This window comes from Gorilla gorilla, chromosome 20 (assembly GCF_029281585.2).
Source record: "Gorilla gorilla gorilla isolate KB3781 chromosome 20, NHGRI_mGorGor1-v2.1_pri, whole genome shotgun sequence".
Taxonomy (NCBI): domain Eukaryota; kingdom Metazoa; phylum Chordata; class Mammalia; order Primates; family Hominidae; genus Gorilla; species Gorilla gorilla.
In genome coordinates this window covers 69,488,026-69,749,481 of record NC_073244.2, presented here as the reverse complement: position 1 = coordinate 69,749,481, position 261,456 = coordinate 69,488,026, and the positions used below count along the sequence as shown (strand labels likewise).

Sequence of the window (261,456 nt, the reverse complement as noted above, 5' to 3'; positions counted from 1 at the left end):
CAGAGTGCACTGACCCGTCATCATGTTGGCCATGGTAGAGGGGTGGGGAAACACTTTGTGTTTAGCCCCAGTCTTCAAAATTGGGTTCCTCATAGAGGTTCCTCTATGACTGTTGTTTCATGGGCCTATTGGGCCAAAAATAAAGGAATGGGCCTGGAAGGTCATCCAACAAAGTTTTGGTCCTAGTTTTTGAAAATTGTTGTAATCTACCAGCTTGGGAATTAAGTTAGGCTTCAGCAGTCTGAGCCTTGGTGTGGGCGGAGACATACATGATCTTAATTTATATCTTTGATATCTGAGAGGCAAGACATTCCTAAAGTTGTTTACCCCAAGAGTATGATCTTGAATGAGAAATTGTTGCCATTGGTTGCACCAAAGGACTAGAAGTGTAATTGAGGTAATTTGTTGGCCAAGGTAGCCTCCAGCGCTAAAATGACTGCCTGCAGTTCCCATCCTCGTTTAGAAGAAAAGCAGCAGACCTCCAGAGAGCTCCAGCTCATGTAGTGGTGGCATTACTGTCAATAAAGTATGTGTTCTCCCTTTGTTGTTTACTTACTTGATTCCAGGGCTGCCAAGGGCCCAGGAGAGAGGAGACTTCCTTCACCATGGCATCTGGCAAGAGACTGAGGACAGAGAAGGCCACCTCTTTTTCCAAGTGAGATACACCAGGGGGCCCAGGTTTGGCTCCATCCTATATCAAGGCCTTGGTGATCAGGCTGAGCTTGTAGGTGTTGCTTTCATGACCCAGGTAATAATGTGTAACTGGGTGGAGTGTGTCATGGTTCAGGTCCTGTGAGAGCTTCTGTTTCTAAGAGGTCCCAGTATGTAGCTGGCAGTTGTTGCTCTAATTGCATGTTACATGAGGACAAAACAGGCAGTTTTTTGCACCAGAAGCCCATGGGCAGCTTATGGCCAGATGTGCGGTCCAGAGTCTAAGAAGAGGGTCTAGTGGGTAGTCCACCAGAGCTTCTACCATGAAGGAATCTCCAGGAGGCACTAAAGGAAATGTCTGTTATATGGTCATCTGAACTGACTCTAGGGCCTTCTGTTGTAAAGGCCTCCAAAAGTGGGCTGTTTGTGGATGGGTGAATAAATAGGCCTGAGTGGTATTTGTAAATGGAGACTATGTTGCCTCCAGGAGCGAAAGAGACCCAATAGGTGCTTGGCCAGCTTGGGACTGGTTGGAGCTGACAAAGTTAGAAGTTGCCTTCTAACAGTATCAGAAATGGAGTAATGCTAAGCACACCAGATGATGTGCACCTCAAGTGATCTGCCCACCTCGGCCTCCCAAAGTGCTGGGATTACAGGTGTGAGCCACTGCGCCCAGCTGAGAACTGTTGAAATCACCTTCGAAGGTGAATGTGTATGAGAGGCTGTTGGAATAGGTAATGAGTAGAACATATATAACAGGAAAGTATTTGCCAGTGGAATAATGAATGGCCTTGTTCATGTCAACTATGTGAGGTATAGGGGATTTAATGGGTGAGACCAAAGTAGCAGTAATCTACAGTGAAATACCGTTTAATTACATTCTCTTATTTTGTGTACTAAAACTTTTCTAGAATGTTCCTTCAGTTTTTACTTCATGCTCCAATTTTTCTTCCAAATACATATAAATTTAACATACTTTCTGTTCTACCTGTGTAACACTAGAAGTAAACACTTATCTATGATTGATGATCCTTCTGGAGATAGCCTGATTTACTTGAAAACAAACAGTAGCATCTCTTCTGATTCTCCTCCACCTGATTTCCTGGTTGTTTGATTCATCCCACAGTGCTCTTCCTGGCCAAATGTCTACAGACAGCTGTGTGATCAGTTAGTGAGATGTGCTCCTCATTATCTAGCCCTGGTTCTGTGGGAAGGAGGCAACAAGTAGCTATTTTCTTCCCCAAAACATTAGTGCTATTTGTACTTTCCGTTATCACAGAATGTACCAAATATATAATATGGACAACTAAAATGTGACTGAGAGTTCTTTATCAGTAAATCCTAATAAATCCCAATGTATTTGCACTAGAAAACTTTATGTTACAAAATCCCAGAGGATTCATAATGAAAATAGACTTTGATTCCAAAATAAATGTTGGCAAACTTCATCTCAATTGTTAACTTCCATTCTTTCTCATGTTTTGTCAAGGCATTTTCAGTTCATGAAGATGAATAGAGCAAGAACTGCCTGTATTTCAAATATGTTGCCTGCTTTGTTTTTTGGACAACTGATGTATTTAACAGAATAACTTAACTGTTAACTGTTAACAGTATTACAGATTGTCTTTTCACTTGTTTTCAATGAAATTTTTGATTTTAAGGGTATAAGCGTGTATCAAAATATCAAAATGTACATTTAAAAATATGTGCAGTTTGCATTGTCAATTATACCTGTTTTATATTTTTTAAAAAACAAATATTCAAAATTTGTCACTTCCTAATCATTTTACTATGTTTTATTGTCTACATTCTAGAGGCTATTTGCAGGTAGTAAACTTGCAAATAAATTTACTTAGAAGTAAATTTAAATATGGATCACTATTATCGAAATGGTATGTTTCTGATGGCTCTTCCCAACCCCAAATTCAGTGACATGATGACAGTTTGAAATTGGCCACAATGAGAAGTTTTACACCAGGGAAACTGGCATCACTATAAACCATAGCTTGATTCACTGTACTACTAAGTGTCTAGACTTAAGAATGTGATAGAGAATATGTGAATAATACAGATTAAATTTAAAAGTGTGTGGTGTATGTGGTAATTACACTGTGCATAGCATGAAATTAATTGTGGAACAAAAACTAGTTATTTGTTAATGAAAAGCAAAATAGACACAATTCCTAACAAACAGATAAAAGTATATGAACAGACATTTTATCAAAGAAGATATACAGTTGGCAGGCTGGGTGCAGTGGCTCACGCCTGTAATCCCAGCACTTTGGGAGGCTGAGGCGGGCGGATCACGAGGTCAGGAGATCGAGACCATCCTGGCTAACATGGTGAAACCCCATCTCTACTAAAAAATACAAAAAAAAAAAAAAAATTAGCCGGGCATGGTGGCAGGCACCTATAGTCCCAGCTACTCAGGAGGCTGAGGCAGGAGAATGGTGTGAACCTGGGAGGCGGAGCTTGCAGTGAGCCGAGATCACGCCACTGCACTCCAGCCTGGGCGACAGAGCAAGACTCCGTCTCAAAAGAAAAAAAAAAAAAGTGTAAAAAAGAAGATATACATTTGGCAAATAAACACATGAAAAAATGTTCAACATCATGAATCCTTAGGGAAATGCAATTAAAACTACTGCACACTTATTAAAAGGGTACATTCTAAAAGATAGACCATGCCAAGTATTGGCAAGGATGTGGAACAGCTGGAATTCTCACACATTCCCAGTAGGTAAGCAAGAGCAAACAGCCATTTTAGATCAATTTGGCCATTTCTCTTTTCTTTTTTTTTTTTTTTTTTTTTTTTTGAGATAGTCTCACTTTGTTGCCAGGCTGGAGTGCAGTGGTGTCACCTCGGCTCACTGCAACCTCCGCCTTCTGGGTTCAAGTGATTCTCCTGCCTCAGCCTCCCAAGCAGCTGGGACTACAGGCGCGCACCACCACGCCCAGCTAAGTTTTGTATTTTTAGTACAGATGGGGTTTCACCATGTTGGCCAAGATGCTTTCAATCTGTTGACCTCGTGATCTGCCTGCCTCGGCCTCCCAAAGTACTGGGAGTATAGGCGTGAGCCACCGCACCCAGCCCATTTTTGGCCATTTCTTAATAAGTTAAACATTCACTTATCCTGTGTCTCAGGCATTGCACAAGAGAAGTGAAAAAAATGCACATATGAAGAATTGTACATTTCTAGCAGCTTTATTTGTAATAGCCAAAACTAGATAGAACCTAAATGCTTATAAACAAATAGATAACAAATAGTATATCCATAAAAAATATACCACTCAGCAACAAAAAGAATGACCACCACATATAAGCTCCATTGAAGAATCTCAAAAAATTATGCATCATGAATGAAACTGGAAAAAAAGACATTTTATTAATAAAATCATATATTATAGAAAATACAAACAAACCTATTATAAATGAAGGTATAAATCAATGGTTGCCTTGAGGGCCAGAGAGGGGAGGGAGAGCTTAGAAAAAGGCCTGAGATAAATCCGAGGTGACTGATATGTTCATTGTAATAATTATAATGATGGTATAATGTGTTTTTGACTAGGTTTGGTAACCCTACATTAACTCTCTTTCCTGATGACCTTGGAGGGACACCTTGCCTCAGTGGGCAGCAAATATTGGTAATCAATGAAACTGATTTGAATTCATTTAAACACAGGATGATGGTAGGTTACAAAGTCACATTCCTGGAAGGACATCCCCCGCCCCTTCTTTCTATGCTTGTTTTCCTGGCCTATGCAGCAATGTCCTTGAGGTGCACATCCCAGAAAGGCTATTGGAATACACAAAACCTTTAGGTTGTTTATTATTTTTTGACAGTCACCTCAGCTACAAAAAATACACATGCCTGGAAATTCTAACAATGTCTGTACACACTGATCCTGCACAATTACTAGAACATATTACAAGGAGCACATTCCATCTAGTTTGCTGCAGTCTCCTTCACTCCCTAGTAACCCAGTGTTTCCACACCAATTATGGTTCCCCCATCATTTTACAGTGACAGTAGCCTACTAAATTGTATTGGGGCACTTGGCTCCTTGGCAGCACCGGGGGTAGACTGCCTCAACAGTGCTGGGCAGTATGTAATAACCCTTGTGAATAACAACAAAATTCATCTTGTTCCCAGAAGCAATGGAATTTGTCACAATTTCCCACTTCCTCAGGGTGTCCTTTGAGCCCACAAAAAATCCTGGCATCCAGTCCACGAATTAAGACCATAAAATCCTGCAGTATTTCCTAGAAGGTCTTGGGCAATAATTCAAATTCAGATTAGGCCAAAAGCTGGAAAGACAGTTGTATTTTTCCATTATACTGTTGTCACTGAGGCATATGACACCTCCCTCTCCCTCCAAAGGTGTTTACTCTGTAAAGCTGGCAGGGCCCGATTCTGTTTTTGAACCACCTCAAAGAGTGAATCAAACGCCAAGATAAAGGTAGCTTAAATAATAATGCTTTTATTATTGTAAAAAACAAAGCAAGCAGTTCCCTTGGTGACTTAGAGGCTGGAAAAAATCCATGGAGGTGTCACATGAAACCAGTATGTCTTGAAAAAGACAGTCCTTCTTGGCAAGCTGCCAACAACACTCATATTGGGTTCTCTGGCACAAAGCTGGGTCAAGTCCATGCCCTAACTCGTCAGAGAGGAAGACTCAGACTATTCATGATTTCTTCTAGCAAATGGGGAGAAGCAGAGGTCTGCTTCCTTGAGCAGGTTCAGGAGGTAAATGATGCACACTGCGTGGACCTCACAGGTGGTAGACGTGATACGGCTTCTGCCTCAGAAACTGTCAGTGACATAAATGGCAAGAGCCATAAATGGCAGGTGAGAAAGTCTAACACTTTCTAAATGGCACGTGAGAAAGTCTAACACTTTCTAAATGGCACGTTAGAAAGTGTAACACGTACCTGGAACTTAAGGGGAATCCGCCCACTGTATATCCTTAGATGTTGGGGCTTCCAAATCAGGTACTTGTCTCTCTCACAGGTGTACTCCTTCAGTATAATTACACTAAAAGGAAATTGCATATTCTCAGTACAGCTAAGGCTTTTCTCCAATGTGAACTCTCTGGTGTTGAATGAGGACAGATTTGCAGCCAAAGGATTTCCCACATTGACCGCACTGATAAGGCCTTTTTCCCGTGTGAACTCTGCGGTGTTGAATGAGGCTAGAACTTTGGCTAAAGGATTTCCCACATTCACTGCACTCATAAGGCCTTTCTCCAGTGTGAACTCTCAGGTGTTTAATGAGGTTAGATTTACAGCTAAAGGATTTGCTACATTCACTGCACTCAACAGGCCTTTCTCCAGTGTGAACTCTCTGGTGGTTCTTAAGGTTGGAGCTATGGCTAAAGGATTTCCCACATTCCCCACACACATAAGGCCTTTCCCCTGTGTGAACTTTCCGATGTGAACTGAAGCTGGAGCTTTGCTTAAATGACTTCCCACATTTACTGCACTCATAGGGTCTTTCTCCAGTGTGAAGTCTCCGGTGGTGAATGAGGCTGGAGCTTCGGCTAAAGGATTTTCCACATTCATTGCACTCATGAGGTCTTTCTCCAGTGTGAACTCTCTGGTGGTAAATCAGGCTGAAGTTTTGGCTAAAAGATTTCCCACATTCGCTGCATTCATAAGGCCTTTCTCCAGTGTGAACTCTGTGATGCTGCATGAGGTTGGACCTTTGGCTAAAAGATTTCCCACATTCCCCACATTCATAAGGCCTTTCTCCAGTGTGAACTTTCCTATGGCTATTGAGGCTGTATATCTGACTAAAGGATTTCCCACATTCAGGGCACTCATAAGGCCTTTCTCCAGTATGAACTCTCTGATGTATAATGAAACTGGAGTAGTAGGTAAAGAATTTTCCACATTCATTGCATTCATAAGGCCTTTCTTCACTGTGGACTTTCTGGTGCTGAATGAGGTTACATCTTCGCGTACATGCTTTCCCACATTTACTGCACTCAAAAAGTCCTTCTCTAGTGAGGATTCTCTGGTCCTGAACAAGTGTGTCTATGTGGCTAAAGGCTTTACTGCATTTTCCCCAGTTGTGATGACTTTTTCCACTGTAAAAGGCCACCGCACACTTGTTACTGTTATTTGGCTTCTCCCCTGTTTGAGTGGCGTCTTGATGGAGAAACCTCATGTTGGCCAGGAAGTCTTTCCTGATCTCCCTGCAGGTAAAGGGTTTCTCCAACACATGGACTATGCAGCTCTGTGTAAATGAGGCCGTGTCCACATAACTTCTGAAAGGTGCCTCTGTAATGTGCTGCCTCTGGTGCTGTTGAAGATTTGCACTGATGTAGAATTGTTTTCCACATGTGTGTAGTTTCTGCCCGCAGTTTGTTCCTTGGTGTTCAGCCAAGTGCAAAATATCTCTCAAGACCAGGCAACATATTTCACAGGAGTCGGCATTCTGGGAAGATGAACCTTCTTTGGAAGTCCTGAACTGTGGCACTCTTTCTCCAGAAATTCTCTGTTCAGAAGGTGTTTCCTCATGTTCCACTCCACACCAACAACCTAAAAGTAAAGAGATCATGGTGAAGTACATGTTACCTTTATTAGGAGGAGGCAATGCAATTGCAAATGCACATCAGTTACAGCAAAGAACCAGTATATGGGCCTGTTTTTAGGAAAAGTGAGTTGGGGGTCAGGTTGAGGAAGCAGCTGTTGTGCATTACTTGTCCCTAAGGTTACGGAATAGGGTAGGCCCTCCCAGATACAGTGCACAAGGCTAAGGTATGGCCCAGGACTAAGAGGCATGTTCTACAATTAATTCTTCTGATAATAGCTTTTAGTGGGATCATATCTGCTGGTGACAAGTGATGCTGTGAAGTGTATGCCCAGGCCCAGGAAAATCTCACTGGAACAGTAACTGGCATTCAGGAACTACTAAGGGAGATATGCACACTTCAGGACAAAATAATATTAAAGAACACTACAGAGGGAACAGTGAAAAGAACAGGTAGGATAAGGAGTCCAGAGATGTGTGCGTTAGCTAGAAGTCAAAATAAAAATGACAAGTAGTAGAAATAACAAGTTTGTAAACTGTTAAGAGTGAAGAGGGGAAGGTCAAAGTGAAGTGTCTCTGGCAATGGCATCAAGACAAGTCAAACAGGACAGGTTCCTGGTGCAATTTAAACACAGACCTGATGACATGCCTTTTCCCAAGTGCCATTCATGTAGGCCAGGCCCTCTCTGATCCCATCTTGCTGAGGCTGGAGTCATGAACATCCTGTGAAGAACAGACGGCACTTCCCCTAGCCCTAGTTGAGCAACTACATGAGACCAGGATGATGTAAGTCCTAAGGGAAAGACAGGACATGTGAGCAACTAACACTGGCCCAGAACAACACGGCACAAAAAAGAACAAGGAAAGTTAAAGAAGTTAAGTTTGTATAAATTCAAGTTAGAGTGTTGTAACTTTAGGATGTTAAATGTAATCCCCATGGTAACTATTTTAAAAAAAGAGCTACATGAAGTATACAAAGAACTGGGCGTGGTGGCTCACATCTGTAATCTCAGCACTTTGGGAGGCTGAGGCGGGTGGATCAACTGAGGTCAGGAGTTTGGGACCAGTATGGCCAACATGGTGAAACCCTGTCTCTACTAAAAATACAAAAATTAGCTGGGTGTGGTGGTGTGCGTTTGTAATCCCAGGAGGGATTACTCAGGGGGCTGAGGCAGGATAATCGCTTGATTATGGGAGGCAGAGGTTGCAGTGAGCCGAGATCGCCCCACTGCACTCCAGCCTGGGCGAAAGAGCGAGACACCATTAAAAAAAAAAAAAAAAAAAAAAAGTACACAAAGGAAATGACAAGGAATTAAGAAGTTTCACTAAAAAAAAAAAAAAAAAAAAAAAGTGAGCCAAACACAAAAGAAGCAGTAATGCAGGATATTAGGATCAAAAAAGCTATAAGGCTATAAGACATGGGGAAAACAAAGAGCAAAATGATAGAAGTCTGCCCTTCCTTATCAGTGATTACCTTAAATGTAAATGCCTTAAACGCTCCCAACTTTTAGCTTAAACTCTGCCAAAAGACAAAGATTGGCAGAATGGGTTAAAATAAAAACAACCCATGATCCAACTTTATGATGTCTACTAGAGATTTGCTTTAGATCCAAAGATACAAATGAGGTGAAAGTGACAGCCTACAAAAAGATATTCCATGCAAATAGCAAGCAAAAAAGAGTAAGAATGGCTACATTAATATCATACAATAGAGATTTTAAATCAAAAAGGGTAACAAGAGATATAAAAGGATATTATATACTAATAAAAGGTTCAGTAGAGCAAGAAGATATAACACTTATAAACACTTATGCACCTAATAATAGACCATCAAAACACATGAGGCAAAAATGGACAGAACTGAAGGGAGAAATGGATAGTTCTACAATAACAGTTAGAGACATCAATACCTGACTCTCAGCAGTGGACAGAACAATCAGAGAGAAGTGAGAAAACAGAGGACCTAAACAACCAACTAGCTCTAACAAATATATAAAGAGCATTCTACCCAACAACAACAGAATATACATTCCCCTCATGTGTACCTAAAACATTCTCCAGGACAGACCATAAATTAAGCCTCATTTGATTTAGACACACATCATACAAAGTATCTTCTCCAACCACAGTGGGATGAGGTTGGGAAATCTTAATAGAAGGAAACTAAAAAATTTACAAATCTGTAGAAATTAATACAATATTGAAAAACCAATGGGGCCATGAAGAAATCAGAAGGGAAATAAATTGGAGATGCAGTAAAAGCAGTACTAAAGGGGAAATGTATAGCTATAAACATTAAAAAGAAGAAAGATCTCAACTCAACGATCTATTTTTACAACTTAAGGGATTATAAAAAGAGGAACAAACTAAAACCAAAGCTGGCAGGAAAAAAATAATAAAGACTAAAGTCTAGATAAATAAAATAGAGAAGAGAAAAACAATATAAAAAAAATCAACAAAACCAAAAGGTGTTTCTTTGAAAAGGTTATCAAAATTGACAAACCTGGCCAGGTGCAGTGGCTCATGCCTGTAATTCCAGCACTTTGGGAAGCTGAGGCGGGTGGATCACCTGAGGTCAGGAGTTCAAGACCAGCCTGGCCAACATGGTGAAACCCTGTCTTTACTAAAAATACAAAAATTAACCAGGTGTGGTGGCACATGCCTGTAACCCCAGCTAATCGGGAGGCCAAAGCAGAATTGCTTGAATCCAGGAAGTGGAGGTTGCAGTGAGCCAAGATCACACCACTGCACTCTAGCCTGGGTGTCAGAGCAATACTCTGTCTCAAGAAAAAAAAAAAAAAAAAGACAAACCTTAAAGAAAAGCCCTTGACTTGATGGCTTCACAGATGAATTCTACGAACCATTTAACTAAGAACTAATACTTATCCTTTTCAAATTCTCTCAAAAAACTGTAGCATACACACATCTAAACTCATTCTGTATGGCCAGCATTACCCTGATTCCAAATGACACAAAGATTGTGTAAGAAAATAAAACTACAGACCAATATCCTTGATGATTATTAATGCAAAAACCATCAATCAAACACTAGCAAACTGAATTCAACAGCATATTAAAAGGATTATGCACTGCGACCAGATAGAATTTATTCCTGGAATGCAAGGATGGTTCAACAAACAAAAACTGATCAAAGTGGTGGCTTACACCTGTAATCCCAGCTACTTGGTAGGCTGAGGCAGGAGGATCGCTTGAGGCCAGGAGCTTAAGACCAGCCTGTGTAACATAGCAAGACCCCATCTCTAAAAAAATTAAAACAATCATCTCAGCTGATGCACTGAAAGCATTAGACAATATGCAATACTTTTTCGTGGGGAAAACACTCAGAAAACCAGGAATACAGGGAAATTACCTAAACATAATAAAATCCATATGCAAAAAAAAAAAAACCTACAGCTAAAATTATACTCAACAATGAAAGACTGAAAGATTTTCCTCTAAGATTAAGGACAAGATAAGGATGCCTACTTTTAGCACTTCTGTTCAACATAGCAATTAGGCAAGAAAAAGAAAGAAAAGGGACCAAAATGGGAAAGGAGGAGTAAAATTATCCCTGCTCACAGAGGATATACATGGAATACCATAAAGATTCCACTGAAAAACTGTTACAACTAATAAGGAAATTCAGCAAATAGGAGAATATAAATACAACACGCAAAAATCAGTTACGTTTCTATACACTAATGGTGAACGATTTGAAAAGTAAACAATTCCACTTATATCAAAAAGAATAAAACATTAAAGATTAACTTAACCAAACAAGTAAAAGCCTTGTACACTAGAAACTACAAAATATTGCTAAAATGAATTAAATAAAACATTAATAAAATAGATCACATGCCTGCTCATGGACTAGAGGGCTCAATATTATTAAGATGTCTATACTAGCCAAAGTAATCTATAGAAAGTGTGATACCCATCAAAATCCAAATGACGTTATTTTGCAGAAATAAAAAAATCCATCCTAAAATTCATTTGAAATATCGAGAGACACAGAATAGCTAAAACAATCTTGAAAAGGATGAAAGTTGGAAGACTCACAGTTCGTAATTTCAAAACTTACTGCAAGGCTATAGAAATTAAAACAGTGTGGTACTCCCATAAAGAAAGACATATAGATCAATGGACTAGAAGAGACCCCAGAAATAAACCCTCAAATATCTGGCCAAATGATTTTTGACCAGGAGAAAGAAGACAAATTTTTAACACATGATGCTAGGAAAACTGGATATTTACATGTGAAAGAATGAACTTGGTCCCTTACCTGACACCACATATAAAAATTAATTCAAAACAGATCAAAGATCTGAATGTAAGTCCTAAAACTATAGAAGTCTTAAAGCAAGGAAAAAGCTTCATGACATTGGACTTGTTAATGATTCCTTGGATATGATATAAAAAGCATAGACAATAAAAGTAAAAAAGTAAAACTGAATTCATCAAAATGAGAAACTTGTACATCAAAGGATCCTATCAACACACTAAAAACGTAACCCACAGAATAAGAGAAAACATTTGCAAATCACATATCTGATAAGGGAATATCTAGAACACACAGATAACTCTTAAAGCTCAATAAAAAATTATATTTAATACTTCTAATTATAATTAATAAAAACTAATTTAAAAATAGGCAAAGGACTTGAATAAGCAATATCATTTGAAGATATACAAATAGCCAATCAGCACATGAATAGATGCTCAATATCAGTAATCTGCAAATCACAACCACAATGAGATATCACCTCACACCAATTTGGATGACTTATCAAAAAAATCAGAAAATAACAAGTGATGGTGAGGGTGTGAAGAAACTGGAACCTTTGTCAGCTGCTTGTGGGAATGTACAACGGTGCAGCTGCTATGAAAAACAATTTTAGTGGTTCCTTAAAAGTTAAAAATAATTACCTTATGATCCAGAAATTCTACTTTTGGGCCAATACCCAAAAGAATTGAAAGCAAGGACACAAATACGTATCTGTACACCCATGTTCACAGTAATATTATTCACAACAGCCAGAAGGTGAAAACAACCTGTGTCCACTGATGAAGGAATGGATAAACAAACTGTAATACATACAAAAGAATATTATTCAGCCTTAAAAAGAAGCAATTCTGATATATATTACAACATGGATGAACCTTGAAGATATTATACTAAGTGAAGTAAGCCAGATAGAAAAGAACAAATATTGTGTGATCCCACTCATATGAGGTACTTACAGTAGACAAATTCATACAGACCAAAAGTAAAATGGTGGTTGCCAGGGGATGGGAAGAGTTATTATTTAATGAGTACAAAGTTTCAGTTTTATAAGATGAAAAAGTACTATAGAAGGATGGTGGTGATGGTTGCACAACAATGTGAATGTACTAAATGCTGCTGAACTATATACTTCAAAATGATTAAAATGGTAAATTTTGTTATATATATTTTACAATTAAAAACAAAGAAAAACACCTTGAAGGAGGTTTCTATAAGAACAGTCTGTGTAGTGTCTCTGTGGCGCAATTCGTTAGAGTGTTCTGCTGTTAATGGAAAGGTTGGTGGTTGAAGAACAGTCTGTGTAAATAGTGGCAATGTCAGTGACTACATTTCATGTCACAGTCTAGCACAAATAAATGTTAGGTACACGAAGGGAGGGAAAACTGGGTGCCATAGATCTAGAAAGTCACCAGACAGGGAGAAGGCAAGTCAGGTGGGATCTATTAGGCTTACTGTAAGACTACTGATCCCAAATCCTTTCCCAAGATGCTTTTGGGCTGGGACGATAAGGGAAGTAGGCCTGCACTCAGTCCACAACATCTACCCAGGGAACTGGGGAAGGAGGCAGTGCCTATGGTCCAGATATGAGGACAGAGCTGCTCCTGAGGAAAAGGAGAAACAGAGAGCCTAGTCCAGGGCACAAGGGTGAGTATGAGGGCCTTACCCAGGGAGGACGTAAGTGCAAAGTTCTCCAGCATCACATCGAAGTACAGGTGTTTCTGAGCCTCATCAAGGAGATCCCATTCCTCCCAGGAGAAGTACACGGCCACATCTTCAAAGGTCACACTTCCCTAGCATAATAGGGATTGATGAAACCATGAACAGTCTCAATTTGGAAGACTCAAAATCCATGTCCCCATACATTCTCCTCCCAAGATCCCCAAGTCAGAAGAGACACCAGACCTTGGTGTCATTGATCCCTGCTGTCTCTTCACATTCCCATTAGTCACTGTGTTCATTCTGTTTTCCACTCTGTATCCTGTCAACACTTGGGTTAGATAAATCTCCCTCCTCTGATCCCAAACTCCAACTTCCTCACAATAGATGCCAAACTTCACAGAAATAAAGGAAACCTGCAGTTCCCTGAACCAGCTCAGCCTCACCTCCAAGGAGTTCCAAAAGCTGGTACCTACCTGTTCCTATTTTCACCCATCTTTCCATTGGCTGCTCCAAATGGAAACATTGGCCTGGACTCGGGACCCTTAGTTCAGGGATTCTCCAGGGTTCCCAAACCAAACGCTGAGAGAATGGTAGGTGAGTCCCATGACACCACAAATCTAAAGAAAGTATCTGTCTGGGGAGGGTGGAGGGACATTCCAGACCAGTGAGGGGCTGAGATACCTCCACTTACCTCTGTAAGTTTGAAAAGCACCTCTGTAGCTATGGGAACCTGTGGAAAGACGCAGGCCTCAGAGGAATGTGATCATGGCAGTACTCCATGGGCACAGGCCTTCCCTGTACCCTTGCCCCGGCCCAGAGCCACGTAACTTTGGGTCGACTGTCTAACCTGTGCGCCTCGGTCCTTAGTGCTGCCTCTCACCAGTTGTGTGGCCTTGGAAAAATATTCAACCTCCCTCTGCCTCAACGTCCTCATCCATCTCTAAAGTCTTTTCTTCCACTGAACAGCCTGCAGAGGATTTTTCAAATTTAACTCAGATGGTGTCTCTCGTTTGCGCAAGCTCTCTATGGCTCCCACGGCCCTAAGAATAAAGGTAGATCTCTCTCAAACTTTGTTCCCTGCAGTAACAATGTGGAGCCCAGGTTCCTGAATGCCCCCTTCTCGGTTGCCCGTCCAAGCTCTGCACGCGCCGGTCTTGTCCCTTGTCCCCCTGCCCACCACGTCGGATGTCAGAAATAGGGGCCCCACCCACGAGCCTCAGTGTCCCCGACTCTGTGCTACAGAGACGTGAGCTGGTGCCCCTCACTTGGGACTTAAGAATCTCGGCCGGGGGAGGCCCGGACATCGCAGCGCTCACCGAAGCCGGGTCCATCAGTGCGGTCGCCATCCGAGTCTGTGGGCGGAGCTGGACCGGGAGCTGCGGGCGACCCGGGGGGAACCCGAGCACCGCTATCCCCAAGCCGGCCTCGCGGGCGGCTCTGCCCCCGACCCTCAGACCTGACTCTCGCGCCTTCACGGTCCGTCACTTCGATCCCGATGCAGCGTACCAAAGCGGCTGACAGACAGAACGGACCTCCGGGAAGGCAGCCAAAATGACCGCTGCGAAGACGCCAGAAGTCCCGCCCTGGGGGGGGGGCGGGGGTACACCCACACGGAAATGCCCCTGTCTTGGATTTTCATTGGATCAAAGTACTGCCGCTCGACGCAAGGCTTTCTGGGTAATGTAGTCTCCCCAAGGCTGCGACGGAGGGAGCCTTGTGTGCAGACAGCTGGGAGCGCTAGGAAGCTGCGTCTGCTGCCTTCCAGGGCGACTGAGGGGCTTCGGTGTTTGAGGTCTTAAGTAGGTTGACACTTGAACAACACAGGTTTGAGCTGTGCGGGTCCATTTACACGTAGGTGTTTTTTTTTCCCTATAAACGTTACTTCGAGTGTGCTCCTTTTCCTGCCTCTTCCAGCTCCCCGACCTCTTGCCCCAGAGACAGCAAGACCTCATTCTCTTGCCCAGCATGAAGAACACAAGGATGAAGACCTTTATGATGATCCACTTCCACTTAATGATTAGTAAATGTATTTTCCCTTCCGTATTCTTTTATTTTCCTTTTTTTAATTGGGTGAAATGTCAACGAGCCTCTTACAATTTTCCTGATACCCTTTCTCTGGTCTGTTTTAGTATAAGTATAGTTCTTATACTAAAATATATATAATGCATATATCATACAAAATGCATATATCATATATATTATGCATATATCATGCATATATCATACAAAATGTGTTAATCGACTGGGAGTTTATGTAATTCATAAGGCTTCCGGGCAACTTCATAAGGCTTCTGGGCAACAGTTGGCTATTAGTAGTTAAGGTCTAGGGGAGTCAAAAGTAATACAAGCATTTTCAATTCCGCGGGGGTCGGTATCCCTGACCCCTGCGTCGTTTAAGGGTCAGCTGTATATCAGTCTCTAGTGTAGAGGTTCACTTCAGTATTTAGACATCATTTCAGATTCCATGCAGCCCACCCCAGCAGATCTCCACTGGTAGTGGGAAGCGAAAAAACGTTACCTTATTGCTCTTCAAATGCATGCAGCCTAAAGTGTTAAAGTCACTTTTTGTAGGTTTTGTCAGGGACAAAAGACACCAGACAGGGCTATGATGGGAAGATAGTGGAGGGATAGTGGGCAGCCCTGAAGCCAATGGACAAGGAAAGTTCCCTGCTTCTGGTGCCCCCAGAAAACGCTCTCCTGCCTGCAAAGTCAGTTTTGTTCATAAAACATGAAGCTTTAATACATGAATGTTCATTTTCCTTGTATAATCAAAACATTTAATTTTTTTTTGAGACAGGGTCTCACTCTGTTGTCCAGGCTGGAGTACAGTGGAACAATCATAGCTCATTGCAGCCTCCACTTCCTGGGCTCAAGTGATCCTCCCACCTCAGCCTCTTGAGTAGCTGGCACTACAAGCACACCACCACACCCGGCTAGTTAAAAAAAACATTATTGTAGGAATGGAGTCTCCCTATAGGGCCCAGGCTAGTCTCAAACTCCTAGGGCCATGCAATCTTCTTGCCTCAGCCTCCCAAACTGCTGAGATTACAAGCATGAGTCACCATGCCCAGACAAAAGTTTTTAATGCATAAAATATCAAATTATTATCATTATTTTAAACAGGGCCTCACTCTGTCGCCCAGAAAGCTTATATTATTTTAAGGTACATAAATGCACATTGTTAAATGTACACATATACATTTTATATATATTAGATAGATCAAATTTTACATTTCACAATAAAAATGATCCTTTAGGACAAATTAATACCAGTAAAATAAAATAAAATTAAAAGTTGTGAAATGATTTTATCAAATATATAATGTATTTGTTTACACATTTACTACAAAAATTTATAAGTGGAATGACTACTATTGTACATCTGGTTAGATCTCACAATGGGCTTGTCATTGTTTTTAGGAAAAAGGTTAGAGTTCTTGGCTGGGCCTATATTACAGAACCAACCATTACATATTGCTTCACCTCCTACCATGTATCTCCTCTATATCCTACACACGCTGAATTTCCTCAGATCCCTGAAAGCTGTGTGTGCATTCACATGCAGGGATCTTTCCAGGTTACCTTTTTCCTACCTGAGACTGCTGAATCCTATTGTGCTTTAAAAATTCATACTTTCAGGTAATCAACTGAGAAACTAGTGAAAAATGACATAACTGGCTGGGCACGGTGGCTCACACCTGTAATCCCAGCAGGTGTGATTGCTGCTCCCACCTTGGGAGGCCGAGGTGGGCGAATCACCTAAGGTCAGGAGTTCAAGACTAGCCTGGCCAACATGGTGAAACCCCGTCTCCATTAAAAATTCCAAAATTAGTCGGGCGTGGTGGTGGCACCTGTAATCCCAGTTACTCGGGAGGCTGAGGCAGGAGAATCAGAATCACTTGAACCTGGGAAGTGAAGGTTGCAGTGAGTCGAGATCGTACCACTGCACTCCAGCCTGGGTGACAGAGCAAGACTCCAAAAAAAAAAAAAAAAAAAAAAGGACACAACTCTTTATGTCCAAAGTCAATGTTTCCATCCATTGCACGTACTCAAAACTTCCCAGTACTCCTCATGAGGTAATGAAGCATAGGTTAAGTAAGTTTTGTATAATTGTGTAAATTTTTCAGGGCCGGGCTTGGTGGCTCATGCCTGTAATCCCAGCACTTTGGGAGGCTGAGGCAGGCAGATCACAAGGTCAAGAGATCAAGACCATCCTGGCCAACATGGTGAAACCCTGTCTCTACTAAAAAATACAAAAATTACCTGGGCGTGGTGGCGCATGCCTGTAGTCCCAGCTACTTGGGAGGCTGAGGCAGGAGAATCGCTTGAACCCAGGAGGTGGAGGTTGCAGTAAGCCGAGATCATGCCACGACACTCCAGCCTAGTGACAGTGTGAGACTCTGTCTCAAAAAAAAAAAGAAAAAAAAGAAAAAAAAGAAACATCTTGATTAAAAAACGAAATGGGCAAAGACTTTAGGTTTAGATACCTCACCAGAGAAGATACACAGATGGCAAATAAGTGTATGAAAAGAAAATCCCCATCATATGTCATCAGGGAAGTGAAAATTAAAACAGCACTGAGATACCACTACACATCTATTAGAATGAACAACCTCTGTAACACTGACAACTGCAAATGGTTGAGAAAATGTACAGCAACAGGAGCTCTCATTGCTGACGGGAATGCAAAGTTGTACAGCCACTTTGAAATGGAGTTTGGTGGTTTCTTACAAAACTAAACACACTTTTACCATACAATACGGTAACCATATTTTTCAGAATTTATCCATATGAGTGGAAAATTTATGTCCACACAAAAACCTGTACATGTATGTGTATAGCAGTTTTATCCAAAATTGGCATACTTTGGAAGCAACAAAAATGTCCCTCAGTAAGTGAATGGATTAGAAACTGTAGTATATCGCCAGGCGTGGTGGCTCACGTCTGTAATTCCAGCACTTTGGGAGGCCGAGGTGGGCGGATCATGAGGTCAGGAGATCGAGACCATCCTGGCTAACACGGTGAAACCCCCGTCTCTACTAAAAATACAAAAAAAAAAAAAATTAGCTGGGCATGGTGGCAGGCGCCTGTAGTCCCAGCTGTTCGGGAGGCTGAGGCAGGAGAGTGGCGTGAACCTGGGAGGCGGAGGTTGCAGTGAGCCGAGATCGCGCCACTGCACTCCAGCCTGGGCAACAGAGCGAGACTCCGTCTCAAAAAAAAAAAAAAGAAAGAAAGAAAATAAACTGTAGTATATCTAGACAATGGAACATTACTCAATGCTGAAGGTAAATGAATCTTCAAGACGTGAAAAAACATGGAGGTACCTTGTATGCATACCACTAAATGAAAGAGGCCAATCTGAAAAGGCAATATACTGTATGATTCCAATTAATGACATTTGAGAAAAGGTAAAAGTATGAAAGAGTAAAAAGATCAGTGGTTGCTGGGGGTTTAGAAGGGTAGGAGGGATGAATTTGTGGAGCACAGAGGATTACTATTTTATATGACACTCTAATAGTGGACACGTGTCATTGTACCTTTGTCCAAACACATAGAATGTACAACACTAAGAGTGAACCCTAATGTAAAGTAGGGACTTTGGATGATAATGATGTGTCAGTGTAGGTTTATAATTGCTACAAATGTGCCACTGCGGTTGGGGTGGGGGGCGCTATGCTTATGTAGGTGCAGGGAGTATATGGAATATCTCTTTACCTTCCCCTTAATTTTACTGCAAACCTAAAAGTGCTCTTAAAAACCTAGTAATAAAAAAGATTGTGTCAGCACCATAAGGCAGGGTGGGAAAAAAAGATAAATTTCAAAAAAAAAAAAAACAAAAAAAAACTGTGGCTGCCTCAGAGCCATATTCTGCATCCTCTTGAAAGATAGTTGGGGATCAAAATTTTCCCCATAGGTGAAGTCACAAGTGGCATACCTTGTAAACCTTTTTATGAGGAGGAATAAGTGTCCAAAGAACAAGTATTTCACAGGATAGCAGTCCATGACCTGGCAATGTGATCAAGGGCAAGGAAGAATATGTTTGAGAAGACAGTTGACAAGGAGGTCTGAGATAATGGCATGTGAATGGATACATGGGTAATTGTGCACATTGGGGAGATTTTTGATGGTATAAAAACCATCACCAGTCACTCTTGAATTGTGCTTTGACCACATGATTTGTTTCACTTCCAGGCTTTTTGGACACTGTACTGGCTATTTCTTTTCCATAGCACATTTTCTCTGTGTTTACAAATCACTCTCTCTCTGCTGTGCTTTAAATATATGCTCAAATATTATCTCCACTATAAGGACAACCCTGACTGTAGAAATTTCCTATAGAAATTCTACCTACTTCACGTGTTCGTTATTACTTGGTGCTGGTATTCTGATATTTTCCATAGAATCTGTCTCTTTATAACTTAGTGTATATTTTCCAATATTTTCTTTATTATTTCCAGACCACATCTCTTAATTTGAATAAAGCCTACTTGAGAATACATTTCTTTGTAGGTTGTTCACTGCTGTAAATACAAATCTAGATGAGCCTCTGAACCAGATAAGATGTTGAGTAATGCTTTCCCTCAACTCTTTCACCTTTGTACTCTCACTCTCTTTTTACTATTTCTTTCCTTCCAAGTTTGTTATTCCTCACCATTCATATGAATGAAAAAATGTCAGACTTTGTAGAAATAAGAATTTCGGCTGGGCGCAGTGGCTCACGCCTGTAATCCCAGCACTTTGGGAGGCCGAGGCGGGCGGATCACCTGAGGTCAGGAGTTCAAAACCAGCCTGGCCAACATAGCAAAACCCCATCGCTACTAAAAATACAAAAATTAGCCAGGCGCAGTGGTGGGCGCCTGTAATCCCAGCTACTTGAGAGGCTGAGGCTGAAGAATTGTTTGAACCTGGGAGGCGGAGGTTGCAGTGAGCCGAGATCGCGCCATTGCACTCCAGCCTGGGCAACAGAGCAAGACATCTCAAAAAAAAAAAAAAAAAAAAGAATTTCATAGGAGCCAAGATTCCAGCATAACCAAGGGTTCAACTTACATGTCCCATGTCTTAGAACTGTTTCCTCTATTTACCTTTATTTGTTCCCATTTCACAGATAATTTTCTCTTTTAGGTATGATGTCATTCTAAATGGATAACTCCAGTAATTAATGTTAATAACTTTCTACAATTTTCTAACTTCAAAATTTTTTTTCAGAGATCATCTCCAATCCTCTTGGAGACACTGTCACTGCAATTACAGGTGGAAGAATAAAATGACCATCACTTCCCAGCAAGGAGATGAGGTCATAGAATCCCAAACCTTATTCTCAGAGTTCAGATGCCCATGCCAAAAACTGATGCTACTTTCCTAGTAGCAAATACCAGTTTGGTAAGTAACCATTATTTCTACATAAATGTCATATTCTTCAAAAAGTAGATTATATCTTGGAGAATCCAGTAAGAAATGTTATACAAAAAATTGTAATTTTGAGGTTTAGAATACAAATACTCAGAAGGAACATACTATGAGGGACTCAGAAGCATAGACCACCTCATGCATTTGCTTTAGTGCCCCTAGAATCTCTATTCCATATTTTCTCTTATAACCTGTCTGGATTAGCCTCCATTTCATCCCTGACCAAATACTCTGAACTTCACACAATCACTTGAAGAGTTTATTTGCCTGTGAAGTGAAGAGCAATAAGACAATTTGTTTTACTCACAACTACTGAGTGGACATTTGGCATCTCTGTAGCAATTAATTGGAAATACACACTTTTGCTTTTTTTAAAACCATGATTCCAAAATAGAATCTGTAGGGGTATTTTACTAAAGATTCTCAGACACCTGCAAGACCAAACATTCTTTCTAATTTAGTGTAAGAAAAATATTTGTAAAAAGTAGTAAGTTACAAATAGATAATCCTGAATACAAGGACTCTGAAGCTATAATTGTTAGGCAGATTTGAAAGCATGGTTTTTTTTGTTTTTTTTTTTTTGTTTTTTTGACGGAGTTTTGCTCTCGCCGCCCAGGCTGGAGTAATGGCGCAATCTCTGCTCACTGCAACCTCTGCCTCCCGGATTCAAGCAATTCTCCTGCCTAATGTTAGTATTTTTAGTAGAAATGGGGTTTCACCATGTTGGCCAGGCTGGTCTGGAACTCCTGTCCTCAGATGATCCGCCTGCCTTGGCCTTCCGAAGGGCTGGGATTATAGGTGTGAGCCACTGCACCCAGCCACAAGCATCTTTTATAAGTATATAGTAATGTAATTATCAGTGTTTTGCTATGTCCTATGTTGAAGTAGCTCAGGTAATTCTGAATCAGCGTAAGTATTTAGTGTGTCATCTAGACGTCGTAAGATGGCTTATTCTGGTCACATACACTCTCTGATGAATATCTAGTTTCCTAAAGACTGTAATTTTCTTTCTTTCTTTTTTTTTTTTTTTTTTTTTGAGATGGAGTCTTGCTCTGTCACCCAGGCTGGAGTGCAGTGGTGTGATCTCGGCTCACTGCAAGCTCCGCCTCCCGGGTTCATGCCATTCTCCTGCCTCAGCCTCCCGAGTAGCTGGAACTACAGGCGCCTGCCACCACACCCGGCTAATTTTTTGTATTTTTAGTAGATATGGGGTTTCACTGTGGTAGCCATGATGGTCTCCATCTCCTGACCTCGTGATCTGCCCGCCTCAGCCTCCCAAAGTGCTGAGATTACAGGCATGAGCCACCATGCCTGGCCTAAATAACGTAATGTTAAGTTAAATCTGAACTGTGCTCCCATAGTACCTCTGTACCAGAAAACCTTGAGCCTTTTTGAAAACTTGAAGTTTGTAAGAGGCTTAGTGTTAAGCCTAATCTTAGGATTTGCAGACTCCTAGTCTTTTTCCCCAATTAATACAATCTTTGTTAATCTCACAAGTTAATTTGGCATGCTTGTATATGGCTTAAATTTATTTCATACATTTTGATATTAAGTAATTTCATTTCTTTCCTTTTCATTAGTCTCTTATTGTGCTTCATCAACCTAATTGTTTGTTGTTCTAATAGTATTTTTTTCAATTTTTACAGTGCTATATAATTTACTGTTTTAAACAAATCTATGCATATGTGGCATATTATCCTCTCTGAATCGCTTACTCTGTAATTTAGACTGAGATCACTATTGTTAATTTTCCCAGGAACAATTTTATTCATTTTCAAATATACTAGGAACTCCATTGCTAATCTCTGTGGTAATTGCTCAATTGTCTTCCACAGCTCTTTAAACCAATCCCAAAAGGCCAGGCACAGTGGCTCATGCCTGTAATCCCGGCACTTTGGGAGGTCAAGGCAGCCGGATCACCTGAGGTCAGAAGTTCAAGACCAGCCTGACCAACATGGAGAAACCCTGTCTCTACTAAAAATACAAAATGAGCCAGGCGTGGTGGTGCATGCCTGTAATCCCAGCTACTCGGGAGGCTGAGGCAGAAGAATCGCTTGAACCTGGGAGGCAGAGGTTGCAGTGAGCTGAGATAGTGCCATGGCACTCCAGCCTGGGCAACAAGAGTGAAACCCCATCTCAAAAACAAAATCCCATTTATGATTATGAAATTCAAAATGATCAAGGCTATTAACATGTTATCCCACACACCAGAACTGTTATCGAGTTTTCAGTTCACCAATAGGTATTTCCCCTCAAAAATTTGATGCCTTTTACTATTTTATTATTTTTTTTGAGACAGTCTCGCTTTATTGCCCAGGCTAGAGTGCAGTGGCGCAATCTTGGCTCACTGCCACCTCTGTCTCCTGGGTTCAAGCGATTCTCCTGCCTTAGCCTCCTGAGCAGCTGGGACTACAGGTGTGCGCCTCCACACTGAGCTAAAGTCTCCAATTTCATCTAAATTGTCTAAGTCCAATATGGATGAGGCTCTAGGTATAATCCCACCTTGGGGCACAATTCTTCTCTGTGTTGCTGGGGGGTTCAGGGGGGGGGTCTCTGGACATTGTTGGTGAGACCCCAGCCCCAGCAGCATCCAGGTTCTTAACACCATTGAAAGAATTCAGTGACGAGTCACAATGAAGCAAAGGCAAGCAGCTTTTATTGTGAAGCAAAAGTACACACGAGAGAAGTGTGGGAGTGCCCCTGAGAGCAAGTCATGCAAAACAAAGTTTGGGTTTCTAATTGTATGGGTGTTCCTTTAATAGGGGTAATCATTAGGTATTCTGGGAAAGGAGGGGATTTCAGGGACCCCTGATTACCACCCCTCCTCCCTTATTTGGGTTTGCCTGGAAGAGTCACAGACATGTCACCCTGACTGGGGTTCTGGCAGTTTTCTCTTTTGTTTTGGGTTTTCTGTTATCCCATGGTTTCTTTGCCTAGTTCCCGTTTTAGCTGTTGTTTGGGTTTTTCTTTTTTTTTTTCAGCTGCACCAAAACCAGGGTGTTGAGATTTTCCATCCTCCTGCGACCACCCAGTGCTATTCCTGTCTCATTTGGATCTGTAAAACTAGAAAACTAGTTATCTGCTCCCAAACAAAAGGTTGGGAAAGACCTAGGATAATAGTTATATGTATATGCATTGTTTCAAAAGGGGAGGAAATGGAAGGGGGGAAAACAAAAAAAATGGAACCACCAATCCCAAGAAAATCTGAAATCTAGTTTGGCAAATGCCACTGGGAGTCAAGACATGGGAATATCACATGGTTCAGGACTCTGCCCACTGGACTCTCCTCTGCTGATTCATCCTTCCTTTCTCATGAAAGGTAGCAAGGGCTTGCACCTGTTTCCGCAGCCAGTCCCATGTATAGAATATTACACCCTTTAACTTCACACTTTACATGCCTACACCCTTTAACTTCATACTTTCAAGGTCCCTTTAGACCCAAGGTGAGCATTTCCACTGGTATAAAATTTTCAAGAATTTTGTGAGTCTCCTGTACATCACTGAAATTCACAACATTAGAAAAGAGGTTTATGCAGATTATTCCTCCTAGGGAATCCCCTATCTATATTTTTGGCTTTTGCTGAGATGAGTGATAGTTTAAACTTCTTATAAATTGTTTGTATTGAGGGGATCTACAAGTCACATTTAATCTCTTCAAAGAGATTTTTGTGTGACAGTGTTCTGATGTATGTTTTGATCCCAGTATCAGCAAACATCCTTGGCTATCTCTCTAAAACATCTATCTTTCCTAACAATGAATCTCTTAATTTCAATGGTTTTTTTTTTTTTTTTCCAATTAAGATGGGCTGAGAATTTCCCAAATCATCAAATCTTAGGTCTTTTCTGTTTTGCAGTTCTTCCCTGTATGTATCTCTTTTCCAATATATTTTACTATAATTAGTAAGATATATGGTCACAGCTTCAAAACCTCTGCTTAAAAATGTTCTCAGCTAAGTGTCCACATAAAGACTCATGCATCAATATTTGCAGCAGCTTTTTAATATTTAAAAATGGGGGTGGAGTACAGACATCAATGAAGATAAATGGATAAACTGTGGTATATCCATACAGAATATGAGTCAGTAATTTTAAAATGGACTGTTCATACATACCATGGACAAATTTCAAATTATGTTGCATGAAAGACAGCATGCAAAATTAACACTTTATAGACAGACTTACATAAAATTCTAGAAAAGACAAATTTACCTACAGTGAAAACTACTCAATGGTTGTCTAGGGATTCTGGGGGAAGGCGAGCACTGAGAGAAAGGTTAAGGGCCTCAGGTTAACTTTGGGGGTAACAGATATGTCCAATTCCACTGATAGGGTGATAGTTTCAAGTGTGTGTGTGTGTGTGTGTGGTGTATCAAGACTTACTCGTACACTTTAAATATGTGCAATATATTGCATGTTGATTACACCTCAGTGAACCTATAAAAAGTTATCCCATTTAAAAATCTGGATCTCCCACTTCTATTGGAAACTGGACAACTGGACATCACTAAGAGTGACTCTACCTCACTATGGTGACTCTTATCACTCCAAATATCTTGGGAAGACAATCTCTTCCTCAGTAGTAAGAAAAACTGGCAAACAATGAGGACCATTGCCAACAGAGTCACCAGAAACTCCAGCTGGTCACAAAAGCTACTTCCTTGGACCACACCTCTTTACTCCCAGGGTTACCGCCTGTGCAGCAAAGACATTAGGTAAAGAGCCCAGGGAGGGAGAGGAATCTAGGAAAACTACATTCGTTGCTGCACCAGTGACCTTGACCTAACAGTAACATGGCCCTGGAGATCCTGAGATTTCTGGATACCCTGATCCCATTCAGCCTTAGTGCCTGGACTGTCTGTGGATGTGTTTTTACAATGGGCACTTCCCCTCTAGTTTGCCACAATCTCCCCAATCCCAATTACTCACACTCAATATTTATCAATTTTGTTTCCCTACTGGATGCTTTAGATCTTACCAACAGTGGCCTGTGAAACAGATTCAGGCCTTCAGGGAATATGGCCACTCAGCAGGGCCTGAGGAACAGCTTTCCCTCAACAGTGTTGGGGAACATGGGACACATGCTGCAAACAAGACACCCAATCCATGCTGTTTCAAAACACTGTAGGCTGTCACAGCAGCAGCACCCTCCTCAAGGTGAAATATGGGCTCTCAAATAACTCTAAAATCCAGACAAATCAGGTCTACACAAGATCTTAATTCTTACTTAACAAGCTTTGTCAGCTATGGAAGTTAACATCAAAACTGGACTAAGAACTGTTCTCCCTCAACCCACTGTCCCATTTGAGGCAAAGTTGGAGGCACCGCACAAAGGCTGTCTTCAGTTTGGCAGAGCCTGTTTTCAATCCCAGACCATAAGAAGCAGCCCCAAGATTAAATGTGGCTTAAACTGTAAAGCCTTTATTATCACAAACCAGAGCAACATGAGGCAAGTACTTTCCCAGGCCAGGTGACTTGGAGGCTGGAAAAACTTGATTACAAGTATGTGAGACCAAGAATATCCATGAAGAAAGTAAACTTTTTGTATAAGCCACCAGCAGATACAGCTCAGACCCTCTTGGCTAAAAATGGGTCATATCCATACCTATACCTGTCATACAGAAGGGAATGAGGACCCCCAATGAACTCAGGCATTTCATGATTTTCTCCAGGGATTGGAGAATACAAAACCCTGCCTTCCCCAATGCTGGGGTATCTTAGCTGGTAGAGTTAAGATGGTTTCGGCCACATGGATTGACAGTGACATAACTCTGGCAAAAAACCTGAGCAAGTCAGAAAGTGCAACATATCCCTAGAAGGTTCCTACGTACCTGGCACCATAAGGTATCTCCTTTGTGTCAATGTTCAGATACATGAAATTCAACATCTGATTGATGAGTCCTGTTGTATTCAAAGCACTCCTAAAGCCTGCCTGCAGTGTGAACTTTCTGGTGCCGATTGAGGTGGGAGCTTAAGCTGTAGGCCTTCCCACATTCACTGCACTCATATGGCCTTTCTCCAGTGTGAACTCTTTGGTGTCGAACAAGATGGGAGGTTCTGATAAAGTCTTTCCCACATTTACTGCACACAAAAGGCCTTTCACCAGTGTGAACCCTCTGGTGTGCAATATAGTCAGAACTTCGACTAAAGAATTTCCCGCATTCAATGCACTCAAATGGCTTTGACTCAGTGTGAATTCGCTGATGTTTAATGAGGGTGTATTTGTGGCCAAAGGATTTCCCACAATCACTGCAATCATAAGGATTTTCTCCAGTGTGAATACTCTCATGCTGAACAAGTGTAGATTTGTGTCTGAAGACTTTCCCACAATCACTGCACTTATAAGGCCTTGCTCCATTGTGAACTCTCTGGTGTACAATTAGATTGGAGTGATGGCTAAAATATTTCCCACATTCATTGCACTTATAAGGCATTTCTCCAGTGTGGATTCTCTTGTGCTGAGTAAGGTTGTCTTTTCGACTGAAGGTTTTTCCACATTCGCTGCATTCATAAGGCCTTTCTCCGGTATGGATTCTCTGATGCTGGACAAGTGTAGCTTTGCGGCTGAAGGCTTTCCCACATTCGCTGCACTCATAAGGCTTCTCTCCACTATGAATTCTCTGGTGCTGGACAAGCGTGTCTTTGCGGCTGAAAGCTTTCCCACATTCACTGCACTTGTAATGCATTTGTTCACCATGAAATGCATCCCCACTCTCAGTGCTCCTGTGTGTCTTCCTCTTACTGTGCATGGCCTTTTGTTGGCAGCCACCCAAAGTAGCCTGGAAGTTTTTCTGCTCCTCCTTACACGTAAAGGGCTTCTCTGACGGATGAGGTTCTTTGCTAACTGTGCAGTTCTTCACAATTGAGGCCTCACTTTTATCCCTTCTTAAGGGTTGCTCTATACTGTAACACTTCTGGTACTGATGAAGGTTTGCACTGAACCAGAATTGTCTCCCACATGCCCCACATGTGTGAAGTTTCAGTCCATGGTGTGTACCCTGGTGTTCATCCAGGTGCAAAATATCTTTCAAGATGGGGCCACATATGTCACAAGGGAGAGCCGTCTGTGCGGGCAAACCTGCCTTGGAAGTATTAACATGTGACACTGCTATAGAAATGCTCTGTTCAGAAGATGACTCTTCATCCTTCACTTCATGCCAACAACCTGAAGGCAGAAAAATACTATTGATGTACATGCTGACTTTGGTGGGTGGGGCAACTACATCACAAATATGTGTCTGCTGTATCCAGGACTGAGTACCTAAGTTTCCTGGTGGAACAGAGCTAGGATCAGGTTGAAAAAAGGGCTGCTGTACAGTACTGGAATCTAAGAGTCACAGAATGGAGATAGCCTCACAAGAAACAAAGACATGAGGATGGGGTGTAATACAAGGTCTCCAACTTAATCCTCTGCAATGACTTTTAGCAGGACCTTGGCTGACTGTGGGTGACAGGTGACTCCTATGCAGAAATGTGAGTACAGGCCCAGGAAAATGTGATTAAAAATAAGTAACGTGTTCAGGGACTATTTACAGATATGCACACATCTTATGACACAATAGTGTAAGTGTAGTACAATATTGGAAAGCACTGCAGAGAGAGCTATTGCTCTACTAGAGCCCCTCTGGTAGAGAATGGGAGAAGACAGCCCTGGGTCAGAAGTCAGATTAGAAATGACAAGAGTGTACAGAATGGGGATAAAAAGGTAGAAATAAGTTAGGGCCTCTGGCCTTGGCACTTGTGATGGGCACAACATAGGTTTCCGGAACTACAGGAACCCAGCCCTGAGGTTATGGCGTCCCTCAGCTCCCACTCACCAGGGCCTGTCCAAGCCCCTCCTGCTGTGACTAGAGTCATGCCCTCTCAGGCAGCCAGAGTTCTCTCTCTTGTTACAATTCAACAACCACAGAGGATCTGGAAGATACAAAGCATAGGGGAAAGGTGAAACAGGCTGAGAGCACTAGCCAGAGTAGCCCACCCATGCAAAATTGCAAGAAAACAAATGCTACAAAATGAACCTCAGAAAATTGTCCTGCAGGAACAGTGCAGTGGGCCCACAAGTGGTGACCATGATGACTGAAATTGAGGACACAGGCAGACTCAAGGAAATTACAATTAGAGGAAGCGGGTGGAGCCTGGAGTCCAGAGGTGTCATGAATGTGGACAGTCACCTGGCCAGGGAGAGGCCAAGCAGAATTCACTGGGTCACCTTAGGACCCCTGACCTCCAAACCCTTCCTGGCAAGGCTTCAGGGCAGCAGGAGTTGAGGAACACAGGGAAGAGAGGGGGCAATGCATCTAGCTGAGCCTAGGCACCCAGGGGACCTATGTGAGGGAATCAGAGAAGAGAGCAGTACCCATGCTCTAGCTATGGAAAGGAAAGAGCAACCCCTAGGGTAAAAAGGAAGAGTAGGACCCAGCCCAGAAAAATGGGATACTGGGGCCTTACCCAGGGAGACTATAAATGCAAAGCACAGAAGCCATTATTTCATAATAGAAGAGTCTCTGAGCCTCATCCAGCAGCTCCCATTCCTCCTAAGAGAAGTAAACAAATAAATCCTTGAAGGTCACATAGCCCTGTGTGAGGTGGACAACTGAGCTTAAGGACAGCCTCTCTCTCCAGGACTCCTTGTCACAACTAACTCAAATGAGATAACAGGCCCTGGTGTGATTGGTGCCTGTTCTCGACTCATATTCCATTAATCATTTTGTCCAGCTCAGAACAGGCAAGTGGACAGATAAAACACCATGGGCCTGGTATGTAGGACCCAACCCTTCTCCTATCAGCCAGCTCCCTGGGGATCAACAGATTATTCCTCATACACAAACCTGAGCTCAGCATTCTTTCAGAAACCCTCCATACCAAAGCTCTGGGCTCATGAATTCACACTCCATCTCCATGTGCACATCACCCTTTTGGCTATACCTCCTTTACATCTATGGACACCCACAACACTGGTACCTCCATGGCTTCCCCACATGCAAATCTGCACACAGCATCCAGAGAATGCTTGGATAATGCATCCAGGATTACATCTGGTCCTGATCAATGGCCACACTGCCATGGGTTGCCCTGAATCCACCTATTAAATCTTCCCCTCCTGGCTCTATTTCATGGGTCAATTCAGCAATCCAGAACCATGTGCAGATCCCAGATAAACTCAGCCCTTTTCTGCTTTGTTGTTGTACTACTGAGGTCAGTCACAGGCTTCTCAACATTTAACTCATTCAAAACCCACACTAACTGGGCACCTACCCCAAGCACAGGGATTCTGCCTACTGACCCAATCTGTCCCTGGGCTAATTCACTAGCTTGACTGAAACTCCACAGGTCCCACCAAAGGTCACCATGGAAGCCTAAGGAGCACATAAAGAGCTGAATAAGCACTGGCTCTGGCCTCACTGCCACCTCACTTCTATTACTACAGTACTTCACCTCACATCCACTCTCTGCCTGGAACGCTTTGCCACCTGCCTGACCCTATTATTCCCCTTCCTCCCAAGGACATTTCCCTCCCTCTTCTAGACTCTAAGATGGCCCCTACCTCTACCCTGCTGTGTCTGCCCTTACAGTGTGCTGATGGCACTGTCACCATGACCTAAAGATTCTCTCTCTAAATTGGAAGCAAAGCTCCATCCTGATCCACATGCTGGCTGCCACCCTGTGGATAACTCCAACCTGAATCCCTTCTCTGAACTTCAGATCTCTGTGTCCAGCTGTCTACTTGACACCTCCACTCCACTCAAGTGTCTTTGGAACATGGTAGATTCCACATAGCCAAACTGCACTCCTGATATTACCTCTGAAAGGTACTCCTACCACCAACTTTGTCACTTCAGTTGATGGCATCTTTATATCTTCTCAGACTAAAAAATCCAGGGTCTTCCTTCACCCCTTGCCTTTTCTTTCTCATCTTCCACATCAGAAAATCTGGTTGGTCCCACTTTAAGAAAAATGATTCAGAATCCATCCACATCTCCCACCTCTACAGCGACCACTCTGGTCCAACCTGAACTGTTGCATTAAGCTCCTCAGTGGTATTCCTTCCTTCATCCTCACTCCCACAGTCTTTTTTCACTGTACAGAGAAAGTTGGTTAAGACCCAAGTCAGATCACTCCCTCCTAGCTCCAAACCTGCAGTGGCTCCCAATTCTCTCAGCATACAAACCCAGATCCTCAGGCTGCCATTTCTGGGCTGAATCCTGTCCCTGCTGTCTGATCCCACCAGACATAATGGAGGCCTGAGGTTCCCCGAACACTCCTAGTTTAGCCTTAAGTTAAATATTTGCACATGCTGGTTCCTATGCCTGAGATAATGTTCCACATTTCATCCCACTGCTTGCCAGAAATGGAAACCCTTCCACATAATTCCAAAACAGAATTTACAACACAGAGCTTTGGGTGACTGCAGGACCTCCAAAAACGGTAGGCAGAAGGGACACTGAAGAGTCCCAGAACACTATCATTCTCCACACTGAGTTGCTGAGATAATGGGGGTGTGTTGGGCTAAGTGAGGGCCTGAGACAATCTACTCTCATCTAGGTAGGAATCATAAGTTTCTGCCACCATGGCAACCTCACAAGAGGAGGGAAGCTGGGAGTGGCAGGTTCCCACAGTGGGATCTCATCAACTGAACTGTTTCCCTAAGCCCTGCCTACCCTGCCCTTTGGCAGAAATGATTTTGGGTTACCTCTCTAACTTCAGATACTCAGATCTCAGTGCTGGCTCCCACCAGCTGTGTGAACATAAAGACCAGCGTCTGAGTGTCCTCATCTTAAAAGTGGGGATAATAACGGCACCCACCTCATAGGGCTACTGTTTGTATCAGGCTTGTCTGTACATCTCAAGTGCCTTTGAAACAGCTACTACTATCCATGCAAATGAACTGATGAGTTTTTGAAAAATTAGGTTTGTTTTGCCTGCTTTAAAGCTTTTAAGAAAATTTGGTTAAGATTTTTCCATTGTAATAAAATACTTCAAGGCAACTTAATATTTTGACCAATCATTAAGTGCTAGTATAAATTTCCCTTACTTTGTACATACATTTTTTAGTTCCTTCTGCGTACTTGCAAGGTGTACACTAGCCCTTTCACTAAACCAGCCTACCTGATACATATTCCTCTGAAGGGGAGCTGCAGTGATGCTTCATTAGAGATGTTCATCAATTCTGCTTACCTGAGGGTTTGGGTAACTGAGGCACCAATGCACTGGTTGGGGAATGGGACTGCTCCACAGGCAGCGCCCATGAAGGCATGCTGAGCCTGTAGGGTGGCAAACCTACTGCATCCCTCACCTTGGTCTCCAGTGCAGGCCAGGCTACTTATGCTCTACAGCCCTCTCCTCTTACTGACACTGTAAGATATAATAAAATTCCTCTCCAAAGGTTTAGCCTGTTAACTTCCTTGTTCTTTGTTCTCAAACCTTTCTTGTTCTCCATGCCTCCTTGCCCCTAGTTACTATAAACAACCTTCCTGTAAGCACTAATCAATAATTCACATCTGTTCCCTTACTCACTTTGCACCCATTGCCCCCGCCAAAACCACACGTCCTACACAACTCACATGTCCCACCACTGTAACTCACCTTCCCCTTCCCTCTTCCTTATTTGGAAAATACTCACAAATACCCAATTGGCTCAGCTTAGATTAAGCGGTCCGACCCCAGCCCATGGGGGAGTGACACAGAGGAAGGTAGGGACTATGGGTTAGAGACAAAAACCCCTTCCCTCCTTTGTTCAGTGTGCTCTTGGGATCGTGATTAACACAGGCAGCACATTTGCACAGAAGTAAATTGCCTTGCTGAGAAAACTTTTGCCTGAGTGCTGGTTTCACTTTGCAGCACCAAGCATTGACTTCCAACACCACCATCTAGAATGCTTTCACATGCCAGGATCCCTCCTTTCTGGAAGGAATCTTAAGTGTCCACCCCTTCATCCCTGGCCTTCCACCCTAAACCCACCTCTCACTTCAGAGGCCACACAAAATAACTTCCTTGAAATTCCACCCTCTAAATCTGATCCACTACAGGCTTTGACCTTATGCCTCACCCATTGAAGTCTCTAGCACAACTCCCTCTCTAGAACCCCAGACCTGCATGTTCAGCTACCCATGCGAACCTCCAGTGCAGAACACCTTAGATTCACCAAGTCCAAAACCCAATTCCTGATGCCCCTGAAACGTGCTCCCTGCTGTGACTTACCAATTTCCATTCTTTCACATGTTCAGGAAGGAAAACAGGCCAAAAAAACCCTGGATAGCCCTTTCCTCCCTACATTCACTCACGACCACATCTGACGCAGCAGGAAACCCCATTGGTTCCATCTTTAAAAATCTACCCAGAATCTCATGACTTCCCCACCCAACCCCTCCTGCCACTGCTCTGGCCAGCCACCACCGCAACACTTCTGGAGTTTGTTGCAGGGACCTCCTCAAAGGTCTCCTTGCCTCCATCCTCATCGTTTCTACCTCACTGTAGTCGGTTTCCTCCTCAGCAAACATTGGAATACTTTAAAAATCCTTTTTCGGATCCCTTCCCTCCACCATTCAAAACCCGCCATGGCTCCTATCGTCCTCGCAATGAAGGAGCAACTTCTCCCCTCGACATTGCAGGCCTGACTACGGTTCACACACGCTCCCGACTGCTACGGGCTCAGTCCAGCTCCAAACCTATGCTGAGGCTGCCCCTCTGCCAGTCACACTCGCCCCCACCCACCAGCGCCCCGCTGCCTTGGACACTGGGGCCTGCGCTGCAGGGACTCAGACAGGCGCTCCTCATTTGGAACTTCAGGATTTGGGGCGGGCGAAAGTCTGGGAAAGGCAGCACCCACCTGCGCCGGGCCCATCACCGCGGCCGCCGCCATCACAGTTCGTAGACCACACGGAGCCGCGAGGGGGTCCCAGGTCGCGGGACCCTGGCACCGCGGTCGTCCGTCCCCGGGGGCGCAGGCGGGGTCTTCGCTGGCGAGCCACTCCGCAGAGCGAACAGCGACTTCTCCCGCACCCTCCCGCTTCCGTCACCTCGGAACCGCCCAGCAACCCCGAGCTTCTGCTCTGATGGTTCCACCTAAGAGCCGACAAGATGTCCACCGCGAGGAAGATACCGGAAGTCCCGCCCAGAGAGCTTCCGTCCGCAGGGAGACGCCCCTAAGAGTGCCGCTGCCGGGCGGCGCACAGGTTTCTGGGCAATGCAGTTTTCATGTGCACTTGGCCGTGGTAACGGCTAACTCCCCTGCACGCTGGGCAAAGGCCAAATGGTACTGCGAGGGGCGCTGAGAAATTATGCCCTGAGACTCTGAGGTCAGGGCGTGGCTTCGCTCCTTTTAAAGGACCCTCAACCAGGTCCTGTGTAGTGAGGTCTGCAGGGATCCCCGAAATATTGGGATATATTCTTACAGATGTTCCCTGAAGCCACACCACCAAATGGACACACAACATCCAATGTCACTCTGAGTCCACTCATAGTTCAGTCAAATTTCCTTCATTTAAAAAATATGCGTACTTTGAGTCAGTTTTGTGAGCCTCAGTTGGGTCAGAGTTAACAGAGAATTGTCCCCAGGCAGGGCCATGGAGTGGAAGAATGGTCTCCAGACAGTGGCTATGGAGGGATGCTGGAGCTCCCTGAGGCAAGTGGACTAATATAGAGCTCTTCCTCTGGTTTCCTCAGAAAAAAAAAAATACCTGAGAGAACCATGAGGAGGAAGACAGGCGAGAGAAGGTGGTCAAGGAAGGCACCTTTCCTGCCTGTATGGTCACTAATGTCCAACCAAAGGAGAAATATTCTTTTATCCAAATGAGAGTTCCTAGCCCAAAAGTTGAGATATATCTATTTCCTTTTGGTGATGTTTCTTATCTGAAAAGAAGAACCATTATAAATGCTTTTATATGCCAAGACAGGGGCTGAAAATGTGGTGTCTGAACCCAGAAATAAAGATTTGGAAAATTGGGATCACATTTCTTGGCTGGGAGGTGATTCTCATTTCACCTGCAATTACACCGACAGTGTCTGAATTGAGAATTGAGATTTATTTATGGTTTTAAAAAAGAAAGAAGGGCGAGTGTATGGGGAAAGAAAGACAAAAACATTTGTGAATTGTTTAAATTACTCAAATGTTGTTTTGTGTTTTTTTTTTTTTGAGACGGAGTCTCGCTCAGTCGCCCAGGCTGGAGTGCAGTGGTGCGATCATAGCTCACTGCAGGCTCCGCCTCCCGGGTTCACGCCATTCTCCTGCCTCAGCCTCCGGAGTAGCTGGGATTACAGGCGCCTGCCACCATGCCCGGCTAACTTTTTGTATTTTTAGTAGAGATGGGGTTTCACCGTGTTAGCCATGATGGTCTCGATCTCCTGACCTCGTGATCTGCCCGCCTCAGCCTCCCAAAGTGCTGGGATTACAGGAGAGCCCCTGCGCCCGGCCAAATTACTCAAAGTTAATAAATCTGTAGTTATTCACAGATACATGACGAAATGGACCTGGAGAAACATATCTGTGATAAGTGAAAACGGTTAAGATGACAGCAAAATTTGAGCAGGAGACACTGAATTCTGAGAAGTGAGCAAATGAAGCTGAGCACACAGCTGTGTTAGAACTATGACTACAAGCAGCGTTTAGTCTCCAAAATGTAATTTTATTTATTTATTTAATTTTGGAGACAGGATCTCACTGTGTTGCACAGGCTGGAGTGTAGTGGCATGATCATAGCTTGCTGCAGCCTCAAACTCTTGGGCTCAAGGGATCCTCCCACCTCAGCCTCCCAAAAAGTTGGGATTACAGATGTGAGCCACCATGCCAGGCCTCTTTTCATTCTTGAAAACACTCAATAATACCTGGAAGGAGAAGTAAAGAAAACATTTAGAAAGTGCTATCAGAATATTAAGGTGAACAGGGATGCTGTAGTATTATGCTTATTCATAGTTCTAACAAATATTCAAGGAACACCTACTGTATTTCAGACACTATCTTAACTGCATGGGCCATTTACAAAACAAGAGACAGACCCCAGTAGCTTACGCTGTACTCAAGAAAGAGGAGGAAATATGAAAAAAAAATGCTAAATTATATGGAATGTTAGAATGTGGCAGGCATAATGGAGAAAAGAGAAGGTGAAGGCATTCAGAAGTGCTGGAATGATATGTAATATTACATAGCCAAGAGAGGCCAATTTGTGGATGGGTCTTTATTGGAAAAGGACATGGAGAGCTCAATGCCAGTGAAATAAAAGTTTAATGTTACTCAGAATTTCCCTAGAAATGGGAAGTACAGTATGCCATGCAGGGCCACAGGAGGAACAGGTTTCAGTCTAAAGGAAGAAGCAAGAGCTAGGGGAAAGCCTAGGCCAGATCAGAGCAAACAGCTGAGTACTGGCTAGTCTGAATAATTCTGGTTGGCTTCGATTTACAGGGGTGGTCTCTAGTTGCCTCATACCCTCACCCTGGTGTTAGAGTAGGTAGATAAGAGTAGGGCAGGAGAGAGGGACCCCAGGAATGTGAGGCAATTTTGTAGTCAAGGACAGGCAATCATAAATCTTTTCCTCTGAGATAATAAACAAAACAAGAGAGGGACCCCCGAGATGTCCAGCTCTCATTGGGTGAAGGACAGGAAAGCATAAAACTATCCCTCTGAGATGGTAAGTGGCCATGATTGGTACCAGGAGGGAAAAGAGTTTTCCAACAGATAGAAAACACCTGGAGCCAGTGAACCGCAACCCCTGATAAGGTTTCGAGCATGCACAAAATGGGGCAAGATGGCAAAATTTGACTAGTATTTGACCTTCCTCTGGGGGTGCATGACTTGTAAGGGAAGATCACCCCAAATGAGTATGACTTCAGTAAACAAACTGCATGCGGCCCCTCCCAAGTACTGGCAGACCACTGTGCATGCAGTAGTCAAGCAACAGCCTACCCAAGGAAGGAGAATAAAGAGCCTGGGAAATAAGCAAATGTACAAAGTCCCAAGCCAAGGATCAAGTGGGGTACTTAACCTCTCAAGTTATCCACTTGGCCCTTTTCCAAGCGTACTTTGATTCCTTTCACTCCTACTCTGAAACATTTTAATAAACTCTCACTCCTGCTAAAAAAAACTTGCCTTGGTCTCTTCCTCTGCCTTAAGCCAACCTCTGCCTCCTCGGCTGAATTTTCTTCTGAGGAGGCAAGGACCAAAATTGCTGCGGACTGCTGCAAAATCACTGGCAGTAACGCTGGGATGATTTAGTGCAGGGAAAGTATTGGCTTGGTGAGTAAGAGTTAGATAAAGAGGGTAGTTGGCTTGCCTTGCTCTCAAGGTAGTTGTTTACTGTTTTTAGAAATTAGCTACCTCTGGTAGGGTAAGTCTCTCTGTCACCAGCAAGAATTTTAACATGTCAAGACATATAATACAAAAAACAGAAACCATGATTAATACATATGCTTCCTTAATGAGAGGGTGGTTGAAAAAAAAGGTTGAGGAATGACAGCCCTGAACAGACCATTTCACAATTATAAACATAAAAATATTCACTTAATACGTGTGTTCTTGGAAATTATAAGATGTGCACAATGAATTTGGGGGCTACTGATTCAGGCAAGGTTTTAAGCTCAGAATTTTGTCCAAAACGGTCACCTTGTTACTCTTCTGGCCTTCAGGGAATATGGCCACTCAGCAGGTCCTGAGGAACAGCTGTTCCTCCCTGTTTCCTGAGGAACAGTGTTGGGGAACATGGGACATATGCTGGAAACAAGACACCCAATCCATGCTGTTTCAAAACACTGCAGGCTGTCAAGTTGTCCAGTTTCCAATAGAAGTGGGAGGCCCAGATTTTTAAATGGAATAACTTTTTATAGGTTCATTGAGGTGGAATCAACATGCAATGTACTGCACATATTAAAACAGTAAGTATATATATACACACACACACACACACACACACATATATGTACACTTTTGAAATCATCACCCTATCAATGGTGTTGGACATATCTGTCACCTCCAAAGTTAACCTCAGGCCCTTACCTAAGGGGAAGTTTTATAAATAAAACCACAAAAAAATACACACTTTATGATGTCTAAAATAAAATTCCAGAAAATTCAAGTCAATCAATTGTAAAGGAATGTTAAAAGTTGCCTGCATATTCTGGAATGTATTATAAAAGAGCAAAAGTAAAATATGCAGGTGAGATATGCTCATTCTTATGATTACAACAATGCTTCCATGGGTTTACATTTATGTCAGAACTTATCAAGTTGTACACTTTAAATATATATAATTTATTCCACATCAATTATAACTTGATTTTTTTTTAATGGATGCAATTAACAATCTTGGTCATTGACACTTCAAAAAGTCTGGTTTACTAAGTCTCTATTGACTCTACCATCTAGCTCCCCAGGCCACGTAGAGGCAGACCTGCTTCAGTGGCAGGAAATACAGGTGAGCAATGAAGGCCATTTCCATCAGCGTTAAGAGGATTGCTACTGGATCACAAAAGCCGCACCAAGGACAACTGAATCTCTCTTGACTTCATCCTTTTTTTTTTTTGTCTGTGCAGCAATAGCCTTGAAGTAAACAGGCCAGAGAGGCTACAGGAATCCACAAAACCCTTGTTGTCTCTAGTAATAACTTGAGCTACAAGACACACATTTCTAGAGATTTCTGCACACAGTGATCTTGCAGTCATAGTCACTGGAACATTTGTGGATACTTTTTTTTTTGAGACAGAGTTTCGCTGTTGTTGCCCAGGCCGAAGTGCAATGGTGCGATCTCGGCTCACCTCCCAGGTTCAAGAGATTCTCCTGCCTGTCTCCTGAGTAGCTAGGATTACTGGTGCCTGCCACCACACCCAGCTTTTACTTTTACTTTTTACTTTTACAATTTTTGTACTTTTAGTAGAGACAGGGTTTCGCCACGTTGACCAGGCTGGTCTCGAACTCCTGACCTCAGGTTATCCACCCACCTCGGCCTCCTAAAGTGCTGGGATTACAGGTGTGAGCCACCACGCCCAGCCTTTTTTTTTTTTGGAAACAGAGTCTCACTCCATCACCCGGGCTGGAGTGCAGTGGTGTGGTCTCAGCTCACTGCAACCTCCACTTCTGGGTTCAAGCTATTCTCGGTGCGTCAGCCTTCAGAGTAGCTGGGATTATAGACGTGCACCACTGCACCTGGTTAATTTTTGTATTTTCAGTAGAGATGGGGTTTCACCATGTTGGCCAGTCCGGTCTCTGACTCCTGACCTCAAGTGATCTGCACGCCATGGCCTCGGAAAGTGTAGGGATTACACGCTTGAGCCACTGTGACTGGCCTGAATGGATCTTTTTTTTTTTTTTTTTGAGACGCAGTCTCGCTCTGTCACCCAGGCTGGAGTGCAGTGGTGTGATCTCAGCTCACTGCAACCTCTGCCTCCCAAGTTCAAGCAATTATCTGCCTCAGCCTTCCAGGGTTTCACCATCTTGGCCAGGCTGTTCTTGAACTCCCGACCTTGTGATCCACCCACCTCAGCCTCCCAAAGTGCTAGGATTAAAGGTGTGAGCCACTGCGCCTGGCCGGATGAAACTTTATATGAGGAACAGTCCATCTAATTTGCCGCAGTCTCCTCCATTCCCTATTATTCAACCCAGCATTTCTTTACCAATTATGTTTCGCTCCAGCCCCATGGTTTTATAGCTAGGGACACTAGCTCACTGAATTCTGTGTTTCAAGGGACACAGCTCCTTCACAGGACCTCATTAAGGGATTCTAAACATTGCAGGGCATTATGTGATATCCTCACTCAACAAGAAAAACTTCGTGTTGTCTCCAGAAACAATGGAAGTTGTCACAACTGCCCCCTCTGCAGAATGACCTCTGAGCCCACATGCAGGCAAAAATCAGAGCCAGAAAGCCCTGCAGTGTCTCCTAGAAGGCCTTGGTAACAATGCGAAATAGGCCAAAAATGGAGCAAAAGCTATATTCTGTCAGCATACTGTCCCCTCTGAGGCAAACAAAATTTGAATCCCCACAAATGTTATATACCCTTTTAAGCTGACAGAGTCCTATTATGTTTCCAAACTACTCCAGTTTGGAGTATTAACTGTATTAACTACAGTTAATACAACTTATAAGATTAAAGGTACTTAAACAAAAGGCCTTTATCATTGCACAAGCCAGTTAACAGGCAGTTCCTGGTACGTGGTGGAAGCTAAAAAATGCCTCATCACAAGCATTGCCTGAGATCAACAATGTCCTCAAAAAAGGCAATCCTCCGGAAGCTGCCAGCAGAACTCAGATCAGGTCCTGGGGCCAACACTGGGGTAGTTATATGCACTATGTAGCCACAGGAGGAAATGAGAAACCCCCCTAAGAGCTTAGACTACTCATGCTTTCCTCCAACTAATGGAAGAAGTCTGCCTCCCTGAGCATGTTGGGGTGGTGACTGATGCACTCTGTGGGTCTCCCAGCGGGTAGTGATGAAAAGGCTTCAGCCGCAGAAACTGGCAGTGACACGAATCTGGTAAGGTCCCTGGGCAGGTTTAGAGAGTACAACATAGCTACACATGCTTCCCACATACCTCAAATTTATGGGAAATCCATGGATGTTTGGATACATGAGTCACATCAGAGAAGGCTCTTCTCAAAGGCTAGCCTCCAGTGCCGTCATACCAAGTTAAAACAAACAAACAAGCAAAAACACATTCACAGCATATATAAGGCCTTTCTTCTTTGGGAAATCTTGTGTTAAATGTCACAACACAAGCCGGACATGGTGGCTCACGGCTGTAATCCCAGCACTTTGGTGGGCTGAAGCAGGTGGATTACCTGAGGTCAGGAGTTCAACACCAGCCCGACCAACATGGTGAAACCTTGTTTCTATTAAAAATACAAAAATTAGCTGGGCATGGTGGTGGGTGCCTGTAATCTCAGGTACTCAGGAGGCTGTGGCAGGAGAATCACTTGATCCCAGGAGGCGGAGGTTGCAGTGAGCTGAGATTGCACCATTGCACTCCAGCCTGGGTGACGAGCAAAATTCCATCTCAAAAAAAAAAAAAAAAAAAAAAGTGACAAAATAATTTCCCACATTCACTTCACATGAACTCTTCTGTGTCTTAAGAGGCCAGAGCTTTGGCTAAAGGATTTCCCACATTCACTGCATTCATAAGGCCTTTCTCCAGTGTGAACTGTCTTGTGTTGAATGAGGTGATTTTTGCGGGTAAAAGATTTCCCACATTCTCTGCACTCATAAGGCCTTTCTCCAGTGTGAACTCTCCTATGCTGAAGGAGGGCAGAGCTTTGGCTATAGGATTTCCCACATTCATCGCACTCATAAGGCCTTTCATTAGTGTGAACAGTCTGGTGTCGAATGAGGTGGGTTTTTCGGATAAAAGATTTCCCACATACACTGCACTCATAAGGCCTTTCTCCAGTGTGAACTGTCTGGTGTCGAATGAGGTCAGTTTTGCAACTAAATGATTTTTCACATTCACTGCACTCATAAGGCTTTGTTTTAGTGTGAGCTCTTCTGTGTCGAAAGAGGCCAGAGCTTTGGCTAAAAACTTTCCCACATTCACTGCACTCATAAGGCCTTTCTCCAGTGTGAACTCTTTGGTGTTGAATGAGGACAGATTTCTGGCCAAATGATTTCCCACATTCACTGCACACATAAGGCCTTTCTCCAGTGTGAAATCTTTGGTGGTGAATAAGGTAGATATTGCAACTAAATGCTTTCCCACATTCACTACACTGATAAGGCCTTACTCCAGTGTGAACTCTCCAGTGTCGAAAGAGGTTAGTGCTATGGCTAAAGGATTTTCCACATTCACTGCACTCATAAGGCCTTGTGCTAGTGTGGGCACTCCTGTGACGATAGAGGTTAGTGCTGTGGCTAAAAGATTTCCCACATTCACTGCACTCATAAGGCCTTTCTCCAGTGTGAACTCGTTGATGTTGAATGAGGACAGATATCTGGCGAAAGGATTTGCCACATTCACTGCAGTCATAAGGCCTTTCTCCAGTGTGAACTCTTTGGTGTTGAGTTAGGTGAGTTTTGCGACTAAATGATTTCCCACATTCACTACATTCATGAGTCCTTGTTTTACTGTGTGCTTTCCTGTGTCGAAGAAAGCCAGAACTTTGACTAAAGGATTTCCCACATTCACTGCACTTGTAAGGCCTTTCTCCAGAGTCAGCTCTTTGGTGTTGAATGAATACAGATTTCTCTCTAAAAGATTTCCTGGATTCAGTGTATTTGAGAGGCTTTCGTCCAGTGGGAACTCTCAAGTGTCTAATCCTGCTGTGTGGTCTCTCAATGGTGGGAGTCACCTGATGCTGGAGAAGTCCTGAGGTGGCTGAAAAGTCCCTCCCGACTTCCCCAAATGTGAAGGGTTTTCCTGACACATGGAACCTGCAGTTCATCATAAATGAGGTCTGGTCCCCATCCACTTTAAAGAGCTTCTCTCCATTATCAAGCTTCTGGAGCTGGTGAAGGTTTGAACTCATCCAGAAATCTCTTGATGCTCCACCCAAGTACAATTTCTGTCCACAGGGTGAGGCTTGGAGCTCAATCATTTGTAAAATGTCTCTCAGGACTGGGGTACAAATCTCACAGGGGTGACTCTTATCAGTGGATGTATCTGCCTTTGGAGTCCTGCCCTGTGACAGTTCTTCCACAGAAATGCTCTCTGCAGAAGGCGCCCCCTCATCTACTGCTCCACACCAGCAACCTGAAAGAAGAGAAATGCTGAGAAAACACAGGTTTACTATGGTGTGAGAAGTTACATCAAAAATGTGTGTCAAAGAATGAGTCTAAGAAAATGTTTTTAGGATATGAGAGCTGGTGGAAATTTGGGGAAAAAAGCCTCTACAAGTCACAGAACAAGGGAGGCCTTATGAGATGAAAGACACAAAGATGGGGCACAACTCAGAGAGAACAGATAGGGTCTCTGACTCACTATTCTGCCAAAAGCTTTTATCAGGACTTCCTCCCCTGATGAGAAGAGAGGACTTCGGTACACTGCACAGAAGATTATTGGTGTCCAGGCCCAGTAGACACCCATGGGAACTGAATACTAGGTGTGGAAGGACTATTCAAAAACATGTGCACATCTGACAACATATTACATGTGGGTCAGTGTTAGAGAACACTCTAGAAGTTGCACTGGAAAGGAACAGGTGACACATGGAGGCCAGAAATTGGTAGCAGCTAAGGGCTGGAAGTCATGGATGAAATAAAAATCAGAACATGTGTAGAAAAGAAAAAAAAGAGAGAAATGATATATGTCCTATGGAATTGGCACCCAATCACTGAGAACTCAGGACAGGTTTATGGTGTGATTAGAAACAGCCCTAGTGTCTTGCCCTCCCTTAGTTGTCACTCATTAGGGCCAGGCCTCCTCTGAGACTATCTTGCTGTTTGCACCCTGTAAAGCAACCAGAGCCATCCCCGAATCCCAGTTGTGCAACTATACCAGACCTATAAGATGTAAGCCCTAAAGGGAAGACCAGAGAGGCGCACAGCCGGCACTGGCACAGAGCAACTCAGCACATGACAAACTACAGCAGTGAAAAATAATGTTATAAGAAAATCCTTCAGGTGGATCTTTATGAAAAGCCTATGGACCAGTTAAGTAGTTACCATGATGATACCTGCAATTCCTGAAACAGGCAGCTTGAGATTTTAGTTAGAAGCAAAAGGCAGAACATGGAACAAAGAGCACCCTAGAACTGGAGAAAGCCATCCTGTCATGGAGAAGGCAAGGACAAATCCTTTAGGTTGAAAGAAAGATCCTGTCTCCCAGACCCTTCACTGCATACCTAGAGGAAACAGGTGTTAGGACAGTCTGAGAGTGCCTTGCTTGGCGATGTCCCTCAGAATACATATGCCAAGAAAGTGGGAAGGTCTGTAGAGCTCAGGGTCTAACTGAAGAAAGGACAGAGCTGCCTCAGGGACAGGGGAAAAGGAGAGACCCACAAAGGACACTGGGAGGAATAGGAGGGCCTTACCTAGGGATGCCATAACTGCAAAGTTCTCCAGCATCACATCGCGGTACAGGAGCCTCTGCATCTCATCAAGGAGCTCCCACTCCTCCTGGGAGAAGTAAATGGCCACATCCTCAAAGGCTACAAAACCCTGCTATGATGGGGACAGTTCATTCCATGATCAGCATCTTTCCTAGGACCCCAAGTTGATTCCCCCAAACATCCATCCCTGGCTCACCCTCCTCCCCATCTCCCCACCTCAGCGAATACAACAGGCCCTGACGCCACTGATGCCCACTCTCTCATGGTCTCATTGGTCACTGTGTTCTCCCACAGCAACAACAGGCAGGTGGACAGATAGAAACCACATTCTTGTGTCTATAAATTCTCCTGGAATCCCTCAGACTATGGCTCCCAAACACAACTGAAGGTCTGGGTTCACATTTCACCCTCATGTCCTCAATGTCCAGACTCATGAAACAAAAGCTCACACTCCGTCTTCATATGTGCATCACTCTTTCCACCACACCTCTCTTACCCAACTCACTCCCTCAGCCACCTCCACCCCGATCCCACAACACAGGCATCTCTCCTGCCTTCCTATATGTTACTCAGCACAAGACATCTAGAAAGTGCTTGCAAATTCAAACAAGTTCCAGGACTACCCAGACCTATGATGGTCCCTACTGCCACAGGCAGCCCCATATCCTGCTCTGAAGCCCTCCCTACCTGAGTCTACTCCTTTTATCAACCTCAGCCACCCAGAACCACATACATATCTCAGATACACATGGCCCTTTCCAACTTGTACTGCACTAAACAGTAACTGCACTAAACAGTAACAGTAACAGTAACAGTAACTGTCTTGCTACCCTTCATTCAAAACCTTGCCTGGTGGCCCTCCACCCAAGGTTAAGTGATGCTCCCAGATGACTACTTCTGCCCCTAAACTGATCCACCAGCCTGCATGAAACTCCCTAGGCATAGGAGCCAGTCATAAGATCCTGGTGAGGCTATACAGCAGTAAAGCATTAGGTCTGGCTTCAGCCTCATCTTGTCTGAAATCCCATTATGTCTCTAATATGGTTTGGCTGTGTCTCCACCCAAATCTCATCTTGAATTGTAACTCCCACAATTCCCATGTGTCATGGGAGGGATCCAGTAGGAGGTACCTGAATCATGGGGGTGGGTCTTTCTTGTGCTGTTCTCGCAATAGTGAATAAGTCTCATGAGAACTGATAGTTTTAAGGCTGGTTGCAGTGGCTCACGGCTCTAATCCCAGCACTTTGGGAGGCCAAGGCGGGCGGATCACTTGATCAGGAGCTTGAGACCAGCCTGGCCAATGTGGTAAAACCCCGTCTCTACTAAAAATACAAAAATTAGCTGGGTGTGGTGGTGGATGCCTGTAATCCCAGCTACTTGGGAGGCTGAGACAGGAGAATCCCTTGAGTCCGGGAGGTGGAGGCTGTAGGGAGCTGAGATCTCACCACTGCCCTCCAGCCTGGGGAACAGAGCAAGACTCCATCTCAAAAAAAGAAGAACTGATGGTTTTAAAAAGAGGAGTTCCCCTGCACAAACTCTCTTTTTGCCTGCTGCCATCCATGTAAGATGTGACTTGCTCTTCCTTGCCTTCCACCATGATTGTGAGGCCTCCCCAGCCATGTGGAACTGCAAGTCCATTAACCCTCTTTTTCTTCCCAGTCTCAGGTATGTCTTTATCAGCAGCACGAAAACGGACTAATGCAGCCTCCACATCCATCTTATATTCACTCATCCTTCATAACCCTTGGCCACCTGCCTGGTATCCTCTCTCTGTATTATTCCTAGGGCCGCTTCCCTCTATAACCTGTATTTGTGATTTCCACAACATCCATCCAGATACCCAAGTATGGTACCCTCTTGTGGCTCCCACCCTTCCCCTTCCTGGCCTGCTATTAATATTTTCATCATGATCAGGAATCCCACTACTAAATGGGATCTATGATGTTATGGGCTTAATGTTTCTGCCCCACGCCCACCCACAAAATGCTTACGTTGAAGCACTAACACAATGAAGCCTAATATAATGTGATAGTATTTGGAGATGGAATCTTTGGGTGGTAATTAGATTTAGATAAGGTCAAAAGAGTGGGGACCTCATGATGGAATTAATGCTTTTGTAAGAATAGAAAGAAAGAGATTCCTTGCTTTCTTTACATACTCCCTCCCAGGAAAGGCCATGTGAGGACAAAGCAAGAGGGCAGCCACTGCAAGTCAAGAAGCAGCCCATCACAAATAAGTGAATCTAGAGGCACCCTGATGTAGAATTTCCTAGCCTGCAGAACTGTGAGAAACAAATTTTTGTTGTTTAAGCCACCAATATAGGTTATTTCATTATCAACCCAAGGTAAGACACTGATATAGCCTGGATATTTGTCCCCTTCAAATCTCACCTGGAAATGTGATCCCCAATGTTGGAAGTGGGGCCTAGTGGGAGGTTATCTGGGTCATGGAGGTGGATCCCTCATGAATGGCATAGTATCCTTCCAACAGTAATAAGTTCACATGAGACCTGGTTGCTAAAAAGAGACTGGTGCCTCCCTCCTGCCTTGCTGGCTCCCTTTTTGCCTTCTGCAATGATTGGAAGCTTCCTGAGGCCCTCACCAGAAGTGGAGACTAGCGCTAAGCTTCCTGTACAGCCTGCAGAACTATAAGCTGTAATAAACCTTGTTTCTTTATAAACTACCCAGTCTTAGGTATTTCTTTATAGTAATGCAAATGGCCTAACAGACATAGGGCTCCATCCTAGTTCAATAATATCCTCCACTCTTTGTAGAAGTCTCTATCCTGCACCCTTCCTCAGAGTCCAAGACCTGTGTGTCCACCTAGCCACTTGATATAGCTACTTACTTATTCTCTAAAACATCTCATATTTTTAACATGGACAAAACACATTCCTGATGTCCTGAGTGAAAAACAATCCTACTATCTACTTGGCTCTCCCAGTAGATGGAGCTTCTATGCTTCCAGCTACTAAACTCAAAAAGCCTTGAGTCACCCCTTCTTATCTCTCAGTCCCAATACCAGAAAATCAGAGCCGACCTACAATCCAAAATTCAACCATTTCTGCCACACTGTGGCCACTACTCTGGCCCACATCATCTACACTCACCTGGACTATTGCAGTAGTCTCCTCTTTCCTCTTTGGTATTGCTACCAACTCCCTTAAACCCACAGTCTGTTGTCTGTGCTCAGCCACAGGAGCCTCATGAGGCCTGGGGAAGATCACCTCCCTCTTCTGCTCCAAATCTTCATTGCTGCCATCATCTCCAGAACAAAGACATCTGAGACAGCCATTTAGTTTCTAACTCCTGTACCTCTGCTCTCTGTTCCCACGAGAAGGAAATGAGACTTGAGGTTCTCTTAACCAGCTCAGCCTCACCTCCAAGCAGCTCCAAACACCTGTACTTATCTCTGGGACAAACTTCCACATTCATCCTATTATTTGCCAGCAACAGGCACCACCTCATATAATACCCACCCTGGACATATTTTTGTTCAGAGTCCCTAGGCTCAAAGCCTGGAAAAGCGGTAAGTAAAGAATCCCAGGTCACCACAGTCCCAATCCTAGAGATCCCATTGCTGGAATCAATGAGCTTCTGGATTTCCTCCACTTACCCTTGTAGGGTCTTCAAGTGCTTCTTACGGACCTATAAGTACTAGTGGCAATCTGTGGGAGGAAACATGTTCTGAGAGGCAGGTGACCAAAGTGTGGCTCCATGGACTTCTGGTTCCAATGTGGAACACCAGAGTCAGGTGTCCTGGGATGACTGCTTTGTATCTGGGTGTCAGTCCTTGGTGCTGACTTTTACCAGCTTTGTGACCTCGTAAAAAGACTAGGTCCCTCCATGCCTGCTATCATCACTGCCCTTCCAGCGCGTTCCTCTGAACAGCTTTTGTGAAACTTTTAGAAGCGTGACTGGGGCCGTGCCCCTCTTCTGTCCTACGCGCTGTGGCCCTCAGTGTGCTGGTGAAACTCAGTGGGGCCAATGCAGCGCGGCGCTGCCCCACCCTCTGCTACCCGCACGCGTGAGGCCGGCCTGGGTCTCCCCAGCCTCCCGGCTCAGGCGCAGCTCCAAGCCGTTGCCCGCGCAGCCCCCTGACCGTGTCGCTCTCCCGCTCCCTGCCACACTACCAGAAACGAGATCCAGCACCAGCGCCTCACTGTGCCGGACAGTGCGGTCCGGGCTGCAGAAAACCCTTCACGCGTCCCTCAGTTTCGAATGGGGAGGGCAGAGGAGGCCGGGAGGACGCAGCGCTCACCCGGGTCGGGGCCCTCAGTGCCGCCGCCATCGGACTCTGGGCGGAGCGGGCCGGGAGCGGTGGACGATCCGGGCGGAGACAAGAGCAAAGCTGTCACCACCGACGGCGACCGTCAGGCTCCGGCTGTGCAGCTGAGAAAACGACACTCCTCGCGCCTTCTCGCTGTCAGCACCTAGGTCCAGATCCGGCACCCGCGGATGGAACTGACACAAGCCAAAGTGCCCGCCACAGGCAGGACGCCGGAAGTCCCGCCCCGACAAGTTGGACAGAGCGGAAATGTCCCTCCCCTGAGCCTCATTGGCTCCACGCCAAGCGCCTGGCGCACGGGCCTCTGGGTAATGTAGTTCTCACCGCTTCTTGGGCTGGCAGAGGTCGCCCTTCTCCTGGACCTCAGGGAGGAATGGCCCCGTTGCTATGGAGAAAGGTAGAGGGGAAGGCTGAGAGGTGGTGTCTCCAGCCTCCTTGGACAAGGGAGGAGCTTCGCTGCTTTTTTAAGGTACCATACAGAGATTTTTGGAGGGTATTGTGTACAACTAGTCACCTAGGTAGTCAGAGTTATTCAGATACAAAATGCCTCTACCCTTGGCGAGAGCCTAGTAAACATTACCTTCTTTCTCCACACATTTATGTAAAGTAGAACGTTAGAGTCAGCTTTGTGAGTTTCATTATGCTCAGTAAGGAATAAGGGAAATAGAGTTTAGATAGCGCCATGACAGGAATGATAAAACATCCGTTAGATCGCACCGAAGCTGGAGGACGAAAGAGGAATTTTGTCTCACAGAAAATGCCTCTCCTGCCTGTGTAATCGGTGAGTGTGTCTAGCCCTGTAAGGAACAGTGTTGTATTCATATAATATTTCTTCCTCCATATTCTTAGATATGCTTCTTTTAGGATTGTAGCAACTTTCTAAACAGAAGAGCCACTTAGCATATGCCATTTTAAAGTAGAACAGTGTCTGTAGTGTTCACAGTCAGAGCACTTGTGCAAAGGGGACATCAGAATACCAGAATAAAGGTTTGGGACACCTAGCTTTCATCTCTTTGATGGGAAATTTTGATCATTGATACTGTTACTGCAGGGACGGTGCTTGCATGGGGAGTTGAGATCATCTTAGAAAAACAGTTGTGAAATGAAAATTACTGAAAGCTATTGTATTAGTCAGGATTCTCCAGAGAAACACAGAACCAATAGGATACATAGATGTACAAGAGGGGATTTATTATGGGACTTGGCTCATCCAGTTATGGAGGCTAAGAAGTCCCAGGATATGCCTTTTGCAACCTGGTAAGACACGAAGGTGGGTGGTATCATTCAGTCTGCATCTGAAGGCCTGAAAACCAAGGGAGCCTATGGCGAAATTCCCAGTTGGAGGCTGAAGGCCTGAGAACTGGGTGAGGGTCATTCTTGTACGTTCCAGAGTCCAAAGGCCCAAGATCCAAGAACTTTAATGTTGGAAAACAGAAGGTGGATGATCCAGGGCAAGAAGAGAGTAACTTGCTCTTTCTCTGCCTTTTTGTTCTATCTTGGCTCTCAAAGCATTGGATGTTGGCCCCTAACACTGATGAGGCCAGATCTCCTTTACATTGTCTACAGACTCAACTGCTAATATCTTCCATAAACATTCTCACAGACATATCCTGTACTAAGGTTTTCCCAACTATTTGGGTAGCCCTTAATGCAGGCAAGTCTACACAAAACATTATACGTCACAACTATTAATAATCTTGTGGCTAGGCCAAGCGTGGTGGCTCATGCCTGTAATCCCAGCACTTTAGGAGGCCAAGGCAGGTGGCTCATGAGGTCAAGAGATCAAGACCAGCCTGGCCAACATGGTGAAGCCCTGTCTCTACTAAAAATACAAAAATTAGCTGGGTGTGGTGGCGTGCGCCTGTAGTCCCAGCTACTTGGGAGGCTGAGGCAGGAGAATCGCTTGAACCCAGGAGTTGGAGGTTGCAGTGAGCCGAGATCACACCACTGCACTCCAGCCTGGTGACAGAGTGAGACTCCATCTCAGAAGAGAGGAAAAAAAAAGAATATTGAACATAATTAATTGAACTGAACATAGACTTACTTTGCTTTTTTTAGTGCAGTCATATATAAGTCTATAAGTACATTTGGCTTGGCTCTGGAAATGTTTACCCTGAAGACACATAGAGCAGATAGCTCTTCAGTTGCTGAATTTAAGTCCTGTCTGAAAAGGAAAGGCAGAAGGTGTGGCTCCAGCATGATTTCATATAGAAAGGTAAGTGGGGAGCCCTTCTGAGTGATTCCACAAAGGACTCATTTTGCCTGCATATTTGAGTGTCTAATGGTAATTTTTTTTTTGAGGAAGAGTCTTGCTCTGTTGCCCAGGCTGGAGTGCAGTGGCAGGATCATAGATTACTGCAGCCTCAAACTCTTGGGCTTCAGCGACATTTCTGTGTCAGCTTCCTGAGTATATGGGATTGCAGGCACTCACTACTGTGCCCAGCTAATTTTTAAAATATATTATATATATTTTTTACAGACAGTGTTCTTGCTATGTTGCCCAGGCTGGTTTAAAACTCCTGGTCTCAAGTGATCCTTCCGCCTCAGCCTCCCAAGTAGCTGGGGCTACAGGTACACACAGCTTTTATGGCAATTTCTTAGGCCAATAGTCAAAATAGGGAAATAGTGAGCTTGGAAAGTGCCAGAAAATCTGTATATCTACTTGTTTTTGTTGTTTAAGTAGATAAATTAACTAGGCTGCTCATGGAAATAACTGGCTTGCCAAATTCAATTTGTTAAAATTAATCTCCCTTGAGTTATACAAATACACAGCACAAACATTGCAAAATACATATTTTAAACTAATTTGCAAATTAGTTAATTTTAATCTTTTTAGAGACAGGGTCTCACTCTGTCATCCAGGCTGGAGTGCAGTGGCACAATCAGAGCTCACTGTAGCTTTGAATTCCTGGGCTCAAGCAATCCTCCCACCTCAGCCTCCATAATAGCTGGTAACAGACATGCACCTGCACCACTATGCCCTGATAATTTTTTGATTTTTTGTAGGCACGGGGTCTCGCCATGTTGCTCAGGCTGGTAAAGTTTTAATAAAGTATTTTTTAGAGCAGTTTTGGTTCATAGGAAAATTGAGCAAAAAATTATAGAGCTTCCACATATCCCTTGTCCCATGCATGTACAGCCACTCCACTATAAATATTCCCCACTAGAATAGTATATTTGTTACAATTGATGGTACGTTGGCATATCATTATCATCCCAAATCCATAGTTTACATTAGGATTTATTCTAGCTGGATGTTATATGGGTTTTGACAAAGGTATAGTGACTTGTATACACACCACGGTAGTATCACAGAGTAGTTTCACTGTCCTAAAAGTCCTCCGTGCTCCACCTGTTCATCCCTTCCTCCCTTCCCCCAAACCCCTGGCAACCACTCATTTTTTACTGTCTCCATAGTTTTGCTTTTTCTGGAATGTGATATAGTTCAAATCACAGTATGTAGTCCTTTTAGTTTGGATCCTGTGATAGTCCGTTTTCGCGCTGCTGATAAAGACATACCCGAGACTGGGCAATTTACAAAGGAAAGCGATTTAATGGAGAACTCACAATTCCACGTGGCTGGGGAAGCCTCACAATTATTGCAGAAGGCAAGGAGGAGCAAGTCACATCCTAGGTGGATGGCAGCAGGCAAAGAGAATAAGCTTGTGCAGGTAAACTCCCGATTTTAAAGCCATCAGATCTCGTGAGACTAATTTACTGTCATGAGAACAGCGTGGGAAAAACCCACTCCTATAATTCAATCACCTCCCACTGGGTTCCTCCCATGACATGTGGTACTTATAATTCAAGATGAGATTTGAGTGGGGACGCAGCCAAACCATATCAGATCCTTTCACTTAGAAATATGTATTTAAGTTCTTCCATATCTTTTATTATTTATTTTAATGTGGATAAATATACCATTTTCTAAATGTACCACACTTACCTGTTCACTTACTGAAGGACATTTTGGTTGCTACCAAATTTTGCCAATTATGAACAAAGATGCTATAAATATTCATGTACAAGATTTTGTGTGGACATAAATGTTTAACTCATTTCAGTAAAACCAAGAAGCAGTATTACTGGATCTATGGTAATTGTTTTGGCATTGTTTCACATTTCAAATCAGTTGAGAAACCTTCTCCGGTATCTTAGAGGAAGCAAAAACAAAGTGCTTCTTCCTTTTTTCCTTTTTCAATAATCTCTAAGCCTCCAGATGTCTGTGAATGTCACCTTTTGAATAGACATACACATACACACAACACAGTCACACTGCATAAGTGTGTTACTATTGCACACCTATCTGCAGGACCAGAGTTCAGTTACCCATTTCCTTAATATCTAGTGCACAGGAATGTGGAGAAAGGGTCAGCATGTTAAATGACATCAGAGAAACACAAAACAAAAACACGCACCATTCCAGAATGTGGCAAATTCTGGACAAATGTCTCATCAACTTCAAGAATAATAATAAAAAGTGGTAGCTGTGTATTATTATAGACTCACCAGATGAAACTACTAATAGCCATATAGATTCATTTTGGATCTGATTGCAATGAATTTGTCTTAAAAATCAATTTTGGAGACAATTCGAGGCGACTGAGCACTGATGATATATTTTATGATGCCTTAAATAATGATTGATAAAGTTATAGGAATTATGAAAGAGCTCTTATGCTTGAAAATGCATTCTGAAGAGATGCAGCATTGAATGACAAGATGTGGGAATTGTAAGTAAAATAATTATGTGTGAAAAGAGTTGAAACAAGAATGGCTACTAAATGATAAGTAATAATTGAAGATTTAGAAAGGTTTCATAGTGCATCTGAACACAGTCCATTTGTGTATATACTTGAAAATATCCATTAGAAGAGGAAAAATAAGTTTTTGTACCCATTACTTGTTAAGAGGGATGGACTAAAAAGGGCAGGTGGAAACTTATGGTTTCAAGTATATATTAAAATAGAAATTGTATACTTTAAATATGCAGAATTTAAGACAACTAGATTTCACTTCAGCCACTTTTAAAAACACAAGTAATAAATACTCAAAAGTCACTTCTTAATCATTTTACTGTTTTACTCTTATATATACATTGTTCTATAGTGAGCAGGTGTATGAAAATCTATCCCAAAGGCCAACGAAGCTGAAAGGCCAAAGAAGGAGAAAGAGGCCAAATTGTTTTCAGAAACATTTCATAGGGACTCATGAACAGAAGTGATGTCTTGTGCAGCTGTGAGACAATGGATCCCTGCATCTGCCCTCCAGAAGGCAGTTTCCTTTACATCCTTTATAGGACCCTTTTTGTAGTGGTCAACAAGGCTGGAGTTTTTTGTTTGTTTGTTTGTTTGTTTTTCTAGACGGAGTCTTGCTCTGTTGCCAGGCTGGAGTGCAATGGCGTGATCTCGGCTCACTGCAACCTCCACCTCCTGGATTCAAGTGATTCTCCTGCCTCAGCCTCCCAAGTAGCTGGGATTACAGGCACCCGTGAGCCACCACAACCGGCTAATTTTTCTATTTTTAGTAGAGATGGGATTTCACCATGTTAGCCAGGATGGTCTCCATTTCCTGACCTCGTGATCTGCCCACCTTGGCCTCCCAAAGTGTTGGGATTACAGGCATGAGCCAACACGCCCGGCCTGGAGTTTTTAGGGTAAAACGTGCAGCTGTTCACGTCTTCAGACTTTCTTGCCAAGACTCATGACCATTGGGGGAGAGAAGCATTTTGATGATATCTATGCTACTGCTTCAGAACATAGGTGACCATGACAGCTTCACTTCAAGATGGCATCAGTCTTGCCACACCACAGGCTGTATGGTTCCTACATACATGTTCTTCAGGTTATCTGTGGCTACTGTATTGGCATGGTGAAAGTAGAATACAATGGTGTGACGCTACCCACTTCTTCTCAATTCATGTTCAGTGACATTATTTTGACACCTTGTAATTGGCCATGGTGGGAGTATTTTACCAGGGAAATTGGCAAATATTAAAAACCAGGGCTTATTTGTTTCATTGAATGGTTAGACCTAAGAAAGTGATGGAGAATTTGTCAATGAAGGTAGTGTTTCAGGTATATAGTGTCTGTAGTTGTTACACTGTGAATAGACCAAAAAACTGAGAAAATATTTTCCCAGTATTTGAAAACAATTTTATCATTTAGCAAATAAGTGCATCACATTACTGAAGAATGAGTAAAGTTTCAACATAAGTCTTTGTTATACGTCTATTTATTAATGAAAAAGTATCACCAACATCCATTTAAAAATAAGCAAGACATTAATAAACATTCTTCCAAAGAGGATATACAGGTGGCAACTAGATACAAGATGTTCAAATGTTCAATACCATAAAATACCAGAAAAATGCAATAAAATCACAGACAGATGCTATTATACAGCTATTAAAACAACTAAAATTAAAAAGACTAACCATACCAAGTATGGCAAGAATGTAGAGAAATAAGAAGGTTCACATACTGTTGATGAGAATGCAAATGGTACAGTTAGGTTATAGTCTGGCCGTGTCTTTAAAAGTGATGCATTCACGTACACTGTACTACTGACACAGGAGAAATAAAGCATTTCTGCATATTAAGAGTTATATGCCTATGTTCATAGTAGCATTATTTGCAACAGCCCAAAACTGGAAAGCATCCAACTGTTTATCCAAATTGTGACATATCCACAGACTATTTCTCAGCAATACAAATGAACTATTCACATAAGCAATATTGATAAATCTTAAAAGTAATTGTGCATCAGCTGGTGTGGTGGCTTACGCCTGTAATCCCAGCACTTCAGGAGGCTGAGGCGGGCGGATCACGAGGTCAAGAGATCAAGACCATCCTGGCAAACATGGTAAAACCACATCTCTACTAAAAATACAAAAATTAGTTGGGCGTGGTAGTGCATGCCTGTAGTCCTAGCTTCTCAGGAGGCTGAGGCAGGAGAATCGCTGGAACCCAGGAGGAGGTTGGAGTGAGCCAAGATCGTGCCACTGCACTCCAGCCTGGTGACAGAGTGAGACTCCATCTCAAAAAAAAAAAAAAAAAATTGTGCATCATCAGGAAAAATGGAGTATTTTACGTTTCAATTCACATAAAATCCTAGAAAACACAAACTATTCTCCTGTAGGGAAAGTAAATGACAGGACTCCTGAAGGCCTGGAAAGTACACGCAGAGATTGTAAAACAGCAAGAGGTGAATCATGAATATGTTCATGATCATGATTATGATGGTTTCACAGGCTTGTATGACAAACTCTTCAAATTATACACCAACAATGGATGTAAACTATGGCATGTCACTTACACATCAAGAAAGTTTGTAAAACGTTTCAAAATAAAGTATCTGATCACCCAACTTTCAGAAACCAGAATGCCTAGCAATCTCATGTTGACTGCACTCTCTCTTCAGGCCTGGGGAAGGGCAACCATGAGTCCCTCCATGCAGGAAATGTTGGCAAGCAATGAAGGCTGTGGCAATTTGAGACAACAGCAACACTGGTGGAAATCACAAGAGCTATCAATACATCCCTGGCCTATAGGACTTCTGTTATCTTTATCCTCCTTTTTCTGCCTCTACAGCAATGCACTTGAGGTGAACAACCTAGAAAACCAACAAGAATTAAAAAATAAAACCCTTTAATTATTTTTGCTGAAAATAACCTCAGCTATTGGACATACACAGATTTCTAGGTCCTATGACTGCTCAAAGCCACAGTCACAGGAAGATTTGTAAATGTACTTTTATAAGAGGCACATTCCAACTAGTTTGCTACAGTACACACAGTACAGAAATACCCAGGTATTTCTGTACCAATTACAGTTCACATGTGACTCCCGTTGTCTTCTGTGTGACATTGGCCTATGGAATGTTTGATATCAGGGCGTGTCTCCTTATAGAACCCCATGAAAAGCTTCTCAGCAGCACTGGGCATCATATGACATCCTCTGGACACAATGGAATAAAATTGTCCTATTCCCTGAAGCACACGTGCTTGTCGTAACAGCTGGCCTCTCCTCAGGATGACCTCTAGTCTCACAGAAAGAATAGGGATCCAGGCCACAAATTAGAATAACCAAAACCTTGCATTTTTTCCTAGGAGATTTTAGGTAGCAAAGCAAGTATGACCAAAACCAGAATTAGAATTACTCTGTCATCTTACTTTCCTGCAGAGGCCCACAAAAGCCATCCATTCCTTCATATAGAGTTGAAGTCTATCTCCCAGCCACCCCACACAGTAAACAGAACCCCAAGACTACAGGTAGATTCAAATATAAGGCTTTTATTAGTGCACAAACTGGAGCAATGTGAGGCAGCCATTCACCACGTGGTGACTTGGAGGCTGGAAGAATGACCAAGTGTCATGTGAGACCAAGAATTTACATGAAGGGAATCCTTGCACATAAGTGTCCAGCAGAACCAAGGCTGGGCCCTCCTGACCAAAACTGGGTCACACGTATGCTGTGATCAGTCAGAAAAAAGAATGAATTTTCTCTAAAGGCTTAGATTGCTCAAGATTTCCTCCAAAGACTTAAGAGAACACACAGATGTCTGCCTTGTCTTAGCACATAGGGGTGACCAATGCCCACTGTGCAAGGTGGTAGAGGGTAGATGGTTTCTACCAGAGAAACAAGGAAGAATGAGGTTCAACTTCAGGCAGATGGCTCCCTCACCAAGGCTCTCTACTGCTACAATACTACAGAGACAGCACTTTCCCTGTAGGTCTAAGGCTCTACTTAAGTGTGGACTTTCAGGAGCTAAATGATGATAGATCTTGAGTTGAAGGCGCTTCCACATTTGCTGCATTCATGAGGCCTCTATGTGTTATGACATTTTTGGTGATGTATGAGGCTGGAGCATTGGCTAAAGGAATTCCCACATTTGTTGCACTCATAAGGCCTTTCTCCAGTGTGAACCACTTGGTGTTGAATGAGACCAGACTTTTGGCTAAAGGACTTTCCACACTGGCCACACTCATAAGGCCTTGCTCCAGTATGAATTCTCCGGTGTTGAATAAGGATGGAGCTTTGACTAAAGGATTTCCCACAGTCACCACACTTATAAGGCCTTTCTCCAGTGTGAACTCTCTGGTGTTTAATGAGGGTAGCTTTTTGACTAAAGGATTTCCCACACTGGCCACACTTATAAGGCTTTGCTCCAGTGTGAATTCTTCGGTGTTGATTAAGAATGGCACTTTGACTAAAGGAATTCCCACATTCACCACACTTATAAGGCCTTTCTCCAGTGTGAACTCTTTGGTGTTTAACAAGGGTGGCTTTTTGGCTAAAGGATTTCCCACACTGGCTACACTCATAAGGCCTTGCTCCAGTGTGTATTTTCTGGTGGTCAACAAGGCTGGAATTTTGTCTAAATAATTTTCCACATTCACTGCACTCATAAGGCCTTTCTCCGGTGTGGATTCTCCGATGATCATTCAGGTGGGAGGTTTGGCTAAAGAATTTTCCACATTCATTGCACTCCCAAGGCCTTTCTCCAGTATGGACTCTCTGGTGCTGAACAAGTGAGTACTTGCCACGGAAGGCTTTCCCACATTTGCTACACTCATAAAGCTTTTTTCCAGTGTAGACTCTTGGATGGTAAACAGGAGTGTGTTTGTGCCTGGAAGCCTTCCCACATTCACCTGACTTGTAATGACTTTTTTGACTGCGAATGTCCTCCCCACATTCAGTAATTGTGCTGGGTTTCTTGCCTCCAGGAAAGACCAGGGACCTCAGAAGCCCCAACATGGCTGGAAGGTCCTTTCCAACCTCCCATTTGCGAAAGGGCTTCAATGACATACAGAATAGGCAGCACTTCACATATGAGGCTCTGTCCATGTCCCTCTTCAAGGATTTCTTTGCACTGTGATGCTTCTGGTGCTGGTGATGGTTTGTACATTCTCCAACCAAGTATGGTTTCTGCCCAGGGAGATCAGCTAGATGCAAAATATCTTTCAGGACTGGGACACACATCTCACAGGATTGAGTCTTCTGTGTGGATGAACCTGCCTTTGACTGTGACACTCCTACAGAAACATTCTGGTCAGAAGGTGTCTCTTCATCCTCTGTTCCATGGCCACAACCTGAAAGCAGAGAACCGCTGATGAAATATACATTGACTATGCTGAGAGCAAGAAGCCCCATTACACACATACCAAACAAATGATTCACCAGGTTTGTTTTGAGGATAATGGAGCTGGGGGCAAGTTGAGGAAGGGGTTGCTTTGCAATACTGGATCTCTAAAGATCACAGAATGAGGGAGGCCTCACCAAATAAAGGACACAAGGATGGGATGAAGGACAGGGAATGGCATTGCCTTCAAACCATTCCTCTACCAACAGCCTCAAAAATTATCCTTGAGTAGCCTTCCAATTCCTAAAACTCACCACATAGTCTTCAGGAGGACCTTGTCTGCTGGTGACACCTGCATGCTGTGCAGAAGGTTGACTGTGCCCAAGACCAGGAAAATACAATTGAAACTGAGTAGCAAGTGATATGATCACATATCTTCATGTGATCATATATACATACTTCATGAGACATTATGTGTGTGTCAATGTTGGAAAACATTGCAGAGGGAGCAGTGCAGAGAAGCAGATGATGCATGAAGATCAGAAAGGTGGAGGTAGCCAGGTGCTAGAAGTCACAGATAAAAATAATAAGAGAGAAAAGTGTCAAGTACTGAGAAGAAAATATAGAAATGAGATTTGGCCAGTGGCATGTGCACCCAAACAGTGGTGAAGACAGGACAGGCTCCTTATGTGATCGGAAAACAGCCCGGATATCATGCCCCCAACCAGTTGCCACTCAACAAGCCCAGGCCTTCTCTGAGACCATGTTCACCCTATAAAGCAACCAGGTTTCTCCGCACACCCTCAGTTGTCTAGCTATGTGGGACCTTCATGAAGCCAAGTCCTACCAGAAAGACAGAACATGTGAGTGATCAGCACTGATGCAGAACGACTCAGCACACAACAGCCCATGGGCAAGAAAGTTAATATCATTAAACAAACAAACAAACAAACTAGAAGGAGTGAGTAAGAAGCGCCCATTGTCCCCATAAGTATAGACAATGACAGTGACTACAATCATGACACAGGTAGCCATAAGAAAATGTCAGCTAGCAGATGGGGATGCAGGGAACTTGGGACACAAGGTGTCATGGATCTGAACACAGACACCCAGCCAAGAAGAGAGCAAGCAACAGAGATCCACTTGGCTGACTGAAGAACACCTGCTGCCCAGTGGCAGGTGTTCCCAGACCACTGGGCAGCAGGTGTTCCCAGACCACTGGGCAGCAGGTGTTAGGGCTACTCAGGCAGTGCACAGTGCTGGATCCCATAGCACATATCCCAAGAAAGTGGGGAAGTCAGCAAAAGACCATAGACAGACCAGGACACTGGAGTTGGTATTAGGGCCTTACCCAGTGAGGCTACAAGGGCAAAGTTCTCCAGCATCACTTCAAGGTACAGGAGTCTCTGAGCCTCATCAAGAAGTCCCCACTCGTCCTGTGAGAAGTAAATGGCGATGTCCTCAAAGGTCACACAGCCCTGTCATGATGGGGACAGGTCACTCCACAATCAACGCCTCCACAAGTTCATCCACCCATGCAATCATCCCCACCTTAAGGAAATACAGGCCCTGGTGACACAGATGCCCACTCTCTCTTCATGGTCCCAATGATCACTGTATCCTTCTACAGCACCAACCAGGAGGTGGGCAGGATGCACCACATCTAAACTTTGGGCCCAGTATGTAGGGGTGTATCCCTTCTTGTCAGGCAGTTCCCCAAGTCTTTCAGATAGTGCCTCCTAGACACAATCAAATGTGGCTTCACCTTTGACCCTTAAGTCCTCAATGCCAGGGGCCTGGGTCCTTCAGTTCACACTCCCTCTCCATGTACACATCATTCTTTGAACCATACTCGCTCAGTCTCACTCCCACGGCCACCTCCACCCCTCTGCCTGCCAAATTGAGACATCATCCAGTGCTACACAGACCTCTGATGGTTCCTACTGTCATAGACAGCCCCCAACCTGCTCTGAAGGGCTATCTTCCTGACTCTGTTCCTTGCTTCAACCTCAGCCACCAAGAATCACCTGATGTCAGACACCGATGGCCGTCCTCCACTTGTGCTGCACTTGATGTCCCCTCTTCAATCAACAACCTTCTTCTCACCTCTTAACCCTCATTCAAAATCAGTGGCCTCAGTGGCACAGACTCTCAGTGGCTCTCTACCTCCAACCTAATGACTCATACAGATGAACACTTGTACTCCTAAACTTATTCAACTGCTTGACTGACACCCTCCCCAGACTCACCAAGGGTCACAACAAATTCCTGGCGAGTTTTTACCATGGTGAATAAGCACTAGTCCTAGTGTTTTAGTCAGTTTGGGCTGCTAGCATAATACCACAAACTGGGTGGCTTATCAACAACAGAAATTTATTTCTCACAGATCTGCAGGCAGGAAGCCTGAGATCAGAGTGCCAGCATGGTCAGGTTCTGGTAGGGGCTCTTTCCAGGTTGCAGACCGCTGACTTCTTGTATCCTCACTTGTTGGAAAGAGCACTAGATAGTAGCTCTCTGGCCTCTTTGTTTAAGAGCACTCACTAATCCCATTCATTAGGGCTCCACCCTCATGACCTAATTATCTCCCAAAGGCCCAACCTCCAAATACCATCACACTGGAATTAGGGTTTAAGCATATGAATTTTGCAGGGACACAGTCCACTGTACCTGGCCTCAGTGTCATCTTCTACCAATTATTTCTTTATCTCCATGTCTGTCTTATGTCCCTAATGCCTTGGAAGCCTTGACCACTTATCAGATGATATGATTTGGCTGCGTCCCCACCCAAATCTCATCCTGAATTGTAGTTCCCACAATTCCCATGTCATGGGAGGGACCTGGTGAGAGGTAATCGAATCATAGGGGCAGGCCTTTCCCATGCTGTTCTCATGATAGTAAATAAGTCTCACAAGATTTGATGGTTTTATAAGGGGGGAGTTCCCCTGAACAAGTTCTCTCTTGTCTGCTGCCATGCAAGATATGCCTTTCACCCTCCACCATGATTGTCAGGCCTCCCCAGCCATGTGGAATCATGAGTCCATTAAATCTCTTTTTCCTTACAAATTATCTAGTCTCGAGCACATCTTTATCAACAGCATGATAATGGACTAATACAGTAAATCAGTATGAGTAAAGTGGGGCTGTGCTGTAAAGATAACTGAAAATGTGGAAGCAATTTTGGAACTGGGGAACAGGCAGAGGTTGGAACAGTTTGGAGGGCTCAGAAGAAGACAGGAAAATATGGGAAAGTCTGGAACTTCCTAGAGACTTGCTGTCTATCAGCAGTGTGAAAATGGACTAATACACCAGATCATCCTCTTTCCTACAATCTTCCCATGACCACTTTTCTCTCACAACTGTTTGTGATGCTCACCACCTCTACCACGTGTCCAAGCATGAGACACAGTCATAGCCCCAACCTTTCCTTTTCTGTTTTTTTGTTTTGTTTTGTTTTTGAGATGGAGTCTCACTCTGTCACCCAGGCTGGAGTGCAGTGGCGTGATCTTGGCTCACTGCAACCTCCGCCTCCTGGGCTCAAGCAATTCTCCTGCCTCAGCCTCCCTAGTAGCTGGGATTACAGGTGCCTGCCACCATGCCTGGCTAATTTTTGTATTTTTAGTGGAGACGGAGTTTCACCATGTTGGCCAAGCTGGTCTAGAACTCCTGACCTCAAGTGATCCGCCTGCCTCGGCCTCCCAAAGTGCTGGGATTACAGGTGTGAGCCACCACACCCAGCCCTTTCCTGCATTATAAATAGCATTATCTTCATGACCAGGATTACCCACTCCTAATTGTGACCCATAGCTACTCTGGGCCAAACACTGGCCACCACCTTTTGGATTTCTCCATCTTAAACCACTTCCAGAATTCTAGATGTACATGGACAGCTACTCACCTGATGTCTCCATATATCATTCTTTGGAATATCTCAGACTATGATAATAGCTAAAGACAAAACTCCTGTTATCCTTAATGAAAATTAATTGGCTGGGCATGGTGGCTCACGCCTGTAATCCCAGCACTTTGGGAGGCCAAGACAGGTGGATCACCTGAGGTCAGGAGTTTGAGACCAGCCTGGCCAACATGGTGAAACCCTGTCTCTACTAAAGATACAAAAAAAAAAAAAAAAAAAAAATTCGCTGGGCATGGTAGCACGGTAGCATGTGCCTGTAGTCCCAACTACTCAGGAGGCTGAGGCAGGAGGATTGCTTGAACCCGGGAGATGGAGGTTGCAATGAGCCGAGATCGAGCCACTGCACTCCAGCCTGAGTGACAGAGTGAGACTGTCTAAAAATAGACAAATAAATAAATAAAATAAAAATAAAATCAATCCTATTACATGCTATTTGATGGAGATTCCATCCTTCCAGATGCTAAATTCAAAATGCCTGGAGTAATGCTTGACCAGTATCTCTTACCCTCAAAATCTGAAAATGCAAGCAGGCCTAATTAAAATTCTGACCCAGAATCCAGCCACTTCTTCTACCTTCACAGCCACCACACTGGTCTGGTGAAGCCACTATCAAAACTCACCTTGGCCACTGCAGTAGCCTCCTCCCTGATCTTTCTATCGCCTCCATCACACCCACAGAGTATTCTCTATGCTGCATTAACAGTGAACCTGATGAGACCAGTGTCAGATAACCTCCGTTCTCTTCTCTAAACCTCCCATTGTTCTCATCACCTCCAGAAAAAACACCCAATTTCTCAGAGCCATTCCAGGCCTGAGTCCTGCCCTGCTGCTCTGAGTTCCCATGAGAAAGAAAGGAGAGTTGTGTTTCCCTGAATCAGCTCAGCTTCACTGCCAACTTTACACATTATTGTACGTAGGCGGGGCAACCTTTCACACCTCATTCCATTGTCTGCCAGCAATAAGAACGTCTACAAATAACCATCAGTCTAGAATCAGGATGTCAAGCTTCGAGTTTGTGAAGAGTCCTTAGGTCAAAGAACTGGATGGTGGCAAAAAGATCCATGAAAAAACCCCAGGATGGGGCCAGGACCAGTGAGGGCCTGGGACACCCTCCACTCACCTTTGTGAGGTCCATATGTGTTTCTGGAGATACAGTAACCTGTGGAAAGCCAAAGATCATGAAAGGCAGGTGACCATACAGGGCTCTACGGATTCAGGCTTCCCTGGATTCCTGTCCAGGCCAGAGCCAGGTGGACTGAGGATGCCTGCATTATTTCCGAGCCTCAGCGTTCCAGTCCTCAGTGCCAACTCTTAGCAACTGTGGGACCTCGCACAAGAACTCAACCTCCCTGTGCCTCTGTGTTATTCCATTCTATTCTAGTCTAACTCCATGAGGTTTTTGGAAAACTTCGAAAGACCTAACTCAGACCATATGCCGCTTCTGTACACAACCCTCCACGGCTCCTAGCATCCTAAGAATTGAGGGAAAACTCCTCACCTTGGCACTCCAGGTATGAACCTTCTTCACTGTGTCTCCAAGAGTTTAGAAACGCTGGTCCCTTTGCCTGTCACCCTCTTCCGTGCCCCATCACCCAAGTTCTGGAAATAGGGACCCCACCCACGAGCCCCCACTGTACTGGACATGAGGATCTCGACCGTAGTGACCCAAGAAGGCACTAATTTGGGGATGGAGGGTGAGGCCCAGTAGAGGCAGCGCTCACCTGAGTCGGGGCCCTCAGCGCGGCCGCAGCCATCGGAGTCTGTGGGCAGAGCGGGGCCGGGACCCGACAGCTACGGGCGCAGGGACCTAGGCAAAGCCGTCAACCCCGCCGCCGCCGACCCTTAGAACCCCCACTGTTCAGCGGGAGGACCCCTCCCCTCGCGCCTTCCGACTGTCGCCAAACAAAGCGCTCCCAAAGCTCTGACGGTCTGGATGCACCCAAGCGCTGCAAAAATGACCGCCACTGAAGTGATACCGGAAGTCCCTCCCCGACCCATTGGTCCCAAAGCGGAAACGACCCTTTTCTCAGCGCGGATTGGCTCAGCATCCCTGCGGCTGGAGACAAAACCTTCTGGGTTCTGTAGTCCCCGCTGGTCCCCAGGGCTGAGGGAAGGATGCTGCCGCCCAGCGTCACCTCAAACAAAAGCCAAGCGGCCGCGCTGGGGGCGCAGGGAAATGGCGTCGCCACAATGCAGGAGAGGGCTGGGCCTTGTCGCTCCTTAAACAGGCCGCTGGTCGATTTCTGTGGTCCCGTCGCGGCTGAGCGCCCACGTGATTAGAAGCATTGATTCAGGCTCAGGAAGCTGAGACCAGATCCACACCGACGCGTATTCCACACGTATTCGACGCTCCTGCGGGAGCAAAGGAGCCTCGTCCCCCTCCCTTGCGGGGTCAAGGCGTTCGAGGCCGTGCCGGGGCCAAGGCTATTCTGTGAAAGACAGGAGCGACGTAGGTGTCGCGCTGTGGGCACGTGTCCCGGGAGGCCACGTGGGGGCCGCGCCCCCGGCTGCTCCTGCTCTGACCTAAGCCCTTTGACTGTACCCAGAGGCGGGAGGCGGGGCCAAGACGTCCCATGGGAAGGGGTTCTCCGTAGCTTCACCCCGGGGGACGTCTCCTCCAGGGGGTCCGGGCGAGCTGGGAAGGCCCCAGAGCCGCCGAGGAAAGCGCCTCTGCTTCCCTGAGTCCCCTCCTGGGTCTGGGAGCCGTTCCTGCGTTTTCTGACGCCCTCTCCACCGCCCCTCGGCTGAGAACTGGGTCCAGATGAGCCTTGGACCCCGTTGAAGACGTCTCCTACCTCATCTCCCACACCTGCTGGGACCATCTCCAACCGCCCTCAGGGCAGTAGGGAGGTAGGCGGGTTCCCAGGGCACCCCAAGCGGTGGCGTACAGTGGTAGGAACAAGGCCTCTGGAGCCCAAGAATGGGATTTAGTCCCCGAGGGGAAGTCCATGCTCTGCCTTACAGCGGCTGGTATGGGCTTCTGGGGGCACCCTGAGACTCGGCCTGTAGGGATACTCATAATGGCCTCCATGAAGGTGCAGGTTTAACCACTGGACCAGTCTCATCTGGCCATCCTCTGTTGGTAACATAATGTCCAGTTATTTTGCAGGCACAGAGCTAAAGAGTTGCAAGTTACACAGCTAGAGAAATGTGCAGAAAAGAAAATGTCAGGCCCAGCGCGGTGGCTCACACCTGTAATCCAAGCACATTGGGAGGCTGAGGTGGAAGGATCACTTGGGCAACATAGCCAGACCCCGTCTCTACAAAAACTAAAAAATTACCCGAGTATGGTGGTGCACCTGTAATCCTAGCTACTTAGGATGCTGAGGTGGGAGGATCGCTTGAGCCCAGGAGATCGCGGTTACAGTGAGTTATGATTATGCCACTGCACTCCAGCCTGGGCAACGAAGCCAGACCCTGTCTCAATAAATAAATAAGTAAGTAAATAAATAAATAAAAAGAAAAGAGAAAAGAAAAGAAAACATTGACCCAACACTCGGAGCTGAAGTCTCACCTACCAGACTCCACCCTGTCACCACAGGAAACCAAAATATCAGGCTATGGCTGGAACCCAAGTGCTGAAACACTTCCGAAAGCAAGGGGTCTGTTGTCTCTGAATGTTGGGTGATAACACCCCCATCCCCGCCTTGCCATCAATAGATTTGTTTGAAGTCCTTCCAATCAAAATCCACCCTTCCAGTGCTTACCAACCTGTCCTTCCTAATCCTTAAAAGCTGCCCCAACCCCCATATTGGGGAGACAGATTTGAGCTGGACTCCTGTCTTCTTGTTTGTCGACTTGCAATAAAGGTTTGCTTTTCTCAAAAACCTGGTGCCATGGCATTGGCTTCTGTGTGCGTCGGACAGCAACCCTTTTCCTTATTAACACTGGCACCCTCTAGGTGACACGGTTGTGCACGTCATTACCCTCTGGTCCCAGAGGCCAGCAGCCCCCACAATGGCCACCTAACACCTGCCCTCACCCTCACTGTCCTTTCAGAGTTGCCACATCAGATCAAACATGGCTCCCCAAACTTCAAGCATGTGTGTCCATCTAGGCATAGAACTAGCGGAATTGCCTGGATAACTTGGGGAGGAGGGATAGCCTAGTTCGGAAAACCTGCTCTGTGTGGCATGCCCAGGGGACAAATGACCCACCTACTCCTGAGGCCCAGTCCTTCAGGGAGAAGCCCAGCCAGAGATGAGGGAGGCTGCCAGTGGTCACAAAGCAGTAATAAATTCCATCTATGGCTAAACTTATGTGAGACCAACAGTCAATAAGTACCTAAAGAGAAAGCTGAAAAAACATTGAAGATAGAGTGCAAGAAAGTGTGAAGCCCTTAGGATGTGGATGGGTTGTTTTGTGTTTTCTTTCTGTGTTTGTCTATTTGGCACAGCTATTCAAGTATAGCTTGGCAGCGTCATTCATATAGTCCACTAACTTCTATTACTGTTCACCCAGTTAATCCCAAGGGATACCACAGGTGTGGGGAGTGTTGACCTCAAGGACCATGACATCTAGCAAGGGACTGAAGATAGTGGAGGCCAGCTCCATCTGCAGGTAGAACATTCCAGAGGGCCCAGGTTTAGCTCCATCCTGTCTTTATTTTTTTGATTTCTTATCTTTAGTCTCTTTAGGGGTACATAGTAGGTGTATATATTTATGAGTTATATGGTGTAGTTTGATACAGGCACACAGTGTGTAATAATCACATTGGGATAAATGGTATTCATCACCTCAAGCATTTATCATTTCTTTGTGTTATAAGCATTCCAGTTATACTTTTAGTTATGTTTAATCCTTTTTTTTTTTTTTTTTTTTTTGAGATGAAGTCTTGCTCTGTTGCCCAGGCTGGAGTGCAGTGGCGCGATCTCAGCTCTCTGCAAGCAACGCCTCCCGGGTTAATGCCATTCTCCTGCCTCAGCCTCCTTAGTAGCTGGGACTACAGGTGCCCACGACCACGCCCGGCTAATTTTTTGTATTTTTAGAGATTTATTTTAGAGATTTGATTTTAGAGATGGGGTTTCACCGTGTTAGTCAGGATGGTCTCGATCTCCTGACCTTGTGATCTGCCCACCTCGGCCTCCCAAACTGCTGGGATTACAGGCGTGAGCCACCATGCCCGGTGAGTTATGTTTAATTCTACAATAGATTATTGTTGACTGTAGTCACCTTGTTGTGCTATCAAATACTATGTCTTATTCCTTCTATCTGACTATATTTTTGCACCCATTAACTATCCCCACTTTCCCTTCCATTTCTGCTATCCTTCTCAGCCTCTGGTAGCCATCCTTCTAAGCTTAATCTCTGGGAGTTCAATTGTTTAAATTTTTAGCTCCCACAAATAAGTGAGAACATGTGAAGTTTGTCTTTCTGTGCCTGGCTTATTTTACTTAACATAATTTCCTCCAATTTCACCCATCTTCTTGCAATTGATGGGATCTCATTCTTTTTTATGGCTAAATACTACTCCATTGTGTATATGCATCACATTTTCTTTATCCATTTATCTATGGACAGTTAGGTAGCTTCCAAATCTTGGCTGTTGTGAATAGTGATGCAGGTAAACATGGGAGTGCAGATCTCTATTAGATATACTGATTTCTTTTCTGGGGGGTATAAACTGTATCATATGGTAATTCTATTTTTACTTTTGTGGGGAACCTCCAAACTGTTCCCCATAGTGGCTTTACTAATTTACACTCCCACCAACAGCGTATGAAGTTTCCCTTTCCTCTCTGTCCTGGCCAGCATTCATTATTGCCTGTCTTTTGCATAAAAGTCATTTTAACTAGAGTGAGATGATATCTCATTGTAGTTTTGATTTGCATTTTTATAGTGATCAATGATGTTAAGCACGTTTTCATCTACCTGCTTGCCATTTATCTGTCTTTTAAAATTTTTAGTTTTATGAGTACATAGTATGTATGTATATTTATGGGATACATGAGATATTGTGATACAGGCATACAATGTGTAATAATCATATCAGGGTACACAAGCATTTGCATTTATCATTTCTTTGTGTTACAAACATTCTAGTTATAATACTCTTTTAGTTGTTTTTAATGTACAATAAATTACTGTTGACTGTAGTCTCCCTACTGTGCTATCAAATACTAGATCTTATTCATTCTACCCTGTCTTAAGGAGGCCTTGGTAGCCATGCTGAGGTTATGGGGTGCTGCTTCCAAAACCAAAAGTATTATGGGCAGCTGGTATGAAGGATCATAGGCTTATGGTCTGTGAGATCCTGTATGTTTAAGAAAGCCCAGTCTTATGGCCAGTAATTACTGTTTCAATGGTGTATAGCATGAGGCTGAAAGAGACAGTTTCCTGCATTGGAAGCTTTTACTCAACAAATGGCCGTTGTATGTGGTTCAGAGATTCCAAGAGGCATGAGAAGTGTAAACCAAAAATAAAATTCCCAGCCCCCCAACCATCTGAATGCATCCTTTCTCTTGGCCAAGGGCATTCCAAAGTTAATCTGAAAAACTAGTTCAGGACGTGATGGGAAGTGAGGGTCAGACTTGCCCTCCTCCCCTTGGAATTCAGGCACAACTGACCAGCATTAACATTAAAACAGAGATTTTAAGACTTCTTGTAGCAATAAGACAGTGAATTCCAGCCTGATTGTAGTATAGCATTACATGACAGATAGCAGGCCCTGAAAGGAATTGAAGTATTTTACTCTAAACTTTATTTATTTGACATATTTTGAAGAGGCCCTGAAAAGGTGTGTCTTGTGGAATCTGCATTTTGCAGAGAATCCCCTTTCCTCTCCAGGGTTTTTTTATTTTCATGATCCAGGAAAGAATTAACAGAGTCTGGCACCTTTCAAAGTCTGATAGGAAACATTTACAATCTATTCCCTCTGAAGCCTGCTGCGTGAAAGCTTCATCTGCTTAATAAGAACCTTGGTCTCTACAACCTCTTATCTTAACCCAGACACTCCCTTCAGTGGGTATGGGACTGCGGAAATCGGCCAGCGGCCCCTTTAAGGAGCAGTAAGTCCCTGTCTCGCTCTTGGTGTCGCGCCTTTTCCTAGCGCCCTCCGCGGGCCGCTTAGCCCTTGTTCCGGGTGAATCTCAGGGAGGGCACCGGAACCCTGGGCTTCTGAGAAGTACATTACCCATAATGCCGAGCGCCAAGCTGCAAAGACACGGAGCCAATCAACGTTCAGGAACGGACCTGTCTCCGTTTGTTGCATACGGTAAGGCGGAACTTCCGGCACCGCTCCGAGATGGTAATTTTGGTGGTTCTCTACTTCGGCCCACGCCGCCTGAGTTAGAAACGCTGCCTCCGGCACAGAGCGGGGGTAGCCCCGCTGCACATCAGCCGGTGGGTCGCTGGCGCTGGTGGCAGCCGTGCCTGGGTTCCCGCCCCGGGTCGCCCGCCGCTCCCGGCCCCGCTCCGCTCACAATCCGATGGCGGCGGCCGTGCTTAGGGATTCGACTTCGGTGAGTGCTGCGTCCCCCGGGCCTCACCTGCCCTCTCCGCCGGAAATCCAACACCCTGCATGAGGGGTGCCTGCTTGCGTCCCTGCAGCCCGGCCCCAGAGTCCAGGACTATGTGGCCCTCGCGGGTGGGGCTCCCATTTACAAGCCTGGTGTCGTGGGCTGTGGAGGGTGTGGCAGGCGGAGGGGCCGGTTTCTGTGAATCTTGCTGGGACGATTGAGCCAGTAGCTTTCACGCCCGAATGGCAAAATGAGGCTCTTTCTTTTCAAGACGCTGAGAGCCATGGGTGGTTGTGAACAGACGAGGCACATGGTCTGAGTTAGACTTTTCAAATTTTTTCTAAAGTTACTTAGAGTTGGAACAGCCTGGAAGGGGGATAACACCGAGGCACAGGGAAGTTGAGTCCTTGTGCAAGGTCCCACAGCAGGTAAGAGTCACACGGAACTGAGGAGCAATAATAATTTAGTCATCACCAAGTCACCTGGCTCCAGGGCTGCGCAGGGAAACAAGGAGGCATGAGCCCATGGAGCTTCCACCGTAGTTACCTGCCTCTCATAGCCTTCCTCTTCCCGCAGGTTCCCATGACTGCAGAAGCTAAACTTATGGGCTTTACACAGGTGAGTGGAGAGTGTTTCGGGCCCTCACTGATGCTGACCCCAGTGTTTGTCTCTGAGATTGTGTTCTGGGACTCTTCTCTTGGCACTCTTTGGGTCCTTGGTTCTAGGAATCCTGAACAAACATCAATCCCAGGGTCATACATCCAGGCTGGAAGCTGGTATAGAATGGTTCCTATTGCTGGGAACCAGTAAAGTAAGGTGTGGAACGTTGTCTCAGGCTTAGATACCAGATGAGCAAGTGCTTGAAGGTCAGGCTGAGCTGGTTTAGGAAACTACAGCTGTTTTCTTTCTCATGGGAACTGAAAGCTGGGATGCAGGAATCAGACAAAAAATAGCTGTCAGTTGTCGGGTGTTTCTTCTGGAGTGTGTGATGAGCAATGACAGTTTGGGGGCAGAGGAGGTATGTGATCTGATCCAGGTCTCATCAGGTTCCCTGTGTGTGGCCAAGCTGAGAGAACAGGCTGAGTGTGAGGTATGAGATAGGAAGATAGTGAAGAAGGCTGCTGCAGTAGTCCAGGTGAGTGTTACTGGTGGCTGGACTTGTGTGGTGGCTGTGGAGGTGGTAGTTGGATTTTAGATCAGTTTTTTTAAGTAGGGAAGCCTGGATTTTGAGATAGAAAAGTAGGATTTAGGGGTAAAAGCGAGGTGTTTGGGTTTAGCAGCTGGAAATATGGGAGCTCCACTAGCGAGGATTGTAAAGTTGGTAGTAAAGTCAGTTATCTCTAGAGATAATCAGAAATTTTGATATGGACCATCTTTATTTTTAAAATTTTTTAATAAAAATCATCATCTGAACATGGCCCAATGGGACATCTTTTAGAGTCTGAGATGTTTCAGAGAACAGTTAGTTTAGACATGAAGTGGATAGTTTATCCTACAGGACTAGAACTGTGTTGAGGGATTCAGGATAGAGACATTTAAAAGGTGGTGGCCACTACTTGCCTAGGGGTATAGCTTGGGACACAATTAGGAGGTGGAATCGTGATCACTTTGGTAATGCTATTACCAGCCCAGGGAAGGAAGGTTGGGGGTCACTACTGGCTCTTCTGCTTGGGGACATGGTTGGTCATGGTGGGAATCACAAAGACAGGTATGGGAGAGAGGTGGCTATGGTAGGGTGTGAGAGCAAGGATGATCTGGCAAGTGGCCAAGGATCTAGGAGAAGAGTGGGCATGAGATCAATGCTTGGAAGTAATTGAGACAAGATGACACTGAGACCAGAACTAGTGCTTACTCAGCACTCTGGATATATCTACCAGGGTTTTGTGGTAACCCTTGAGGTGTCAGGAATTTCAGGGAGGTGGATAAGTTGAGGGGCACAGGTGGTCATCTGGGAGTTATTGGGCCTGAGGTGTGGGGGTCCCCTGGGGCAGACTTTGAATGAGGGTTAGCAGGAGAGGAAGGCTGTGACTTAAGAGAGGACATCAAGTGCAGCACTAGTGCAAGAGGGCCATCGGTGTCAGATCCCCAGGTATTTCTGGGTGACTGAGGATGTAGAAAGGGACAGGGTCAGGCAGGGAGGCCTTCAGAGCAGGGGCTCTGAAGGGCTGCCTTTGGCAGTGGGGACCATTCAGCCTGAGTGGCACCGGACCTCATTTCAGTTTGCCAAGCACTTTCTGAATGTTGCATTCCAAGTATCGTGGGGATGCCAGAGAGATGCCTATGGTGTGGGGCAACAGGGTGGAAATAGCCGTGGGAGTGAGATTGTTTGAGAGAGTGTGTGCTTCAAAGAGTGATGTGCATATGGAGAGGAAGTGTGAACTGAACAACCCATGGCCATGGCATTGAGGATATAAGAATGATGGCAAATCTCATCATTGTTTGTATGTGAGTGGCATAATTTTGGAAACCCCAGGAGAACTGTCTGACAAGACAAAATCCAGCCCTATATGCTAGACCCAGAGTTTAAAATGGCATTTCCTGGCCCACCTGCCTGTTGGTGCTGTGGGAAGACACAGTGATGACGGGACCATGAGGAGAGGGCAGGAATCAGTGCCACCAGGGCTTGGTATCTCCTCTGAGGTGGGGCTTAGGTATGGGGATGAGCAGGGGAAGGATGTGTGGGGGGCATGAACTTGGGGTCCTAGGAGAGAATCTGATCATGGAAAGATCTATCCCCATCATGGCAGGGCTGTGTGACCTTTGAGGACGTGGCCATTTACTTCTCCCAGGAAGAATGGGGGCTCCTTGATGAGGCTCAGAGGCTCCTGTACCGCGATGTGATGCTGGAGAACTTTGCACTTATAACTGCGCTGGGTAAGGCCCTCACACCCACTCTCGTGTCCTGGTCTTCGTCTATCCTCTTTTTCCTCAGAGGCAGCTCTGCCGGACCGTGGGCTTTGCTGACTTCCCCACTGTCTTGGCATATGTGCTGTGGTGTAAGGAATGAAATCATTGCACTCCTTAATCAGCCCTGACATTTGCTGTCCCAAAACGCACAGGGATGGGTCTGGCTATTAGGTGTCTTGAGTCAGCCTAATGCATCTCCGTTTACTTCTTCACTTCCTCTTTGGGTGGCTGTGTCCATATTCATGGTACTTTGTGTCTCAAATTCTGCCTCCTAGATGACATTTCCTTTGACTACCTGTGTTAGGAATTTGCAGAATTTTCCTCATCAGTATTTACATGGACCATGAGCTGTGGTTGCCAGAACCTCCTTCAAGGATCTGTGTGATATTAATTTTCTTTCTTGTGTTCTCAAGGCTGCTGACTTGCTCTGGGCCACTGCAGGATACTCACCTGTCCCAGCTTTCCCTTAGGACTTGCTTCATTCAGGTCCCAAGTAGTGGCACATCTAGAGGTGGTGGGAAAGCCCTGGTTGTTGGAAAGGGTGAAGATGGGAATATGGCTTCAGAAGAAGCCTGGCCTCAGTCAGTGGCACCTGGGTGAGGACATGGCATCCAGCCTGTTTTCTAATCTTACCAGGAATTTGCCCTGTGTCATCCAGAGTTTGGTGCTAATGCCACTGGACACATCTCATTTCTATGTTTTCTTCCTCTTCCTTGACACTTTGCTGGCTTATTGCTTCATCTGGGACATCCGGCCTCGTGCTGCCCCCATCTTTCTGCCCTCCATGTGTCACCAGTTTCTCTGCACTGCCCCCCCAGCATGTTTTCCAACACTGACCCATTCACGATATGTTGTGAGTTGTGCACATGCCAATTAAATATTTCTTGAACACAAGATCGCAATTGGAATCTCCCACTCACTTCCAATTGCATTATCTTGGGCCTGAATAATGCCAGCTTTCAGCACAGCATACACGTGCCACCAGCTGACAAGATCTTGCCACAGGATTTGGCAAAAGAATAGATTGGAGACCCTGCCTCTCCTTATGTACTGTACCCCATTCTTACGTCCTGTGTTTGGTGAGGCCTCCCCATTTTGTGATCTTTAGAGGCCCACTACTGCCAAGCAGCCTCTTTCTTATCCTGCTTTCAGTTCCTCAATATTGCTTCAAAGCAATACTGTGAATTCATTCCTTGATGTATATGTGAAGGTGCTTCCCATTTCCTGTTATGTACCCACAGGATTTTAACTAATGGAGGTAGTAGAGTGCCAATACAAAGAGGTTAATGTCAGTGACATAGGAATTTATCACCTGCAGTAGCAAGAGCATGTGAACACCATGCATGCCATGCAGGGCCACATGAGGAAGTGCTCAGTGGTCAGAAGGTAGAAGCAAGAGAGGAGGGAAAATATTAAGCCACCGCCTTTATTGGGGTTTCTGCAGGTAACACAAGACATAATAAACAGTTTAGGATTGGGTAATTTGAGTAGTTTGCTTTGGGGCAAAGGGGCTCACTAGGCGTAGTTGTCTCCTGCCTGACCTTGGGATGACTAGAGCAGAGGAATATTAGCTCCTGAAGCATCCAAGTCACATAGAAAATGTGATTGGGAGTATGGACTCTGGATTGATTGTGTATTTGTTATGCTCCTTGCTGAGCCCTTTGCTATCTCTTAAGAGTTGGCTCACTCTGGAAGCACCATTCTCTCCCCAGCCAGCAATGTTTTTTATTTTGTTTTGTTTTGTTTTTGAGACAGTTTCGCTTTGTCTCCCAGGCTGGAGTGCAGTGGTGCGATCTGGGCTCACTGCAACCTCTGCCTCCCGGATTCAAGCAATTCTTGTGCCTCAGCCTCTTGAGTAGCACCCACCACCATGCCTGGATAATTTTTTGTATTTTTAGTAGAGCCAGGGTTTCACCATATTGCCCAGACTGGTATCGAACTCCTGAGCTCAGGCCAGCAAAGTTTTTAAGATGTCAGAACGCCAATTATTCAGAAAATAGTTTTTTAAATGACTAATACACTCCCATCATAGTCAACATGCATTTCATCAGTGTTTCTCTGCTTTCAGTTTGTTGGCATGGGATGGAGGATGAAGAGACATCTGAGCAAAGTGTTTCTGTAGAAGGAGTACCTCAGGTCAGGACTCCAGAGGCCAGTCCATCCACCCAGAAGATTCAATCCTGTGACATGTGTGTCCCATTCCTGACCGACATTTTGCACCTGACCGATTTGCCTGGGCAGGAACTATACTTGACTGGGGCATGTGCGGTCTTTCACCAGGACCAGAAGCATCATAGTGCAGAGAAACCCTTGGAAAGTGACATGGACAAGGCCTCATTTGTGCAGTGCTGCCTGTTCCATGAGTCAGGAATGCCTTTCACCAGCAGTGAGGTTGGGAAGGACTTCCTAGCCCCATTGGGCATTCTTCAGCCTCAAGCTATTGCTAACTATGAGAAGCCAAACAAAATCAGCAAATGTGAGGAGGCCTTTCATGTTGGAATAAGTCATTACAAGTGGAGTCAGTGCAGGAGAGAGTCCAGCCACAAACACACTTTTTTTCACCCTAGAGTCTGCACTGGAAAAAGGCTTTATGAATCTAGCAAATGTGGGAAAGCCTGCTGCTGTGAGTGCTCCCTTGTTCAGCTCCAAAGAGTCCACCCTGGAGAAAGGCCTTATGAGTGCAGTGAATGTGGGAAATCTTTTAGCCAAACCTCTCATCTGAATGATCATCGGAGAATCCACACTGGAGAAAGGCCTTATGTGTGTGGTCAGTGTGGGAAATCATTTAGCCAAAGAGCCACCCTCATTAAACATCACAGAGTTCACACTGGAGAAAGGCCTTACGAGTGTGGTGAATGTGGGAAATCTTTTAGCCAAAGTTCCAACCTTATTGAACATTGCAGAATTCACACTGGAGAAAGGCCTTATGAGTGTGATGAATGTGGAAAAGCCTTTGGGTCCAAATCCACTCTTGTTCGACACCAGAGAACTCACACAGGAGAAAAGCCATATGAGTGTGGTGAATGTGGGAAATTATTCAGACAAAGCTTCAGCCTTGTTGTACACCAGAGAATTCACACTACAGCAAGGCCTTATGAGTGTGGCCAGTGTGGGAAATCATTTAGCCTAAAGTGTGGCCTCATTCAGCACCAGTTAATTCACAGTGGAGCTAGGCCCTTTGAGTGTGATGAGTGCGGAAAATCCTTTAGCCAAAGAACCACCCTCAATAAACACCACAAAGTTCACACTGCAGAAAGGTCTTATGTATGTGGGGAATGTGGGAAAGCTTTTATGTTCAAATCTAAACTTGTTAGGCACCAGAGAACTCACACTGGAGAAAGGCCTTTTGAGTGCAGTGAATGTGGGAAATTTTTTAGACAAAGCTATACCCTCGTTGAACACCAGAAAATTCACACTGGATTAAGGCCTTACGACTGTGGACAGTGCGGGAAATCCTTTATCCAAAAGTCTAGCCTCATTCAACACCAAGTGGTTCACACAGGAGAAAGGCCATATGAGTGTGGCAAATGTGGGAAGTCCTTTACACAACACTCTGGCCTCATTCTCCACCGAAAATCTCACACTGTGGAGAGGCCTCGTGACAGCAGCAAATGTGGAAAACCCTACAGCCCAAGATCTAACATTGTTTAACTCTTGAAACTCCAAACCTGAGAAAAGCCTTAGACCTGCAGGGAATGTGCCATGTCTTTCTTCAGTGTTATGGCTATAGAGAGCCTTTGTGAAGGAGCCGTCTGCCTAAAGTTAAACCTCATACTTCTAGACCTCCCGATGGGTCAGACTCCCATTAGTTCCAGGCATATGTGTCTTGCAGGAGCTCCTTTGCATGTTCTAAACTGCTGGAGGCCTTTGCCAGAGTTAAATCATTAGTCACCCTTGCATACTAAGGCGAGGCAGATACACCTGTGTTCTCCCAACCCTTGGAGGAAATTCCTTGAGCAGTCTGAGCCTTTAAGGGGAATTCCTTCCCTTTTCTGACTGATTACAGCATACATCTGACCAGTTTTGGCCAGAAGGGCCCAGCCTGGGTTCTGCTGGAAGCTGATGTGGAAGGCTTCCCTTCATGGAAATTCTTGTTCTCACACAACACTTGGTAGTTTTTCCAGCCTGCAAGTCACCACCTAGTAACTGGCTGCCTCACATTGCTCTGGTTTGTGTGGTAATAAAGGCCTTATTTTTAAATCTATGTGTGGTCTTAGGGTTTGGTTTACTGTGTGAGGTGGCTGGAAAACACATTTGGGCTCCTACATAAAGGAATGGACAGCTTTTGTGGGGCCCCAATGTTGCTGGTCTGTGCAGGAAAAGTAAAATGACAGTAGTTCTTGTTCTGGTTTTAGTCCACTTTGCCTTGCCGCTCAAGGCCTCCTAGGAAACAATGCAAGAATTTTGTTGTCCTAATTTATGGCCTGGATCCCTACACTTTCTCTGGACCAGAGGTCATCCTGAGGACAAGTCGGCTGTTATGACAGGCTCCTGTGCTTTAGGGAATAAGATGGATTTATTGCATTGTTCTACAGGCTGTAATGCCCAGCACTGTTGAGACGAAGCTTTTTCCCAGCTTCTGCAAAGGAACCTATGTGCCCTGATGCCCATGATTCCATAGATGGTGGTACTCAAGCTGATGGGAGCTAAGCATGGGACATAATTGGTACAGAAATTTTGGGTATGATTAATAGAAAGTGGAGGAGGTAGTAGCAAAACAAATGTGCCTGTGGTAAAAGTGCATCTACACATCTAGTAACTGGCTGTGTCTATTTTTACAACACACACAATGTCCTTGTACAAGGTGTGACAGTGTAGGCATAGCCTGGCTTAGAGGGAACAGCTCCATTCTGCAGCATGATTGTCAGAGCATGGAGCCAGGCAAGCAACCTGGAGGATTACTTGGGATGATTCAATGTGAGTGCAGGAGGACATGTGGGAGGTAGAGAATCAGAAGGAGCCTGGGTAGCAGAAACCTTAACTTGGAAATGACATCCCCCATCATAGGCTTTATCCTCTGCCACAGTTACCTTATTTTCAGAGGCAGTGTCCCTCACCCTTGTGCCCTACATGGAGCTCAACCCTCAGATGTCCTGGTTCTCTGTGCCTTTCCCAGTGACCAAGCAATAGGTTCTAATATCCAACAGTCTGGGGTCAACTTTCTGTTTGACTTGCCAGGCATTGGTGCCTTTCAAGGTCATGGCCCTGACCATCTGGTAGAAATGTGGATATTTGGGCCTGGCCCAGAGGACACTGCACCAAGATGCGAGGCTGGAGAACTGTGGGCTCTTGGTCTTGCTGGGTAAAGCTTTATTTCTGTCCCATGCGGGTGACCCTAGTCCTGTGATTCCATCCTCTTGCACATACTGCCTGGTGAGAAAGGCATCTCAAGCCCTTCTCCCTCTACCCACAGGTCCTGTTGTATTCTCTGTTTTGGTCTCACATGCTTTTGCCTGGTCTCCCTGTGTCTGCACTGGGGATCACTGGGGTAGAAACAGCCCTTTAAACACAAATCCTCACCCTAGTGCCCAGCACACTCTGCCCTCTGTCTGAGGTCCTTATTCCAGAATTCAGGCAAGAAAACTTGATCTAGCCTGGTTGGGTCAGGTATCCCCAGAGATTGGTTAACAGGACTGTGGGTAGTGGATTATTCTCGGAAAAGGGGCTGAGCTAGGCAGGCCTCCAAGGTAGCATGTCCATCAATATCCCCCAGGTATCTTATTATATAATGCTGCCTCTTTTTTTTTTGATGGAGTCTCACTCTCGCCCAGGCTGGAGTGCAGTGGCATGATCTTGGCTCACTACAAGCTCCACCTCCCAGGTTCAAACGATTCTCCTGCCTCAGTCTCCTGAGTAGCTGGGATTATAGGCGTGTGCCACCACACCCGGCTAATTTTTGTATTTTTAGTAGAGATGAAGTTTCACCACGTTGGCCAGGCTTGTCTCAAACTCCTGACCTCAGGTGATCCAGCTGCCTCGGCCTCCCAAAGTGCTGGGATTACACGCATGAGCCACTGCGCCCAGCTGCTTTTTTATTTTTTAAAGAGCTCCTTACGTCAGCATGAATTGTCCTCATTTCCTGAGGCCTAAGTTATATTCTTCCAGTGGTAAGGGAGATGGTTTTAGAAAGCACAGAGGTAGGACATCAGGTGGCGTTGTAGGGCAGGTGAGCCCCAAAATTGGGGCTTAGTCCAAGAAGGTTCTTGGCTTCACTCAGGAAAGAATTCAAGAGCAAGCTAGTGGTAGATGGAAAATAGCTTTGTTGAAGCAGCAGGGTTACAACTCTGTGGCTGCTCCTACAGAGCAGGGCAACCCCATAGGCAGTGTGTTGAGTATCAGCTCAGGGGGCAACTCTGCAATCATATTTATACCCGCTTTTAACTACATGCAAAGTAAAGGGTGGGTTATTTGGAAATTTCTAGAAAAGGGATGGTAATTTCCGGGTGTTGTCATGGTGATGGTAAACTGCCATGGCACTGGTGGGTGTGTATTATGTAGATATGCTCTTGGTGCCTGTTCCCTGTTTCAGCCAGTCTTCAGTCTGGTATGGAGTCCTGCCTCCTATCTCACTCTCCCATCAGAGATTAGATACTCCTCTTTAATCTTAAGGGGGCTCTGTGACTGCTTGCTGCTGATTTTGTGGGCCTAGGCCCTGCCTAGCACTAAAGGAGTAAACATCCCTGGATACCACATATAAGGTCCCCAAAGGAAGGACACTTCCATTCTCTGGAATAGTAGACAAGGATGGGTTGGAAGCCTTGTGCCAGCATTGTCTTTACCTGGAACTAGAACAGGATACCCCAACCCCTCTCCTGTGGATACTGGTCCGTGTCCTGTTAGGAACTGGGCTGCACAGTAGGAGGTGAGCGGCAGGTGAGTGAGCATTACTGCCTGAGCTCCACCTCCTGCCAGATCAGTGGCAGCATTAGATTCTCATAGGGGTGCTAACCTTATCATAAACTGTGCATGGAAGGGACTGGGGTTGCACACTCCTTATGAAAATCTAGTACCTGATGATTTGAGGTGGAAGAGTTTCATCCTGAGACCAGCCCCCAGCCCCAGCCCCACATACCCCATCCATAGAAAAATTGTCTTCCACGAAACTGGTCCCTGATGCCAAAAAGGGTGGGGACTATTGATCTAGAAAACACAAACTTTACTAAGAGGTTAAACAAGCAAGAGCCAAAGAAAATATACATAACAGGGTCACTTGCTCATAGATCTTTTGAATGTTAACCTATCCAGAGTTGCTAATATATGTGCAGCAGGTTTTATTAACTGCACAGACTTTACCTTGTTCCGCTAGTAGATAATCTAATGGCAGTGTGTTATCGAGAACTGCATTTGCCAAAGAGTCTAGAGATTCTTGAATTGCTGGTAGTACCTAACCTGTGTTGGTGGCTAAGGATTCTAGAGTTTGAGTCAAGTTCTTTAGGGTTGACTTGTGGTAGGCAAAGCCACCCTAGGGTGCTGCTTGTCCTATGGCTGCCCTGATTCCCACCAGAATTAATCCTATTGCTTGTTGACTTCTGGTGTTCCTGGGCCTTATTGGGTTATAGACTGTGACCCTTGGAGGGGCAAGGGTGGTCAACATACATTTATCTTTGTTCCAAGTTTTTGATATATAAGGGAAAGCTACTCCTAAAAGAACAGATGGCTCCCTGGGGAGCCAGGAGTAGTTACAGCGTGTGACTTCTCATTCATGGCCACAAACAAAAATGAGTCCAGTTGGAGCATAGAGGTCCTACAGGGTGTAATGTCTATCCTTTGCTGCCAAGTTGGGCCTATAGAGATATTCTTCCCCTGTTCCAATGGGGGTGGTCAAACAAACCTTGTTTTCCAGAAGCGAATAGTACTCCCACCCTCCCAGATTAGGCAGTCATTTTTTCCCCTGTGTGTTCTGGTCTGGGAGAAGACATCATATATGGTCTCCTTGCCTACAAGTGAAATACCATTTACCTTGCTGTTGCCTTGGAAACTTGGTAACTATAGTTAGATCAGAGCATCACAGGGAAACGTCTGCTTTTGTGTCATTAACATAGTAGTGAGTGCAAAAGAATCATTAATGCACTGGAGATATACTCAACTTTTCAAGTCCAGGTATAATGGCAAGTGTGGAAGGGGACATTCAGGTGGAATCCATTAAGTGAAGGAGAGTTCCACTGAATAAGTAGGGGTTTTGGTACTTTGGGATTGCTATGGTTAGTTAGAAGTACTGGGTAGATGTCTGTGAGGTTTTCCAGATAGGCCAGAAGATGGAACTCTAGATCCTGGGGATGTTGATGACAAGTCCAGCAACCATGAAGATGATTCCCTGACACTATAATTTTTGAACTGTTTACTATAGAGGTTTGATCTAATTAGAACAATTAGAGGATTTCTGTCTAAACTTTCACCTAAGTGAGAGCTTTTTGTCCCTAACGACAGACATTCATGGCACTGTATAGGGGGGATATTTCATGCTGAGTGAATACCCTTCTCCCTCTCCATTTGGGTTGTGTTTTTCCTCCATGTAAAAGCTCAGGACTGCCCAGTGAATCTAGACAGTTCCATTATGAGACAAGTTAATTTTCTTCTTCTGGAAGGCATACAATGGGGACAGCCTATTAAGCCCAAACCTCTCTTTCTAACTTCTTCCTGGAAAGAATTTGGAGTCAGAGTTCTTATTTAACATTTCAGATCCTACAGCGCCACCAGGTGAAATAGGATTTTTTCTCCATAAGGAGCCCTATCTGCCCTTTGTGCAAAACCATTAGTTCCCCAATTCCTCTCCCTCCTGTGTGCCTCTGTTAGGGACTAAGCTCCATGCTCCATCTGTTAACAGCAAAGCTGTACCTTTAATAGTCGGGAGAACAGCCATTCAATCCTTATGTTCTTTTGAGTCACCTGTTCTGCATTGAACTACACTGGCATTTAAATAAAAAGAAGATTTCATATTTGGAAGTCAATCGGTCCCATTCTCTGGGATTTCAATGTTTTGCTAGGGCCATAGCAAGGGAAGCCAGAGATAGTATTAAAACACTCCCTCCATTAAAGGGTCTCACCCAAATACAATATCTCCCAGACCACTAGGGTACCCTGGGAGCCTTATGGGCCACTTGGGACTAGGAAACCAGCAGCGTGGAGAGTCAGGTCCTCATACAGGTAAGCATGACTATTACACCCAACTAGCTCTTCCAGATCCACGGGTGAAGGTCATGCTCACATCCATGGGTGACACCTATGATGGTGGCCAGGACCCAGAGTATGGGAAGAAAGAGAAGTGGGATGCACTTTCGATCTTTCTCTCCACCCTGGGTCACACCAAAAAAAGGAAAAAGACCAAGGGATGCCTTTTCTCCTACTCTTTTTAAAACAGGTAACAAACCATCTTCAGTCTGCAGTCCTCTTGAGTGCATCCTGAGACACTGAGACTTTTAACCCTGAGACTGAAGAAAAATGGCTTATATTCTTCTGTACGAGGACATAGCCATCTTACCAGCTCCAGGATGGATAGGCCTGAACTGCTGAGGGAAGTGTTAATTTCAATAATATCCAATAACTAGATCTTTTCTGCACATGGGAGGGCAAACGGTCTGAGGTCCCCTATGTGCAAGCCTTCTTTGCCCTGTGAAACAGCCCAGCTCTTTGTAAGCACTGCAAAATTGACTCTGCCCTCTTAAGAGTCATATCAGACAAGCCCACAGTGGACAACACCGCAAAGTCAGAAAACCCCCTCAAATGCAACTTCTGGATGCTCTACCTCCCCATCCCTTATCTGGGGCCTCCAATAGCCAAGCATCAGCTCCTCCAGCTGTGCCACACAAGAAAACTCAACTTCACTGTTGACCCTGCAGGAAATGCCCAATGGACATGGTGCCACTAGAGTTCAAGTTCCCATATCATTGCAGTACCTTAGACAAACAAAGGGGGTCTTAGGCAAGTTTTTGGATGACCCTGATAGATACATAAAAGCTTTCTAAAATCTAACCCAAATGTTTGATCTTGCATGGGGAGATGTTATGTTACTCCTAAGCCAAACTCTAACTGCTGCTGAGAAACAGGCAGCCCTAAGGCAGCAGAGAGATTCACAGACAAACAGCATGTATCCTATAGCCAGTCAAAAAAGAAACCCAGTCAAAAGGGGAAAGAGGGTAAAAAAGAGACAGGATTCCCATTCCCAGTAGGAAGATAAACAGTGCCCCTTGAAAACCCTAAGTGGAGACTAGTCATCGCATAGATGAGTGGAATACACTTTCTGATGTGCATATTAAAAGGCTAGCAAAAAACAAAACCAAACCTCTTAATTACTCTAAACAATCCATGTTAAATCAAAAATCAGATGAAAATCCCTCAGCTGTTATGGAAAGGCTGAGAGAGGCCTTAGTGAAACACACCTCCCTGTCTCCCAATTCAATAAAGAGCAGGTTTATTACTCAGGCACCCCCCGATATCAGAAGGAAGTTGCTGAAACAGACCCTGTCCAAATGTTTTTCTAATTTTTCTCACCCTCAAGTTTAAACTTTGAAGTATATAAATGACACTCTCCTCTGTGCTCCAACCAAGGAAGTAACAGGAAAGCACTGAGGCTCTCTTCAATTTCTTGGCAGAAAGGGGATATAGGACTTCAAAATCTAAAGCTCAGCTCTGTCAGACTTCAGTAAAGCACCTAGGTCTAGTCTTATCAGAAGGGACAAGAGCACCAGGTAAGGAAAGGATTAAGCCCATTTCCTTTAACAGTTAAGGGGATTCTTAGGAATTACTGAATTTTGCAGACTGTGGGTACCTGGATATGGTGAAATACCTCACCCTTTATACCACCTCATAAAAGAAACTCAAGCAACTAATACTTGGAATCTTAAAACTCAAAAGCCTTAACCAGTTAAAACAAGCATTACTTAAAACACCAGCCCTCAGTCTTCTCATAGGGAACGCATTTAATCTCTATGTATCAGAAAGAAAGGAAACGGCCCAGGGAATTTTAACAAAGGCTCGAGGTCCATCCAGCTCAACAGCCAGTGGGTTACCTAAGCAAGGAACTTGACTTGGTGGTTAAAGGATGGCCAGCCTTCCTCCAAGAAGTTGCATTGGTGGCTTTGCTCGTGCCAGAGGCCACCAAGTTAATAATGGGAAATAACTGTTTGTTTGTTTTTTGTTTGTTTGAGACAGAGTCTCGTTCTGTCACCAGGCTGGAGTGCAATGGCGTGATCTCGGCTCATTGCAACCTCTGCCTCCTGGGTTCAAGCAATTCTTCTGCCTCAGCCTCCTGAGTAGCCGGCACTACAGGTGTGCACCACCATGCCCTGCTAACTTTTGTATTTTTAGTAGAGATGGGGTTTCACTATGTTGACCAGGATAGTCTTGATCTCTTGACCTTGTGATCCACCCACCTCAGCCTCCCAAAGTGCTGGGATTACAGGCGTGAGCCACCGCAGCCAGCCGGAAAATAACTGTTTAGACCCCACATAATATAGCAGGACTGCTATCCTCTAAGGGAAGTCTCTGGCTAACAGACAATTGCCTCCTCAAATATCAGGCCTTGCTGTTAGAGGGATCTACAGTCCAGTTGAAAACCTGTCCTTGCCTGAATCCAGCCACTTTCCCCAAAAGTAAACTGGAGAACCTGAACATGATTGTGAACAAAGAGTGATGCAAACCAGTAAAAAAAAAAAAGATAAGGATCATTGTTTATATTATCTGTAAAGTTTTAATTAGTAAAGAAGAATTTTCTGAAAGAGCACTCAGCTTAATTAAAAGTGGATACCCAAGTTATAGGTGTCCTTGAAACGCCTTTATGTTTTTCTCTTCTTAGATCTTGTTTTTCTGGAAAAGGTTTGTATCTCAGTCAACTGAATTACTTTTCTCCACTCTGTCTTGCCAATCTTGGTGCATGCATGAAAGGCTCAAGGATGACTTCTGGTGGCCTTGGACTCCTTGAGAAAACAGACAAGGTGCCACAGATTCAATTTGGGGGAAATCTGTTTTCCTCATGGAACCCCAAGAATTAGAGATGGATAAATCCCTCTCAAAATCTGTTTTTGCCTTCAAGCTATGCCTGTTTATTAGGCCCCAGAAACTGCATGCTTTTGTAGCCTTATTCTTAAAGGGCTCCACCCTGAGCTGCTGGATCTTCTGTCTGTGTAGTCATATATGTGTTGTGTCATGTCTATAAAAAAGAGCTGTAATTGATTGGCCTATAAGCACTTAGATGAAATAAAATTCTTTTTTTCCCAGACTGAGTCTTGCTCTGTCACCAGGCTGGAGTGCAGTAGTGCGATCTTGGCTCACTGCAACCTCCGCCTCCCAGGTTTAAGCAATTGCTCTGCCTCAGCCTCCCAAGTAGCTGGGATTACAGGCACGTGCCACCATGCCTGGCTAATTTTTTGTATTTTAGTAGAGATGGGGTTTCACCATGTTGGCCAAGATGGTCTCAATATCCTGACCTTATGATCCACCCACCTCAGCCTCCCAAAGTGTTGGGATTACAGGTGTGAGCCACTGCGCCTGGCCGATCAAATCTTTTTTGAAAGAATAGTAAAAACTGTAATTTCTCTTAGTTCATGTGACTTTAATCTTTAAAAAATAAAAGAGTCTTAGGGATTATTGGTAAAATACAAATGTACTCAAGATGTAAATATGTGGTCTAAATTATGCAGGTCAGATGGTAGGTTTGCTAAATGTTTAAAGGTTGTACTGCTCCTTTGGCCTTTAAGAACTGTTCAACTTGCCTGCTTCACAATGGGTAAAGTCTGGGAACATATGGAAGTAACCATGCCCCTAACTTATTCTGGAAGGAGTTAAACTTTATCTGCACCCAGCAAATAATTAAAACAACTTACCAGGTTTTACACTAAAGTTAAAAATTGCTAAGAGGTAGGGTCAGGCGTGGTGGCTCACACATGTAATCCTAGCACTTTGGGAAGCTGAGGCGGACAGATCACGAGGTCAGGAGATTGAGACCATCCTGGCTAATGCGGTGAAACCCCATCTCTACTAAAAATACAAAAAATCAGCCTGGCATGGTGGCATGTGCCTGTAGTCCCAGCTACTTGGGAGGCTGAGGCAGGAGAATCGCTTGAACCTGGGAGGTGGTGGTTGCGGTGAACCAAGACTGTGCTACTGCACTCCAGCTTGGGTGACAGAGCAAGATTCCGTCTTAAAAAAAAAATTGCTAAGAGTTACCGTTATGACATGTAATTGAGACTACTGAATAGATTTACATGCAATGTGTGTAAAAACAGTAAAATGTGTTTTTTGTAAAAAATTATAAGAAGGCATGGCAATGTACGTTTTGCCTAGGGATAAAGAATTGTCTTAAAGTAGATAAAATACAACTGAAGGTTTAAGCAAACTGGGGAAAAAATTGTAAGAATTAATCTTGCAAAGGAAACTCTGTGTGAATATATTGACTACATTCAAAAGGGTATTATGTGGTTTTCTGTAAATTGAGCATTGAAATAAAAGCACAACAAAGAACTCTTAATGCACGAATCTACTCTTTAGCAAAATTTGTAAAGGGTTATAAAAGGTTTGTGAAAATCTCACCTCATTGTCAAACTGGTTAAGATTGGATAGAATTGCCTATAATTGTTTCATTAAAAATTGTGGTTGACATTAATAGTACACTAATGTAAGGGTGAAATTTGGCTTTCTCTCTCTTGAACACAATTTTCATGTAATAGTAAAGGCTAATGAAAGGTTTTTGCTTTTTCAAATTTTTGAGTCATCATTTTGGCAAAATAAACAACTTATAGTAATCTGGAATTCTAGTACATAACATCAAATATTTTAAGCCTGTTAACATATTTAACAGGCTTCCACAAATCAATTGTCTTTCTTGACACCTACCTTTTGGATGCTACAGAGGGTCCCTGGGGCATCCAGAAAAGAGGCAAGCAGGATTATTTGACATGTTTTGTTACATGGGATTGCCAAAATGATGTCTAATCTTCTTCAGGTTATGTTTCAGCAAATACTATTAATATGTGTTCCAAAACTGCATGGGATTTAGAAAACTCTAATGTGAAAGTATACGCTATCAACCACAATTAAGGTTGTTATGTTGTTATTGTAAACCACGGAGATAACCAAATTTTTTTTGTCAATCATGTTTTTGACTAACCACCCTGGACATTTTGTCATTTACAGACAATTGTTGTCTTGTTTTAATCCTCTTCAAAATATGGTTCATAATCAGATGTAGGAATACTTTAACAGGTATTCCTAAATGCAGGTTTCTGATAACTGAAAAACATACAGGACTCATGAAAAGCTAAAATGTTTGTAAATATCAAGCAGAACAAGAGTTAACAGAATAGGCTGAACTAATAGAAAAACTGAAATAATTTTTTTGACTTTTGCTTGGAACATTGCTGATCCTTGTTTTGTTTTTCAGAGTCAAGGAAACTTCTTTTGAGCTAGCTACAGCCTTTAACAATTGAGTAAGGTTTACTCCTGAGAACAAAATTTGGAACATGTTTGTTTCTCTCTGCCTTATTGGTTCTTTAAGGACCACTGCAACATGGTCTTGGGAATTATACTTCAAGAAGCCTATAAGGTTAAAGGGTGTTTATACTCACAGTGATATAGGAATAGCACTGGGTGGTTGCAGGAGGATGGAAAAATTCAAACAACAAATAAAAACAAGAACTAGGCAAAGAAACCATAGGATAAGAGAAAACCCAAAATAAGAGAAAGAATGGCCAAAATCCCAGTCAGGATGACATGTCCATGACTCTTCTGGGCAAACCCAAATAAGAGAGAAAGGGGGCAGTAACCAGGTGGGTCCCTGAACTTCCCTCCTTTTCCAGAATACCTAATAATTATTCCACTCTCTAATTAAAGAAACACCCACAAAATAGGAATGCTGTCTGGTCACAGGAGAAGGGGGAAAACATCAAGCTGTTAAAACTGGCTACCCCAACAAGAAGACTGGGCTGATGAGACCTTAACAAACAGGATTGGGGCTAGGCTGTCCCATGACGCTAGATTTGACCCATTTCCTACCCCAGACCTAATTATACACTCATTGCCACATTAAATCACACACCCACCAGTGCCAGGCCAATCCAAGCACGCCCACATTTAGTATAAAAATGGTTGGCACCCCAATTCTAAGAAATTCCCACCTTTTCCTAGAAAAACCTCACGATTATCCCACCCCCTAATTAGAAGAGCCCATAAAATTAGAAACCCAAACTCCATTGTGCATGACCCGCTCTCCCTCGTACGTCCGCACTTCCCTCTTCTCTTGGGAAAAGTACACTCTTCTCAAAAATGTGTACTTTTTCTTCCCAATAAAAGCTTCTTGCCTTTGGCTTCATTTTGACTCATCCCTGAATTCTTTCTCACGATGGTGTCACGAAGCTGGACTCCGGAAGCGGGCGGGGACTCACGGCCCCTGGAGACCTTCCTGAGCCCTGGGCAACACCAGTCCACACAGAGGAGGCAGACGTCCCACAGACGGAACCCCATGAGCATGTCCCGGGAATGGCTCCACGCGGGAAGCGGGGATCCAGATCCACGCCAGTCCCAGGGACAGTGCCTGGCGTCAGGGTGGAGGAGGACGCAGTAACCAGGCGTAAGATTTTACTGGTACATGGGAATGTCACTGGGTCACTCAGAGGAGGCAAGCAGGGAACCTCGTGGCAGGGCCCCCTTTATCAAACTCGTTTACCTGGGTGCCTGGGCGAGTGCTCACAGCCTGCTTGTAGGGACGTTGAGGCATCCGAATAATACGAAGTTTTAAAAATTTACAATCCAGTGTGTACACTTGCTCCACTAAGATCATCTGAGATATACAGAAACATGGTGTGCATAATAAAAAAGGAAAAAGAGCCAAGCCTGGCCTCTTACGGGACAAGACTACATTATCTAGAAGGCAGTGGGCCGGCGCAGGAAAAGGCGTGGCAGGCGACCGCGACACAGGGGCGGGACTTCCGGCCTCGCTGGCGTGGACGTTTGTGGTGGGGCGTGTTGGTCCGCACTCTCAGAACTGTGCTGGGAAGGATGGTAGGGCGACTGGGTCTCACCTCCGCACCGTTGTAGGACCCGGGGTAGGGTTTTGAGCCCGTGGGAGCTGCCCCACGCGGCCTCGTCCTGCCAACGGTCGGATGGCGGAGACGAAGGACGCAGCGCAGGTGAGCAGACTGGCTCGGCTCCCCGCGGCCACCCGGCCTCAGTGTCCCGGGCCCGACGAGCGGGAGGACGGCGTTTCGGGGTCGTCCTCAGTGCAGTCCCTGCCGTTGCTTCTTAGAGGCCTAGAAGGGGGTCGCGCGGTCCCGGGTCCGGAATGCAGGCCTGCGGTGGCGTGGGGAGCGTCCCCGTTTCTGGGGTGCGCGGCGTTGTGGTATGAAATAGGGCTTTTAGGCTCCCGGAACCCCTCACAGGTGAGAGGAGTGACCGCAGTCCTCCTCGTGGCTTCCAACCATGTCCTTTCTCGGGCCTGCGACCTTGAACAAGTCCCGTTACTGTCCTCGTCCTTCATTTTTGCGCGCGGAAAGTAGAAATATTTACTCTTTTCCCCCCCGGGGTTGAGGAAGCTTGAACGGCTCCCTGGGTGATGTGTGTGTGTCCGTCCCAGTGCACAGCACGGTCCGGGGACGTCGCTCAGAATGTTATTTCCGGAGCTGCTCCCTGGGCCTGTGCTAGGTTTGGAGACACAACCCCAGCAGGAGTCTGACCCTCTGGCCTCCTTGGCCTCCTGTCTCTACAAAACGAAGGGCAGCGGCTGAAAGAGGTGGGAGGAGCGTTTCTGCGGTTGCTGCTATGCCAGGGCAGAAAAGGGGGTAGGGCAGGCTGAGGAATTTGTCTTTCAGTTTAGGGCAAGGGACGCTGGGTTGCAACTAACAGTATATTTTCCTGTTTAAGACATTTAGTTACAGGTGAAAAACGAGTCCATTAAAATGTTCAGTGGCGATGGTATGCAGGATGTAGTGTCCCTTTGGAGATAACACATGAGGCCCAGGGTTACTCTCTAGCAGTCACTCCGATTACTTTCATGACAGCCCAGATTACTGTCAGCTCCTGTCGTAGTTCTTAATTTCTCATCCACCTCTCCCTCCTTTGCTTTATTTCTGACTCCCTCTGGTGTCCGCTGCTTAAAGAGGTCTCGTGTGTTGCACCGTTTAAAGCTGACCAGAGTCTCTTTGGTCTCCTTGCTCTGTTTTCTTGTCATCTGAATCTTTAAGGCCATCTGACATTGCCTTACTCATTTATTTAGTTGCCTGTTTAGGATCTTTTTCCAACCCTGGAATGTGAGTGCCTGTTGCTTCCCTCTCCCAAGACCCAGAACAGCCAGGCTTAAGTACATTTATTGTACTTAATAAATGGTTGATGATTGAATAGGCCTCTCTTATAGGGACTCTCATCGCATTTCCAATAAATCCACCCCCTCCTACCAGCATGGTCTGCAAGGCTGTACTTGGTTTGCCCTTTTGACCACATCTTCTTTCTCCTCTTCCATTGTCCCCTTTCTCACTGCATTCATCCAGGGAATCCTGAGCTTGCCAAGCTCTTTCCCATTTTCAGCCTTTGCCCTTGCTCTTCCCTTTGTCTGGGACATTGTTCTCAGGTCTCTGCGGGGCTGCAGTTCCACACCCATCCTGGCAGTGCTGGCTGTAGCTAAAAGCACCCCTCACTCCCACCTGCCTGCTCTCTGGCAGCTTGGTGAGGTGTTTTAGCGGTGCTCAAATGCTGCTTTTGCTTTTTCAATGTGAGGCTGTGCCTGATTCCTAAAGCTCCCTGAGCCTTTGCTGACTGTGAAATGGAAGTGATAACGACATTTACCTCTGGGCCTGTCAGGGGATTAATAAAGTTCCCAAACACATCAGGCACTTACATGTGCTAGGCACTCCACTGATTGCCTAAGTGAACATTTTCTGTTTAGTTCTTAGAGCTGCCTGCTGAGATGGGAATAGTTATTGTGTTGATTCGGAAATCGAGCCTTAGAGGGATCATGTGACATCGTCATAGTCACATAGCTGGCAAGTGTCAGATTCAGGAGGCCTGATTTAAGTCAGGCCTTTATTTGCTTTACCACGGCTAAGGAAGCCTTAGCCTGGCAGGGACACAGTGAGGACCAGAGGACTTAGTGAAGGGTGCCTGCCCCTCTACACCTGTGAGTATTTCTTGCAAGGTGGAGATGAGAGACTGAGAAAAGAAATAAGACACAGAGACAAAGTATAGAGGAAGAAAAGTGGGCCCAGGGGACTGGCACTCAGCATATGGAGGACCCACACCAGCACCAGTCTCTGAGTTCCCTCAGTATTTATTGATCACTATCTCTACCATCTCCATGAGGGGGATGTGGCAGGACTATAGGGTAATGAGTGGGGAGAGGGTCAGCAGGAAAACATGTGAGCAAAGGACTCTGTGTCATAAATAAGTTTAAGGAAAGGTGCTGTGCCTCGATGTGCACGTAGGCCAGATTTATGTTTGACTTTACCCAAACATCTCAGTGCAGTAAAGAGCAGTATTGCCGCCAGCATGTCTTACCTCCAGCCATAAAGCGGCTTTCTCCTATCTCAGTAAATAGAATGTACGCTCGGGTTTTACACCAAGACATTCCATTCCCAGGGGCAAGCAGGAGACAGATGCCTTCCTCTTAGCTGCAAAGAGGCCTTCCTCTTTCACGAATCCTCGTCAGCACAGACCCTTTATGGGTGTCGGGCTGGGGGACGGTAAGGTCTTTCCCTTCCCACGAGGCCACATCTCAGGCTGTCTCAGTGGGGGGAAACCTTGGACAATACCCAGGCTTTCTCGGGCAGAGGTCCCTGTGGCCTTCCGCAGTGCATTGTGTCCCTGGGTACCCGAGACTGGAGAATGGCCATGACTTTTACCAAGCATACTGCCTGCAAACACGTGTTTACCAAGGCACATCCTGCACAGCCCTAACTCCATTAAACCTTGAGTCAATACAGCACATGTTTCTGTGAGCACAGGGTTGGGGCTAGGGTTACAGATTAACAGCATCTCAAGGCAGAAGAATTTTTCTTAGTACAGATCAAAATGGAGTTTCTTATGTCTTCCTTTTTCTACATAGACACAGTAACGGTCTGATCTATTTTTCTTTCCCCCACACTTAGCTGCTGCTGTTGCTGTTATTGTGGTTGGATTAGTATCAGTCATTTTCCTCCATTCTTTTAATATGCCAGAGTACTTACTCTCTGCTTCCCATAGTCCTCGTGGGATTGCCATTGTTTGTGTCATCTTCAACAGCTTCCCCATAGAAGGCTTTTCTCTCAGGCACAATTGCATTATGTCAAAAGGCAGTATCTGCCTCCCCTTTGAGTCCTGCACAGAAGTCAGCCCAAAGGAGACCTAGTTGATTCAGACCTGGATCTCTCTGCACATTGACTGGAGACTGAGTGACAGGTTCTGATCCTATCCGACAACACAAGGCCGATAGCATTACTTCTGTTTGACTTTCCAGATGTTGGTGACCTTCAAGGATGTGGCTGTGACCTTTACCCGGGAGGAGTGGAGACAGCTGGACCTGGCCCAGAGGACCCTGTACCGAGAGGTGATGCTGGAGACCTGTGGGCTTCTGGTTTCACTAGGTAATGACTCACCTCTCATCCCTGAGGAGGACCCTAACCCTGATTCTTGGCCAGGCAAAAAGGTCACTGGAACTGCCCACCTTTCTCTTGACAGACCTTTCTATTCCCACCTCTTCCTGACTGGTCTCCCTTTGTCTGCATCAGAGATTGTCGGGGTAGAAAATGTCCTTTTAACACAAACCCTCACTCCAGTGCTCAGCCCATTCTGAGGTCCTTAATCCAGATTGCATAAGAAGGAAGCTGATTGGCCATCCTTGTGGGGTCAGCTGTGGCCACAGCCCTGTTAAGCAGGGGCCCTGGGTGATGGGCTGTTCTTAGAGAAAGGGGTGAGTCAGGCAGCCCCCCAGAAGACATTTGTCCTCAGTGCCCCTCGGATATCTTCCTAAGCAATACAATCTCTGTAAAAAGGCATCTGGGTGCCTGCATGGTCATTAGTTGTTTTCTGATGCTTGATATCCATGCTCTGTTGATCCAGGAGGTGTTTTTAGAGGGTACACAGGAATGTCCTCAAATGGCATGGGTTGATACCCTGATAAAGCCATTCCTTTTACTTTCTCTGTCCAGCACACTAATTCTTGTCATAAAAGTCTCATCAGGTGGGTGTGGTGGCTCACGCCTGTAATCCCAGCACTTTGGGAGGCCGAGGCCGGTGGATCACGAGGTCAGGAGTTCAATACCAACCTGGCCAAGATGGTGAAACCCCGTCTGTACTAAAAATACAAAAATTAGCTGGGCGCAGTGGTGCGCACCTGTAATCCCAGCTACTCAGGAGTTTGAAGCAGAATCGCTTGAACCTGGGAGGTGGAGGTTGCAGTGAGCCAACATTGCGCCAGTGCATTCTAGCCTGGGTGACTGAGCAAGACTCCGGCTCAAAAAAAAAGAAAAGTCTCAGATCAGCGCTGAGTCTTTCATTTTCCTTTCACTCCCCCAGTGCAGTTCATTTCTTTTTTTAACAGAGGGGACAACCTCCAACTTAGCCCTGAGAAACGTACATGGGCTTCCTGGGACTTAGTGGCATTGTTTTGATTTTGTTGTGTTGTGATTGCAGACTTCTATTTGTAGGAAGTGAAATTGACTTTCTCACTTACCAGAGCAAAACAAGGTTCCCTTTTAGAATACAATATTTAATAAAAGTGGGTCAGGATAAAGAAGTTATTAGAATTGATGGCACACTCTGAGTTCAGTTGGGAAGGTGGACATCAATCCATAGATGACAACTGAAATAAGTTCTAGAAAGAAAAATGAGGGGAATTTAGGAATAAATAAGCAGGACGTCATAACCTATTGTGGGTGTTCCAAAGAGGGCATCTCAGGAAGTGACAGTGGAGCTGAGACCTGAAAGCTGAGCAGGAGTTAGCTGGATAGAAGGAGGTGGAAGAGGGAAACAGTGTTCCAGGTGGAGGAACCAGCGTGTGAAAAGTGACAGGGAGCTCAGCTCTTGGGAGAGCCAAAGGATCATCTGATTCACCTTTCCCACAGCCCTGTCCCAGAACTCAAAGCCAGGCATGTAGCACACATTGGTGGACCTTACTGTGACATGTCTGAAGGAATCCTGGGCTATGGTTCAGAATCTGCCAGTCGATGTTTCTGTGGATCCTTGTACCTCAGTCATTGGTCTTCTATACAGAATCCTCCTGTCTTTTACTCACCACATCTAGTGGAAAGCATTTGGCTGCATATAACAGAAAACCAGATCAAACTGGCTTCACCTGGAAGGAAATTCACTAACTCGCCTGACGAGAAGCCTGAGGTGTGGTTGGCTCCAGGCTTGTTCGGTGCCGCAGCCCAGTGACGCCATCAAGGATGTCCCGGTTCTCTGTTCCTTCTTCTTGGTTCAGGCTTCTGATTGTCCTCAGGCTGGCTCCTCATAGGGATGCTGGGTGCTGCAGCCTTGACTGGGGCAGCAGGCCCCCATGTTCAATCCCTCCTCCCACCTTGGAATAAATGCTTTCTTTTCACAATGAGAATCCAGCTTTGGTCACCTGCCTAATGAAGACTCTTGCATTACCAATTTATTTCAACCACTGGTTTTTCTTTTCCTTTTTTTTTTTTTTTTTTTTTTTTTGAGATGGAGTCTTGCTCTGTCATTCAGGCTGAAGTGCAGTGGCATGATCTCAGCTCACTGCAACCTCTGCTTCCTAGGCTCAAGCAATCCTCCCAACCTCATCCCCTTGAGTAGCTAGGACCATAGGTGCACACCACCATACCCAGCTAATTTTTTATATTTTTGGTAGAGATGGGGTTTCACCATGTTGGCCAGGCTGGTTTAGAACTCCTGGCCTCAAGTGATCCTCCTGCCTCGGCCTCCTATAGTGCTGGGATTACAGCATGAGCCACCATGTCCAGCCTCAGCCAGTGGTTTGCAGCCCCATCTGGGCACCAGAATTTTGGGGGGCACATTTTGGAAGTACTGATGCCCAGGTCTCACATGAAGAAATTTTGTTTCATTTGGTTTGAGGTTGGAATCACGCATCCCCAAGTGGTTCTGAAAGCACGAGGTGTTTGAGAAGCAATGATTTAGATTTGTTAGAAAACGCCTCCTGGGGCCGGGTGCAGTAGCACCTTGGGAGACTGAGGCAGGAGGATCACTTGAGGCCAGGCACTCGAGACCAGCCTGACCAATATTGTGAATCCCAGTCTCTATTAAAAATACAAAAACTAGCCAGGCGTGGTTTTGCATGCCTGTAATCCCTGCTACTCGGGTGGCTGAGGCACGAGAATCCCTTGAACCTGGGAGGCAGAGGTTGTAGTGAGCCGAGCACTGCACTCCAGCCTGGGCAACAGAGTGAGACTCTGTTTCAAAAAAAGAAAGAAAGAAAGAAAATGCCTTCTGGAGGAAGCAGCACACCTTTGCCGTGTCCCATGGCTGTCAAAGTGTTGTGTGCCTGAACAACGTTGGCTTCCATAGACGGAGGTCATGGGCAGTGGGTGTTGTGTAGACAGATAGCACTACCCTCTATGGCAGTTGTAGCCCAACAGTGGGATTTGTGCCTGTCTTTATCTCCTTGGCTGCCATAATAAAATGTCATGGATTGGGTGGTTTAAACAACGAGAGTTTATTTTCTTATGCTTCTGGAGGCTGAGAAGTCCAAGATCAAGGTGTCGGCAAATTTGATTCCTATTGAGACCTCTCTTCCTGGCTTGCAGATGGCTGACTTGCTGTGTTCTTACAAGGTGGAGGGACAGAGGAGAGACCTCTCTCCCTCTCCTCCTGTTTTTATAAGGCCATAATTTTATCAGATTAAGGCTCCACCCTTGTGGCCTCATTTAATTTTAATTACCTTCTAAAGATCCTGTCTCCATATACAGTCACGTTGGGTGTTAGGGCATCAACATATGATTTTTATGGGGAACACAGCTCACTCAGAGCAATGCCCTTGATTTTCAGGGCTCACATCAGCATTTTGCTTACTTTGGGAGCAGCTTCATTCATGTCTGGACCCTGTCATGAAGTCCTAGGCAAGATGGAGAGACTTTCATTTTCTCATTAAATTACCCCTATTCTATTTCTTTTGCTATCAACAGGGCATCGGGTTCCCAAACCAGAGTTGGTCCACCTGCTAGAGCATGGGCAGGAGCTGTGGATAGTGAAGAGAGGCCTCTCACATGCTACCTGTGCAGGTAAGCAACCACCAGCTGGTCATGTGGAGTCATGGCAGTCTTCAGATAATGTGAGGGCACCACTGCCTCTGAATTTCTGTGTGAAACTGCTCATTGTGGCTTTCCGGGGGCCTGGTTGTTTCTGACTCACTTTGGGGCATAGTGTCCATCATCAGGTGAGCACTGAGCCACACAATTATTCAGAGACACAGGTACCTTTTGCTGTGAACAGGAATCTTTATGGTTGCTCTGGCTCAATCCAGCTGGTAGAAGGGGAACAAGAAGAAGGGGAGAAGTCATACCCAGTTGTACACATACTTGACAACCACATAGTCTTGACAAGAACTAGGCATTTGGCCACACCTAGATGCTCAGGACTGACAAATGTGATTTGGCTATGTGCCCGTGGAAAAGAATTAATGGGTTTGGTTTACATCACCTCAGACTCCTCTACTCAACAAAATCAGAGTGATATAATTTCTGTGTCATTGAGTTGTTAGAGGATGTAGAGATAACACATGACACTGCTTAGTTCAGTTCCTGGTCCATAGGATCAAAAAATGTCAGCTAGTTAGTATTATGCATGAACAGTTTTAATCATCATAAATGTAATGTCATACATTTCTTTCTGGACTCAAGAGAAAGGGGACTTTACTCCCCTTGATATTACTGTCTGCATTATGCTGTGAATCCCATTCTTTTCCACCCTCTCCGTCCACTCATCCATCCTCCAGTTAGACCATCAGAGACTCGGAAGCAGCCCTTTGCCCCATATCTTCCTGTCCCTCTTGCCCTGAGAAACACCAAGGTGACATTTGGCCTTCTCTGCCCTACATCTGTGCTGATGAGTGTAGCTGGAGCCATTTGCCTTGTGGATTTGTATCACCACTGAGTCATGGGCTCTCCCCTTGGGCTTCTTGGCCAGCCCCATCTGCAACCCTGTATTCCAAATACCTCCCTTCCCATTCCCTCAATCCCACATCTCCACTTAAGTGTCTCAGAGGCACCTTTAGCTCCTGATGCCTAAAAAGACACTCAGTTCAGAGAATGTCTTACCATCCAAGTAGGTTAGAAGGCTGGAAACACACCACATAGCTCCTGGACTCCACCTAACTTCATCAAACCCAGCATCCATTCATCCCTAGTCCTGCTCATTTTAAATGATCCATATCTCCTAAGTCCATCACCTCCACTGCTTCCCTTGGCTCCTTCACCAACACCCTAGTCCAGGCTCTCGTAATCTTTTGCCTGGGCCATACCAGAGGCTCCTAACAGGTCTCCCCACATCTGCCCCATTCCTCTGGGCAGCTCTTGTCCCTGCACCGGCTCCTGCAGTCACTCAGATGTGTTTCAGATTTTCACCACTTCCCCAGCAGCTGATGTTTCAGTATATAATTAATTTCATGTTAAAAATAGGATGTGTATTTAATGTTCTTAAAGATTCATCTGCACGGTCTCATACTTGGCTTCTCTTGTCCTCTGTGGAGGAGATCTTACCTCTAGTCACGGTCAGTGTCTTTGCCAGTGCCTGCATCATACCTGCTGTGTTCTCAGGGAACTTGCTTTTTTTAAAAAAAATCTCTGCTTTGTCTGTACCTTCAACTTATCTATATTCAAATAAAAAGTGTGCACAATACAAAACCAGAAAGTGAATATAAGTTTAAACAAAAAAAAAAAAAAGTGTACTCAACTTGCTTACACTTGGGGAAAACAGACAAAATGCTTTTTCACCTACAATACCCTGTAACTTGTGTTGACCCCACTTGTAAAGCCAAGCTTCTTGGAGTTGTCTCGTGTTTGGAAGAGATGTTTACACTTGACTTTAATATTTTTTTGTTTAAAATTTCTCAAACTAAAAAAAAATCTTATGTATACAATAATAAGTACAAATTTGAAGGGCTCAGCTTAAATTTTTGCATTTCTGCAAATTGAATTCTTCATCTAGGTCAAGATTTACAATATTTCCACCACCTCAGCAGTTTCTGTCACCCTGTCTTTGTCAATAGCTCCTCCTGCAGTGGGAGCCACTGTTTAGACTCTCTCCCTAGGGACTAGTTTTTAACTGGTTGTGAATGGGCATAATTGGAGCCCCAAAACAGTTTCTCTTTTGTGTATTTCTTCTTTTCACCATCATTGTGTCCATGAGCTGGGTTTATCCTATATGCTGTGTACGATAAAATTGTGTGAAAACATCAGGATCTGTTTCTTCACTCTCCTATTGGTTGACATTTGTATTGTTTACCTTGTTTGGAGATTATGAAGAATGCTGCTATGAATACTATTTTCCATAATATTTAGTGGATATAAACACTCATTTCTGTTGCATATACACCCAGGAGATGACTGGTGGATCAAGAGACAGATCTGTGCTCAGTTTTAAGTCAAACCCCCAAATATTTTTCCAGAGTAGCCGCACCATTTCCCATCCCCACCATTCCAGGTGTGAGACTGCTGCTGCACTCGGGTCTTCTAAGCATGCGATGTTGGCTGCTTTATGAAGCACAGCTGCTAGGTTCCTCAGATCACAGCACTGAAGTTGTTCTTGCTCGTGTCACTGCCATTACCCAAATTGCTCAGCGCAGCAATGAAAATAATAATAAGGGTAATGTCCCACAATTTAATGAACACTTGTGCTGCATCAAGAACTGTGCATTTTCTCATTTAACCTCATGACAGCCTGAGAAATTGAGTCTCCTAGTCTCTTAGTTGAGGAATTGGAGACCTGGTGGAGAAAGTCATCCTCCAGTATCAACCCACTTGACACAGGCAGGATTTGAACTGAGTCATTCTGTCTCCGGTACCCTCTTGTCTGCCATGCATTGTGCCTTCTGACACAGCAGAAACTTGTCAGATCTTACTACACTAGGCCTTTTGTACCATTTGTTCCTGTGTGTACTTCCATCCCTTTTGTGCTGGAATCTTCATTTTCTTGCTCCAACTCTAATCACCCTTTTATATTGGTTTCACCAGGCATCTGGTGCCCAAAGGGTGAATCTACCCATTTTTACTTCCTCACCTTCAACCCACTGCCCACTTCCTCTCTCTGGCAATGACTCTGGCTTCTCTTTTAGGACTCAGCTTATGGGACACCTCCTCTAGAAAGCCTTCCATGATCTCTTTTTCTTTCCAGTCTCATTAGGTGCAACTTCCCTAAACTCTTATAGCACCAAAAGGCTTCATTTATTTTTCTTTTTCTTCTTTGAGACAAGAGTTTCACTCTTGTTGCCCAGGCTGGAGTGCAATGGCGCAATCTCGGCTCACCGCAACCTCCGCCTCCCGGGTTCAAGCGATTCTCCTGCCTCAGCCTCCCGAGTAGCTGGGATTACAGGCATGCACCACCACGCCTGGCTAATTTTTAATTTATGTGGGTACATAAGATATTTTAATATAGGCATACAATGCATAATAATCACATCAAGGTAAAGGAAGTATCTGTCACCTCAAGCATTTATCCTTTCTCTGTGTTACAAACAATCCAGTTATACCCTTAGTTATTTTATACAATAAATTATTGTTGACTATAGCCACCCGGTTGTGCTATCAAATACTAGATCTTATTCATTCTTTTCTAACTTCATTTTGGTACCCATTAACCATCCTCACTTCCTCCCTACTCCATCCTACTGCCGTTCCCAGTTTCCAGTAACCATCTTTCTACTCTCTCTCCATGAGTTCAGTTGTTTTGATTTTTAGTTCCATCCCTGTTGTTGCAAATGATAGGATCTCCTTTTTTATGGCCAAATAGTATCCCATTGTGTATACACACCACATTTTCTTTGTCCATTCATTGTTGATGGACCCTTAAATTGTTTCCAAATCTTGGCTATTGTGCCTAGTACTGCAGTAAACATGGTAGTGCAGATATCTCTTTGATGTACTGATTTTTTTTTTCTTTTGGGTATATACCTCCACTGGGATTGCTGGATCATATGGTGGCTCTATTTTTAGTTTTTTGAGGAACCTCCAAATTGTTCTCCATGGTAGTTGTACTAATTGAAATTCCCACCAACAGTGTATGAGGGTTCCCTTTTTTCCACATCCTTGCCACCATTTGTTATTGCCTGTCTTTTGGACAAAAGCCATTTTGACTAGGATGAGATGATACCTTATTGTAGTTTAGATTTGCATTTCTTTGATGGTCAATTATATTGAGCAGTTTTTCATATACCTGTTTGCCATTTGTATGTATTCTTTTGAGAAGTGTCTATTCAGATCTTTTGCCCATTTTTAAATCAGATTCTTAGATTTTTTCCTATAGAGTTGTTTAAGCTCCTTATATATTCTGGTTATTAATCCCTTGTCAGATGGATGTAAGCATTCAATTCTTAAAGCAAATGCCCTTCAGACAATGTCATCAAAACTCTATTATCTCTTCCTTACTCTGAACTGTAAAGAGAAATGTCTTTACTCCGGATCCTCTGTCCCCCGGTCCAGCCTGCCCTCCAGATTTTCCCTTTAATGGTGTCAAGGATACAAGGACCGTAAGCAGTATTTGGTAACCTGGGTTAGAGATGTAAAAATGCAGCAAGTATCATAGGCACTATTTTCATCTTCATTTTCCTACTGAAGTGGTTATTTTGTGTTTTTCTATATTTTATCACTAAAAGACCCCTCCTTTGTTTGTTGATGCCCTTCAGGTGACAGAGCACAAGTTCATACCAGAGAGCCAACCACTTACCCGCCAGTCTTATCTGAGCGGGCCTTTCTCCGGGGAAGCCTGACTCTGGAATCTTCAACCTCAAGTGATTCGAGGTTGGGGAGAGCTAGGGATGAGGAAGGGCTTTCGGAAATGCAGAAAGGTAAAGTGACACCAGAGACAGACCTCCACAAGGAGACCCATCTTGGGAAAGTGAGCCTTGAAGGTGAAGGTTTGGGGACAGATGATGGTCTGCACTCCAGGGCATTACAAGAGTGGTTATCGGCAGATGTTCTCCATGAATGTGACTCACAGCAACCAGGGAAAGACGCCTTGATTCATGCAGGGACAAACCCCTACAAATGCAAGCAGTGTGGGAAAGGTTTTAACAGGAAGTGGTATCTCGTTCGACATCAGAGGGTTCACACTGGAATGAAACCCTATGAATGCAATGCGTGTGGGAAAGCCTTTAGCCAGAGCTCAACTCTCATTCGGCACTACCTCATCCACACCGGGGAGAAACCATACAAGTGCCTTGAGTGTGGGAAGGCCTTCAAACGCAGGTCGTACCTCATGCAGCACCATCCAATCCACACTGGAGAGAAACCCTATGAGTGTAGTCAATGTCGAAAGGCCTTCACCCACCGGTCTACTTTTATTCGCCATAATAGGACCCACACTGGAGAAAAGCCCTTTGAGTGCAAAGAATGTGAGAAAGCCTTTAGCAATAGAGCCCACCTAATTCAACACTACATCATCCACACTGGAGAGAAGCCCTATGATTGCATGGCATGTGGAAAGGCCTTCAGATGCAGCTCAGAACTCATACAGCACCAGCGGATTCACACTGGGGAGAAGCCCTATGAATGCACCCAGTGTGGGAAAGCCTTTCACCGGAGCACGTACCTCATTCAGCACTCTGTCATCCACACTGGGGAGATGCCCTACAAGTGTATTGAGTGTGGGAAGGCCTTCAAACGCAGGTCACACCTTCTGCAGCACCAAAGGGTCCATACATGAGAGAACCCTATTGTTGCAATGAATACAGCAAGGCCTTTACCCACTGTTATTTTATCATTCATAATGGGACCCACACTGTAGGAAGAAGTCCTTCGAGTGCAAAGAATGTCAGGAAACTTTTCATTTTTTTTTGTCAGCTCTTTCTTAACTAACACATGAGCAGTCACTTTGGAGAGAAGCCCTGTGAATACAGTGAATGTAAGGATCCCTTCAGTCATTACTCAGTTCTCACTCATTGCAGAAGGATTCATACCAGGGGGAAATGTGGAAGGCATTCCATCAACATCAGAGAACTCATGCTGGAGAAAGACATTCCAAATATAACTATTAAGGACATTCTTTGGCCAGAGCAGAAATCTTACTGTCTGAGAATCATAATGAAAAGTTACTACATAATTGTTATTGATGTGAGAAAACTTTCTGTGACCAGGTCGTCACTTGCTTGTCCTGTAAAGAGCCATGCTGGAATCTGACCCACCTTGGGATTTTCTCTATGAACTTATGAAAACCTTCAGTTACAGGTATCTTCTTGCTTTATGTCCTTACAGACTTCCCTGTAAGATCAGTTTTATTTTTTGGTAGGGGAATGTTTGAGAGGTAAAGGGGTTTTATTCCTTTTTTTTTTTTTTTTTTAACATACATTCACTGCCATCCTTTGTCAGAATTGGACAGTGAGGGCAGCTCTTCAGACATTTCTTGGAAGCTGCCTTTGATCCAGACATCTCTGGGAGGATATCCATGAGGAGAGTAATTCTTTGTGAGAAATATGAAGGCTTGTGTCATGAGATTCTTGAATTTACAAGAAATTAGAATACTGAGAACATCTTCATGTGACACTTATTTTTTATATCTAGGGTGAGAAGAACCCATGTACAGATGGCCACATTAAAATGTGCACCACATTAAAATATGCACCACCTAAGACTGTTTAAGGCTTTGATTTTTATTAATAAACTCATTATTTTTTAAGAGACAGGGACTTGCTCTGTCACCCAGGCTAGAGTGCAGTGGTATGATCATAGCTCCCTGTAACCTCGAACTCCTGGGCTCAAATGGTCCTCTTGCCTCAAGTTTCTGAGTAGCTTGGGATACAGGCATACACCACTACGCCTAGCTAACTTTTGTAATTTTAGTAGAGACAAGGTTTTACCATGTTGGCTGGGCTGGTCTGGAACTCCCGGCTTCAAGTGATCCACCTGCCTTGGCCTCCCAAAGTGCTGGGATTACAGGTGTGAGTCACTGCACCCAGCCTTAAATTTTTTTGTATAGATGAGGTCTTGCTGTGTTCCCCAGATTTGTCTCAAACTGCTAGACTCAAGTCGTCATCCTGCTCAGCCTCCTCAAGTGTTGGGATTACAGGTGTGAGCCACCACACCTAGCCTAATATGGTTTCAAATGCTCAGCACTCTCACATTTTCCTGATTCCATTCCATTTGTTTGTTGTCTTTATTTTCTCTGGCAACATAGTGATCACTTTGTACTTGCTTGGCCTTCTCAGATGAGTCCTAATTCTTTCTGGTGTTTATCAGATTCTTTAATCCTGTGTAGAGGGGTATTTTTAGGTCCCCCTCAGCATTTTTCTAGGGATTAAATTATAGCTAAAACAGGCAAAATAAAACACACAACTAAGATGAATCCATGGTAAACCCAGTAAACCCAAGAAAACAACATGGAGAGGAATCTCATTGTCTGATCTTATAAACATTTGTGTGAAGTTTTGCTACAAAATAAAGTGCCTAGCATTTTAACAGGTGAATCAGGATATACGTGGGCAGGTTTACGTGAGTTTCATAGTTAACCACCATGACCTTAGTCCCCTGGTGCTAGCACTGAATATGGTAATTAGTTTTGTTGTGTTTTGAGATGGAGTCTCACTCCGTTGCCTAGGCTGGAGTGCAGGGGTGCGATCTTGGCTCATTGCAACCTCTGCCTCCCAGGTTCAAGCGATTCTCCTGCCTCAGCCTCCCAAGAAGCTGGGATTACAGGCATGTACTACCATGCCCAGCTAATTTTTGTATTTTTAGTAGAGACAGGGTTTTGCCATGTTGCCCAGGCTGGTCTCGAACTCCTGACCTCAGGTGATCCACCCACCTCAGCCTGCCAAAAAGCTGGGATTACAGGTGTGAGCCACTGTACTTAGCCTGAATCTGGTAATTTGAAATTCCTTTTGTGAGATTTTCTTTTAGTTTTCAAGCTACATGAGATAATGTTAGGTTAAAACGTGTGAAAAATAGAAAATTATCATTTTCTCACTTTGAGCTTTCCTCACAACCTTTTAAAGCACTGCATATATATTTCATGTTTTCATAGTGGGCATGTACCTTTTGCTGTGGTCCTTTTGCACATATTATAAATAGAATTCTTGGTGAGTTAAGAGTTCTCTGTTTTAGTTTTTTCAGGACAGAGTGCACAGTTTCCTCTCCTGTGGGAAGGAGAGTTGACTCTTGAGGACCCCCACCCTCCTGCATCCTCTCTCTGGAAGGCTGCATGTATTGTAGCTGTGGCTGTACTTGTACCTAAGGCCCTGGGTTCAAGAGAGTTGGAGAAATCCCTCTAGAAACATATTGGCTGTCATCAAAGGGTTCTTTCCAGGCCTGAGGACCTAGGCCCCAGTTTGTCCCAAAGCAGGAGTGTTTTCCATGGGATAAAGGACACCCTAGGTTTTTCTTAGCTTCCAGCTCTTTCCATACAGTCTTCACTCAAGTGTTTGGTACAAGGATCTACTATGAACTTGCTGCTGTGATAGGCAAGAATCTCATGAGACACCTGTCATTTAGCTCCATGGCCACTCACTGTTGTGGTCATACTTAGAAGAGTGGGATGCAGTGGATGGCTGGGCTATGGGTCCTGCCCTTGAGCGGGGAAGGAACTTACTGTCTAGTATAGGAAAAACACATGAGAACAGGTGCAGTGTATTAACTTGTTTAGCACCCGTTTTTAAGTCAGTAGAAGTTTTGAACTTACAGTAAAAGTTGTGAACTTCTGTATGTTTTCCACAAACAGTATATGATTGAGGTAAAACATGTTTTTTGTTTTGTTTTTGAGACAGAGTTTCACTCTTGTTGCCCAGGCTGGAGTGCAGTGGCGCCATCTCAGCTCACTGCAACTTCTGCCTCGCGAGTTCAAGGGATTCTCCTGCCTCAGCCTCCCGAGTAGCTGGGATTATAGGCGCCCACCACCATGCCCGGCTAGTTTTTTTGTATTTTTAGTAGAGACGGGGTTTCACCATGTTGGCCAGGCTGGTCTTGAACTCCTGACCTCAGGTAGTCCACCCGCCTCGGCCTCCCGAAGTGCTGCAATTACAGGCGTGAGCCACTGTGCCCGGCAGAGGTAAAACGTTTTCACGTTCATGTTTTTGTAACTTTGTTACATTTAATGAACAAATTAGATAAAAAGCACTATGCTCTCATGGTGCTTAATTTGTGAGAAATGATTGTGGGGGTGGGACTAGTTATGACCATTCACAGTTGGTGCACTTCAATCAGTAAATCTCACAGAGGAAATGTGGACGGTAAATTAACTCGGCAAGTCGGTCATGCAAAGACGAATTAGAAATCTTAATATTTGTAAGCAGACAAAAAATGTGTCTGGAAGGGTCCTCACCCAGTTAAATGGTATTTGCTCCTTGGGTGTAGAGGGAGGGAAGGGATGGGGTAGAGGGGAATGTCAGAGTTCACTTTAACTTTAACTTCATGCACATGTGGAAATGTTTGAAACGTTCACAGTAAATTTTATAATTTCAGAAAAACTGCTTAAGGTTGAAAAGAGAAATTTAAGAAATTGCTGACGGAATAAAAACATAATAGAACTAGAACATTGAAGGAAATGAAAGAAGCAAGAAGGAAAGCACCAGAAGTGATTTGGAAGAGAAATTCTAAAATGAATGTGAACAACAGAGTGATCAGAAGAGTGTAGGGAATTAATAGTTTCTTTAAACAAGCCATCTCACAATGGAAGCCTGTTTGTCTTGAAATTGCTGTGGTTATTATTCACTCTGCCCTTTGAAGAACTGCAGAAATTCATAGGGCAATGTGAAGTGTTTGTGTCTCCAAAAAAGATGTTGGAGTCGTTACCCTCAGAACCTCAGGTAATCATGTTAGTTAATCCATTAGGTTAGTTCCTAATTGACTATGACTGTGTCCTTATAAAAATGGGAAATTTGGTCACAGAGGCAGATGTACAGAGGGAAGACGATGTGAAGACACAGGAAGAACACCTTCAAGCCAAGGAACACATGGGGCTACCAGAAGCCGAGAGAGAAGCATGGAACATATGTTCTAGTAAGAAGTGTCTGGGTTGTTTTGGTTTTTTTTCTTTGGAGTTTTTGTGGTATTAAATTATTTTTAAATTATGTTTTATTGTAGACCTCACAATTCTTTTTTTTTCTTTTTCACTCAAACTACAGCAAAATATTGTATTTCTATCCTGTATTTCATGGGCTTACCTCTAGCCAATTGTTTTTAACTGCCATGTAATATTTTACATCATGAAGCTTTCATCCTTGATTCAAATCCTCTGATTATGGACATGTATTTCCTCCATTTTCCTGCTATGAAATATATCACCACCAGCTTGATTCAACCTTAAAAATAAGGTCATCAGTATTATGTTCTAAATAAACTTATGGACATACATGAGAAATGTACCTTGCAGCTGAATGGCTAGGTCATATGGTGATCTAGTATGTAACTGGAATTATGTTACACATTGCCCTTTCCTCTCCCATAAGATGGACAAAAGTGTTTCTGTATCACTGTGTCCCAGACAATATTTAGAATTACCCAGCTTTCCAGTTTTTATTTTAGAAGTTTAAAGTGATATAGAATATATCTGGTATTTCTCATATTGAAATACATTTGAACATTAGTTCATATCCTTTCATTGCCTTTTGTTTTTCCTCTTCTGTCAATGGTCTACTCATATGTTGGCCTGTCTTTATTTGTATCTTGACTTTTTATTGTGTATTTTGTTTATGGTGGGGTACTTTATTGGTGATTAATACGATTTTCAAGTATATTATATAGGCTAGTCCCTTGATACTATTGACACTGTATTTATCTTCAGTCTCTTGTTGGTATCTAACTTTGGTTCTGAAGTTTATGGAATGGAAGTATTTAATTGGAAAGATTAAACATTGATTTTAATTAATATTTTTGACTTGTTAGGATTTTTGAATACTCGGGCATAACTCACAAAATTATGCTGCTGGTTTTAAAATTAGTTTTACATTGATTCTTAGAGCATCTTAATCATTAGTAAGGATTAAATCCAAAGTGCACACAGTGAAGATAATTTTAAAACTATTTAAAATGGTAAATTTACTTATTAAAGATGAAGCATGAGAATGGGGCAGGAAATGTCATATAGTTCCACTTTTATATGGATTTGCTCAGAGAAACCCCTGAGAATGAGACTGATGAGAATAATGGCATAAAGGTTTTGGCAGACAAGCTATATAGGAAGTAGGAATAACAAGGGCAAATTTTCTTGTCTGGTTAGCTCTTTTAAAAAATAAAATGATCTTGTAAAGATAATTGGAATTTGGCAAAATAACAAAAATTAAGTATGCGTAAGGGATGGCGAAGCAAAATTAAGAACTCTTTCAATGTGTTAAGGTCAGAATAACAGCAGAGAAATACTGTAGACTGACAGAAATTCTAATATTGCAAATAATTTACAAAATAAATACCTTATGTAATATCAGCTGAATAACAATCTTTCCAAAGTTCCTATAATTACACAATTTTTTTTTTCGAGATGGGAGTCCTGCTCTGTCGCCCAGGCTGGAGTGTAGTGGCACAGTCTTGGCTCACTGCAGCCTCCGCCTCCTGGGTTCAAGCAATCCTCCCACCTAGGCCTCCCAAGTAGCTAGCTAGGACTACAGGCGCCCACCACCATGCCCAGCTAATTTTTGTATTTTTAGTAGAACAGGGTTTTGCCATGTTGGCCAGGCTGGTCTCAAACTCCTGACCTCAGGTGATCCGGCCCACCTTGGCTTCCCAAAGTGGTGGGATTACAGGCGTGAGCCACCGTGCCCAGCCAAGGAATAAAATTTTTTTAGTAGCACCAAAATAACAGTAAATGAACAAACAGACAAATTAGACTTCATCAAAATTAAGAACATTTCATTTGGAAGACTGAATGAAATAAGGTGAATGAAAACACACAAAATAGAATATATACACACGTATTTCTTATCTCTTTTTTTGTTTTTGTTTTTGTTTTTTGAGAAGTGTCACTCTGTCATCCAGGCTGGAGTGCAATGGCGCGACCTTGGCTCATTGCAACCTCCGCCTCCCAGGTTCAAGCGATTCTCCTGCCTCAGCCTCCTGTGTAGCTGGGATTACAAATGCACACCACCACGCCTGGCTAATTTTTGTATTTTAAGTAGAGACTGGATTTCACCATGTTGGTCAGGCTGGTCTCAAACTCCTGACCTCAGGTGATCCACCTGCCTTGGCCTCCCAAAGTGCTGGGATTACAGGCATGAGCCACCGCACCCAGCCTATACACACATATTTCTAAGACAAGACACTTACTGAGATTACATGACTATCAAAACCCATTAACTGGGCAATAAACCATACAGACAATTCTTAAAAAGAAGGTTTTGTGTATGAAAACTGCACCTCAATGTTTTAAGATGAATGGTTCCACACAAAAATATACATCTACCTCTCCTTTTGGAAAACCAGACTATAGGATAACACAAGATTTACTTATTATTAAGGATTCATCTCCTCACAAGTTAGGAAGGACAGCCTTCTCAGCAGTGGCAATAAATGGGAAGTAATAAAGATAATTCCTAACTGGCACAACAGATCTGGGTGAATCACAAAAACCACATATCTGGAAGGCAAGGTGTATGTTCTCTCAAATCCTGCTTTCCTGCCCGTGCAGCAATCATCTCAAAAACAGTACATAAGTTATGAGAGTCCACAAAATCTTTAGATGCCTTATGCTGACGATGTGTGTTGCTAAAGGAGAATCAAAGGTCTGAGGTCCTGAGAATTTCTATATACCCCCAAACCATGAAGCCATAGTAACACAGACATATCTGGATGCACCTTTGGATGGGACACATTCACTCTTCTTGGCTACAATCTTTTCTACTCTGTTTATCACACCTACCTGTCTGGGCCAATTACTGTTCTTACCTGGCCCCAGTAGGTCTTACAACCAGTGACCTACCTACCAATTCAGTCCTTCAGTGCCCATGGCTACAATGAAGGACCTGGGAAATAAGATACCATGAACAGTGCTAGGAAATATGAAGCATCACTGCAAATAAACAATTCATGCAGGTCCCAGCACTTGAGTTTGTCACAAATGCCTCTTCTCAGGGAGACCTCTGGACCTAAAAATAAATCTGGCATTGACACCATGATTAGGACCACACAGCTCTGCTCTCTTTCCTAGGAGACCTTGGAAACCAATAAAAATTAAGACAAACAGGACTAAGAACTATTTTCTGATCTCATACTATGTCCCTGGGGGGACATAAAGTTGGAGCTGTTCACCCTTCACATTGGCAGAGCGCATACATCAGCACATGGGAAGTCAGCCCATTTCCCTCTTGGGTAATGTGGGAGAGGGAATATCCCACTATGGCAATCACATAAAAAAAAAAAAACCTATGAAGAAGGTAAACCTCCATGGGCTACAAGAATCCAGATTGCTCTTCTTGGTCAAAGTTGGGTTTTGTCTTTGCCTCGAACAGTTCAGCAAGATGGAAGAGGACCCTCAATAGGCTTTTATTATATTATTCCCTTCAGAATTTGGTGAGCACAGTGGTCTGCATTCCTTGAGCACATGTGAGTGACTGATGAAAACTGTGAGGATATGCCACATGGTAGTGTCTGTTGTAACACTGGGCAGATTAGAAAGTACAAGTAATCTCTAGAAAGCTTCCCAAGTACTTGGACCTTGTAGTGAATCTTTCAACTACTGGTATGCAGATTTATGATGGTGAATTTCTGTCTGTTGGATCCCTTGAAAAATCAGCTCTCTGGTGTCCTACAGTGAATAAGACAATTACACATCCCAACAATTGCTAGGGCTCTTCTGTTATATGTACCTTCTGGTGCCTGACAAGGGAATATCTTTTGTTGAAGGCTTTCCCACATTTACCACATTCATACGGCTTTTCTCCGGTGTGGATTCGCTGATGCTCAACAAGTTTGTTTTTATAGATAAAGGCCTTCTCACATGCAGTGCAGTTATAAGGCCTCTCTCCACTGTGAACTTTCTGGTGTTGAATAAGGCTGGTGCGGTGTCTAAAGCATTTCCCACATTCACTGCACTCACAGGGCTTTTCACCAGTGTGAACTTTCTGGTGCTCAAGAAGTCTTTTTTGGTGGCTGAAGACTTTTCCACATTCATTGCACTCACAAAGTTGTTCTCTAGTATGGATTCTTTGGTGCTGAAGAAGTTTAACCTCAAGGTAGAAGCCTTTTCCACATTCACTGCATTCATAAGGCCTTTCTCTAGTGTGGATTTTGTGATGCTTAAGAAGTGTTTGTTTGGAGATGAAGGCTTTCCCACAGTCACTGCATTCATAAGCCCTTTCTCCAGTGTGAATTCTCTGGTGTCGCATGTAGTCAGATGAGCGGATAAATGATTTCCCACATATGATGCACACATAAGGCTTTTCTCCAGTATGAATTCTCTGGTGCTCAAGAAGTCTTTTTTTGTGAATGAAGGCCTTCCCACATTCTTTGCATTCATAAGGCCTTTCTCCCGTGTGGATTCTATGGTGATCAAGAAGTGACTGTTTGTATATGAAGGATTTCCCACATTCACTGCACTGATAAGCCCTTTCTCCAGTGTGAACTCTCTGGTGTCGAATGCGGTCATACGAATGAATAAAAGATTTCCCACATTCAATACATACATAAGGCCTCTCTCCAGTGTGGATTCTCTGCTGATGGCCAACAAATGTTTGTTTGTGGCGGAATGATTTCCCACATACATTGCACACATAAGGCTTTTCTCCATTATGGGTTCTCTGGTGTTCCACAAGTGAGTATTTGGAGCTCAAGGATTTTCCACATTCGATGCACACATAAGACCTTTCTCTAGTGTGAATTCTCTGCTGGTGCCCAACGAGTGTTTGTTTATGGAGGAATGATTTCCCACATATATTGCACACATAAGGCTTTTCTGCATTATGGGTTCTCTGGTGTTCAACAAATAAGTATTTAGAGTTCAAGGATTTCCCATATTCCCTACGCCTATAAGCTTTTTCTCCAGTGTGGACTCTCTGATGCTCAGTAACATGAACTTTCTCATTGAAAACTTGCTCACATTTGTAACGTCTTTGTTGAAAGGTCTCCCTGCTTCTATGTGCATACTCTTCTCTGCTGTGGGTGGTCTGGTGTTGGAGAAGGCCCAGGATGGTTGGAAAATCCTTCTCAACATCTTTGCATGGGAAAAGATTGTCTGACAGAGGAATTTTGCAGCTATTCAGAAGCAAGGCACTGCTCTCCTCCTTTCTGATGTGTTTCTCTCCACTGTCCTGGTTCTGGTGCTGTTGAAGGTTAGAACCAAATGAAAACCATTTCCCAGTGGCCACAGAAGTATAAGGTTTCTGCCAGGGAAGTGTCCCCTGATGCTCAGTGAGGTACAAAATGTCTTTCATGACCAGGATACACATCTCACAAGAATGAGCATTTGGGATGGAAGGACCTAGCTTTGGAGTCCTGGCCTGTGACACTCCTTGCGCAGAAACAGTCTGCTCAGAAGGGGCCTCCTCAGCCTCTATTCCATGCAAACAACCTAAAAGCATAAAAATGCAAGTGAAGTATATGCAGACTTTGGTGGAAGGGAACAGCTCCATTACAAATACCTGTGGAACACAGGGAGGGATGAGTCCATGGTTTTTCTTTGAGATAGGGTCTTGCTCTGTCACCCAGATGTGAGTGCAGTTGCAGTCATATCTCACTGCAGCCTTGACCTTCCAAGCTCCAGTGACACTCCCATCTCAGCCTCCCAAGTAGCTGGGACTACAGGCATATACCACCATACCTGGCTAATTTTTTTTTAGAATTTCTTGTGGAGATATGGGTCTCATTATGTTGCCGAGGCTGGGCTCAAATTCCTTAGCTCAAGTGATCCTCCCACCTCAGCTTCCCCAAGTGCTAGGATTATAGGCACGAGCCATTGCACCCAGGCCATGGGTTTGTTTTCAGGACAAGGGAGCTGGAGTCAGGTCAAGGAAGATAATACTTGCAGTATTAGGCCTCTTAAGGTTACCATGTAGGGGAAGACCCATAACCAGCAAGAGAACAAGGAATCGGGTACTATGGTGGGAAGAGAGGCAGGGGGCATACAACTCCCTTCTCTGTCAATGGTTTTCAATAGGACGTTGTCTGATGGAGACAGGGGAGACCTGCATAGAATGTGTGTCACCCCAGGAAAATGCAATTACAACTGGATAGCTGATGTTTGAGAGCTTAAGTAGACAGTCTTTGATTTATAATGGTTGAACTTATGATTCTTCCACTTTATGATGATACGAAAGTGACACATTCAGTAGAAACCATACTTTGAATTTTGAACTTTTCCCAGGGTAGTGATACGCAGTGTGTATACTCTTGTGATGCAGTGGTAGCAAGCTGCAGCTCTCAGTAAGCCATGCAATCACCAGGCTAACCAACTGACACTCTACTGTGTTGCTAAGCTAGGATGTCTAATAAGTTGGGTGTATTAAATGCATTTCTGACTTACGATATTCTCAACTTACAATGGGTTTATCAGGATATAACCCCATCATGAGCTGAGGAACATCTGTATCTGCACAGCTCATAGTATTAAATACATTAGGTATAGGCTAATGTTGGAGAACACTGCAGAAGAGGAACAGAGAGATGTGGAGAACAGAGGTAGGGGCCAATCACAGTAGAAACGACAAGTAGGCAAATTGTCAAGCAGGCAGAGAAAAGAGAAAAATGAGGTATGGCCATGAGCCCTGGCACCAAAATAGTGGGGAACATAGGACATTTGCCTGGTATGATTTGAGTTCAGCCCTCAAATCATGCCCTCCCACTGCTCCTACTCACAGGTCCCAAACCTTGTTAACCCCCCTTGCTGTGGCTGAAGACTTCACTACCCTTTCAGGAACACAGGCCTTTCCCTTGTCCCCAGCTTAAGTCAGGAGACTATCTGGGTCCTGGAAGGTAGAAGAAATCCTAAGGGAAAAACAGGGAGGTGGGTCAACAACACTGGCCCAGGGTGCCCCAACCCATGACAGACTACAGGAGGGAAATTTATTACCAAAAAACCCTTGGGAGGGGGTCTTGCTGTCATAGTCTAGGGTTCCCTACAAATAGCAACCATGTAAGTACCTGTAATTCCTGAGAAAGGCAGGTCCAAAGACATGTCTACTAAAGGCAGGGGGAGAACCTGTAACACAGGTCCACCACAGAACTGAACAGTCACCTTAGCAAGGAGTGGCAAAACCAAGTGGTGTCGGTTGGGCAAGTTACAAGAGTCTGAACCCAAACTCTGAACTAAAAGGCTTCAGGACAGTAGATGTTGGGGCAGAAAAAACCCAGGCCTGGCAACCACAACGCCTATGTCTTCCACAGGTCAAGAACCAAGGAAAGAAGAAGGGCCCATGTCCAACTCTGGGAAAGACAGGAAACTCCTGGAAAAAGGGGAAGAGCAGAGTCCAGCAGAGGTTGATGGTGTGGTTTTAAGAGATCTTACCTACTGAGGCCATAAGCGAAAAGTTCTCCAGCATCACATCATGATACAGGCACCTTTGAGATTCATCAAGGAGGCCCCACTCCTCCTGGGAGAAGTACACAGCAATATCCTCAAAGGTCACATGGCCCTGCATGATGGGGGCAGATGAAATCATGAGCAGACTCAATCCCCAGGAACCCCAGTAAATCTCCCTCCTCCCTAGTTCTCCAACTCAGAGGAGATACCAGGTCCTTATGGGCTCTCCCACTGGGCTCTGGGCCTTACATCATGGAATCTCATCCATGCTCCTGCTAGTTCACCTCCCTGGAGACCCAGATATACTGAAACCTGTGCTTACCATCTTGGTTTAAAGTGCCAGTACAAGGATCCTGAGTACAGCCATACTCCCTCCCCAGCTGCACACCATTCATGGGAACGCATCTCCAGATCATGACTGCTACACCTTGAACTCCACTGCCCTCAGCATCCATGACACAGGTACTTCACCTGGCTTCTCCACATGCCACTCTGCTCAAGGGACCCAGGCAGCACTTGCTAAATGCAACAAGGATCCAGCACCACCACACATCTTTGTTAGACCCAAGCCAGAGGCAGTCTCAGGACTGTTATGAAGACTTCCCCATCTGGCCTGGCTCTTTGTTCCAATTTCAGCCACTCAGACCTTGTGTGAGCTCAGGCTGCCAAAGTCCACTTCCTCCTTAGTGTTGCCTGTGCTGTCCCCACACCAGTCATATCTTTCCTCTCTCCACCTATACTCAGTCAAAGCTTGGCCCCCAGCTGCTCCCACCACAGGCTGAATGACTCTCCCAGTCAATCTCATTTGCTTTTAACCTAATCTGTCACACTGTCTGAAACTACTTAGGCCCTACCAAGAGTTACCAACAAAAGTCTGAGCCAGCAGAAGGGAGAAAAAGCACCAGCCCTGACCCTGGTGTTATTTGACCTCCATTACTGCTTTGCCTCTGAATGAATCTCTTAACATTCCCCATTTAAAGACTGTGCCAACAGCTGGACACCCATTTCATCCTACCCCCACACACCCATGGTTACTACTCTTCTTTATCTGTCTTAGTGATGGTTCCCACTTCTATCTAGGTGACCATGCAAGAGACCCAGACATTAGAGAATACTCTCTACATCCTTCCTCACTGATGGGACTGCCACTATGACCTGAAGGGTGTTCCTCTTAAATCTGCCATGGTCCACAGGCCAGCCACTGGCTGACGGATAGCTTTCACTTGGATCCCTTCCCTGAACTCCACGTCTGTCTCTTGCTGTGCACCTAACACCACCACCAAGAAGTCCCAACATGAGACTCCACATTGTGAAGGCCTAACTCCTGGACTTTGGTTTCTATTCTGCACATAAGGAGCTTGGAAGTGGCCACTCTATCACAATAACAAGTAAAGAGTTAAACAGATTGAAAAATGGACAATTCTAGGATCCACATAGGAAAGATAAGGGCATAGGACACACCACTGCCCACAAGACTGGGGAGACAAACGAGGGCATACAGGGGAATCAAGGCTCACAGGAGCAGAAACTCATGAAAGGAAACCATCATGCAAACCAGTGCTAGGTTAGGAAAACCCAATCTATAATGCATAAATTGCTTGAAGGTCTGTGTGGACAATTCTGTGAGCTGAAAATTCAAGAGGCACTCTGATAGGGGGCCCCCACAATCTTGCAATATTTACCTCCAGAAACTTAACCAAGTTCTCATGGTGAATACTGGAAAAAAAAAATCCCCTTGTGCTTCCAGCAGAGAGGGGAAAATGAATCATTTTAAAATATTGCCATAGCAGTGTGTTCCTCTAAACAAAGCCTGCCCTTGGGAGACAACAGTTAATCAGAGCCTAACCTGCAGAGGTATTATCAGAGCCTAATCTATCTGGGGGAAGGGAAATAACCAACTACAACCCACTCTAGTATTCCTCTTCCACATAATGGGAGAGAAAAAGCACAATAAACACAATTTAGAAACACATGTGAATTTCAGTCAAGAGGAACAGGCTCACTAAAACACTGAGACCTAACTGTGGGACTTAAAATGCTTCCCCTGCCCGCTGACACACCTCACACACACATTATTAAAGGTCTATTTACAGCAATTCCTTTTACTGAGCTCATCATGTGTAGCTATCAAGAAAACATCACAGGCACTTTGGGAGGCTAAGGCGGGTGGATCACCTGAGGTCAGGAGTTCGAGATCAGCCTGGCCAATGTGCAGAAACCCTGTCTCTACTAAAAATACAAAAATTAGCTGGGCGTGGTGGCAGGCGCCTGTAATCCCAGCCACTCGGGAGGTTGAGGCAGTTTCCAAAAAGATATAAGAATCCTTAGCACATACATGCCTGACCACAGAGCATCAAACTATATGAGGCAAATACTGACAGATCTTCAAGGAGAAACAGATCAATCCACCATCATAATTGAAATCTTCCACACTCTTTTCTGTTACCGACAGATACAGTAGGCAGAAAACCACTAAACTTAACTGAATTCAACAACACCATCAATCAACTGGACATAATCACCATCTTTAGATTACTTTGTCCAACAAGAACAGAATACATGCTGTTCTCAAGCTCACACGGAATATTCAACAAGACAGACCACATTCTGGGCCTGTTTTATATATCTTTAAAACTTCCTATTTTCCTGATGCTTCAACATCCCCAATACATTATGAGCAACCCACCCCGGTGACCAGGTCCCCAGCATGCTAAGACTGGTTCCTGTCACAACCTCCCCTTCTTTTCATCCTTTGACTGTGACTGAATGACATTCAAACACAGTAGGAAAGGCACCTGCCCACAGGTCCTTGCCCTCCCTCTTGGCTCCCTGCCTGCTTGGTTGAGTCCACTCCCTGAGAGCTATTTCCATATGGCTCCATGCATGGTTTGCTGTGCCACCCTCTATGAGGACCTATGAATATAATAAATCCTTTATGCTTCTCAGAGTTTCATTTCCACGGCAGTGTTGGAATGATCCTAGAGACCCCACGAAGGGCATTTACTCCCCAGTTTACAATACACAATTATAAAACACATCTTAATAAATTTACTAGAAATAATACAAGGTCTGCTCTGCAATCACAATGGAATTCAACTAGAAAGCAGTAATGGAAAGAGAGCTGGCAAATCCCAAAATACCTGGGAGATGTAAACAAGACAACGCATGGAACAAAGAAGAAATACTCAAGATAAATTTAAAAATATTTTGAACTAAATGAAATGAAAACACAACTTAGAATTTGTGAGATGCAGTGGAAGCGGTGCTTAGAATAAAACGTATAGCACTGAATACATATACAGTCGTCCCCGCTCTTAGCCACAATTTTGTTTTCCATGGTTTCACTTACTACTGGTTAACTGTGGTCTGAAAATATTTCATGGATAATTCCAGAAATAAACAACCCAAAAATTATAAATGACGTGCTTTTCTGAGTAGTGTGATAAAATCTTACACTGTCCCATGCTGTTCTGCCCAAGACGTGAATCATCCGTTTGTCCAACAGATCCATGATGAATACACTACCTGCCTGTTAATCACTATGTGGCCATCTTGGTTATCATATCAACTGTCTCATTATCACAGTGCTTGTGTTCAAGTAACGCTTATTTTACTTAATACCCCCAAAGCACAAGAGCGATAATACCAGCCATTCAGATATGTAAAAGACAACCTGTGAAGTACTTCCTTTAAGTGAAAAGGTGAGAGTTCTCAACAAGAAAAAAAATATTGTACTCTGAGTTTGCTAAGATCTACAAAAAGGACAAATCATGTATCTGTGAGATTGTAAAGAAGGAAAAAGAAACTCATGTTCTGTCACAGCTCAAACTGCAAAAGTTTTGGCCACAGTGCACAGACTTGCAGTTCCCTATATATGCCCATATCATTCTCATCTCTAAGCATTTGGACATGCTGGCGCCTATGCCCAGGAAACCTTTCATCACTTCATCCTATTGGATGCAGAAATGGGAACATCTCTGTATAACTCCTGACCCTGATTAATCATCCTGGGCCTGAGGTGACCCCAGGGACCCAAGATGAAGGAAAAAGAGTCCCAGGACATCATTGTTACCTGCATCTGTGGGCCAGAACCATGGCTTTAGGGAACTGGGCCAGTGAAGACCTGGGACTTCTTCCACTTACCTGTGATGGTTTCACAAACTCTTCTGTTACCATGGGAATCTGTAGGAAGAGGGAGGCTATGAAATAAAGGTGCTCAAGGTGGCATTTACAAAGGGTAAGTTGCTCTTGCCAACTGTGTGACACTAGACAAAGACCTAACCTCTCTGAGGTTGCCTTCATCTGTAAAATGGAAACACTTAATGGTGGCTATCTCGTAGTGCCATCGTAGGCATCAAACTCATTCATACGTGTCCAATGCTAAGATTTAGCTAGTACTGACTATTGCATTAAGATTTCTGTAAACATTTTTTAAAACTTTGGTGTTTCTTACTTGCCATTTAAGTCTTTATGTGAATGTGGTATCTTTTCAAATTATTAGAGGCTTCTGTGATTCTTTGATAATAAATATGTAGTGTCTTTTCCCACACCATTCTCTGATTCTGATACCAACTAGGTGTCCTACAATTCAATCCTATTCTAACACTAACTACCTGGAGTTGCAGCTAAACCAACAGGTTTAAGGGCTCAGTCATACAAAACTGCCCTCACTTCATATGGCAATTGCAAGCCAATGTCCAGACCACCGTAATTTTCTCCACTTGGCTACACATTTGGGGGCTGCCATGACCTCTCTTCTTACGTTCAATAATTTGCTAGAACCACTTACAGAACTCAGTAAAATATTTTACTTATGTTTACCAGTTTATGATAATGGATGTAACTCAGGAACAGCCAAATGGAAGAGATGCATATGGCAAGGTACTGGGAGAGGGGGTAAGGCAGAGTACTTCCATGCTCTCTTACATCACTCTCCCAGCATTTCCAAGTGTTCACAACCTTGAAGCTTCTAGAACTCATTGTTCAAGATTTTATATAACCTAATCTCCAGATCTCTGCTCCCCTCCCTGGATGCCAGAGGTGGGGCTTAAAGTTCAAATTCTATAATCACTCGATTTTTCTGGTGACTGACTCCACTCTGAGGCTATCTAGAGACTCCACCCTGTCTGCTCACCCTAAGCCATCTCATAAAACTCAAGTATAGAAGTCTTCCCTTATCAGCTGTTTTGCTATTTGCAGTTTCAGTTACCCACACTCAACTTCAGTGTGAAAACTATAAGTATTAAATTTCAACTTCAGTCTGAAAATAGTAATATTAAAATTCCAGAAATAATGCATGTTTTAAATAGTGCACCATCCTTTATTTATTTATTTATTTATTTATTTTTGGAGACGGAGCCTCGCTCTGTCGCCCAGACTGGAGTGTAGTGGCGCGATCTCGGCTCACTGCAAGCTCCGCCTCCCAGGTTCACACCATTCTCCTGCCTCAGCCTCCGGAGTAGCTGGGACTACAGGCGCCCACTACCACGCCCGGCTAATTTTTTGTATTTTTAGTAGAGACCGGGTTTCACCATGTTAGCCAGGATGGTCTCGATCTCCTGACCTTGTGATCTGCCTGCCTCAGCCTCCCAAAGTGCTGGGATTACAGGTGTGAGCCACTGCACTGGCCAACAGTGCACCATTCTAAGTAGTGTGAGGAAATCTCACTCTATCGAGTTTAGTCCCTTCTTCATCACAAGAAGGGTGAATAGTACAGTAAGATATTTAGAGAGATACCACATTCACATGTTTTTTATAATTTAACTTTTGCTTTTTTATTGTCTCAACTGCAGTTACATAACTTTTATTAACTTATAAAGTATAATTGTTCTAAATTATTTCCAGTTATTATTGTTCATCTCTTATACTGCCTAATTTATAAACTGGATTTTATTACAGGTATGTAGTCTAGGAAGAAACATAGTATATATAGGTTGGGTACTATCTGCAGTTTCAAGCCTCCGCTGGGGGTCTTGAAAGGTATCCTCTGAGGATAAGGGGGAACTACTGTTCAGACATTCATTGTTCAACTACTAAATGGTATAGCCTATTGCTCCTAGGCTACAAACCTGTACAGCAAGTTACTATACTAAATACTGTCAGCAACTGTAACACAGTGATAATTATTTGTGCATTTAAACATTTATAAACTTAGAAAATGCAGTTTGCCTCCTGATCAGAAAGAAAGAAAATGAAAAGGTACAGTAAAAATATGGTATCATAATCTTATGGGACCACCGTCACTGATGTGGTCAACATTGTTGTTATGCGGTCCATGACTTATCACAAGACACTTTTCACTGAGGAAATTACAACGATTTTAGGAATTCTGTGCCAGGAAAGCATGACAAAAAACAAACATTTATTTTTTATTAGAGCACAGAGTTATAGTGACATTTTATTCGGTTAACTAATTGCTTGCATAAATTTAATTTGTTAAATCTATACAGTCTAAATTTGTATTTTCCTGGGAAAGCTGCTCTTGCTGGGCTTGGGCTGCTCTGCTAGTCTGGCTGACCTTTCTCTGGCTCCACACAGAGTGAACAGTTCGCCAAGTCTTCTCAATGGTGACTCTACACAGTGTCCCACCCTCAAATCCATCCTATGCAGTGTGTATTCCTTACACATTCCCTTTGGAAGTACCCCCGGAACCCCATGGCCCTCCTATCTGCAGGCAGCTTCGCCAAGGCCGACTCACACTTTCCCAGCCTCCAGCCTTAGCCCTCCCTCTCTTCATCTCAAAGTAAAACCTTAAGATTTCCCGTCTAAATTTAAGGCTTGGCTTGAGTCTACGCCCCAGCCTGTCTCCATTTACACATCACTGAGTCAGTCCCCTCCCATGAATTTTCTACTTATGATTCCAACTGCCCATGTAACAACTTCACTCTGTGGCAATTTCACGTCCAAAATTCAACTCCTACTATCTCCCTGAAAGCTGCTCCCTTACCAGATTTCTTTGTCAACTCTTCCAGATGTTCAGGTAAAAGAAAAACTTGGGATCATACTTCACTCCCACTTTTGCTCATAGGCACAAATGATGGAGCAGAAAATCCTGCTGGCTTTACCTTTAAGATCTACCAAGATTCTTATTACTTAGATCCCTTCAGCAACCTGTCTGGTACAGAATCCACCATAATCCTCCTGGAGTCTACTACAGCAGTCTCCTCACCAGTATCCCTGCGTCCACCCTCATCACTCCGTAACAGTCTGTTTTCTCCACTCATTGCCTTTGAAATATTTTTTCAGACCCTCACTCAGATCGTGTTCTCCTTTAGTTCACAACCCTCCACGGCTCCCAAAGACTCAGAATTAAAAACCCCGGTTGCTCAGGCTGCCATGGCAGCCGTGCCTCCTTCTCCTCATTCTCTCTGCTCCCTGCAGACACGGGTCCGCCCCCAAGTTTCCGAATGCTCGCGACCCCGGCGCACCTCCCAGGCTCTGCGCGTGCAGCCCCCCACGGTACGCAACGCTCTCCCTTCTTCACCTCACCGCCCGTCAGCTCTGAGGACCCCACCCAGAACTCCTCGCTGTCCTGGAGAAGGGGCCTGAACTGCAGAGACCCACGCAGGTGACCCCAATCCGGGGCCTGAGGACCCAGGTGAGGATCCGAGGACTCCGCTCTCACCTGCGGCATATTCACTAGCGCTGCCTCGGCCATGGGACTTTGGGCGGGGCGGGGCCTGGAGAGGCGGGCGGTAAAGCCCGGGATCCGGCGTGCGTACGGTGGCAAATCGCTGGGCGACGCTCAGACCCAGACCAGGCAAACTCCTCTGCGGGCGGACACCACCTCCACCGGTTTCCGGCTCCAGTTACCTGGCCCGGACCCAGCGAGCCGGAAACGCCCAGCCCGCGGACGCGCTCGCAGGCAGCAAAAACGACCACCACCGGAAAGACGCCGGAAGATTCTGGCGTATTGCGCACTTACGGAGGTGCCCCTTTCCTGGGCAATGATTGGTCTAAGGCCCGGCACGCTCGGCGCACAGTATTCTGGGTGGTGTAGTTCCTAACACGCCGCAGTCCGCCGCGCCGTGAGGACTCAATCCAAGAAAGAGAGGACAAAGGAAAAAACCCATCAAACTAGGGTCAGCAAAGCCTATTACATACACAGGATAAAAGAATACGATTTGATCTTCATTTCTCAACACAAAAGTTGACATAAATTGCATACAATACATTAAAAATGTTGACAATTGAGAATTGACGCAACCCTTAATTTTTTTCTTTTTTTTAATGTAGAAACTATAACCAAAAATAAAATTCAAAGGCCTCCCAACTATCTGAATGGACCCCTCCTCTCAGCATTATAGAGTTAACCTGAAAATCTAGTTCAGGCCATTATGGAAGAGGGGGTTGGACATGCCTCATTCTATCCCTACAGCAATAACATCAGCATAGACCTTAAGTCTGATAAGAAACATTTACAATCTATTTCTCTGAAACTTGCTACCTGCTGGCTTCACCTGTATGATAAAACCTGGGTCTCCAACCAAGGTGATCACTAACAGTGGGGTCAGCATCCCCTTATCCCACACGTTTGTGTTTATTATGTTTTTTTGCCCTCAAATGTTAGCGACTTAAATTACATAATGTACCTATTATCATAAGTGGAACTGAAATGAGATTGCAGAAACATTATGTCTTCTTTTTCTTTTCTTTTTTTCCATTTTTTTTTTTTTTTTTTTTGACAGAGTCTCACTCTGTCGCCCAGACTGGAGTACAGTGGCGCAATCTCTGCTCACTGCAACCTCCACCTCCCAGGTTCAAGCGATTCTCCTGCCTCAGCCTCCCGAGTAGCTGGGACTACAGGCATGCACCACCACCCCCGGATAATTTTTGTATTTTTAGTAGAGACAGGGTTTCACCATATTGGCCAGGCTGGTCTAGAACCGGCCTCAGGTGATTCGCCTGCCTTAAAGTGCTGGGATTACAAGCATGAGCCACCATGCCTGGCCTTTTTCCCCCATATTTAGCAATTAGCTTTTGTTGCTATCCATTGTCTTCATTTCTCTTTAGTTTTTAATTGTTTATAAGTTTGACATTTTGTAATTACTTAAGAAAGGTTAGAAAAATTACCATTTAGATTGGAGTCATATTAAATAAGACACCTATATTGTAAAAATATCTTTATGAATGTAATCTTTGGCTATAGTGTTGTAACCGAGCGAGTTATAGAGAAATGCCACACTCTGAGACTAATTCTGGAGTCCTTTTATTGCCAGCGACCGAGAGACAGCTAGAGCTCAAAATTATTGGCCCCGAAGAAGGGGCTAGATTTCTTTTTATACCTTGATCTAAATAGGGGAGGGGGAGTTTAGCTGAAGCAATTTTTACAGAAGCAGAACAGGCAAAAAGTTAAAAGATAAATGGTTACACAAACATTTACAGGAAAATAAACAGTTCCAGGTGCAGGGGCTTAATTATCACAAAGTGATAAACGCAGGGGCTTTGGGTACCATTAACTGAGTGCGTTCCTAGGAGCTGCTGGTACAGCTTGCCTCAGTGTCTATCAGTAAGTGCATTCCTGGATGTGCTTGGAGTCAGCTTGCACTAGTTATGTCCTTAAGGGAGGGGGATAAGGGGGCTGCAAGTGAAGAAACAAAAATGGAGTCTGTTCGGCTCTCTCAGCTAAGAGAGACAATCAGGTTAAAACAAGGTAGGGCATCACAATCGTTTGTCTCCACTATTATTTATTTCTGATCCTTTTTTTTTTTTTTTTTGAGATGGAGTTTCACCCTTGTTGCCCAGGCTGGAGTGCAATGGCACAATCTCGGCTCACTGCAACCTCCACCTCCCAGGTTCAAGCGATTCTCCTGCCTCAGCCTCCCTAGTAGCTGGGATTACAGGCATGTGCCACCACGCCCAGCTAATTTTGTATTTTTAGTAGAGACGGGATTTCTCCATGTTGGTCAGGCTGGTCTCGAACTCCCGACCTCAGGTGATCGGCCCACCTCAGCCTCCCAAAATGCTGGGATTACAGGCAAGAGCCGCTGCACCCGGCCGTGATCCTCTTATTTTAAGAGTTTTGGCCGGGCGCGGTGGCTCACGCCTGTAATCCCAGCACTTTGGGAGGCCGAGGCGGGCGGATCACGAGGTCAGGAGATCGAGACCATCCTGGCTAACACAGTGAAACCCCGTCTCTACTAAAAAAATACAAAAAATTAGCCGGGCGTGGTGGCGGGCGCCTGTAGTCCCAGCTACTCAGGAGGCTGAGGCAGGAGAATGGCATGAACCCAGGAGGCGGAGCTTGCAGTGAGCCGAGATCGCGCCACTGCACTCCAGCCTGGGCGACAGAGCGAGACTCCGTCTCAAAAAAAAAAAAAAAAAAAAAAAAAAGAGTTTTACGGGTCGGGCGTGGTGGCTCACGCCTGTAATCCCAGCACTTTGGGAGGCCGAGGCGGGCGGATCACGAGGTCAGGAGATCAGGACCATCCTGGCTAACACAGTGAAACCCCGTCTCTACTAAAAATACAAAAAATTAGCCGGGTGTGGCGGTGGCGCCTGTAGTCCCAGCTACTCGGGAGGCTGAGGCAGGAGAATGGCATGAACCCAGGAGGCGGAGCTTGCAGTGAGCAGAAATCGTACCACTGCACTCCAGCCTGGGCGACAGAGCAAGACGCCGTCTCAAAAAAAACAAAAACAAAAACAAAACAAAACAAAACAAACGCAAAAAAAATTTAGCCGGGCGTGGTCGCGGGCTCCTGTAGTCCCAGCTACTCAGGAGGCTGAGGCAGGAGAACGGTGTGAACCCAGGAGGCGGAGCTTGCAGTGAGCCGAGATCGTGCCACTGCACTCCAGCCTGGGCGACAGAGCGAGACTCCGTCTCAGAAGTAAATACATACATAAATGAATGAATAAATCTTACTTCATTCAAACTTTGTCACATTTTTTCTTATTTGTGTTTTTCTGAAAGTTCACATATTCTCTAAATATCTCTTTCATTTATTTTTAAAGAGTAATCTGCAAAGCATTATTATCCTTCATGTTACTTTAATTTGCACCAGCTTTAAAGTGAACAATCAGGTAGGTACTTCACGTATTGCCTGTTTAAAATGTAAATGAATATCTGCATTAAATATGATTTAGTGGAATATTGATATTGACTTATTTTATATTGACCTTTCTGCTATTTTTAAACAACTTTCTTGAAGTATTGGTTGATATTCTAGAAGAAATTCCATCTCTTTTAGTTAGCTTGCAATATTTAGTTTTGAATTTCAGAAAGCTACCCAAAGAATCCATAATACGGAAAATATTGCTTCCTTCTTTGCATGTGTTTATATAGTTATCAGAAAGTTTGAAGTAATCATTCTTGTTGTGATGCATGAGTAATTACTCAGAGTAGGACTTGTAATAATTTAACAGTCTCTATTATTTCTGTTCATTTGGTTCTTGCCATTCCTGTAACATTGTTTTCACATATTCTAGCCCCACCGTAAATATCTCACTGCAGACCTTGATATTAATTATCCTTAGATATCTCTATATTGTGGTGCATGTGACACTATCAGGAATATTTTTGCTATATGCTTGATAGACTTATTGTTGCTGTTTGGCCCCAAAATTCCTTCCTCAGCAGGGGAGTTCAGTAATGCCCCAGAGTCAGGACGCTTTCTGCCCCGAATCTCCTTTCCTTTACAGCAGAAACTTAAATGCTTCCTGTCATAGCTGGAAGTTCATGTAGCCTAGTGCCACATATGTGAGGGTGGAATCCTGGTGCATTTAGGGAAACTGTTGGTAAACAATTAAGAATTCCAAAGAGAAACCTCCTATGACTCATTTTCTATGTAAAGGCAATTATTTTGTCATCCTCTTCTATGGAAATGTACCTTGAAACTGTAATGCCTGTGATCCATGTTGCCACATCCCCAGGTAGGAAACCAACCCAAAGAGACACAAATGAACAGAAATTTACTGAGGAAGCTCTAAGGGCCTCTGAAGTGTAGGTCATGCAGAGGTTTTTTTTTTTTAAACCCAGAATTACATGGTCTATCCATATTGTTATGAGTCACATCTTACCAGTCCTACACTCTAGGCCACATGTGGCACATATAGCTACATACCACCATCTCGGTCAACCTGAGGGATTTCTGGTGAAAAAGAATATGAAGATGAAGGTAAAGATAAAGATAAAGATGTAAAGAGATGAGGAGCAGGAAGAGAAAGAACAGAAGGAGGAAGAGGAACACGAGGAAGAGGAGGAGTAGGACCAGGATGACAAGAAGCCACCACTAGACTTAAAAGACAAACATCTCTCCAAATGAAGATATGCCACTGAGAATTAAGCAAAAGAGTACAAAATGCAAAGATGAGCAAAATCTGTGTTAGAATACAGAGCACTAGAAATCATAAATTCTAGGAGTTAGAACCCATTGGTGGATGAAGGGGATTTTCATTATTGATTGTGGTGCTAGTTTAAGAGATGTGCTGATGTTGAGAATACTCACTGGGTTGTGATGTGTTTGCTTTACTGAATGCATGTGTATCATGCAAGCCTGCCACTTCTCTCCATATTTGTTCTTCACTTTAGCCCAGTGGTCACTTCTGCATCCTCAGGTCACTTAACCTTCATGAGTTTTCTATGAAATCTTCCAGTTTACTAATTTAAACCTTCCCAACCATCCTTACTGTTACCTGAGTTCTAGATTCATTTTTCCAATTTTTTTCCCTGACCTTCCAATTTGCCTCTGTGATAGATATTTAAATGTGCTCCAAAATGAGCAGTTTTCTCAGCTTTTATCACCAAGTCTAACAGTCACTTTCATCTCTATGAATAACACTATCATCTTGCTATTTGCTTTCATTTTCCAAAGAATGTAGCAATTTTTATCCTTAATTTACCACTTTTCCTGACCATTTAACCCATGTTCCAGCAAGTTCTATGCTAAAAATTAACTTGAAATAATTCATAGACATAAATGTAAAACCAAAAACATACAACTTCTTTTTTTTTTTTTTTTTTTTTTGAGACTGAGTCTTGCTCTGTCGCCCAGGCTGGAGTGCAGTGGCGCGATCTCGGCTCACTGCAGGCTCCGCCTCCTGGGTTCTCACCATTCTCCTGCCTCAGCCTCCTGAGTAGCTGGGACTGCAGGCGCCTGCCACCACCCCCGGCTAAATTTTTTGCATTTTTAGTAGAGACGGGGTTTCACCATGTTAGTCAGGATGGTCTTGATCTCCTAACCTCGTGATCCACCCGCCTCGGCCTCCCAAAGTGCTGGGATTACAGGCGTGAGCCACTGCGCCCGGCCAAACCATACAACTTCTAGGAGATAATGGAGGAAAATCTTTGTGATCATAGTGAAGCAAATATTTCTTACATAAAAACACCAAACAAGACTGTAACAGGAAAATTAAGAAATTAGATTTTCTCATAATTAAATGCAATGCTCTTCAAAATATCTTGTTAACATTAAAAAGAGCTACAAATGATTAGCATAAAATATCTACAAATCACACAGCTAGTAATGAATTTGTACGCAAAATATATATCTAATTTCTTAGATAATAGGCCGTGTCCAGCCTAAAATTTTTTAACCAAATACGAATCATTTTTATTTATCTTGTAACATAAACCATTAAGTTATATGAATAAGTAAAGTCTCAGTTATGGTTAGAAATCTCTCACTCTGCCAGGTGCGGTGGCTCATGTCTGTAATCCCAACACTTTGGGGGGCCGAGGTGGGTGGATCACCTGAGGTCAGGAGTTCAAGACCAGCCTGGCCAACATAGTGAAAGCCTGTCTCTACTGAAAATATAAAAAATTAGCCTGTCATGGTGGCAGGAGCCTATAATCCCGGCTACTTGGGAGGCTGAGGCAGGAGAATTGCCTGAACCGGTGAGGTGGAGGTTGCAGTGAGCCGAGATAGGGCCATTGCGCTCCAACCTGGGCAACGAGAGCAAAACTCCTTCTCAAAAAAAAAAAAAAAAAAATAGAAATCTCTTGCTCCATTAAAATGTTTTGTGGTACTGTAAGAAAGTGCAAAATCATTTTTACCATATCTATCGTTGTGAAAATATAATTCTGACGAAATATGATTTTAAAACATGTAAATATGGTACTCATGAATTTTTTTCAGTGTTGGAGTTTCCTCGTGACTGGGTTGTTTACATTCTCTCTACTGTTTTTTCTATATAAATGCAAATAAATAGAAGAATTTTTTTTTTTTTTTTTGAGACGGAGTCTCTCTCTCTCGCCCAGGCTGGAGTGCAGTGGCGCGATCTCGGCTCACTGCAAGTTCCGCCTCGCGGGTTCACGCCATTCTCCTGCCTCAGCCTCCCGCGTAGCTAGGACTACAGGCGCCCATCACCACGCCCAGCTAATTTTTTGTATTTTTAGTAGAGACGGGGTTTCACCGTGTTAGCCAGGATGGTCTCCATCTCCTGACCTCGTGATCCGCTCACCTCGGCCTCCCAAAGTGCTGGGATTACAGGCGTGAGCCACCGCACCTGGCCAGAAGAAAGATTCTTTAGAAATATATAAAACTCCTTTTCCTCATTAATCTTTTACTTCACCAGTTTAGCTCTCATTGATGATTTTCTATCTCCATCTATTTTAACTGACATTTTACTATAAAGTATAACTTTTTCTTTCCTACTTCATTCATTCATTCATTTATGTCTGTGGACTCATGGATTTTTTTTTTCTCTTTAAACAGATTTAATGAAGTGTAATTTACACACAATAAAATCTGCCAGTTTAAAATGTACAGTTCAGTGAATACTGGTCAATATATACGGTTGACCCTTGAACAACGTGGGGATTAGGGATCCTAATTTAAAGATTCTTATGACTCCATCATCTTTAGGCCGAATTAGAGGGTGTTTAGGATCAAGTAGACCACTTCCACAACTTTGGTGTTGATCTCATGGGGTTCTGGCTGGCCAGGGGCATTGTACAATGTCAAAAGAACTTTAAAGGCAATTACTTTCTGTCAAGGCACTTCCTGACTTCAGGAACAAAGCATTAATGGGAACAACCCAGAAAAAATGGTTCTCATTGTCCAGGCCTTCTTGTTGTACAACCAAAAGACTGACAGCTTGTGCAAGGGTTTGGGGTTAGCAGTTTTATAGATAAGGGCAGTCCTTATCATAAAACCAACTACATTTGAACAAAACACTGGAGTTAGCCTATCTCTTTCTGTTTTAAATCTTGGTGTGTTCTTCTCTTACTTACTAATAGATGTCCTTTGTGGCAGTTTTTCCCAAAACAGGGCACTTTATTTGCATTAAAAGCCTGTTCAGGCCGGGTGCAGTGGCTCATGCCTGTAATCCCAGCACTTTGAGAGGCTGAGGTGGGTGGATCACCTGAGGTCAGGAGTTCAAGACCACCCTGGCCAAGATGGCCATCTCTACTAAAAAATACAAAAAAATTAGCTGGGCATGGTGGCGGGTGCCTGTAATCCCAGCTACTTTGGGAGGCTGAGGCAGGAGAATCGCTTGAACCTGGGAGGTGGAGATGGCAGTGAGCTGAGATCGTGCCATTGCACTCCAGCCTGGGCAACAAGAGCAAAACTCTGTCTCAAAAACAAAACAAAACAAAAAACAAATCTGTTCAGGTTGATATAATTTCTTGTCAGTGGTTCTCTTAATGGCACCTGGGACATTGTTGGCTGCCTTGTAGTCAGCTGAAGTTGCTTCTCCTATTATCTTGACATTTTTAAAGCCAAACATCTTTCTAAAAGTATCAAATTTTCCCTTGCTGCCATTAAATTCTCCAGCTTTAGATCCTTCACCTTCCTAATGCTTTGAGTTGTCATATAATGACTGTTTCTCAAATCGTATTTGAGTCTCTCTGTATGCCTTACCCATGGCAATTCTGCACCCACATGAAAGCTGCATTTTTAAATGAGATAAAAGATATATTTTGCAGAAAATGCAAGATTTTTCTGCCTGCTGGCATAGCTGCAGCAATGTCTTTATTTCCTTTTTTGTTTGTTTTTAACAATGATCCTCATACTGGATTAATTTATCTTGAAATGGTGGGCAACTACAGCTGCAAACCTCAATCTATAGTACATATCAAGCAGCTCAGCTGTTTCTTATAATGTCATGACTTTTCCCTGCTTCTTGGGAGCACTTCCAGCATCACTACTAGCACTTCATATAGGCCATATAGCGTTACTTAAAGTTTACAATATCGCACTAAACACTATGAAAAATATATTAGAACCTTGAGAGATCACTTTTTACTGCAATATGTGATTTACTGGAGAGATGAACTGCTCATGTGGAGATGATTAACATCATGGGGTTCTTTAAGTGAATACTCACAACACTGTGAACAACAGGAGATGTCTACAAAATTATTATGGTACTGTAGTATGTCCTGTAGTTAATTTTATCAGCCCAGCATGATGGCTTATGCCTGTAATCCCAGCACTTTGGGAGCTCAAGGTGGGAGGGTTGCTTGAGGCCAGGAGTTTGAGAGTAGCCTGGGCAACATAGTGAGACCCCTGCCTCTACAGAAAATTGTTGAGACAGGGTCTTACTCTGTTACCCAGGCTGGAGTGCAGTGGCACAATCACAGCTCACTGCAGCCTCAACCTCCTGGGCTCAGGTGATACTCCTACTTCAGCTCCCCGGGTAGCTGGAACCACAAGTGTGTGGCACCATACCCAGCTAATTTGTCTTTGTTTCTTTGTAGAGATGGGGTCTTACTATATTTCCCAGGCTGGTCTCAACCTTCTGGGACCTGCCAACCATCCCAAAATGCTGGGATTACAGGTGTGAGCCACCATGCCCAGCCTGTACAGAAAACATTTTAAGATTAGCCAGTGTGGTGGCATGTGCTTGTGGTCTCAGCTGCTGGGGAGGCCGAGGCAGAAGGATCACTTGAGCCCAGGAGTTTGAGTATGCAGCAATCTATGATCATGTCACTGCCCTCCAGCCTGGGCGACAGAGGGAGACTGTCTATTCAAACACACACATACACACATGCACGATTATGACTTAATACTGCATCTTTGGCTGGGTGTGGTGGCTCCCAGCACTTTGGGAGGCTGAGGTGGGCAGATCATGAGGTAAAGAGATCAAGACCATCCTGGCCTATGGCTGTTGGTTTGGGACTGAACAAAAGAGAACAAATGCAGAAATGAAGACAAAGACAAAAAGATCTGTTTTAAAGGAGACAGGCGGCTCCTTTCTTCTAGGGAACAAGGGCCCTGAGCTTCTACAGCCCTTCGTATTTATTAGGTAGAATCAACAGGGAGGAAGAGGTAATGGTTGGTCAGCTGCTTGATTTATCACGGGCTCACATAATTGCTTTCTTTATACAACAGCCTCCAGATGTTCCTATAGATAACCACAAGGAACACTGCATGTGGGGGTATGACTGCCCTCAGCATTCCTTCTGGTGGCAGATGCAGTTGTCAGCTTGCCAGCATCCTGTATTCATGAGAACAGTTTGCTGTTTGCTCATATAGCCTCCAGTGGTATACTGAGTTGGTCACGACCCTCATTCTTTCGGCCTCCAACCTCCCCCCTTTTCTGTTTTTGTATTAATTGAATAAAGGTAATTGCAGGCTGTGCAGCTCTCAATTGCCGGTTGGTGGTCCAGCTGATTTTACAGACTATGAACAAAAAACAGAAACATAATAACATTATTCCGATAATCACAAAAAAGACATTGAGGTGCTGTTTGAAGTAGGTCCAAGGGTTAAGGCTCCCTAAACCTTGCTGGAATTCTGCCCAAGCTTTTAAAGAGGGCTGAAGCACTTGAGTCTGCTTATTCAAGTTAAGGATTTTACTTTGTGAATCATTAATATCAAAAGTAACATTGAATGTAAAAGCTCCCTGTAAATGGGCCTTTACAAAGTTCCTTGGATATTCACTTTGATTATATTCCAAATTAGTTACACAAATATGAATAGGGTTAAAATGACAATGCAATTGCTGCTGCAACTTCAGGCTTTGTATTTGTTATCCTAGCCACAGAACAGTAGTCTTTAACATTGCTACTTCTGTTTGTATCTTGGTGTTAATTTTTATTTTGAAGCACCCATTCCTGGTCGGCTGTGCACATCCAATTTTTCACACATTGAGCTGTTTGAATGGAGCTGTGCAGCGCTACTGAGGACAACACAGGAGAGGTTATTAGTGTGACTAGGGAAATTATAGCAAAAATTATCATGCCTAAAGCTCTACGAGCACAATGAGTAAGCTGAATAAGAAGGGGTTTTACAAAATGTCAAGCGGGGGTGGCCTCCCAAGGCTCGGACAGGTTTACAGGAATCTATAATCCGGGAATGTGACCTAGAATTATTAGGGTGGATATACTATGTGTTTGTATTGTGCTATGATTAAGGCAATGATACAGTTGACAGGCATCACAAATCGATTGGGCATTGTTTACCCGGAGTTGGTCCTTTTTTGCTGCTAGAAAAACATACGGATTAAAAATACAAATTGTAAACTGTGTGGTAGTATTTTCTACAAAGGTAACATTAAAACTGTGTTGAGCATTATTACTATTATTGGATAGTGTCCCAACCCAAATGCTGCCATTCATAAATGGGAGTGCTGTCTTCCATATTGACTCCTGAATTGGACCTCTCTTTCCTTGATAATGCCATTGAGGCAAAGGTGGGCTAAAGCCCATTCTGTGCCAAGCAAGTTGTGTAGCAGATTGGGATGTAGCGAAGAGATGTTCAAGTTTCACCACCAGTGCCAGCAAAATTTATGCCATGAGGTCTGATTCTCACTTCTCCCATCTAAATGACCATGGGGACCCCACTCGATAATGTCTCCCATTAACATGGACTGTTGTCTAGCTAAGGGGCCAAGACACTGAGTCCAAGGACAGGGGTGAGAATTATCAAAGGGAGCCCATTCTGTACAATCAATACAATTTGGGTGATGGGGCCAGGAGTGATTAGTAACTACACCAGTAATATTAATAGAGCTAAGGCCTAATAGGTACATAATTTTTCCATGGTAACTCAAGCATGCTTGGGACTGAATTGCAAGGCAACTGCGGTTGAGTGATGCATCCTGGGTGACACATAAAGAAGTCCCTCCAATGGTGCAGTATAATTGATACCATTGTTCTGAGAATCTAATCACTCTCTGTCAGGGGGAGTTAGGGGTCCTGGTGTCCACGCTCCCTGATCATGATATATCTCAGGAGGAGTGTCGCTCCCGAGTACCGGTCGTACTACTGGTGGGTTAGGAATATATGCCCAATAAGTTTTTGCCTCTGCACAGGGAAAACATACCGCACAGGATATTACAGCTAGCATGGCCATAAACATGGAGTCAGGGGTTTTGCTCCAGCAGTTTCTCAGCTTCCTGTGTGGTTTTCTTGAGCTGTCCCCATGTTATGGGGGTTGATGTCAGTGTGACTCCAGTCTGTCCTTGTTCTGTCTTTGCATTCAGATTCAACTGGCTCATGGCTCGTACTGGAGGAGCTGGGCCCACAGTTGAGATCCATGGATTTCTCCAGTCTCCCGTTCCATGGTCGCACACACCTTGAGGGAACCCACACGGATTGTCCATCTCCTGTAAAAACACAAGCAAACCCTCGTCCCCATATCAGTAAGTCTACCGGGCCTTTCCATTGTCCTTCTTCCGGGGATTTCTGTAATACCTTTGGGTAAACTTTCCTTTTTCCCTCTAACATTTGCCAATGTCATTCTGCCAGAGTCTTAATATCCATACCAGAAGTCAAAAAATTTAAAGTAAATAAGGCTAAATGTAATTTTGTTTGAGGTGGTAGCTGGTCTCCTAGTCCCCATTTTTGTTTTTTCAACATGCATTGTAATGTTTGATGTGCCCACTCTATGATTCCTTGTCCTTGAGGATTGTAAGGAATTTCTGTTTTATGAGTGATTGCCCATAACTGTAAAAAATTTTGAAAAGCATGACTAACATAAGCAGGTCCGTTGTCAGTTTTTCATTGTGTAGGGACCCCCATATGGGCAAAAGATGACAGACAATGTCATCAGACATGACCAGCTGTTTCCCCAGTTTGGCACGTGACATGTAGCATATGGGAGTAAGTGTCTGTAGTCACATGAACATAGCTGAGTTTGCCAAAGGCTGTTATATGTGTAACATCCATCTGCCAGATTTCATTTGGAGCCAAGCCTAGTGGGTTACATCCTTCCATGGGTGCAACGCCAGGGACAGGCTGGCAAGTGGGGTAGGCTGGCGCAATAGCTCAAGCCTGGCTGCGAGGCAGATGAAACATACAAGTAAGGGCAGAGGTGTTTTGATGCAGGAATGCATGAGAAGATTGGGCTTGTTGAAATACAGAACCGATTAGTTTATCTGCTTTATTGTTACCTAGAGATAGTGGTCCAGGAAGTTGTGTGTGACAGCGAATATGAGAAATGTGAAAAGGAGCAGCATGAGAGTGAACAGCTTGTTGAAGTCTTAGAAACAAATTATACAGCTCTGGTTCTAGGGTTCTTTTAATAGTGGCAGTCTCAACGTGACTGGCTACATTTACAATATAGGCTGAATCACAGACAATGTTAATAGGAGATAAAGCGGTGAGCTGTAAAACTTGAATAACTGCCACTAATTCTGAGCATTGAGCTGAAACTCCAGAGGTCTTTATTGTTTCAGTATGCTTAGGTCCATAAATAGCTGCACAGCCTTTAGAAGAGTCATCAGTAAAATAGGTCTGTCTGCCTGGAATAGGCTTGTGATGAGTGATTACAGGAAGGGTAAAAGGGTGAACTTCATAAAATTGCAAAATTTTGTCTGATGGATAATGGTTATCTACTATTCCTACAAAATCTGTGAGAGTGATTTGCCATGCAGTCGACATTTCCCATGCTGTGGCCTGTTGTTGGGAATCCAAGGGAACAATAATTTTGTCTGGATCACATCCCATAAACATTTTTGATCTATGCCTACCTATGTTATAAGTTGAGTAATTAAAGAAAGATAAACTTGCAAAGATTTCACTGTCTGATTGGATAAAAAAGCCATTCTAATACTATTACAGATTTGTGTATGAATTGGCCTAAAAGTCCAGTTGGAGAATGGGGGGTAGGAAGAATAAACAGAAGCAAAGGCTTTTGTGGCTGTAACCAGGTGGCATGTTGTTGCTGAAGCATCTGTTCTACAAGCTATAATTCAGCTTCTGCCTCCTTAGTAAGTTGCCGAGGAGAGTCTAATGAAGAATCTCCTTGGAGGGTCTGATAAAGGTGTTTGAGTTGATAAGTAGCAATACCTAGCATTGGGTGCAGCCAATTAATGTCCCCTGATAATTGTTGGAAATCATTCAAAGTTTGTAATCTGTCCCTACAGACGACTACTTTCTGAGGCTGAACACTTCTTTCAGTAGTAATAGTGCCTAAGTACTGGTATGGGGAGGTGGTTTGCACCTTTTCAGGAGCTATTTTGAGATTCCATTTAGTCAAAGCCTGTTTTGTTTCTCTGAATAACTGATGTAAGATTTGATCTGTAGGAGTGGCCAAAAGAATATCATCCATATAATGAATGATGTAGCCAGTGGGAAACACATTACAAGGCTCCTTTAATGCCTGTCCTACAAAATTCTGATATAATGTAGGACTGTTAAGCACGCCTTGGGGCAAAACTTTCCATTGATAACAAGAGACAGGCTCCCTTTGATTAACAGAAGGCACAGAGAAGGCATATCCAGGCCTATCCTGCTGATGTAATAGTATAGTAAAAAAACAATCTTTAAGATCTATTACTACAAGAGGCCAGTCTCTTGGAAATGCCTGCCAGGGATGGCAGACCTTGCTGTAATGCACCCATTGGTTTAATCTGTGCATTAATAGCTCTCAAATCATGTAGCAGTCCCCATTTTCCTGACTTTTTTGGTATTACAAATACTGGTGAATTCCAGGGGCTGACTCTTCAATATGTCCTGCATCCAATTGCTCTTTTACTAGCTGATGGAGTTGAGTTAGTTTCTCCTGTGAAAGGGGCCATTGATCCACCCATACAGGTTTGTTAGCCACTCTAGTGGCAAAGCAGTGGGTGGCGGAGAAATATCAATGACCCACATCAGAAATCTGATGACCTAGCCCTTCTCTATTTGTTTGCCCAGTTATTGATATAGGATCAGGGTTTTCCTGTAGGGACTTTCCTAAGCCTTTTCTGCTCTGATATCCCATTTTCTTTAACATTTTAAATCCTGGATTGCCAATAGTTTCATTTGTAAGTCTCATATCCTATGCCGTAAGCAAATCTTCACCCCAGTTTTCCACATCAAGAGTGTCTGTCTGTGGAAACCATGGGTTATGCGTGATAACCTCCTGCAGCAGCTTAGCTAGTGTTTGAGAACTAACCTGAGCACCAGATTGTTTAAGTAAACCTTTAAGTGACTGCATATAATGTTGCTCCTCAGCAGAGAAATTCTGCCCTATGTTACCCTGATTCAGAAACTTCCCACTCCCAGTACCTCTTTAGGGCACTGACCTTATATCCACTGCCAGCAGACTTGTCCTGGGGTTTCTCATTCTTCTGGTCAGTTTCACTTTCTCTGCTCCAGCAGACCTTCTTCACTCACGTCCCTGTTCGGGCGCCACTTGTGGCTGTCGGTTCGGGACTGAATGAAGAAGTAGAAATGCAGAAATGAAGATAAAAAGATCTGTTTTAAAGAAGGGGTCAGAGGGCTCCTTGCTTCTAGGGAACAAGGGCCCTGAGCTTCTACAGCCCTTTGTATTTATTAGGTAGAATCCACAGGGAGGAAGACGTAACAGTTGGTCAGCTGCTTGATTTATCACAGGCTCACATAATTGCTTTCTTTATACAACAGACTCCAGATGTTCCTGTAGATAACCACAAGGAACACTGCACCTGGGGTGTGACTGCCCTTAGCATTCCATCTGGCTGCAGACACAGTTGTAGGCTTGCCAACATACTGCATTCATGAGAATAGTTTGTTGTTTGCTCATATAGTCTCCAGTGGCATACTGAGTTGGTCATGACCCTAATTCTTTCGACCTCCAACACAGACCAACGTGGTGAAACCCTGTCTCTACTAAAAAATACAAAAATTAGCTCGGCATGGTGGTGCACACCTGTAGTTCCAGCTACTCAGGAGACTGAGGCAGGAGAATCGCTTGAACTCGGGAGGCAGAGGTTGCGGTGAGCCCAGATCATGCCACTGCACTCCAGCCTGGTGAGAGAGAGACTCCATCTCAAAAAAAAAAAAATACTGCATCTTGTGTTTGTTTACATTTCTCTGGAAGCACCCAGTCTGTGTTTATGTGACTCTTGACTAATTTTGACCTTGTATAATAGATTTATGTATATTTTATGGTAGTAAATGATAAAATAGTACCTACATATATTTTGTATTATGCATTCTTGACATACTTATTTCAATGAATTCTGGTTTTTGGAAATTGTCTCAAATATTCAAAAAACTTTCCAATATATTTATTGAAATAAAATTCACATATAATTGGACCTGTACATTTCAAACCTGTGTTATTTAAGGGTCAGCTGTACTGTCATGAAACCACCAACACAGTCATGATAGAGAAAATTACCATTGCCTGATAACATTTTCCTGTACTCTTTCAGTCAGAACCTTCACCCTCAGACCACAGGCTCAATAACCAGTGATCTGCATTCTTTTACTCTAGTTTTGCAGCTTCTTCATTTCATGTAAATGGAATCATACTGTATGTCAACTTTTGTGTCTGGTTTCTTCCACTCAGCTCAGGGCTTTTTTTATCTATGCTGTTTTTGCTTGTATTCATAGTTTATTTTTTATGTTGTTGAATGGTATTTTAAGGATATACCATAATTGATTATTCCTTCTTCTGTTCATGGACATTTTAGTTTTGAGTGTGTGTGTGTGTGTGTGTGTGTGTGTGAAAAACAGCTTCTAGTGTTTGGCTTTTATAAATAAAACTGCTGAGCATGCAAGTGTAAGTATTTCTAGGACACATGTTTTTGTTCTCTTGGGGATACCCCTATAGGTAAGATTCCTAAGCTATATGGTAAGTTTATGCTACCTTTAAAGCTGCTACACTGTTTTCTGAAGTTGTTTTACTACTTTTGCAACTTTGTTGAAAAGAGATTGACAATAGAGTGTTGTGTATTTCCGGGTTCTCTATTCTCTTCTGTTCATCTCTATGTCTGTCTAATACTGTACTCTCTCAATTACCGTACATTTATAAGTCTTGAAGTCATAAAGGTTTTCAAATTTATTCTTATTTATAAAATTGTTGGCCGGGCATGGTGGCTCACGCCTGTAATCCCAGCACTTTGGGAGGCTGAGGCGGGCGGATCACGAGGTCAGGAGATCGAGACCATCTTGGCTAACACGGTGAAACCCCGCCTCTACTAAAAAATACAAAAAAGTATCTGGGCAAGGTGGCGGGCGCCTGTAGTCCCAGCTACGCAGGAGGCTGAGGCAGGAGAATGGCATGAATCCCAGGGGGCGGACACAGCAGTGAGCCGAGATCATGCCACTGCACGCTAGCCTGGGTGACAGCAAAACTCCGTCTCAAAAAAATAAATAAATAAAATAAAATAAAATAAATAAAATTGTTTTGGCAATTAGTCCAGGCCCTTTGTGTCTCCATGTAACTTTTTAGAATACATTTGTGAATTTTTATTTAAAAGATTAGGTTTTTATTGGGATCGTTTCAACCTATAGAACAGTTAAAGGAAAACTGACAACTTAAAAGTATTAAATCTCAGATTCAGGAACTTCTTGTATCATTTATTTATGCCTTCCTTAATGCCTCTCAGGAATGTTTTATTTTTATAGTTCTTGAACATATTTTGTTAATTTATTTCTAAATATTTCATATTTTTATGCTATTGTGAAGTACATTTTTTCAGTTGCCAAGCATGTATTTGCCAGCTATATACCAACTTAGAATAGTGATATATACTTTGTATACACTGGACTTTTCATCTTAGGACCTTGCTAAACTCAATTATTAGATCTAGTAGCTTTTTAGTAGACAATTTAGAATTTTCAACATTATCATGTTATATGTAAATAAAGAGTTTGGGTTCTGCCTTTACAATCTTAAGACTTTTTTTTTTTAATGAGAAGTGATGAATGTTGACATATTTATGTTATTCCTAATGTTGGGGAAAATCAACTTATCAACTATTTGATCACATATATATCAAATGTGCTGTTAGCTGTTTGTTTTTCATAGATGTGCTGTATCAGGTGGAAGAAATCACCATCTTGTTCTAGTTTGCTGTGTGTATCATAACCGAGTTTTGAATTTTGTAAAATGCTTTTATTACATTTTGAGATTTTCATTTTAGTCTGCTAATACAGATTAATAAAGAGTTTGAATTGTTGAATCAAACTTCTATTCTTGATAAACCTCACTAGGTTATGATTTATTATTGTTTGTATATGGCTGGATTCAATTTGCTAAATATCTTTTTGTTTTGTTTTAGCATGAGTGCAAGTTTATTTAAAAAGGCTTTACAACAAGAAAGAAAGGGAAGTATACTTGGAAGAGACCCAGCGGGGTGATTTGAAGGACAAGTGCCTCAATTTGCTAAAATTTTGTTAAGGCTCTGTCTATATTCATGTGGATATTGGTCTATAGTTTTATGTCATTGCCTCTTTGCTGTCCTGTTAATGCTAACTTTCATATAGTTCAGAAGTGTTTGAACTTTTCTCTTTTTGGAAGAGTTTGTATATAATTGGTATTACTTCTTCCTTTAATATTTCATAAAAGTTCTTACATGTTTTAGGAATGACCCTCAGCTGATGCCATCAAGAAAAAGGAATCTCAGTCCTACAACCACAAAGAACTTAAATAGGCTAACAACTCAAAATAAGCAAGAAACAGATTCTCCATGAGACTCTAGAAAGGAACACAATCATGCCAACACTTTGATTTTCACCCAGTGATACCTGTGTTATACTTATGACCTAAAGAACTGTAAGATAATATATTTGTGTTGTTTAAACCGTAAGTTTGTGGTGATTTGTCAGGATAGCAATAGAAAGCTAATACATCAACATTATTCTGTGAGCATCTCTTTACTTTCCAATGCAATATTTCCTCGACTCATGTTGTACCTTTTCTGCCACAACCAGAAAACAGCCTCTTCTCTAAGGAGTTCTGCTTCCTTTTATTAAAAAATTACATAAGCCAATAACTGGGCATTAAATATGCTCAAAGCTACTGGAATGCCACTGCTTGCTAGGATATCTCACAAAAGATAGGGAATATGTACACATTATCTATATATATCGAATTCTTTATCTGTAGTTAAACCTACAAATATTTCAGAAGTTGGATATTTAAAAAGATTCCTAAGACTACAGTAGCATACTCACATAAGGCTTTTATTTATAGGCAAAGATATGGTATAGTAAGAGAATAGAACACCAAATGCACAAGGAATAAGATAACAAATGGATAAACTGGGCTTCATAAAAATTAGGACAATCTCCTCTAGGAAAGATACTGTTAAGAACTGAAAACAAGGCCAAGCATGGTGGCTCATGCCTGTAATCCCAGCATTTTGGGAGGCTGAGGCAGGATGATCACTTGAGGCCAGGAGTTAGAGACTAGTCTATGTAACATAGCAAGACCTCAACTCTAATTTTTTAGAAAGGAAACAAAAGCCACAGACCATGAAAAAATATTGCCGACACTTATATCAAATAAGGAATTTGTCTTCAGAAATGTTAAGAACTTGCAACCAAATATTTTTAAAAAACAGGCAAAAAATACCAACTGACATTTGACTAACGAAGATATACGTATGACAAATAAGCACATTTAAAAACGCTCAAAACTGAGTCATTGGAAAAATACAAATTAAGAACTACAATGAAATACTACTGCACACTTAGTAAAATGGTTAAAATGAATGGCCTATGACTTCCATACATGTAAATTGTCAGTAATATGAAGAAATGGAAAATCTAATATATTCCAGGAGGAAATATGAAATGCTAACCATTTAGAACACAATTTGGCAAGTTCTTAAAATTTCAAACATTTGGATCAACTTACAGAATATCTGAGTGAGGAGATTTGCCGACCTGTTACGCAGCCAAACTGGTGAAAATTATAAAAACACAATTCAGTCTCTGGAAGTGGACATAAGGGTTTATGGCAAGTAAATATTTATTAAAGAAGATCTAACATTCATAAGAACAGCAAAAGTGAGTAACATCTGAATCAAGACCACTCCTGTCCTCCCCCAACTCCAAACTCAGTGAGATTAAAACTCCATTTGACTGGTGCAGCCAATACAGGGCTCCCTCTCTCTGGAGCTCCAAGACAGAGGGCTATTTTCTCAGGAGGAACAATCTATCAGGAATTCTCATCCTGCCTCCAGTGTGCATATTTAGATGAATGACGTTCAATTGCCAGCTCCCTCATAAAGATCACCCTCAGAGTTTCTGGGTTTTTTGTTGTTTTTTTTTGAGACAAAGTCTCACTCTGTCACCCAAGCTGGAGTGCAGTGGCGTGATCTCGGCTCAATGCAACCTCCGCCTCTCGGGTTCAAGCAAATCTCCTGCCTCAGCCCCCCAAATAGCTGGGACTACAGTTGCCTGCCACCACGCCCGGCTAATTTTTTTTTTTTTAGACAGAGTCTCACTCTGTCACCCAGTCTGGAGTGCAGTGGCGTGAACTCAGCTCACTGCAAACTCTGCCTCCTAGGTTCATGCCATTCTTCTGCCTCAGCCTCCTGAGTAGCTGGGACTACAGGCGCCCACCACCATGCCCAGTAAATTTCTGTATTTTTAGTAGAGATGTGGTTTCATCGTGTTAACCAGGATGGTTTCGATGTCCTGACCTTGTGATCCGCCCGCTTCAGCCTCCCAAAGTGGTGAGAATAACAGGTGTCAGCCACCACGCCTGGCTGTTTCTGCTTTAAGTCAGGTCATATTGATTCAGCGACAGTCTAAGGCCTTTCTCCAGTCTAAACTTTCTGGTGTTGAATACGGTTAGGCCTTTGGCTGAGGCCTTTTACCATATTCACTACATTGTCCACTCTGTGAACTGTCCAGTGTTGAATGAGTTTGGAGGTGTAGCTAATGGATTTCCATTAGTAACCTTCAAGAATTTTTTACACTGTGAACTTTCTGGTGTTGAATGAGGTTGAAACACCAGCTAAAGGATTTCTCACAATCATTGTATTTCTCCAGTGTGAATCCTTCGATGTTTAACAAGACTGGAGCTGTGGCGAAAAAATTTCCCACATTCCCTGCACTCATAAGGCTTTGCTCCAGTGTGAACCCTCTGATGTTTAACAAGGCTGGAATTCTCACTAAAGAATCTCCCACATTCATTGCACTTAAAAGGCTTTTCTCCAGTGTGAACTTTTCGATGTTGCATGAGGCTTGAGCTTTGGCTAAAAAATTTCCCACATTCACTGCACTCATAAGGCCTTTCTCCAGTGTGAACACGCCAATGATTGATAAGGCTGGACTTGTGGCTATAGAATTTTCCACATTCACTGCACTTATAAGGTCTTTCTCCAGTGTGAACTCTCTGATGTTTCATGAGGCTGGAGCTGAAACTAAACAATTTTCCACATTCACTGCACTCATAAGGCCTTACTCCAGTGTGGATTCTGTGATGCTGAACAAGTGTGGAATTATGCCTGAAAGCTTTTCCACATTCACTGCATGTAAAAGGCTTTTCTCCAGTGTGAACTCTCTGGTGTTGAATGAGGTCAGCATTACGGCTAAAGGATTTTCCACAATCACTACACCCATAAGGCCTTTCTCCAGTGTGAACTATTTGGTGTATAAAAAGGTTGGACTTATGGCTAAATAACTTCCCACATTCACTGCATTCATAAGGCTTTTCCCCAGTGTGCAGTCTCTGATGCTGAACAAGTAAATATTTCTGACCAAAGGCTTTCCCACATTCACTGCATTTGTAATGCCTTTTTCCAGCATGAAAAGCCTCCCTACTTTTGGAGCTCCTATGTGACTTCTCTCCTGTGTGAGTCATCTGGTGCTTGAGAACACCTGAGCTGGTCAGAAGATCCTTCCCAACTTCCCTGCTTTGCAAGGACTTCTCTGATAGGTGGACTCTGCAACTCCTCAAAACTGGGACCCTGCCCTCTTGTCTTTTTAAGGGTTTCTCTCCACAGTGCTGCTTCTGGTGTTGCTGAACGTTTGAACTGGGCACTTCTACAGAAGCACTCTGCTCAGGAGCCTCCTCAGCCTCGGCTCCTTGCCAACTACCTGAAAGAAGAGAAATGTTGATGAAGTAAATGTAGTCTTTGGTGTGAGAAGGCAGCACTCTCACACATGTGTCTGACCCACCTGGTAATTAGTGTGTGGGACTGCTTGCAGAATGAGGGGGCTAGCGCTTGGTGGGGAAGGGCCTGCTGTGCAGTGCTGAACCTGGCTAGCTCACAGATTTGGGGAGGCCTCATGAGCACCAAGGATGCAAGGATGTGGTGTAGCACAAGGAGGAGAGGCAGAGTCCCCAACACAATCCTCTGCAAATGGCTTTCCACAGGGTTTTGGCTGCTGGAGACACAGGAACACGGCACAGAAGGTTATATCCAGGTCCAGAAAAAAACAACTGCAGGATGGGCGCGGTGGCTCATGCCTGTAATCCCAGCACTTTCGGAGGCCAAGGTGGGCAGATCACGAGGTCAGGAGATCGAGACCATTCAGGCTAACATGGTGAAACCCAGTCTCTACTAAAAATACAAAAAATTAGCCGGGCATGGTGGCGGGCACCTGTAGTCCTGGCTACTAGGAGGCTGAGGCAGGAGAATGGCATCAACCTGATAGGCGGAGCTTGCAGTGAGCCGAGATCACGCCACTGCCCTCCAGCCTAGGCGACAGAGCAAGACTCTGTCAAAAAAAAAAAAAAAAACCAACTGGAATGAAATAGTTGGTGTCCAAGGACTATGCAAGAATAAGCGCCCACCTCACCACACATTCAGTGAAAGCCACTGCTGAAAGGTGCTGCTGAGGATGGGGTGAAACATGGAGTACAGAGAGGTGGGGAATGGCCCTGGGTCAACTATCAGAATAGATATAAATGGGTGACCGAGGAAGAAAAGATAGAAATCAGCGACGACACCTTGCCTTGGTATCAAAATATCTGGGCCCACTGGAAAGACTCCTGGTATGATACAAACCCATCCCCGAGTTCATACCTCCCTGAGCTCCACCCACCAAGTACCTCTCAGTATGGCCGAAGTCACAACTTCCCAAGCAGGCATGAAGGGCTCCTCCCATGACTCCAGCTGGGTTATTTCATGGGTCTTGGAAGATGCAAGTCCTAAGGAAAACGACAGGTGAGTGGCAGCACTGAGCCAGAATGACTTATCTCATCATGGACCACAGGAAAGAAAACAAAATAGTACAGAAAGAACCTTGGAGGAGGGTCTTGCAGGAACAACCCAGTCAAACAGCAATCACATTGGTGACTCAATTGCTGGCACAGACCGACACCCAGGTATGTTGGCTAGAGGAGGCAGGCAGAATGTAGGGGAAAAGAACTACCACAGATCTGCACAGTGTCACCAGGCCACAGAGAGGCCACCAGGGATAAGATCCATCAAGCTGACTGCAAGACTCCTGACCCCCAAACCCTTTCCTGCACAGCTGTGGGGCAGCTCGGGGAGAGAAGGTGGTAGTATACACAGCCCAGGCCTATTACAATAGCTACTTCAGGATACTGGAGAAGGAATGAGTGCCCACAGTTCAGCTTTGGGAAGAACACACCTCTCCCTAGGAAAAGGAGGAAAAGCCAAGCCCAGCTCAGGATGCTGGGGTGGGGTGTGAGAACCTTACCCAGAGAGGCCAGAAGTGTAAAGTTCTCCAGCATCACATTGCGGTAGAGGAGCCTCTGAGTGTCATCAAGCAATCTCCATTCCTCCTGGGAGAAGTAGACAGCCACGTCCTCAAAGGTCACATAGCCCTGCTAAGATGGACAGAGTTGAGTTTATCTGCGGTCTCCTTACTGGGGAATTTAGGCATCCCCCTAAACATCCACCCCTGCTCACCCTCTTCCTTAATCCCTATCTCAGAAGAGAGACCCTGCCCCAGAACCACTGATGCCCACTCTCTCCTCATGTTCCCACTGAGCAAGCAGAGGCAGGTAGGCAGATAAAGTCCATCTCAGCTCTGGGCATGGTATGCAGAGTCCTACTCTTCTCTTGCCAGACAACTCACCTTGGATCCCCCAGATTGTATTTCTCAAATACAATCAAATTTGTGTCAGGGTTCTCCCTGAAGCACCCAATACAAGGTCCCTGGGGACATCTGTTTATACTCATTAGAATGTGCACATACTCTGTACCACAACCACTGCCCCCTGCACCACCTTATGTGCCTCGCCTAGCGTCACCACATTCTAGTCTACACATGGCATCCAGAGCGCACTCACCAAATGCAATCAGAACTCCATCCCATCCTAGACCTCCAATGGCACTGACTACCAGGGGCAACCCTCAGCCCCACTTTGAAGGCCTCTCTACTGGGCTCTTTTTGTTGCTTCACCTTCAGCTACTTGGAACTGCACGCATATCTGGACACCTTTGGCACTCTTCCATTTCTGTGTTGAAAAGCTGTTCCTGCCCAATGTCAGCGTTCCTCTGACTCTCATTAGAGTTGAAGGCCATGCCAGGCATGGTGGCTCACGCCTGTAATCCTGCCACTTTTGGAGGCCGAGGCAGGTGGATCACCTGAGATCAGGAGTTCGAGACCAGCCTGAACAACATGGAGAAACCCCGTCTCTACCCGAAATACAAAATTAAGCTGGGGGTGGTGGCGCATGCCTGTAATCCCAGCTACTCGGGAGGCTGAGGCAGGAGAACAGTTTGAACCCGGGAGGCGGAGGTTGCCGTGAGCCGAGATCTTGCCATTGCGCTCTAGTCTAGGCAATAAGAGCGAAATTCCATCTTAAAAAAAAAAAAAAAAAAAAGCCCACGTCTCCCAAACCAGGCCCAGCAATTCTCCCAGATGACCTCATTTGATCTTGAGCTAATCCAGCAGCCTGAGAAACTCCCCAGGTCCAGGTAAGAACAAAAGCCTTGTGATCCCACAGTTGGATGAATAAGCAGCAGTGCCTGCCTTCCTGTCATCTTACCTCATTATAGCTTCATCTTCATGTCCATCTCATGTCTATCCCCACAGGAACTTTGGCCACTAGTCAGACCCTCCTTACCCCTACATCCCTTTCCCCATGGCCATCATTCTCCCTCATGTCCTTGTGAAACCCACCACTCCCATCCAGGTATCCAAGCAAGAGACCCAGTTCTTGGCCCCTATACATTCTCCCTTATTACCTAACGGCATTACCAATAGGACCTCAAGATGCTCCCTCCTAAATCTGCTCCACTGCTCCATTTGGTCCATACACCAACTGTATCATGTGGGTTTCCAATCTGAACCCTTCACCTGAACTCCAGACTTCTCTGTCCAGGTGCCCACTCAATGAATCCACTCAAGGGTCTCTGGAACATCTCATATCAACATGGTCAAAACCTAACTTAATTATTCCCACTGAAAATTACTCTTACCATTAACCTCTTTCTCCCACCCTACACTTTAGAAAATCTGCTCATATCTACTTAAAAAACACAGACTCTGGCTGGGCGCTGTGGCTCATGTCTGTAATCCCAGCACTTTGGGAGGCCAAAGCGGGCGGATCATGAGGTCAGGAGATCGAGATCATCCTGGCTAACACGGTGAAACCCCGTCTCTACTAAAAATACAAAAAAATTATCTGGGCGTGGTGGCAGGCACCTGTAGTCCCAGCTACTCGGGAGGCTAAGGCAGGAGAATGGCGTGAACCAGGAGGCGGAGCTTGCAGTGAGCCGAGATCATGCCACTGCACTCCAGCCTGGGCAACAGAGCTAGACTCCATCTCAAAAAAACAAAAACAAAAACAAAACAAAAAAAACGCAGACTTCAACCACATCTCCTACGTCCACAGCCACCACTCTGGTCCAGCACTCACACAGACTACTCTAGTAGCCTCTTTGCTGGACTCCCAGCCTCCACCTTTAACCCTACAGGTGTTCTCAAAGCAGAAAAAGCTTGTTAAGATTGGGCCGTAATCCCTGTGTAGCCTTCCCCATTTCCATCCTTCCTGATATCCAGGAAAAAACAAACAAACAAACAAAAATACAAACAATAGAGGCCCAGCTCCTCAGCCAACCACTTCAGGTCTGCCTTATACCTGCTGATGCTTCCCCCAGTCATAATGGAGATCTAAGGTTGCCTAAGCATTCCCAGCTCAACCCTACCTCCATGTATTTTCTAATGTTGATCACTATGCCTTCTAAATCTCCTGTCATTGGTTGCCAGAAATGAGAACCTCTCCAAATAACATATAATCTGGGCCGGGTGTGATGGCTCATGTCTATAATCCCAGCACTTTGGGAGGCAGAGGTGGGCGGATCACCTGCGGTTGGGAGTTTGAGACCTGCCTGACCAACATGGAGAAACCCCGTCTCTGCTAAAGATACAAAATTAGCAGGGCGTGACGGCACATGCCTGTAATCCCAGCTACTTGGGAAGCTCAGACAGGAGAATCGCTTGAACCTGGGAGGTGGAGGTTGCGGTGAGCCGAGACTGTACCATTGCACTCCAGCCTGGGCAACAAGAGCTAAATTCCGTCTCAAAAATAAATAAATAAATAATAATATATAGTCTGGACTCAGGACCCTGACTGTGTGACCATTTTGCAGGGAACTCAAATGGAAGGGCAGGGAGAATAGCCAGCAAGGAGTCCCAAGACACCATAATTCTGAAGACCATGTAGGTAGGAGTTGAGGAGGGTGAGGGCCTGAGACATTCTCCACTTACCTTCTCATGGTCTATAAGTAACTCTGAAGTCACAAGAACCTATGGAAAATCGAGACCATGAGAACCGGACAGTGATGTTACCAAAGGATCATCCAAGCCCCCTCGTCTAGCCTGGAGTCAGGTGTGCCTGACTATCTGCAATCTGGGCTTTGGTTCTTAGTGATGCCTCTTACCTGTTGGGCGCCCTTGGAAAAATGCTCAACTTCCCTGTGCCTTGGTGTTGCCATCTGCAACATGGCAATAATGGTATTCATTCAATAGGACTATTGTTTGTATCAAACTCATTCTTATGTGTCTAGGACTAAATATCAACTCTTAGTGTACACATAATGCTTCTGTCAACATTTTCGGTGCAAATAAACTGGTAGGTTTTCAAAATGTGGGTTTCTGCCTGGGTGCAGTGGCTCAAGCCTGTAATCCCAACACTTTGGGAGGCCGAGGTGGGCAGATCACAAGAGCAGAATTCTGTCTCAAAAAAAAAAAAAAAAAAAAAAAAAGAAAGAAAAAGAAAGACAATGTGGGTTTCCTTTTGGCAACCTGGCTGTCTGCTATATACTCCCCTGAAGACCATCCTGCTGAGAGCCCTTCTACTGGAGCAGTTGATCATCCCACCTGTGCTGATAGCTAGGGAAACTTAGGCACCAAAGGCGCTGCTCCACCAGCCTGGCTAACCTTTCCTTTTCTCCATATGGACTGGACATGAGGAACTACTAAGCCTGGAGTGGCAAACCTATATACTACCCAACACTGCGGTCTCCATCCAGTCCTGGGTGTTCATACTCTATAACCCTCCATTCCTGCAGGCACCAGACAAAACCACTTCGGACCACGAAACTCCAGGCTGTAGAGGCTGCCCCATCCTACAGTCCCATCTCTCCCTTCCCTCACCTCAGGGATCATCTGAAAGAAAACTTTAAGATTCTCCCTCCTAAATACGAGCCCCAGGCCTTCCAGCTGCTCATGTGGACATGACACCTCCACTCTGGGACATCTCAGGATCACCATGCCCAAAACCTACTCCCTGCACAGCCTTACCCATCTCCATCCTTCCTGATATTCAGGAAAAAACAAAAATACAAATAAAAATCCAGAATGGCTCTTCATTCCCTACTTTCTTTCACAGTCACATCTGATGCAAAAGGAATTCCCATCTGTTCAGTTTTTGAAATCCATCCAAGATCTGATCACTTCCCCTCCTCTGTGGCCCAGTCCCAGTAGACTCTCCACTAGTCTACTGAATTTACCTACTCACAGGTCTGTCTTCACCCGCCTCACCCCCACCCCAGTCTGTTTTGCCTTGAGGGGCCTTCGGCAAACTTTGAGAAACAGATCGTGTCACTCTTCTGTCTCCAGCCCTCCGCGGCCACTGTGGCCCCCTGAGGATGAAAGCGCAGCTGCTCGGGCTGTCGCTCGACACGCGCCTCGTCCCTTCCCAAGCTGCCCACTACAGACACCAGGAGGCCTCAGGTTCGGGACTCGCTGAATGCGCCTCACATCTTTGCGAGCCGGGCCCCTTGCCCTCCATTGCCACCCCATCACACTGCGTGTCAGAAACGGGACGCCGCCCACGAACGCCCCACAGTTCTGCACCCGGGGACCTGAGCAGGCGGCCCTCAAAGGGCTTTAGGATTCGGGGGAGGCCAGGAGGACGCGGCGCTCACCTGAGCGGGGTCCCTCAGCGCGGCCGCCGCCATCGGAGCCTGTGGGTAGAGCTGGCGGTGAGACAACGACCGAGGAAAGGGCCCGGGCCACCCTGGGCGCCGCCACAGAGCCTCAGACCCGCCTCTGAGCGGCGAGAACACAGCGCGTCCCCACCGCGCTTTCCGGCACTGGTCGCCGCAGCGAACAACCAGCTTCCGGCAGGCTGAGTTCTCTTGAGGGCAGCGAAAGCGACTGCCGAGGGGAGACGCCGGAAGTCCCGCCCATTGCGCGTCGCACGCTCGGGTAGACCTCTTTTCATTGGCCAAGCATCGCGGCTCACGGCGCGGCGCCTTCTGGGCAGTGTAGTTCGCGTGGCTCCAAACTTCGAGGAAGTGGGCATAACTTCGGAGATGGAGATTGGAGACGGTGGATGATGGAGATGGAGATGGAGATGGAGATGATGGAGATGTTGGAGATGGAGATGATGGAGATAGAGATGATGATGGAGATGGAGATGATGGAGATGGAGATGATGAAGATGGAGATGATGGAGAAGATGGAGATGGAGATGATGGAGTAGGAGATGGAGGAGAAATGAGTGTCGAGAACTCTCGGACTCATCTGGGGCCTGTTGTAATTGGAGATGGGCCTGGATTTCAGTTTCCTGCAGCTGATACTCCAATCTTTCCTTCTTTTGAAGGACTTGAAGAGGCTCTTCAGGGCCACAATAAAGAGGTTTCACTGGGCAGAGCCACGTATACCTTCCTAAATTTCCTTTGGCAAGGGGACACCCAATATTAATGCCTGATGTATGATCATAAGAAAAGGCTCTGAATTCTGGATGTAGGTGATGAGAGAGTAGGGGAGCCCAAGGATTTACGTTCCTCTTTCACCCCATGCTCATTTGTGTTCTTTCCTTCCTCAAGGACCCAACATTGGTGTAAAGGCACAACAACAGGCAGCAAACCCATAAGCCAACTCCCCCTCAATTTCTCCCCTTCATCCATTTCTGCTCCATATTCCTGTCACAGTTACTATGGGACTGAACGAAGGGGAACGAATGCAGAAATGAAAACAAAGGCAAAATAAATCTGTTTTAAAGAAGGGGTCAGGGGGCTTCTTGCTTCTAGTGAGGAAGGGCCCTGAGCTTCCACAGACCTTCATATTTATTGGGTAGAAAGAGTAGGGAGGTGGTGGCTTACGCCTGTAATCCCAGCACTTTGGGAGGCCGAGGCGGGTGGATCACAAGGTCAGGAGATCGAGACTATCCTGGCTAACACGGTGAAACCCCGTCTGTACTAAAAAATACAAAAAATTAGCCGGGTGTGGTGGCAGGTGCCTGTAGTCCCAGCTACTCGGGAGGCTGAGACGGGAGAATGGCATGAACCCGGGAGGTGGAGCTTGCAGTGAGTGGAGTTCATGCCACTGCACTCCAGCCTGGGCGACAGGGAGAGACTCCGTCTCAAAAAAAAAAAAAAAAAAAAAAAAAAGAAAAGAAAATATCGCTCTGGTTTTGTAATGATAAAATAGAACCTACATATATTTTGTGTTATGCATTCTTGGCATACCTATTTCAATGAATTCTGGTTTTTTGAAATTGTCTCAAATATTCAAAAATTTTTTCCAATATATTTATTGAAAAACATTCACATATAATTAGACCTGTGCATTTCAAACCTGTGTTATTTAAGGGTCAGCTATACTGTCATGAAACCACCAACACAGTCATGATAGAGAAAATTACCATTGCCTGATAACGTTTTCCTGTACTCTTTCAGTCAGAACCTTCCCCCTCAGACCGCAGGCTCAATAACCAGTGATCTGCATTCTTTTACTCTAGTTTTGCAGCTTCTTCATTTCATATAAATCGAATCATACTGTATGTCAACTTTTGTGTCTGGCTTCTTCCACTTAGCTCAGGGATTTTCAGATTTATCTATGATATTTTTACTTGTATTCATAGTTTATTCTTTTATGTTGTTGAATGGTATTTTATGTTAAGATATACCTTAATTGATTATTCATTCTTCTGTTCACGGAAATTTTAGTTTGTGTGTGTGTGTATGTGTGTGTGTGCTTTAAAAATAAATTCTGGTGTTTGGGTTTTATAAATAAAACTGCTGAGCATGCAAGCGTAAGTATTTCTAGAACATATGCTTTTGTTCTCTTCGGGATATCCCAATAGGTAAGATTCCTAAACTATATGGTAAGCTTATGCTACCTTTAAAGCTGCTACACTGTTTTCTGAAGTTGTTTTACTACTTTTGCAACTTTGTTGAAAAGAGATTGACAATAGAGTGTTGTGTGAGTGTATTTCTGGGTTCTCTATTCTCTTCTGTTCATCTCTATGTCTGTCCTTTAGCTAATACTGTACTCTCAATTACTGTACGTTTATATGTCCTGAAGTCATAAAGATTTTCAAACTTATTCTTATTTATAAAATTGTTTTGGCAATTTGTCCAGGCCCTTTGTATTTCCATGTAACTTTTTAGAATACATTTGTAAATTTTTATTTAAAAGATTAGGTTTTTATTAGGATAGTTAAAAGAAAACTGACAACTTAAAAGTATTAAGTCTCAGATTCAGGAACTTCTTGTGTCATTTATTTATGCCTTTTTAATGTCTCTCAGGAATGTCTTAAAGTTCTTGAACATGTTTTGTTAAATTTATTTCTAAATATTTCATATTTTTATGCTATTGTGAAGTGTATTTTTTCAGTTGCCAAGCATGTATTTGCTAGCTATATACCAACCTAGTATAGACACCTACTTTTTATACACTGGCCTTTTTATCTTAGGACCTTGCTAAACTCAATTATTAGATCTAGTAGCTTTTTAGATAATTTCGAATTTTCAACATTATCATGTCATATGTAAATACTGACAGTTTGTGTTCTGCCTTTACAATCATTAGATTTTTTTTTAATGAGAAGTGATGAATGTTGACATATTTATGTTATTCCTAATGTTGGGGAAAATCAGCTTATCAAATATTTGATCACATATATATCAAATGTGCTGTTAGCTGTTTTTCATAGATGTGCTGTATCAGGTGGAAGAAATCACCATCTTGTTTAATTTGTTGCATGTATCATAACCTAGTTTTGAATTTTGTAAAATGCTTTTATTACATTTTGAGATTTTCATTTTAGTCTGCTAATATAGATTAATAAAGAGTTTGAATTGTTGAATCAAACTTGTATTCTTGATAAACCTCACTAGGTTATGATTTATTACTGTTTGTATATGGCTGGATTCAATTTGCTAAATGTCTTTTTGTTTTGTTTTAGCATGAGTGCAAGTTTATTTAAAAAGGCTTTAGAACAAGAAAGAAAGGCAAGTATGCTTGGAAGAGACCCAAGGAGGTGATCTGAAGGACGAGTGCCTCAATTTGCTAAAATTTTCTTAAGGCTCTGTGTCTATATTCATGTGATTATTGGTCTATAGTTTTGTTTAATGTCATCGCCTGCTTTAGTGTCCTGTTAATGCTAACTTTCATATAGTCCAGAATTCTTTGAACCTTTGTCCTCTTGGAAGAGTTTGTATACAATTGGTATTACAACTTCCTTTAATATTTCATAAAAGTTCTTACATATTCTAGGGATGACCCTCAGCTGATGCCATCAAGAAAAAGGAATCTCAGTCCTACAACCACGAAGAACTTAAATATGCTAAGTGAAATAAGCAAGAAACAGATCCTCCCTGAGACTCTAGAAAGGAACATAATCATGCCAACACTTTGATTTTAACCTAGTGAGACTTCTGTTATATTTGTGTTGTTTAAACCATAAGTTTGTGGTGATTTGTCAGGATAGCAATAAAAAGCTAATATGTCAACATTATTCTGTGAACATTTATTTTCCAATGCAGTATTTCCTCAAATCATGTTGTACCTTTTCTGCCACAACTTGAAAACACCCTCTTCTCTAAGGAGTTCTGGTTCCTTTTATTAAAAAATTATATAAACCAATAACTGGGTATTAAATGTGCTCAAAACTACTGGAATGCCATGGCTTGCTAGGCTCTTAGTAAAGATAGGGAATATGTACACATTTATCTATATATTGAATTATTTATCTGTAGTTAAACCTACAAATATTTCAGAAGTTGGATATTTAAAAAGATTCATAAGATTACAGTAGCATACTCACATAAGGCTTTTTTTTTTTTTTTTTTTTTTTTTTTGAGACAGAGTCTGGCTTTGTGCCCCAGGCTGGAGTGCAGTGGCGCAATCTCGGCTCACTGCAACCTCCGCCTCCCGGGCTCATGCCATTCTCCTGCCTCAGCCTCCAGGATAGCTGGGACTACAGGCGCCCACCACCACGCCCAGCTAATTTTTTGTATTTTTAGTTGAGAGGGAGTTTCACTGTGTTAGCCAGGATGGTCTCGATCTCCTGACCTCGTGATCCACCCGCCTTGGCCTCCCAAAGTGTTGGGATTACAGGGGTGAGCCACCGCACTCAGTCAAGGCTTTTATTTATAGGCAAAGATATGGTATAGTAAGAGGATGCAACACCAAATACACAATGAATAAAATAACAAATGGATAAATTGGGCTTCATAAAATTAAGACAATCTGCTCTAGGAAAGATACTGTTAAGAACTGAAAACAAGGCCAAGCATGGTGGCTCATGCCTGTAATCCCAGCACTTTGGGAGGCTGAGGCAGGATGATCACTTGAGGCCAGGAGTTAGAGACTAGTCTGTGCAACATAGCACGACCTCATCTCTAAATTTTAAAAAAGAAAAGAAAACAAAAGCCACGGACCATGAGAAAATATTGACAATGCTTATATCAAATAAAGAATTTGTCTCCAGAAATATTAAGAACTTGTAACCAACCAAATGTTTTAAAAAACAGGCAAAAAATACCAACAGACATTTGACTAAAGAAGATATATGGGTGACAAGTAAACACATTAAAAAATGCTCAAAACTGAGTCATCGGAAAAATACAAATTGAGAACTACAATGAAATACTACTTCACACTTAGTAACATGGCTAAAATGAATAGCCTATGACTTCTACACATATAAACTGTCAGTAATGTGAAGAAATGGAAAATCTAATATATTCCAGGAGGAAATATGAAATGCTAACCATTTAGAACACAATTTGGCAAGTTCTTAAAATTTCAAACATTTGGATCAACTTACAGAATAACTGAATGAGGAGCTTTGCAGACCTGTTACACAGCCAAAAGGGTGAAAATTATAAAAACACAATTCACTCTCTGGAAATGGTCATAAGGGTGTACGGCAAATAAATATTTATTAAAGAAGATCTAACATTCACAAGAACAGCAAAAGTGAGTCACATCTGAACCAAGACCACTCCTTTCCTCCCCCAACTCCAAACTCAGTGAGATCAAAACTCCATTCGACGGGTACAGCCAAGAATACAGGGCTCCCTCTCTCTGGAGCTCCAAGGCAGAGGGATGTCTTCTCAGGAGGGACAATCTGTCAGGAATTCTCATCTTGCCTCCAGTGTGCATATTTAGATGAATGATGTTCAATTGCCAGCTCCCTCATAAAGGCCATCCTCAGAGTTTCTGTATTAAGTGAGGTCATATTGATTCAGAGACAGTACATAACCTGCCACCCTAAGGCCTTTCTCCAGTCTAAACTTTCTGGTGTTGAATAGGGTTAGGCCTTTGGCTGAAACCTTTTTCCATATTCACTACATTGTCCACATTGTAAACTGTCCAGTGTTGAATGAGACTGGAGGTGTGGCTAACGGATTTCCATCTGTTACCTTCAAGATTTTTTCCATTGTGAGCTTTCTGGTGTTGAATGAGGTTGAAACGCTGGCTAAAGGATTTCACACAATCACTGCATTTCTCCAGTGTGAATCCTTTGATGTTTAAAAAGACTGGAGTTGTGGCGAAAAAACTTCCCACATTCCCTGCACTCATAAGGCTTTGCTCCAGTGTGAACCCTCTGATGTTTAACAAGGCTGGAATTCCCTCTAAACAATCTCCCACATTCATTGCACTTAAAAGGCTTTTCTCCAATGTGAACTTTTCGATGTTGCATGAGGGTTGAGCTTTGGCTAAAAAATTTCCCACATTCCCTGCACTCATAAGGCTTTGCTCCAGTGTGAACCCTCTGATGTCTAACAAGGGTGGAATTCTCTCTAAAGAATCTCCCACATTCATTGCACTTAAAAGGCTTTTCTCCAGTGTGAACTTTTTGATGTTGCATGAGGCTTGAGCATTGGGTAAAAAATTTCCCACAGTCGCTGCACTTGTAAGGCCTTTCTCCAGTGTGAACACGCCAATGTTTGATAAGGTTGGACTTGTGGCTATAGAATTTTCCACATTCACTGCACTTATAAGGTCTTTCTCCAGTGTGAACTCTCCGATGTTTCATGAGGCTGGAGTTGAAACTAAACAATTTCCCACATTCACAGCACTCATAAGGCCTTACTCCAGTGTGGATTTTGTGATGCTGAACAAGTGTGGAATTATGCCTGAAAGCTTTTCCACATTCACTGCATGTAAAAGGCTTTTCTCCAGTGTGAACTCTCTGGTGTTCAATGAGGTGAGCATTACGGCTAAAGGATTTTCCACAATCACTACACCCATAAGGCCTTTCTCCAGTGTGAACTATTTGGTGTATAAAAAGGTTGGACATATCTCTAAATAACTTCCCACATTCACTGCATTCATATGTCTTTTTCCCAGCATGTAGTCTCTGGTGCTGAACAAGTAAATATTTCTGACCAAAGGCTTTCCCACATTCACTGCATTTGTAATGCCTTTTTCCAGCATGAAAGACCTCCCTACTTTTGGAGCTCCTATGTGACTTCTCTCCTGTGTGAGTCACCTGGTGCTTGAGAACACCTGAGCTGATCAGGAGGGCCTTCCCAACCTCCCTGCTTTGCAAGGACTTCTCTGATAGGTGAACTTTGCAACTCCTCAAAACTGGGACCCTGCCCTCTTGTCTTTTTAAGGGTTTCTCTCCACAGTGCTGCTTCTGATGTTGCTGAACGTTTGAACTGAGCAGTCCTACAGAAGCAATCTGCTCAGGAGCCTCCTCAGCCTCGGCTCCATGCCAACAACCTGACAGAAGAGAAATGTTGAAGTAAATGTAGACTTTGGTGTGAGGAGGCAGCACTCTCACAAATGTGTCTAACACACCCAGTAATTAGTGCCTGGGGCTGCTGGCAGAAATAAAGAGGGCTAGCTCTCAGCAGAGAAGGGCCTGCTGTGCAGTGCTGAATCTGGCCATCTCAAGGATTTGGGGAGGCCTCATGAGCACCAAGGATGCAAGGATGGGGTATAGCACAGGGAGGAGAGGCAGTGTCCCCAACACAATCCTCTGCAAATGGCTTTCCACAGGACTTTGGCTGCTGGAGACACAGGAACATGGCACAGAAGGTTATGTCCAGGTCCAGAAAAAACCAACTGCAACCAAATAGCTGATGCTCAAGGACTATGCAAGGATAAGCATCCACCTCACCACACATTCAGTGAAAGCCACTGCTGAAGGGTTCTGCTGATGATTGGGTGAAACATGGAGGACAGAGAGGTGGGGAATGGCTCTGGGTCAAATATCAGAATAGATATAAATGGGTGACCGAGGAAGAAAAGATAGAAATCAGCGATGACCCCTTGCCTTGGTATCAAAATATCTGGGCCCACTGGTATGATATGAATCCATCCCTGAGTTCACACCTCCCTGAGCTCCACCCACCAACTACCTCTCGCTATGGCTGAAGTCACAACTTCCCAAGCAGGCATGAAGGGCTCCTCCCATGACTCCAGCTGGGTTATTTCATGGGTCTTAGAAGATGCAAGTCCTAAGGAAAACGACAGGTGAGTGGCAGCACTGAGCCAGAATGACTTATCTCATCATGGACCACAGGAAAGAAAACAAAATAGTACAGAAAGAACCTTGGAGGAGGGTCTTGCAGGAACAACCCAGTCAAACAGCAATCACATTGGTGACTCAATTGCTGGCACAGACCGACACCCAGGTATGTTGGCTAGAGGAGGCAGGCAGAATGTAGGGGAAAAGAACTACCACAGATCTGCACAGTGTCACCAGGCCACAGAGAGGCCACCAGGGATAAGATCCATCAAGCTGACTGCAAGACTCCTGACCCCCAAACCCTTTCCTGCACAGCTGTGGGGCAGCTCGGGGAGAGAAGGTGGTAGTATACACAGCCCAGGCCTATTACAATAGCTACTTCAGGATACTGGAGAAGGAATGAGTGCCCACAGTTCAGCTTTGGGAAGAACACACCTCTCCCTAGGAAAAGGAGGAAAAGCCAAGCCCAGCTCAGGATGCTGGGGTGGGGTGTGAGAACCTTACCCAGAGAGGCCAGAAGTGTAAAGTTCTCCAGCATCACATTGCAGTAGAGGAGCCTCTGAGCATCATCAAGCAATCTCCATTCCTCCTGGGAGAAGTAGACAGCCACGTCCTCAAAGGTCACATAGCCCTGCTAAGATGGACAGAGTTGAGTTTATCTGCGGTCTCCTTACTGGGGAATTTAGGCATCCCCCTAAACATCCACCCCTGCTCACCCTCTTCCTTAATCTCCATCTCAGAGGAGAGACCCTGCCCCAGAACCACTGATGCCCACTCTCTCCTCATGCTCCCACTGAGCAACAACAGGCAGGTAGGCAGATAAAGTCCATCTCAGCTCTGGGCATGGTATGCAGAGTCCTACTCTTCTCTTGCCAGACAACTTACCTTGGATCCCCTAGATTGTGTTTCTCAAATACAATCAAATTTGTGTCAGTGTTCTCCCTGAAGCCCCCAGTACAAGGTCCTGGGGACATCTGTTTACACTTATTAGAATGTGCACATACTTTGTACCACAACCACTACCCCCTACATCACCTCATGTGCTTCTCCTAGTGTCACCACATGCCAGTCTACAAATGGCATCCAGAGGGCACTTACCAAATACAATCAGAACTCCATGCCGTCCCAGATCCCCAATGGCACTGACTGCCAGGGCCAATCCTCAGCCCCACTTTGAAGGCCTCCCTCCTTGGCTCTTTTTCTTGCTTCATCTTTAGCTACTTGGAATTGCACACATATCCGGACACCTCAGCTCAGCTCTTCAGCCAACCACTTCATGTTTGCCTTATACCCGCTGATGCTTCCCCCAGACATAATGGAGATCTGAGGTTGCCTAAGCATTCCCAGCTCAACCTTACCTCCATGTATTTTCTAATGTTGATCACTATGCCTTCTAAACCTCCTGTCATTGGTTGCCAGAAATGAGAACCTCTCCACAGAATACATAGTCTGGGCTGGGCATGGTGGCTCACGCCTGTAATCCCAGCACTTTAGAAGGCCAAGGCGGGCGGATCATCTGAGGTCGGGAGTTTGAGACCAACCTAACCAACGTGGAGAAACCTGTCTCTACCAAAAATACAAAATTAGCTGGTGTGGTGGCGCGTGCCTGTAATCCCAGCTACTCGGGAGGCTCAGACAGGAGAATTGCTTGAACCCAGGAGCCAGAGGTTGCAGTGAGCCAAGATCGCACCTTTGCACTCCAGCCTGGGCAACAAGAGCAAAACTCTGTCTTAAGTGAAAATAATAATAATAATATATAGTCTGAACTCAGGGCCCTGACTTTGTGTGACCATCTTCCAGGGAACTCAAATGGAAGGGTAGGGAGAATAGCCAGCAAGGAGCCTCAAGACACCATAATTCTGAAGACCATGTAGGTAGGAGTGCAGGAGGGTGAGGACCTGAGACATCCTCCACTTACCTCCTCATGGTATGTAAGCAACTCTGCAGCCACAGGAACCTATGGAAAATCGAGACCATGAGAACCGGACAGTGATGTTGCCAAAGGATCATCCAAGCCCACTCGTCTAGCCTGGAGTCAGGTGTGCCTGACTATCTACAATCTGGGCTTTGGTTCTTAGTGATGCCTCATATCTGTTGTGTGCCCTTGGAAAAGTGCTCAACTTCCCTGTGCCTTGGTGTTGCCATCTGCAACGTGGCAATAATAATAGTATTTACTCAATAGGACGATTGTTTGTATCAAACTCATTCTTACGTGTCTACGACTAAGTATCAACTCTTACTGTACACATAATTAATGCTTCTGTCAACATTTTCAGTGCACATAAACTGGTAGGTTTTCAAAATGTGGGTTTCTGGCTAGGCGCAGTGGCTCACACCTGTAATCCCAATGCTTTGGGAGGCCGAGGTGGGCAGATCGTCTAAGGTCAGGAGTTTGAGACCAGCCTGGCTAACATGGTGAAACCTCGTCTCTACTAAAAATATAAAAATTAGCCGAGCGTGGTGGTGCATGCCTGTAATCCCAGCTACTCAGGAGGCTGAGGTAGGGGAATCGCTTGAACCAGGGAGGCAGAGGTTGCAGTGAGCAGAGATTGCACCATTGCAGTTTAGCCTGGGCAACAAAAGCGAAATTCTGTCTCAAAAAAAAAAAAAAAAAAGAAAGAAAGAAAGAAAAAGAAAATATGGGTTTCTTAAACTTACTTTTAAATTAAGAATGTGATACTTAAGGTGCTTTATTTTAATCAAATACTTTCCAGTATACTAACTTTACAACCAATTATGAAGTGCTTACATCAGTTTAACTTAATAAATCCGTGTTGTTTTATTTGCCCCTGTGTGTATATGAACTATGATCAATTAGTGCTTAAATACTTACCTCATAAATTCACAAGTTAATAAACTGGGACCCGGGTCTGAGAAACCTGAGCAAATACCATTCCTTCTGGCAACCTGGCTGCCTGCTATATACTCCCCTGAAGACCATCCTGCTGAGAGCCCTTCTACTGGAGCAGTTGATCATCCCTCCTGTGCTGACGGCTAGGGAAACTTAGGCACCAAAGAGGCTGCTCCACCAGCCTGGCTGACCTTTCCTTTTCTCCATACGGACTGTACATGAGGAACTGCTGAGCCTGGAGTGGCAAACTATATACTACCCAACACTGCAGTCTCCATGCAGTCCTGGGTCTTCATACTCTATAACCCTCCATTCCTGCAGACACCAGACAGAACCACTTCTGACCACAAAACTCCATGCTATAGAGGCAGCCCCGTCCTACAGGGCCATCTCTCCCTTCTCTCACCTTAAGGCCCATCTGAAAGGGAACCTTAAGATTCTCCCTCCTAAATAGGAGCCCCAGGCCTTACCCTAGTCCAGGCCTCTACCCAACCAGCCCATATCTACCATATCTCCAGCCCAGATCCCTCCCCAAACTTTCAGATGTGAGTGAGCAAGCTGCCCATGTGGACACGACACCTCCACTCTGGGTCATCTCAGGATTACCATGTCCAAAACCTACTCCCTGCACAGCCTTACCCATCTCCATCCTTCCTGATATTCAGGAAAAAACAAAAATACAAATAAAAATCCAGAATGGCTCTTCATTCCCTACTTTCTTTCAGTCACATCTGATGCAACAGGAATTCCCATCTGTTCAGTTTTTGAAATCCATCCAAGATCTGATCACTTCCCCTCCTCTGTGGCCCAGTCCCAGTAGACTCTCCACTAGTCTACTGAATTTACCTACTCACAGGTCTGTCTTCACCCGCCTCACCCCCACCCGTCTGTTTTGCCTTGAGGGGCCTTTGGCAAACTTTGAGAAACAGATCGTGTCACTCTTCTGTCTCCAGCCCTCCGCGGCCACTGTGGCCCCCTGAGGATGAAAGCGCAGCTGCTCGGGCTGTCGCTCGACACGCGCCTCGTCCCTTCCCAAGCTGCCCACTACAGACACCAGGAGGCCTCAGGTTCGGGACTCGCTGAATGCGCCTCACATCTTTGCGAGCCGGGCCCCTTGCCCTCCATTGCCACCCCATCACACTGCGTGTCAGAAACGGGACCCCGCCCACGAACGCCCCACAGTTCTGCACCCGGGGACCTGAGCAAGCGGCCCTCAAAGGGCTTTAGGATTCGGGGGAGGACAGGAGGACGCGGCGCTCACCTGAGCGGGGTCCCTCAGGGCGGCCGCCGCCATCGGAGCCTGTGAGTAGAGCTGGAGGGGAGACAATGACCGAGGAGAGGGCCCGGGCCACCCTGGGCGCCGCCACCGAGCCTCAGACCCGCCTGTGGGCGGCGAGAACAGCGTGCGTCGCCACCGTGCCTTCCGCCGCCGGTCGCCTCAGCGCAGGCTAGTTCACCTGAGAGTCGCGAAAGTGAACACCAAAGGGAGACGCCGGAAGTCCCGCCCATTGCGTGTCGCACGCTCGGGCAGACCTCTTTTCATTGGTCAGGGATCGCCGCCTCGCGGCGCTGCACCTTTTGGGCAATGTAGTTCCCATGGCTCCAAACTTCCAGGAAGTGGGCCTAACTTCGGAGATGGAGATTGGAGATGATAGATGATGATGGAGATGGACATGGAGATGGAGACGGAGATGGAGATGATGATGGAGATGGAGATGGAGATGGAGATAATGCTGGAGATGGAGATAACGGAATACGAGATGGAGGAGAAATTAGGGTTGAGAACTTCTCTCGGACTCATCCAGAAACTGCTGTTTTTGGAGATGGGCCTGGATTTCAGTTTCCTGCAGCTGATACCCCAATCTTTCCTTCTTTTGAAGGAATTGAAGAGGATGTTCAGGGCCACAGTAAAGAGGTTTCTCTGGGCAGAGCCACGTACAGATCCCCAAATTTCCTTTGACAAAAGGACACCCAATATTAAAATTAACGGTGGCCAAGCAATGCCTGATGTATGATAATAAGAAAAGGCTCTGAATTCTGGATGTAGGTGATGAGAGAGTATGGGAGCCCAAGGATTTACTTTCCTCCTTTATCCCATGCTCATTTGTGCTCTTTCCTTCCTCAAAGACCCAACATTGGTGTACAGGCACAACAATAGGCGGCAAACCCATAAGGCAACTCCCCCTCCATTTCTCTCCTTCATCCCTTTATGCTCCATGTTCCCACTGCTCTTCCATTTCCAAATATAAAGCCAGTTCCTCACAGGTGGGTAGAATGCTAGACTGTTGTTTACAACACACAACTATTGATAAAAAAAAAGATGTCAACCCTTTATTATGTGTTGTCCCACTACAGCCATTCCCATTGAATCTAGTCCCCTCGTGTCAATCTAATTTCCATACTTCTTTTCCTGCCCCTTCCATCTGTTGGCTGAATAATGATCAATTTCAACACAGCATTGGAGTGACTTATGAGGACAAGAGAAAATGAAGCCTTCCCTCCTTCTTGGAGCTTTCTGGAACTGGGTGTTCAGTACTACTTGACTCTGAAAAGGAGGAGGGGAGTCAATATTGGGATTGAGAACATGGTACAATAGAGAGAGACACAAGCTCTTTACCCCTTCCATGGCAGCTATGGCATTAGTTATTTCAGTTAGACCATTATGTGGCATATGGAAGGGAGGGGAGGAGAAGAGTGAGGAGAGATGAATCCATGACGGGAGTGGGACAATATGTAAATAATATCCTCCTTCTGAAACCAAGCACAGGAATAAATGTTTCACTTCCTTGAGAACATCTATTAGAAGAGTAGATTCTGGATTAATCATCTAATAGATTATGGAAATTAGCTGACCATCATGACAGGAACCTTTGTGGACAAACCTAAAAAACATATTATAGAATCTAGTCACCCATACAGTGTAAAATGTATAGAAAATTCAGAATCTGGAAATAAGAAACAGTATATCATTTAGGAAAATATATGTATGTAATAAAACTATAAAGACATTTATAGAATGATTATCAAAATGATTAACAAAAATGTCATGCAAATGTTAGCTTAATGGGGTGTATCAGGCATGTGAGGTGATGTGAAAAGAGAGGATGCCTAGGAACTATATTTTTTAGCCAGGCGTGGGGGCAGGTGACTGTAATCCCAGCTACTCGGGAGGCTGAGGCAGAAGATCACTTGAACCTAGGAGGGAGAGGTTGCAGTGAGCTGAGATTGTGCCACTGCACTCCGGCCTGGGTGACAGAGCAAGACTCTGTCTCAAAAAAATAAATTAAAAAAAAAAGGAACTATGTTTTATCACTATTGGTTGTTTCACAGATGTGGTTTTAATTAAAAAACAAACTATACCTCTTTTGAAAGTTGTAGTGAATTGTGTGATAGTTTTGAAATAAAGAGTATATGTAGACATTTTAATTTTATCACAGGAAGAGACAACCCACTAAAGCAGGCTCATATGTAGAATTGCAAATAACATGACTGGTGAGGACCAAGTAGACTATTTAATTATTTGGTTTAGGTAAAATCATTATCTACATAAGAAATTCACTTATATCTCACTGAATTCACAAAAAAAATCCCATGAAGCTATTTTATTTTTTAAAAGCAACATATGCTGGGTCTATATGTTTTCTCTCTAACTTCTGGAATCTATTTTTATTTCCAACCTTTAGGAATATTTACATGTCTATAAGGAGTGGGAACATCAAAGTTTGAGTCCAAGACTCTACCTTTGGCCATATCTCCTTCAGGGCTGGCAAGCACATTCCTCTGTGTTTGGGAAGTCTAACCCACCCAAGATGGCATGAAAAGCAGATGCACCTCAGGGTCTAATCACGAGTCAACCCTCAACACATGAGCAGCTGCAGGGAATGAGGGAAGGCTGAGGGCTGTAACCAACTAAACAAATTTTGATGACATCTCCTGCCCTTCCCAAGGTTAGAGCTTAACGGAAGAAGTCACCACCCAGCAGCTCTGGAAACTCTGGACTTCCGTGGAGATGGCTACCTGGTCCTCAGACACTTGAAGTCTGGTCACCTCAGCTAGAGAGCCAAGACTAACCCATCTGAACTATCCTTATAAGGAAAAGTAAGCAGGGAGATGAGGCCACAGGATGGGAAAATATAACCATTTCCTCAACGAGGAAGGAGACTAATATTTCAGAAGAGCAGTTCTGCTCTACAACAGGTAAGCAGCCCTATGTCCTGTTATTGCCCAAACATAGTCTTATGCTCAAAGACACCATCCCAGCAGATGCTGGCTTGGTGATTATAAACTCTTCGGAAGCTCCAGTGGAACTAAGGAGCCAGGATCACCAACTACTCAAGAGTACAGCTATTCCTAACCACTACAATAATCTACTCTTCCATTGATACCACATCTTTGAGACTTACCTGGATGTCCTTGCTCTGCTGAACACTGACTCACCAGAAAATGACTGAAAATACTGAGAAAAAGTTTTTTCCTCTGCTCATACCACCCAAATACACCATTCTCTCCTCCCAGGTCAAGCCTTGAAAATATTGGTCTGGTTTTGTAGAATTTGCCAAGTCCACATTCTACCTGGAAACTGAATCTAGAATGGTAAAAAAACAGACAAACATAAATAACAAATGCCAGAAGTTGTTCTAAGTAGTGATGAAAATAATAGGGGATATGAAGGGGAGAATGTGAGGGAATGGCAGTTGTATTGAGGACAGAGTTGGAAATGTTTAAACTGAAGGCTGAGGACACTGCCCATTCAGATAAGTTGGATGTGGGTGGCTTTCTTGAAGGTGATAATTGAGTTGACACCAAAAAAAAAAATAAGAAGGAGGCAGCTATGAAAGAACCAAGTTTAACATATTCAGGTAAAAGGTCGAGCAAGTGCCAAAGAGATGTGGTGGGAGAAAACTTAGTGAGCTGCAGTAACAGGAAGGAAGACACTGGCTGGACCAGGGCATGCGGAAAGCAGTGATGTGAGAAACTGGACATGATTGTGCTCAGTGGTCAGTTTGCAGCTCTCTCCTCCTCTCTCATGCCACTTTGAGGTTAATTCGTTCTCCTACTCCTGGCCCCAGGATCATGGATGTGATTTCTGTCTTCTTGGAGTTTTAGGAACGTACACATTTCCAGGGTTACATACATGGAATCCAACAGCACGTAGCTTTTGCAGTCTGGCCTCATTCACTTAGTGTAATGCATTTGTGATTCACCCTTGTTTTGTGTAGCAATGCTTTATTTACACTGCTGAGTAGTATCCCATTGTCTGTATATACCATAGTTAATACACCTCATGTGTTAAGAATTTGTTTGTCAGAAACTGTACATTAATAATAAAACCACTGTATATTTGCCTTAGGATTAAAGAATTTTTTTTCTTACAATTCTACCAGATCACTGGAAGAATTTTTGTTAAAGACAGCTTTTCATTTCAATCAGGCAAATACCCAAGAATTATTATTTCAATTGGGTAAATGCCCAAGAATTATTAGTATTATTATTAATTATTATTCCACATTGGAGAATAATATATATATTATTCTACATTAGAGAATTATATACACACACACACGTATATATTTGAGATAGGGTCTCCTTCTGTTGCCTAAGCTGGAGTGCAGTGGTGCCATCCTAGCTCACCAAAACCTCCACCTCCCAGGATCAAGGAATCCTCCCACCTCAGCCTCCTAAGTAGCTAGGACCACAGGTGCAAGCCACCATACCTGGCTAGTTTTTTTTTTTTGTTTTTTTTTTGCAGAGACGAGTTTTGCCATGTTGCCCAGGCTAGTCTTGAACTCCTGAGCTCAAGCCATCTACCTGCCTAGGCCTTCCAGAGTTCTGGGATTACAGGCATGAGCCATCACATCCAGCCTGCATAACAATATTGAATAGGCACTTCAGGTTTGTTAGCATGAACCTTTGGTACATTTTAATTTACAAATGACATTCACAAAAATTAACATGTAGTTGTACAGCTCAATGAATATTCCCAAAGTCAACACATCTCTAAAAGCAGTGTGCCAATCAAAAAAGAACAGTGTTAGTATACCAGCATTTCTTTTTTTTTTTCTTTTTTGAGACAGAGTCTCACTCTGTCACCAGGCTGGAGTGCAGTGGTGCAATCACGGCTCACCACAACCTCCGCCTCCTAGGTTCAAGCGATTCCCCTGCCTCAGCCTCCCGAGTAGCTGGGACTACAGGCACGCACCACAATGCCCAGCTAATTTTTTGTATTTTTAGTAGAGACGGGGTTTCACCATGTTGCCCAGGATGGTCTCGATCTCCTGACCTCGTGATCTGCCCGCCTAGGCCTCCCAAAGTACTGGATTACAGGTGTGAGTCACTGCGCCCAGCCATACCAGCATTTCTGTAACCCCCGCTGTAAGTCATTCACCCACCAAGGAGGTCTAATTTGTGGCATTTCTGATTTCTTACATTGTGTCATCTAACATAGTTTTGCCTATTTTTCAGTTTGCATTCATTTGAATCTGGTAAGTGCTCATCCACCTCCTTCATTAGAATTCTGTCAGGATGATTACTAGAATTTAGAGCTGTATGTACTGCATATGTCTGATGAGAAATGACTCACAAGGATGTGTGGATAGCAGTACAATTATTGTTTTTCTAAAAAGACTGTGCAATGTGCAATGGCCCATCCTTCATTGAGCCTTAGGGCTTCTGTGAAGTCCTGCTCCTTTTGTTTTTTAGCTTGGCTTCCGTCTTGGGATTGAGACAACAATGATATTCTAGTTTCAAAGCACAGGAAAACAAAATCATTGGCTTTAAATGGAATAGGAATTATATGAGATTTTTATTTGAGAATTCTTTTTAAAAAAATTTTGAGAATTCCTAATTGAACACCATCCATCTGCATATTGGATTAAACAGTTACTCTAAATGTACCAAGATTGCACTCTCACATAAATGGCACATGGCTATGCTCTCTCTGCTGGGCAGTGGACTCAGACCCTCACTGAGCTTTCATGTTCCACGAAGTGTGAAGGGCAGCACCAAATCGATAACATGGTTGTGAATCTCCTGTTCGCTGGCCTAGGTTTGCAAGGAAATGATTTTAGTTCTTGCTGTAAAGGAGAGAGGAGGAAGAGAACGTGGATTGAGTCAGGGGCATTACAGGAGTCCTCTGCTGAGGAAGAAATCCTAGGGGCTGGAGAGTAGCAATAAGCCTGACAAAAAAGACAACATAGAAATTACTGGTGGGACCACTGAAAATGCGGGACATGTTATAACCCTAAACCATGTTATAACACTAAAATTTGGAGGGAAGCCCTTCCCCCTCTAGCCACCAACATGCTTCTGATTCTCCCAAATAGAACCTGATTTGTGTTGAAGTCATCTTCTGCATGATATGTGGAGAATGAACTGAAGTAGAGAAAAAACTGATGTAGGATACAAGGCAGAAGGCGTTGTGTAGTTCAGGAATGTTGGCAGATTGGCCCAAGGGCATGAAATTGGAGGTGTTGAGAAGAAGATGACCTGAGACATATTAGGAGGCAGAGGTAACAGGATATGTAGGTGGTTGGGATGATACGGTGAAGCTCAGGCAATAACATTTCACCTATCAAACCCTCTGTATTTGTGGGCCAGCAGGACTCTTCCTGTTTTGATTCTTGATTGGCATCCAAGGAACCCACGTTTAGGGAATAAATGAAGCTGAAGGTTCATGTTTCTGTGGTGAAGAAAAGGCAAGACACATTCTTGTCCTCATGTCAGCTGCCTGGGACGTTGAATTTTTCATAGCCTTGTTTGTCTAACATAGAAAGGGCTCTGAACCTACCCAGATAGATGACCTAGGGTAGGAGGCCATGCTGGGCAGTAGTTAGTCATGGCTCCTTGGGCTCCATTCCCAACTATGCCACTTAACAGCCACAGCTGAAAACAAATTATAGACCCAAGAAGCCTCAGTTTCCTCATATTAATTTAGGTGACAAATCCACTTTACAGGGCAAAAGTGCGTAGTGTTTATAAAAGGCCTGATAGAATGTCTAGGATATGGACATTATTAAATGTAAATTATTGTCATCCTTATCCCACCCCTGTATGACTAACCAGAAGATGTTGATGATATGCAGTTCCCTGATGACATCTCAGCCCAGCTGGGTGAGTCAAGGGCCTGGTAACCTTCAAGCGTAGGTCTTGGTTTCTCTAAAGCAGATTCTGGACGTTTCTAACTACAACATGATTCTTTTCTTACTGACAGAGTAGGGAGTCTGGGAATGTTAGTTGTGCTTTCAATCACAATTCAAATTCTGTGGAAATTCACTGAAGAAAAGAGAATACCTCGTGAAGCGTGTTTTGGTCCATCAAAAATTACTAACTGCTTATTTGAGTATTTATTGCATAGTCATTTAGGTTTTGCAAAAGTTGTCAAAATCAAAATGAGTGACTTGTGTAAAATAAATAAATAAGTAAATAAATAAATAAAGCCAGGAGGCTGAGAAAAGAGGGCACTCACACACGCTTAAGATAAGAGCTATTACTGTCTCTGAGGGCTCTTAATGCACATATTCCCGTTAAAAGAAGTTTTGACAAGAACTTCACAAACTGCAGCTTGCTATAGGAGTTACAAGGACAGCTCTAGATTTAGTAGAACACTTGCCTGACAGATTGTCTCCACTAATGAACTGGTGTTAACCTCTGCCATAAACATCTGTGACCAATGTTCTTTTTATCTCAAAACAAATTATATATACTTTTCCCTTTTGCCTTTGAAAGCTTCTCCTTGTTTCAAGCTCTCTGGATATGCTTATAGTCCCTACAGCCTGCATGTCCTGGATTTGCAAATCCCCTGTGCATTCCTGAATGAACTCAACATCTTTGAAGAATCTGTTATTTAGGTTGACAGTTTAAATATATCCTACATTGTGCTTTTCTTTGCCTCACTTGTTCCACTTATTTTACCATTATTTTACCTTTCTATTGATTATTTATTTATATTCCAAACATTTCCTCTTCTAGTTTGAAAAGTATATACGCTGACTGTATTTATTATATTTAGGCTAAAAATTACAAACGTTTAACACATTAGCGTGCCATACAGGATTGTAATACATTTACTTTCCACTTGGAAATATAAAAGATTTAAAACTTTGAGCAACTAGCCTCCTTTCAATTTATATGTAGTTGAGGTTACGCACGGGAATTCCATCATTCTAACTCAATAAGTGTATCTACTTATGTTTTACACTGTAATAAGCTGTCATTTTAATCAAAAGATGCACTTCTTTTCATCTTCATTTCTTCTCTCATTGCAGACTTTTCACCTGGGATCAACTTTCTTTGGCCTTGAGTATTATTTTAAACATTATTTTTTGTGTAAATGTATTTCCATTACATTTATCATTTTTGGTTTCAAATAGTTTTATATCACACTTCCATAAAAGACATTTTGTTGTGTATAGAAATCTAGTTTGGTGGTTATTTCTTCTTTACAGAAAGTGTTCATGTTGCCCTTTTCATTGCCATATGACATTTGATGAATTCTGTCTTTTCAGACACTTGTAAAACACTTAAAATATTGAATACATCTCTGTATATGGAGTATGAAATACTATCTTGAACAAGAGTATTACTTGTTGGGTTTGACACAATCATTGCTGTATAAGCAGGAGAAATATTTTCTGAGGTAAGAGACAGAAGCGTTATTCACTTACTTCAAGGCCACCAAACATCCCCACTCCATGTTCCACATCATGGTGTCTGGAGTCTTTTCTTTCTTGTGCCTGACAGAAAATGCTGAGGCTCGCCAAACTAACTCTGGAGCATCAGGCTACACGCATTTGAAAACAATATTTGTTAACTTCCAGCCATAGAAATCTGAGTGACGTCAGTGTATGGTGTGTCCATTTTATTTTTTGATGAGCATTCTCTGCGTAAGGAAGGCTGAAATCATGTCTCTAAACATTCCTTTGATGTCAAACACGACGTTCACCAGAAATACAGATATGGCTCCTTCAAGAGGAAGCTAAGCTCCGTCTGGGCCTTGGAGACGAAGGGACACCATTTCCACGCGCCCCTGGCGGTCTTCTCTGGGCTTTTGACCTAGAGGTGAAGCGAGACGCCGCTTACTAGTGTTGGTGCCGTGGGAACTACATTACCCAGGAAACTTGGCGGCTCTGGGCCAATGAAAACCCAGGAAATAGGCGTTTCCGTTGGTCCTCACCAACGTCAGGGCGGGACTTCCTCTACCATCCTCGGGTGGACATTTTGTTTGCTTTTCCATTAATCCACTGGTTTAGTCTCCAGAACGCAATGTCAGACCTGAGGTGACAGAAAAGGGAAAACGTGAGAGAGTGTCTTCTTCCCTGAAGAGAGGTGGGCCTGAGGCTTGACAGTGGCGCTGCCTGAGTGACCTAGCCGCTGGGCTGGGCCCTGGACAGCTGATCCCAGCTGCACTTGTCGCCACCCTTCCGTAGTCCACAGGCCTGATGGCGGCGGCTGAGCCGATGGGCCCGGCACAGGTGGGTGCTGCGTCTGCGAGTCTGCGCGCTGACCCCCATCTCTGAATCCTAAAGCTTCGAATGAACGATTCCTCGGGTTACTGCAGCTCAGGCCCCTGTATCTAGAACAGTGGGGGTGCTCGTGTTCGGGACCCATTTTGACAGCACGAGCTGAAGGACGTTCCAGGCAGAGAGACCAGTGTATGCAAAGGCTCAGAGATGGTTCACAGCTGGAGCATTTGGGAAAACTGGGCCTTTAGTGTCTGAAAGGATCAGAGCGCTTTATAAGTGATTGCATCTGGAATATCATCCTGAGCAGCTGGGTCTCTATTCTGAGGGTGATGGGAGCCATGGAAGGTTCTGAACAGAGGAGAGCCAGAATCCGAGGGTTTAAAAAGTATTCCATAGACTGCTCATGGAGGGCAGACTCTTGTTGGCCATGGGGGCGGATAATGAGCACTGTTCTGAGCTAACACAGTTAAGAGGCATCCTTGAAGATGGAAGCACAGAGGGTAGACATTCAGCTCCCAGGCACATTGTAACAGGGGAGGAATATGGGATGGGGTTGAGCCTTTGGGGTTCCTTCAAGATTGCTTGACTCGCATAGTCTCCCTCTTCCCTACAGGTTCCCATGAACTCAGAAGTAATTGTGGACCCTATACAGGTGAGGGGAGAATGTCCATGCTCTCACCGATCCCACCCCCACCCAATACGCTCTCAAGCATTGTGGTGTTATATAGAACACTCTCCTGCTACTCTCCGATCTCTTGGGTCTGAGGACTCTGGAGAAGCCCCAAGCCCAGGGTCCTGACTCCGGGCCAGGGGTTTTATGGAGGGGTTTCCATTTCTGCCAACCATTGGAATAAGGTTGGAAGGTTGTTCCAGGCACAGGAACCAGCCTGTGCAAAATACTTAGAGGTGAAACTGAGAAGGGAGTTTTCAAGAAATTGCAGGTCTCTGTCATGTCTGGTGGGAACCAAGAGCAAGGGGGCGGGAATCATCCTGAAATGGCTTAAAGATGATTATGTAGATTGGGAGTTAAAAGAGAATATTCATTTCACAGTGGTAGTGCATTTAGTGAGCCAGGAAGGTGATGGTGGAGAGCCAGAGTTGTGAGATAACTGTGATCCAAAGAGTGATGTACATAGGGAAAGAAGTGTAGACTGATGACGTCTGGGCTTAAAGGAGAAAGGCAAGCCCATCTTTGGTTGTCTGGTAAGCATGATGTTAGTGACCCCAGAGGAATTTGCTTACAGAAGGGTGAGGCCCTGTATGCTAAGCACAGAGCTTAGAGGGTGACAACTTCTTCACCTGCCTGTGGTTGCTATGGGTAGACACAGTGATCCATTGGGACCATGAGGCGAGAGAAGACACCAATGACACCTGGTCCTGATATTTCCTGAGTTGAGGAGTTAGGTAGGAGGGTATACAGGAGGGAGATGTGTGGGGGCACGGATGGGGGTTCTTGGGAGAGATGCTGCTCATGGACTTGGCTCTCCCGATTGTGGCAGGGGCAGGTGAACTTTGAGGACGTGTTCGTGTACTTCTCGCAGGAGGAGTGGGTGCTCCTTGATGAGGCTCAGAGGCTCCTGTACCGTGATGTGATGCTGGAGAACTTTGCACTTATGGCCTCTCTGGGTAAGGCCGTCACATCCACCCCAGTGACTTGGACTGGGTCCTGCCCTTCCCCTTTTTTTCAGGGCATCTTTGTCCTTCCTACATCAGAGCCGTGGACACTGTCTCATTTCTTAGTGCCTGGAGTAGGTTCTGTGAGTGCTGGGCTTGGGCTGTTTGCACTCCTACTTTCTCCTGAGCATTCCCAGCGCTTGCTGTCTCAGAGCCTTGCAGGCATGGATTCAGGAGTTATGCATTGTATTGTCAGCCCAGTGGGTCATATCCATCTTGTCCTTTCCCTGTCTGAATTCCTCTGTCTGTATCCATGACACCTCTGTGCCTGGGATTCTGCGCTCTTCCTTTAGCTGACATTTCCTGTTGCCTGCCTATGTCAGGAATTGTAGGGACCATTATGGTCGCTACTTGCTAGGACCACTGCACTATTCCTGCAAGACCTTACTCTGAGATTATTTTAATAATATTTAGTTTTCTATATGGGTTACCCAGACCAGTGCTGTTCTGTCTTTCCCTTAGGACATACATCTTTCATGTCCCACATAGTTGCCTCACTAGTGATGGGTAGTGAGCCCTGGGTACCTGACTGGGTGGACATGACCCTAGCTGTTGCCACAGAGACTCCAGGTGGGAGTGACCCTGGTGAGTAGGAGCTGGGGAAAGGTGTGATGTCAGGGCTGGGTTCGTATCATTCCATAGCCTCTTTGTGCCTACAGTTGCATTAGTGCTAAGGTCACTGGCCTTTCATACTCTGGCCTTTGGCCTCTGGATGTTCCATACCTCTGCCTTCATGTCTCACCTGTTCCTCTCCATGGCTTGTTCTACAGTGCCTTCCAGCATTGGCCTGTACTTAGTGTTTCATGAGATGTGTAGCCCAAATAGTCCTTAAACACCAACTACTGAGTAGCAATTTGATTTTCTTTGGTATGGACCATAACCTTCTGCACAGCTCTCACCTGTCCCCAGCAGCCAAGAAAATCTGATTGTGAATGACTTTGAGACCTGCCTCTTTTTTGTGCTGTACCCCACATCTTTGTCCTCTCCCAGTTGAGGCCTTCTCCATTCTATGACATTTAGATGCCAACTACTGTATAGTACACATTTGCTGAACTTGAGTTTGGACCCTTGTCCTAACAACAGTCCTATGACCTTGGTCTTAGTTGTGTTAGACACATATTTGTAGTGAGGCTTCCCCTCTTCCACCTGTGCCAATTTGTACTTCACCAGCATTTCTCTGCTTTCAGGTTGTTGGCATGGAATGGAGGATGAAGAGATACCTTTTGAGCAGAGCTTTTCTATAGGAATGTCACAGATCAGGATTCCCAAGGGAGATCCTTCTACTCAGAAGGCTTACCCCTGTGGGACATGTGGCCTGGTCTTAAAAGACATTTTGCACTTGGCTGAGCACCAGGAAACACACCCAGGGCAGACACCATACATGTGTGTGCTGTGTGGGAAACAGTTCTGGTTCAGTGCAAACCTTCACCAGCACCAGAAGCAGCACAGTGGAGAGAAACCCTTTAGAAGGGATAAGAGCAGGCCTTTTCTTCTGAACAACTGTGCTGTGCAATCATCGGAGATGTCTTTTGTGACAGGGGAGGCTTGTAAGGACTTCCTAGCCAGCTCAAGCATTTTCCAGCACCATGCCCCTCACAATGAGTGGAAGCCACACAGCAACACCAAGTGTGAGGAGGCCTCTCACTGTGGAAAAAGGCATTACAAATGCAGTGAATGTGGGAAAACCTTCAGCCGCAAAGACTCACTTGTTCAACACCAGAGAGTCCACACTGGAGAAAGGCCTTATGAGTGCGGTGAATGTGGGAAAACCTTTAGCCGCAAACCCATACTTGCTCAGCACCAGAGAATCCACACTGGAGAAATGCCTTATGAGTGTGGCATATGTGGGAAAGTTTTTAATCATAGCTCTAACCTTATTGTACATCAAAGAGTACACACTGGAGCAAGGCCTTACAAGTGCAGTGAATGTGGGAAAGCCTATAGTCACAAATCTACACTTGTTCAGCATGAGAGTATCCATACTGGAGAAAGGCCATATGAGTGCAGCGAATGTGGAAAATACTTTGGTCACAAATACAGACTCATTAAACATTGGAGTGTTCATACTGGAGCAAGGCCTTATGAGTGCATCGCATGTGGGAAGTTCTTTAGCCAAAGCTCTGACCTTATTGCACATCAAAGAGTTCATAATGGTGAAAAGCCTTATGTGTGCAGTGAATGTGGAAAAGCCTTTAGCCACAAACATGTACTTGTTCAGCATCATAGAATTCACACTGGAGAAAGGCCATATAAGTGCAGTGAATGTGGGAAGGCCTTCAGGCAGAGGGCTTCCCTCATCCGCCACTGGAAAATTCACACTGGAGAAAGGCCTTAGGATGGGAGATAATTCCGTTTCCTTGTTCAACATAATAACTGACATCAGAGAGAAGCTCCAAGCATAGGCTTTATATGTAGCCGACAGCCAGAAGTAGAACTTTATACACTCAAACACTCACCCTGGGGAGGTTCTTCTGAGTGCCAGCTATACGGGAAGCCTTCTGGAGCTATGCTGAGTTTTCTAGACTCTTGCTGGAATTTCGTCAAGGCAGTGCCTCTGTTAGAAGCCATCTGTCTTTGTGCTGGAAGAGTCCTGCATTGTGCAAAAGTAACCCCAATGTGTTTCAAAAGACAGACCTCTGTACTATTCCCTTCCCTGGAGGGAATCATCAGTAGCCTGAGGCCATCAAGGATTCTCACTTTTTTTCTGCCCCACTACTGGTTTAAGCATGAGCATGACCCAGTTTTAGCCAGAAAGATGGGAGCTTTGTTCTGCTGACCACTGGCAGAGGTTTCATTTCATGGATATAGTTGATCTCACATGGCACTTGGGATGAATTTTTCTAGCCTTCAAGACACCTGACCTGAAATTGGCTGCCTCATATTCTGGTTTTGCAACAAATGCCTTAATTTTTAGACTATCTTAAATCTTGAGGATTCTGTTCGCTTTGTGGGTTGGGTTGAGAACAGAATTGAGCTAAGCCAGTATGAAGGGAAGAATAGCTTTTGTGAGAGCTCCAACTATCTGTATCTCTGAAGTGATAGTAGGATGGCAAAGACTAGCTCTTATTCTAGTGTCAAGCTAACTTACTTGACTGCTTCAGCTCTCCTAGGAAAGAATGCCAGTCTTTGTAGGCCTAATCTTTTGGTCTATATGTTAAGATTTTTTGTGTAATCGAGGTCACCCTAAGCAGTGGGCATTTGTTGTGATAATCTCTAATGTGTCTGGGAGCAACATGAATTACGTCCCTTGTTCCCAGAAGATACTTCATATTCCCAAGGCTTCTTGAGGAGAATTTGAACTCATGGGACATGTCAAGATCTCTGAAGTCTATTTTTCAGTAGGCAGTTGATATTGGCTGTCCTCCAGAAGGCCCAGGTAGGAATCATAGTTGGTGCAGAAACCCAGATTAATAAAGGAATGAGAAAACTGCAGCAAACTATGGGAATATGACCCTTCTAAAGGTACATCCACATGTGTTTCCATTACTCTGGCTCCATTATGAGGGTTTACAGAAATATTCCCATACCTGTGTCTCTTATGGCTAAGGTTACTGTCCAGAAGTCATTCTAAACATTTTTGCAATAAACTGCACATATTTATAGTGTACCATTTGATAAGTTTTGATACATGTTGGCACTTCTCAAACCAAAAGTTTCCTGATTCCTTTTATATTTTCTCCCTTTCCTTCACCCATCCCCAGGCAACTATTGATCCATTGTCACTGTAGATTTGTTTGTATTTCCTAGAATTCTACAGAGATAGAGTAATTTAATATGTATTCTAATGTTTTTGGCTTCTTAAACTCTGAAATTAAGGCACATGGTGGTGTTCTGTGTTTCATAGTTCATTTCTTTTCATTTGTACTTTGCTAAGAGTGTTCCATTGTAGAGAAATAGTTCCAAAGCAAGTGATCCTGGAGAGAACTCACACAAGAACAAAGCCACAGTATCTGTCATTACCTTAAACTGAAAGTGATGAGCCGTCATTTCTGCTATATTTCATAAGTAACCCTAGCTAATCCTGGTTAAAAGTGGAAGAGAACTACACAAAAGTGAAAATAGGGATTTGTGGGGTGTTTTCTTGGACTCTGGTGACCATAATCCTATATGGTTTTTTTCTTTTTCTGTTTTAGTTGTTTAATGTGAATTACATTGACTGATTTTTTTAAATGTTAAGCCAACCTTGCATTTCTGGAATAATTCCCATTTGGTCATGATGTATTAGTCATTTAGTATATTGTTGAATTTGATTTGCTATTTTGTTTTGTTTTGTTTTTTTGTAACAAGTTTTGCACCAATGTTCATGAGTGATATTTGTCCCTAATTTTCTTTCTTGCTTGCTTGCTTTTTTTTCTTTGTAATTTTATATCTTGCCCAGGTTTGGCTTTGGTATCAGCATAATGCCAGCTTTATAGAGTAAGTTGGGAAGTATTCCTGCTCTTCAGCTCTCTGGAAGAGTTTGTGAATAATTGGTATTATTTCTTCCTTAGATGTTTCGTAGAATTCACCAAGGAAGCTGTCTGGGCCTGGAGTTTGTTTTGTAGGAAAGTTTCTAACTATAAGTTTGATTTCTGTGGTAGATAGAGGGCTGTACAAGTTATATGTACATCTGTCTGTGTGTGTGTTGTCTGTCTGTCGCTCTGGCCCTGAAGTGTGTTTTGTAGGACAGCATCTAACTACAAGTTTGATTTCCATGGTAGATGGAGGGCTATACTAGTTATATATACATCTGTTTGTCCGTCCATCTGTTTGTCACTCCATCCATCCATCTGTCTCTAGAGTGAGCTTTGATGGTTTGTGTCTTTCAAGGAGTTTTTCTGTTTCATTTAAGTACTCAAATTTTTCAAAATATTATTTTCATACTTGTAGAATTTGTAGTGGTGCAACCTCTTCTATTCCTGATACTGGTAATGTCTATATTTTTCTTTTAACCTTGATTGGTTTGGGTAGAGATTTATCAATTTTACAATTTTATTGATCTTAAAGTACTTGGTATTATTGAATTTTCTGTTTTCTGATATTTTGGGATTTTTTTTTTTCCATTTTGAGTTTTACTAATGCCTTCCGCTTTTATTGGATTTCATTTCTTTTGCTACTTTTTAACATGGAAGCTGAGGTCCTTCATTTCAAACCTTTGGGTTTTTTTCCCCTAATATGGGGAAGAGATGTTAATGTTAAAAATCTATCTGAGAACTGCTTTAATTACCTCCCATTCAAACTTGATGTGGTTTCATTTTTTTTTTTTTTGAGACAGTGTCTTGCTCTGTCATCCAGGTTGGAGTGCAGTGGCGCGATCTCGGCTCACTGCAAGCTCTGCCTCCCGGGTTCACGCCATTCTCCTGCCTCAGCCTCCCGAGTAGCTGGGACTACAGGCACCTGCCACCATGCCCGGCTAATTTTTTGTATTTTTAGTAGAGACGAGGTTTCACTGTGTTAGCCAGGATGGTCTCGATCTCCTGATCTTGTGATCCGCCTGCCTCAGCCTCCCAAAGTGCTGGGATTACAGGCGTGAGCCCAGCCGATGTGGTTTCATTTTAGTTGAGTTTAGGATGTTTTCCAGTTAAAAAAATTCTTCTTGACACATGGCTCTTTTTAAATGTATGTTATTTAATTCCTAAATATTTGGGGATTTTGCTTATCTTTCTGGTAGTTTCTGCAATAATTCCATTGTGGTCAGAGTACATTAAGACTTGAATTATTTACATTTATTGAGATTTGCTTTGTGGCCCAGAATATGGGCTATCTTGGTGTGAGTTACATGTTCACTTGAAATGTATACTGTACTCTCGTTTGATGAAGGGGTTCTACAAGTGTTGATTAGGTAAAAATGGTTGATGTTATTTAAGTTTTTTCTATCTTTATTGACATTCTGTGGTTTTGGTTCTAGCAATTATTTTAAGAGGATTGTTGACATCTCTGAATATTAAATTGGATTTACTTCTCTGCAGTTCTGTCAGATTTTGCTTCACATATTTTGGTATGTTTTTATTAGGTGAATAATAAATATTTCCTATTTTATGTCCACTTGATGTGTTGACCACTTTATCATTATGATCCTGTTAATCTCTGGTAATATTCTTTCTCTAAAATCTCCCTTGTCTGATACTGTTAACATGGTTTAATTTTGAATGGACACTGAATTTTAGGTACTGATTTTTTTTAAATTTTCTATAGATATTCTTGATTTCTTTTTTCTGTTACATGGTTAAGTTACTTGGAAACAATATGATCTTTTGGGGAGTCTTGATTCTAAGCATTTCTTGATGAGATTATTGCAGCATACATTTTAAGACAAATTCCCCTCCCATTACTGAGACACAACCTTCCTATATTCTCTACCTAATGCTTCATGAATTATGAGTTTTTTTTACTCAAGCTGGTTGAAATGAGAACTATCATGTTTTCTGTATAAGCCTTGGGAATTGCTTCCCGTATAATCCTTTCAGGTGCTTCTTTACCCATCCTCTGGTCTTTTTCTATATGCAAACACAGATTATACTCAGCTGAATACTTGGGGATGGCCCTCTATATCTCTGAAGTTTTTTCTCTCCTGTACTCTGCTCTGTAGACTCCAGCTACCTTGGCAAACCGAGACTCTTAGTTATGTCTGCTTAACACAGGATGACTTTTAGGCTCTGAGCTCTCCATCTTTGTATTAGGGCCTCAGAATTAATTTTCACAGTAACCTTATTTAGTTTTTTCTTTTTTGAGAAAATCTATGAACCCATGTTTTTTCTTTCTGATATAGTGGAAGGTCTATCAATTTTAATAATTTATTCAAAGTGTCTCCTTTTTTTAATCAGAAAGAACATAAATCACATATTACAGATAGGAGCAATGAAACATAGTATAGTACTAGATAACTTTGAAACATATAATGGATAATGTGTGATTGTTTTAAACAACCCTTTCTCAGTAAGTTGAAACTTGGAAAACAAAAATCCATTGAAAGATACCAACTGACCAGGCTCACTCGAGATCTGAAAAATCCTCTACTAAAGATATTTAATACATATATCTATATATCTCTTAGAGAGAAAGAATAAGTCATATTCTAGTGAGATTTGTTAGGATTTTTTTTTTTTTTTTTTTTGAGACGGAGTCTCCCTCTATTGCCAGGCTGGAGTGCAGTGGCGCGATCTCAGCTCATTGTAACGTCCGCCTCCTGGGTTCAAGCAATTATCCTGCCTCATCATCCTGAGTAGCCGGGATTACAGGTGCATGCCACCATGCCCAGCTAATTTTTGTATTTTTCGTAGACACAGGGTTTCATCATGTTGGCCAGGATGGCCTTAATCTCTTGACTTCATGATCTGCCTGCCTCGGCCTCCCAAAGTGCTGGGATTACAGGCATGAGCCACCGCACCCAGCCTTGAGATTTGTTAGGATCTTAAAGTTGGCTTAACAGTAGAAAATCTATTAATTATTATATTAAATACAGTCTGTGGTGTAATAAAAAATATATCTGGATCTTTGTCCCAGGCTTAGTACTACAAAAATCTTGCAATTCTTTGAGTGAGAGAAGTGTATTTTTTATACTAACGAAGTGATTCATTATAGGCTCCTAGAAAGGTTCAGAATGGGGGCTCTTCATCAGAAAGACCAACCATGTAATAAGACGGTTGAAACATTGAGCCAGATTGACCTTTGGGGAGAGAAAAGGAACTAGAGATTGAAGTCAGCCATGTGGTTGTGATTTAATCACAGCTACAAAATGAGACACCCCCTCCTCGTTCCTCCCTACCAACTTAGAACTCTTGACGCAGAGGCTTGGTGGAGTTTCCTGGTTGGTGAACATGTTGATGTACCAGGAGGGTGATGTGCCTTGACTTTGTGGGGAGAAGGTATGGAAACTTCACATCTAACCAATAACTAGAACACTTAAAAAAATTCTCAAATGACCATCCATAGGTGAATGAGTAATTGTATTAATTTTCTAGGGCTGCCGTAACACAATACCAAAGACTGGGTGGCTCAAACAACAGAAATTAATTTTCTAACAATTCTAAAGTCCAAGATTAAGATGCTGGCAGTGTTGGATTTCTCTGAGGCCACTCTCCTTGGCTTGCACATGGCTGCCCTCTTTCTGTCTCTTCACAAGGCCATCACTGTATGCATGTGTACCCCTGGTATCTCTGTGTTTCTTAATTTCTTATAAGGACACTGGTAAGATTAGGGTCCAACCTAATGGGCTGATTTCAACTTAATTCTTTAAAGTCCTACCTCCAAATACATCACATTTTGAGGTACTAGGGGGTTAGGATTTCAACATATAAATTTTGGGTATGCACAATAATGTCCATGGCAGCAATCGATTGTAGCATCTCTATGAAATGGAACACTATCCAGCAATATAAAAGGATGCCTATACATAATATGGACAAATCTCAAAAGCCTTAAGCTCAGTGAAAGAAGCCAGATGCAGATGATTACATGTAGTATCATTCAATTTATGTAAAAATCTAGAAAAAGAAAAATCAGTGGAGCAAGAAGGCCAAAGAGAAACATTCATCAATTTTCTCTCCACAGGAACACGAGCTGAACAACTACTCATGCAAGAAAGCACAGTCATAAGAACCAGAAAACTAGATGAGTGATCGGAGTACCTGATTTTAACATAATATCAAGAAGAAAGGCATTGAAGTGGGTAGGAAAGGTAGTCTTGCATTGCTTAAACCACCCCTTTCCCATCCCTTGGCAGACCAACATGCAGAGAAAAATCTGTGTGCTTGTAGAAGAGAGCGCGAAGTGAGTGTGGGACTGCATTGGAACCTGGTGCTGCCCAGGCACAGAAGAACACAACACAGCACAATTCTACTTGTGCCCATGGAGACTGCATTTACACCAGCCTGGGGCCAGAAGCAAATTCCTTTCAACCCCCGTGAAAGGAATCTGAGTCTCAGCTGGCACCACCAACAGCTGACCGAAGTGGCCTGGGGCCCAGAATAAGTTTGAGTGGCAGTGAGGTCACAAGGACTGCAGTCCTTGGGCAAGCCCTGGTGCTGCAGTGGTCTCTAAGGCTGTGGACTTTGGGTGCATGTGACCCAGCATGACACCAGCCGTAGCAGCCAAGGGAGTGTGCCACACCCCTCCCCCAACTCCAGGCAGTGTGGCTCAGAAAGAGACTCCTTCTGCTTGAGGAAAGGAGAGGGAAGAGTACAGATGACTTTGTTTTTCAACTTGAGTACCAGCTCAGTCATAGGAAAATAAAGCACCAAGTAGAATCCTGAAGCCACTGATCCCAGGCCTTTCCTCCTGGACAGTGCTGCTAGACCCAACCCAGGCCAGAAGGGAATCTCTGTCGTGGTTGGTTGGACACAAGTTCTGGCTGGTTTTACCACCTGCTGACTAAAGTGGCCTCAAGCCTAGAATAAACATCAGTGGCAGTCAGATAGTACTGACTGTGGACCTTGGGCAATCCCCAGTACTGTGATGGTCATAGAGTCCATGGGTTTAGACTAGCATTACTGTGATGCCAGCTGTGATGGACACAGGAGTCCCTGTGTCACCTCTCCCCCAATTACAGGCAGCCTGGTATATATAGAGGGACTTCTTATACTTCGGGGAATGAGAGAGAAGAGAGTAAGGGACTTTGCCTGGGAACCCAGAACATTGTCTTCTCTTTCCCACATCTATCTAGGCTGGGTATCTAGGAGTCTGCAAGATTTATTGCATACTTGGGATTATGGCACCCTCTAGTGCTGAAATGGCTGCAGTGACCACAGCTTAGGGAACTCAGCACTCAGTCCCCTTTGAATTCTTTGAAGGCCCTCTGAAGAAGAATGAGTACAAGCAAGGCCAGACTGTGAAGACTGGAATAAATAACAAACTCTTCAGTGTTCAGACATATACAAATATCCACAAGTATTGAGAACATTCAAGAAAATATGATCTCATCAAATGGACTAAATAAGCTTCCCAGTGACCAGCCGTGGAGTGATAGAGATCTATCAGATAGGGAATATCTTTCAGACAGGGAATTCAAAATATCTGTCTTGAAGAAGCTCAAAGAATGTCAAGAAAACATGAAGAAAGAATTCAGAATTTTAGCAGAGAAATTTAACAAAGAGATTGAAATAATTACCAAAAAAAAAAAAAAAATCAAACAGAAATCCTAGGGCTGAAAAAGACAATGGATGAACTGAAAAATACATCAGAATATAACAACAGCATAATTGATTAAGCAGAAGAATTTGTTAGCTTAAATACAGGCTATTGAAAATACAGAGGAGAAAAAAGAAAAAGAATGAACTGTGCTTAAAAGATATAGAAAATAGCCACAAAAGGGCAAGTCTAAGAGTGATTAGCTTTAAAAAGGGAGTAGAGAAAGATGTAGGGATAGACAGTTAATTCAAAGAAATAATTATACTTTCCAAATATATATATATATTCATATATATGTGATTCATATTCATATATATATGAATATCCAGGTATAAGAAAGTCAAAGATTGCCAACCAGATTCAACACAAGACATATAACAATCAAACTCTCAAAGGTCAAAGATGAAAAAGAGGAAAGGTAGCAAGAGAAAAGAAACAAATAACATATAAAGGAACTCCAGTAGATTTGGCAGCAGTCTTCTCAGCAGAAATCTCATAGGCCAGAAGAAAGTGAAAAGACATATTTAAAGTGCTGAAGGGAACCATCTTCAACCAAGAATATTCTAGTCATCAAATATATTCTTCAACCATGAAGGCGAAATAAAGGCTTTCCCAGCAAACAAAAGCTGAGGGAATTCATCAATACCAGGCCTGTCTTACAAGAAATAGTAAAGAGAGTTCATCAGTCTGAAAGAAAAGAATGCTAATGTGCAACAAGAAATTATCTGAAGGAGTAAAACTTACTGGCAAAAGTACACAGACAAATTGAGAATATTTTAACACTGTAGTTCTGGTGTGTGAACCCCTCATATCTTTAGTATGAGCACTAAAATACAAATTTATCAAGAATGATGACTGAATAGCTTTTTAGGAGATATATAAAAAGATATAAAGTGAGACAACGAAAAGAAAAGGAGTGATGAGTTATAGTGTAGAGATTTTTAGTTTATTCTTTGCTTATTTCTTTTCATTGTGATCAAAGTCAAGTTGTCATCAGTTTAAAATAACTTGCTGTAACTGTAAGATATTTTTTATGTCTCATGGCAACCATAATGCAAAAATTTATAGTAGAGATACTAAAAACAAAAAGCAAAGGATTAAATCATACTACCAGAGAAAATCACTTATCCACAAAAAAGGGAGTAAGAAAATTAGAGAAGACTTAGAAAACAAATAACAAAATGGAAGTAGTAAGTCCCTAACTATAAGATTTAATGTAAATGGATGAAATTCTTCAACTAAAAGACATAGAGTAGTTGAATGGATTGAAAAAAAAAAAAAAAGACCCAACTATATGCTGCCTACAAGAAAACTCACTACACCTATAAAGATGTACAGACTGAGAGTGAAGGGACAGAAAAAGATATGCCATGCAAATGAAAACCAAAATGGAACAGGTCTAGCTATATTTATATCAGGTAAAATAATTATTTTTAAATAATGCAGTTTTTCAAGTTAAAAACTAAAAAAGAGAAAGTAATTATATAATGAAAAAAGTCAATTTAGAAAGATGTAACAATTGTAAATATATATGACCCCAACATTAGGGCACCCACAAACACATAAAGCAAATATTAGTAGATCAAAAGGATAGACTTCAATACAATAATACCAGAGAACTTCAACACCTCATCTTCAGCAATGGGCAGATCATTCAGAGAATACATTAACAAAGAAAAAAACCCAAAAGAAACTAAAGCAAAAAACCTAAAACTAAAAGAAGAAAACTAAAACAAAGAAATTAAACTCAAAATTGGTAGAAGGAAATAAAGATCAGAGCAGAAATAAATGAAATAGAGATTTTAAAATACAAAAGATCAACAAAACAAGGAGTTTTTTTTATTTTAATTTTTAGTTCTGGGGTACATGTGCAGAATGTGGAGGTTTGTTAAATAGGTAAACATGTGCCATGGTGATTTGCTGCACCTATCAACCCATCACCTAGGTATTAAGCCCAGCATATATTATCCATTTTTCCTAATGCTCTCCCTCCCCCAGCCCCATCCCCCGACAGGCCCCAGTGTGTATTGTTCCCCTCCCTGTGTCCATGTGTTCTCATTGTTCAGCTCCCACTTATAAGTGAGAACATGTGGTGTTTGGTTTTCTGTTCCTGCATTAGTTTGCTAAGGATAATGGCTTCTAGCTTCATCCATGTCCCTGCAAAGGACATGATCTCATTCTTTTTTTTTTTTTTTTTTTGAGGTGGAGTTGCACTCTTGTTGCCCAGGCTGGAGTGCAATGGTGTAATCTCGGCTCACCACAACCTCTGCCTCCCGGGTTCAGGTGATTCTCCTGCCTCAGCCTCCCGAGTAGCTGGGATTACAGGCATGCGCCACCACGCCCGGCTAATTTTTTGTATTTTTAGTAGAGACGGAGTTTCTCCGTGTTGGTCAAGCTGATCTCGAACTCCTGGCCACAGGTGACCTGCCCGCCTCGGCCTCCCAAAGTGCTGGGATTACAGGCGTGTGCCACTGCGCCCGGTCTAGCTCAGTACTTTGTATGAACACATAGTTTGCATTAAGGTTGAACTGCATATATGGTTTTACTTAAGGGTATATGCTTAAGTGAAAAAGGCATGGGTCAGAAGAGTGTACAAAGGATGCTGAATTATTTGAAGCCAGAAGAGGCATATGTATATAGGGACAGACAGGTGGGGAAACAGAAATGAAAGTTAGGATTCTATGGAATTATTCTGTGATATATCTTTGGGTTTTTACAAACATACTTTATATAATTCCTAAATAATGTTCAATTAAAATGAAATTATAAAATCCATAAAACTCAGGGGTTCTACACTCACAAAGGAATAGAAATAAAGCAAGGGAAATATTTAAAAGATATAAGATCTATCAAAGTTAATAACATTATTGTGATATTATACTATAATTTGCAAATGTAACCATGAGGAAAAACTGGGCGATATGGGCCAGGCTCTTTCTGTTTTATTTCCTACAACTGCTTGTGAATCTACAATTATTTCAATAAAATTTTCAATTAAATAGCCCAGTGATATGTAAGATGAAAATAAGATATTGTAAAACCTTGTCTTAATCATATCTTGGTAAACACCATTGGGTATTGATGAATTGAAACAAATAAACCTACAATGTAATTGGTAGCAAATCTTTCACCATAGAACAAAGCAAGTACAAATGCTAACTCAAATAATTTAAATAATCTCTAAACTACAAAAATTTTTGGAAGAATAAACATTAACTCATTTCATTTTAAATATATATATTTTGTATTAATTTCTATAGAAAATACATTGTGATTTGACTGCATAGTAATAATCATTGTAATCTATAAATTAATCATCAAAGAAATAGCAACCACAAAGATTGGAATCTCAACACATATGTTAAAAAGAAGTCCTAGGCCGGGCGCGGATTACGGGCTCACGCCTGTAATCCCAGCACTTTGGGAGGCCGAGACTGGCAGATCACGAGATCAGGAGATCAAGACCAACCTGGCTAATATGGTGAAACCCCGTCTCTACTAAAAGTACAAAAAATTAGCCAGGCGTGGTGGCGGGCGCCTGTAGTCCCAGCTACTGGGGAGGCTGAGGCAGGAGAATGGCGTGAACCCGGGAGGCGGAGCTTGCAGTGAGCCGAGGTGGCGCCACTGCACACCAGCCTGGGCGACACAGCGAGTCTCCATCTCAAAAAACAAAATACCAATACTATGCTGTTTTGGATACTATGGCTGTGTAAGGTGTTGAAGTCAGGTAGTGTGATGCTCCAGGTTTGTTCTTTTGGCTCAGGATTGCTTTGGCTATTTGGGCTCTTTTGAAGATCCATACAAATTTTAGAATTTTTTTCTATATCTGTGAAAAAATGGCATTTGTATGTTGATTGGGCTTGCATTAAATCTTTAGATTGTTTTGGGTAGTACTGTCTGTTATTTTAACAATATGTATTCTTTGAATACATGAGCATGGGATGTCTTTCCATTTGTTTGTGTCCTCTTCAGTTTATTTTATCAATGCTTTGTTGTTTTCCTTGTTGATGTCTTTCCCCTCTTGATTAAATATTTCTCAGTGTTCTATTTTATTTTATTTTGCTTTTTATAGCTATTGCAAATGGAATTGGCTTCTTGATTTCTGTTTTGGCTATTTCATTATTGGTGTACCGCAATGCTACTGATTTTTGTATATTGATTTTATGTCTTACAACTATATTGAATTTGTTCCCCAGTTCTAAGAGTTTATAAGATCATATTACAACAAAGAAAAACAATTTTACTTTATATTTTCTCACCTGAATGTCTTTTATTTAGTTAGCTAGGTATTTTTCTTGCCTGATTTCTCTGGCTAGGACCTCTAGTACTATATTGAATAGGAGTGGCAAAAATAGGTATCTTATACATGACATTCAGAAATGTGCACACATTATAGTAGTATGCTTCAATACATTTTTTTTGTAGGTCAACGCATCTCTGAAGGCAGGACACATTCAAAGAAAGTCCAAAAAGACCAACACCACATGGTCATGGTCTCACTTGTATGTAGAATTTAGGCAAGTTGAGTTTATAAAAGTAGGGAGTAGAATGGTGGTTACCAGGGGCTAAAGAGATAGAGGGCAAACTAAAAAATGGGAGATTTTTGTGAAAGCATACAAAGTTTCAGTTAGACACAAGGAATGTGTTCTAGTGATCTGTTGCACGGCATGGTGACTATTGTTAATGTCTATTCCAAAATTGCCAAAAGAGTAGATTTTAAATGTTCTCATCAGAAAGAAATGATAAGTATGTGAGGAGATGTGTATTAAAACATAATGATGGACAAGGTTTTATAATGCCTTATTTTTGACTTACATATTCCTGAGCATTTTTACTGACCATTTTATTAACAATAATTTTAATTTAATTTTAGACTCACAAGCAGTTTAAAAAATAACTCAGAGAAAGCCTCTACACATGGCCCAGTTTCCACCCATGGTTACATTTGGCAATTACAGTATAATATCACAATGATGATATTGATTTTGATATATTCACTATCATCTTTTTTTTTCTTTTTTTTTGAGATGGAGTCTCACTCTGTCGCCCAGGCTGGAGTGCAGTGGCGCGATCTTGGCTCACTGCAAGCTCCACCTCCTGGGTTCATGCCATTCTCCTGCCTCAGCCTCCCGAGTAGCTGGGACTACAGGTGCCCGCCACAATGTCCGGCTAATTTTTTGTATTTTTAGTAGAGACAGGGTTTCACCGTGTTAGCCAGGATGGTCTCTATCTTCTGACCTCGTGATCCGCCTGCATCGGCCTCCCAAAGTGCTGGGATTACAGGCATGAGCCACCGCACCCGGCCCTCACTATCATCTTAATATTTTCCTAATTTTACTTATACTGATTTGAGGAGAGTCTGTTGCTATAAATGTGTTGGACTTGCTGCTTGTGTCTGTATAGGACAAAGACCATGGAGCCACTGACCCACACCAAGAAGCCAAAACTCAAAAAGTCAGGAGAAAAGTATATAATTGTATATAAGGTGCCAAATATTTCTTGCATTGCCCAGGAGCAGACTCCATAATTGTTTTTCATACTAAGGTTTTTGCTGTTCAGTGGGCTGTTATTAAAACGTCAAGAAACAACAGATGCTGGCAAGGTTGTGGAGAAATAGGAATGCTTTTCCATTGTTGGTGGGAAGGTAAATTAGTTCAACCATTGTGGAAGACAGTGTAGCAATTCCTCAAAGACCTAAAACCAGAAATACCATTTGACCCAGCAATCCCATTACTGTGTATATATCCAAAGGAATATAAATCATTCTATTATTATCATTCTAAGGATACATGCATGTATATGTTCATTGCAGCACTATTCACAATAGCAAAGACATGGAATCAACCCAAATGCCCATCAGTGATAAGGAAAATGTGGTACATATACACTATGGAATACTATGCAGCCATAAAAAGAATGAGATCACGTCCTTTGCAGGGATATGGATGGAGCTGGAAGCCCTTATCCTCAGAAAACTAACACAGAAACAGAAAACCAAATACCAAATGTTCTCACTTATAAGTGAGAGTTGAGCGATGAGAACACATGGAGACAGGGAGGGGAACAACACACACTGGAATATGTCAAGGGGGTGGGGGGATGGAGCACATCAGGATAAATAGCTAACACATGCTGAGCTTAATACCTAGGTGACGGGTTGATAGGTGCAGCAAACCACCATGGCACACGTTTACCTATGTAACAAACCTGCACGTCTGGCACCTGTATCCTGGAACTTTAAAAAATTAAATTGGGCGCGGTGGCTCACGCCTGTAATCCCAGCACTTTGGGAGGCCAAGGTGGGTGGATCACGAGGTCAGGAATTCGAGACCAGCCTGGCCAACATGGTGAAACCCCATCTCTACTAAAAATACAAAAAAAAATTAGCCAGGCACAGTGGCAGGCGCCTGTAATCCCAGATACTCAGGAGGCTGAGGCAGGTGAATTGCTTGAACGTGGGAGGCGGAGTTTGCAGTGAGCCGAGATAGCGCCACTGCACTCTAGCCTGGGCAACAGAGTGAGACTCCGTCTCAAAAAAAAAAAAAAAAAAAAAAGAAAGAAAGAAAGAAAGAAAGAAAAATTAAATTAAATTTAAAAAAAAAAGGAAAATCTGTCTGAAAATTCTCGCCAGTTACCAACACTTCTTTCTGAGGCTAGGAGGAGAAGGAGGTGGTATGTTAAAGTCAATAATCACACTAACTTTATACATACAAGAAGCTTTCAAAATAGTCATAGTAAAAATGGTACTTTATAAGGAGAAGCTGAAAAAATAGGAAACCAAATGCATATTGGAAGTAAATTATACAACTAGGACAATGGAGCAAAATAAGAGATTAAAGAAAAGAATCAGGAACTATCTTGAAGATAAATGATGAGTTCATATAAATAGGAAAAACATTTGTCAACAAGTGGTGTGTGGGAATCTAAAAGGTTTTCATACCTCGGAGCCTGAGTTTTTTTTTTTTTTTTTTTTTTTTTTTTGAGACCGAGTTTCACTCTTGTTGCTCAGGCTGGAGTGCAATGGCATGATCTTGGCTCGCCGCAACCTCCGCCTCTGGGGTTCAAACGATTCTCCTGCCTCAGCCTCCCAAGTAGCTAGGATTACAGGCATGTGCCACCACCTCTGACTAATTTTTGTATTTTTAGTAGAGACGGGGTTTCTCCCTGTTGGTCAGGCTGGTCTCAAACTCCCGACCTCAGCTGATCCACCAGCCTCGGCCTCCCAAACTGCTGGGATTACAGGCGTGAGCCACCTCTCGCCTGAGAATCTTGATACTTCTGTGTTATTGATTGTTCCACCCCTAAAGAGATGTAGTTATTCATGGGAGAAAATACCTCATAATTTTCCCTGATGATAGCAATTCCATAGAGACACCAAAAGAATCTAAATTATGGCCGGGCGAGGTGGCTCATCCCTGTAATCCCAGCACTTTGGGAGGCCGAGGCGGGCAGATCACGAGGTCAGGAGATCGAGACCATCCTGGCTAACACGGTGAAACCCCATCTCTACTAAACACACACACACACACAAATTAGCCGGGCGTGGTGGTGGGCGCCTGTAGCCCCAGCTACTCAGGAGGCTGAGGCAGGAGAATGGCGTGAACCCAGGAGGCTTCAGCCTCCCGAGTAGCTGGGACTACAGGCACGCACCACAACACCCAGCTAATTTTTGTATTTTTAGTAGAGATGGGGTTTCACCATGTTGGCCAGGATGGTCTCCATCTCCTGACCTTGTGATCCACCCGCCTCAGCCTCCCAAAGTGCTGAGATTACAAGCGTGAGCCACCGCGCCTGGCCACAGTTACTATTTCTTTTGTGATTGATATATATGAATATTGTGCAATGAAATTCCCTCCCAATTGAATTATCTTTCCCTAAAAATAAACCCAAGCTTTCTGGAACATATTGAATTTCCTATTTAACAAGTTTTAAGGATATCTTAGGTGTTTCTGGGATTAGTATTTATTTTCAGGATCTTTTGCATTTACTTGTGAGAAATGGCATTGAGATAAAAATGTGTGGGCTCAAGGTGGTCATGGTTATTTCTGCAGAGTCAATTCACAATCTCTAGACCTGTCTGGTGGAAAATAACAGAAATATATGTGCTTAAAATAAAATATACCATGATGCAATGTTGATTGTTCCAAAAATTATACATAGTTTTTTAAAATTCTTCAAGTTAGCATTTGTACTGTGCTGAAGGCCTTGTTACCAATTGTATTGTAGGGTTTTTTAAATTTCTTTCTTTTTTTTTTTTTTGAGACAGAGTCTCGCTCTGTCGCCCAGGCTGGAGGGCAATGGTTTGATTTCAGCTCACTGCAACCTCTGCCTCCCAGGTTCAAGCAATTCTCCTGCCTCAGCCTCCCGAGTAGCTGGGACTAGCACGCGCCGCCATGCCCGGCTAATTTTTGTATTATTAGTATTTTGTATTATTAGTAGAGACAGGGTTTCACCATGTTGGCCAGGATGGTCTCCATCTTGGCCTCGCGAAGTGCTGGGATTACAGGTGTGAGCCACTGCACCCGGCCTAAAATTTGTTTCAATGCATCAATAACAATGGTGTTTACTAAAATATTAGTGTGGAAAAGGTTTTATGGTGTATTATTTTTGCTTTTCATATCTCCAGGCTACTTAATTGAAGGTTTTATTGAAATAAGTATAGATTCACAAGCAGTCATAAGAAATAATACAGAAAAAGCCCTGTCCATATTACCCAGGGTTCCGTCATGATTACATTTTGCAAACTATAGTATAATATCACTCTAATGATATTGACTCTTCTGTGTTCTGTTTTTATATATTTCCCTAGTTTTGCTTGTATTTACTTGTTGCATGTGTGTAAGCCCTGAGTTTTATGGGTTTGATTTGTGGATCTGTTGTGCAGTTGAGCCCTCATTCATTCACCTGCTTCTCTGCAGATGGACACACAAGCAATTGCCTTTGCACGAACAGGGACAATCTTAATTTCTGTTTAAGATGAGAAAATATGGTTGGAGACACACTAAAACTTCTGTCTCCACTGATGACAAGATACTTCTTTCTGCTTTTTTATTCTACTGATTCTTCAGACCTCAATGAAAATCAACATCCCCTAGATTTTGATGAAATGGCTTTTGGAAAAGTAAAATCAGGGATTAGCTTCCTCATTCAGACTGGAGTTGGGATCCTGGGAAATTCCTTTCTCCTTTGTTTTTATAACTTAATTTTGTTCACTGGACACAAGCTGAGACCCACGGACTTGATTCTCAGCCACCTGGCCTTGGCTAACTCCATGGTCCTTTTCTTTAAAGGGATACCTCAGATAATGGCAGCTTTTGGATTGAAATATTTGCTGAATGACACTGGATGTAAGTTTGTCTTTTATTATCACAGGGTGGGCACAAGAGTTTCCCTCAGCACCATCTGCCTTCTCAATGGATTCCAAGCCATTAAGCTCAACCCCAGTATATGCAGGTGGATGGAGATCAAGATTAGATCCCCAAGGTTTATTGACTTCTGTTGTCTCCTCTGCTGGGTCCCCCATGTCTTGATGAATGCATCTGTTCTTCTATTAGTGAATGGCCCACTGAATAGCAAAAACAGTAGTGCAAAAAACAATTATGGATACTGTTCTTACAAAGCATCAAAGAGATTTATAGCTCATTACATGCAGTCTTATATTTTTCCCCTGATTTTATGAGTTTGGGCTTCATGGTCTGGGCCAGTGGCTCCATGGTCTTCTTCCTCTACAGACACAAGCAGCAAGTCCAACACAATCACAGCAACAGACTCTCCTGCAGACCTTCCCAGGAAACCAGAGCCACACGCACCATCATGGTCCTGGTGAGCTCCTTTTTTGTTTTCTATTCAGTCCATAGTTTTCTGACAATTTGGACAACTGTAGTTGCAAACCCAGGCCAGTGGATAGTGAACAACTCTGTGTTGGTCGCCTCATATTTCCCATCACGCAGCCCTTTTGTCCTCATCATGAGTGATACTCGTATCTCTCAGTTCTGTTTTGCCTGCAGGACAAGGAAAACACTCTTTCCTAATCTGGTTGTCATGCCATGAGTCTTTTCTCTTCATGGAATTCAGCTATTCATCATAACTCTTGCTAAGATTTAGGAAATATTAACTACTAGTTATTTGTGATAGCAACATACACATGGCCAGTAATGCTCTTGTCCAGGAAGATCTAATACCAGAGCTAAAAATGAAAGTCATGGATACTGTTACACAAAGAACACTCTATATAACTGTGTTAAGTCCTTCAGACAAGTTCAGGAAATCAAAAAGTTTAAAAAGGGAATTCTTTAGAGATTTAGGGGAGATTTCTCATTTTTGTACTATGAAGAATCATGGAATGTTTTAAAAATATTTTTAAAGCACAGTTTGATTCAGGTGCTTCTTGAACAGCATAAATCCCCTGGAGAGTCCACATGTAAGAAAGACATGTGCAGGCTGGGCACAGTGGCTCACGCCTGTAATCCCACCGTTTTGGGAGGCTGAGGCACTCCCAAATGCCTCAAGTGATCCACTCAAGATGACCTGAGGCCAGGAGTTCGAGACCAGCCTGGCCAACATGGCAAAAACCCCGTCTCTACTAAAAATACAAAAATTAGCCAACCATGTGGCACACACCTGTAGTCCCAGCTACTCCAGAGGCTGAAGCACGAGAATTACTTACCAGCTTGGGTGACGGAGGGAGACTCAAAATAAAAATAAAAATAACTAAAAGTGGCTGGGCACGGTGGGTCACGCCTGTAACCCCAGGACTTTGAAAGGCTGAGGTGGGCAGATCACTTGAAGTCAGGAGTTCAAGACCAGCCTGGCCAACATGGTGAAACCCCATCTCTATTAAAAATACAAAAATTAGCCAGACATGGTGGCAGGTGCCTGTAATCCCAGCTACTCAGGAGACTGAGGCAGGAGAATCCTTGAACCCAGTAGGCAGAGGTTGCAGTGAGCCGAGATCACACCACTGCACTCCAGCCTGGGAGACAGGGCAAGACGCCATCTCAAAAAAAAAAAAAAAAAAAAAAAGAAAGAAAGAAAGAAAGTGCCTCTGCACTCCAGCCTGGACAATAGAGCAAGACTATCTAAAAAAAAAAAAATTAAAAATCAATATCAAAATAAGTGAGTATTCTCATAAGCAAGACAAGCCTAAAGAAATGTGAGTACTAACTGTAATGTGGTTACATTTAGAGACACATGAAAAAAATAAATAAAAGAATAAAAAATAATACAATAAATGTAATGTGGTATCCTAGGTGGAATTCTGGAACAGAACATGTATTTTGGTAAAAACTGAGGAAATCTCAATCAGAGATGTACTTTAGTTTAATCATGTATCAAAACTGCTTCACTAATTGTAAATAATGCTGTATACTAATATATGACTATATATTAGTAACAACTGGGTGTGCTTGTAAATGAGATATCTCTGTACTATATTTGCAATTTCTCTGTACATCTAAAAATGTTCTAAAATTAAAACTCTATTAAAATAGAAAAATAAGATTTTTTTTTTTTAAAAAAGGGAAAAGATTTAGAAATTTGGCCAAATATACAGATAACAAATAAGCATAGAAAAACTTATTCAGGCCGGGCGCAGTGGCTCACGCCTGTAATCCCAGCACTTTGGGAGGCCGAGGCGGGTGGATCACGAGGTCAGGAGATCGAGACCATCCTGGCTACCACGGTGAAACCCCGTCTCTACTAAAAATACTAAAAAATTAGCCGGGCGTGGTGGCGGGCGCCTGTAGTCCCAGCTACTCGGGAGGCTGAGGCAGGAGAATGGCGTGAACCCAGGAGGCGGAGCTTGCAGTGAGCCGAGATCGCGCCACTGCACTCCAGCCTGGGCGACAGAGCGAGACTCCGTCTCAAAAAAAAAAAAAAGAAAAGAAAAACTTATTCAACATCATTAATTATTAGAGAAATGCAAATTTAAAAACCACACTGACCACAACACATCTATGAAAATGGTTAATCTTTAAAATACACCATAACCATCATGGACAAGGAGGTGTAACAAATGCAATTCTGCTAAATATATTCATATAAACACTTGTATATGAATGTTCATGGGTCTTTGTTAGTTTTTTAGTCCAACACTAGAAATAATCAAAATATATTAATAGATTAATAAATTGTGGTATATTCAATGCAATACTCTTCATCAACAAAAAATGAATACGCTTAACATGTATAAATATCAAAAAATGCTCCATATGAATGTAATGTAGGATTTCATTTGTATAAGATACTAGAAAATTTATAGGCCGGGCATGGTGGCTCACGCCTGTAATCCCAACACTTTGGGAGGCCAAGGCGGGTGGATCACTTGAGGTCAGGTGTTCGAGACCAGCCTGGCCAACATGGAGAAACCCCCGTCTCTACTAAAAATACAAAATTATCCAGGCGTGGTGGCGCATGCCTGTAATCCTAGCTACTCAAGAGGCTGAGGCAGGAGAATCGCTTGAACCCAGAAGGCGGAGGTTGCGGTGAGCTGAGATCGTGCCATTGCACTCCAGCCTGGGCAACAAGAGTGAAATTCTGAGAAAGAGAAAGAAGAGAAGAGAGGAGAGGAGAGGAGGAGGAGAGGAGGAGAGGAGAGGAGAGGAGAGGAGAAGAGAAGGAGGGAGGGAAAGAAACAAAGAAAAAATAAAAGAAAAAAGGAAAAAGAAAAGAGCAGGAGGGAGGGAGGAAGGAAGGAAGGAAGGAAGGAAAGATGTATATAGTGACATAAAGTAAACCAATGGCTACCTGAGCATAAAAATTTGGGTAGGACTGTGAGCGAGAGAGAACAGAAAAGGGTACAAACAAACTATTGAGGCAATGGATATGTTTATTATCATGACTTTGGTGATTGTTTTTATATATTTTACACTTTAACAATGTGCAACTGAATGTCACTAATACCTCAATAAAGCTGTTAGAAAAGAAAGATTCCAAATAAAATCTGGATTTCCCAATCCTCTTTTATAACCTCTGGCGAAGCTGTGTTGATTCCATCATTAGCCTCTCCTCATGTCTTACGTGGGTCAACTCTGACTTTATAGTATCAAAAACTGGAAGCAATGTTGTTGGAAATTCAGAATCTCAGGGAAGAAGAAGAACTGGAGACAATGAAGGTTATGTCCACTTGAGTCACCAGGAATTATGTTTAGGTTTAAAAAAAAAAAAAGACTTATCTCAGAAGTATAGAATCTCCCTTCATTCAGTCATGAGGCTCCTACCTGTGCAGTAGTGGTTTGAATTAACAGGCTTTATGTCTGTGTCTGTCTTCCACTACTATAGCAAAACACCACAGATTGCATAATTTATAAAGTAGTTTGTTTCATACAGTTCTGGAGGCTGGGAAGTCCAAGGGTATGGCACCGGTATCTGCTTGGCATCTGGTGAGGGCCTTGTTACTCTGTCATAATATGACAGAAGGGCAAGTGAGCATGAAAGACAGAGACAGCTGATTTTATAAAAACGTCACTCTCGGGTTAACAAACCCACTCTTATGATAAAGGCATTGATTCCTTTATAAGGGCAGAGCCATCATGACCTAATCACCTCTTAAAGGTCCCATTTCTCCACACTGTTAAAATGGCAATTAAAATTCAACATACGTTTTATAACGCCAGAGACACAAGCATCCATAAGACCTTTGGATTACTTGCTCTGACAATGACTTTGCCTACAGGAGATACACACGTCTGTAGGTCCTCAGAGTTTCTGTATACCCTCATCTCACGTAGCTATAGTTACTGAAACATTTATGGATGTCTCTTTACAAGGCGCTCATCCATTCCACTCTAGTTTGCTGGTGTCTCATACTTCCTATTAATACAATCACTGTTTCTGTACAGACTATGGTTCCCAAACTGCTTGCTATGGTTTAACCATCTCCTCCAAAAGTCACATTGAAGCTTAATCTACAGTGTGGTAGTACTGAGAGGTGGGACCTTTAAGAGGTGATTGAATCATGAGGGCTCTATCCTCAGGAATGAATTAATCAATTTATGGGTTGATAGACTAATGGGTTATCCTGGGAGAACTGGTGGTTTTATAAGAAGAGAAAGGGCCGGGGGCCGTGGCTCTTGCCTGTAATCCCAGCATTTTGGGAGGCCAAGGCGGGCAGATCACCTGAGGTCAGGAGTTCGAGACCAGCCTGATCAACACGGGAGAAACCCTGCTCTACTAAAAATAAAAACTTAGCGGGGTGTGGTGGCGCATGCCTGTAATCCCAGCTACTCAAGAGGCTGAGACAGAAGAATTGCTTGAACCCGGGAGGCAGAGGTTGTGGTGAGCCAACCCAGGAAGCGGAGGTTGCAGTGAGCCAAGATCGCGCCATTGCACTCCAGCCTGGGCGATAAGAGCGAAACTCCGTCTCAAAAAAAAAAAAAAAAAGAGAGAGAGAGAATGATTTGCGCTAGCACGTTAACATGTGAGCACACTCAGCAGCCTCACCATGTGATGCCCTGTACCACCTTGGGACTTTTTGCACAGTCTCTACCAGCAAGAAGGCTCTTACCAAATGCGGCCACTCAACCTTGGACCTTTCAACCTCCGTAACTGTAAGAAATACATTTTTCTTTATAAATAACCCAGTTTCAGGTATTATTTTATAAGCAATGGACAACAAACTAATGCACTCTTACATTTTACATCCAGGAACATAACCTACATCATTTTTGGGTTCAAGACACATAGCTCATAAGGCACATCACAGGAGCAAGCTATCCCTAAACAATACTGGAGAATATGGGACATGCATGGGTACAAATACCCAGCTCTCACAGCTGCCATAAATCCTGACAGTTGTCAAACCAATTGTCCTGGCTGCAAGCTGACTGTGCAACCATAAATAATCTTCAAATTCCGGGTAAGGGATTTTGGATAGAAATCCTTCTTTTTCCCAGGAACCTTCTGAAGCAATATACATCAGGCGTTTGTGGATTGAGTTTTTTTTGTTTTGTTTTTGTTTTTGCTATTTCCTTGGAAGTACATAAAATTGAAAACCTCACAAAACCACTCACTTTTTCTTTTTGGCAGACTCCAATTTTGCTCTCAACCCACAGCACACAGAGAATAAAACTGCAATGGGTAAATGTAGCTTAAACAATGACTTTATCATCACTAAAACCAGTATAGTCACGTGGAAATTGACTGGGTTTGGGCAGCTTGGAAGGTGAAAAATCTATCACCAACATTATAAGACAAGCAATAATACCCATGAAGAAAGGAAAATCTTTACAAGCTGCCAGCTCAAGCCAGCCTGTATCCTCTGTCCAAAGTTGGATGATGTCTGCACCCAAACCAGCCATGGAAGTGGGAATGAGGCCTCGCCCGAAGGGATCAGACTCAATACTCCAGATAAAGGTAGAGAGCACAGCTATCTGCCCTCCCTAAGCATTTTAAGGTGATACACACTGTGATATCAGCTAATAGTGGATGGAAGTCTTTTGTAGTACACACTTTCAGTGACAACACTGGCAAGGATCCCGGGCAGGTCAGAAAGTGCAAGGTAATTCACAAAAGCTTCTCATATAGCAGACAATTACAACAAACCTCCCCTGTGTGGATGTTTGGAGGTAAGATTCCATTTCTGGTTGAGGTCTCCCTCACAAAAGCTAATATCCAGAGCTTTACTATTTTATCTGCTGGCGAAAGCACTTTGCCTGCCTGCATTCCTAAGGTCTTTCTCCAAGATGGTTTACTGGTGCTGAATGAGGTTAATGGCTGAAGACTTTCCAACATTCGCTGCACTCATGATACCCTTCTGGGTATGTAGTTTTAAGATTTAGAAGTTTTCTTGATGTCAGGACATGACATGACAGATAGATGAAAGGTGGAGCATGTTGTAACTTACAACTCAGAACCAGAGGACATGATTCAGGGCTGCACCGGAGTTGTGAAGGAATATAGATAGTAATACAGCAAACTGGAGTTGTAGGAGGCAGCTTGTGTGTGGCAAGTGGATTCGGGTTAGCTAGGTTTTCTGGGCTTTCTATACTTGGCCAATTTGAGTAATTTTACACGTTTCAGGGCATAGGAGTTGTCCCCAGATGTCTGATACCTGCTCCTGGGGTGACTGGGGCTGATATATATTGACCCAGAGTTTGACAGCCTGTTAAGGAAAGTGGTTGGAAGTGTACTTAATCAGCTGTTCCAAATGTAGCACTGTCAAGCCTCTAGCAAGGGCCTCAACAGTGGACAGAAACATTATTCTTTTAAAAGAATTATGTATCAAAACACCTTGGTACTAGCACAAATGCATACATACAGTGGAATAAAGAGGCCAGACGGAAGTCCTCATACTTATGCTCAGATTTTTGACAAGAGCGCAAAAACTTATTAAGGAGTCTTTTCAACAAATGACTTTCAAAAAGCTGCATATCTATATGCAAAAGAATGAAGTTGAACTCTTACCTTCCTCCATTTACTAAAACGAACTGAAATAAATCAGACATAAAAGTACAACTTAAAACTATAAAACTCCTAGAAAATAACATGAAAAAAGTTTCATGACACTGGATTTAGCAATAATTTCTTGGGTATAATACCAAAAGCATAGGAAACAAACATAACATATATTGGACTCCATTGAAATTTGAAAACTGTGCAAAAAAAAAAAAAAAGACATTATGAACAGAATGAAAAGGAAGCAGACTGAATGGGAGACAGTATTTGAAAAACATATATCTGCAAGGGGTTAATATTTAAAATATGTATACAGAATATGTACATATATAATACGTACATGTTAACCACTCAACAAAGTATATATACTTCACATCATGTTGTACACAACAAAAGCATACAATGTTATCTGAAAATTTACAAAAACTTTCTTCAATGAGCAAAGACATTTAACAGATATTTCTCCAAAGAACCTATACAATTAGTCAACAAGCAAATGAAAAGATGCTCAACATCAATACTGAAATGCAAATTAAAAAACCATAATAAAATAACATCTTACACCCATCATGATTAAAAAACAAAGTGTTGGCAATAATGTGAAAAACTAGAACTCCTGCACTGGTGAGAATGTAAAATGGTGCAGCTGCTATGGAAAATAATTCCCCCCACAATTTAAAATAGAATTAACGGGAAGTGGCCAGGCGTGGTGGCTCATGCCTGTAATCCCAGCACTTTGGGAGGCTGAGGCGGATGGATCACAAGGTCAGGAAGATCAAGACCATCCTGGCTAACACGGTGAAACCCCATCTCTACTAAAAATACAAAAAATTAGCTGGGCATGGTGGCGGGCACCTGTAGTCCCAGCTACTTGGGAGGCTGAGACAGGAGAATGGCGTGAACCTGGGAGGCGGAGCTTGCAGTGAGCCGAGATTGTGCCACTGAACTCCAGCCTGGGTGACAGAGCAAGACTCCGTCTCAAAATAATAATAATAATTATAATAATAATTATTATTATTAACGGGAAGCACCATTTCCACTTCTGGGTATATGTCCAAGAATTTAAAGCAGGGCCTCAGCAGGTATTTGTATATTCATGCTCATAGCGGCATTAACAAGAACAGAAGAGTGGAAGCAACCCAAATGTACACTGAAGAAAGAATACAGGAAAAGTGGCATATACATATACCACAGTCATATGCCACACATTTCTGTCTACCATGGACCACGTGTGTAACAGTAATCCCGTATTATAACAGAGCTAAACAACTCCTATCACCTAGTGACACCATAGCCACTGTAACTCAATCCCATTACTCAATCCCATTACTCAAGTGACACTGGTGTAAACAAACCTACTGGGCTGCCAGTCATATAAAGAGCACAGGCCGGGCGCTGTGGCTCATGCCTGTAATCCCAGCACTTTGGGAGGCCGAGATGGGCGGATCATGAGGTCAGGAGTTGGAGACCAGCCTGGCCAACATAGTGAAACCCCATTTCTACTAAAAATACAAAAAATTAGCCGGGCATGCTGGTGGGCGCCTGTAATCCTAGCTACTCGGGAGGCTGAGGCAGGAGAATCGCTTGTACCCGGGAGGCGGAGGTTGCAGTGAGCCAAGATCACACCACTACACACCAGCCCAGGCAACAGTGCGAGACTCTGTCTCAAAAAAAAAAATAAAGCCAGGTGCGGTGGCTCATGCCTGTCATCCCAGCACTCTGGGAGGCCGAGGCGGGCGAATCATGAGGTCAGGAGTTCAAGACCAGCCTGGCCAACATAGTGAAACGCCGTCTCTACTAAAAATACAAAAAATTAGCTGAGCGTGGTGGCAGGCACCTGTAATCCTAGCTACTCAGGAGGCTGAAGCAGGAGAATCACTTGAACCCAGGAGGCAGAGGTTGCAGTGAGCCGAGATTGTGCCACTGCACTCCAGCCTGGCAACAGTGCGAGACTCTGTCTCAAAAAAAAAAAAAAGTGTGAGGCAAGGCTTCAGAAAATATTCCAGAATATTGTTATCATAGGACATAACAACTCCTTGTTATTGAGCCTGAAAACCTACTAGTGGGACAAGATGTGGAGGCAAAAGACAGTGATATTAATGATCCTCACCCTCTGTAGGCCTTGACTAATGTGTGTGTCTGTGTCTTCATTTTTAACTTCTTTTTTACGAAGTTAAAAAAATTAAATAGAAAAAGTTTATAGAATATAAAGGAGTACCTCTATACAGGCTGTATAATGTGTTTTGTGTTTTAAGCTATTATTGCAAAAGAGTCAAAAAGCTTTTTAAAATTTTAAAAGTTCATGAAGTAAAAACGTTACAGTAGACTAAGTTTAATTTATTACTAAAGAAAAAATTAATTTAGAGTAGCCTAAGTGTACAATGTTTATAACATCTACAATAGGGTACAGTAATGTCCTAGAGCTTCACATTCACTCACAACTCACTCCCTGACTCAATCAGAGGGGTCCCACAAGCTTCGTTCATGTTAGTGCCCTATGAAGTTTTTACCATTTTTCATACATTTTTACAGTACCTTTTGGAAACTTAGATATGTTTAGATACACATTTACTTATCATTGTGTTTCAATTACCTACAATATTCAATACTGTAACATGCTGTTAAGGTTTATATCTGAGGCGCAATGGACCATATCATATAGCCTAGGTGCGTAATAGGCTGTGCCCTTCAGGTTTGTGTAAGTACACTCTTTGTTCACACAATGACAAAATCACCTTAAGATGATTACTCAGAACACAGTCCTCTTGTTAGGCGACAGATGACTACAATGGGATTTTATTCGGCCTTTAAAAAAGATGAAAATCATAAGCTATGCTACAACATGGATAAACCTTGAAGACATTAAGGGAAATAAGCCTCAAAATAAGTCACAAAAGACTAAAACTTAAGTTTCCTCATATGAGATATTTATAGTAAAATTCATACAGTAGTATTGTCAGGGGCTGGTTGGAGTAGGGAATGAGGAAGAGGAGTGGTTTAAAGCAGCGGTCCCCAACCTTTTTGGCACCAGGGACTGGTTTCATGGAAGCCAATTTTTCCATGCATCAGGGACAGAGGAGGGGGCGGACAGTTTCAGAATAAAACTGTTCCACCTCAGATCATCAGGTATTAGTTAGATTCTCATAAGGAGCACACAACCTAGATCCCTCACAGGCACAGTTCACGGTAGGGCTCAGGCTGCTATGAGAATCTAATGCTGCTGATCTGACAGGAGGTGAAGCTCAGGTAGTGATGCTGGCCCGGTTCCTAACAGGCCACAGACTGGTACCAGTTTGCAGCCTGGGGGTTGTGGACCCCTGGTTTAAAGGGTATGTTTTAGTTTCATTAAGTTGAAAAAACTTCTGGATATTAATTGACAACAATGCGAATGACTTAACACTACTGAACAGTACAGTTAAATATGGGTTGGCCGGGCGCGGTGGCTCACGCCTGTAATCCCAGCACTTTGGGAGGCCGAGGCGGGCAGATCATGAGGTCAGGAGATCGAGACCATCCTGGCTAACACGGTGAAACCCCGTCTCTACTAAAAATACAAAAAAAATAGCCGGGTGTGGTGGCGGGCGCCTGTAGTCCCAGCTACGTGGGAGGCTGAGGCAGGAGAATGGCGTGAACCCGGGAGGCGGAGCTTGCAGTGAGCCGAGATTGCGCCACTGCACTCCAGCCTGGGCGACAGAGCCAGACTCCGTCTCAAAAAAAAAAAAAATATGGGTTAAGATGGTAGATTTTAAGTTACCTGTAATTTGCCACAATTATAATTTTTTTCTTTTTGAGACAGAGTCTCGCCCTGTCACCCAGGCTGGAGTGCAATGGAACGATCTCAGTTCACTGCAACCTCCGCCTCCCAGGTTCAAGTGATTCTCCCTGCCTCAGCCTCCTGAGTAGCTGGGATTACAGGCACCCGCCACCATGCCCAGCTAATTTTTGTATTTTTAGTAGAGATGGGGCTTCACCATGTTGGCCTGGCTGGTCTCAAACTCCTGACCTCAGATGATCCACCCACCTCTGCCTCCCAAAGTGCTGGGATTACAGGCGTGAGCCACCATGCCTGGATATAAATGTTTTTAATGTAGTTCCCAGCAGGAAATCCTCGCAGATTTCCATCTGAACTCTTTCAACATTAGATTTACATATATTAATAGGTTCTTTCTCTGATGTGAACTTTTTGGTGCTGAATGAGGTGACAGTTTTGGTGACTTTCCTGCATTCACTCCACTAAGGCCTTTTTCCAGTGTGAATTCTCTGATGTTTAATGAGGCTGGAGTTGTATTTAAACACTTTGCTGCATTCACCACACTCATAAGACCTTTGTCCAGTGTGAGTGTTTTGGCGCTGACCAGTATTACATTTGTTGAAGTCTTTCCCACAGGGGTGGGTTGCCCCTACACCACATTCCCTTAACTTAAAACGACTTTCTCCAGTGTGAGACTGCTGATGTATAATAAGGCTCGATTTAGTCCTAAACAATTCCCTACATTTACTGCACTCATGAGGCTTCTCCCCAGTGCAAACTTTATGATGTTTAATGAATGTAGAGCGGTATCTAAGAAACTTCCCACAGTTGCTGCATTCATAAGGCTTTTCTCCAGTATGAACTCTCTGATGAATAATGAGTTTGTAGCTATCTCTAAAAAATTTCCCACATTCACTACACTCATAAGGTCTTTCTCCAGTGTGAACTTTCTGATGTCTACTCAGTGTACAGCGATATCTAAAGAATTTCCCACATTTGCTGCATTTATAAGGCTTTTCTCCAGTGTGAATTCTCTGATGAATAACAAGTTTGTAGCTGTCCAAAAAGAATTTCCCACATTCATTGCATTCATAACGCCGTTCTCCAGTCTGGATTTTCTGGTGACCATCTAGATGAGCCTGTGTAAGGAAGGCCTTCCCACATTCACTACACACATAAGGCCTTGGCCTGAGGTCAATCCTCTTGTGTTGAATGAGGTCAGACCTTTTTGAAAATGCATCAGTGTGGATTTTCTCGTGCTGAACTAGGTGGGACTTTCTAACAAAGGCCTTCGCACATTGAGTGCATTCATAAGGCCGTTCTCCAGTATGGATTTTCTGGTGACCAACCAGATGAGCCTGTGTAAGAAAGGCCTTCCCACACTGGGTGCATTCATAAGGTGTTGGTCTACTGAGAATCTCCTGATGTTCAATGGGGTCAGACCTTTTTGAAAGAAAGCCTTCACTGTGAATTTTCTGGTGCCGAACTAGGTTGGACTTTCTAATAAAGGTCTTTCCATATTCAGTGCCCTCATAAGGCCTTTCTTCAGCATGATTTTGCTGATATTTAATAAGGTTGGAGTTGTACCTAAACAATTCCCCACATTCACTGAACTCATAAGGCCTCTCCCCATTATGGGTTTTTTGGTGCTCAAACAGCCCATGTTGGTGGCAAAAGTCTTTCCCACCTTGGCTGGAGTTGAAATCATTCTGTTCACCTTGAAAAGCTTCCCCATCCTGGGTATCCCTGTATAGCTTCCACCCACTGTTTAAGACCTGTTGCTGGAGAAGGTCTGAGCTGGCAGTAAAATCCTTGCCACCCTGCGTGCATGTGAAGTTCCTCTCTCCCACGTGAGCACTGTGGTTCACAAATGAAGGCCTCCACTCATCACTTCTGGTGAGCTTCTCTCTAATCTCCTCCTTTTGGTGCAGGTCATGCTCTGCTGCACATGTGTACAGCCCTTGCTCAGGGTGTGTTCCATCGTGCTCAGCCAGGTGCAGAATGTCCTTCAGAAGTGAGCTACATGTCTTGCAGGGCTGGGCCTTCAGGGTGGACAAAGCTGGCTTTGGAATTGTGACCTGTAACACTCTTACAGAAACACACTGCTTGGAAGGTACCTCCTCATCCTTGGCTCCATGCCAACAACCTATAAGAACAGAAATGCTGGTGAAGTGCATGTGAACTCCGGAGGGAGGAGACAGCCCCATCACAAATGTCTGTGAGACACACCCACAAATGAGGGCACAGGACAGGTCACAGGCAAGGAAATAAGGCCAGTGAGAGGAAGGCCCAGTGTTCAGAGGTGGGCCTGTCAAGTGTGTGTAGTGGGGGAATCCTGGTGGTAAGGACACAAGGGAGAAGTACCATGCAGGGAGGGCAGGTGGGGTCTCCAACTCACTCCTCTATAAATGGCTTTCAATGGGCCATGACTGTTGTGTCCACATCCAGAGAGATCTGATTGTGTGAGAGCGAGTATTCATGGACTACTGAAGGATACATGCAGACCTCATAACACCTAAAGTACAGGTCATACCTTAGACAGCACTGCAAAGGGAGAGGTGGAAGAGAATGGTGGAGAGATGAAGGCTGGAGAGGAGGGGTCAGAGGTGGAAGCCAGGGGTCAGCAGTCAGAGTAAAAATAACAACAGGGAAGGAAAGGAAGAGTGACGGGTGGCCAGTGGCCCTGCATCAAACAGTAGTGGTCACAAGGTAAGTTCTCAATGTGATTTGAACCCAGCCTTGATATCACATCCTTTCCCAGCTTTCACCCACCAGGGCCAAGTCCTTCTGAGTGTCTCTTGCCATTAATAGAGGACTATCCACTCTGCCAGGCACCCAGAGACCTCCCCCTTGCTCAAGGTGAGTAACTATCTAGCTGCGGCATAAGTCCAGCTAGGGGAAAGGCAGGGAAAGGGAGGGGACAGCATGTACACAGAGCAATAAACCCAGGACATGCTGCATTCTAAAGCTACCAGAACACCCAGTAGGGAGTCCTGCAGAAATAACTTCACAATCCTCACAAGTGGTGACCAGGGAGGTGCCTGAAATTCCTAGCACAGACACTGTCTCCAAGTATGTCAGCAAGGGGAACAGGGAAACCCTTGGACAGAGGTTTCACACATTTGGACAGAGCAATCAAACCAGGGACAGGCACCGCCATTAGGATATCTTAAAGAAACCTGAAGATTTCTGACTTCCGAGCCTTATCTTGTAAAGTTTCAGAGCAACAGAAGCTGGGGCTGCTTAAGGGGAGGTGGTGCAGTATACACAGCCCAGCTCTGGCTGCCTTATCACATTTGCCAGGAAACCAGGAGAGGACAGGACGTAGCACTCACAATCTGGTGTGGGAAAGACAGAGTTGTCATGGAAAAGAGCAAAAAAACAGCACCCAGCACAAGACACCAGAGTAGGTATGAAGGCCTTACCTACTGATGACAAAAGCGTAAAGTTCTCCAACATCACATTGCTGTGCAGGTGTCTCTGAGCATCATTAAGGATCCCCCATTCCTCTTGGGAGAAATATATGGCCACATCCTCAAAGACCATACAATCCTGCCAAAATTATGACACTTCAGTCTATGAACAACTTCTTATTCTGTGTTTCCTTAGATCTGTATTTATCTACTTAAAATCTAAGAACTGGAGGACCAAACTAACAGCCAATGTTTTTACATTTCCCTTGCAATCCAGATCCCATATGCTGAACCACTATCTAATGCTCATACATGATTATTTCTCCTGTCCTAATCAACACAAGCCCTGTCACCACACAATAAGGGATAATCTCTTAGCCCTAAGGCTGCCAGACTTATGCAAACCACTGAGTTTTAAGCTCCTCATCCCACCCTGCATGCCTTTCCTGCCAAAACCCCAACACAGTCTCTGATGTATGCTTTCCCTTCAGTCATGCCTCTGCCTCCTAACCAAATCTAGTATTTCCCGTGGCCTGGTGCAGCACGGCATTCCCCCTGCACTAAGGAAATGAAAGTAATAAAAATTATTTCAATGCCATTAGCCTCTCTGTCATCACTCACTCTTTTCCAAAAATGAAAATCCAGCGGGTCAATCACTGATACACTTCCCTCTCCAGAATCTTCAGTGCTTCCCCAGTACCCACACACATCCATCCCCTGCTTAGCCTCCACCCACTTCCCAAGGAGGAAGAGACTCCACAACCCGGTAGCATTCGCACTTCTCTCGCCCCCACTGTTACTGATTGCTGAGTCCAGCACAGCACAAAGATGGGTGGAGAGAAAGCAAAAGCATCATCAATGCCTAGCCCAGGGCGCCCTACCTTCTTTTTTTTTTTGAGACAGAGTCTTGCTCTGTCACCCAGGCTGGAGTGCAGTGGCTCACTGCAACCTCTGCCTCCCAGGTTCAAGCAATTCTCCTGCCTCAGCCTCCTGAGTAGCTGGGATTACAGGCACCTGCCACCACTCCCGGCTAATTTTTGTATTTTTAGTAGAGACGGGGTTTCCCCATGTTGGGCAGGCTGGTCTCGAACTCCTGACCTCGTGATCCACCCGCCTTGGTCTCCCAAAGTGCTGGGATTACAGACATGAGCCACTGCGCCCGGCTGGCCCTACCTTCTTTTGTCACCCCATTTCCTTGGGGTCTCCAGATCTTGCCTCCCAGACACCCAAACTCAGGCTCACTCTTCTCCCTTACGTGCCCATTGCCAGGGCTGGGACCACGCATTCATGCTCCTCCTCACCTTCGCATCTCGCTTTGGACAGTACCTCTCTCATGTATCTAACTCCTCCACTCTTGCAATACTAACAGCAGCCCTGGCCCAACCAGGAGCATTTCCATGGCCTCCTAAGATGCCACTCTGTACATGGAGTCCTGCAGTGCACCAGAACCCTATTTGCTCCTGGGCTGCCCAGAATATAATGTTTCCTAGCGCCTGGGGCAGCACCGAGCCCTGTTCTGAAGGTCTCCCTTCCCAGTCCTGTTTTCTGGTTTAACCTCAGCCCCCCCAAAACCCAAGTGACAACCTCACAGTTCTTGCATACCTCCTCTGAGTTCCAGATCTTGGCTGTCTCCCCCTTTTGCAATGTACATGTTTTCCCATAAGCAGTCACAACATTCTCTATCCCCCTAATCCTAATCCAAAGCCCAGATACACTGACCTCCCCAATGCTATCCCCACCCCAGGCCTAGCAATGCTCCTTGCTGATCCCATCTTCCCCTAAAGTAGTCTCACAGTTTGCATGAAACTACCCAGGTCCAAGCAAGACTCACCATGAAACCCTGGTGAGTTTGTGGAGATGCCTCACTATCCATCTCATGGCCACTCTCCCCTCAAAAGCCCTTCCTTATACTCCACAGGCCGCCCCCAACATAACACACAAACATACACACACATACCCTCAGTTGATCCACTCTCTCATCTGTCTTTGTGACACCCACCAACACCATCCAGGTGCCCAGTGGAGACACCCAGTCCTCAGTCTGTTCCTTCTCCTTCCTTCCTACTAACACCATTGCTTCCTAAATCTGACCCAGTTTCACAACAGTTCAGCTATCATGTAGTGGATGTCTCCTTCCTGAACACCTCCAATGAACTCCATTCCTGTGTGTACAACTGCCAGTCTGGCACCTCCACTCAAAGTCTCTGAAACATTTTTTGTGTATTTTTGTTTTTGTTTTGGCTTGGATTTTTGTTTTTGTTTTTGTCTTACTCTGTTGCCCAGGCTGGAGTGCACGGGCACAATCATGGCTCACTGCAGCCTTTACTTCCCAGGCTCAGGTGACCCTCCTGCCTCAGCACGCCGATTAGCTAAGACCACAGATAAACGCCACCACACCCAGCTATTTATTATTATTTGTAGGGACAGAGTCTCCCTATGTTGCCCAGGCTGGCCTCAAGTGATCTTCCCACCTCTGCCTCCCAAAGTGCTGGGATTACAGGTGTGATCCACCATGCCTGGCCACTGGAACATTTTTGACTTGGCCAAAACTTGGTTCCTCATATGCTCTACTATATAAACACTCCCCCTACTACAGAACTTACTACATCTTAGTTGCTGGGACATCCATCCTTCCAAATAAGGCCAAAACTGTGGGGCCATTCCTGACCCCCTCTTCCATCTCAGCTCCCAAGCTTCCTTGCTCTCTACGTTATAAAATACAGGCAGCTCTAGATCAAACACATACAGAAGCCCCCCACTCCTCCCACTTCCACCACCGCCACTCTCGTTCAGTCACCAACAACCTCCACCTGGGCTGTTGCTGGACCGATCACCCAGGTATCCGTGGCTCCACCCTCACCCGCACGTGGTCTTCCATTCTGCAGGCAGAGGGAGCCACTAAAACCTGGGTCAGGTCACCTCTTTTTCCCCCCTCCTCAAACCTTCCCTAGTTACCATCGCCCTCAGATGAAAGGCCCAGAACCTTAGACTGCCATTCCATGCTGATCCCGCATGCCCTGTATGCCCCAACCTCCTACCCTGCTGCCATACTCTATCACGACCAGATACAACATGAATTTTCAGTTCACTAAACATCCCAGCTAAGTCGCACCAGTAAGCATTTGAACTTTCTATATCCCGTGCCTGAACGCCCTGCCACATCTTATCCCATCAGTTGTCGGAACTAGGACCACTCTATAACCAGAGGCTGAGTTCTGACTCCTGGTTGTCGTGGAGCCACAGTCTTCAGACCCAAGGAAGGGAAAAACATGAAGTTTCAGGACACCACCTTTCCCTATATCAGCATGCCTAAAATAACGGAGAGATAAGTAGTGGGGGCCTGGGGTAGAGAGCCTGAGAAACCCTTGACTTACCTGTGCAGGGTCCTTATGCATTGCTGCCACTGCAATGGACCCTGTGGGAAGATGTGGGAGACTTGTACAGTTACTACTTGAGACCGTCACTACGACAGTTACTACTCGAGACCATCATTAGGAGACTGAATGAAGGGGGACGAACGTAGAAATGAAAACTTAAGACGAAAGAAACTGTTTTAAAGAAGGCGAACTGGGGAAGAAGAGAGCTCCCTGCTTCTAGTGAGCAAAGGCAGCCCCTGAGCTTCCACAGCCCTCCACATTTATTGGGTAGGATGAAAGGGAGGAGGAGGTAACGACTGGTCAGCTGCTTAATTGATCACAAGTTCACATTATTGTTAACAGGCTTCAATTATGCCTAATCACAAGAAACACTTGTGCCTGGGTCGTGACTGCCTTCAGCATTCCTTCTGGGTGGCAGACGCAGTTTGTCAGTTTGCCAACATCCTGCTTTCATGAGAAACAGTTTGCTGTTTACTCATATAGCCTCCAGTGGCATACTGAGTTGATCACGACCCTCATTCTTTCGGCCTGTAACAGGAAGAGGCAAGCCATGAGTATCAGGACAGTACTGCGGCATCCTACAGGCTGAACTGTACAACCATCTCTGCCCTGTACTGGAGCAAAGTAATCTGAAGCTACAGCAAGTCCTAAGTTCAGTGCTGCCTCTTAGCAGCTCTGTGTCTTTGGACAAGGACTGAACCTCCCTAAGCCTCAGTGCCCTTATGTGTAAAATGGAGATTAAAAGGGTTCCCACTTCACAGGGCTCATATTGACAAGAAGCATAAGTAGTACACACTATGTATAAGCATTACTTTCTATAGGATTAATGGTTTTGTACATGTTTTCAGCACAAAGTAGAAGGGTTTTGAAAATTTGAGTATTTCTCCCTTTTTTTTTTTTTTTTTTGAGACAGTGTCTCGCCCTGTTGCCCAGGCTGCAGTGCAATGGCACAATCTCAGCTCACTGGAACCTCCACCTCCCGGGTTCAAACGATTCTCCTGCCTCAGCCTCCTGAGTAGCTGGGATTACAGGTGCCCGCCACCACGCCCAGGTAATTTTTGTATTTTTAGTAGAGACAGAGTTTCACCATGTTGGCCAGGCTGGTCTCAAACTCCTGACCTTGTGATCCGCCCACCTTCGCTTCCCAAAGTGCTGGGATTACAGGCATGAGCCACTGTGCCCAGCCCACACTTCTTAATGTTTTAAGGAAATGTGATATATATATAAAGCTTTGTACTATAAGCAGAGTTACAGGTAAATTAACATTCTAACAATAAATATTTTAATACATTTAAATTATTGATTACATCTATTTCCAATTGCCTATGTGTACATATTTAGAAGGATATTGGCTGAGGAAAAAAAAAAAATAGCCCAGACCTGTCTGACCTACACAAAATGTATCAGGCTCAGAGAGGCAAGAATATATGAGATGTCAGTCACATCCCTGAACCTATGCCTGAGGACAACTGTTTAAAGACATTCTGTTCCTGACTAGCTGTCTCACCTATTATCTTCATGTTTCTGTAATCTATAATATAAATAAGAATGTATAGCCAATAAAAACTTATGTTATTTTAACATAAGTTATTGGTAAACAACTCAGAAACTGCTTCTTTTTTCCTTTAAAAAAAAAACAAAACACTTGTCACTGTGGTAATTGAAGTGTATATTCAGGACAACTTGAATCTATGGTCCCAGATGGCTATCATCAACATGTGAACTTGAATAAACTCTCTTTAAACCAGATTCTGACTTGCTTGGTTATTTAAGATTGATATAGTTCATTAGTGTTTAAGTCAATTACCTGTTTTTACATCCCTAAGTTAATGAGTTGTAGGATGGGGCTGAGCAGTCAATCAGTTACTGGTCCGTTCAGCAAACAGGTCAGCCTGCCATATAATGCAGTAAAGGGAGCTTGCTGGAGGCCCTTAACTATGGTGGAGGATGTGAGAAAGCCCTGCCCAGTTTTGGACCCAGTTGCTGCATGGCCTTATCTTGTTCCCCAAAGAGTGGCCCTCAGGGCCAGCTGAGTTAGAAGGGTGGAGTGACTACAATTATCTCATGCCTCAGTCTCTGTATTCCAGGGCAACTCCTTATCCATCCAGGCCTCTTTTTCAACAGAAACAAACCAAACTCTTAGCCCATATCTGCTCCCTTCTGCAGGGAGTATCAGAGATGCCCTCCCTACCATGGTCTTTCCTCCAAATCTGAGCCCTCCCCTACCTCAGCTCATATGAAAAAACAATGTAGGATTCTTCCTTCTCAATCTGATCCACAGGCCAACTTCTCAAGTGCACAACTTCTAACTCATTTAAAGCTCCAGGCCAGCTACCTTCCCTCACCTTTGGAAATTACGTCCACCTACCCATGTGATGTCGCCCAAAATCCAACCCAGGATCTTCTGTCTGAAACCCGCTCCTTAAGCTGATATCTCTAATTCCATTCTTTCAGATTTTTCAGGCCAAAACAAAACCTATGGAAGACACCATTCACTACCGACTTTCCCTCACAGCTATGTTTGATCCAGCAGGAAATCCTGTTGACCCTATCTCTGAGATCCATCCAGAGTCTCATCACATCTCCCCTCTACTGCAACCCCTCTGGCCCAGCCCTACCATAACTCAAGGGGTCTCCTCAGCGGTCCCCCTGCCCCCGTTCAACATCCTGTTTTCCCCAACTTTAAACTTCTAACTCTGGGCGTGACCCTCCCATTCGTCCTCCCTGCACAGCCCTCTATGGCTTTCTGCGGCTCCACTGCCCTTCCAGGGGAGACTCCGCCTCAACCTCTGCTCCTTGGAGACAAAGACGCTCGGGCTCCCCAGTGCCGCCCGTTCTGCAGTGCCTCCAAGCCCCAGAGACGTGTCGGTCTCCGACGGGAGCTCCCCCGCCTCATCGCACCGCAGTCCCAGTCCCGGGCACCCCACACAAGAACGCCCCTCTCTTAGAGACACAAGGGCCTAACCTGCAGGGCGGCTCCTTGGGACTTCAGCACTGGGAGGAGGGGTTGGGCGGGGCGGCCTGGGACGCTGCACGCACCTGGGTCAGGTTCATCGGCGCGGCCTCCTCCAGTCCAGCCAGGGAAGAGCGGGGCGGGAACGGCGGTCACCTGGACGCTGACGGAGGCAGGGGCGCCTGCAGCCGACTCAGCCGATCCGCACTCTAGCCTCTGTGTAGAAGGAACACCGCTTCTCGCGTTTTTCCGCTCTTTCACCTAAGTCCCGACCCAGAGCTCTGGGACCCTCTAAATCAGTCAACAGATCCCTAGGCAGCCATGCTAACGCAACCATGAGGGCGCCGCCAGAAGTCCCGCCCACACAATTGAGACCTCATTAGTCGTCTCTCTGCTAGACCAATGGCTACACTCGCTGCCCTGCCCCCGCAGTGTCTTCTGGGTAATGTAGTTCCCACGCCGCTGCCTGCCTCGCCTCACAATGCAGGGCGCGCGGACCTTACGGAAAAAAGCTGGAGGCTCCTGGAGGAGCGTTAAGAAATGCAGTTCCGGGGCTCTTAAGGACGTGGAGGGGCTTTGCTGACTCTTAAACTGCAAGTAACCAGATTTTCCCGGAGAGCAGTCTAGGACAAGTCTGAGAAATATTTCAGAGACCTGTCGTTTCAGATTCTCTGAAGCACAGCAAGTCCCGAAAGGAAGAACATCAGAAGCGACATGGCTGACCATAATGAACTGGTCCTCCATTCATAGCGGTCAGCTCTTTTGTGCTTGTCAAGTACACACATACTGAGGCTCTGGAGACTTTTTTTTGATCGTTAGTGTGCTTCTGTTGGGACAAGAAAGAAAAGACCCACACAGGATGTGATGGAGAGTTGAAGGAGGAATATCTTTCTGTCGACGAAAAGGGTGGAACTTTGTGAAATAGTTGAAGAGATTTATTCTGAGACAAATATGAGTGACTAATGGCCCATGACACGGCTCCAAGATATCCTAAGAACATATGCCCAGGGTGGCCCATCTACAGCTTGGTTTTAACAATTTAGGAAGACGTAAGACATCAATCAATACATGTAAAATGTACATTGGATTCCTCTGGAAAGGCGCAACTGGAAGGGAGGGGCGGGGCTTCCAGGTCAGGTGGGTTCAAAGATTTTCCGATTGGCAATTGGTTGAAAGAGCTTGTATCTAAAGACCTGGAATCAGTAGAAATAGTTGTCTGGGTTAAGGGGTTGTGGGCCGGGCGTGGTATCTCACGCCTGTAATCCCAGCACTTTGGGAGGCCGAGGTGGGCGGATCACCTGAGGTTGGGAGTTCGAGACCAGCCTGACCAACATGTAGAAACCCCATCTCTACTAAAAATACAAAATTAGACGGGCATGGTGGCACATGCCTGTAATGCCAGCTACTCGGGAGGCTGAGGCAGGAGAATCGCTTGAACCCGGGAGGCGGAGGTTACGGTGAGCCGAGATCTCGCCATTGTACTCCAGCCTGTGCAACAAGAGCGAAACTCCGTCTCAAAAACAAAAAAAGACAAGGGGTTGTGAAGACCAAGGTTATATCATGCAGATGAAGCCTCCAGGTAGTCTTATAAGGCCTTATGATAAGGCCTCAGCTCCTGAGCTAAAGCTATCTTCCCGCCTCAGCCTCCAGAGCAGCTGGGACTGTAGGTACAGGACACTGTCCCTGGCTTTATTCAGCTTTTTACAATGCATTACAAAAAGTCGGCATTTAGAGCTATTTTTCTCTCACTGCAATTGAGTAGCAGTGAGAGAAAAATTGAGTAGCAATAGTATTGCCATCAGGTGGTGGCAATACTACCTGAAAACCATGCCCCCAACAAATGAAGATTTGGATAATGCTTTATGGTCTCTTCTGCAGGATTAGTGAAGGAAGAACAAAGAAAAGACCAAAAATTAAAACCCATTCTCTTTATATTCAGAAAAGGAAAGGGCTATTTTTTGGCCAAAGTGTTACAATTTAGTTTGCCAACCAGTTTAAAAAAAAAAAAAAGGAAAAATTAACTCTGCCCAACTGAAGGTCTGGCAAAAACAAACCTTTGAAAGGGTTGTGGAAAATTAATGAATATTAAACTAATTTTCAACATAACCAGTTAAAAATAAGAAATCCCACTAACGTGGATAGTTCCTTATTTAGGTGTGAGAAATTTGCTATACAAATGGACAACGGCTACACCAAATATAAAAATTGACTCTGACCCATAATCTACACCAACCCATTCAGAAATCTAATGTGGTATCTACAGTAACCACTCCCAAGTCAGAATACTATGTCTAGCAACAAGGCCAGGAAGCCAAACAACATCCCACGTAACAACTGGCTTAAAATGGCTAAGACATGACTAAGAACTGACAGCTTTCTAATTGTTGCCCATATGTTCAACTTAGGACCAACTGGAGAAAGTCAGTGCATCACTAGCCAATCACCTAGGATGTCAACCTTCTAAATAACCCCTTCCAACACACACACACACACACACACACACACTCCTCAAGACTATAGCCTCCAGTCATGGCATACCTAATACTTTACCTTTTATCTACTATGATGCTTTTTACACCTCTGCTTGCGTTTCAAGCTCTGCTGAGTGCAAGAGATTGTGGATGACTCCTTTACTATGGTGTGGTCTGATTTAATAGGCTATGTTTGTTCTCATTTGGGTCTTCATTTATTTCCAAGTTGTCTGTTTGCAGTCCATGAATGCTACCATTAAGCATACTTCTTACTAATGAAGGTGCAGTGAACAAAGGATTGATATAATTAGATGTGACCATTGTAGAAATTATGTTACAATGTATCATACTTATAGAGGTCCCAGTGAAATAACGTCTAACCTGTTCATCACCATGGGCCATAGTCATCAAACAGGTATAGTAACCACAGAGGTCCTTTATGCTTTGCTCTTCACACCTTGTCAAATCCATGATGACATGTTAAGTTAGCAACAAGTTTGAACACTACTGTCTTTGCACTGGGTTTCTTGGCTATTTAGACTCTGTTTAGTCCCCCCTCCCACCTTTTTTTTTTTTTTTTTTTAAGACAGAGTCTCACTCTGTTGCCCAGGCTGCAGTGCAATGGCAGGATCTCAGCTCACTGCAACCTCCACCTCCCAGGTTCAAGCAATTCTCCTGCCTCAGCCTCCCGAGTAGCTGGGACTACAGGCTCGTGCCACCACACCTGGCTAATTTTGTATTTTTAGTAGAGACATTGGCTAGGCTGGTTTCGAACTCCTGACCTCAGGTGATCTGCCTGCCTCAGACGCCCAAAGTGCTAGGATTATAGGTGTGAGCCACCGCGCCCCGCCTCCTTTTTCTTTTTAATTGGCTCCCGTGACATTGCCATCCTTGATAGTATCACACCATTTCTTTTCATCTCTTTTTGCTATCTTATATGCAACAGTTTAGTGATGTACTTTCTTAAAGCATTGTCATGAAGAGGATAATAATAGGGTAAAACTCAAGCATAGGCTGGGCGCGGTGGCTCATGCCTGTAATCCCAGCCCTTTGGGAGGCCGAGGCAGGCAGATCACCTGAGGTCCGGAGTTCGAGATCAGCCTGACCAACATGGAGAAACCCCATCTTTACTAAAAACTCCATCTTTACTAAAAAATACAAAATTGGCCAGGCATGCGCCTATAATCCCAGCTACTCGGGATGCTGAGGCAGGAGAATTGCTTGAACCCGGGAGGCAGAGGTTGCAGTGAGCCAAGATCACGCCATTGCACTTCAGCCTGGGCAACAAGAGTGAAACTCCGTTAAAAAAACAAAAACAAAAAAAACTCAAGCATAGGCTCTAGTGACTTGTTTCAGCTAATATCACAGACCAAGGGTTTTCTGATTCTCAACAGACTGGTGACCATTTGGACAGACTTTGCTTTGGGTCACTGATAAAATGAATAAGATTCTCTTACCTTCTTTTTCCTTTTTTTTTTTTTTTTGTCCAGAGAATTAGGCATTCATTCAGAAAGAGTATTCTCAGATTTTCTGCATGCTGAGGTGTGAAGATTGTCATGTTCTTGTGGGGAAGTAGCCACCTATCATGCTGTAGAACCAGGCCTAAGGTACATAATCATTACGCTCCTCTCAGACAGTGCCAGCACTTATTGGATCGTCTAAATTGAAATCGTCTCCTTTCCAGGAAAGTCTCCTGCATGTTATATGTACTCTGATTACAATCATAATTCTAGTGTTTAGGTTTCTAAGTGGCATAACTTCACCCGGATAATTTTTGCCTTCAGTGGCTACTAGGAGGAACATTTCAGTTGAAAAGAAAACAAAAACTGTTAATTTAAGAGATGCATTAGAAAAGAAAGAAAACAAAATTTCTCAGGCCCAGTGAGCAGTAGTTTTTTATTGGAGTGAATCTTATTTGTACAATCTCCAAGGTTCTGAATAAAAAATTGTTTCAGTAAAAATTTCCTTGAATAAAGCCATTGAACAATTTGGCAAACTTAAGCAAAATCCTCCCCCTCCTATTCCTCTAGCTGCTGCCTTATATCTAACTCTTCTACTTCCCCTTTACCCTTCTAATCTTTCTCCTTTTTTTTTTTTTTTTTAGACAGAGTCCTGCTCTGTCATCAGGCTGGAGTGCAGTGGCACAATTTCGGCTCACTGCAATCTCTGCCTCCCGGGTTCAAGTGGTTCCCCTGCCTCAGCCTCCTGAGTAGCAGGGACTACAGGCACGCACCATCACGCCCAGCTAATTTTTTGTATTTTAGTAAAGACGGGGTTTCACCATATTGGCCAGGATGGTCTCAATCTCCTGACCTCGTGATCTGCCCACCTTGGCCTCCCAAAGTGTTGGGATTACAGGCGTGAGCCACCGTGCCCTGCCTAATCTTTCTCCTTCTGCACCTCCTCCCTCTTCTATCCTTTGCCCAGGCCCCCTTTATTTTCCCAAAAAATATCCTAAAATTCCAAAATGCCAATTACCTCTAAAGATCTATGCTTTCAAGAGCCAAGTATGTAGGCAACTGTCAGATGTAAACCTTGGACCCAGGATGAATTAACAGCTGCAACTAAAGATTTCTCTAAACCCAAACAAGACTAGCATGTGTTCATAGAGAAATTTCGAATTCTTTCATATGCATATGACCCAGAGTTATGTGACTTACACCATGTTATGGTTTAAACCTTTGTCTTCTCCAAACTCATGCTGAAATCTAATTGCCATTATAACAATATTAAGAGGTGGAACCTTTAAGAGGCTTCAGATCATGAGGGCTGTACCCTCATAGGTGGACTAATGCTATCATCGCAAGAATGGGTTCTTATTCCCTCTTGCTGTCTCTTTGCTCTTCTACCATTTGATGCCTTCTGTCATGTTATGATGCAGCGAGAAGGCCCTCACCAGATGCTAGTATCTTGGTATTGGACTTCCCAGCCTCCAAACTATGAGCCAATAAATGTCTCTTCTTTGTAAATTACCCAGCCTGTGGTATTCTGTTATAGAAGCACAAAACAGACTAAGACATGCCACTTGTATACATGTTGGTGTGAACCTCAGATGATAAATCCTGAATGATGAAAGGTGATTAGACTGACCTGGATAGGCAGCTACAGGGCACCTTTTTCCACAATAAAACTATAGGTCAAAAAGGCTAGGAAATTAAGATCAAGTCTCCTAAAAGCCATACCTCAAATGTTTTCAATCAAAATCCATTCGAACAGAGTAGCTACAATTAAAAGAAACAGAAGAACACAACAAGTGTTGTCAAGGATGTGGAAAAATTAGAAACATGTGCCTTTTGATAAGAATGTAAAATGATGCAGCCACCATGGTGGCTGTGCACCTGTGGTCTCAGCTACTCAGGAGGCTGAGGTGGGAGGATCACTTGAACCTGGTATTCGACTGTGGTAAGCTGAGATTACACCACTGCACCACTCCAGCCTGAGTGCCAGAGGAAGACCTGCCTCAAAAAATAAAAAATAAAAAAAATTCACCAGGCATGGTGGTGCACATTTTTAGTCCTAGCTACTTGGAAATCTGAGGCAGGAGGATCTCTTGAGCCCAGGATGTCAAGGATGCAGTGAACTGTGACTGTGCCACTTACTCCAGCCTGGGTACAGAGCAATACCCTGTCTCCAAAAGATAATTTAAAACTAAGAAAAAATTTTAAAATAGAATTATATGTGATCCAGCAATTTTACTTCTGGGTATATACAAAAAGAAATTAAAGTAGGGCTTCATGAAGATAGTTCCACACCCATGTTCACAGTAGCCAGAATGTGGAGACAATCAAAGTGTTCATTGATGTGGCTGGGTGCAGTGGCTCACGCCTGTAATCCCAGTACTTTGGGAGGCCGAGGCAGGCAGATCACCTGAGGTCAGGAGTTCGAGACCAGCCCGGCCAATATGGCAAAACCCCATCTCTACTAAAAATACAAAAAATTAGCCAGGCGTGGTGGTGGGCGCCTGTAATCCCAGCTACTCAGGAAGCTAAGGCAGGAGAATCGCTTGAACCCAGGAGGTGGAGGTTGCAGTGAGCTGAGATCGCCATTGCACTCCAGCCTGGGCAACAAGAGCGAAACTCTACCACAAAAAAAAAAAAAGTATTCATTGATGAATGACTGGATAAAGAAAATATATATACAATGGAATATTATTCAGCCTTAGCAAGCAAGAAAATTTTGACACACGCAACAACATGGAAGAACTTGAGGACTTATTGTAAGTGAAGTAAGCTAGTCACAAAACAATACATTTGTATGATTCTACTTGTATAAGCTACCTCAAGTAGTCAAATACATAGGAAAGTAGATAGGGGTTTCCAAGAAGTGGGAGAGCAAAAACTAGAAGTTCCTCAATTCAGATCACTGAGTGTCTTATGAGGAAAGGTAGTGTCTAATATCTTCCCATACACTTAAACGCTCAGATTCAAACACAAATGTACCTCATCATCCTCATCTATTCCTGGTAGATAACAGGTGCTATACTTTCTACATTAAATCTTGTCAAAATAATAATAACAGTAGCCAAGTGTGGTGGTGCTCACCTGTAGTCCCAGCTACTTGAGAGGCTGAGGCAGGAGGATCACTTGAGCCCAGGGGTTCTAGGTGGCAGTGAGCTATGATCATGCCACTGTACTCCAGCTTAGGGGACAGAGTGAGATCCTGTCTCTAAAAACAAAGTAAACCAAAAAAAAAAAAAAAAAAGCACAACAAAACAACAGTAAGAAATTTATTTTCTTTACAAATTACCCAGTTTAAGGTATTTTGTTGTAAGCAATGGAAAATGGACTAATGCACTGTTGTTGTATGTCTGACATGCCCCAGGGATATAACATACCTGATTTTTAAATTCAGGACACATAGCTCCTGAGGCAGGATCTAGACGCCAGCTATTCCTATGCAATGCTGGAGAATATGGGACATCCATATGTACAGATACCCACCTCATACAGCTGCAACATGCTCTGACAACTGTCAAACCAACAACCCTCAAGCTGACTGTGGAACTACCAATAATCAAATTCACGGCGCGATTTTGGATAGAAGTCCATCACTCTCCCAGGAACTCCCGAAGCAATGCAAATTGGGCCTGATGTGGATTGAAAGCTATTTTGTCTTCTTATTTCTTCAAGAGCACAAAAAGTTGAAGGCCCCAAAAACCATTCACTTTTTCATTCTGGCAAAGCCTAATTTTGTTCTCAACCTGCAGCACACAGTGAAGAGAACCCCAAGAGTAAATGTAGCTTAAACAATATGACCTTTATCATCAGAAGAAAACAGCAATGCTTAGGTGGAAATTGACTGGGTTGGGAAGCTTGGAAGGTAGAAAATTTATCATCAACATTATCAGTATCAGACAACTAATAATACCTCTGAAGAAAGGAAATCTCTACAAGCTGCCAGCTGAAGTTGGCGTGTGTTCTCTGTCCAAAGCTGGGTGATGTCCACACCCAAACCAGTCAGGGGACTGGGAATGAGGCCCCCAAAGGGAACAAATGACTGAATATTCCAGATAAAGGTAGAGAACACAGCAATCTATGCACCACCCCCCCACCCCCCATTTTTTAAAAACATTTAACCAGAAGTCCAGACCTTATCACTCTCTAAGTAATTTAAGGTGACTAAGGTGATGCACATTGTGGCACCATGCCAGCTAATAGCAGGAGTCTTCTGTAATGCACACTTTCAGCAACTTAACTCTGGAAAGGCCCCAGGCAGGTCAGAAAGTGCAACATCATTCACAAAAATTTACCATATATCTGACAATTACAACAAATCTCCCTTGCGTGGATGTTTGGATGTGAGATTCAATTTCAGGCTGAGATCTCCCTCAACAAGCTAACACAGAGTTGTCCAAAGGAAAGAATACAGTCATGGGTTCTTAGTTTGTTTCTAGCTGGGCCAGTAAAGCTCCTTTCTCATCTCATTCCTCTTGTCCACCTACCACTAGAGACAGAAACAAAACCATGGCTTCAGTCTAAAAGCCTAAAACAAAACAGAGCAACAAAAAAAATAGGGTGATTGGGACAAGCTTGATAAAGCTTTGCTGTTTTTGACCTGTTGACAAAGGAAAAAAAGTATATTGCCTGCATTCCTAAGGACTTTCTCCAGGATGAACTTAGTCTTGCTCAGCGAAGTTAGGCTGAATACTTTCTAACATTTGCTGCACTCATAATATTCTGCTGGTTGTATAGTAATAACATACAAAGGTGTTTTTCTGATGTCAGGACATGTCACAATGATAATCATAAAATGTAGACCACTTTGCTACTTACAGCTTGAAACCTAAGGACATAGGCAGGGCTGCAAGAGTTATGAGGGAACCCAAGATAACAGCAAGCTGGAGCTTAGGGGGCAGCTTGTGTGTGCCATGTAAATTGGGGTTAGCTAGGTTTTCAGGGATCCCTGTGCATTGATCAATGGAATAATTTTACAAGCTCCTGGGCACAGAAGCTGTCGCTAGATATCTGATTCCTGATCCTGGGGTGATTGGGTCTTACATATTGTGGCCCAGAGTTTGAGAGCCTGATAAGGAAAATGGTTGGGAGTGTGGACTTAATCCGCTGCTCCAAAATTGTAACTGACAAGCCTCTACCAAGGGCCTTAATGCTAGGCAAAAACATTATTCTTTTGATGTTAAAAAAAACAAAACAAAACTGGATATCCACACACAAAAGAATTAAGTTGCTAAAATGAACTCAAATGCATCAAAGACTTATAAAACAGATATATTAGACTCCATTTAAATTCAAAATTCCTGTGTAAAAAAGGACATAATGGACAGAGTGAAAAGGAAAAAGACTCAATGGGAGAGAGTATTTGAAAACCACATATCTGAGAAGGAATATCTAGAATATGAGGGGTCTTCAAAAGTTTCATGAAAAATGAGAAAAAAATGTATATTATGAAAAAATTGGCCAGGGGTGGTGGCTTAAGCCTGTAATCACAGCACTTTGTGAGGCCCAGGCAGGTGGATCACCTGAGGTCAGGAGTTCGAGAGCAGCCTGGCCAACAGAGTGAAAACCCATCTCTACTAAAAATATAAAAATTAGCTGGGCGTGATTGTGGGCACCTGTAATCCCAGCTACTCGAGAGGCTGAGGCAGGAGAATTGCTTGAACCCAGGAGGCGGAGGTTGCAATGAGCCGAGATCATGCCACTGCACTCCAACCTAGCGTTAGTGAGACTCTGTCAAAAAAAAAAAAAAAATATATATATATATATATATATATGGATGGATTTCAATTTTTTACACCAAAGTAAATTTGTAATAACTTGTTCTAACAAGTATGAACAGGATCTAGTTTAAGGCACTAAGAACGGCATCAGTTTGAAAACACCTTCTATCAGAGGAATGTGAATTCAGCTAAAGTTGAAGAAAGAACAAATATCAAATATATAGTAAAGCTTGGCTCTAAAAATGGTAAAACCGGCCAGGTGCGATGGCTCGCGCCTGTAATCCCAGCACTTTGGGAGGCCGAGTTTGGGCGGATCACAAGGTCAGGAGTTCAAGACCATTCTGACCAATATGGTGAAACCCCATCACTACTAAAAATACAAAAATTAGCCGGGCGTGGTGGCGCATGCCTGTAATCCCAGCTACACAGGAGGCTGAAGCAGAAGAATCGCTTGAACCCAGGAAACGGAGGTTGCAGTGAGCTGAGATCGCGCCACTGCACTCCAGCCTAGACGACAGAGTGAGACTCCGTCTCAAAAAAAAGAAAAGAAAAGTTTATGGGCACAATGACCCAGAGAAATCAGAGTTTACAAATTGATAACCTGTTTTCTTTTTTTTTAGACGGAGTCTCACTCTGTCGCCCATGCTGGAGTGCAGTGGCACGATCTCCACTCACTGCAACCTCCGCCTCCCGGGTTCACGCCATTCTCCTGCCTCAGCCTCCGGAGTAGCTGGGAGTACAGGCGCCCGCCACCACGCCCGGCTAATTTTTTGTATTTTTAGTAGAGACGGGGTTTCACTGTGTTAGCCAGGATAGTCTCGATCTCCTGACCTCATGATCCACCAGCCTCGGCCTCCCAAAGTGTTGGGATTACAGGCGTGAGCCACGGCGCCCGGCCTGATAACGTTTTAAGAAGAGATGAGATGATGTTGACCACGCAGCCCACAATGGCAAACCATTAATATCAATTTGCGAGGAAGAAATTCATCTTGCTCATGACCTTATTGAAGAAGACTGATGATTAACAGCAGAAACAGTAACTGACACGACAGACATCTGAATTGGTTCAGCTTACACAATTCTGACTGAAAAATTAAAGTTGTGCAAACTTTCCACTCAATGGGTGCCAAAGCCACTGAATCCAGATCGGCTGCAGACAAGAGCAGAACCTTCAATGTAAATGTTAAACAAGTAGGATCAAGATGCTGAAGCATTTCTTTGAAGAATTGTACAGATGAAACATGGCTTTATTATTATTATTTGAGATGGAGTTTCACTCTTGTTGCCCAGGCTGGAGTGCAATGGTGTGATCTCGGCTCACTGCCACCTCCGCCTCCTGGGTTCAAGTGATTCTCCTGCCTCAGCCTCCTGAGTAGCTGGGATTACAGGCATGCACCACCTCGCCAGGCTAATTTTTGTATTTTTTAGTAGAGAGGGGGGTTTCTCCATGTTGGTCAGGCTGGTCTCAAACTCCTGAGCTCAGATGATCCGCCCAACTCGGCCTCCCAAATTGCTGGGATTACAGACGTGAGCCACGGCGCCCGCTTTGAGAGTGTTTTGAGAAAGCTGGCTAAAGCTTAGCAGAAAACCCGTGGGAAAGCTTCACCAGGAGTCCTTCACTACAATGCTCCTGCTCATTCCTCTCATCAAATAACTGCAACTTTACAAGAATTCTGATAATCCTAAGGCATCCACCTTACAGTCCTGATTTGGCTCCTTCTGACTTCTTGTTTCCTACTTTTAAAAAATCTTTAAAGGGCACCCATTTTTCTTTAGTTAATATTAAAAAAGATTGCATAGACAAGGTTAAATTCCCAGGAACCTCACTTCTTTAGGGATGGACTAAATGCCTGGTATCATCACTTATAAAATTGTCTTGAACTTGATGGAGCTTATGTTGAGAAATAAAACTTGTTTTCCTTTTGTATCCTTTACTTTCATGTTTCCACAAACTTTCTGAAGTCCCCACATATACTAAAAAACTCCTACATCTCAAAACCAAATAACCCTGAAGAAAAAAAAAAAACTCAACCCAGTAAAGCTACTAAAAAAAAATTAATAATAAAGTTAAAATTAAAAATGATGCAGCTGCTATAAAAGAGTCCTCAAAAATTTTAAAACAGAATTAACACAGAATGGCAACATTGTGAGTCAGAAATTTAAAAAATTAAAAATATTTTTTAAATGAACATAGGGGGACGGGTGAGTGGATCATGAGGTCGAGATTGAGATCATCCTTGCCAACACGGTGAAACCCCGTCTCAACTAAACATACAAAAATTATCTGGGCGTGGTGGTGCATGCTTGTAGTCCCAGCTACCTGGGAGGCTGAGGCAGGAGAACTGCTTGAACCCAGGAGGCAGAGGCTGCAGTGAGCTGAGATCAGGCCACTGTACTCCAGCCTGGCGACAGAGCGAGACTCCCGTCTCAAAAAAAAAAAACAAAAACAAACAAACAAACAAAAAAACCAAAACATAGGAAGCACCAATTCTACTTCTGAGTAAATCCTCAAAAGGAATTTAAAGCACAGCCTCAAAGAAACATTTGTACATTCATGCTCATCTGCTATTAACAACAGCTGAGTGGAAACAACCCAAATGTCCACTAATGAAAGGAAAAGTGGCACATACATATATAATCATGCACATCACTTTTCAGTCAACATTGGCCACACCCGTGACAGTGGTTCCATAAAATTACAATGAAGCTGAAAAATGCTTATTGCCTAATGACATGATAGCAGTGGTAAGGCAATATATTAATCACATATTCATGGTGATGCTGGTATAAACAAACCTATTGTGCTGCCAGTCATATAGAAGTATAACATATACAATAATGTACAGTAGATAAAACTTAATAAACGAGTTACTAGCTTATGTTCTTAGCATACTACACTTTTTATCATTAGGTGTTCTCCAACAGTAGAGTATATATGGAGTTGTGTGTATGTCTATAAATATACAGGTGTATATACACACAAACTGTAACACAGCCTTGGGCAGGTCCTTCAGGAGGTATTCCAGAAAAAGGCATTGTTATTTTAGATGACAGCTCCATGTGTGTTACTGTCCCAGATCATCTTCTGGAACAGGTTGTGAAGGTGGAATACAATGACATTATCCTGATCCTGTGCCGGCCTAGACGAATGTGTGTATCTTAGTTTTTAACAAAAAAAATTTAAGAAGGATATAAAAAACATTTTTGTACAGTTGTACAATGTTTTAAGCAAAACATTATTACAAAAGTCAAAAAGTTTTTAAAAATACAAGCTTATAAAGTAAAAAATGGTCAGCTAAGGTTAATATATTAAAGAAAAATTTCTATAAATTTAATTTTGTCCAGCCAGGCACGGTGGCTCATGCCTGTAATCCCAGCACTTTGGGAGGCCAAAGCGAGTGGCTCACTTGAGGTCGGGAGTTTGAGACCAGCCTGGCCAACATGGTAAGACCCCGTTCTGTACTAAAAATACAAAAATTAGCGGGGCATGGTGGTGCATGCCTGTAATCCCAGACACTTGGGAAGCTGAGGCAGAATTGCTTGAACCAGGAGGTGGAGGAGGTTGCAGGAAGCCAAGATTGCACCACTGCACTCTAGTCTGGGCAACAGAGCAAGATTCTGTCTCAAAAATAATAATAAAAATAAAAATGTATTGTCGTCTAAGTACACAATGTCTATAAAGTCTACAGCACAGTAACAACCTAGGCCTTCACATTCACTTACCACTCACTGAATCACTTAGAGCAACTTGCAGTACTGTAAGCTCCATTCATGGTAAGTTCTCTGTGAGTCTATCATTTTTTCTTTTATACTGTATTTTTACTGTACCTTTTCTGTTTAGATATACTTAAAAACAATTACTTACCATGTGTTCCAACAGCCTACAGTATTCAGTACAGTAATATGCTATACAAGTTTGTAGCAAGGTGCTGTAGGATATACCATACAGCCTAGGCATTCACACAACCCCCCCACCACCAAAAAAAGAAAGAAAATCACCTAATAACACTTTTCTCAAGACACTTCCCCATTGTTAAGCAACACATGACTGTAACAGAATTTTATTCAGCCTTTAAAAAGGATGGAAATTCTAATGGATTAGAACATGAAACCTTAAAAATATAACGTTAAGCAAAGTAAGCCACAAAATAAACCACAAGAAGACCAAAACTTAAGTTTTCTTATATGAGGTACCCGGACTAGTAAAATTCATACAGAGCGGTGCTTGTCAAGAGGCTGGATGGAGTGAGGAATAAGGTTTTAAAAGGTATAGACTTAGTTTCATAAGTTGAAAAGACTTCTAGATATTCATTGCACAATGTGAATGACTTAACGGTACTGAACTATACACTTTAATATGGTTAAGATGTTAGATTTTATGTTATCTGTATTCTACAAGAGTACTTTTTTTAAAAAGTAGGTCCCAGTGCTAAATCAGAGTAGATTTCTGTGTGAAGCCTTTCCCCATCTGCTTTATATATACATTCTTTATCTGGTGTGAACTTTCTGGTGCTGAATGAGATGAGAATTTTGGTTAAAGACTCTTCCACATTCACTGCACTGATAAGGTCTCTCTCCAGTGTGAATTCTCCGATGTTTAATGAGGCTGGAGTTGTATCTAAAGACTTTCCCACATTCACTGCACTCATAAGGCTTTTCTCCAGTATGAACTCTCTCATGACTAATGAGTGTGGAGCTGTCCATAAAAAATTTCCCACATTTGCTGCATTTGTAAGTTCTTTCCCTAGTGTGAACTTTTTGGTGCCGAATGAGGTGGGAATTTTGGCTAAAAACTCTCCCACACTCAGTGCACTCAAAAGACCTTTCTCCAAAGTGATTTCTCCGATGTCTAATATGATTTGAGTTGTGCCTAAAGAATTTCCCACATTCACTACACTCATAAGGCCTTTCACCAGTGTGAATTCTCTGATGTGTATCAAGTGTGGAGCGACATCTAAAGGATTTTGCACAAATGCTGCATTCAAAAGGTCTTTCTCCAGTGTGAACTCTCTGATGACTCTTCAGTGTACAGCTGTCCACAAAGAATTTGCCACATTCACTGCATTCATAAGGCCTCTCTCCAGAGTGAACTCTCTGATGTCTATTCAGTGTGAAGCAATACCTAAAGAATTTCCCACATTTGCTGCATTCATAAGGCTTTTCTCCAGTATGAACTCTCTGATGAATAATGAGTGTGGAAGTGTCCATAAAGAACTTCCCACATTCACTACACTCATAAGGCTTTTCTCCAGTGTGAACTTTCTGATGTCTAATGAGTGTGGAACGGTATCTAAAGAATTTCCCACATTCGTTGCATTCATAAGGTTTTTCGCCAGTATGAACTCTCTGGTGAATAATGAGTGTGCAGCTGTCCATAAAGAATTTCCCACATTCACAGCAATAAAAAGGCCTTTCTCCAGTGTGAACTTTCTGATGTCTAATGAGTGCTGAACTGTACATAAAGTATTTCCCACATTCATTGCATCCATAAGGCCGTTCTCCAGTATGAATTTTCTGGTGACCAACAAGGTGAGCCTGTGTAAGGAAGGCCTTCCCACATTCACTACACACATAAGGCCTTGGCCTGGTGTGAATCCTCTGGTGCTGAAGTAGGTGAGACTTTCTAAGGAAAGCTTTTCCACATTCACTGCACTCATAAGGCCTTTCTCCAGTGTGAATTTTCTGGTGTTGAACAACATTGTATTTGAGGCTGAAGGCTTTTCCACATTCGCTACACTTATAAGGCCTTTCTCCAGTATGATTTCGCTGATGTTTAATAAGGTCGGAGTTGTACCTAAACAATTTGCCACATTCACTGCACTCATAAGGCCTTTCCTCTGTGTGGATTTTCTGGTGCTCAAACAGTCTATGTTGGTGGCAAAACTCTTTCCCACATTGGCTGCAGCTGTAATCATTCTGTCCAATTTGAAAGGCCTCCACACCATGAGTGTCCCTGTGTGGCTTCCACCCACTGTGAAGAGCCTGTTGTTGAAGATCTGAATCACCAGTAAAATCCTTGCCACCCTGCATGCATGTGAGGTTCCTCTTTGCCAGGTGAACACTGTCATTCACAAACGAAGGCCTCCCTTCATCACTTCTGGTGAGCTTCTCTCTAAGATGCTCCTTTTGGTGCAGGTAAAGCTCGGCTGTACGCTTGGGGTGTGTTCCGTCATGCTCAGCCAGGTGTAGAATGTCCTTCAGAAGTGAGCTACATGTCTCACAGGGCTGGGCCTTCTGGGTGGACAAAGCTGGCTTTAAAGTTGTGACCAGTGACACTCCTACAGAAACACATTGCTTGGAAGGTGCCTCCTCATCCTTGGCTCCATGCCAACAACCTAAAACAGAAATGCTCATGAAGTGCATGTTGACTTTGGAGGGAAGAGGCAGCCCCATAACAAATGTCTGTCAGACCAACTCACAAATAAGGCCATGGGATTGGTGACAGGCATGGGACACTAAAGCCAGTGAGAGGAAAGCCTACTGGGCAGAACCGGGACTGACAGAAACCCATAACGAAAGAGTCCTGATGATGGGGAACAACATAGGGAGTGGTACAGTGCAAAGCACAGAAGTGGAGTCCCCAAGTTACTCCTCAGTAAATGGCTTTCAACAGGCCATAGCTTCTGGTGAACAATGTGTAGAAGACTGTGTCCAGACCCAGAGAGATCTGATGTGACAGTAGAGCTGGTGTTCAGTGACTGCTGAAGTATATACATCCAGACCTCACAACACCTTAAGTACAGGTCATATGTTGAGGGCACTACAAAGGGAACAGTAAAAGGAAGAGGTGGCTGGGTGCAGTGGCTCACACCTATAATCCCAGAACTTTGGGAGGCCAAGGCAGGCGGATCAGCTGAGGTCGGGGGTTCGAGACCAGCCTGACCAACATGGAGAAACACCGTCTCTACTAAAAATACAAAATTAGCCAGGTGTGCTGGCGCATGCCTGTAATCCCAGCTATTTGGGATGCTGAGGCAGAAGAATCGCTTGAACCCGGGAAGCGGAGGTTGCAGTGAGTCAAGATCGCGTGCACCATTGCAACAAGAGCGAAACTCCATCTCAAAAAAAAAAAAAAAACGGGAACAGGTGAGAGGTGGAGGCCAGAGAGGTAGGGTCAGAGGTGGGAGCCACGAGATGAAAGTCAAAAGAGAGATCACAATAGGGAAGAAAAGACAGACATGCGGTGTGGCCACTGGCAGGGGCATCAAACTGGATTGATTCCCAGTGTGGTGTGAACCCAGCCCTGTCATCACACCCCTTCTGAGCTCCCATCCACCAGGGCCAAGTCCTTTTGAGCATCTCTTGCCTTCAATGGAGTAATGTCCACTCTGTCAGGCACCCAGGGACCTCTACCTTGCTCAAGGTGAGCAACTATCTAGGTGTGGCGTTAGCCAAGCTAGGGGAAAGACAGGGAAAGGGAGGGTGTCAACAGCATGTACACAGAGCAATAAACCCAGGACATGCTGCATTCTAAAGTTACCAGAACTTCTAGTGGAAAGTCCTGCAGAAATAAGCCCACAGTCCTCACAAGCAGTGACAAGGTAGGTCCCTGAAATTCCTGACACAGGGTATCCCTATGTCAGCAAGAAGAATGGAGAAAGCCTTGCACAGAGAAAAGTGTCATGCATTTGGACAGAGTAAACTAACCAGGGACAGGCAAGGTCATTAGGATATTCTTGAGAAACCTGAGGACTTCTGACTTTTGAGCCTTATAAGGCTTCAGAGTGACAAGAGCTAAGCTTCTTAAGGAAAACTGATACAGATCACACAGCCCAGCTGTAGCTGCCACAACACATATGCCAGGAAACCAGGAGAGGATGCAGCATCCATGACCTGGTGTGAGACGGAGCTGCCAAGGAAAAAAGTGAAAAAACATTGCCCAGCACAAGACACTGACGTAGGTGTCAGGGCCTTACCTACTGAGGACAAAAGTGCAAAGTTCTCCAGCATCACATCGCTGTGCAGGTGTCTCTGAACGTCATTAAGAATTCCCCACTCCTCCTGGGAGAAATGTATGGCCACGTCCTCAAAAACCATATAATCCTGCCAAAATTATAACAGTTTAGTCTGTGAGCAACTTTTCTTTTCTTTTTTTTTTTTTTTTTTGAGATGGAGTCTCGCTCTGTTGCCAGGCTGGAGTGCAGTGGTGTGATCTTGGCTCACTGCAAGCTCCACCTCCCGGGTTCAAGTGATTCTCCTGCCTCAGCCTCCTGAGTAGCTGGGATTACAGGCGCATGCCACCATGACTGGCTAATTTTTGTATTTTTAGTAGAGACAGGGTTTCACCATGTTGTTCAGGCTGGTCTAGAACTCCTGACCTCGTGAACTGCCTGCCTTGGCCTCCCAAATTGCTGGGATTACAGGCATGAGCCACCACGCCCGGCCCATGAGCAACTTCTTATTCTGTTTCCTTAGATCTGTATTTATCTACTTGAAATCTAAGAATTAGAGGACCAAAATAACAACCAGCATTTTAACATTTCTCTTATAATCTAGATCCCATAGACTGAACTGCCTCCTATGTAACAATCACACATGATTCTTTCTCCTGCCCTAAATCAACACAAGGCTTGTACCACAAAAGGAGGGATAGTCCCTATACCCCAAGGCTGCCAAAATCATGCAAACTACCCAGTCTTAAGCTCTTCACTCTCCCCTGCATGCCTTTCCAGCCAAAACCCCAATAAAGCCACTGATATATGCTCTCCCTTCAACTGTGCATCTGCCACCTGACCAAATCCGCTATTTCCTCTGTGGCTTTATGCAATGTGGCATGCTCCCTGCACTCAGGAAATGAAAGGAATAAAAATCATTTCATCCAGGTATGATTTCTCACCAATTGAAAAAAAAATTATTTCAATATCATTGGCTTTTCTGTAATCACTCACTCTTGTTCACAGATTGAAATCCTGTGGGTACAATCACTGATACACTTCCCTCTCCAGGACCTTCAGTGCTCCTCACCACACCCACACACATCCACACCCTGCTAGCCTCCACCCACTTCTGAAGGAGGAAGAGATACTAGGTCTTCGTGGCACCTGTACCTGCTCTCCCCTCATTGCCACTGATCACTGACTCCAGTACAGAACAAAGACGGGTGGGGAAGAGACTGAAAAGCGCCATCAAAACCTGGCACATGGCCGGGCATGGTGGCTCATGCCTGTAATCCCAGCACTTTGGGAGGCTGAGGCAGGTAGATCACAAGGTTAGGAGTTCAAGGTTAGGAGTTCAAGACCAGCCTGGCCAAGATAGTAAAACCCCATCTCTACTAAAAATACAAAAATTAGCCGGGCATGGTGGCAGGCACCTGTAATCCCAGCTACTCGGGAGGCTGAGGCAGAGTATTGCTTGAACCTGGGAGGCAGAGGCTGCAGTGAGCCGAGATCGCGCCACTGCACTCCATCCTGGGCAACAGAGCTAGACTCCATCTCAAAAAACAAAACAAAACAAAAAAAACACCTGGCACATGGGGGCCTACCTTTCTTTTGTCACTCAGTTTCCCTAGAGTCACCCAGATCTTGCCTCTCAGATAACCAAACTTGGACTCACCCTCCTCCCTTAAATGCCCAGTGCCAGAGGTGGAACCATCTATTCATGCTCCTCCACTCAGGCTTTGGATGGCACCTCCCTCATGTATCCCACACCTCCACTCTTGGCAACACTAACAACCACCACAGCCCAACTGGGAGTATTTCCGTGGCGTGCTACCATGCCACTCTGCACATGAAATCCTGCAGTGCATGACAAATGCAACCAGAATCGTATTTGCCCCTAGAATGACCAGAATGCAATGTTTAGGAAACATTGCTTTGAAGGTCTCCCAACCCAATCCTGTTTCTTGCTTTGACCTCAGCTTTCCAAACCCACATATTCTTGCACACCTCCTTTGAGTTCCAGATCTTGGCTGTCTCCCCCTTCTACATGTATATGTTGTCCCATAAGCAGACACGACTTTCTCTATCCCCCAACTCTAATCCAAAGCCCAGATACACTGACCTCCCCAACACCATCCCCACCCCAGGACTAGCAATGCTTCTAGCTGATCCCATCTTCTGCCAAAATAGTCTCAGAGTTCGCGTGAAACTACCCAGGTACAACCAATACTTGCCACAAAACCCTGTTGAGTCCATAATAGGGTACTAAGCCCCTCCCAGACCTCACTACCATCTCACCTCTTTTGTGGAGATGCCTCACCATCCAACTTTTATGTGCACTCTCCCCCTCAAAAGCCTTTCTTATTTTCCAAAGTCCATCTCCAACATAAACACACAAATACACACACACACATATCCTCAGTCCATCCACTCCCTCATCTGTCTTTGTGATGCCCAGCAACCCCATCCAGGTGCCCAACAGAAAGATCCAGTCCTCAGCCTCTTCCTTCCCCTTCCTTCTCCCTAATAGCATTGCCTCCAGAATCTAAAGATGTCTATTCCTAAATCTGACCCACAGATTTACCATGGTGTACACGCTGGCTATCATGTAGTAGATGTCTCCATCCTGAACACCTCCAATGAACTCCATTCCTGTGTGTTCAACTGCCAGTCTGGCACCTCTACTCGAGTCTCTGGAACATTTTTGACTTAGCCCAAACCTGGTTCTTCATATGCTCTGTTAAACTCCCCCTACTACCAAATTTACCACATCTTAGTTGCTGGAACATCCAACCTTCTCAACAAGGCCAAAACAATGGGGCCATTCCTGACTCCCTCTTGCATCCTACCTCCCGAGCTTCCTTGCTCTGTACATCAAAAAATGTGAGCAGCTCTAGATCAAAACCTACAGAAGCCACCCACCCCTCCCACCTCCACAGCCGCCACTCGTGTCCAGCCACCACCAACCTCCACTGGACTGTGGCAGGAATTATCACCCAGGTATCTTTGGTTCTTCCCTAACTCTCACTCTGTCCTCCATTCTGCAGGCAGAGGAAGCCTCTTAGAATCTAGGTCAAATCTGGCTGGGTGCAGTGGCTCAGGCCTGTAATTCCAGCACTTTGGGAGGCTGAGGCGGGCAGATCATGAGGTCAGGAGATCGAGACCATCCTAACACGGTGAAACCCTGGCTCTACTAAAAAATACAAAAAAAAGTTAGCCAGGCATGATGGCAGGTGCCTGTAATCCCAGCTACTTGGGAGGCTGAGGCAGGAGAATGGCGTGAACCCAGGAGGCGAAGCTTGCAGTGAGCCGAGTTCACGCCACTGCACTCTAGCCTGGGCGACAGAGTGAGACTCCGTCTCAAAAAAAAAAAAAAAAAAAGAATCTAGGTCAAATCACCTCTTTTTTCTTTCTCAAACCTTCCCTAGCTACTACCCCCCTCAGATTAAAGACCTAGAACCACCAGGCACGGTGGCTCCCACCTGTAATCCCAGCACTTTGGGAGGCTGAGGCAGGCAGATCGCTTGAGGCCAGGAGTTCGAGACCAGCCTGGCCAACATGGTGAAATCCTGTCTCTACTAAAAATACAAAAATTAGCTGGGTGTGTTGGTTCATGCCTGTAATCCCAGCTACTTGGAAGGCTGAGGCAGGAGAACTGCTTGAACCTGGGAGACAGAGGTCGCAATGATCCGAGATCACATCAATGCACTCCTGTCTGGGCGACAGAGTGAGCCTCTGTCTGGAAAAAAAAACAAACAAGGCCAGGTGTGGTGGCTCAAGCCTGTAACCCCAGCACTTTGGGAGGGCCGAGGCAGGCAGATCACGAGGTCAAGAGATTGAGAACATCCTGGCCAACATGGTGAAACCCCATCTCTACTAAAAAAATACAAAAATTAGCCAGGCATGGTGGCGGGTGCCTATAATCCCAGCTATTCGGGAGGCTGGGGCAGGAGAATCGCTTGAACCAGGAAGGCGGAGGTTGTAGTGAGCTGAGATCGCGCCACTGCACTCCAGCCTGGAGACAGAGAGAGATTCTGTCTCAAAAACAAAACAAAAAAAACCAAAAACCTAGACAACCTCAGGCTGCCATTCCATGCCTGATCCCTGCATGCCCCGACCTCCTGCCCTGCTGCTGTGCTCCTTATCCTTGCCAGCTAGAACATTAAGCTACAGTTCTCTAAGTATCCCATCTAAGTCTCACCACCAAGCATTTGAACATTCTAGATCCTGTGTTTGAGATGCCCTGCCAAATCTCAAACCATCAGTTGTGAGAACTAGAACCACTCTATATAACCAGGCACTGAGTTTGGAACCCAGGTCTGGTGGAACTACAGGCTCTCCTTGGACCCAAGGGAGAGAGAAGAAAAGGTGAACAGTCTCAGGATAACACCATTCCCTATATCAGCATGCTGAAACCATCTGGGATGGGTGAAAGCTGGAAACACTCTCCACTCACCTGTCCAGCATCCATAAGCATTGCTGCCACTGCTATGAACCCTGTGAGAAGAGGCAGGCCATGAGGATTAAGACAGCATTGCAGCATCCTACAGGCTGACTGTACAACCACCTCTGGCCCTGCAACTAGAGCAAAGTTATCTAAGGCTACACAGTAAGTCCTCAGGGTTCAGTGTCTTGATGAGGACTGAACTTCCTTAAGTCTCGGTGCCCTTATGTGTAAAATAGAGATTAAAAGGATTGCCAACTAATAGGGCTTATATGGGCATCAAACATAAGTAGTACACACTATGTATCAGCAATTTCTTTCTACTGGATTAAATATTTTTTACATGTTTTCAGTACAAATGACATGGAAGGGTTTTGAAATTTTGGGTGTGTATTTTTCCCACTTCTTACAGTGTTAAGGAAATGTGATACATAAAACTTTCCATTGCAAGCAAATAGAAAAATTAATATTCAGCCGGGAACGGTGGCTCAAGCCTCTAATCCCAGCACTTTGGGAGGCCGAGGTGGGCGGATCACGAGGTGCAGAGATCAAGACCATCCTGGCCAACCATGATGAAACCCTGTCTCTATCAAAAATACAAAAATTAGATGGGCATGGTGGCGCATGTCTGTAATCCCAGCTACTCGGGAGGCTGAGGTAGGAGAATCGCTTGAACCCGGGAGGCAGAGGTTGCAGTGAGCCGAGACCGCGCCACTAAACTCCAGCCTGGCGACAGAGCGAGACTCCGTCTCAAAAAAAAAAAGAAAAAAGAAAAATTAATTCAACAATTATTAAGTGAATAAATTTAACTATGGGTTACATTCATTTCTAACTGCCGACCTATGTGTACATATTTAGAAGGATACTAGTTCATTAGTGGTTAAATAAATGTCTTATACATTCGGCCGGGGGCGGTGGCTCATGCCTGTAATCCCAGCACTTTGGGAGGCTGAGGCGGGCAGATCATGAGGTCAGGAGATAGAGACCATACTAGCTAACACGGTGAAACCCCGTCTCTACTAAAAATACAAGCAATTAGCTGGGCGTGGTGGCGGGCACTTGTAGTCCCAGCTACTCGGGAAGCTGAGGCAGGAGAATTGCTTGAACCCGGGAGGCGGAGCTTGCAGTGAGCCGAGATCGCGCCACTGCACTCCAACCTGGGCGATGGAGCGAGACTCTGTCTCAAAAAAAAAAAAAAATGTTTTACACATTCATAAATAAATAAGTTGCAGGGAGGGGATAAGCAAGCAGGTCAATTACTGGTCCCATCAGCAACCAGGCCTGCCTGCTACAAATTCAGTTGCTGGAAGCTTGCTGGAGGCCCTTGACTAGATGTGAGAAAGCCCTACCCCTCTCTGGACCCAATGTCCCCACTAGTCTGGATGACCTTCCTATTGTTCCACAGAGTGGGCCTGGGGGGCTGCTGGGTCTGCAGGTGCAGAAATCAAAACCACCTCACACCTCAGTCTCCAGCCTAGGCCAGTTCCTTAACCCATTCAGAACTCCGTTTTTGCAGATATGAGCCAGAATCCCTCCTATGACAGGTCTGCGCCTTTCTAAAGGTAGCGTCAGGCTTATGGACCCACCCATGATCTGCCCTCCAAAACTCAGCCCTCCAAAATGCAACTCATAATCCTCTCTGAAACCTGCTCCCTAAACTGACTTCTCCAACTCCATTCTTTCAGATTTTCAGGCCAAAACAAAATCCATGGAATAGACCCTTCACTACCCTCACTGCTACATTTGATGCAGCAGGAAATCCTGTCGACTCTATCTCCGAGATCCATCCAGAATCTCATCACACTTCCCCTCTACTGCAACCCCTCTGGCCCATTCCTACCATAACTCAAGGGGTCTCCTCAGCGGTCCCTTTGTCCTGGTTTAACATCCTGTTTTTCCCAACTTTAAACGTCTACCTCTGGGCATAACCCTTCCTGCACAGCCTTCTACGGCTTTCAGCGGCTCCGCTGCCCTCCCAGGCGAGACTCCGCCTCACCCTCAGCTCCGTGGAGACAAAGACGCTCGGGCTCCCCAGTGCCGCCCGCTCTGCAGCGCCTCTAAGCCTCGCACGTGCAGGTCCCTGACAGGAGCTCCCCCGCCTCACAGCACCTCGGACACCGGTACCCCACACAAGAACGCCCCTCTCTTTGGGACACAGGGGCCTGACCTGCAGGGCCCCTCCTCGGGGCTTCGGCACTCGGAGGAGGGGTCGGGCGGGGCGCCCTGGGACGCGGCACCCACCTCAGTCAGGTTCATCGGCGCAGCATCCGCCAGCACAGCCAGGGAAGAGCGGGGCGGGAGTGGCAGTGACCTGGACGCTGACAGAGGCACCAACGCCTGCAACCGATTCAGCCGAGCCTCACTCTAGCCTCTGTACAACGGGGAAACCTTTTCTCGCGTTTTTCCGCTTTTTCACCTCAGTCTCGACTCAGCCTGAAGGTGAACAGATCCCAACGCAGCCATATTGACAACCCCATGGGTCGTTGCAGGAAGTCCCGCCCACACGCATTGCGAACCCACGTAGACGCAGCTCTGCTAGGCCTTCATTGGCTACACTGGCTGCTTGTGTCCGCCGCTGTGTCTTTTGGGTAATGTAGTTCCCAGGCAGCTCCCTGCCCCGCTTCTGAACTTAAGTAACTCGCGTTCAGGATGAAAGCCAGGAGGATCCTCCTGAGGCGTTGAGAAATGCAGTTGCGGGGCTCCAAGGACGTGGAGGGGCTTCACTGGCTTTTAAACGGCAAGCATCCAGATTTTCCCGGAAGGCAGTCTAGAACAAGTCAGAGAAATGTTTCAGAGACCTGTCCTTTCAGATTCTGTAAAGCACAGCAAGTTCCCAAAGGACGAACATCCGAAGGAACATGGCCAACCATAAAGAACTGGTCTTCCACGCATAGCGGTCAGCTCTTTTGTGCTTGCCAAAAACACACAGAACGAAGCTCTGGAGACTGTTTTATGATCTTCAGTGTGCTCTGCTGGGCACATTGAAAAGACCCAGACATGGCATGATGGGGAGTTTGAGGAGTAATATCTTTCCTTTCTGAATAATCAGTTATTGTCTTTCAGCCTACCCAGCAACACTTTATTCACATGATACTTATTACTTTATATCTGAGATATTTTCCACTTATTTTAAGAGACTGAAACCTAGCTGAAAAGGAAAAGCGACTTATCTACCATTATCTGCCAGAATAGTGTGGCCTTCCACCAGTCAAAGCCCTTGTGCAAAGAAAGCATCTTACTCCTGAGATAAAGGTTTGGGAATGCATGATCTCATCTCATTAGTGGAAAGTGATTTATCATTTCGCCTGAAATTGTATCAACAGTGGCTGCACAGGGAGTTGAAATTGTCTCTGAATAACTCTTGTGAAATGGCTATTACTGAAACTATTAATGATGATTATGTAGATATCCAAAGAAAGTGGCAAAAATAGTTATAGAGAAACATATTTGTGATAGGAGCAAAAAAGCTAAGGTTGTCCTGGAACCTTGGACACACTCAAGTTTGGTGTCCAAAATCTGATTCTTTTTCAAACTTGAAAACATTGTGCATTAACAGCTTGAAGGGAGAGGTAAAGACTATATATTAAAAGAGTTACCAGAAAAGTAAAACTGAATAGGGAAACTGTGCTGTCATATTTATTACTCTAACATATTTGATGAACACTCATTAGATGCCAGGTACAATACTAAGTGCATGGGACACATTAGGAATAGGGTTGTTAGCTGTCTGTGGTCCTCTAAGACATGTAAGACGTATTTAATGAATTAGTCCTCAGTCCTGTATTGACCTTGTCAGGTCACTTTAAATGTCCTGTATTCAGCTTTTTACAATAAATTACAAAACCTCAGAAGTTAGAGCTATTTTTCTACCACTATAATTGTAAATTAAATCACTTAGCAGCTATGTTAGCTGAAAATCATACCCCCACAAATAAAGATATGGACATAGTCTTGTGATCTCTCCTGCAGAATTGGTGAGGGAAAAATAAAATGGAGCACTGAGATATTCAGTAAAGGAGAACACTGTTTTTTGGCCAAAGTCTTGAAATTTGGTTTATCAAACTACAAAAAGAAGGAAAGAAGGAGAGAGAAAGAAGGAAAGGAAAGGAAAAGAAAAAACCACCCAACTGAAGGTCTGGAAGAGTTAAAGCTGTTCAGTAGTGCCAGCTACATGGAAGCTAAGACGGGAGGATTACTTGAGTTCATAAGTTCAAAACCAGTTTGGGCAATATAGTGAGATCCCCATCTCTGAAAAAATTGAAAATTAAAAAACATGTTAATCATTTACCAACAATACATCCCTACCATCCTACAATTCTATTTCTAGATATTTACCAAGAGAAACTAAACAAACTTTTTTTTTCTTTTTTTGAGATAGAGTCTCTGTCGCCCAGGCTGGAGTGCAATGGCGCGATCTCGGCTCACTGCAACCTCTGCCTCCCAGGTTCAGGCGATTCTCCTGCCTCAGTCTCCTGAGTAGCTGGGATTACAGGCATGGCCACCACGCCTGGCTGATTTTTGTACTTTTAGTAAAGACGGGGTTTCACCATGTTGGCCAGGCTGGTCTTGAACTCCTGGCCTCAGGTGATCCACCTGCCTCAGCCTCCCAAAGTGCTGGGATTACAGGCATGAGCCACCTTGCCTGGCCCAAACATCCATCTAATACTTGGTGACAGGCCACATATCTTTGTGTATACATATATATATATATATGGAGAGAGGGAGAGAGAGAGAGAGAGTCTCGCTCTGTTGCCCAGGCTGGAGTGCAGTCACACGATCTCAGCTCACTGCAACCTCTGCCTCCTGGGTTCAAGCAATTCTCCTGCCTCAGCCTCCCGAGTAGCTGGGACTACAGGTGTGCACCACCACACCTGGCTAATTTTTGTATTTTTAGTAGAGACAGGGTTTCACCACGTTGGCCAGGCTGGTCTTGAACTCCTGACCTCATGATCCACCCGGCTTTGCCTCCCAAAGTGCTGGGATTACAGGCGTGAGCCACCATGCCCAGCCCTTTTAACATATTTTATTAGGTGTTTCGCTACCTTTTGAAATTCCACTTTCATGTAATGAGCGGCTGTATGGTGACAATGGCCCAGGAGGCTCTGGACAGTGAGTGGGCATTCCCTCCTTATGTCCCCACAAGGACCTCATCTTGTTCAATGTTCCGATGTGTTTCCACTCATTCCTGTTCCTCACACTTCATCACCCCACCACTTGTAGACAACAATTCTAAAGGTCTGTTGTGTGTTTTTGTATTTACATGTGTTTTAGAAAGAGGAGCACTGTTACTTTTTATGTAGTTTAATTGTACTGTACTATAGACTTCTTTCTCCCTTTGTTGGTACTCAAAATGTGTGTTTAATATGTATATATACTCCTGTGTCAAAGTCTACTTAAATGCTAGTAACTGCCCTGTTGTACTTTAGTGTGGACATTCAGTCTTCTACTTCACTCATAGATGTCTTTGGTCCTCCTCTTACACTTAATGCTACAACATATTGTCTCCATGTCCCTGCTGCCTTGAACAGTATCGTGAGAAAACTTCTCTCACATAAGAATTTATGGACTTGACTGAGAGATATACCAGAAACAGGCTTTCTGTGTCACATGATATTCTAGAAAATCATTTTTTTACAGTACCTGTGCAGATTGCTTTATGAAACTGCTACAGTCTTTGACTCTTCCATGAAATATACATGATTGCAGCTACATCACCCCATATTTCTTTCCATAGTATAGTAATTTATAGAACTTAAAGTAACATGCAATAATATCTAATTTGCATTTCTCTGACACCAACGAGTTTGAATATCCATTCATATTCTTGATAACCATCTGATTTTTCTCTCTTGTTTATTGTATGCTTGTGCTTTAGTTCATTTCTAAGATCTCTGACTTTATTCCTTTAAGAAGAATCTGAAACTTTGGCTGGGCACAGTGGCTCATGCCTGTAATCCCAGTACTTTGAAAGGTGGAGGTGGGAGGATCATTTGAGTCTAGGAGTTCGAGACCAGCCTGGGCAGTATAGTGAGATCCCCGTCTCTACCAAAAAGTTAAAAATTAGCCAAGCATGGTAGTGCGCACTTGTAGTCCCAGCTACTGGGGAGGCTGAAGTGGGAGGATTGCTTGAACCTGAGAGGTGGAGGCTACTGTGAGTGAAGATCACGCCACTGCACTCCATCCTAGGTGAAAGAGACCCTGTCTCAAGAAAAAAGCAAAAAAATCTAAAACTCGCATGCCTAAAACTGTAAAACTGGGCACATTTAGATATTTTAAATGTCTTCTCTGAGTCCCTGAACTCACTCAATTTTGACTCATAATCTTCATGAAATAGAAAGCTTGAAATATAGATGTAATTATATTAATTTGTTTTTTCATGTAACATTTTGTGCACTCTGGGATCAAAGAGAGACTTATCAGAGGGTAAATTCTGAGATCATTTTGTAGGTCTCACTCCAAAATTGTTTCCTTTCCATTTTCTATTTCTTACTCCCTGTTGACCTTTGTTAATTTTAATTTTTTCTGACATGAGTAGCTTAGTTGGAGGATAATATGAGATGGTGCTTATGAATGCTCCTAACTCCGGGCATGTCACATCATAGGTATTAAATATAAAGTTTTTCCCTCTGTTCTTTCTGTATTATTGTATCTTCATTTCTTTTTCTTCTCTCTCCTTTTCTTTAAACTCCTAGTTTTGCTTGTTTTTTCCCCCATACTCTACCTTTAATCAGTAGGAGACAAAAATTCTAAACATCCCATTCTCAATTGCAAAATAAACTTTTAAAATCCCCCAGAGATTGCACAATCTAGTCCACCAAGTGAAACACCTGAGCACTCCTCCTAGGGCGCTGAGGTTAGGCCTAAATACCCTACTGCGCCCACTTCAGCCATCTCCTGCCTACAAGCGCCATCTGCTGGTCTAGTGGCTGGCCCACAGAGCCCACTGCAACCACCGCTAATGAGCACAGCAAGTGCGACCCAGAAGAGTTTTGCACCACTGCCACCACCATCACGGATGCCACACCAGGAGCCCAGGGGCTCCAGAGTGCACTCACATGCTTGGTACACTGCTATCACAACCAGCATCTAAGAAAGCCAACCAGAGGCCCAAGAATCGGCCTGCCTGGAACTGCCAACACAGGTACCAACATTCAGCACCACAAAGTACAAGGATAAACACATAGCTCCCCACCAGTACTGCTGAAGCCTGAAGATAAGCTCATCTGGCATTCTGTTCCCAGCACAACTTTACCAAAACCTCCACTAATAACTAACAGTGTGCACCCTAACACACTTGAGAAAACCACTTGAACTGTTTAAAGCCAAGGAAATCATAAAAAAAAACTTTACTGCTGCATGCACTCAGAAGTAAAGCTAAAGTGCCCTACTCAACCAAAATCATCGATACATCTTCAAAATCCCCACAAACAACAGTAAATTCAAAAATAGAGAGATAAACTATTTTTTAAATTTGTTTAAGATGGAGTGGCCGGGCACAGTGGTTCATGCCTGTAATCCCAGCACTTTGGGAGGCCGAGGCGGGCGGATCATGAGGTCAGGAGATCGAGACCATCCTGGTTAACACAGTGAAACCCCGTCTCTACTAAAAATACAAAAACTTAGCTGGGCGTCGTGGCAGACACCTGTAGTCCCAGCTACTCGGGAGGCTGAGGCAGGAGAATGGTGTGAACCTGGGAGGCAGAGCTTGCAGTGAGCTGAGATCACACCACTGCACTCCAGCCTGGCTGACAGTGCAAGACTCCGTGTCAAAAAAAAAAAAAAAAAAAAAGATGGAGTTTCACTCTTGTTGCCCAGGCTGTAGTGCAATGGTGCAATCTCGGCTCACCACAATCTCCAACTCCTGGGCTCAAGTGATTCTCCTGCCTCAGCCTCCCGAGTAGCTGGGATTACAGGTGCCTGCCACCACACCCAGCTAATTTTTGTATTTTTAGTAGAGACGGGGTTTCACTGTGATAGCCAGGATGGTCTCGATCTCCTGACATTGTGATCCGCCTGCCTCGGCCTCCCAAAGTGCTGGGATTACAGGCATGAGCCACCGCGCCTGGCCCAAGACTGAGTAGTTTTTAAAGTAAAAAGGTTTAATTAACTCTGTTAGTTAAACACAACCTATACACAACCCTCTTGTTTCACAGTGGAAGAACCCTGTCAGTTGCAGAGGACAGATTTATTAATTCACCAGGCATGACATGACACACTTCAACAGAATAAAAAAGCACTCATATAGCTTGAAACAAGGAAGATGTTCCGACACACAGGTGATGGGGCAGCACGGGCTATGTAGGCTTTTTATCTTTAGGGAAGGCTCAAGGCCCATCACTATGTAGATGATGCAACTATGGTTTGAAATTTATAGTCCAGGGAGGCTACAGGAATTCATAAAATCATTGATTTAGTTGCTCTGACATTGACCTTGGCTACAGGAGGTACTCAGCTCCTTAGGTCTTTGGAATTCCTATAATACCCCACCCCACACAGCCATAGCTACCGGGACATTTGTGAGTGCTCCTTTAGAGGGGACTCATCCACTCTACTGCAGTCTCTCCCATGTCCTATTAATCCAACCACTATTTATTATAGAATATGGCTTCTGGCCAGGTGCAGTGGCTTACGCCTGTAATCCTGGCACTTTGGGAGGCTGAGGTGGGCGGATCACGAGATCAGGAGTTTGAGACTAGCCTGGCCAATATAATATGGTGAAACCCCATCTCTAATAAAAATACAAAAATTAGCCGGGTGTGGTGGCGTGCACCTATAGTCCCAGCTACTCGGAAGGCTGAGGCAGGAGAATTGTTTGAACCCAGGAAGCGAGGTTGCAGTGAGCTGAGATCATCCCACTGCACTCCAGCCTGGGCAACAGAGCGAGACTACGTCTCAAGAAAAAAAAAAAAAGAACATGGCTTCCATCTGGCCCTAAAGGTCAACAGCCAGGAACATATACCTAGATAGTGTTTTACTTCAGGACCCATAGCTTCCAGCAGGTCACAAGAAACAGCTATCCCTCATCAATGCAGGGGAAATATGGGAAATATGGGTAGGGATACCCAATGCATACTGTTGCCCAATGCATACTGTTGCCCAATGCCTTAAACATCAAGGCAACTGTTTTCTCCTCAAATTGTACTCTTCTGAATACAAATAATCTTTGTACTCGGGGCTTGAAATTTTGTGCAGAAGTCCTTCAGACTTTCCCAGGAGGCTTCTCATGGCAATGCAAATTGGTCCAAATCTGCATACGAGCTGATCTTTTGCTTCCTACTACTCCCTCTGGAGCTCACAAAGTAAAGGTCCCACAAAAAACCATTCATGCTTTTATTCTAGCAGAGACCAATTCTGTTCAAAACTCACTGCATACGGTGACTAGATTTCCAAGAGTTAAGGTAGCTTAAACAACGTGACCTTTATTATCACAAAACCAACCAGGATATGTGTGTGCATTAGGGGTGAGAAGGAGTTCACAGTGTGGGTGACTGGCAGGTTGGAAAATTCCATCCCAAGTGTCATGATGACACAAGATACTTTCAGTGCCACTTCACCAGCCAGAAACCTCCATGGCTGAAGCACTTCTGCCCAGACATCACTTGGCCTGCTGGACTCACTCCACTAACTCAGTCCGACAGGCTGTGCTTGGCTCATGCTACCAGCCGGATCCTGTGCCCACCATGGCTCTGTGCTTGGCCTACAGCTGGTCCAGGCGTGCTGCGACCGGCTTCTGCCTCGGAAGCTGGTATCTGGCCAAGGGGGACATGGCAGCACCCAAAAACTCAGAGACGCCAGCAACCACAGAGCCCCAAGGGGTGTTACAGCTTTTGCTCAGGGAATCCCAAGGTCTGAGCCCCAAGGAAGCATTACAGCTCATTTGTGTTACAGCTTGTCCGTTCCCACCATCCACACAGTTCAGTGAATGGGGGTGTGTCACAGCTTGTTTGGTCCTGCCACCCTGCTCCAGCCCATGGCTCATGGGCTGGCCTGGCCCTGCTGCCACTGCTTCCTGTCACATGGGGTGGCTACCTGGGGCTGGTGGAAGGCAGGAGGGCTACAGTGTTACAGCTCCTTTCATACCCGCCATTTGGCAGTTTCCGAGTTCTTGTCCCATGACCAAGAAGAATGATGTTATGTGGACACCAGAGAGTGAGCAAGGCAGGGAACTTTATTGAGTGGCAGAAAAGCTCTCAACAAGAGGGGACCTGAAAGTGGGTAGCCCAATGTGTAGCTGGGCCCAGGGTTTTTATGGGCTCAGAATGGGGACTGCATACTGATTGGTCCATGGGTGGGCCTGGAAAAAGCACCATTTGATTGGCTAAAAGGCATTGAGGAAGTTCTCACTCCAGTCATGGACTCTACTTGGAACTGGCAGCTCAATTTTCAGGCTTTAAACTGTCATTGGCTTGAAGTTTGGGTTTCACCAGGGACCCGTCCTTAGTCGGCCTAGCAATTTATCTGCCTCCTACCACTATCAATGAGATAACCAATACTTTCCCCTGGAGAAAGGAAATTTCTGCAATCTGCCTGCCAAAGCCAGTCCATGTCTTCTGTCCAAGGCTGATGTCTATGCCCTAATCAATCATAGGAGGGGGGGTGAGGACTCCAAAGTGTTCAAGTGACTAGTGAATTCTTCAGATAGAGAACACAGCATGCTGCCATAACTGCATTTTAATGTGACTAAAATGCTACACACCATGGCTCTTTGCCAGTTGGTAGAAAAGAGATGACATTTTTAAATAGGCACTGGCAGGGACATAACTCTGGGAAAGGCCCCAGTCAAGTTGAAAACTGCAACACAGTTCACAAAATCTTCCCATATATCTGGCAGTACAGACAATATCCCTAGTGTGGATGTTTAGATGCAGGAGGCTCAACTGCTGGCTCTCTCCCTAAAAAGCTAATCTCCAAAGCATTGCTCTACCAAGTTATCATGTTAACAAGGAAAGATGACATTGCCTTCACTTCTACTTTTCTCTAGGGTGAACATGCTGGCACGAAATGAGGTTATGCTAATGGCTAAAGATTTTCCAACATTCACTAGATTCATAATACTTTTCTGGGTTCTTCTGATAGCAAGAAACAACCCAATGTCACTTGGATACACAAAATCAGAACTATTTATTACCTATAGCTAAGAATGAGAGAACTTGGGTAGGGTCCCACAGAGGGTTGCATCTGAGACAGAGTAACAGCAACCTGAGGCTGCAGGGGACAACTTAGGTAAGGCAAGGGGATTGCATTAGCTACGTTTTCCATGTTCCCCATGGATTGGCTAATTTGAATAATTTGGGCTGGAATACAGCAGTCTGGAGTGTGAAAGCCCACTAGCCTTGTCCTCAACACTGAGTCTCACACACACACCTAAAATGTGTGGTACTGACATAAAGACAGACATATGACCAATAAAATAGAGAATCCACATATAAACCATGGCATATATGGACAAATGATTTTGACAAGTGTGCCAAGACTACTCAACAGAGGAAAGATGCTCTTTTCAAAAAATGGTGCTTGGAAAACTGGATAGCCACATAAAGTGGACTTTTGCCTTAAACCATATGCAAAAATGAACCCCAAGTAGATTAAAGATCTAAATGTTGCCAGGCACAGAGCATTACAACTCCTGCCTGTAATCTCAGCAATTTGGGAGGCCGAGGCAGGGGGATCACTTAAGGCCAGAAGTTTAAGACCAGCCTGGCCAACATGGCAAAACCCCATCTCTACTAAAAATACAAAAATTAGCCAGGTGTGGTGGTGTACACTTGTAATCCAAGCTACTTGGGAGGCTGAGGTGGGGTGATGGCTCGAACCCAGGAGGCGGAGGTTGTAGTGAGCTGAGATTCCACTACTGCACTCCAGGCTGGGTGACAGAGCAAGACTCTGTCTCCAAAAGAAAAAAAAAAAAGACCTAAATGTAAGACCTACAAATATAAAATTCTTAGAATAAAGCATAGGGAAAATGCTCGGCATTGGATTTGATACTAATTTTTTTTATATATAACATCAAAAGCCCAGGTAACAGAAGTAAAAATAGATAAAATGCACTACAGTCATCCCTTGGTGTCTGTGGGGGACTGATTCCAGGACCCCTTGTGGATACCAAAATCATCTGATGCTCAAGAGGTCCCTCACATAAAAAGGCATAGTGTTTGCATATAACCTACACACATCTTCCTATATAGATTATCACTAGGTTATTTATATCTTCTAATACAATGTAAATGCTATGTAAATATTTATTATACTATATGGTTTAGGGAATAATGACAAGAAAAAATGTCTGTTCATGTTTAGTACAGATGCAACTACCCTTTTTGTTTTCCAAATATTTTTGATTAATGATCACTGCAATCCATGGATGCTCCAAATACTTTTGATCCATGGTTGCTTCGATCCATGAATACAGAACCCACAGACAGAAAGAGTCAACAGTACATCAAAATTTAAAATTTCATCAAAGGACACAATCAACAGAGCGAAAAAGCAACCTATGGACTGGGAGGTAATATGTAAAAAGCATATATTTGGTAAGGAGTTAATATCCAGAATGTATAAAGAACTACAACTCAACAACAAAAAGCAAATAGTCCCATTAAAAATGGAAAAAAAGACTTGAATATTTTTCCAGATACACAAATGCCTAACAAGCACATGAAAAGATCCTCAACATCATTAATCATTCACAAAATAAAAATGAAAGACACTATAGATTCCACCTCACATCCAACAGGATAGCTGCTATCAAAAACAAAAGGCACTACAAAAAACCCCAAAAACAGAAATAGAAAATGAACAATGTTGGTGAGGTTGTATATAGATTGCAATCCTTGTGCACTGCTGGTGGGAATGTAAAATGGCACAGGTACTATGGAAAAATTTTCCCAAAAATATTAAAAATAGAAATCCTGGCCAGGCGCAGTGGCTCACGCCCGTAATCCCAGCACTTTGAGAGGCCAAGGCAGGCAGATCACAAGGTCAGGAGATCAGGACCATCGTGGCTAACACGGTGAAACCCCGTCTCTACTAAAAATACAAAAAAATTAGCCAGGCGTGGTGGCAAGCACCTGTAGTCCCAGCTACTCGGGAGGGTGAGGCAGGAGAATGGCATGAACCTGGGAGGCGGAGCTTGCAGTGAGCCAAGATCACAGCACTGCACTCCAGCCTGGGTGACAGAGCAAGACTCTATCTCAAAAAAAAAAAAAAATAGAAATCCTATATGATCCAGCACCACCATTTCTGAGTATATACCCTATAAGAATTGAAAGTAGAATCTTGAATAGACACTTGTGCACTCATCTTCATAGCAGCATTATTTCAATAGGCAAAAGGTGGAAGTAGCCCAAGTATCCACTAACAGATGAATGGATAAATAAATGTGGTATATAAATACCATAGAATATTATTTCACCTAAAAAGGAAGGATATTCTGACACATTATACAACATGCGTGAACCGTGAAGACCTTATCCTAAGTGAAATAAGCCAGTCTCAAAAGATAAATACTGTAGAATCCACTTATATGAGGTACAAATAGATATCAAATTCACAGATATCTATTGGTACCTCATATAAGTACCATAGAGTATAGAAATATAGTTGAGACATTTCTGCGGAAGTAGGGAAGGGGAATGAGTTGTTGTTAATGGGTACAGCATTTTACTTTTTGGTAAGAGGAAAAATGTTCTGGAGATTAGTTGCATAAAAATGTGTAATTTATATAACATTACTACCCAATTACAATAGTCAATGGTAAACTTTCTCCATTGTGAAATCTCTGATGTTTAATGAGGTTGGAGTTTTAGCTAAAGAATTCCCCACATTCATGGAGCACACAAGCCTCTCTTCACTGTGGATTTTCTGGTGATGAACCAGGTGAGACTTTCTAATAAAGGCCTTCTGGCATTCGCTGCACTCATAAGGTCTTTCTCCACTGTGGATTTTCTGGTGCTCAACAAGTATATGCTTGTGGCTAAAGGCTTTCCCACACTCTCTGCACTCGTAAGGCCTTTCTCCAGTGTGATTTCTCCAATGTTTAATGAGGTTGGAGTTGTAACGAAAGAATTTCCCGCATTCGCTGCACTCATAAGGCCTTTCTCCCGTGTGGACTCTCTGGTGTCTAATGAGCCTGCAGTGGTACCTAAATGATTTCCCACATTCACTGCATTTATAAGGCCTTTCTCCAGTGTGATTTCTCCAATGTTTAACGAGGCTGGAGTTGTACCTAAACAATTCCCCACATACACTGCACTCATAAGGCCTTTCTCCAGTGTGAATTCTCTGATGTCTAATGAGTGTGGAGATATACCTAAAAAATTTCCCACAATCATTGCACTTATAAGGTCTTTCTCCGGTGTGAACTCTCTGATGTTTAATGAGTGTGGAGCTGTCCATAAAGAATTTCCCACATTCCCTGCACTCATACGGCCTTTCTCCGGTGTGAACTCTCTGATGTCTAACAAATGTGGAGCTGTACCGAAAGAATTTCCCACATGTGTTGCACTCATAAGGCCTTTCTCCAGTGTGAACTCGCTTATGTCTCATGAGTCGGTAGTTGTACATAAAGGATTTTCCACATTCTCTGCACTCATAAGTCCTTTCACTAGTGTGAACTGTCTGATGTTTCATGAAATTGGCACTGTACTTAAAGAATTTCCCACATTTGTTACATTCATAAGACCTTTCTCCTGTGTGGATTTTCTGGTGCTCAACAAATGAATAGCTGCAGGTGAAGGTTTTCCCACATTCACTACATTTGTAATCATTTTGTCCAGTCTGAAAGGCTTCTCTGTCCTCTGTGTCCCTGTATGGCTTCCACTCGCTTTGAGGGCCCTGGTGCTGGAGAAGGCATGAGGTGGCTGGTAAGTCCTTCCAGCCCTCCATGCATGTGAAGATCTCCTCTGCCATGTGAACTCTGTGGTTCTTCCCAAATGAAGGTATCCAATCATCCCCTCTGGAAAGATTTTCTCCAATTTGCTGCTTTGGGTGCTTAAAAAGCTCTGCCTCACAAATATATATGTCTTGCTCAGGATGAATTCCATTGTGCTCAACCAGGCACAGAATGTCTTTCAAGGGTGGGCCACATGTCTCACTAAGGTGGACCTTCTGGCTGGACAGACAGGGCTTTGAAGTTGTAACCTCTGACACTCCTACAGAAAAACCTTGCTGTGAAGGTGCCTCCTCATCCTCAGCTCCATGCCAAGAACCTGTCAGAACAGAAATGCTGGAGAAGTGCATGTTGACTCTAGTGGGAGGAAGCAGCTCCATCACAAATGTGTGTCAGGCACACACACAAATAAGGCCATGGGATTGGGGACATCATGGACATTAAGGCCAGTGAGAGGAGGGTCCACTATGCAGGGCTGGGCCTGGCGAGGCCCCATAATGGGAGAGCCCTGATGATGGTAAGCATACAAGGGAGGGGTATGGTACAGAGAGAGAAGGCAGGGTCTCCAACTCACTCCTCTGAAAACAGTCATCAACAGGCCATGGTTGCTGGAGACTGGCAAGCAGTGTGTAGAAGGTTCTCTCCAAACCCAGAGAGATCAGACTGTGACAGAGGAGCTTGTGTTCAGGGATACATGCAGACCTCACACCATGTTAAATACAGGCCACGCGTTGGCAGGCATTCAAAGGGAGCAGTGGAAAAGAATGGGTGAAGGGTGGTGGCCCCAGAAGTACAGACTGTGGGGCACTGGAGGTGCAGGGGCCAGGAATCATACTAGAAATGATAATGGGGAAGAAAAGGTAGAAATCTGTGGCCAGTGGCCCTGGCAACAAACAATGGTGAACACAGGACAGGTTCCCAGGGTGATTTGACCCCAGCTGTGACATCAACCCTTTTCCCAACTCCCAGGCACCAGGGCCATGTCCCTGAGCCTCTAATGCCATTGTTGAAGTAATATCCACCCTCTCAGGTGCCTGGGGCCCTCTCTAGGGGAAAGAAAGAGAAAAAGAGTAAAGAGCACATGCCCAGAGAGATCAAACCCATGGCATCCCACTTTCTATAATCGTAAGAACTTCACAGAAGAGTCCTGCGTCCTGCACAGTCAACTCCGCAGTCCCCAAAATTAGTGACCAGGGCAGTGCCTGAAATTCCAAGCACAGGAAGGCACCAAGAAATATCAGTGAGAGAAAGGGGACAACAGAACACAGGTCTCATGTGTTTGGACAGAGTAACCTGACCAGGGACAGACAAGGCTGGTGGGGTCTCTATGCCAAATTCAACATTTCTGGCTCCTGAGCCCTTTCTTGTAAGCCTCAGAGCAGCAGGGATGGGGATGCTAGGAAAAAGGGGGTATAAAACACATGGCCCAGCCCTGCCTCCCACAGCATATACGCCAAGAAACAGGGAAAAGAAGCAGCACCCACGGTCTCACTGTGGGAAACGCAGAGCTGCCTTTGGGTAAAAAGGGGTAACACAGCCTAACCCAGGACACTAGGCAAGTGTGAGGGCTTACCTAGTGAGGACAAAAGGGCCAAATTCTCCAGCATCACATCACGGTACAGCAATCTCTGAGCCTCATCAAGGTGCCCCCACTCCTCCTGGGAGAAATATATGGCCACGTCCTCAAAGACCACACGGCCCTGCCAAATTGGGAAAGATGAATACATAAGCAGCTTCTTTTCAAGCTGCATTTACTTAAGTTCTCTATTTTCTACTTATATTTACCACCCATTAAACACAGGGCCAAAGTAACAGCCAAATGTGTTTCCATCTCCCCTACCACCCTGGGCCCATATTCTCAAACCAAGCCAATATTTCCCGTGCTCTAAATCAACCCAGGGCCAGGTACTGCAAAACTAGGGACAGTCCCAATAGCCCAGGTGTCCTGGAATTATTTAAACTAGCCAAATTATCCTGACGCCCAGCCCTGCCTTGCTTTCCCTTGGAAACCCCAATAGCGTCTGTGGACTAAACTAAACTTTCCCCTCACTCCAATTTTCCTCCTGATCAAATCTGGTGCCTCACCATGTGGCCCTGTGTTATGTGGTATGTACCCTCCTTGGGGAAATGCAAGGAATAAATATCTTCTTTCAGTCATTGGCCTGTCCCCAGCATCAATCACTCACATCCATAAATTAAAACCCAATAGGTAAAATGACTGCTACATTTCTCTCTCCAGGATCTCATTGCTGTCCTCTACACCTCCATTCCTTGCTCAATCTCTTCCACGCCCTCCCAATGTGGAAGAGAAACCACATCCAGGTGGCATGAGTGACTTTTCTCTCCCCATTTCCATTGGCTACTGTGTCCAGCACACAGAGGAAACAGGCGAAGGACAAGGTAGAAAAGCACCCTGTAGGATGTGGGCCTCCCATGGGGGGATCCATCCTCTCCTGCCAGCCAGTTTCCACGGAATCACCCAGATCTTGCCTCCCAAGACAACCAAACTCAGACTCATCCTCCTCCCTTGAGCTACCAGGGTCAGGGCCTGGGGCCCTCCATTCACACTCCTCCTGCCTGCACATCACTCTTTGGACAGCACTCCAATCCCATCTCTCACACCTCCACTCCAGTCAATTCCACAGACACCTCCCAGCCCACACCACAGGCATTTCCTTCACCTCCTAACAGGCCACTCTGCACACGGAAACAAGGTGGTGCACGGCAAATATGCTCAGCATCCAATTCATTCCCAGTCCTGCCCCAGAACACCAAAGTCCCCTGGCACCGGGAGCAGCCCTAAGCCCTGGGTTGAAGGTTCCCTACACGGCCCTGTTTCTCACTTCACTGTCAGCTGCCCAAACCATGCGAGGACTTCACATACTCTCAGCTGTGTCCTGCCTCATGGTACACTCTGTCCCATAAACAGTCAGGAAAATTGCTCTCCACCAAAACCTCATTCCAAGCCCAGCTGCACTGACCTCCATATTTCCACTCCTGATATGGTTTGGCTCTGTGTCCCCACCCAAATCTCATGTCAAATTGTAATCCCCACGTGTCAGGGGAGGGACCTGGTGGGATGTGACTGGATCATGAGGGCACATTTTCCCCTTGCCTTTCTCATAATAGTAAGTTCTCACGAGATCTGGTTGTTTAAAAGTGTGTGGCTCTTCCTCCTTCATTCTCTCCCTCTCTCCTGCTCCATCATGGGAAGATGTGCCTCGCTTCCCCTTCACCTTCCGCCGGCATTGTGTTTCCTGAGGCCTCCCAGTTATGCTTCCTGTTAAGCCTGAAGAACTGTGAGTTGGTTAAACCTCTTTTCTTCATAAATTACCCAGTCTCAGGTAGTTCTTTACAGCAGTATGGAAACGGATTAATACAACTCCCATCCTCACCTCCTCCCAACTGATACTTAGCAAGTCTCCAATCTCACCCTATTATCCCCCCTCAGCAACCCCATCATGTCCACTCTCCTTAAGAAGTCTTTCTCACTCCTATACCCCATTATCTCACATACACTCATCCCCACAAACACTCCATTCCCTCATTTGTCTAGTGACTCCTCCACCACCACACAGGCACCCAGTAAGAGACCCAGTTCTCATGCCCCATGCCAATTCTCTGTCTTCGAACAGCACTGCCACCATAACCTAGAGATGCTGTCACCTAAACTGAATCCATGGCTTCATCCTGGTCCATACAACAGCCACCGTAGTGTGGACGTCTCCAACCTGAACTCCTGCACCAGGAGTCTCTGAGACATCTGTTGCTTGAACAAACACTCACTCCTCACACTCATTCTGAAAATTCCTAATACTGCTGACTTCTCCCATCTTAGCTGATGGAGCATCTATGCTTCCAAACAAAAACCATGGGGCCACTCCTGATTCCCCTTCTATCCCACCTCCCCAGCTGCCTCACTCTCTATATCAATAAAATGTGGGCAGCTCTAGTTAAAACTGAAGCTATGACCATTCTTGACAAGCCACCACCAACATCCACCTAGACTGCTGCAGGAACATCCTCTCAGATCTCCCTGCCATTACCCTCACCTCCACAGTCTGTCCTCCACTCAGAAGCCAAAGAAAGTCTCTCAAACTAGGGTCCTATCACTACCTCTTTTGCTTCAAATCTTCCCCGTCTCCCACTTCCCTTAGATTACAGACCCAGGACCTAGGCTGTCATTCCAGGCCTGATGTTTGTGTGTCTCTAGCCACCTCCCATTCTGCTCCGTATTCCTACCAGATGTAACAGACATTCGCAGTTCCCTAAAAACCCAGCTCAGTCTCTCCTCTAAACATTGAAACATTCTGAATCCTGTGCCCAAGAGGCCCAAACATATCTTATCAGATCAATTCTCAAAAACGGGGACCAGTCTATGTAACCCAGCAGCCAACTTGTAATACTGAAACTGGTGAAACCACTCACTCTTCAGACATAAGAGAAAGACAGGAAAAGAGGTTTTGTCACCTGCCAAAACCATCTGGGAGATAACCAGGGTGGGTGAATAGTAGGAAACACTCTACTCACCTGTGTAGGGTCCATTTCTGCCATTGCCAGGGGACTCTGAGGGAAGAGAAAGGCCATGAGAAATTGACAGCCATGGAAGGATCCTTCAGGCTGAGATGGACCACCACCTCGTCTGCCCTGCCTGGGAGCAAACTGATCTCAATTCATTGAATAAAGTTCCTCAGGCCTCAGTGCTGCAGCTCTGTGACCATGGAAAAGAACCGAACCCACCTGAGCTTCAGTGTCTCCATCTGTAAATAGATTGCAAGAATAGCTGCCCCCTCACAGGGCTCATATTAGTATCAAACATCAGTAGCATGTACTATATATATCAGCGGCTATGGTCCAAGATTAATGGGTTTGTACATGAGTTCAATGCAAATGAAAGAGTGGGGTTTTGAAATTTTCATGTATGTTTTTAGCTTAAGATTTTAGAGGATGTGACATTAACTTTTTCCAAGGAAAGCAAACGAGATAAATTAACATCAAACCAATTATGAACCCTACCCCACCCTACCCCACCCTACCCCACCCTACCCCACCCTACCCTACCCTACCCTACCCTACCCTACCCTGTTCTATTGTGAGACAGAGTTTTGCTCTTCTTGCCCAGGCTGGAGTGCAATGGCATGATCTTGGCTCACTGCAACCTCCGCCTCCCGTGTTCAAGCAATTCGCCTGCCTCAGCCTCCCGAGAAGCTGGGATTACAGGCATGCGCCACCATGCCCGGCTAATTTTGTATTTTTAGTAGAGACAGGGTTTCTCCATGTTGGTCAGGCTGGTCTCGAACTCCCGACCACAGGTGATCCACCCACCTCGGCCTCCCAAAGTGCTGGGATTACAGGTGTGAGCCAACACACCCAGCTCACTTTTAGAAATTTAACATAATGACTTCACTATTAACTGCCTATCTGTTTGCACACACTTAGAAAGATACTGTCTAATTGGGGTTTAAATCAATAAGTGTTTCATACACTATTAAGTTAATGAGTTATAGAGAAGGGAAGAGTAGGCAGGTCAGGTACTGGTCCTTTCTGCAACCAGGTCTACCTGCTACATAATCTTCTAAAGTGAGCTTGCCAGGAGACCTTGGCTGGAGCAGTAGATCATCCCCTCTTGCCCTGACATGTAGAGAAGGGGAAAAAGCAGTGCTCTGATCTGGAACCCAGCTACTCCATCAGCCTCAATAACATTTCCTTGTTCAACAGAGAGTGGTCCTGAGGGTCAACCAAGCCTGCAGGTGCAGGATCAAAACCACCTCACACTTCAGCCTCCATCCCAGGCTATGTGCTTACCCAGTCCAGGCCTCCCTTTTTACAGATGCAATCCAGAATCCCTGTTATGCCAGGTCTGCACCTTTCTGGACAGAGTATGATGTCTGTGGAGCCACCAATGGTCTGGCCCCCAAGTCTCAGCCCCCTGCTCTCTCAACACAGAGCCCACCTGAAATGACAACCTCAAGATTTCCCTCAAATTAAGTCCATCTGACTTCAAATTATACTACAAGTTGGTATAACCAAAACAGCATGGTAATGGATAGAAATAGACACATAAGGTGTATAGCTCAGTGGTAAAGCATTTGACTGCAGAAATAGACACATAGATCAATGGAACAGAACAAAGTTCCCAGAAATAAAGCCACATATCTACAGCCAACTGATCTTTGAGAAAGGCAACAAATATGCACACTACGGAAAGGACACACTTTTCAATAAAATGTGCTGGGAAAACTGGATTGCCATGTGAAGAAGAATGAATCTGGACCAATTTCTCTTGCCATATACAAAAATCAACTCAAGATGAATTAAAGATTTAAATGAAAGACCTGAACTAAAAATACTAAAGGAAAACTCAGGGAAACCCCTTCTGGACATTGGTCTAGGCAAAAAAATTCATGAATAAGACTTCAAAAGCATAAACAACATAAACAAAAGTAGACAGATAGGACCTAATTAAACTAAACAGCTTCTGTATAGCAAAAGGACTAATCAACCAAGTAAATGTACAACCTGAAAAATGGGATGAAATATTTGCAAACTATGCATCTGATGGGGTACTAATATCCAGAATTTACAAAGAACTCAACAACAAACAAACAAAACATAACAAAACAACAACAACAAAAAAATCTCATTAACAGTAAGCACAGGGCTGGGCACAGTGGCTCACGCCTGTAATCCCAGCACTTTGGGAGGCCGAGGCAGGTGGATCATCTGAGGTCAGGAGTTCAAGACCAGCCTGGCCAACATGGTGAAACCCCGTCTCTAATAAAAATACAAAAAATTAGCTGGGCGTGGTGGTGGGCACCTGTAATCCCAGCTACTTGGGAGGCTGAGACAGCAGAATTGCTTGAACTAACCTAGGAGGTGGAGGTTGCAGTGAGCCGAGATCGCGCCACTGCACTCCAGCCTGGGCGACAGAGCAAGACTCCATCTAAGCACAGGGCAGACATTTTTCAAAAAGAAGACATATAAATGGCAAGCAGGCATATAAAAAATGCTCAACATCATTAATCATCAGACAAATTCAAATTAAAACCACAGTATCTCCTTACACCAGTCAGAATGGCTATCATTTAAATGTCAAAAAACAACCGATGTTGCCCAGGATATGGAGAAGAGAAAAAGCTTACACACTGTTGGTGAGAATGTAAATAAGTACAACCTCAATGGAAAACAGTATGAAGATTTTTCAAATAACTGAAAATAGAACTACCATTAAATCCACCAATCCCACTACTGGGCATCTACCCAAAGGAAAATAAATCACTACATAAAAAAAAACATGTATTTTTATCACAGCACTATTCACAATAGCAAAGATAGGGAATTAACCTAACTGTCCATCAATGTATGACTGGGTAAAGAAAATGTGGCATATATATACACAAGGTAATACCACTAGGCCACAAAAAAAAAAAAAAGCATTAAACTATGTCTTTTACAGCAATGTGGATGGAACTGGAGGCCATTATTAAATGAAACAACTCAGAAACAGGAAGTCAAATACCAAATGTTCTCACTTACAAGTGGAAACTGAATAATGTGTACACATGGACAAAGAGTGTGGAATGACAAACATTGGAGACTCCAAACAGGTAGAAGGATGAGACGAAGATGAGTGATGAAAAATTACTTAATGGATACAATGTACATTATTCAGGCGATGGATACATTAAAAGCCCAGACTTCACCACTATGCAAATATATCCATATAACAAAACTGCACTTGACTCCTTAAATTTATGCAAACAAACAAACAAAAAAAACCCGAGACCGACCTACTCAATCTGATCCTCAGACCATTCTCTGGCCCAGTCCAAGCCCTCCATCTGTCTGGTATCGCCAACCCAATCCCCTTCCTCAGACTCCACACCTTTATGTCCACCTGTCTGTGTGACATATCCATCTTGACACATTTGAGAATCACCATGTCCAAAATCCAACCTGTGATCTTCTCCCGGAAATCTGCTCTTTATGCTGACTTCCCCAACTCCATTCTTTCAAACGTTCAAACAGAAAACAAAAAACAAAACAAACACTTGAAACGGTTCTTCACCGCCTTTGTTCAGACATAACTGAAGCACCAGGAAAACCTCCGGGCCCTATCTTTCAGGCCTATGAAGAATCTCATCACATCTCCCTCTACCGTCACTGGTCCAGCCCCAACCATAATTCTCCTGGGTCTACTGCAGTGGCCTCAGGGCCTTTTCGCGTCTCCCTGTGTCCATTCCTAACCTGGTTTTCCTAACTTGGAACTTCGAACTCTGGACCTGCCCCCTCCAACTGTCCCTCCCTTGACAACCTTCCATGGTTACTGGCTGCTCAGGTTGCCATTCCAAGCGAGAATTCACAAAACCCTCTCTTTCCCGCAGAAACAACACACACCCCTGACGCCCCAACACAGCCCACTCGGCAGCGCCTCCATGCCCTGAACCTGAGGTCCCTAACGGGAGCTCTGAGGCTGCATCAAATCGGCTGATACGGGGACCCCACACAGGAACGCCCCTCTCTTCGGGACAAGGGGCCTGACCTGCAGGGCCCCTTCAGGGGGCTTCAGCACTGGGAGGACCGGTCGGGCGGGGGAGCCTGGGACGGGACACCCACCTCAGTCAGGTTCATCAGCAAGGCCTCCGCCAGCCCAGCCAGGGAAGAGCGGGGCGGGGGCGACAAAGGCAAGACAAGGACGCCACTGTCCCCAGCGCTTGTCAGTTGACTCACTCTCGCCTCTCCGTGGTGGGATCCAAGCCGCTTCTCGCGCTTTTCCGTTCCGTCACTTCGGTGACGTCAGACAGAGCCATAGGCCGAAGTTTGTGAAACACCAGCCAGAACCAAAACGACCACCACCAGGAGGACTGCGGAAGTCCCGCCCTCCGACGGTGCGCCCGCACGCACGCAAATGTCCCCTTCTAAGCCTTTATTGGGTAAGTCGTGCCGCCGAGAGCTGCAGTGTCTTCTGGGTTATGAAGTTTCGACACCACTTCCGGACTTGTCTTAGAGCGTTGATCGGTCCTTATATGGCAGATAAAGGCCCAGTGGCACTGTCAGGGGAGCTGGGAAACGGAGTCCCCGACTCCAAAGACAGGAGGGGGCTTGGCTTGCTCTTAAAGGCAACATACGGTATTTTTTTGGATTGTAGTGTAGGATATTTACAGAAATGTTAGCAACTTATTACTTAAGACTCTATTAAGCACAGCTAATTCCCAATAACTACACGTCCAAAGAGACACCCCATACCATAAAGGCAGTCTGCCTCTACTCATGCCTGCCAGCCATATTATTGCTTTTCAAATACACATACAGTTACGCTTTGGCGTCTGTTTAGTAAGCTTCAATATGTTTGGTCCAGAAGAAGAAAGAAAGACTACACAGTTAGGGCTATGGACTGGAATTTGTAGGAAAGATGTCAGGAGACACTGAAGTAGGTTGAAAGGGTGAAGCTATGCCTCTGGATACATCTTACCTGACTTACCTGACTGTAGAGTCAGCGATTGTGTTCCTACGAAGGGTGCAACGCTTTTATTCTAATAATACTTACTACTTCATATCTGAGATATTTTCCATTTATTTTAAGAATCACAATCCTATCTGAAAATGAGAGTGACGACCAAAATGAGTGATTGAGGCATAAGTCACAAATCATGGAGGATTACTGGACCAGCCTAAGGGCACATCCAGAAAAATGTAAGTCACAGAAGCATCTGTGGCTGGTTTTTCCAAAGAGGTTCTTAGGAGGTTTAGTATTTATTATACATTTTCCTTAAAAAGGAAGAGGGGTTGGCAGTGAGACAAATGATTACAGACATGTGAAACTTTAGTTAGTGCCCAGTAAATCTACATTTTACATAAGATAAACACATGAGGGGAAAAGGGAATAGAGAAAGAAGATGTCTCAGAGAAGGATGAAGGAATGAATAATCTCATCTTCTCTCTGTTCTGTACCTTGGAAGATAAGCTAGTAGTCTTCTTAAAAGGTTGATTTCTATTTAGTCCTTAGGGAAGAAAACCTAATGATTGTAGTGTGGTAGGGGATATAATGAGGTGTGTCTGATTTCCCGTTCCTCTATAGTGGTGAATTCAGCTTCCAAAGTTATTCTAGGGTTCTCATGGTCAAGAGGGCATCCATTCAGTCAGTTAGGGGGTGCTTAGAATTTTCTTTTTATTTCTCAAGAGCAGCTGATACATGCCATTTCTGGACAACACTGTCTACCGTTTTCATAGTTGAAGCATATCACATCTTATCCTCAAAAAAGGTGTGGAATTCCATGATGTTATCTTCTTCCTCAGAAGTGATTTAAAATTTCACCTGTGTTTACAACTGTATTTGCACAGGGAGTCGAAATGTGAAAAACACTTGTGAAATAAAAAAAATTACCGAAATCTATTAGTAATTATATAGGTTATTCCAAAAGAAAAAAAAAAAACAGAAGCCCTAGAGAAATCGATCTGTGATGTGAGAAAAAGATAAGATCTCAATGTTTGAGTGAGAGACAGCAAATTCTGAGAAGTCAGAGAATGAAGTTGAACCTGTGGCTCTGCTGGACACTTGGACACACTATGCTTTTGTTTCCAAAATGTAATTTTTTTACACACTTGAAAACATTGCTCATTAACTGCTTAGAGGGGTAAGTACAGATGATAAACTGAAAGACTTGCCACAGATAAAAATGAATACAGAAGCTGTGTGATGATGTGTATTTACTTCTCTAGTAAATGTTCAATGAGCACATATGTATTGGGTTTCAGATCAATGATAGGTGCATGGGACACACTGGGAATAGGTTTCCCAGCTGCTATGTGTATACAGGACTGTTCTATGTTTTCTTAGATTCTGTATTTGTCTGTTTGATATTCATTAATCACAGGGTCAAACTAATAGAACCAAAGTTGTTTACTTTTTTTCTTGCAAGCCACTTACTCAAGTGCATGAAACTCATATAAAACCCCCCAACCACAAACACTAAAATATGTTTTTCCTTCCTGCCCATCGACGGTATCTCTACCTCATCATTCTCTGCCACTTTAGTTATAAAGACATACTTCCAGTTACTCTGTTTTCTCTTTCTGCTGTCCAGTCTCTGTATGTAATAAGGTTTCTTGTGGCCTGTGTGGTGTTCAGTGCCTCTTATTTCCAGGGCAACTGTAACATTAATCTTTTCTTTTGATGACAGTGTCCCCTCTGTGTCATTGCTAATTATTAATTAAGACCTGGGCACAGTTTAAGAATATGACCTATATATAACGATTTTTCCTGAATCCTGTATTGACTTATCAGAATGGCCTACATATCCTACATATCAGCTGGTTGTAATATATTACAAAGAATCACCAGTGGGAGACACATTTTTCTCAGACTGTAACTGGCCGTTAAATTACTCATTGGCAACACGAGTTGAAAATCATATCCTCCCAAACAAATATCTAGATAATACTTATGATGTCTTAGTCCAGTTAGCATTGCTATAAATGAATACCTGAAGCTGGTAATTTATAAAGAAAAAAATGTTTATTTGGCTCAAAATGTTGATGTGTGGAAAGTTTAAAATTGGGCATCTGCATCTGGTGAGGGTCTTCGGCGGGTTCTATTCATGGTGGAAAACGAAAGAGAGCTATAGTGCGAAGGAATCATATTGCAAGAGAGAAGGACAGTGGGTGGGGAGTGTATCAGGCTCTTTTCAACAACCAGCTTTCTTGGGAACTAATAGAGTGAGAATTTACACATCTTCAAGTGGGAGCATTCATGTAGGATCTACCCTCATGACCAAAACACCTCCCATTAGGCCCCACCTCAAACATTGGAAATTAAATTTCAACATGAGCTTTGGAAGAGACAAACATCCAAACCATAGCATATGATTTCTTACAAATTCTGGCTGTTGGGAAACCAAAAATGGGGAATGAGAATTAAGTTGCTGGCTTATGTTCAAGTAAGGAAAAAATTTATCTCTGCCCCGAATCCATAATCATAAACAAGAAACCACCATTAATTAGAGATAACTTGGGATGTGTACCTATGCTTTAAAAGTCAGCTAGTCAGCAAAAGCTTCACCCCAGTAATTAACCAGAAACTTAGCAAATCATTGTTAGGCCAAGATTCTAAAATTTTTCCAATGGGGGTAAGGCCCAGTACTAAAGATGGTCAATCAGTGGCAGCCCCAGGCTGCTGGCAACAACTAATCCACAAGTGCCTCCTGTCAGTAATCCTGTTTATGAAAGCCAGTTGGTAAATGGTTGCATTTACACTAACACACCTGAAAGTCCATCAGTCTTTCAACTCTGCTGCTTCTGAAAGTCCTCAGTCCCTGAAGGCCAGCCTTCCTAAAAGCTCAAATAATAGCAGTTTTGGCTTTGTTTGAGGAGACTGCCTGACAACTACAGCTCTGCCCTGTAGACAAAGAGGAACATCACTTTTTTTCCTTGAGATATCAAAATCAATTTATTCTTTTTTTATTTTTTTTTTTTTTGAGACGGAGTCTTGCTCTGTCGCTGGGCTGGAGTGCAGTGGTGTGATCTCGGCTCACTGCAACCTCCGCCTCTCCGGTTCAAGTGATTCTCCTGCCTCAGCCTCCCGAGTAGCTGGGACTACATATGCACGCCACCATGCCCAGCTAATTTTTTTGTATTTTTAGTAGAGACAGGATTTCACCATGTTGGCCAGGATGGTCTCTATCTCTTGACCTCACGATCCGCCTGCCTCGGCCTCCCAAAGTGCTGGGATTACAGGCATGAGCCACCACACCTGGCCCAATTTATTCTTAATTGAATATAAATTATTACTTATATTTTAATTATATGAATATAATTTAAAAGTTTGCAAGCTTTCAATGGTTCCATCTGTTTGTAATTAGTTATGAGTTTGGATATGAAATGGTAGACTAACTGACCCAGACATACATTGTAAAATCCAACGTTTTCTCCAGTGTTTTCTTTTTTCTCTTTTTTTTTTTTTTTAAGATACAGTTTCACTCTGTCACCCAGCTGGAGTGCAGTGGCGCAATCTCGGCTCACTGCAACCTCTGGCTCCCAGGTTCAAGTGATTCTCATGCCTCAGCCTCCCAAGTAGCTGGGATTACAGGCGCGTGGCACCATGCCTGGCTAATTTTTTATATTTCTATTAGAGATGGGGTTTCGCCATGTTGGCCATACTGGTCTTGAACTCCTGACCTCAAGTGATCTGTCCGCCTAGGCCTCCCAAAGTGCTGCGATTACAGGCATGAGCCACTGTACCCACAATGTTTTTCAACTCTTGTAGAAGTTGCTATTGTCTATATTTTGAGTATATTGAATGCAAAAAATGTCAAAATGCAAGTTTATAATTTATGATGAACTGAGGAGTATTTAAAATTCCCTTTGAAGGTCTTCGACTCTATGTAATTGCCCATTGACTAATGAAAATGGTGGACAGTCAAATATATATTAACTTTGGAAGGTGCATGATTTTCTCAATTAGTTCCAAAGAAAGAGACAAAATAACTTTTTTGTTAAAATCAGATGGAGATGGTAGAATAATTATAATAGCGTTTGTAATGTTTTCTACACTGTTTATCATCATGAGTCTTTAGGCTCAGAATGCTACTGTTGAGTGTGTTTCTCATTAATGAATGTCCAATAGATAAAGGAATGAAATAAGTTGAATATGACAAATGATGAAGGTTTGTCACAACATAAATGGCATCAAGACTGTAACTGCAGGAATTCTGTAAGCAAAATTATATAAAACAAGGAATTTTTAAGTAGAGGCAAATTATCAGGGAAAGAGTTATGTCATTAGAACTGTGATCCC

The 261,456-nt window shown here is 43.9% G+C and overlaps 13 protein-coding genes across 52 annotated transcripts; 4 read left to right on the top strand and 9 right to left on the bottom strand.

Moving 5' to 3' along the window:
• Positions 1-5,110: 5,110 nt before the first annotated feature.
• On the bottom strand, positions 5,111-17,538 carry ZNF211 (zinc finger protein 211). 9 transcript variants are annotated; one of them, XM_063701704.1, is made up of 5 exons: positions 17,392-17,538; positions 13,820-13,858; positions 13,133-13,259; positions 7,822-7,977; positions 5,111-7,192 (listed from the first exon to the last, which is right to left on the bottom strand). In XM_063701704.1, exons 1-5 carry the CDS (start codon positions 17,491-17,493, stop codon positions 5,715-5,717), a joined length of 1,902 nt encoding a protein of 633 aa, XP_063557774.1. In that variant the 5' UTR covers positions 17,494-17,538; the 3' UTR covers positions 5,111-5,714. The 9 variants fall into 9 exon arrangements, with proteins under 9 accessions (XP_063557774.1, XP_018872192.2, XP_018872191.2 ...); XM_019016647.4 differs by lacking the exon at positions 17,392-17,538 and adding an exon at positions 14,445-16,375; XM_019016646.3 differs by lacking the exon at positions 17,392-17,538 and adding an exon at positions 13,976-14,436.
• Positions 17,539-24,514: 6,976 nt separating this feature from the next.
• On the bottom strand, positions 24,515-33,822 carry ZNF134 (zinc finger protein 134). The gene is made up of 3 exons (XM_004061548.5): positions 33,359-33,822; positions 28,350-28,446; positions 24,515-27,697 (listed from the first exon to the last, which is right to left on the bottom strand). The coding sequence occupies exons 2-3, from the start codon at positions 28,387-28,389 to the stop codon at positions 26,454-26,456; spliced, it is 1,284 nt and encodes a 427-aa protein (XP_004061596.1). The 5' UTR covers positions 28,390-28,446; positions 33,359-33,822; the 3' UTR covers positions 24,515-26,453.
• Positions 33,823-35,131: 1,309 nt separating this feature from the next.
• On the bottom strand, positions 35,132-48,000 carry ZNF530 (zinc finger protein 530). Of its 3 annotated transcripts, none has more exons than XR_002003679.4 (4): positions 47,751-48,000; positions 43,473-43,602; positions 40,046-42,193; positions 35,132-35,352 (listed from the first exon to the last, which is right to left on the bottom strand). XR_002003679.4 is itself a non-coding variant. In XM_055370791.2 (4 exons), exons 3-4 carry the CDS (start codon positions 43,531-43,533, stop codon positions 40,554-40,556), a joined length of 1,701 nt encoding a protein of 566 aa, XP_055226766.1. In that variant the 5' UTR covers positions 43,534-43,602; positions 47,106-47,157; positions 47,751-47,808; the 3' UTR covers positions 38,020-40,553. The 3 variants fall into 3 exon arrangements, 2 of the variants coding, with proteins under 2 accessions (XP_055226766.1, XP_018871372.3); XM_055370791.2 differs by lacking the exon at positions 35,132-35,352 and adding an exon at positions 47,106-47,157 and having other exon boundaries at positions 38,020-42,193; positions 47,751-47,808; XM_019015827.4 differs by lacking the exon at positions 35,132-35,352 and having other exon boundaries at positions 38,020-42,193.
• Positions 48,001-53,995: 5,995 nt separating this feature from the next.
• Positions 53,996-64,190, bottom strand: ZIK1 (zinc finger protein interacting with K protein 1). 6 transcript variants are annotated; one of them, XM_019015822.4, is made up of 4 exons: positions 63,495-64,190; positions 62,894-62,932; positions 59,212-59,338; positions 53,996-57,870 (listed from the first exon to the last, which is right to left on the bottom strand). In XM_019015822.4, the coding sequence occupies exons 1-4, from the start codon at positions 63,525-63,527 to the stop codon at positions 56,606-56,608; spliced, it is 1,464 nt and encodes a 487-aa protein (XP_018871367.1). In that variant the 5' UTR covers positions 63,528-64,190; the 3' UTR covers positions 53,996-56,605. The 6 variants fall into 6 exon arrangements, with proteins under 6 accessions (XP_018871367.1, XP_055226760.1, XP_018871368.1 ...); XM_055370785.2 differs by having other exon boundaries at positions 59,212-59,296; XM_019015823.4 differs by having other exon boundaries at positions 63,272-64,188.
• A 4,677-nt stretch (positions 64,191-68,867) lies between these two features.
• Positions 68,868-76,341, top strand: ZNF416 (zinc finger protein 416). Of its 3 annotated transcripts, none has more exons than XM_004061550.5 (4): positions 68,868-69,233; positions 69,807-69,848; positions 71,978-72,104; positions 74,206-76,341. In XM_004061550.5, the coding sequence occupies exons 1-4, from the start codon at positions 69,201-69,203 to the stop codon at positions 75,786-75,788; spliced, it is 1,785 nt and encodes a 594-aa protein (XP_004061598.2). In that variant the 5' UTR covers positions 68,868-69,200; the 3' UTR covers positions 75,789-76,341. The 3 variants fall into 3 exon arrangements, with proteins under 3 accessions (XP_004061598.2, XP_055226757.1, XP_055226758.1); XM_055370782.2 differs by having other exon boundaries at positions 68,922-68,986; XM_055370783.2 differs by lacking the exons at positions 68,868-69,233; positions 71,978-72,104 and having other exon boundaries at positions 69,804-69,848.
• Positions 76,342-85,179: 8,838 nt separating this feature from the next.
• ZNF550 (zinc finger protein 550) lies at positions 85,180-106,079 on the top strand. Of its 2 annotated transcripts, XR_008674030.2 has the most exons (5): positions 85,180-88,255; positions 91,549-91,675; positions 95,201-95,296; positions 99,913-101,452; positions 104,675-106,079. XR_008674030.2 is itself a non-coding variant. In XM_055370789.2 (4 exons), exons 1-4 carry the CDS (start codon positions 88,229-88,231, stop codon positions 100,929-100,931), a joined length of 1,269 nt encoding a protein of 422 aa, XP_055226764.1. In that variant the 5' UTR covers positions 85,180-88,228; the 3' UTR covers positions 100,932-106,079. The 2 variants fall into 2 exon arrangements, 1 of the variants encoding a protein (XP_055226764.1); XM_055370789.2 differs by having other exon boundaries at positions 99,913-106,079.
• Positions 106,080-107,035: 956 nt separating this feature from the next.
• On the bottom strand, positions 107,036-120,598 carry ZNF549 (zinc finger protein 549). 2 transcript variants are annotated; one of them, XM_004061546.5, is made up of 4 exons: positions 120,280-120,598; positions 116,799-116,837; positions 112,641-112,767; positions 107,036-110,708 (listed from the first exon to the last, which is right to left on the bottom strand). In XM_004061546.5, the coding sequence occupies exons 1-4, from the start codon at positions 120,310-120,312 to the stop codon at positions 108,985-108,987; spliced, it is 1,923 nt and encodes a 640-aa protein (XP_004061594.1). In that variant the 5' UTR covers positions 120,313-120,598; the 3' UTR covers positions 107,036-108,984. The 2 variants fall into 2 exon arrangements, with proteins under 2 accessions (XP_004061594.1, XP_055226756.1); XM_055370781.2 differs by having other exon boundaries at positions 116,728-116,837; positions 120,280-120,298.
• Positions 120,599-138,900: 18,302 nt separating this feature from the next.
• On the bottom strand, positions 138,901-148,240 carry LOC101153504 (zinc finger protein 773). The gene is given in 5 exon segments (XM_031004575.3): positions 138,901-140,734; positions 140,736-141,789; positions 142,748-142,846; positions 143,362-143,491; positions 148,044-148,240. Coding segments are annotated over 5 exon segments (1,401 nt in total). The 5' UTR covers positions 148,077-148,240; the 3' UTR covers positions 138,901-140,649.
• Positions 148,241-153,268: 5,028 nt separating this feature from the next.
• LOC115930105 (zinc finger protein 419) lies at positions 153,269-211,710 on the bottom strand. Of its 10 annotated transcripts, XM_019015813.4 has the most exons (8): positions 210,898-211,689; positions 166,746-168,956; positions 163,091-163,272; positions 159,949-160,420; positions 157,755-157,793; positions 156,341-156,470; positions 155,727-155,825; positions 153,269-155,085 (listed from the first exon to the last, which is right to left on the bottom strand). In XM_019015813.4, exons 4-8 carry the CDS (start codon positions 159,979-159,981, stop codon positions 153,851-153,853), a joined length of 1,536 nt encoding a protein of 511 aa, XP_018871358.3. In that variant the 5' UTR covers positions 159,982-160,420; positions 163,091-163,272; positions 166,746-168,956; positions 210,898-211,689; the 3' UTR covers positions 153,269-153,850. The 10 variants fall into 10 exon arrangements, with proteins under 10 accessions (XP_018871358.3, XP_063557769.1, XP_030860432.2 ...); XM_063701699.1 differs by lacking the exons at positions 157,755-157,793; positions 163,091-163,272; positions 166,746-168,956; positions 210,898-211,689 and having other exon boundaries at positions 153,269-153,573; positions 159,949-160,201; XM_031004572.3 differs by lacking the exons at positions 155,727-155,825; positions 163,091-163,272; positions 166,746-168,956; positions 210,898-211,689 and having other exon boundaries at positions 156,341-156,467; positions 159,949-160,199.
• Positions 168,867-182,218, top strand: ZNF772 (zinc finger protein 772). Of its 4 annotated transcripts, XR_010132071.1 has the most exons (6): positions 168,872-169,156; positions 169,761-169,799; positions 170,647-170,773; positions 171,284-171,406; positions 172,009-174,197; positions 179,351-182,218. XR_010132071.1 is itself a non-coding variant. In XM_055370779.2 (5 exons), the coding sequence occupies exons 1-5, from the start codon at positions 169,124-169,126 to the stop codon at positions 173,154-173,156; spliced, it is 1,470 nt and encodes a 489-aa protein (XP_055226754.1). In that variant the 5' UTR covers positions 168,867-169,123; the 3' UTR covers positions 173,157-174,640. The 4 variants fall into 4 exon arrangements, 2 of the variants coding, with proteins under 2 accessions (XP_055226754.1, XP_018871362.2); XR_008674028.2 differs by lacking the exon at positions 171,284-171,406 and having other exon boundaries at positions 168,867-169,156; XM_055370779.2 differs by lacking the exon at positions 179,351-182,218 and having other exon boundaries at positions 168,867-169,156; positions 172,009-174,640.
• VN1R1 (vomeronasal 1 receptor 1) lies at positions 189,912-192,088 on the top strand. The gene is given in 2 exon segments (XM_004061568.5): positions 189,912-190,559; positions 190,562-192,088. Coding segments are annotated over 2 exon segments (1,062 nt in total). The 3' UTR covers positions 190,976-192,088.
• A 12,776-nt stretch (positions 211,711-224,486) lies between the features above and the next one.
• On the bottom strand, positions 224,487-249,341 carry ZNF17 (zinc finger protein 17). Its single transcript, XM_063701692.1, has 4 exons — positions 249,238-249,341; positions 235,019-235,544; positions 228,373-228,499; positions 224,487-226,791 (listed from the first exon to the last, which is right to left on the bottom strand). Exons 2-4 carry the CDS (start codon positions 235,031-235,033, stop codon positions 224,945-224,947), a joined length of 1,989 nt encoding a protein of 662 aa, XP_063557762.1. The 5' UTR covers positions 235,034-235,544; positions 249,238-249,341; the 3' UTR covers positions 224,487-224,944.
• ZNF548 (zinc finger protein 548) lies at positions 243,434-256,663 on the bottom strand. 9 transcript variants are annotated; one of them, XM_055370769.2, is made up of 5 exons: positions 256,395-256,663; positions 252,195-252,230; positions 250,805-250,961; positions 249,238-249,364; positions 243,434-247,983 (listed from the first exon to the last, which is right to left on the bottom strand). In XM_055370769.2, the coding sequence occupies exons 1-5, from the start codon at positions 256,472-256,474 to the stop codon at positions 246,524-246,526; spliced, it is 1,860 nt and encodes a 619-aa protein (XP_055226744.1). In that variant the 5' UTR covers positions 256,475-256,663; the 3' UTR covers positions 243,434-246,523. The 9 variants fall into 9 exon arrangements, with proteins under 9 accessions (XP_055226744.1, XP_063557764.1, XP_063557763.1 ...); XM_063701694.1 differs by having other exon boundaries at positions 250,780-250,953; positions 256,281-256,539; XM_063701693.1 differs by having other exon boundaries at positions 250,805-250,953; positions 256,281-256,539.
• Positions 256,664-261,456: the final 4,793 nt, after the last annotated feature.

Coding starts and splice junctions, on each gene's coding strand:
- ZNF211 (XM_063701704.1), bottom strand. CDS start 17,493: ATGATCTCGGCTTACTGCAACCTCCACCTCCTGGGTTCAAGCGATTCT. Junction 13,260..13,819: donor TGCTTTTCAAACTTACAGAG/GTAAGTGGAGGT, acceptor CTATTATGCTAG/GGAAGTGTGACCTTTGAAGA. Junction 7,978..13,132: donor TGCACTTACGTCCTCCCTGG/GTAAGGCCCTCA, acceptor TCTTTCCCTTAG/GACTTACATCATCCTGGTCT.
- ZNF134 (XM_004061548.5), bottom strand. CDS start 28,389: ATGACTCTAGTCACAGCAGGAGGGGCTTGGACAGGCCCTG. Junction 27,698..28,349: donor AGGGGCTTGGACAGGCCCTG/GTGAGTGGGAGC, acceptor TTCTGCCTTCAG/GTTGTTGGCATGAAGTGAAG.
- ZNF530 (XM_019015827.4), bottom strand. CDS start 47,780: ATGGCGGCGGCACTGAGGGCCCCGACCCGG. Junction 43,603..47,750: donor CACTGAGGGCCCCGACCCGG/GTGAGCGCTGCG, acceptor TCCCCATCATAG/CAGGGTTTTGTAGCCTTTGA. Junction 42,194..43,472: donor TGCAGTTATGGCATCCCTAG/GTAAGGCCCTCC, acceptor CTCTTCTTTCAG/GTTGCTGGTGTGGAGCAGTA.
- ZIK1 (XM_019015822.4), bottom strand. CDS start 63,527: ATGGCTGCGGCCGCGCTGAGGGCCCCGACTCAG. Junction 59,339..62,893: donor CACATATGGACCTCACAAAG/GTGAGTGGAGGG, acceptor CCATCATGACAG/GGCTGTGTGACCTTTGAGGA. Junction 57,871..59,211: donor TGCCCTTGTAGCCTCACTGG/GTAAGGCCCTAA, acceptor CTCTGCTTTCAG/GTTGTGGCCATGGAACAGAG.
- ZNF416 (XM_004061550.5), top strand. CDS start 69,201: ATGGCGGCGGCCGTGCTTAGGGATTCGACTTCG. Junction 69,234..69,806: donor TGCTTAGGGATTCGACTTCG/GTGAGTGCTGCG, acceptor CTCTTCCCGCAG/GTTCCCATGACTGCAGAAGC. Junction 69,849..71,977: donor AACTTATGGGCTTTACACAG/GTGAGTGGAGAG, acceptor CCATCATGGCAG/GGCTGTGTGACCTTTGAGGA.
- ZNF550 (XM_055370789.2), top strand. CDS start 88,229: ATGGCGGAGACGAAGGACGCAGCGCAG. Junction 88,256..91,548: donor AGACGAAGGACGCAGCGCAG/GTGAGCAGACTG, acceptor TTGACTTTCCAG/ATGTTGGTGACCTTCAAGGA. Junction 91,676..95,200: donor TGGGCTTCTGGTTTCACTAG/GTAATGACTCAC, acceptor TGCTATCAACAG/GGCATCGGGTTCCCAAACCA.
- ZNF549 (XM_004061546.5), bottom strand. CDS start 120,312: ATGGCCGAGGCAGCGCTAGTGAATATGCCGCAG. Junction 116,838..120,279: donor CGCTAGTGAATATGCCGCAG/GTGAGAGCGGAG, acceptor CTCTTCCTACAG/ATTCCCATGGTAACAGAAGA. Junction 112,768..116,798: donor AGTTTGTGAAACCATCACAG/GTAAGTGGAAGA, acceptor CCCATCATGCAG/GGCCATGTGACCTTTGAGGA.
- ZNF772 (XM_055370779.2), top strand. CDS start 169,124: ATGGCGGCGGCTGAGCCGATGGGCCCGGCACAG. Junction 169,157..169,760: donor AGCCGATGGGCCCGGCACAG/GTGGGTGCTGCG, acceptor TCTTCCCTACAG/GTTCCCATGAACTCAGAAGT. Junction 170,774..171,283: donor TGCACTTATGGCCTCTCTGG/GTAAGGCCGTCA, acceptor TCTTTCCCTTAG/GACATACATCTTTCATGTCC.
- LOC115930105 (XM_063701695.1), bottom strand. Junction 203,215..204,493: donor TACGCTTTTGTCATCAGTAG/GTAAGGCCTTCA, acceptor CTGTTCTTATAG/GTTGTTGGCATGGAGCCAAG.
- ZNF17 (XM_063701692.1), bottom strand. Junction 226,792..228,372: donor TGCACTTTTGTCCTCAGTAG/GTAAGGCCCTGA, acceptor TTTCTGTTTTAG/GTTGTTGGCATGGAGCCAAG.
- ZNF548 (XM_055370769.2), bottom strand. CDS start 256,474: ATGGCTCTGTCTGACGTCACCGAAGTGACGGAACGGAAAAGCGCGAGA. Junction 252,231..256,394: donor CCCACCACGGAGAGGCGAGA/GTGAGTCAACTG, acceptor CTCTTCCCTCAG/AGTCCCCTGGCAATGGCAGA. Junction 247,984..249,237: donor GGCCCTTTTGTCCTCACTAG/GTAAGCCCTCAC, acceptor CTGTTCTGACAG/GTTCTTGGCATGGAGCTGAG.